This window comes from Rhinoraja longicauda, chromosome 2 (assembly GCF_053455715.1).
Source record: "Rhinoraja longicauda isolate Sanriku21f chromosome 2, sRhiLon1.1, whole genome shotgun sequence".
NCBI lineage: Eukaryota > Metazoa > Chordata > Chondrichthyes > Rajiformes > Arhynchobatidae > Rhinoraja > Rhinoraja longicauda.
The window spans coordinates 19,059,020-19,344,630 of NC_135954.1; the positions used below are offsets into that span (position 1 = coordinate 19,059,020).

Genomic DNA, 285,611 nt, shown 5'->3' on the forward strand with positions numbered 1-285,611 from the left:
ACCCACTAGGGACAATTTTTACATTTACCCAGCCAATTAACCTACATACCTGTACGTCTTTGGAGTGTGGGAGGAAACCGAAGATCTCGGAGAAAACCCACGTAGGTCACGGGGAGAACGTACAAACTCCTTCCAGTGCAGCACCCGTAGTCAGGATCGAACCTGAGTCTCCGGCGCTGCATTCGCTGTAAAGCAGCAACTCTACCGCTGCGCTACCGTGCTCAGATATTTGTATAAAATTGTCTTCCTCCAGACTAGATATTTCCATACTTGTGATATGATAACTATCGTAGCATTTCTGCCCATTCATAGTGTTCAAGAGAAGCTTAACCTTTTCTCCTGTAATGTCCAGCTTTCTCATCAAGCTTTCTGTGCATAAGGTAGCTGAACTTCCACTGTCCAAAAATGCTTATGTTTGCAACACTCTATTCCCCTCGCTACTCCTTACCTGTACTGGTAAGATGGAGAAAACACAGGTTTCTACCCCGGCAGTGGAGGCCAATTCTCTGAATGCATTCAAGAGAGAGCTGGATAGAGCTCTTAAGGATAGAGCTCTTAAGGATAGCGGAGTCAGGGGGTATGGGGAGAAGGCAGGAACGGGGTACTGATTGAGAATGATCAGCCATGATCACATTGAATGGCGGTGCTGGCTCGAAGGGCCGAATGGCTTCCTCCTGCACCTAATGTCTATTGTAGCATCGCACCTTCTACTGCAGAGTGCAATGTTTGAACTATGGGTTCAGACAACCACTTCTCCGTGTCAGCCATGAAACCATCAAAAAATTCCACCCTCTCTTGGAACCACTGAGTGTGCCATTCGAGTTGCTTATTTGGTAGGTGTAAACACAGTATTGAGTGTTGTTTTTCTCCAACCTCATGGCAAAGGTTAAGTAGTTGATCCAGATTAGATTGTACAATGTTCGCATTCTCATCTGATTCCATTAGTTCCTTCAGATATTAAATTAATTTGACGACCTGCTTCCACAACTTGTCTCTCTCCTTCTGGCATCTTTCCAGATAGGCTGCCTGCCCTTTTTCCGAAAGTTTAATGTCTCTTTTCTCATAACTTCTTGATTTTTGCTCCGCATCTCCCTCCTGTGGCGGTTCTTCATACTTACCTGATGGAAGATCCATGATGAATTGGTGCTTATCGCTATGTTCCAGAAACACCAGACGAATTCAAAACAGAATGAGTATTTTTTCAAAACACATCATTAATTCCAAGGCTGAAAGTCTTCGGCCAGTACCTATGGTAAACAATTGCTAGCTGAGCACCTTATCTTATAGAAGTTTACAACATCGTTAATTTTCACGGTCGTGCTCTGCGAGTTTGGTTTTCTTATCTCCTCGTAGCATAAACAAGCTTCTTGTATCAAACAGTACCGCTGCAGAAATTTTCCCATGGGCTTTTAAGTTTTTAAACTTCTTAACTTAAAATTACGACTAAACAGTCGTCTACTCACGGTACCCGGTCAATGAAGTCTTCAATCTTCTAATGATCCAGGTGTAGACCGTGTCAATTTGCCTTCGACCGGCAGATTCTTTGTTCCTGGATTTCAGCTCTAATCTCTGGCAGAAATTCAACTTCTTCTTCAGATCCACTGTTGAATCGGATTTTGCTCGTAGAACAAGCCTTTCTTAGATTCTTCTGTCAGAATAGCTTTTTTTGCTCAAATTCCATTCAGAGAAAAGTTTTTTACTCTATCTCCATTCAGAGAAAAGTTTTTTACTCTAACGTAATGGCAGTTTCTATACCTTCTCAAAGTCCAACTTCAGCTCTGCCTTTAACACGGTCATCCCGAGCAGACTGGTCACCAAACTTTCCGACCTTGGATTTTCCCAAACCATCTGCCAATGGATCAAGGACTTCCTGACCAACCGCCCCCAGACCGTCAAAATAGGCCCTCACCTCTCCTCCACCATTACACTGAGCACCGGCTCACCACAGGGCTGTGTGTTGAGCCCCATCCTTTACTCCCTCTACACTCACGACTGCGCCCCCACCCATCCCACCAACACCATCATCAAGTTCGCGGATGACACGACTGTGGTTGGACTCATCTCAGAAGGAGATGAGACAGCCTATAGGGATGAAATCCAAAGGCTGGCAGCATGGTGTTCAGTGAACAATCTGGTCCTGAACTCCTCCAAAACAAAGGAACTTATAATTGACTTTAGAAAAACCAGTGGAGATTACGACCCACTCTACATCAATGGGGTCTGTGTGGAAAGGGTACCAGCTTTCAGGTTCCTGGGTACGCACATCGCAGAGGATCTTACCTGGTCTACCAACACCATCACCACAGTAAAGAAGGCACAGCAGAGACTCCACTTCCTGAGGATCCTCAGGAAAACCAACCTGCAGGAGAAGCTCATGTTGTCCTTCTATCGCTGCTCCATCGAGAGTGTGCTGGCATACTGTATAACCACATGGTATGCCAGCTGCTCAGAAAAGGACAGGAAGGCCCTTCAGAGGGTCATCACGACGGCCCAGAAGATCATCGGCTGCTCACTGCCCTCCCTGGAGCACCTGTTCAGCCTACGCTGCCTCAGTAGAGCAGGCAAAATAATAAAAGATCCATCCCACCCCGGCCACCGTCTGTTTGTTCACCTGCCCTCTGGTCGACGTTTCAGGTCGATCAAATCCCGAACAAACAGACTTAAGAACAGTTTTTACCCCAGGGCCATACGAGAACTGAACACTACCTTTGCACTAGGCAACACCGTTAAAAAATCTTGTACTTAATATAATTGTATTTAATTGTATTTATGTATTTATTTGTTTTTGCATTTATTGCATATATGTTTGTACGCACCGTCAGGATTGGCTATTTTTTAATTTCGTTGTACTCGTTGCAATGACAATAAATGAATATTATAATAGCCATTACTGCTCGGGGATGGAATGGAGGTATAGTTTACGCACACACCACACTCTGAGATAACAAAAACGAATCTTCCAAACACTGTTTCTTGATTAATTGGTCTTTATTAAAGTAGCACAAATCAAAAGAGTAATTCATAACTTTTCGTTCTTATCAACTGTTTCTTCTTCAAACAATGCAGTAAAAATCGTGTAGTCATTACCGTGTGGTCCTTGTGAGTATGGCTGGCACAAGTGTGACTGGCGTGAGTGTGGCAGACATGCGTGTGACTGGCGCGAGCGTGGTAAAAAACTGTATTCTCTCCATCCTCCGAGACTAAACTGACCCACAATCTCTGTTGCTATGCTAGCCACCTGCCATGTAGACACTCCCCATTACATATCAAATCACACCCACAAGCGTGCAAAAAAGACAGAAACTAGAAATATTAAACATAGCCATAATACAATGACAGTAACTAAATTAAGCATAAATGGCTCCTACACCCCCCTCGACTCCACCCAAGGACCCCAACAGTCTTTTCAGGTGCACTTGCGCCTCCTCCAACCTCATCTACTGTATCCGCTGTTCCAGGTGTCAACTCCTGTATATCGGCGAGACCAAGCGCAGGCTCGGCGATCGTTTCGCTGAACACCTCCACTCAGTCCACCTTAACCTACCTGATCTCCCAGTTGCTCAGCACTTTAACTCCCCCTCCCATTCCCAATCTGACCTTTCTGTCCTGGGCCTCCTCCATTGTCAGAGTGAGGCCCAGCGCAAATTGGAGGAACATCACCTTATATTTTTCGTTTGGGTAGCTTACACCCCAGCGGTATGAACATAGACGTCTCTAACTTCAAACAGCCCTTGCTTTCCCTCTCTATCCATCCCCTCCCCCTTCCCGGTTCTCCCACCAGTCATACTGTCTCCGACTACATTCTATCACTGTACCGCCCACTCCCCTGATATCAGTCTGAAGAAGGGTCTCGACCTGAAACTGCAGATGCTGGTTTACACCGAAGATAGACATACCGTGCTAGAATAACTTAGCAGTCAGGCAGCATCTCTAGAGAGAACGAATGGGTGACATTTTGGGTCTGAAGAAGGGTCTTGACCCCAAATGCCACCCATTCCTTCTCTCCTAAGGTACTGCCTGACCCTTTGAGTTACTCCAGCATTTTGTGTCTATCTTCAATGATAAACAGCACTGTGACTGTTGCTTCTGTTAAGAAATAATTGGCTTCTGTAAGTTTTTTGGAAAGATATCTGGGGATAGTGTCATGAAGTTATGCATTTGGTCCTCGGCATTGTATGTTGGGAAGATAAATATTTTCCTGTGTGGTCTACAGCAAGATTGATCAGAATGATATAGGGGAAATCAAAAACCTTTCAGAACCAAAGAAGCTAATGAACCAAATCTCCAGAATGGCACTTGCAAACGATTTCTTCTAATGCTTAAGACAATGTGATTTCTCCTCGCTATTTCAATCGTAGGTCAGTGGAAGCACACATCCTCATGTTGTCCTCAAAACACGGGAGGCACGGTGGTGCAACAGTAGAGTTGCTGCCTGACAGCACCAGAGACCTGGGATCGATCCTGACCACGGGTGTTGTCTGTACAGAGTTTGTACATTCTCTCCTATAAGGCAGCAACACTACCGCTGCGCCATCCCGTGCTGCCCACAATTGTTGACTGCCTAATGTTGACTAAATTATGATGGTTCAAATGACCTGACAAAGGTACCTGACTAAATCACAATTTCCCAATAAAATATGGGATATGTGACAGTCTACTTCATCCAGTTTTTTAAAAAAAACACAAAATGGAAATACAATAAACAGACAATCAGCTTTGATTTGATTGAGATGCAATTGGGAAGAAACACCCAAAGGATTATCTTAATCCAAATCCACTTCCTCTCTGATGATCGTCTCTGCAATTTTCCCTGTGCTCTGCATGATATGATTATTGGAAAGTGTGCATTGTAAATTGTCAGAGCCAGAGGGAAATGGGCAGAAGAAATTAAATATTTTGTTGGATTTCCTGAAGATCAACTGATACGAGGCGTTCTCAAAACGTCTCCTGTTTAACAATCCGGCTTACCATCGATATCTTGATAACGTTCGTGGACCAAGAAGGAGTCTTTTGTTTGATGTGTTAGTGCCACTTTGTGGATGTCTGCTACATTGCCACAATGCAGGCAAATGAATTAAACGCCATGCTGGAAAAGGGGGCAGGTCCTGTACACAGAGTAAGCTTTTACCAGAGGCATGCTCCACCTCACCCTCAAATGATATACCCCCAGAAGTTTCATGATTTTATTTAAGATCTCTCGTATTTGCATCATTTTATTAAAATATCTTTTCACTGTGGTTGTTGTCAACCCCAGACGGCCCATTAATTTTAATTTCTCCTTTTGCATCCTATGCAAAAGAAAGCTTCAGAAATAGTATCGGATGGAAGACGGACATTGGTCGATGCTGTTGATTAAAACAATGTGGGTTTGAATGCCACCCAAACTGAGACAAAGAGCTTTTTTTATACCGGTGGCGCTGCAGTTCAAGAGGCATAACATCTGAGGGCAAACCACAGAGACAGGCTGTGGTGGGTAGGACTTTAGGAAACTGTTGGATGGCAATTATACAGTCTCAACCTCGCTCGGATTTACTGCAACTGAGCGCATGCACTATATTGGCACCAGACTGGCAGGCTTAAAGAACAGAGAGCTCATTCAATCAAGCAGCAGCAAAGGAACAAAGTTCCGCAGTGAAATTATGAAGGAAATTTGGAAGACAAAGAGAGGACATGGTAAAAAGTTTAAAAACATAGAATCATAGTAAATAGGTGCAGGAGGAGGCCATTTGGCCCCTTCGAGGTAGCACCGCCTTCATTCATGGCTGATTATCTACAATCAGTAACCTGTGCCTGCCTTCTCCCCATATCCCTTGATTCCAGTAGCCCCTAGAGCTCTATCTAACTCTGTAAGTATGGCATGTAAAATAAATTGATTTTTTTGTTATATATATTAAGGAAAGGGGATAATAACTACAACCTATTTTAGGATGAGAAAAAGATGCTGATGAAATATCTCGGTACAGTTCTAAGTGAATATGTCTGTGAGTTCATAAAAATGCGCAGATTATAGTACTGAAAGAAGATTATGAAATGTGGAGTGAATTCTCACTTGGGAATCCAGGAATAACACATCCCAGTTTTGAAAATCACCGAATCTACACCAGCTCTGGGAATCTGCGTCCTACGACCTTGAAGAGTCAGAAAGATGAGACAACTCCGAGAGCCCACTCAAAAGTGTCATCTGCTTTACTGCACCTGATCTCCCCAGGTGAGATCAGGACACAAACCCAATCCCAGGGTAAATGCAGCAATTTCACATGTCACAAGCTGGATGGAACCAGAGGAGGTAATTGAGGCTGATACGATTGCAACGTTTAAGAAGCAATTTGACAGGTATATGGTTAGGACAAGTTTAGAGGGATACGGACCAAACGCAGGCAGGTGGGACTAGTGTAGTTGGGGCATGTTGGCCGGTGTGGGCAAGTTGGGCAGAAGGGCCTGTTTCCACGCAGTAAGACTCATCACTTGTACTCTATCTGAGATGCTGATTGAATATGTATCGAAGTGCTTATGTACAGTGATACTTGTACTGAACTGTATACAAACATGAATTCCACTGGACCTTGGAACATGTGACAAATAAAGTACCATACCATGACTACGACAAAGCAACTATTGTAACTTGAGATTAGACTTTAGTTTGCAATTGACTATATATTGTAGAGTATGTCTCCCAATTGAAAACTTAAAAGATATAGAGTTTACAACAACTCTACAGATATATAATCTGTATCGCGTGGCTTGGGTCGGCCCGCTGCGGACCTTTCACCGACCGGCGCGGCCTGGAACGTGGCAACTTCAACAGCCTGACCGTGGGAGAAGACGGCAGGGGAAGGGAAAATACATTGTGGCCTTCCATCACAGTGAGGAGGGGACTGGAGGAGACTCACTGGGATGGATGTTTCTTTTTTATTTTTTATTTGTGTTGGTTGTGGTTGTGTAATTGCGTATTTTATTGCTCTTATTGTTGGACTGTGGGAAATCTCATCCAAAAGACTTGTTTTTTGGATGACAAATAAAGGTGATTCTGAATTCTGAATAAAAACGGAGAAATACAACTAGGTGAGACCAACTGGGTCAGTTCAATTCAGGATAGCTGCTTTGTTGACCCAAACACACATGGTCAGATCTGCCGATGTTCACATTTGGCTTCCCCTCTGACTACTCCCTCCTGCTGGGTAATGGTCATCTCCAGGAAGAACAGGGGCTAACATGGAGAAACAAGGATGCTGGTTTACAAAGGAAAAGGAACTCGGTGAATCTAGGAGGAATCACTTGAGGACATGGATAAGTGATGTTTCAGGTCAGAACCTTTCTTCAGGCTCAAAACGGTTGGGGGGGGGGGTTGTGGAAACGCAAGCCGAAAATGAAACTGCTGATCACAGAAAAATTCAAGAAACGTAAAAAGAATTATGCAAGTCTGAGAACCGTGACACCGTTCAAGTCAAGTCAAGTCAAATTTATTTGTCACATACACATACACGATGTGCAGTGAAATGAAAGTGGCAATGCCTGCGGGTTGTGCACAAAAAGAATTACAGTTACAGTATATAAATAAAGTTAATAAGTTACTATTAGTTATAGTTACTATTACTAGTTACTATTACTATGAGTTCATTGACTCAGTGCAGTGGTGGGATGCAATCAAGGTAAACACAAGATTTTTCGTCTCAAACTGGATCCAAAATGGGCTTGGGGATAGAAAGCAGAGGGTAGTGGTGGATGGATTTCTTTCCAACTAGAAGTTTGTAACCAGTAGAATGCTTTACAAAGGGTGTCACGGTGGCGCAGCAGTTGAGTTGTTGCCTTACAGCTCTTTCAGCGCCAGAGACCCGGGTTCGATCCTGACTATGGGTGCGTGTGTATGGAGTTAGTGCATTCTCACCGTGACTGCATTGGTTTTCTCCAAGATCTTCGGTTTCCTCCCACACTACAAAGACATACAGGTTTGTAGGTTAATTGGCTTTCTATAAATGTAAATTGTCCCTAGTGTGTGTAGGATAGTGTAAATGTGCAGGGCCCGCAGGTCGGCGTGGTCTTGGTAGACCGAAGGGCCTGTTTCCGTGCTGAATCTCTAAATAGATTAAATTGGTGCTGAGGTCTTTGTTGGTTTTGTAATATATATGAATTACTTCAATTACAATGTAGGCGGTTTGAATAGCAAAGACTGCAGAGGACACAAATATTGGTAGTCATGGATGACGAAGAAGGCTGTCCAAGGATACAATGAGACAACGACATTGATCTGCTGGAAAACTTTGCAGAGCACTGGCAGGTTAGAGTCAAATGTGTGTTTATTGTCATAAGTACCAAAACAGACATTGAAATTGTTACTTGCAGCAGAACAACAGGTTTGTAAATCCAGTACTCAATAGATGATATAATAAACAAACATAAAAAGAAAGTTCAACAAATAAAAATCAATCTCCCTCCTATATTCTTGACTCATCTAATTCGGACAAATATGAGGGAATGCTCACTAGGAAGTCAAATTCTGGTCGGTCATATTGAGTAAATCTCAGGGACTAGGGAGTATTGATGTACAGAGAGACTGTAGCTCCCTGAAAATGATGACAAAGGTGAAGAAGGTACTGACCTCCGGCTAAACCTACCTGATCTCCCGATTACTAAAATTGTTAACTCCCCCTCCCATTCCCACATTGACCTTTCTGTCCTGGGCTTCCTCCACTGTCAGAGTGAGGCCCAGTGCAAATTAGGGGAACAGCACCTCATATTTAGTTTGGGCAGCTTGCACCCCAACGGTATGAATATTGACATCTCTAATTTCAAGTAACCTTTGCTATCCGTCTCTCTCCATCCCTCCCCCTTCCTAGTTCTCCGACCAGGCTGACTGTCCCCCTGATTAAACTTTTATCTCTGTTTGCTTTGTTGTCACCACCTAGATAACAAAGATCTATTCTATATTTTCCTTGAACTACGTACATCTCTTTTGATGTCTCGTTTGCACACCTTACACTGTCTCCCTCTCCCCGACTCTCAGTCTGAAGAAGGGCCTCAACCTAAAACGTCACCCATTCCTTCTATCCAGAGATACTGCCTGTCCCACTGAGTCACTCCAGCATTTTGTTTCTATCTGTAGTGAAGAAGGTGTTTGGTATGTTTGAACATGTCGAAACAAGGAACTGCAGATACTAGCTTACACTCCCGACCCAAAACATCACCTATCTATGTAGTTTAGAGATGCTGCCTGACCCGTTGAGTTACTCCAGCACTTTGTGTCCATTTGATATGGTTGCCTTCTTTGGTTGAAGTAGTAAGCATTAGGGTTGAGACCCATTGGCTAGACTGCACTTGGGAGTATTGTGTACAGTTCTGGCCACCATTGATCAGGAGTTGGTAGCAATAGAGTGCAGAAGCAATTCAACAGGATGGTGGGCTGCGGGTACAAGGAAAGATTGAATAAGCTGGGCTTATTCTCACCAGAAGAGACATCACAGGTTTATAAAATTCTAGTGAGCCGCAGTAGTTAGAATTTTTTTTCACAGCTGGTCGAGGCTAAAACTAGAGGACACAGATTCAAGGTGAGAAGAGAGAAATGTAAAGGAGAGCTGAGGGTAGTGTTTATCCAAGACAAGCTGCTAGACGATGTGGTCAAGGCAGATGGGATTATAACAATTGGGAGTCACGGTTGGCCATGATGAGGTGGGCCTATTTCAGTGCATGAGAAGAGTTAGCAAGTTTCAGAGTCCTCCGACATCATGATGCATTTGTGCATGTCCGCTCCTTGGAGAAGGTTGAGACACACTCGGGCTTCTTCTAAAACTGTCGACATGGGAGGTTTGCAGTGGGCAACCTTTAAAAAAAAAAAATCAGATGGCTCAGCTAATAATGTCACATTCCAGGATCCACCTTGCAGAAACAAAGTACTGCAGATGCTGGTTTACAGAAAAGAACACAAAGGGTGGCACGGTGGCGCAGCGGTAGAGTTGGTGCCTTACAGCGCCAGAGACCCGGGTGGTCCTGACTACCAGTGCTTGTCTGGGGTGTGGCTGTGTTCTGCAGCTGCGGCTCACCGGCAGTCTCTCTGTCTTTTTTTTTGTTTTTTGTCTATTGTCATCATTTAATGTACGTTTTGTTCTGGGACTTTCCATCGCCCGGTGGGGGCTTCAAAAAGTTGGGAGCCTCGATCACCTCGTGGCACCACGGGAGAAGAATGAGGAGGAGATAAGACTTTTCTTTGCCTTCCATCACAGTGAGGGTGTGCCTGGAGCAATCACTGTGATGGCTGTTTGTGTTATAAATTGTATCTGTGTGTCCTGTGCTTTGTGTTGTATACTGCCGGACCCTGACGTGAGAGGACGCTGGCGCTGTTTATTCGCCGCTTCTCCGTTAGGATAGTTTGTCTGTTTGTTTTTATGTTATGATTGTTTTTGTAAAGCGCTTTGAGCTTCTGGTAAGGCGCTATATAAAATAAATGCTTATTATTATTATTATTATTGTCTATATTGCGTTTGAACGTTCTCTCCGTGACCTGCGTGGGTTTTCTCCGAGAACGTTGGTTTCCTACCACACTCCAAAGACGTACAGGTTTGTAGGTTAATTGACTCGGTATAAATATAAACATTCTCCCTAGTGTAGGATAGTGTTAATGTGCGGGGATTGCTGGTCGGCGTGGCCTGTTTCCGCGTTGTATCTCTAATCTAAACTAAACTAAAAAATGAACAAAAAGTCTCTGACGCAGAGGGCAGTGGAGGCCAAATCACTGGATGAATTTAAGATAGAGTTAGATAGAGCTTTCGGGGCTAGTGGAATCAAGGGATATGGGGAGAAGTTGGGCACAGGTTACTGATTGTGGATGATCAGCCATGATCACAATGAATGGCGGCGCTGACTCGAAGGGCTGAATGGCCCCCTCCTGCACCTATTTTCTATGTTTCTATAACTCTGGGTTGGGCAGCGTCTCTGGCGGACATGGGTAGGTGACATTTCGGGTCAGGACCCTTCTTCAAGAGTGTTTTATTGTCAAATGTCCTGAAACCAAACAATGTAATTCATACTTGCAGCAGCACAACAGACATATAAACATAGTAATCTGTAAAACCCTTAACAAACTAAACAAAAAAAAGTTCAGTATGTATTCACAAAATGCTGGAGTAACTCAGCAGGTCAGGCAGCATCTCGGGAGAGAAGGAATGGGTGACGTTTCGGGTCGAGACCCTTCCTTCTCTCCCGAGATGCTGCCTGACCTGCTGAGTTACTCCAGCATTTTGTGAATAAATCGATTTGTACCAGCATCTGCAGTTATTTTCTTATACTAAAGTTCAGTATGTATATATTTTAAAAAACAGAAAATTAAATAGACAATAATAATGCAAAGTCAAAAATAATGCCCCCAAGTCTATATAGTTCAGAGCATATTGAGAATAAGTAGTGTTTAATAACCTGATAGTGTTATAATAGCTGTTTAATAATTGTGTTTAATAGCTGCTCCTGAACCTGGACATTACAGTTTTCAAGTTCCTTTATCTTCTTTCCGATGGCAGGGGTGAAATGAAAGGGTAGGTCTCTGATTCATTGGCCAATTCACTGGATGTATTCGAGACAGAGTTAGATTTTGCTCTTGGGGCTAACAGAATGAAGGGATATGGGGAGAAAGCAGGAACAGGGTACTGATTCTGGATGATCAGCCACCGGGTGGCGCCAGCGATGGCTGCCTTGCCAACAGTCTGTCTGTCCCTTCTTTGTGTTTTAATAGTTGTGTTAAATGTATGTTTTAAGTGTTCTTTAGCTTGTTTTAGGTGGGAGAGGGGGTTGGGGGAAACTTTTTCTAATCTCTTGCCTCGACAGAGATGCGATTTTTCTTTTCCATGTTGTATCTCCGTCCGCACTGCGGCCTAACATCGAGGAGTTGGCGGCCTCTGCTGGAGACCGACTTCGAGAGCTCCACCGCGGGGAGGACTTTAACATTGTGAAGCCCTTTGCCGGGGATCGACTTCGGAGCTCCAACCATGGGTGCTTGCGGACTTAACATCACAGAGCCTGCGGTCTCTCGTCAGAGACCGACTTTGGGACCTCCAAGCTGCAGGAGCTTCGCCCGCCCCAACGCGGGAGCTTCGATCGCCCCGACGGATGGTTCGACTGCCCGACCGAGGGAGAATAAAGAGGAAGAGGATTGGACTTTTCCCCCTTCCATCACAGTGAGGAATGTGGGGAATCCGCTGTGGTGGATGTTTATGTTAACTTTTATGTAGTTGTGTGTCTTGTTGCTTTTTTTTTTCCGTAGGGGCTGTATGGTAATTCGCATATCACAGTACCTTAATTGGTACATGTGACAATAAAAGACCGTTGAAACCTTTGATCACATTGAATGTCAGGGCTGGCTCGAAGGGCCGAATGGCCTACTCCTGCACCTGTTTTCTATGTTTGTTTCTATGGTGAATCGGGATGTTGCCTGCCTTTTTGAGGCAGCGACTCTTGCAGATCACTTCGATGGTGGGCTACCTTATACCCACGTCTATGTCTGAGGGGAGAAGCGGGCATGGATGGATACACGCACCCACAACCAGATAACCTCACGGACAACGATACACCTACCGTACAGGCAACCACATACACAGACAGACAACTACAGAGCGGGCACCACAAGGCGAGGTCACTAGACAATAGACACAGGAGTAGGTCATTCAGCCCTTCAAGCCAGCACCGCCATTCAATGCGATCATGGCTGATCACTCTCAATCAGTACCCCGTTCCTGCCTTCTCCCCATACCCCCTCACTCCGCTATCCTTAAGAGCTCTATCCAGCTCTCTCTTGAAAGCATCCAACGAACTGGCCTCCATTGCCTTCTGAGGCAGAGAATTCCACACCTTCACCACTCTCTGACTGAAAAAGTTCTTCCTCATCTCCGTTCTAAATGGCCTACCCCTTATTCTTAAACTGTGGCCCCTTGTTCTGGACTCCCCCAACATTGGGAACATGTTTCCTGCCTCTAATGTGTCCAATCCCCTAATTATCTTATATGTTTCAATAAGATCCCCCCTCATCCTTCTATATTCCAGTGTATACAAGCCTATACAAGGAACACCCGATTAGACACATCAGTGCATAGCTGACAGATAGACACAAAATGCTGGTGTATCCCACTGGGTCAGGTAACATCTCTGGAGAAAATAGGTGACTTTTCGGGACAAGGACCTTCATCAGTCTGAGCCCGAAACGTCACCTGGTCATGGTTTCAGGCCAAGACTGACAACCTGAGTGTGGTTTTCAGGTTTCGTGTATTTTACGCGTTCCTTCTCTCCAAGAGCTGCCGCCCTGTCCTGCTGAGTTGCTCCAGCATTTCGTGTCCGACATCGGTGTAAATCAGCATCTGCAGTTTCTACCTAAGCATCGATGTACAAGAAGCAGACGAGCAGACGCACTCAACTGAGACAAGCACAAGGATTCAAATACTGCAGCAACTCGTGCCGCTGAAGCGTTGCAGGCGATTGGACTTTGCACCCAGCAAGCAGGCCTGGCTGTGCTGGGAACCCCCCTCTCTCCCTCTCTTCCTCCCTCTCCCTCTCTCTCCCCCCTCCCTCTCTCCTCCCTCCCTCCCTCCCTCTACTCTCCTCCTCCCTCCCTCCCTCTCTTCCCCTCCCTCTCTTCCCCTCCCTATCTTCCCCCTCCCTCTCTCCCCCTCCCTCTCTCCCCCCATCCCTCCCTTCCCCCCCTCTCCCCCTCCTCCTCCCTCCCCTTCTCCACCCCCTCCCTCACTCTCTTCCCCCCCTCTCTCTTCCCCCCCTCCCTCCCTCTTCCCCCTCCCTCCCTCCCTCCCTCTCCCCCTCCCTCTCTTCCCCCTCCCTCTCTCCCCCTCCCTCCATCCCTCCCCCTCCTCCCCCCTCTCTCCCTCCTCCTCCCTCCCCTTCTCCACCCCCCCTCCCTCCCTCTCTTCCCCCCCTCCCTCCCTTCCCCCCTCCCTCCCTCTCTTCCTCCCTCTCTTCCCCCCTCCCTCCCTCTCCCCTCCCTCTCTTCCCCCTCCCTCTCTCCCCCCTCCCTCTCTCTTCCCCCTTCTCTCTCTCCCCCCTCCCCCTCTCCCCCCCTCCCTCTCTTCCCCCCTCCCTCCCTCCCTTCCCCCCTCCCTCCCTCTCTTCCCCCTCCCTCTCTTCCCCCCTCCCTCCCTCTCTTCCCCCCTCCCTTCCCCCTCCCTCTCTTCCCCCCCTCCCCCCTCTCTTCCCCCCTCCCTCCCTCTCTTCCCTCTCTTCCCCCTCCCTCCCTCCCCCCCTCCCTCTCTCTCTTCCCCCTCCCTCTCTCTCTTCCCCCTCCCTCCATCTCTTCCCCCTCCCTCCCTCCCTTCCCCCTCCCTCCCTTCCCCCCCTCCACCTCTTCCCCCTCCCCCCTCCCTCCCTTCCCCTTCCCCTCCCTTCCCCTTCCCCTCCCTTCCCCCCCTCCCTTCCCCCTCCTCTCCTCCCCTCTCCCCCTCCCTCTTCCCCCTCCCCCTCCCTCCCTCCCCTCCCCCCCATGGGTATCTCCCATATAAGGGCAGCGCCAGCGGCTGGGCTCCAGTGAGATGTATCAGTTGCCGGCGCGGATTGACGGGTGCCCCGGCCAATGAGCGCCCGAGTTCCGGGAGCTGCAGCAGAGGCTGCGCCCAATGGGAGGTGAGCAGCGCCCGCCCCCTGGTGCCCGGGACCTGCTGCTGCTGCTGCTGCTGCTGCTGCTGCTACTGCTACTGACTGTCCCGACCCGACTGTCTGTCCCGGCCCGTCTCACGGTCTGCACCGTCTGACTATCTACCTGCCCAATCCGCCAGGCGACGGCCACCGACCAGCTGTGAGTATCCTGCACCCTGTCCTGTACATTTACACCCACCCAACAACCGATGGCAAAACCATTTAAAGAGCAATACGAGGTCTTTACTCTGCAACCTTTACTCGCCTCAGATAGTGTTTCCCCTTTGCTAGTGATGTGGGTTGCTGTGTATTTGTACTGAATGTTGCTGTGCTTTTACTTCTTAACTTTTGCGTTAACATCTCGGGTTATTCAAGTACCATTGCAGCACAAAGCAAAGATCTAATATCAGGAGGCTGATTTTCAGTTTGGTTTAGTTTAGAGTTTGGTTTCGTTTAGTTTTAGTGGTGCTTCTTAACAAGAAGATGTGCAGTTAGCTCCACGTTGGAGACAAGGGGTGTGGGTGGCTCGGATTGATTTCAGAATTGTGTGTTTGGGGGGATTTTTTTGTTTCTGTAGTCTATTGCTCATTTGTGTAAAACATTTCTTGCTGATTTAGATAATAGCAACCTGTAGTTGTACGTGTAATACACATAGTGTGGGAAAATAACTGCAGATGCTGGTACAAATTGAAGGTATTTATTCACAAAATGCTGGAGTAACTCAGTAGGTCAGGCAGCATCTCGGGAGAGAAGGAATGGGTGACGTTTCAGGACGGGACCCTTCAGACTGAAGAAGGGTCCCGACCTGAAACGTCACCCATTCCTTCTCTCCCGAGATGCTGCCTGACCTGCTGAGTTACTCCAGCATTTTGTGTAATACACATATGTGATTGTGGGACCACAGCGATGCAGTGTTGCAGGAATAGTAGGGGAAACGTGAGCAAGTTCAACTGCTGTTGTTTCCTGTACTTAAAGATTGATCTGGGCCATAGACATATGGTATAGACATAACAGGTGATCTGAAATATAATTTAAAAAAAATACTCCTCAGTTCCCAACCAGAGAGCAGTGCTATCTACCTCCACTATCTACCGCTACTATCTACCTCTTTTGAAGTCCCTCGGACTACCCTTAACCGGACTTTGCTGGCTTTACCTTGCACTGAACGTTATTCCCTTATCATGTATGTATATACTGTAAATGGATTGTTGTGATCATGTATTGTCTTTTTGCTGACTGGTTAGCATACAACAAAATACTTTTTACTGTACCTTCGCACATGTAACACTAAACTAAACTGAACTGAATGGAGTTCAGAGAGCATCCTTATAATTTGAGCTGGTGCCCTTTCATATGAAAAGAGCAGCACTCTGGGTGGTGTAAATGGGCACATGAAATAGTCGGGAATGGGAAGAAAATTAATGACTGCAAACACAAACTGCTGGAGGAACTCTGTGGGTCAGGCAGCATCTGTGGAAGATAATGGACAGGCAACATTTCGGGTCAGGACCCTGCAAGACGTTGAAAAGTAACCATTCCATTCCTCACTACAGATGTTGCCTGACCTGCTAAGTTCCTCCAGCAGCTGTTTTTCCCCCCTCAGGATTCCAGCACCTGCAGTCTCTTCGATATTGAAGAGGGTGTTGGCTTTTGATCAGTCACACAATTACAGGTGGATTTTGCATCAGGACAAATTTTTTCCTGTGGGTGGGATATCCAAACATGAATCAGCTTGCCCCAGTTTTTGCACACACTGTGCAAATTGTACAATAAAAGTAATGGGATAGAGAGTGGTTTTATCACCTTTTGTAAGTCAGAGATCATTAAGACTTCACTTTGAAGAGTGACTGCATGAATTGTAAAGCTTTCTCTCTCTCTTTAGTAATATAAAGTAGAAGACATTTCATGGGCACGAGTAGTAAGGTTGCCTCCATGTGGACAGAGTTCAGTACAGTTTAGTTTATTGTCACGTGTACCGAGTTACAGTGAAAGCTTTTGTGCGCTATCCAGTCAGCAGAAAGACAATACATGATTACAATGGAAGCATTTACAGTGTAAGATACATGATAAGGGAATAACGTTTAGTGTAAGGTAATGCCAGCAAAGTTCGATCAAGGATAGCCCAAGGGTGACCAATGAGGTAGAGAGTAGTTCAGCACTGCTCTCTGGTTGTGGTAGGATGATTCAGTTGCCTGATAACAGCTGGGAAGAAACTGTCCCTGAATCTGAAGGTGTACGTTTTCATACTTCTCTACTTTCTGCCTGATGGGAGAGAGGAGCCGATTTTATCAAGAAGGCAGCTCTCAATAAACATGTTTTCAGGCAAAGTGTTGAATATTTTAAATGGTTTCCCTGGAAGCTCTGGCTGTTGTGGGTCAAATGAGATTTTCAGGTTTAATGTTGGTGAAAGATTTTATTGGACAGAGAATATTAAGACACATAGAACTAAGTGGATAAATATAATTGAGTTATGCTTCAACAATGTCCATTGAAATTATGAAATTGGCTTAATAAGCTGAATTTACCACTCCCAATCCCACAATCCTATTAATTGCCTTAAAAATTAGGAAGGGAGTGTCTGATAAATTACTCAAAATAATTCCCAGGTGGAACCAAAACTAAATTGGCAAATCATTTGTTCTGTGCATTGTGTGAGGAAATGTTCTCTGATGTGATTCTGAAAGACCTTATATTAAGTTTGTATAAGAAAATAACTGCAGATGCTGGTACAAATCGATTTATTCACAAAATGCTGGAGTAACTCTGCCCGGGTAAGTGGCGGTCGGCCCGGTCAGTGGATGGCCGGGGAGGGCATGGGCGGCGGTGAAGGGGTCGGGAAGGTCGGCAGCAGCGGTGAAGGGGTCGGGAAGGACGTGGGCGGCAGCGGCGGTGCAGAGGCCTCGCTCGTCGGCAGAAACGGCCCCGGGGAGGCGGTGGAGGTCGGCGGTGGCAGCGTCAGGTGGGCCCCGGCAATCGGATGGCTTGAGACAATCAGATTGGAGCAAATAGCTCTGACATTTGTAAGATAGAGCTGTAGCAACTGCTAACTCCTGCAGCATTGTACTGCTCAGTTCTTTCTTTCGTGTCTTCCATATTTCCAATCATACTTAGTTTAGAGATACTGCGTGGAATTAAACTTGTCCAAGATCATCTTGTCCACAGATAGACACAGTAAGCTGGAGTAACTCAGCGGGACAGGCAGCATCCCTGGAGAGAAGGAATGGGTGACGTTTCGGGTCGAGACCCCTCTTCATCTTGTCTGAGACCCTTCTTCATCTTGTTCATAATGGCCATTTTGAGCTCACTTGACAATACTGCCACTAAACTGCAGATTATCCAGCTTCCACAGATTGCCTCCACATTGGTTCCAGGTTCTCAGCTCCTATCAACTTTACTTCAAATTTGTTTTCTTGATGGAGCACCACTGGTTCTGTTGCCAGCCCTGATTTGTTCTTGCTTTTTCTCACCTGCAGTTTATTTCCCACCACCCCCCCTCCCCCCACCTCTACTTTCAGTATGAAGAAGCATTCCGACCCAAAATGTCACCTATTCTTTTCCTTCAGAGATGCTGCCTTACCCGCTGAGTTACTCCAACATTTTGTGTCTATCTTCGGTATAAACTAGCATCAGCAGTTCGTTCCTACACACTTCATCTATAATATTGTTTTCTTCAAAGTGTAGTTGCCCACCAAATCTATAATCCCAAGTCTGCCTCTGGGGCATTGCCCACCTGGACAGAGCTTTACCTAAATTCAAATGAGAAATTTCTTGCCTCTGCAGATATAGTCAGATAATCACCTCTAGTGGCTTTTTTTCTTGCTCAGTTTCTTCGGTGGCCAATAGTTCCAACTTGTTTTTTTCTTCACATCCTTACCTTGGCTGATATTATTGCAAAATCACAATCCCGGATTCTAGGTGTGAGCAGAGCACACCCATATTAGCTCACCACTCGGCTTTTCAACCATCCTCTGCTCCGAAGTCCCAATTCTTTGTAATCTGGCATTAAACTCTTGACATCATGCTTGACTAATCTACTGGAATATTTTGAGGATGTAACTAGGAAAATTGACAGGGGAGAGCCATTGGATGTGGTGTACCTCGACTTTCAGAAAGCCTTCGACAAGGTCCCACATAGGAGATTGGTGGGCAAAATTAGAGCACATGGTATTGGAGGTAGGTTACTGACATGGATAGAAAGTTGGTTGACAGACAGAAAGCAAAGAGTGGGGATAAATGGGTCCCTTTCAGAATGGCAGGCAGTGACTAGTGGGGTACCGCAAGGCTCGGTGTTGGGACCGCAGCTATTTACAATATACATCAATGACTTGGATGAAGGGATTAAAAGTACCATTAGCAAATTTGCAGATGATACAAAGCTGGGTGGCAGTGTGAACTATGAGGTTGCAGGGTGACTTGGACAGGTTGTGTGAGTGGGCGGATGCTTGGCAGATGCAGTTTAATGTGGATAAGTGTGAGGTTATCCACTTTGGTGGTAAGAATAGGAAGGCAGATTATTATCTGAATGGTGTCAAGTTAGGAAAAGGGGACGTACAACGTGATCTGGGTGTCCTAGTGCATCAGTCACTGAAAGGAAGCATGCAGGTGCAGCAGGCAGTGAAGAAAGCCAATGGAATGTTGGCCTTCATAACAAGAGAAGTTGAGTATAGGAGCAAAGAGGTCCTTCTGCAGTTGTACAGGGCCCTAGTGAGACCGCACCTGGAGTACTGTGTGCAGTTTTGGTCTCCAAATTTGAGGAAGGATATTCTTGCTATTGAGGGTGTGCAGCGTAGGTTTACTCGGTTAATTCCTGGCATTGAGGGACTGTCATATGTTGAAAGACTGGAGCGACTAGGCTTGCATACACTGGAATTTAGAAGGATGAGAGGGGATCTTATCGAAACGTACAAGATTATTAAGGGGTTGGTCACGTTAGAGGCAGGAAATATGTTCCCAATGTTGGGGGAGTCCAGAACCAGGGGCCACAGTTTAAGAATAAGGGGTAGGCCATTTAGAACTGCGATGAGGAAAAACTTTTTCAGTCAGAGAGTTGTGAATCTGTGGAATTCTCTGCCTCAGAAGGCAGTGGAGGCCAATTCTCTGAATGCATTCAAGAGAGAGCTAGATAGAGCTCTTAAGGATAGCGGAGTCAGGGGGTATGGGGAGAAGGCAGGAACGGGGTACTGAATGAGAATGATCAGCCATGATCACATTGAATGGCGGTGCTGGCTCGAAGGGCCGAATGGCCTCCTCCTGCACCTATTGTCTATTGTCTATGACAATCAACCCGACTTGACTTAATGAAAGTATCATGGTGTAATTTAAATTGCTTTCTTATGTCAATGTTTAGTTTCTTGAATGGTGTTCTGTGGAGCATATTAGTGGTGTGTTGGTTTCCATCAAATGGTCCACACCTTTGTCAAAGGGATCAGCTTTACTGGTTCCATAATGATGTGCAATATTGCACTGGTTACATCAAATGACTGTGTTCATACTCTGTCCTCCTATATTTCATTTGAAGGGCCTAGGTTTATCAAATCTGCTTCTGGATTATTTGTGATTTTAAGGAATATGAAGGCTGCCTTCAACAGCGGGTGGAGTTCATTTCATTAAAGAATTGTAATATATTTTGACACACCTATTCGGACGTTATGTAAAACAAGTTATTTTGAATGGCAAAAGCTGAAGTAGAAAGAGTTTTATACAGAAGGAGTCAAAGGCTTTATTCACAAAATGCTGGAGTAACTCAGCAGGTCAGGCAGCATCTCGGGAGAGAAGGAATGGGTGACGTTTCGGGTCGAGACCCTTCTTCAGACTGATGTCAGGGGGGCGGGACAAAGGAAGGATATAGGTGGAGACAGGAAGATAGAGGGAGATCTGGGAAGGAGGAGGGGAAGGGAGGGACAGAGGAGCTATCTGAAGTTGGAGAAGTCGACGTTCATACCACCGGGCTGCAAACTGCCCAGGCGAAATATGAGGTGCTGCTCCTCCAATTTCCGGCGGGCCTCACTATGGCACTGGAGGAGGCCCATGACAGAGAGGTCAGACTGGGAGGGGGAGTTAAAGTGCTGGGGCACCGGGAGATCAGTTTTGTTAATGCGGACCGAGTGCAGGTGTTCAGCGAAGCGATCGCCGAGCCTGCGCTTGGTTTCGCCGATATAAATAAGTTGACATCTAGAGCAGCGGATGCAATAGATGAGGTTGGAGGAGGTGCAGGTGAACCTCTGTCTCACCTGGAAAGACTGTTTGGGTCCTTTGATGGAGTTGAGGGGGGAGGTAAAGGGACAGGTGTTGCATCTCGTGCGGTTGCAGGGAAAGTACCCGGGGTTGGGGTGGTTTGGGTAGGAAGGGACGAGTGGACCAGGGAGTTACGGAGGGAACGGTCTCTGCGGAACGCAGAGAGGGGAGGGGATGGGAAGATATGGCCAGTGGTGGGGTCCCGTTGTAGGTGACGGAAATGTTGGTGGATGATATGTTGGATCCGCTGGCTGGTGGGGTGGAAGGTGAGGACGAGGGGGATCCTGTCCTTGTTGCGAGTGGGGGGAGGGGGAGCAAGAGCGGAGCTGCGGGATGTGGAAGAGACCCTAGTGAGAGCCTCATCTATAATGGAGGAGGGGAAGCCCTGTTTTCTGAAGAACGAGGACATCTCGGAAGCCCTAGTGTGAAACACCTCATCCTGGGCGCAGATGTGGCGTAGACGGAGGAATTGGGAGTAGGGGATAGACTTTTTGCAGGGGACCGGGTGGGAAGAAGTGTAGTCCAGATAGCTGTGCGAGTCGGTGGGTTTGTAGTAAATGTCCGTCACTAGTCTGTCTCCTGTGATGGAGATGGTGAGGTCCAGAAACGGGAGGGAGATGTCAGAGATAGTCCAGGTATATTTAAGGGCAGGATGGAAATTGGAGGTGAAGTGTATGAAGTCGCAGGAGTCAAAGGCTACTAGGTTTGCGTTAAAAAATAAAATAAAAATGGCATTGTCTACTGATGAAGATACAAATTCCCTCTCTGGAGAACACGGATAGGTGTTTTGAAAATTTACCTATCTATGTTTTTGTGTCTATCTTTGGTGTAAACCAGCATCTGCAGTTCCTTCCTAAACACTTTGAGCACCAGGTACAATGTAACTCTGCAGCAATTTCGTGCTTTGAAAATCAAGATTCAAGATTCAAGACATCTTTATTTGTCATCCAAAAAAACAAGTTTTTTGGACGCAATTCAGTCACCCACAGTCCAATAACACAAGCAATAATACAAGCAAATTACACAACCCCAACCAACACACAAAAAAAAGAAACATCCATCACAGTCTCCTCCAGTCCCCTCCTCACTGTGATGGAAGGCCAGAATGTCTTTTCCCTTCCCCTGCCGTCTTCTCCCGCGGTCAGGCTGGTGTCGTTACCATGTTCCAGGCCGCGCCGGACGGTGAAAGGTCCGCAGCGGACTGACCCAAGCCCTGCGATCCGGTGCGGGTGAACACGCTGTCGCTGCCGCTGCTGCTGCACGTCGGGGCGGTCGTGGCTCCCGACATTGAAGCCCCCGCCGAGCAGAAAAAAAATCCCGCGGCCTATTTCAGGCCGCGCCAGACCGTGAAAGGTCCGCGGCGGGCCGACCCAAGCCCCGCGATCCGGGGCGGGCGAACACGCTGCGGCTGCCGGAGCTCCCGATGTCGGCATCCACGCGGCCCGAGCCTAAGGCGAGTCGCAGCCACTCCCGCTAATTATGCATTAGCTCTCCATATTTATACATGACACTGAAGGACATCAGTTGGCTCATCAAGTCTACAACAGCTCTCAGATCAATGTCATCCCCCTCATCCCTAATTTTCCTTGTGACATTTTCTTGTCATGTTCCCTCAGATTCCCTCAATCATCTGCATACTAGAGGCCAATATAAAGACGCCAATTATCCTGCCAACCCACGTTTCTGTGTTTACCATACATCAAACAAATAATGTATCTTTCCAGGTGTCAAAAATATCTAGTCTAACTTCAATAGAAGACAAAGCCATTAGGTCCAAATCAATCAATTCTATTTTCCCAGTTCAAATTTTGAAGCTAAATGTATAATAAACGTAAACGTCTTGTTGGCAGAAAAGGTGTTCCACCTGAACATTATTGGTATGGAATAATGTATGATGGCACAGGCAAGGTGGTTAAGAATTTTGTTGAATACTGTAAATATGAAAATATTCTTCTGCACATCTAATTGCACCTACCCTGAACTGTGTGTATTATTGTCAGTCAGTTATTCACGTTATTCCCCTTATTATGTATCTGTACACTGCGAATGGCTCGATTGAAATCATGTATTGTCTTTCCGCTGACTGGTTAGCACGAAACAAAAGCTTTTCACTGAACACGTGACAATAAATTAAACTCAAACTCAGCCAAAGATAATGCTTGTTCAAGCAAGAGAAACATGATGTTAACAACAGGCGGTTGTGGCATATTCACTGCTGTGACTTACTGCAATACAATGGAAAGAATATTTAATTATACAAAAGTAATTTATTGAAGAAATGCACTGTTTCCACTAAGCATTTAAACATGACTTAATTCAGTGAATAGTTAGTCCTGTTTCTTGGCAGGGCATGATATGAGGTATCATGTATATCTTTAGAACAAAACATATTTGAATCAGAGGCTCTACAGTTCTTTCTTACTGGATTACTTTCCTTACATTGGCATCCAGGCAGCCCATAGTGATAAAGGAGTCGCTGTTGAAACTGAGAGCAGGGCAGTCATTGACGTGTGGATATCAGGGGTACAAAGGTAAGGCCTCTGCTGAGGACTGACTTCTGTGTCAGAATGAGGGAGGCAGCTTATTTCATTGGGAAAATCAGGCTGAGAAATAACTCTTCCGAACAAGTTTTCATTAGGAATCTTGGAATGATAGATTCCAGAAAGATCTGGTCGGCATACAGGTTTGCAACAGGTGGAAGAGTCTAGAAGTACAAGTGTAGAAACAAGGAACTACAGATGCCGTTTTACCACAAAAAAAAGACACAGAGTGCTGGAGTAACTCAGTGGGTTGGGCAGCATCCCTAGACGACATTGAAAGGTGACATTTCGTGATGACACTCTGCTTCAGACTGATTGTAGGGGAGTGGAAAAGACCACTGGAAGTGTGGTGGATTAGTCTGCGCTATTTAGTTTTAGAGGTACAGCATGGAAACAGGTCCTTCGGCCCACCGAGTCAGTGCCGACCATCAATCACCCATACACATAGAAAATAGGTGCAGGAGGAGGCCATTCGGCCCTTCGAGCCAGCACCGCCATTCATTGTGATCATGGCTGATCGTCCACAATCAATGACCCGTGCCTGCCTTCTCCCCATATCCCTTGATTCCACTAGCCCCTAGAGCTCTATCTAACTCTCTCTTAAATCCATCCAGTGATTTGGCTTCCACTGCCCTCTGTGGCAGAGAATTCCACAAATTCACAACTCTCTGGGTGAAAACGTTTTTTCTCACTTCAGTTTTAAATGGCCTCCCCTTTATTCTAAAACTGTGGCCCCTGATTCTGGACTCGCCCAACATTGGGAACATTTTTCCCGCATCTAGCTTGTCCAGTCCTTTTATAATTTTATATGTTTCTATAAGATCCCCTCTCATCCTTCTAAACTCCAGTGAATACAAGCCTAGTCTTTTCAATTTTTCCTCATATGACAGTCCCGCCATCCCAGGGATCAATCTCGTGAACCTACGCTGCACTGCCTCAATTACAAGGATGTCCTTCCTCAAATTAGGAGACCAAAACTGTACACAATACTCCAGATGTGGTCTTACCAGGGCCCTATACAACTGCAGAAGAACCTCTTTACTCCTATACTGAAATCCTCTCGTTATGAATGCCAACATGCCATTAGCTTTCTTCACTGCCTGCTGTACCTGCACGCCAACTTTCAGTGACTGGTGTACAAGGACACCCATGTCTCGCTGCACCTCCCCCTTATCTAAGCTAACATCATTGAGATAATAATCTGCCTCCTTGTTTTTGCCCCCAAAGTGGATAACCTCACATTTATCTATATTATACTGCATCTGTCCTACATGTTCTATCCTATACCATAGAGAAAATTTACAGGCAATTAACCTACAAACCTGCACGGCTTTGGAGTGTGTGAGGAAACCGGAGTACCCAGAGAAAACCCACATGATCACAGAGAGAACATACAAACTCCGTACAGACAGCACCCATGGTCAAGATCGAACCTGGGTCTCAGGCACTGTAAGGCAGTAACTCTACCACTGTGCCACAGTGTCGTCCCGTTCCATTTCCACGATGGGAACATCAGTCGTTGGGTCTGAATAATTATGTTTTAATGACCCAAAACGTGAATAAAAATGATGAGTTTGATAAGCTCGGCTCAGCAACAACCAAAATATTAGCCCCAAAAAAGTCTTAAGAATCAGAGCTTTCTTTAAAAAACAGAAGCAATGATAGAATGAAGTGATTAAAAGCTATTCTGTGATTAACTTGAGTCGAGAACTAGGGGACATAGTTATAAGATCAAATTGAAAGAGTTTAAGATAGGGTGGAGAAACAATATTTACAGAGTGATTGTGGAATGCACCACTGGAGTTAATGATTGAAGTCGAGGAAAAATATTAGGCCTTCCATGGCCTTGGGACATGCCATTACAGTTTACAGCCACTTACAACAGTGACTACACTTTAAAAGTAATTAATATTACTTTTAATAGAAAAATAGCTGCCATCTGCATACAGCGAATGGGAACCGCGTAACCTGGTGCAAAGACATCAACCTTTCTCTCAATGTCAGTAAGACATTGCTGAGACTGCTCAGAGACTGCTGAGAGCCCTCCATGATCTGTCTCTGCCCCCAGGGTCATCTGGAACAACTGACCCCTGCATGAACCTTTTTTTTTGCACTTTACCTTGTTCCCCTTTCCCCACCCACCTTGTTGTTTTCATTTTCGCCGTGATTTATTTATATATTTTATAGCATCGATATTGAAGTGACATTCACAATCTCGTTGTACTTGTACAATGACAATAAGAGATATTGTTTTGTATTGTACAAAGGAGATTGTGATTGAATTCAGGAAACAAAGTGATACATGGTCCACTAACACTGCTGCGCAGGTCAAGAAGGCACAACAATGACAGTTCTACCTAAGAACACTGAAGAAGTCTGGTCTACCCCGACAGCTGCTGACGACATTCTACCGCTGCACCATAGAGAGCATCCTAACACATGGCATCCCTGTGTGGTACCTCAGCTGCACGGAGGCAGAAAGGAAAGCTCTTCAGCGGGTAGTCCATAGAGCTCAGAGGACCATCGGAACACAGCTACCAGCCTTGGAGGGCATCTACAACACACGATGCCTCAGAAAAGCCACCAGCATCCACAAAGACTCTTCACACCTCTGCAACAGTCTGTTCGAACTCCTTCCATCAGGCAGATGATACAAGGCCTTCTACGCCCGCACCTCCAGACTCAGGAACAGCTTCATCCCCAGGGCCATAGCTGCTATGAACCGGTCCTGCTGAGCCGGATGGCCACATCGCACAGTGAACCGGCACAGATCTACTTGCACTTTATTCTGTCTTAAAACTGTTACAATTTGTTTCGTTGGGTTGTTTAAATTAATACTGACTAGCTAATTAAATTATTGCATCGTATGGGAGGCGCATTCCCAATCTGGTTGTACCCCTGTACAATGACAATAAAGATATATTGTATTGTATTGTATACATTGATGGCGTCGATATGGAGATTGTTGAAAGCTTCAAGTTGCTGGGAGTAAATATCACCAGCAACCTGTCCTGGACCAGCCATATTGAACCTATTGGCAAGAAAGCACACCAATGCCTCGACTTCCTTACAAGCCTTAGGAAGTTCGGCATGTCTCCAACAACTCTCACCAATTTCTACAGATGCGCCCAGGAAAGCATTTTATCGGGATGCATCACAACATGGTTTCGGAACGGCTCCATGAAGACAGCAAGAAATTGCAGAGAGTTGTGGATGTGGCCAAAGCCATCGTGAAAACTAACCTCCATTCCATTGACTCCATCTACACTTCACGCTGCCTTGGCAAGGTCCCAGCATAATCAAGGATGAGGCAAGAGATTCAGACGTTTGAAGACATATACCTCCAGATTCCGTTTCTTCCCAGCTGTTATCAAGCAACTGAGCTGTCCTCTCTCCAACTGGAGAGTGGTCCTGACCTACCATCTTCCTTATTGGACACTCTTGGACTATCTTTAATTGGACTTTACTGAACTTTATCTTGCACTAAACATTATTCCCTTCCTCTGACTGGAAAGCTCGTAACAAAAAAACCTTTCACTGTACTTCAGAACAGGTGACAATATAATGTAAACTAAGCAGTAAAATACACCTAAAAGCAAGTTGTGATAACCTCCTAAAATGGCAAATAGCATGTCAGGGTTTAAGGACAAATTTTTTAAATGGTTAAAGGAAAGAAGAATAAAGGCATTGGGGGAGAGAATTGTTTCATGGGATTCGGATTGCTCGTTTAGCCCACAGTTACCAACATGAACTGGTTAGTTCAAAGAGTCTGTTTTAATGTTCGCTTGGAAAGTTTAAACTGGGCCAAGGTGTCACTGTATGCCAATTTGTTATTCTGCATACTTTTGGCCTTCCACTTCATCGCGACTTACTTGAAAGTGAGCCCATTTATACTGTTACAAAGGTCAATCGCCCTTCAATTAATAAGTCTATGTATAAATTTACAACCCTGTTATTCAAAGCTGATTTGATATTGCTAAATTTAACCTTGATCAGTGCAGATATGTGGAGAATAGTCGTGTAGCACCTTGAGAGAGGAATTGACTAATTTGATCGAGTACATAATCTTGCTATGCTTTTCATTATTTTCACTGGGGAACATATTTTATAGCTATTACTGGTAGTAAGGTGTGGCACTGTTTAGGCATTTAATTAATCACAGCTGACGCTGGCTTTGAGTCAAAGAGGTGAGAGAAAAAGAAACAAGAGTTCTGAACCACATTTTGTTTTGACTGAATGTCATTTGTACATGCATGGTAGGGACTAACTAATACAATGTAATAGACAATAGGTGCAGGAGTAGGCCATTCGGCCCTTCGAGTCAGCACCGCCATTCAATGTGATCATGGCTGGTCATTCACAATCAGTACCCCGTTCCTGCCTTCTCCCCATACCCCCTGACTCCGCTATCATTAAGAGCTCTATCTAACTCTCTCTTGAAAGCATCCAGAGAATTGGCCTCCACTGCCTTCTGAGGCATATAATTCCACAGATTTACAACTCTATGAGTAAAAAGGTTTTTCCTCATCTCTGTTCTAAATGGCCTACCCCTTATTCTTAAACTGTGGCCCCTGGTTCTGGACTTCCCCAACATTGGGAACATGTTTCCTGCCTCTAGCGTGTCCAATCTCTTAATATCCTTCCTTTGTCCCGCCCCCCTGACATCAGTCTGAAGAAGGGTCTCGACCCGAAACGTCACCCATTCCTTCTCTCCCGAGATAGAGCTCTTAAGGTTAGCGGAGTCAGAGGGTATGGGGAGAAGGCAGAAACGGGGTACTGATTGAGAATGATCAGCCATGATCACATTGAATGGTGGTGCTGGCTCGAAGGGCCGAATGGCCTGCTCCTGCACCTATTGTCTATTGAAAATGACAGGTCAAAAGAGACGATGAACATGGTCAGAGAGCTGGAGGAATCACAGAGGGGGAGCAGCAAGAGAGGGTGTTGCAGAACTCTCTTCGGAGAGAGGAGGAGAACATCTTCAAAGTAGACACACCTTGAGGAGATTTTTCTGTGCGACAGACAAAATGTGTAGGAAGGAGCTGCTGATGCTGGTAGACATCGAAGATAGACACAAAATGCTGGAGTAACTTGGTGGGACAGGCAGCAGTTCCTCCAGCATTTGGTGTCTATCTTCAGTGTAAACGAGCATCTGCAGTTCCTTCCTACACAGACCACACAAAGAACTGTTGTAATTTAGATCTGAAGGATGATTGTTGACATTAACAATATAATCTTGTTGTTCAAAATTGCAACAGGTGCACCTATCCTTATCTCTTGGCTTTTCATCTCTGTCCTTTGTTCAATCATCTGCCTATCAAAATCCCCCCTCGCCCGTATCCACCGATAACCTGCCAGGCTTTCCCCTTTCCAGCTCTCTCCCTCCCCCTCCCCACAATCAGTCTGAAGAAATGTCCCGACCTTTCCATGTTCTCTAGTGATGCCGCCCAACCTGCTGAGTTACTCCAGCACTTTGTCTTTTTAATGATAATAGGCATTGCAGGCGAGATAGAAGTGATGGAAAAGAGGAGAGAGAGTTGTGTTACTGATTAAGGCCCGGCATCATGGCAGTAGCCCAAGTTAACATTACTGAAGGGTGTTTAGTGAGGCTGTATTGGTGGGGCTAAGATAATTAAAGGGGGATGATCACCCTTGTCAACGAGAATGAATGGAACGAATGTGCCACAAGATTGCAGACTGCTGCAAGACTAATAGGCTTGTCACAGTCGTGGATTAAAAATTTCCCAACACGGGCATTAGTGCTAAAAGCTTAGATGGGGTGGAAGCTGTCAACTGTGTTCAGGAAAGTTTCCTTAGGCAATTTGCATGAGGCCCCACAAGGGAGAGGGCAAAGCTTGGCCAGTGTTTCGGGATTTGAGCAGGGCACTGAAGTGTCTGTAGGTGAGTCTTTTGGGACCAGCGATCCACGGTTCTATTAGCTTTAAAATAGTTATGGATAAGGACAGAGCTTGTCTACAAGTTAAAATTCCAAATTGGGCCAAGGCCAACCTTGATGGCATTAGACAGGAGCTTGCAAAAGTTGATTGGACTTGGTTGTTTGCAGGCAAAGGGACATCCGGAAAGTGGGTTGCTTTTAAAAGTGTGATGGATATGATAGTCCCGGAATGGCGGGACTATCATATGTTGAAAGACTGGAGCGACTAGGCTTGTATACACTGGAATTTAGAAGGATGAGAGGAGATCTTATCGAAACATATAAGATTATTAAGGGGTTGGACACATTAGAGGCAGGAAACATGTTCCCAATGTTGGGGGGAGTCCAGAACAAGGGGCCACAGTTTAAGAATAAGGGGTAGGCCATTTAGAACTGAGATAAGGAAAAACTTTTTCAGTCAGAGTGTTGTGAATCTGTGGAATTCTCTGCCTCAGAAGGCAGTGGAGGCCAATTCTCGGAATGCATTCAAGAGAGAGCTGGATAGAGCTCTTAAGGATAGCGGAGTCAGGGGGTATGGGGAGAAGGCAGGAACGGGGTACTGATTGAGAATGATCAGCCATGATCACATTGAATGGCGGTGCTGGATTGAAGGGCCGAATGGCCTCCTCCTGCACCTATTGTCTATTGATTTCAAGGTATGCATTGTCCTGCTGGAATGAAGGGCAAGGCAGATTATGTCTTACTAACTTGATCTTTTTTTTTTACCTCTCTGCAAGAGATAAGCAAAGTCTTCTCTATTTTTACCATGGAGAAGTACATGACGATTCGGGAAATTGGGATAGTTAATGGAGCTGTCTTAAGGACTGTTTTGTATTACCATCGAGGGGGTACTATAGAATCATAATGTGTATGAAGGTAAATAAATCTCCTGGGTCTGATCAGATATATCCAAGGATGTTGTCAAGTCAATAGACAATAGACAATAGACAATAGGTGCAGGAGTAGGCCATTCAGCCCTTCGAGCCAGCACCGCCATTCAATGCGATCATGGCTGATCACTCAATCAGTACCCCGTTCCTGCCTTCTCCCCATACCCCCTCACTCCGCTATCCTCAAGAGCTCTATCCAGCTCTCTCTTGAAAGCATCCAACGAACTGGCCTCCACTGCCTTCTGAGGCAGAGAATTCCACACCTTCACCACCCTCTGACTGAAAAAGTTCTTCCTCATCTCCGTTCTAAGTCAATTTTATTTGTATAGCACATTTAAAAACAACCCACGTTGACCAAAGTGCTGTACATCTGATTAGGTACTAAGGAAAAAAATGAAACATACAGTGGCACACAAACAGTTCACAGCAGCTCCTCAATGAGCCTAGGAAGCTAAAGAAATTGCAGGAGTCCTGAATGAGATATCTGAATCACCGTTATAGGGGTAAGGTGCTGGAAGTCTGGCGGATGGCTATTGTTATGCCTCTATTTAAAGAACAGCTGCAAAGATAAACTTTTTGAAGTAATAAAGAAGGTTGAAAAGAGGGCAGGGATTTCGTAAGGTCTTTGCTAAGGTTCTCATTGCAGGCTGTTCTTGGAGGTTAGATTGCAAGGGATCCAGGGAGAGCTAGATAACTGGATTCAGAATTGGCTTCATGGAAAGAAGCAGAGGGTGGTGTTGAAAGGTTTTTTGGACTGGATGCCAATGTGTAGTGATGTCCCTTGGAGATTGGTGCTGGGCCCATGCCATTTGCCATCTATATCAACAATTTGGATGAGAATCTACAAGGCATGATTAGTTAGTGCCTAGATCTCACTAAGATAGGAGTATCGTAGACAGTGAAGATTGTTATCAAGAATTATAGCCGGGTCTTGATCAAATGGACTTGTAAGAATGACTAATGAAGTTTAATTCTGATAAACGTGAGATGTTGCATTTTGGGAAGTCGAATCAGGGCAGGACCTGCACAGTAAACAATAGAGCCTTGGTGACTGTAGCAGAGCAGAGGAATCTCAGTGCACAAGTACATGGTTCCCTGAAAGTGGCATTGCAGGTAGATTTTTATTTAGATTTTAGATTTAGAGATACAGCGCGGAAACAGGCCCTTCGGCCCACCGAGTCCGCGCCGCCCAGCGATCCCCGCACATTAACACTATCCTACACACACTAGGGACAATTTTTACATTTGCCCAGTCAATTAACCTACATACCTGTACGTCTTTGGAGTGTGGGAGGAAACCGAAGATCTCGGAGAAAACCCACGCAGGTCACGGGGAGAACGTACAAACTCCATACAGACGGCGCCTGTAGTCAGGATCGAACCTGAGTCTCCGGCGCTGCATTCGCTGTAAGGCAGCAACTCTACCGCTGCGCCACCGTGCTGCCCTACAAGGTAGACAGGGTGTTGAAAAAGGTTTTTGGCATGCTCGCCTTTCGTAGTTGGGACATTATATTAAAGTTGTACAAAATGTTGGTGAGGCTGCACTTGGAGGATTGTGTTTAGTTTTGGTCACCCTGCTGTGGAAAATATGCCATTAAGCTGGAAAAAGTGCAGAGAAGATTGACGAGCAAGTGGCCAGGACTCGTAGACCTGGGCTATGTGGAGTATTTGGACAGGCGAGAACTTTATTCCTTGCAGTGCAGAAGGCTGAGTGTTGATCTTATAGTGGTGTATAAAGCCATGAGGTGAATAGATAGGCTGAATGCATGGAGTCTTTTACCTAGGTTAGAGGTGTCGAAAACTAGAGGCCATAGGTTTAAGATGAGAGGGCAGGATTTAATAAGAACCTGAGGGGCAATGTTTTCACACAGAGTGTGGAAGGCATATGGAACGAGCTGTCAGATGAAGTAGTTAAGGCAGGTACAATAACAACATTTTAAAAGAAATTTGGACTGAGTGTATGTGGAGGTAAAGCTGTAAAGGGATACGGGCCAAATTCAGACAAATGGGGATTCATAGTCGACATGTACAAGTTGGGTTGTAGGACCTGTTTCTGTGTTGTATGACTCTGACTATCTCTAGATGGTCATGGTCTTCCCATGTGCTCTACTTGGTGAACAACTCAATTGCTCAGCAGTTCATCCAGTCAAACGGCCTCTTCTCTGGGATTTGCTATTCAAAGTCAAATATTTACAAATGGCCAAGGAACAGTCTTACAAGATGTTAATTCTTTACAATGATTTGATGTTTAAAAGGAGACCGGATGGCAACATTTCCTCTAAATATTATTCTTTTAAAATAAACCAATTTTGACTTCACTCAGTGGGAGCTCAACTTCTTGAATTACGGCAATTTATACACTTTATGCAGCCGGGAGGCATGTTTGAAGCCCACGGTGGAAAATGTGTTTGGAATCTGCATTCATTAACTTCACTTTGTCATTGAGTTTGTACCATAATGCAGTTAATAATTACTTTTAGAAAGCTGCTGGATATTTCCAGTTCCTTTCTGCGCTATGTCTCTTACTTCAACCTTGTCAAGGATGTGAATCTTTTTTAAATGTATTCCTAGTCCTCTGCCATCTTCTTCGAAGCCACTAACTCCAAATAGTTCCACGGAATCTTTGGAATCCATAACACTGCCCATCTGAATGACCCTTGGCAGTTGGCAAACTTTGTGTCTATATCGACGGGACGATGGAGGAGAGAGTCAAAAGCTTCAAATTCCTGGGCGTGCATATTTCTGAAAATCTTTCTTGGACCCAGCACACTGATGCAATTATAAAAAAAGCGCATCTACGCCTCTACTTCCACAGAAGATTGCGGAGATTCGGTATGTCAGAGAGGATCTCAAGAAATTCTACAGGTGTACGGCAGAGAGCATATTGACTGGTTGCCGCACAGCCTGGTTTGGCAACTTGAATGCCCAGGAGCGAGGAAGACTGCAAAAAGATGTGAACACTGCCCAGTCCATCACGTGTTCTGACCTCCCCACCATTGAAGGGATTTACAGGAGTCGCTGCCTCAAATAAGGCAGCCAGCATCATTAGAGACCCACACCACCCTGACCACACACTCATTTCACCCCTGCCATCAGGAAGAAGGTACAGGAGCCTGATAACTGTAACGTCCAGGTTCAGGAACACCTTCTTCCCGAAAGCCATCAGGCTATTAAACAGGACAGCCTCCATTAAGCTCTGAACTACATAGACTATTATTGTTATAGACAATAGACAATAGGTGCAGGAGTAGGCCATTCGGCCCTTCGAGCCAGCTCCGCCATTCAATGTGATCATGGCTGATCATTCACAATCAGTACCCTGTTCCTGCCTTCTCCCCATACCCATCCTACCCTTCTCCCCATATTATTGCGCTATTTTTGACGTGCAAGTAAGAATTCCATTGTTCTATCTGGGACGTATGATAATAAAACTCTCTTAACTCTTGATGGATCAGAGCTTGGTTTGACAACTGCTCTGCCGAAGGCTGCAAGAATTTGCCAAGAGTTGTGGATGTATCCCAGTCCTTCATGCAAATCAGTCAGTTCTGCACCACTGACTGCCACTCGTTCACGCTGCCTTGGTAGTCAACAAAATCACGGACTGCTCACACCGTGGTCTTTCTCTCCTCTCCCCTCTCCCAACGGGCAAAATGCGATAGAATCATACAGCATTGAAACAGGCCCTTCGCTCAACATGTACACCAAGATGCCCCATTGAAGCTTGTACAATTTGCCTGAATTTGGCACATATCCCTCAACCCTTCCTTGTGTCTATACCGACGGGACGATGGAGGAGAGAGTCAAAAGCTTCAAATTCCTGGGCATGCAATCATAAAGAAGAAGGTCCAGAACAAGGGGTCACTGTTTAAGGATAAGGGGGAAGTCTTTTAGGACCGAGATGAGAATGTTTTTTTTCACACAGAGAGTGGTGAATCTGTGGAATTCTCTGCCACAGAGGGTAGTTGTGGCCAGTTCATTGGCTATATTTAAGAGGGAGTTAGATGTGGCCTTTGTGGCTAAAGGGATCAGGGGGTATGGAGAGAAGGCAGGTACAGCATACTGAGTTGGATGATCAGCCATGATCATATTGAATGGCGGTGCAGGCTCGAAGGGCCGAATGGCCTACTCCTGCACCTATTTTCTATGTTTCTATGTTTCTATGTCCATGTACCTGTCCAAATGTCTTTTAAATGTTATTATACCTGTCTCAACTGCAGTGTGCCCTCTGGCAGCTTGTCCATATACCCAACATTTACTGTGTGGTAAAAGCCTGCAAGCATAGAAACATAGAAACATAGAAAATAGGTGCAGGAGTAGGCCATTCGGCCCTTCGAGCCCGCACCGCCATTCAATATGATCATGGCTGATCATTCAGCTCAGTAGCCTGTACCTGCCTTCTCTCCATCACATTAAGGACCTGGTATCAGACTGTTGAATGGACCTCTCTAAAGCTATTTGAGCATTCAGTCTGCCAATTTGTCTCATTATGGCCCTTGTGCGTTTTTTTAAAATTCTCCCATTTACTAGTTGTAACATTATATTCTGCATTCTTTATTTTGTCTTCAGCACTACCTGATATACTTGTGTATGGTCTGATTTGTCTGGATAGCGCACAAGACAAAGATTTCCTTTGTTATATCCTGGTAGACCAGTCAATAATGTCCTTCTTTGTAACTGAAAGACATTGAAGTCAATTGAAGGGGGTTTTTATCATGTCATAGGATAGATACAAATGTGGAGGACGATCAGATTATTTTAATTCATTCTTCCTACTTTTCTTTGTAAATGGGCTGCAGCACTTTTCATCTGCTTCTCAACACGATCAGGTGAGACGAGATCCATGACGTCCATTAAATCCATCCGTTGTGGAAATCAAACAGCGGTGTCCTATCGTATTTTGCTGTGCTGAACTACGAACAAATAAATGTGGGATGGGGATCAATTAGTGACCAGGTCAAAAGCATGTTAGGAAATTCCAGATTGCTCAGGCAATCAACCAAACACTGAGTGAATGGCATATCCTCCCTCTATAACAAGCCATTTTGTCTCAACCCAGGAACTTGTCAAACTCCATTTACCACCACTGTGGAGAGTTAATTCTCACCACGTGTTTCAATCGTCTTTTCCAGGGAGCGATGACAGTATAAACAGACACACCAGTTAACCCTCTTCCTAAAGCCCTCGATATAAAATTGGTGTCTTTAGACTTTAGAGATACAGCGTGGAAGCAGGCGCTTTGGCCCGGCATGTCCGCGCCGACCAGCGGTCACACATTCACTAGCTCTATCCGACACATGAGGGACAATTTACAATTTTACCAAAGCCAATTAACCTACAAACCTGCAATTCTTTGGAATATGGGAGAAAACCCAAGCAGTCATAGGGAGAAAGTACAAACTCCATATAGACAGCATCCGCAGTCAGGATCAAACCCGGGTCTCTGGCACTGTGAGGCAACAACTCTACCGCTGCCTCCACTGTGCCGATTTGGTCATCTGCCTCAGGAAGCAGGGTGGTGTTCTTGCCCCAATCTGTATCAACGATGCTGAAGTAGAGATAGTCAATTTTTCTAGGGATAAAAATCACCACCAACTTGCCACTATGGCCAAAAAACGCACCAATGCTTCTACTTCCTCAGAAGATGAGGAAAGTTTGGAAAGTCGTAGAGTCCCACAGCGCGGAAATCAGCATTTGTCATTGAGTCATAGAGTTTTGCAGTGTGGAAACAGGCCCTTCGACCCAACATGTCCCAGCAATACTAGTCCCATCTGCCTGCGCTTGGTCCATATCCCTCCAAACCTGTCCTATCCATGTACCTGTCTGACTGTTTCTTAAACCCAGATAACAAGCTGGGTATGGCAGCTTATTCCATACCCCTCAGATTCCTATTAAATCTTTTCCCCTTCACCTTGAACTTATGTCCTCGGTCCTTGATTCCCTTACTCTGGGCAAGAGACTATGCATCTACCCGATCTATTCCTCTCATGATTTTATACACCTCTATTAGATCACCCCTCATCGTCCTGCGCTCCAAGGAATAGAGATGCAGCCTACTCAACCTCTCCCGATAGCTCACACCCTCGGGTCCTGGCAACATCCTCGTAAAATCTATGAATTATTGGGTAGTTGTGAGGACCACTGCAACTAGATCCTTGACTACCTGATCCACAGACCAGAAAAATAAAGATAGGCAACAAAGTATCCTACATCCCCTAAATAAAAGTATCTTCCCCTAAATAAAATGTGAGGCATTGGCAGATCAGAGAGGGGTTAAACAACAGTCAACGTGGTGCCGGACATTTTATTCCAATGCATAACATGAAAGTCCACTAAACAAGCCTTCACAGTATCGTCACGATTGCGGGAGCCCTGGTTGAATTTTACGAGTCGTCCTTAAATACAGGAGAGGTGCCGGAAGAAGAAGGGCTGCAGGGAAAATGTTGGGAACTATAGGCCGGTGAGCTCAACATCTGTAGTTGGGAAGTTACTGGAGAGTATTCTGAGGGATAGGATATACAGGCATTTGGATGGGCAAGGGCTGATTAGGGGCAGTCAGCATGGTTTTGGACGTGGGAGGTCGTGTCTCACAAATCTGATTGATTTTTTAAAAAGATGTGACCGAAAAGGTTGATGAGGGCAGAGCTGTAGATGTTGTGTACATGGACTTCAGTAAAGCGTTCGACAAGGTTCCGCATGGTAGGCTGCTCTGGAAGGTTAGATCGCATGGGATCCAAGGAGAGATAGCTGAATGGATAGCAAATTGGCTCCATGGAAGGAAGCAGAGGGTAATGGTGGAAGGTTGCTTCTCGGACTGGAGGCCTGTGACTAGTGGTGTGTCTCAGGGTTCGGTGCTGGGCCCGTTACTGTTTGTCATCTACATCAATGATTTGGATGAGAACATACAGGGCAAGATTAGCAAGTTTGCTGATGATACAAAAGTGGGTGGTTTTGCAGATAGTGAAGATGGTTGTGAAAGATTGCAGCAGGATCTGGATTGATTGGCCAGGTGGGCTGATGAATGGTTGATGGAATTTAATACAGAGAAGTGTGAGGTGTTGAATTTTGGGACGTTGAACAAGGCCAGGACCTACACACTAAATGGTAGGCCTCTGGGTAGTGTTGTAGAGCAAGGGGATCTAGGAGTACAGGTGCATGGTTCTTTGTAGGTCGAGTTGTAGGTAGATAAGGTGCTCATCAGTCAGAGTATTGAGTACAGAAGTTGTGAGGTTATGTTGCAGTTGTTTCAGACATTGGTGAGACCACATTTAGAATATTGTGTTCAGTTCTGGGCACCATGTTATAGGAAAAATATTGTCAAGCTTGAATGTATATCCCTCCTAACTTCATTCTCCTGTCTTCTCCCCATGACCGCTGACACCCGTACTAATAAAGAATCTATCTATCTCTGCTTTAATAATATCCATTGACTTGGCCACCACAGCCTTCTGTTGCAAAGAATTCCACAGATTTACCACCCTCTGACTAAAGAGATTCTTCCTCATCTTTTCCATAAAGGAACATCCTTTAATTCTGAGGCTATGACTTTGCTCCTAGACTCTCCCGCTAGTGGAAACATCCTCTCCACATCCACTCTGTCCAGGCCTTTCTCTATTCAGTAAGCTTCAATGAGAACCCCCCTCACCTTCTAAACTTCAGTGAGTACGGGCCCAGTGCCATCAAGTGCCCATCATATGTTAACCCACTCATTCCTGGGATCATTCTCGTGAACCTTCTCTGGACCCTCTCCAGAGCCAGCACATCCTTCTGCAGATATGGGACTCAAAATGGCTTACAGTACTCCAACAGCGACTTGACCAGTGCCTTATAGAGCCTCAGCATTACATCCCAGTGACCTTACTGCTCAGCCATCCAAAGCTCTAGACGAGTAATTTATAGAACTGTCCTTTGGAGAATGCAACGTTGCCTCCAGGATTAATTATTTCTCGGGGGGAAAAATGGGAAAAATATTGGAAGCAGGGGATGATGGAGGAAAGCAATCGAATGAAGTTTGAAATTAATTTTGAAAAGGGCTAACTACTGAGTTTGTACGTTCTCCCCGTGACCTGGGTGGGTTTCCTCCGAGATCTTCGGTTTCCTCCCACACTCCAAAGACGTACAGGTTTGTAGGTTAATTGGCTTGGTAAAAAAAAATCGTCGGCGCGGACCCGGTGGGCCGAATGGCCTGTTTCCGTCCGCTCTGTATCTCTAAACAAAACCTGTACATTGAATGATGACTTTAATCCTCTTGTGTAGATCCCATTAATGCATACTACTTTAAGAATATTAAGAGAGCTGTGTATTATCTTAAATAATTGTATACTAAGTAGTGAAGAATAATGGTGAAAAATGAGAACGCTAGTGAGATTTATAAAAACTGATGGCATGATTTTTTATAGATATTTAAAAAGATTAAGATGAAGTGTGCATTGGTACTATAGAGAGCGAGTGAGGAATCAATAATGGAAAATGCTAGAGGATGAATTCGGGTTAGCCGTCACTGCAAGATACAAATAATATTCCAGAAATAGATGAAAATTGGATGAAAGTGGAAAATCCCAGCCAGTAGGGACGTGTTACTGAGCAGTTCTCAGTTTAAAGTGTCAATTGAATGTCAGTTGTAAATTAACTGGTCGTTGCTGCAAGTGGAATTTGTTTTCACCATATTAAAACCATCAACTGTGTTGCAGACCATTGAGTCAAATACTGCATGATTACAATAATTTTGCTTTAACATCACACATTATGTGATGCTCTGCAGTGCATTAAAACTCCAGTGAACAGTATTTTTTGTATTCAAAACTGTTTTAAAACACAACTGGGAAATAATTCCCAGCCATCTTCAATGTTGCCCATTTATCTGCCGGCTAGCTTTCAACATTCTATCCAAACTACAAATCAAAACAGCTAACTTCTTAACTAGTCTGCACAATCAAGGGTTGTGACTTGCTCTGCACCTGTGACACTGGGACTGAGGAATACAGAATTAAAACCAGAAAATACCAGGGATACAAAGCAGACGATGCAGTGTTTCAGGAGAAAGAAGCGTTTAACATTTCAGGTTCAGCTTCATCACAAGGCCTGAATTTATCATCTGATTTGGAAGCCTGTTACTCCAGCATTCCTTTAGGAATTTTTATTTCAGATTATCAACATTTTGACTATTTGTTTTTCAGTTACAGGCTAAAAGATCTCAGATTGCCCCAGCTTGTGTTCAACCAGTTGCCTTGAAGTTGAATGACTTTTAAACTGTTTTTATAGCTGATCTGCTGAGGGGTGGTTATAGGGAATTCTGTAGTCTTCTTGGAAGGCATGGATATGCAGGAAGTTTCAAACTTGTTGTTATGCCCCTTGAGCTCTTCCTGTGGGTGAAGAGACTGACCACTTTCATTAGTCTAATATGATCTTCTTTTGTGATTAATGGATGCAGTTTTAACCCCTTCCTGGGAAAACGTACAACTTGTATTAACCATCAAATCTATGAATTTCTTGGGCAGTAGCTTCCTGGTAAACGGTGGAAGTTCTCTGGTAAACTGCGAACATTTGCACATACGAAGACGAGGAAGTTCAGAGCTGCACACAAAAATACCTAAGTTCCAAATTTGCCGAGGGATTCTGGCCAGTACATCTGTCTGTCCACTCACCGACTGGAGTTGTGAATGTCACCGACATTCAGAGGGATCCAAAAGCTTTGACCAGACAGTAAAAACTAGAGAAGCATAGGTTTGCTGTTTGTGAGAGGTTCCTCAGCAGTTGAGACTTCTTCTGATAAGCCATTATTTCACATGAGTGATACCTGGAGCCCAGAAGGGCCCCACCAGAAGAGTCTTGGACAATGGGCCAACTGGATGGTTTATATGGAATCCAGGCGGACAATGCAGATGGAACAATCCACTCAGTTCAATCTAACTTTTTAATACAGTTCCCTTTTGAGCATCTTCTTATTGCACAAGCTGTTATCAGGCAACTGGACCATCCTTCCACAACTAAAGAACAGTGTGAACTACTATCTACCTCATTGGTGACCCTCGGACTATCTTTGATTGGACATTATTGGCATTACCTTGTACTAAATGTTATTCCCGCTGTAAATGGCTCAATTGTAATCATGTATTGCCTTTCCACTGACTGGTTAACACACATCAAAAGCTTTTCACTGTAGCGCGGTAACAGTGACAATAAACTAAACTGAACTGAAGTCCGTTTATAGATAAGAAAATTACCTTCATTGCGTTTACCCGAAACCTAACCAAAGGTCCTCCAATGTTAATTTCTTTCACATAACTGAGATGCAAGTAGTTGGCTGCAAAGATGAAATTTCGGAATTATTAACGGACCCACATTTTCAAATGTGTTTCACAGCTTCAGGGACTCCCAGGTGTTTTCTGGACAATGAGAATTAAACTTAAAAGGATGTCTTGAGGCAAAGTGAGAAACAATAAGCAACTAGATGTATCAAACTAGTTCCCAAGAACAGCAATGAGATCAATGATCAGATGATCTGAGTTAGTAATGCTGGATGAGGGAGAAGTGCTGGCCAAGCATTCTTAACCAGAACACTAATGCTAATTAATACAATGCAAACTATATTCAAAGATTCTTGCTCTCTCTGTTTCATATAAAATGTATTACCATAAGAAAATGGGAGGAATAATTAGAAATAATTGTAATGCAGAAATGCAAAGTAGAAAAACGTCGGCATTTGTAATAAAGTATTAATGCTATGAATCTGGAAGATGCCTCCTTTATGGTTTTGAAATGCTCTCTGCTGAAGTATCTAAAACATTATCCTTTCTTCCCAGTGGTGGAGCAAAATGGCCGAATGCAAATCCAAATCAGTAAGAGGATCGGCGAAGCGTGACCGGGCAAAGGAGAAAGGAGCCAAATGCCACTTGTCTGATTCAAACGGCACCCCTGATGGGGATGCTGCTGCACCCCAAGAACTCAGTTCCCTGGAAGAGGCCTTCAGGAAATTCGCTATTCATGGAGACACAAGGGCCATGGGTAGAGATATGAATGGCAAAAATTGGTCAAAATTATGTAAAGACTGTAACATCATAGATGGAAGGAATGTGACCATCACGGATGTTGACATTGTGTTTTCCAAAGTCAAGTATGTCCTTCTCCAGCTGTTCAAACTCTAACGTGCAGTAACGTATTTTGTCAAATGAAGCATTTTTAAAGTTATGATTTTTGTTTTTGTGCAACATATTGCTTCCTGGATAGAACTTGGGTTCTGTTCAAGTTACAATCACTGATTCTTTTCAATATCATTTTTGATTTGCATAATGATCAACACGAGCATTTATTGCTGATTCTTTAACAGCCTTGAGGCAGAGGCTGTGCAGTCCACCTGGGAAAGCTTTTTTGCAGGGAGCTGCAAAATGTCGATCTGTTGAAGATGAAGTTGGGTTGGTGTGTGTCCTGGAGGGGAGCTTGCAGGTGCTGGTGATCCCAAACATCTGCTGCCATTACATTTTGAGAGGTGCTTTCAGAGTAGTCCTGATGAATAACCACAATGCATTTTGCAGGCGGCTTTGCAGCCACAGTGTGCCCCTACTGGTGAGAACATGTACATTGAATGTGATGGTTGGACAGTCAGTTGTGTAGGAGCTGCTTGGTCTGGGTGTTGTTGGAGAGGCACTGACTCGGGCAAGAAGAAATTCTTGAGTAAAACACAAAATGTTGGAGTAACTTAGGGCGGTCTAGCGGTAGAGCTACTGCCTTACAGCGCCAGAGACCCGGGTTCGATCCTGACTACGGGTGCTGTCTGTACGGAGTTTGTACATTCCTCCTGTCACCTGCATGGGTTTTCACCGAGATCGTCGGTTTTCACTCCCACGTTCCAAAGACATACACATTTGTAGGTTAATTGGCTTTGTATAAATGTAAAATTGACCCTAGGGTGGTGTTAGTGTGCAGAGATCACTGGTCAGTGCGGACTCGGTGGGCCGAAGGGCCTGTTGCCACACTGTATCTCTAAACTAAACTAAACTCAGGAGGTCAAGCAGCAATTGTGGATGGAGTGTTTGGGTGACGTTTTGGTAGATTGTACTTGGGGGGGGGGGGGCAAAGCTTGGCAGGTGATAGGCTATATGTGATTGAGGTTTGATTGGTAGATGGGTCAATAAAGGCCAGAGATGAAAAAGAGACAAAAGGCGTCCGATAAGTAAAGAGAGGTGAAATGTAAATACAGCGGGAGGGATATGGGGAACTCTGATCAGCTCTTCTTGCCACACAGTATTTATTTAGAAACATAGAAATAGGTGCAGGAGGAGGCCATTCGGCCGTTTGAGCCAGCACCGCCATTCATTGTGATCATGGCTGATCGCCCCAATCAATAACCCTTGCCTACCTCTCCCCATATCCCTTGATTCCACTAGTCCCTAGACCTTTAACTAACTCTCTCTTCAATCCATCCAGTGATTTGGCCTCCACTGCCCTCTGTGGCAGAGAATTCCACAAATTCACAACTCTCAGGGTGAAAAAGTTTCTTCTCACCTCAGTTTTAAATGGCCTCCCCTTTATTCTAAGACTGTGGCCCCTGGTTCTGGACTCGCCCAACATTGGGAACATTTTTCCTGGATCTAGCTTGTCCAGTCCTTTTATAATTTTATATGTTTCTATAAGATCCCCTCTCATCCTTCTAAACTCCAGTGAATACAAGCCTATTTGGGTTATCTAGTTGAATTTCTGCTCAGTGGTGGCAACCAATATGATGATTCTGAGACTTTTGACAATGGTGCTGTCATTAAATGTTAAGAGACATTCATTAGACCTTGCCTTGTGGAGATGGTCATGGCCCTGATATCTGCCCAAATATTGCTTGCAGCTTTTCAGTCTAAGCCTGAAGTCTCTCGGTCTTTATGCACATGTATGTCAGTTGTAAATTAAGCTGACCATTACGCAGTCATTGGCGCATATCTTCAGGGATGACACTATGATGGAGTTAAGGCCATTGATGAAGCAGGTGAAAATGGCAGTGTCCTGATGTCCTCTGGTCCTAGCCTCTCCCACTAGTGGAAACATCCTCTCCACATCCACTCTATCCAAGCCTTTCACTGTTCTGTACGTTTGAATGAGGCCCCCTCATTCTTCTAAACTCCAGCGAGTACAGGCCCAGTGCCGACAAACGCTCGTCATAGGTTAACCTACTCATTCCTGGACAGATGCCCAGTTTTGAGTTGCTTGATGTGTTCTGTGTCTCTCACACTTAGCGTGGTGATGGTGCCACACAACACAATGGGAGGTATCTCTCTGGGTGAGGTGGGACTTTGGCTCCACTAAGAAAGTGCGGAGCATTCCTACACAGCTGTTAGATTGGTGAAGAGGTACACAAGTGAGATTTCTTCTTCTTTCATTTGTTTCTCCCATTGTCATAAGTTCATCAATTCATAAGGCATAGGAACAAAATTAAGCCATTCGGTCTGCCATTCTATCATGGCTGATCTATTTTTTCCCCTTTCAACCCCATTCTTCAGCCTTCCCCCCGTAACGCTTGGCCCTTACTAATCAAGAATCTATCAATCTCTGCTTTAAAAATACCCAATGACTTGGCCTCCATCGTTGCCTGTGGTAATGAATTTCACAGATTCACTGCCTGCTGGCTAAATAAATTACTTTTCAGCTTCATGGCCAGTCTTCCTGCTGTTTCCTTTAGGTATTGTCCAGTAGCAACATTACTGAGCAACATTACTGCTGGTAGCTGGGAATGATCCTCCTTAGTGTCAATTCTGTACCCTTGGTACTTTCGAATACATCAGTTGATGGAGAGCAGTAGGGGTGATCAGGAGGTGGTTTCCTTGCCTGTGCTTGACCAGATGTCTCAACACTTGGTGGGGTAGGGGGGTCGATTTTGAGGACACCCTGAGCTCTTCCCTCCTACCTGTGCGTCACTAATGGTTGCTTCGTCCTCCTGGTGGAATATGATTGTCATGGAAAAGTTTTGGAACACCAGGTCAAAAATAGGATCCTGTGGGAATGACTGTCAGGCTAAGAGTTGTTTAGACTGAGTGATGGCTCTCCCAGTTTACACAAGTTAATAGACAATAGACAATAGGTGCAGGAGTAGGCCATTCGGCCCTTCGAGCCAGCACCGCCATTCAATGTGATCATGGCTGATCATTCTCAATCAGTACCCCGTTCCTGCCTTCTCCCCATACCCCCTGACTCTGCTATCCTTAAGAGCTCTATCTAGCTCTCTCTTGAATGCATTCAGAGAATTGGCCTCCACTGCCTTCTGAGGCAGAGAATTCCACAGATTCACAACTCTCTGACTGAAAAAGTATTTCCTCATCTCAGTTCTAAATGGCCTACCCCTTATTCTTAAACTGTAGCCCCTTGTTCTGGACTCCCCCAACATTGGGAACATGTTTCCTGCCTCTAACGTGTCCAACCCCTTAATAATCTTATACGTTTCGATAAGATCCCCTCTCATCCTTCTAAATTCTTCTAAGTTGCCAGATATTTGAGAAGTGCAGATGCAGGATAATGGCCTGGGTGTACCCGGTTGTACAGGACAGAAACAGCCCTTTAGCCCATCAAGCCTATCAAGAGAAATAAAGGAAAGAAGAAAGGGGAAATGGTTTGCAGTTGTGTGACAATTATCATTGATCAGATGAGGGGCAAAGAGGATTAAATCTTTCCCCTCTCACCATTGATAACAACATTTAAAAGACATTTGGACAGGTACATACACAGACAAGGTTTAACTTTAGAGGGATATGAGCCAAACGAGAGCAGGCAGGATTTGTGTCGATGGGCAGCTTGGTTGGCATGGGTAAGTTGGGCTCAAGGACCTGTTTCCTTGATGTATGACTCTATGACTGAGATGAATACAGGACAAAAATTATAGACACAAAAAATATACCCAGCGAGGTGCAAAAGACATCAGCAAAACGATTGCCATTCGTTGCTGTCTGAGGTAATGGAAACATGAAGGTGATTTAAAATTATTACTATTAAGTCTGGAAGATAAGCTACTATTCCTGGAGTTTCCATTCAGTTTCATTGGGATACCATGGAGGGTCAGAATGGAGCACATGAAATGGAATGGGCTAAATTGTGTCTCGGATAAGAAAGCAAAAACCTCCAGTGTCTCTGGCAAAATTAGAATTGGTAGAAAGAATTTTTGTTTTACTTGGTAAAATAGCCAAAGATGAGAAATATGGAGCTTTATATAGTGAAATGCCATAGAATTCTGGGTGGGAAACATGCAAATGAGACCTCATAAAACATAAGATTGTAAGGAAGTAGTAACGTTGAGAATAGTCTAGGCAATTGTGGACATTCAGCACATCAACGAATAAAACGCTGAGTCTGGTCCTCTCCCAAACCTGTAAAACCTCTCCTGCCAGTAGTGACTTGTCCTGGTTTCGATTCAGTCACTCTGTGCAAATAGAACAGTTCGTAAGGAGTATGTGTTTTGGCAGTACGTTTTTAAAGAGTTATGAATCTAGTTGGGAGCCATGGCCATAGTGTAACTCTGATTTATATGTATCTCTAATTTAAAGTTGTGCGTGAACCACTGAGATTGATCTTGAAAATGTCAACTGGAGTCAATCCAGAAATCATGAGTGCCGAATGATACTGGCACTGATGTGTATTGTCCTGTCAGTTGGCAATAGACAATAGGTGCAGGAGGAGGCCATTCAGCTGATCATTCTCAATCAGTACCCCGTTCCTGCCTTCTCCCCATACCCCCTGACTCCGTTATCCTTAAGAGCTCTATCCAGTTCTCTCTTGAATGCATTCAGAGAATTGGCCTCCACTGCCGTCTGAGGCAGAGAATTCCACAGATTCACAACTCTCTGACTGAAAATGTTTTTCCTCATCTCAGTTCTAAATGGCCTACCCCATATTCTTAAACTGTGGCCCCTTGTTCTGGACTCCCCCAATATTGGGAACATGTTTCCTGCCTCTAACGTGTCCAACCCCTTAATAATCTTATACGTTTCGATAAGATCCTCTCTCATCCTTCTAAATTCCAGTATATACAAGCCTAGTCGCTCCAGTCTTTCAACATATGACAGTCCCGTTCCCATTCTTGGAATTAACCTAGTAAATCTACGCTGCACGCCCTCAATAGCAAGAATATCCTTCCTCAAATTTGGAGACCAAAACTGCACACAGTACTCCAGGTGTGGTCTCACTAGGGCCCTATACAACTGCAGAAAGACCTCTTTGCTGCTACACTCAACTCCTCTTGTTACGAGTTGCTGCGGCAATTGGCTCTCAATTGGAGAGGATTCTTGCCAATACATGCACTATCTTCTTATATGTATTATTTTAAGATGGTAAGCAGTGGGGAAGAGACTGTAGCTATTCACTTTGCCTATAACCCTCATGACTTTACATGCAGCTCTGGAATTTTGCCGCTCTGACTCCATGCTCCTGGGAAATAAGTTCATAAGTGATAGGAGCAGAATTAGGCCATTCGGCCCATCAAGTCTACTCCGCCATTCAATCGTGGCTGATCCATCTTTCCCATTTAACCCCATTCTCCTGCCTTCTCCCCATAACCCCTAACACCTGTACTAACCAAGAATCTATCTATCTCAATCTTAAAAATATCCATTGACAGCCTCCACAGTTTCTGCGGCAATGAATTCCATAGATTCACACCCTCTGACTAAAGAAATTCGTCCTCATCTTCCTAAAGGGACATCCTTTAATTCTGAGCCTCTGACCTCAGGTCTCAGACTCTCCCACTAGTGGAAACATCCTTTCCACATCAATCAACTCTATCCAGGCCAGAACAAGACCCAGTTGGTTCAGCCTCTCTTTACAACTCCAACTCTTCAGACCCATTAATATGCTTGTACATCTTTTTTTCCCCCACCCTTTCCAGTTTAATGACATCCTTCCTATAACAAGGCAACCAGAACTGTACACAGCACTCCAAGTGTGGCCTTGCCAATATCTTGCACAGCTGTAACATGATCTCCCAATCCCTGTACTGAAATACATTGACCGATGAAAGCAAGCATGCCATACACTTTCTTCACCACCCTGTCTACCCGTGTCACCATTTTCATGGTACCTGCACCCTTGGTCTCTCTATTCTACAATGGATTTACTGTTCAAGTCCTTTCCTTGTTTGTTGTAACAAAATGCAACACCACATTTACCTGAATTAACTCCATCTGCCATTCCTCGGGCCATTGGCCGAGATCCCATTGTAATCATGGATAACCTTCTCGACTGTCCACCAGATCACCAATTTTAGCGTCACATGCAAATTTACTAACCATGCCACCTAATTTCACATGCAAATCATTAATATAAATAACGAACAACATTAGACCCAGCACCAATTCCTGTGGTGCTCTGCTTGCTCCAGGTTTCTAGTCTGCAAAACAACTCTCTACCACTACCCTCTGTCACCTACATTCAAACAAATGTTCAGACCCAATTCCTAGCTCACCAAACTATCACCTAGTACCTTGTTAAAGGCCTTGATAAAATCCATGCACATCACTCTGTCCTCGGTCTTAGAGTCATAGCGTGATACAGCGAGGAAACAGGCCCATCGGCCCAACTTGCTCACACCGAAAAAAGTTCCATCTACACAAGTCCCACCTGCCTGCGTTTGGCCCATATCCCTCTAAACCTGTCCTATCCATGTACATGTCTAAATGTTCCTTGAATGTTGCGAAAGTAGACAATAGACAATAGACAATAGGTGTAGGAGGAGGCCATTCGGCCCTTCGAGCCAGCACCGCCATTCAATGTGATCATGGCTGATCATTCTCAATCAGTACCCCGTTCCTGCATTCTCCCCATACCCCCTGACTCCGCTATCCCTAAGAGCTCTATTTAGCTCTCTCTTGAATGCATTCAGAGAATTGGCCTCCACTGCCTTCTGAGGCAGAGAATTCCACAGATTCACAACTCTCTGACTGAAAATGTTTTTCCTCATCTCAGTTCTAAATGGCCTACCCCTTATTCTTAAACTGTGGCCCCTTGTTCTGGACTCCCCCAACATTGGGAACATGTTTCCTGCCTCTAACGTGTCCAACCCCTTAATAATCTTTGACGTTTTGATAAGATCTCCTCTCATCCTTCTAATTTCCAGTCAGTACCTGCCTCAACTACCTCCTCCGGCAGCTCGTTCCATACACCCACCACCCTTTGCGTAAAAAAAAAAAGTGAACCCCTCGGGTTCCTATCTCTTTCTCCCCTCACCTTCCCTGCTGTATCTCTAAACTAAAGAAAGTCATCTCACTGACGCTAAAGAAATGTTACTGAGCTGGGCAGTGCTAACCGACCGAGGGCACTGAAAATGATGAGTAGTCAAAACTAAAAGGTAATGTCAGAGCAGGAACTAGTGTAGGTGTGTTGCAGAGGTGTAGTGAGTCAATGACATTTGACGCTAATCAGGTAGTGGAGTTTAGGATTAGCAAAAAATATAACTCAAAGCTTTGCTCACAGAGCACGGTTTAGCAGCACTCAAACTAATGCACGACCAACGATTGTAGAACTTTTACATTTTTCTAACCATGGAACATATATTTATCCTGACTCTTTATTTAAAGAGGATATTACAGCTTGAGGCTCTGCAGTGCTCCCACCTCAAATATTTATCTGTGAAGCCAGCTTTGTGAATTTATGCTTGGAAGTGATGTATTGCTTGAATCTATCCACTCTCTTCTGAAACTCGGATTTTAAACCATGGGTTTCCAAACCTTCCCCTGAAGTGAAAGTAATCATTGGTCCAAAATTTCTTCTGCCCACCGCCCACCAGCTTCTATTTTCGAGTTTACAGCGAGAAAGCAGGGTCCACGCCGACCATCATTCACCTGTTTGCTAGTTCTATGTTATCCCACTTTCTCATCGAAATGTATAAGATTATTAAGGGGCTGGACACATTAGAGGCAGGAAACATGTTCCCAATGTTGGGGGAGTCCAGAACAAGGGGCCACAGTTTAAGAATAAGGATTAGAACTGAGATGAGGAAAAACTTTTTCAGTCAGAGAGTTGTGAATCTGTGGAATTCTCTGCCTCAGAAGGCAGTGGAGGACAATAGGTGCAGTGGAGGCATTCAAGAGAGAGCTGGATAGAGCTCTTAAGGATAGCGGAGTCAGGGGGTATGGGGAGAAGGCAGGAACGGGGTACTGATTGAGAATGATCAGCCATGATCACATTGAATGGTGGTGCTGGCTCGAAGGGCCGAATGGCCTCCTCCTGCACCTATTGTCTATTGTCTATTGTCATCCACTCCCGACAGACGAGGGGCGATTTGCAGAGGCCAATTAACCTACAAACCCGCAGGTCTTTGGGACATGGGATGAAACCGGAGCAACCCACGTGGTCCGAGGGAGAACTTGCAAACCCCGCACAGACAGCACTCGAAGTTAAGATCGAACCTGGGTCTCTGGTGCTGTGAGCAACAGCTCAACCAGCTGCACCACTGTGTCGCCATCGCTGTCCCAGTCGTTTGGGAAGAGATGAGGGGCAGTTAATGAACAGCTTTTGGCTGAGATACCAGGCCAGAACCCAGTTTACCCTGGCAAGTGTCCATAAAAGATCTCTCAGCAAGACTTTGAAATAGAGTAGGTGAGTTCTGGCTTGTGTCAGGACCAATATTTATCCCTTTCCCATCAACGACTAAAAGCAGATTATTTTATTGCTGTTTGTGAGAGCTTGCACTGTGCAAATTAATAATGATCATATTTCAAAAGTACTTCATTGGCAGTAGAATGATTTAGGATAGTCTGAGATTGTCACAAGTGATATGAGCAGAATTAGGCCATTCGGCCCATCAAGTCTACTCTGCCATTCAATCATGGCTGATCTATCTCTCCCCCATAACCCCATTCTCCTGCCTTCTCCCTATAAGCCCTAACACCTGTACTAATCAAAAATCTATCTAACTCTGCCTTAAAATGTTCCATTGACGGCCTCCACAGCCTTCGTGGCAAAACATTCCACAGATTCACCACCCTCTGACTAAATAAAGTCCTCCTCATCTCCTTCCTAAATGAATGTCCTTTAATTCAGAGGCTATGACCTCTAGTCCTAGACTCTCCCGCCAGTGGAAACGTCCTCTCCACATCCACTCTATCCAACCCTTTCAGTATTCGGTGAGTTTCAATGAGGTCCCCCCTTTAAATAATGTCACGGAAATTGCGCCACAGTAAATTGGACAAGAAAGGAACTTCAAGGTTTAACATGGAACATAGAACAGGTTAGCACAGGAACAGCCCTTTGGGCCACAGTGGCCGTGCTGAACATGATGCCAAGTTCAACAAATCACCTCTGCCTGCATGTGATCTTTATCCCTCCATTTCCTGCATATCCATGTGCCTATCCAAAAGGTTTTTAAACACAACTATCATATCTTCTTCTGCCACTTTCCAGCCACCCAGCTGTGTAAAAGAAACTTGGAGAAGGTGAATAGGTAAGGATTCGGGTCGGAACCTGCCTGAAGAAGGTCTCAACCCAAAACATCACCTATCCATGTTCTCCAGCGATGCTGCCTGACCCTCTGAGTTGCTCCAGCATTTTTGTGTTTTCCTTGGTAAACAAGCATCAGCATTTCCTCGTTTCTAAAAAAAAAACTTGCCCCACGCATCCCCTTTAAACATTCCCCCTCTGACCTTAAAGCTGTGGCCTCTAGTCTGACATTTCCACCTTGGGGAAAAAGGTTTGACTGTCTACCCTATCGATACCTCACATAATTTTATATAGCACTGTCAGGTCTTCCCTCAGCCTCCAACCCTCCAGAGAAAACAATCCAACCCTTTGTTTAGCTGATACCCTCTAATCCCGGCACTATTCTAGTAAACCTCTTCTGCACCCTCTCCAAAGCCTCCACATTCTTTCCTGCTGGAGAATGTAAAAGCTCCAACATGTGTTGTTATGTACCAGGTTTGTTGTGTTATTTTTGAAGGAAAGTCCTGAGCTTACTCCAGGTTCAAACCTTGGGGTCAATATTGGTCAAGTTGAAAGTATTTGATTAGATTGTGGAAGGGAGACGCTCGATGCTTTTCACTCGAGTTTGAAAAGGAAGGGTTTTCCACCTAACATAGAAATAAACTGGCCTAGACACAAGGTGCTGGAGTAACTGTACGGGTCAGACAGCATCTCTGGAGCAAAAGCATGGGTGACCTTTTGGGTCGGGATCCTTCTGACTGAAAGTAGAGGGAGGGCAACTGGAGATAAGAAAAGGTCAGAACAAAACAGAACCGGCATGACTAAGGAAGAATGGAGCCCAATGTTGGCCACCATCAAAGGGCCATTATGGGCTGTACCCTTCCTTGGTGCCAACAATGGGCCATTATGGGCTTCACCCTTCCTTTGTCATCTGCTGCTGGTCCGGCTTTGTTCTGGCTTTTTCTTACCTCTAGTTCCCTCCCTGCTACTTTCAGTCTGAAGAAGGGTTCAGACCCGAAAAGCCACCCTTCATTTTTCCTCCAGAGATGCTGCCTGATCCGCTGAGTTACTCCAGCACTTTGTGTCTAACTTCGGTACACACCAGCATCTGCAGTTCCTTTCTACGCAAATAAACTGGGCGCATTGGCTCTCAGTAAAGATATCACGGGTTCTTGCAGCTTATGTGTGATAAAAACATAGAAACATAGAAAATAGGTGCAGGAGGAGGCCATTCGGCCCTTCGAGCCAGCACTGCCATTCATTGTGATCATGGCTGGTCGTCCACAATCAATACCCCGTGCCTGCCTTCTCCCCATATCCCTTGATTCTACAAGCCCCTAGAGCTATATCTAACTCTCGCTTAAATCCATCCAGTGATTTGGCTTCCACTGCCCTCTGAGGCAGAGAATTCCACAAATTCACAACTCTCTGGGTGAAAAAGTTTTTTCTCACCTCAGTTTTAAATGGCCTCCCCTTTATTTTAAGACTGTGGCCCCTGGTTCTGGACTCGCCCAACATTGGGAACATTTTTCCTGCATCTAGCTTGTCCAGTCCTTTTATAATTTTATATGTTTCTATAAGATTCCCTCTCATCCTTCTAAACTCCAGTGAATACAAGCCTAGTCTTTTCAATCTTTCCTCCTATGTCAGTCCCGCCATCCCAGGGATCAATCTCGTGAACCTCTGCTGCACTGCCTCAATTACAAGATTGCCTGCTGAACTCCCCTGCCACTTGCTGCTTGGAACCTGTTCCACACTGTGAATTCCTCCTCCCAGCTGACATTACTAAAGCATTCATCTGGTCGTTATCTGTTTGCTCTTTATGTGACCTTGCTGTGTGTGGATTGGCTGCTGCCTGTCCCAAAGTAGCAACGGAGGCGAGAATTTACAATTGATAATTAGACATAAAGACCTTTGGGATGTCCCTGCAGTTCAATTCTGTTCTCGGTACGCGGGAATGTTAAAGACCAGGGTATGAAAATCTGTGTAAAGCAAGTGAGGGTTTTACGAAGACAGGAACTGCTTTTTATTTTAATTGCCCAGAATCTCTTTCTTATGTCTGGTGCTCTGTATTTCAGGCCAAAGTCTTTTAGGACGATCAACTTTGATCAATTTAAAGATGCCCTTCAAGAACTCGCACAGAAGAGATTTAAGGGGAAGAACGAGGAAGAAGCAATCCAAGATCTTCACAAGTTGATAGAAGGAAACTGGCCGCTAATAGCAGGGGTTACGGTACGTCAGGATCTTGCTTAATCTTTCTCAACAACTGACATTTAAAAGTGATACTGTAACCCAACTGTTGTATAAAGGATTGGCTGCACTTTTTTTCTGTGATTTCTTTTTGGGGGAAGGACGTCGCTGGCAAGGCTGGTTTTCGTTACTGGATCTGACTTGTCTCGTAAAGGTGCTAGTGGGCTTCTGTGAGTAACTTGGTAGTTCACTTCAAAAGAAAATAAGAGTCAACCACATGGAATCAAATGTAAAGGGCCTGTCCCACTTAGGCGATCTTTTTGGCGACTGCCGGCGACTGTCAAAGTCGTAGCAGATCGCCAAACTTTTCTTTTACCCGACGACAATGACCACGACAATGCCGAGTCATGTCGAGATTACAGCGTCTTCGGGAAACATCGCGAAATTCCCACGTTGTCAATGCTTCTCCTGCGTCCTGGTTTTCGCTGAAATCACTGACAAGTACTTGAGAGTTTTGAACTATAACACCTTGTATGGGTTACTTAAAAACCAAGCTTCACGGTAACAAGGAATAAACTGGATTTACTTCCAGTTTACTAATAGCTGTATTAAAAAAAAAAATTAAAAAGTGGTTCAGTGGAGTTTTGTGAAACGTGTGTGGGCATTCCTTCAAAATGTAAGGGAGATGTATATCTGGTTTCTGGGTTGCATATCTGGGTTTGGAGCTCACTTTAAATGTAATGGCAGAGGCCAAGAAACATCGTGAAAATTCCCACGCTTACCTGACCGTCAAACTGTCGTCTCCAATCTACCTGTCAAATGTCCTGATGGTAAATAAATTGGTTAAACACAAGCATTTTATGGTATTTTGAAATGACTTTGCTTATTTTAATATTATGTGCTTCTAAATGTATCTTAAGAGAACCTATCAAACCTGGGGACAGCATGCGACAGCGCCCGCAATAAGCAACGATGCCTGGCGACAAGCCAGCTGTCGCCGAGAGATTTCAAACCGTTCTTACGCATAGATTCATAGGATAAGGGTTCTTGGACATGTACACCGAGGTGCCTCTGATCCTCAGTATTTCCAAGAGTCCCACCATTCAATGTTTATATCCTGACAATCGATGAGGAGTTTGATGTTGTGTGGATAACAGTTCACACTTACGTAAAGTCAGAATGATATACATGGGAAATCACGGGGGAATTAGCTGTTTTCAAACATCAAGCTAGAAGACAACAGAAGTGCATTTGATAGAACTTTTCATAACCTCAAGCTTTAAAACCGTTGAAATTTAACAGTGCGATCAAGATAAACGGACAGATAATTTGTACTTTTTTTCCAAAAATATGCATTAGTTTCTCCAGGAAGAATGTGACTGTTCTTCAAAATAGTGCCAAAGTTTTTTTCATCCTTCTCAGAAAGAAAGGAACTTCTTTGTTTTAAGGGGGCATAAGAGACTGCAAATGGTGTAATATGGATTTTTGTTTAAACTGTTGGAGGCACTCAGCGGGATGAGTAGCATTTGTGGAGGCTGTTGATGCTTTGGGCCGAGACCCCGCATTTTGTTTTTTGCTTCTTTGTTTTAAGTCTCATCTGAAAGATGTCAACTTGGACAACGCAGCATTTCCTCAGCTCTGCTTGCAGGAGATGGCCTAGATTTTCTGTTCTTTCTGAAATGGGACCTGAGCGCACGATCTTTTGACTCGGCAATGAAAGAATGTTTCTAAATGTCCTCCTACCTCCTGTAATGTTGCTTTTGTTGGTCTTCTTGCAGAAATCTGTACTATCCCCCGCACTGTCTCGACTTACCGACACCTCAAAATTCACCGGTACTCACAAGGAAAGGTTCGATCAGAGCGGGAGAGGCCTAGGAAAAGCGGGCCGAGAATACCTGGTTCATGATACCGGCTACGTGGTCGGATACAAACACGCAGGAACGTACGACCAAAAAGTAAAAGGAGCAAAACCGAATTAATTTCTTTTAAACAGAGGCAACGTTTCCACCGCAAATGTTCCTACTCCCACGATGCCCTTGCCTGAAAGAATCAGAAGTAGGAACCAAATCATTGTTCATTTCAACTGATCTCCTGTTGGCACGGAAAATCGTCTCATTTGTTTTGGGCAGTTCATAAAAATGGAGCAAGTCATCCACACCTGCAGCTGTAAAGGTAGAAAGCACCTCCTCTCACCACCTGCCTTGGATGGTTCTGAGAATCTATAATCCTTTTACAATGACTCGCAGGGAACAAATACATGTACAGCTGTGAAAGGTGTGAATATCCTGATTAAAATGTCCAATCTTCTAATGGACACCTCCAGATAAATGTCACGAGGAATTAAACCATTTCATTTTGATGCAGTTCACCTATAGCAACAGTGGGAATTCAACGCTTTTCCATGTTGACAACTGGAACTGCTGCTGTTGCTTGAAATAGATGTTGGTGGACAGTGCAAAACTGCTTTGTGTTACTAAATGCCCATTGAAAAGTGCTTAAATGAAACAATGGAAGGGAATGAACAAGTGACTGAAAGGGAAAAAAAACTTTTTTTTTCGCAGGTAAATGTGCAAGCTTCAAAGAACATTTCTTAGCCAAGGGGATTAATCTGCCCAATTCATTTCAGTGATGTACGATGCTCTCCAAATATGTCTTCCTTCTGTTCTATTAAGAGTCCTTTCGCTTTGAGATGTTGGATGCATGGTTTTGACCCGAACCATCGACCATTCCTTTCCATCCACAGAAGCTGCTCGACTCGTTGAGTACAAATGGCGATACAAGGAACTGCAGATGCTGGTTTACAAAACAAAAAGGACTCAAAGTGCTGGAGTTACTCCAACATTTTGTCTTTCTTTCCTCCAACAGTTTGTTTGTTGCAATTAAATGGACTAGTCTGTTGTGATCAGAAAAGCAAACTTTGAAAGGATGGAAACATGGAAGAATAATACAAATGTTGGTCTTCATTTTATCTGAGGTTTGGCCTCTTTGGCTTACTGTATAAGATTAATGTCAAAGATGGAGTTTGAGAATGGAAAGGGAGGTGTCCTCACAGTCACTGAATGGCTTTTTCTAAAGGGAAAATACATAAATGTTAAAAAGTCATCTGTAATCATCACAAATCAATACATGGTTCTCCGATAGATAACAATTGTGTCCCTTAATGATGTGTTAGATTGAAAGGAGGTGGAATTCTTTCGTTGAGTTGCCACAAAAGAAACATACCCCTGTAAAATCTTCAGTAAAATTTATTTTGACAAGAATTTCTGCTGTTTGCAGCAAGCAGGATTGGAACCAGTGCAGTGGGAAATGCATGACCCCAGAGGAAAGAAATCAAATGTAGTTGGTAGCAAGATGAGAAATATTGGCAATGTGAAGATAAAATCCTTCCAGAGTTGAGTGAAAATAATGAGGAGGGTACAGATGATTCATTCACACCCTTAATACCAAAGATAATGGAGCAGAGCAAGATAGACCACTCGACCCTAAAAAACGTAGTATGTCCCGCCATTTTAGTAGGCAGAAACATGCAGAAACATTTAAAAAGTAAAATAACAAAAATCTGTGAATTGATAGATGAGATATATTCTGCATTTTTATAGTATCATCACACATACTGTTCCCCCAAAACACTGATTACACTGCGAGAGGCATAGCGAACGGTGGGTTTTGCCTACCAAAATGGCGGACGTTACGCTCCTTTGCGTACTACACTTCAGTATAGGCGATTTCGATGGAGTGGTTCATCTTGCTCCTCTAGTTTCTTTGCTTAATTCAGACACTCTGCATATCATAATACCTTTCTGCTTTTGAATGGGATAAGAGATTTGCAGTAGTTTTAAGAATTCTCGATTGTGCATTGAAATGTTTGAGATGAAAAGTTGGAAACTGATGCTACTGATCTTTGAACATGTGAAAATAGATGATCATGTATCCAAACCAACCACTGCCTTTTTTTTTTGTGCAACAGACTTTGCAAGTTAAATATAAGTATAGTTTGCCTTTGCCCTTGGCTTATTTAGTTCTTTAGATGATATCAATAATCTAAAATAATTCTACTGAAATCCATTGAACAGAGATTCTCTTAGGAGTGGAGTTATTGTGTATATATTGGCAGTGTGGCTCACTGACCTTGAAAAGAGGAATTACAAATGGTCGTCTTATGTTCCTGGCCCCTGCTACTACATTTCATTCCACTGTTTTGCTTAAACGTAAACCTGCATTCAATTCTCAAGCTGAGAACTGCTATATTTAACCTTGGCGTTTCTCAGTGAATTGCAGCCATTGCACGCTACTGAAGATTGATTCTGCACTTTATAGAATAGTCCTGCTGTTGTCGGATAAATGAATGAAACCTTTGGCTGTGCCCCCCCAATGAATACTTTGTTTCTGGTATCTCCCCAGTGCACAGGTTGACGCCAGTTAGTAAACAAGGTGTCAAGAACAGTGTGCATAGATTAATGGGTATTAAGATTTTAAGTAAGGCGATGTGTTGTGGAAACAAAGCAGCAATTAATCAAAGTTGGATTAAAATTGAACTGCAAATCAATGCTGTGCCTTGTGAACTGCTCATGAGACAAAATAAACAAATTGCATTCTTTAGCAGCTGGAAGGAATGTCGTCATCACCCAAAGATCACAGGAGCCAAATGCACATTCCATTACCAGCATTATGGGGACAACTCTTGACGTAACCACCCTTTCATTTTAATATGCTAAAGAATGTGATGCTTCATTTTACAAGAACCAGATGTTTATTTTTTTCTCAAATGAAGAGCAATGTGTTTTTGCTAAAATCTATTAGATGTTTTCTTACAACTCTTCTCACTCATTCTTGTACCACCTATCTGGGTTCTTGTTTCTGGTCCCATTTTCACCACCATCCTATTTGACCTAGAATTGCCTCTTCACGAAAGATCATTTGGCAGATCTCATAAATGCTATTTTAATTCTCTGTCCATTGTCTGATAACAGTCAAATGTCTGATGATGCAAGAGCATGCCAGCACTGACTTGTAGATGCAATAGTCTTAATAACTGGTTGAAATTGTTCCACTGTGACGGGTCCTCAATAGACAATAGGTGCAGGAGTAGGCCATTCAGCCCTTCGAGCCAGCACTGCCATTCAATGCGATCATGGCTGATCACTCTCAATCAGTACCCCGTTCCTGCCTTCTCCCCATACCCCCTCACTCCGCTATCCTTAAGAGCTCTATCCAGCTCTCTCTTGAAAGCATCCAACGAACTGGCCTCCACTGCCTTCTGAGGCAGAGAATTCCACACCTTCACCACTCTCTGACTGAAAAAGTTCTTCCTCATCTCCGTTCTAAATGGCCTACCCCTTATTCTTAAACTGTGGCCCCTTGTTCTGGACTCCCCCAACATTGGGAACATGTTTCCTGCCTCTAATGTGTCCAATCCCCTAATTATCTTATATGTTTCAATAAGATCCCCTCTCATCCTTCTATATTCCAGTGTATACAAGCCTAATTGCTCCAGCCTTTCAACATTATTGGACAATGGGTTAAATATCACTGCAATTATTTAATTGTACTCTGAAAACTCCGCACGCAAAGGGGAAAAGGCAGGAAATGCAGCAGAAATAAATAGTTCCAGATAGATTATGGCAAACTGTAAAAACCTTTAATTGTTCAGCAGTGGTACTTCATGCTTGAAAATAAATACCTCAACTGATAGATAGACAATAGGTGCAGGAGGAGGCCATTTGGCCCTTTGAGCCAGCACCACCATTCAATGTGATCATGGCTGATCATTCTCAATCAGTACCCTGTTCCTGCCTTCCCCCCATACCCCCTGACTCCGCTATCCTTAAGACCTCAAGTCATACATCGCCGATGTACATACTTGCTGTGCATCATAACTGTGTCAAAATATCCAAACTGTGATAAACTACAACTCTTCATTGGTCCGGTGAAATGGACTTATTATCAATTGGTATTGGTTTATTATTGTCTCGTGTATGACATACAGAGAAAAAGCTTTGTTGGCGTGCTGTCCAGACAAGCAAAAATGACACCCTAAAAATATGGTGGCTGGGATCATGCCTCAATCACTGCCTTTACCACATCCTTTTGAACATTCTCCACTGCCACAGTAACTTCTCATGGAACAAGGAAAGTCTCGCTGCAGCAGCTGGACTGCAAATGGCCACAAGGCTTCGGGCAGCTTTTAGACAACTTACGGTTTCAGATGATGTTCATGCGTTTCTAAATATATTTGATAATCAGAAGCACTTAGAAAAGTTTAGAGATTTAAATAATTAAAGAATAAAATTATTTAATTAAATATACTTGCCTGATAAATTAACTCCACGATATTAATTAAAATGAATCGCCTAAAAGAAAAACCCACATCTTTTCCATGCAGGTGCAACTGAGCTGTGCCTCTGGAGACAGTGCAGCATCCAGTAACATAGTGGGATGTCAAATGCACTGGCTGTATTGCTGTTAGGAATGCAATTGCTGCAACGCTGTTTTCTTTGAAACAGCCAGCTGCAGATAAGCGAAATACACGGCAATGATGTTTTACCCCAGTGTCAAATTGTATATAAATACAGTCAAGGGCCGCATTGTGGTGCAGCTGTAGAGTTGCTGCCTTACAGCGTCAGAGACCCGGGTTCCATCCTGAATACGGGTGCCATCTGTGCGGAGTTTGTACGTTCTCACCTTGACCCCCGTGGGTTTTCTCCGGGATCTCCTGTGTCTTCCCACAATCCAAAGGTTTGTTGGCTAATTGGCATGGTACAATTGTAAATTGCCCCTAGTGTGTGTAGGATAGTGCAAGTGTGTGAGGATCGCTGGTCTGTGAGGACTCAGTGAGCCGAAGGGCCTGTTTTCGCACTGTATCTCTAAACTAAACTAAATTCCCACTGTGTGATTTGATAATAGGATACAACTTCTGCTTCCCAGATATCGTTGATTTGCTGCTGTTTCACTACCAACTAAGGTAAATAGGGCATATGCAATGAGCTAGGATTAGCTCTTCTGAATTTGGCACAGATTCTCCACTTGACCTAATTTGCACTGAGATTTTAAATTCCTGCTTTATTACTATTCCTTGATCTGAAATTAAGTTTTGGGGGAAGATATAATATAATTAAAAGCTTTTATTGGATGCAATGGCTGTAATGGATGTAATCCTCCCAAGGCCTACCGTGTTTAACATATCAACATTATATCCTTTCTTCACGTAATTGTAATAGAAAAGAAGCACTGCCTTAAAGCAAAGAGTTTGAAACAAGCTATGCACATTTTAAATAGTTCCCCACATTCGTTTTTTTGTGCTTTGCTAGTTCAATCTGTGTCAACAGAAACTGCCAGATATTGTCACTAAGTGCATTTGAAACTCCGATTCAATTTTGTAAGCATAGCAATGGAATAAATTTTGATTTATAAAACTATTAGGGTGCTGTGTACTTTATTTTCATAAATCCTAATGAAGAATGGCATTTCAAAAGCAGGTAATTTTTATCTCTTTACAGATGAATGTAATCTTTTTTGTGATTCTATAATATGGCTAAAACACACAGATGTTTAATCTGACTTCTTGTGTCAGAGTACATTGTATTATTCTGCAAAATTGGTAACTTAATTTTGCTTTCAATTTGTGTTCTAAAAATAATTTACAATGCCAATTATGTAAAGACCATTTTTTCTGAGCACATTTAATTTCCTGTTCTGTGAAAGTTAGTGGTTGCTCCATGTTTTGAGGCTCCAGTTGTAATTGTTGACATTTGTTTGCATGTAAGGTTTAAAGTTTAAGTGGAGGATACGGATACAGAATCCTTATTCTGTTTGGTGCAAGTTAAACAACATTCTTGTGACTGCATGCTCTTTGTCTGGCAAGACTGCCAGTTGACACTTAGCATGGGGCCATGTTCAAATACATTGGAGAAACTGAGACTACTGGGCGAAAAGTGGAGCATTCTTACTGTTTAAATGTCTTTAACTGCTTTAAGTGTGTGTGTGTGTGTGTTTGTGCCTACTTTTTAAATTTTTGACAGCTCTCCAGAATGATGAGTATTTGTGAAAAAATTCACAAACTCAATACCAAAGAAAGCTTCGACAACTGACACGTGTGAGCCACGGCCTCGCTGGCTGCCGTTCTCTGTGCTGTTCTCAGTCAGCTGCCAGTGTTGAGATGGTACATGTGCTGTTCTTCACCCTGTGTATGTCAGAGTCTTGGCGGATGGTTACAGTTGCTGGAACTAGCAGCATGGCTTGGTGGCAGCAGGCAGCAAGTCCAGGGCAATGGTTCCGCCCCACTGAGCCCACCAATTGATCGCAAGATGGTTCTGATAACCTGCCGTCGTCGCTGAAAGCAAATAGTGCAAAACTCTTTTCACTATTATGAGATCAAGAGGACCCGTTGGGCCCAAACCACTCCTGCCTTGGTGCAGCACCCTCTCCTCCCTCTCCCCATCCGCCATCCCCTCCTCCCTAGGAGATTTAAACTTTAAAATGTGAATAACTTAAAAAATATAACACCGATTTCAATTAAACCTCTTCCAATAGCACCAAAGGGACAACGGTAAGGTTGGCCTAAAAATGTCACGCTATCGTGTACCGTTTTGGCTGCAGTTCAGGAACAAACAAACAAACAAGAGTTTTAGTATATAGAAGATGGGAGGAGGCAATGGAGGAGAAGAATGGTATATGGAGTGAACTGTCAGAGGAAGTAGAAACATAGAAAATAGGTGCAGGAGTAGGTCATTCGAGCCAGCACCGCCATTCGGTATGATCATGGCTGATCATCCAAAATCAGTACCCTGTTCCTGCTTTCTCCCCATATCCCTTGATTCCGTTGAAGATAGACACAAAAAACTGGAGTAACTCAGCGGGACAGTAAGGAAGTAGTTAAGCAGGTACCATAACATTTAAAAGACACTTGGACAGGTACATGGATAGGAAAAGGTTTAGAGGGATATGGACCAAAGATGGGCAAATTGGACTAGCTTAGATGGTCCATCTTGGTCAGCATGGATGAGTTCCTCTTTCCATGCGGTATGACTATGGGCAGAAAAGGAAGGTAGAGAGGGAGAGAAAATAATTGTTAATGGGTGAATTATTACCTTCCATTGTACCTGCAGATTCACAAGTCTCGCATAAGAAACTTCAATGCAACAAAGTCAATTAAACACATGACAGTAAATGCAATTTCAAAATAATATTTATTTTAGATTTGAAAAATCTCAATTAAAATGTCATATCAAACTTACAAAATAAATATTTCTGCAAATATAAATATGTACATCTTCCTGGTATTACAAAATGTAAACAATCTAATGGGCAGTTCAGAGACATGCCCTCTCCACTTGTGTACAATTGATTTTCAAAAATTAAATTTGTTCATATTTTAGAAGCCAGTACAATACAACCCAGTGCAAAAGTCTGAGTTACACTAATAACATAAAAACAACTGCATTGCTACTTAGAGACTTGAAATGGATAAAGGTACAGAATAATACAAGACACAAGTGAAAACACAAAGTGCCGGAGTAACTCAGAGGGTCAGGCAGCATCTGTGGAGAGAATGGATAGATGATGTTTCAGGTCACGACTCTTCTTCAGGCTAATTGGCAACTCGAATGGAATCAGTCTGAAGAAGGGTCATGATCTGAAACACCACCTATCCATTCACTCCACTGATGTTGCCTGACCCACTGAGTTATTATAGCACTTTGTTTTGCTACAGATTGTATGAGACTGTCAAGTGATTTGGTTCCACGCCCTTGGGCAGGAGTGAAGCTGACTTCCCAATACAATTCTGGCTTTCAGCTCTATGGATAGGAAGGGTTGAGAAGGCTATGCGCCAACATACATGCAGTATAGCTCTATGTCTATGTTGTTTCTCTTTGGAGAGTGATGAGTTGGAAGAGTGGGAATTGGAAGCAAGAAGAGACCTCCTACAGTCAACCTTGCTGCATATAAACAGTGAAAGCACAAATAAATATTTAGGAAGGAAGGGAGCTTTTTGAAATTAAAACGGACAAGATTATGGTGTTTGAGAGAGCGAAAATAATCATTGAGGAGAAATATACAACATTGGATTTCAAAAGTAACACTGTGAAGATGTCAGATGGAAGGAAGTACTGTAACAGGATTATATGGATTAATGCAAGAAGATCTACTACACCTGGAGCAAAAAACAAACTGCTGGAGGAACTCAGCATGCCAGGCTGCATCTGTGAAAGCAAAGGGATAGTCGACATTTTGGGTGGAGATCTGCATCAGGATCTATAACTGGACCTGCCTTGAATGCATGTGAGCTATTGCAGTATCAGACTTGCAATGATATTGTACGGCTGCAGAAATTTTAACCTAGGGTTGAAACAATTGTGAACCATATAACCATATGTTCAACATATTAAAATTCCACATTGGTTAAGTTACAGAGGAAGTTAAAAAAAAATTGTATTTGGTCAATTCAATGAAACCGTAATTTACTTCCTTGGTGATTCTTTGTACAAAAATCCATGTTATCTGCATAACATTGAAAAACATATATAGTGCATTCAGAAAGTATTCAGACCCCTTCACTTTTTCCACATTTTGTTATGTTAAAGCCTTATTTTAAAATGGATTAAATTCTTTTTTTTTTTAATCATCAATACACACAATACCCCAGAATGAAGAAGCGAAAACAGGTGTTTAGAAATTTTTGCAAAATAATTAAAAAGAAATAACTGAAATGTCACATTTACATAAGTATTCAGACCCTTTGCTGTAACACTCAAAATTGAGCTTAGGTTCATCCTGTTTCCATTGATTATCCTTGAGATGTTTCTACAACTTGATTGGAATCCACCAGTGGTAAATTAAATTGGACATGATTTGGAAAGGCACACACCTGTCTATATAAGGTCCCACAGTTGACAGTGCATGTCGGAGCAAAAACCAAACCATGAAGATGAAGGAATTGTCCGTAGACTCCGAGACAGGATTGTGTCGAGACACAGATCTGGGGAAGGGTATAAAACAATTTCTGCAGCTTTGCAGGTCCCGAAGAGCACAGTGGCCTCCGTCATTCTTAAATGGAAGAACTTTGGAACCATCAGGACTCTTCATAGAGCTGGCCACCCGGCCAAACTGCGCAATCGGGGGGAGAAGGGCCTTGGTCAGGGAAGCGACCAAGAATCTGATGGCCACTCTGACAGAGCTCCAAAGTTCCTCTGTGAAGATGGGAGAACCATCCAGAAGGACAACTATATCTGCAGCACTCTGCCAGACGGAAGCCACTCCTCAGTAAGTCACTCTGCCAGACGGAAGCCACTCCTCAGTAACCTCCTAATGGAGGTTGTGTAGCAACCCACCTTCCGGCCCGGGCGGCCGCCATTGGTGGAGCAGGAGCACCACAGGGCTCTGTGTGGTCTCGTGGGTCACGGGGTGGTGATGTCACCTTGTCCCATATTTGGGAGTGAGAACGTTGGCAACCCTACGGTAGGACCACGTGACTAGTGTACGGAAAGCATTAAATGCACTGTTGCAGCACTTCTCTCTCTCTCTCTCTCTCTCTCTCTCACACTGCAGGCACAATGCCCATGTAGAGGGCATGCAGGCACCATGGAGCTAGAAATGTCTAGCTCCATGCATGCACTGTACTATATGTCTATGAATACCGGACAATTTCATTTTCTCTAATAGGGAACAAGATACAAGAGGAGAGTGATACATTGCTGGTTATATAGGCATGAAAGTACTCTGCTAAATTTGTTTTCTCTACAAAAATGATGTGGAAATGACATCTTCACTTCCAATAAAATAAGAAAGAAACGACAATAGCAAATCTTATAAAAATCCTCTTGGCACTTGCAATAAATCTACTCATGCACCCCTCTGCTGAATGTATCAGCCTGATCTGCAGCTCTGACTAATACATATTCATAAGCTGCCAGATTGCTTGTGTGTCAAAGTCAAGAAAGTTTTTTTCTGATGCTGGCGCCTAATTACTGATTGGAGAAGATTCAGAGTCAGAGTGGGAAATGATCATGCAACAAAAGTCATGACAGCCATGAAAGTTCTCTCCAGTCACTGCCAGATTTTAGTAAACAGCAAGGCCAGGTAGTTGTGTTTAACACTAGATGGATTGATGATCCAAAGTATCAAGAGTGGATCGCTAAAGCTGACATAAATCATGCCAAATGTCGACTCTGTCATAAGACAATAGACTTGACCAGCATGGGTGAATCAGCGCTCACTAGGCATGGAAAAGGAGCTAAACACCAAAGGTTATTAGCTAACCTAGAAGAAAACCGGAGCAAGATGACCATAACATCATTCTTTACAAAGGAATCAAGTAGTAAGTCTACCTCAGGCTCAGCCGCACCCACAACTGCCCATAAACTACCAGATGCACCGTCGTCATCCTCTTCAGACTCGGGGACTGTGTCGGCGAGTAGCAAGCCCCGTGCACAATCAGCTCCAGCGTCATTTGCGAGCAACACGGATACATTATAAGCCGCATTACGGTGGTAATTGAGACAAGTGAAAGCACACAATAGTTACAAATCATCCGAGGATTCAGGTGAACTGTTCAGGATGATGTTTCCTGATAGCGAGATAGCCTGCAGGTTTCAGTGTGGTGAGAAAAAAAACTATTTATCTGTCTTCGGGTTGGCGCCACACTTTAAAGATTTGTTGACATCGCGTGTGTAAAAGAACAAGATCATTATGTCCTCTTGAACGAGTCGTTTAACTCCAAAACACACCAGCAGATGGACATATATGTCCGACTGTGGCATGGGGACAGAATTGTTTCCCGCGACCTTGGATCCCAGTTTATGGGGCATGGATCATCTGAAATCATGCTGGAAAAATTACTTCTGGGTCTCGGTGATTTGCCATTGAGGAATCTAGTGCAAATCTCTATGGATTGACCAAATGTCAACTGGAAGTTTCACCGCATGTTACAAGCAGAGATAAAGAAGAATGTCGACAACCTACTACTGAACTTGGGCAGTTGTGGACTGCATATTGTACATAGCGCATTCAAACGTGGGATGAATGCCTCTGATTGGCATGTTGGTGAAGTCTTGAGAAGCATGTACTGGTTGTTTAAAGACACTCCAGCTCGCCAAAAGGACCACATGAAAGTCATCGGCAAATCTGATCCTAAATGGCCCCTCAAGTTTTGTCAGACTGGGTGGACTGAGAAAGCCCCAGTTGCCGAGAGAGCCTTGGCAGTTTTGCCAGATATGCAGAAGTATGTAGATGCTGTGCAGAAGAAGAAAGTGGCTCATCCCCAAACCAAGTTCTATGAAACAGTGAAGGAAGGTTGCAATGATCCATTACAACCAGCAAAGCTTGCCTTTGTGATATTGATTGTCAAAGAGATCACACCATTCCTGACTTCCTACCAAATAGACAAGCCTATGTTACCTTTCCTGTCATCAGACTTGTTCAGGATGCTAAAGAGCCTTATGAGTCGCTACATGAAGGCAGAGGAAATGAAGAAAGTCACATCATCACAGAAGCTGGCTAATGTGGATCTTGCAGACAGTACCAAGCTTTCCCACTTGAAGCAGGTGGATTTGGGATTCTGTACTGAGGAGAAACTGAATGGCGCCAAGAACATCAGTGAAAGAAGAGCCTTGGAGTGTCGTATTGCATGTAGAGACTTTCTTCAAACAACAGTTGGAAAGGTGCTTGAGAAATCGCCCATCCAGTACTCCTTAGCGAGGCCAATAGTTTGCCTTGACCCCAAGAAGATGGCAGCAGAAAATACACAACCATGCACCATCGAGATGAAACTCCTCCTGAAGATCCTGCTGGAACCAAAGCTAGTGAATGAGAATGAATGCGAGGATATCATTAGGCAGTATAAGCTATTCCTTGAACATGAGCAAAGACCTCCTCCTTCAAGAACTTTGATTATTCCTCACACAGAGTGGACACATTGCTTCAAGAGACTATGGGTACCAGTCCAGCATACAGAAAGATCTGGAAAACAGTTTGGATGTTACTCCTACTTTCTCATGGCCAGGCCACTGTAGAACATGGCTTTTCAATCAATCGTCGTGGAAACTGACAACCTCAGTGAGGACTCACATGTTGCACAGCGTATTATCTGTGACCATGCGGCTTCGGTCGGAGGTTACAAGAACATAGAACTGACAAAGTCATTGCCTCTTTCAGCTTCCAGTGCACGCCACAGGTATATGGCATACCTTGATGATAAGAAGAAAGCCAAGTAGAATGTGACCATACAGCAAAAAAGAAATGCTTTGATGCCAGAACTAGATCAGATGAAATGCAAGAAGACGACATTAGGGCATTAACAGAGAGTGCTGATACGTATGCTGAGAAGGCAGAAACATCAAGAAGCTTCACCATGATCACCAAGTCCAACAGCATGCGCAGATCTACCAGTGAAAAGAGTGTTGAGCTGAAAAAAGTGCAAAACATAGAAGACAAACTCACTGAAATAAAAACTACTAAATAAGAAGAGCTTGAAAAATGAAATAGCAAAGTTTTCCATTATCATGGTTTCAGATTGAACAACTAAGAGATGAGAAAATCAACCATCAGTGCTCTATTGAAGTACGAATATAGATAAGTTAACCATCTTGTGTGTAATTATTATGTAGTTTAGTGTCGTTCTGTGCAACCTGGACTAATGGATTGACTGATCACCTTCTCAGATTTCCCTGAAAATCAGTGTCTGTACATCAGAGCACACAAGTAACACAACAGAAAACAAGGTCTCAACTCCAAATTCCAATGGGCATTTGACAATAATTCGAGCTATATCAATGGTTCATAACTTCGAAGGAACTTTGAGTTGAAAGTAGATTTTTCTGCTGTGTTCTTTGTACCCAGAAGTGTGCAAAACATAATTTTCAATCAAATCTGAAATGGTGACTAGCCAACCTTCTTACTTTTAATTGGTACAGAATCAAATCATCCAATACCAAGCGATTTATATACAAGTCTCCGATAAACCATCAATGTTTGCTGGATTTTGGACCTTGAAAATTGTATTTTTGGATCTTGAAAGTCCTTCAATTTATAGCTGTTCCAAGTGGACGAACCCTGTACTTATATAAATGTGATATTTCAGTTATTTCTTTTTAATTACTTTGCAAAAATTTCTAAACACCTGTATTCACTTTTTTATTATAGACAATAGACATGAGACAATAGGTGCAGGAGTAGGCCATTCGTCCCTTCGAGCCAGCACCACCATTCAATGTGATCATGGCTGATCACTCTCAATCAGTATAACTGCAGAAGGACCTCTTTGCTCCTATATTCAACTCCTCTTGTTATGAAGGCCGACATTCCATTGGCTTTCTTCTCTTATGGGGTATGTGTGTAGATTGATGATTAAAAACATGAATTTAATCCATTTTAAAATAAGGCTGTAACGTAACAAAATGTGGAAAAAGTGAAGGGGTCTCAATAATTTGAGTGCACTGTATCACAGATCCTTCACCCCAGCACAAATTCACACCAATACATTACTAGACTTGACAAATTAACCAGAGGAGAAAATTATAATGTAACAATACACCTATTTCCAAAATACTTGAGTTAAGTTGCTGGGGGAATGGTTTTAAAAAATATAGGCACTTCATAGTTTACTGCAATTTACATCTAATTAAGGATAAGACAGCTCCACCAAACAAATCAGACTTAGGCAACGATCTTATTTGTAGTCCTGGATCAGGATGACTCTTAATACATTGAAAACAGCTTCTAGACATTGAATTTTTTAAGTCAAATTGCTATCAACTAGTTTACCAGCACTTCGTTCCAACATTTGTAATGGTCCATATAACTAAATGAAATATTCCACTTTGGGAAGCTTTTATTGCTCTTATGAGTCTTGGTTAAAAGAGAATAAGAGGTCATTTGTATTTCCAGATGCTTTGTGCCCATTTAAAATGTCTTTGGATATCTTGGTGCTGGGTTCACAATTAAGACCAACTCATCTATTTCTCATTGTAACAAGCCTTCACTGCCACAATGGAAAAGAGTTACTTATCAAAATCACTTTATATGTTAGAACGTAACTGAAAAACAGGACATCTATAAATAAAGGAATAGGAAAGGCTTGATTTGCCATTCCTGATGAAGATATGGATCTCGAGGATTGATATAAAGGAGGTATAGATGAGCCATAGTTTGAGGGAATGGTATATTTCCGTAACTCCAAGTTGCTACTGAAAAGAAATAGCTATGGAAAGAGAATAAACTAAACTACATATTATAAACCAGACATGTTGTTTGCAGAACAAAGTAAAGTGCTAATAACCTACAAATTCTGCAACCTATTTCCCATAAATGTAATTGGTGATGTCAATGAAACATTGCCATGGTGTTCTTAAATTTTAAAAATACCAAAATTCACATTTTCCAGCTCGAAACCGCAATCGTGTTTCAGATGGATAAATGCAGTGCATTAATTTGAACAACTTTTCATTGGAAAATTGAGTTAACCAGAAACTAGGAATACAATAAGAGGTGCAGGGAGGTTGAGGTAGCAATGAGCTCCTGTGTAAAGTTGCTTGAGACAACACAACGACTAATGTAGAAAGATTATAAGAAGTAGCTAGAGAGGAAGGGGGTTGTGAGATACTTATTTGCTTTTCATTTATAAATCAGATGATGCTGAGTTTCTGGTTAGTCGTGACAAGAGGCGAGGAAACTGATGCTGAGCCAGCAGCTGAAGATGGCACACAGAGCAAGGAAGGCATAAATGGGTTTGCTGTTCATTGTTCATGGCAGTAGTAATAACAAAGGAATTTCAAAAAAGATATTTCACATTACTAACACAATACTTTGGAGTGAAATGCACATGCTGCTCAGAATGTCTGTATCAATGTAGAGTAAACCTAATATAGACAAAGCTGTCTAGTCATTCCAAACTGAGTGCCAGGGAAACATTGGAAGTGAAGGTTTGAGAGTAAATGGAAAGACGCATATTCTCAGCAATCAAATTAAGTTGAACTGTAATGCGTTTCTGGAGGACTGCCATGGAATTACAGAATGATTACATTGCCAAAGGAGGCCTTTTGGCTCATCAGGTGTGAACTGGCCCTGTGTGGGAGAGACGTCTGCAAAAGCTTCATCAAAACATCACATGGGCAAGGATGAAGATCAAACCCAGCGAGTGCAGAAGCATCTCCATTGTCAAAGGTCAAGACACGGATCAAAGATTTCATATTGACGGAACATCGGTCCCAACTGTTTCAGAAATGAAGAGCTTGGGCCGATGGTATGGTGCAAAGCTCAAGGATACCGAGCGAGCAGTTTGAACAACTCAAGAAGGATACCATCACGCACATAGCTCGCATCAACAAGACCTTCCTGCCAGGAAAACTCAAGCTATGATGCTTCCAGTTTGGCATACTACCAAGACTCATGTGGCCTTTAACTGTATGAAATCCCCATCAACAAAGTGGAAAAGCTGGAAAGAATGATCAGCATACATGTGAAACAGTGGCTTGGACTTCCACGATGCTTAAGTCCTGTACGGGAGTGGCAAATTGGAATTACTCATTGCAGGTCTTGTGGAAGAATTCAAAAGCACTAAAGCAAGGTTGGTCATGACCCTCACTGAATCTGAAGATACTGTTATTCAAACAGCGGCCCCACCGTGCGGCAACAGGGAGGAAGTGGACCCCATCTGAAGCCGTTCAGAGTGCTAAGTCTGCTCTTCATTTCAGGGATGTGGTTGGCCAAGTTCAACACACGAGACGATCTCGGGCTCGTCAATGGACTAACTGGGAGAGCCTGGAATAGAGGAAACTCAACTGGCGTGACATCTGGCAGATGGAGGGATCTCGGCTAAGTTTTGTCATCAGAGCCACTTATGACCTCCTACCCTCACCCCAGAACCTGAAGCAGTGGTTCGAAGAAGACCCCGCTTGCTCCCTTTGCCAAGCACCTACATCATTAAGGCACATTTTAACAGGATGCACTACGAGCCTCGCCCAAGAGCGTTACACTTGGCGACATAACCAAGTTCTCAGACAGCTGTCATCAATCGTGGAACAGAGGCGAACCGCCACAAATGCTTCCCCACAAACATCAGCAGGAAATGTCCACTTCATACCATTTGTACCAATTCTGCACATAAATATCTGTGCTTGCTCTGCTTTTAGAATTGTTCACATTTATACTGCCTTTCAATCCTCCAGCCAAAAGTAAAACTTAATCTTTTTCAGCACTAATCTACATCCGTCACATATCTGCCAATTCCACCACATTGTCTTCGTGTTCCTGAAGCCTGCCACAGTCCAAGCAATCTATTCTTCCTTTGCCAATCATTTCAAGAATTCAACACCATAAGGTTCAGCTCAATCCTTTGTAGTTACTGGATTCATTTCTACTACTTTGGTTTGAATACGGATATAACGTTTGCAATTTTGCAGTCTCCAGGCGTTACCCTCTGACTCTTTAGCAGTGTGGGATTATGTACGGTGTCTCTGTAATTTCCTCCCCTCCTCCTGCGACCGAGGGGATGTGCATCCTATCGAGGGACGCAGTGATTTATCAACTCGAAATGCAAACTTTTCTTTTAGTATCATATCATATCATATCATATATATACAGCCGGAAACAGGCCTTTTCGGCCCACCAAGTCCGTGCCGCCCAGCGATCCCCGCACATTAACACTATCCTACACCCACTAGGGACAATTTTTACATTTACCCAGCCAATTAACCTACATACCTGTACGTCTTTGGAGTGTGGGAGGAAACCGAAGATCTCGGAGAAAACCCACGCAGGTCACGGGGAGAACGTACAAACTCCTTACAGTGCAGCACCCGTAGTCAGGATCGAACCTGAGTCTCCGGCGCTGCATTCGCTGTAAAGCAGCAACTCTACCGCTGCGCTACCGTGCTGTAAAGCAGCAACTCTACCGCTGCGCTACCGTGCTTCCTCCATCAATTTTAGGTCATCCAGAATCTCATCTACATATCACTTCTGCAGACTGTTATAGTACTCATTTAGTACTTTGGACATGGGGCACTTGGAGAAAGGCGGAGGGAAAACTACAAAAATGAAACAAAAAGTGATAAATTACAAAGCTCTGAAGCCTTGTTGATAAAGTAAATATTGTTACATTTCCACATTTGTTACCTTAGACGCATATACCACTGTATGATGAAGGTTCCTAGCTCAAACCTTCACGTATCCATATCCTCCAGAGATGCTGCCCGCTGAGTTACTCCAGCACCTTTTTTTAACTTATATGAGTTATTACATTTTGTTGTTCAGTAAACAGTGATGTGACGGAGGCTCCTTGTGTAATTTATTTTCTCTAGACCATTTCACAGAATTATTGTGGGATTCCTTCAACGCCTCCGATTTTCCATCTCTCTGCCCGAGGCCAAGCAGCCAGTCACCGCCACATTGCGGGTCGACTTGTCTATGGACTTTTTGAGCTGAATGTAGCTCCAATGCAACTGGTCGATATCTGCCTTGTGTCGGATTCGCATTTCGTTCAGCTCCCTCAGCAAGTGTTCATTTGTGCAAACCAAAGCCCTGCAAATAAGACAGCAGTTATTTCAGTCTCAGCAACGTTGATAATTAATGGGCAAAAAGCCATAAACGTCGCAGACCTCTTGGTCTGACTTATAATGTTAAATTGGGATCCACATTTTATTTTCTCTGATTTCAAGTAAGGATCAGACACAGGACACCAAAGTGTGTACTTTTAAACGGAATTACATTTAATTCAGGTCTCAGTTATACTGTATCTTGAGCTAAAAAATTAGCTGTTCAAGATTAAAAGAAGAGAAAGTAGAATACTACCTCATCACCTCATTAGATAGCGAGATAGTGTGATAATATTATGCCAGGTTGCTTGGAGACAATCAGATAATAATGACCGTTTATAGTGCTGTCACACCCACATCTATGCAATCCTGATACCAACAGTGCAAAGATATGCAAAATGCTCCCCACCCCCTGATTTGTTCCTTGCAGAGTAAGCAATGGTGCAGTCATTCTTTTTGTGCACAAACCTGCTTATACCTCATTCTGTCCATTCTGATTTATTGATCGAAACAAACCTTTGCTATTTATTCAATATAACCTACACATTTCACGGCATCACAATGATGGAGATACTAAACTGACTTTCGGTGAAAACGAAGCAGTTTCTTCCTGGAACAATTTCTCTCTCTATTGACCCATCCTTTTTTCTACTTCACCTCTTTTAATAGGTCTTTTCACTTAGTTCCTCATAATTTGCAGAGCTCTCATTTCAATCCCTCTGGTTTGCCCATTTACATTTTTTCTTTTGCTGATAACCACTGCTGGGAGGGGGAATCTCTACTTAGGCTTGGCGAAACATCAAGGCTTCTTGAATGGGAAATCCTCTATCCGCCATTATGCAATCCCCAGGATCAACTAAGTTCAAAAATTTACTCTTCCGAACAATGTGTATATCAGATGACCGCCCACCCCCCAAGCTTTTGATAATAATATGATCATGCCATTTGGGGCACTTCCAACCAATAGTTTCACAGTGTTGTGTTTCTTGTAGTCGGACCATGCCAAAGCCTGCAATTATAGATGCCGTGGTCGTGCTATAAATATATCTGTGCAGTCGAGAATGCATCTCATACAAGAGAGAGCTGGATAGAGCTCTTAAGGATAGCGGAGTCAGGGGGTATGGGGAGAAGGCAGGAACGGGGTACTGATTGAGAATGATCAGCCATGATCACATTGAATGGCGGTGCTGGCTCGAAGGGCCGAATAGCCTCCTCCTGCACCTATTGTCTATTCTATCTGCTCAAGTTCAAACAAATGCCTCAAAACTCAATGGCCGGCGGTTCATTCTACAGCAAGACAATGATCCCAAACATACTGCTAAAGCAAAAAATGAGTTTTTCAAAGCTAAAAAACGGTCAATTCTTGAGAGGCCAAGTTAATCACCCGATCTGAATCCAATTGAGCATGCCTTTTCTATGCTGAAGAGAAAATGGAAGGGGCCTAGCCCCCAAAACATGCATAAGCTATAGATGGCTGCAATACAGGCCTGGCAGAGCATCACCAAATTTTCTATTACAAATCTCAAATTGTGGAGTGCAGAGGCAAATAAATAAATGATGGGTCTATGTCCCAAACATTATGGAGGGCACTGTATATATACTTTCCTCCTGTATTTGACCTCCCAAAATGCATCACCTCACACTTGTCTGGATTAAACCTCACCTAACATTTCTCTGCCCAAATGTCCAATTGCTCTACATCCTGGTTCATGTTCACAACCCCACCAATTTTCTGAAGAAGGGTCACCTATTCCTTTTCTCCAGAGATGCTACCTGACCCGCTGAGTTACTCCAACATTTTATGTCTATCTTTGATGTAAATCAGCTTCAGCAGCTCCTTCCTACCCACCAATTTTCATGTTGTCTGCAAACTTAACTTACTAATCTTACCACCTTCATTTTCATCCAAATCATTTATACATGTTACAAATAGTAGAGGCTCCGCACTGATCCTTGTGGAACACCACCGGTCACAGACCTCCAGTCATGAAAAAAAAACACCTTCCATCACAAGCCTCCATCTTCTTCGACTAAGGTAATTTTGTATACAAGATTGCTCTTCTTTCCTTCACAGGTTGCATCCTCTGCAGATGACAGCGAATGAAGGTGTAAAGAGAGAGAGGGAAGGACAATGCTTGCTGAGGGAAAACAAGAGCCTATGTCTGCCTAAAAAATTCAAGTGCGGACATTATAACATGCTGATTTTGCCAAGTACTTTTAAAGTTCAATCAACCCGAAAAGGAATTTCCCCCAGGCTTTGATGGACAACAAGCCTATTCTAGCCTATTCTAGCTGTGTGCAATGTTAATATTACTTTAAGTGATATTGTACAAAGGGATTGTGAGAATCACACTTTAATTTACAGTAATTTTGACATGATACATTAGTACCTGTGGGTTAAGGACTCTTGCAAAATTATATCGTCCCCTCCTCCACCCAACTGCTGTTACCTGTGGCTTTCCTGGAGCTTGTCAGTCAGTTCCTGGATTTTGAGATAACACTGGGTCTGGTGCTTCAGACTGTCAATCTCGTGACACAGCTGCTGGTTGTGGTTATGTAGTTCTAAGTAGACAAATAGATAGAGACCAGTGTAGTTTTCTGCTTGACAAGATCTCAAGTCCTGACAAGAGGTAATCAGTTCTCGTCATGTTGGCTGGATGACAAACTCAAGAGGGGGCACAGAAGGAATGCCTTTCTCTTTATTCACAAAATGCTGGAGTAACTCAGCAGGTCAGGCAGCATCTCGGGAGAGAAGGAATGGGTGACGTTTCGGGTCGAGACCCTTCTTCAGACTGATGTCAGGGGGGCGGGACAATGGAAGGATATAGGTGGAGACAGGAAGATAGAGGGAGATCTGGGAAGGGGTGGGGGGGGTGGGAGGGAGGGACAGAGGAACTATCTAAAGTTGGAGAAGTCGATGTTCATACCACTGGGCTGCAAACTGCCCAGGCGAAATATGAGGTGCTGTTCCTCCAATTTCCGGTGGGCCTCACTATGGCACTGGAGGAGGCCCATGACAGAAAGGTCAGACTGGGAATGGGAGGGGGAGTTGAAGTGCTCGGCCACCGGGAGATCAGTTTTGTTAATGCGGACCGAGCGCAGGTGTTCAGCGAAGCGATCGCCGAGCCTGCGCTTGGTTTCGCCGATGTAAATAAGTTGACATCTAGAGCAGCGGATGCAATAGATGAGGTTGGAGGAGGTGCAGGTGAACCTTTGTCTCACCTGGAAAGACTGTTTGGGTCCTTGGATGGAGTTGAGGGGGGAGGTAAAGGGACAGGTGTTGCATCTCGTGCGGTTGCAGGGGAAAGTGCCCCGGGTTGGGGTGGTTTGGGTAGGAAGGGACGAGTGGACCAGGGAGTTACGGAGGGAACGGTCTCTGCGAAACGCAGAGAGGGGAGGGGATGGGAAGATATGGCCAGTGGTGGGGTCTCTTCTCAATATTCCAGGACATTCAGCTTTTGGGCAAAACGGAAACTTTAACATTGATAATAACATTAATAGTAGCAGAAAATTGAAAGTGTGTGTAGGAATAGGAATACTTTATTGTCACATGTGACTAGGCACAGTGAGATTATTTGCTTGCAAACACAATGTACAAATTATGGGAGACTTTAACATACATATAAACTGGACAAAAATCAATTTGTTGTAATAAGGTCAAAGACAAATTCACAGAATGTATTCAAGATGCTTTTCTAGATCAATATGTTAAAGAACTAGCTAAGGAAAATGTTGTTTTTGATCTTATTTTCAGCAATGAGAAAGGATTGAGAACCTTGTTGTGGTTAGAGGGAGGAATTAACAAAATGGGACTGAATTTTCACAAAGACCTGATAATCTACACACCAGAATATTGAAAGAGGTGATTTTAGAGATAGTGGATGTTCGAGGGTGGTGAATCTATGGAATTCATTGCCACAGAGGGCTGTGGAGGCCAAGACATTGGGTATTTTTAAGGCAGAAACTGATAGGTTCTTGATTAGGGTGTCAATGGTTGCGGGGAGAAAGCAGGAGAATGGGGTTGAGATGGAAAAATAGATCAGTCACGATTGAATGGCCTAATTCTGCTCCCATGTCTTATAATTACCAGCCTGTTGTTTGAACTACAAAAAAATCTTAATGTCATACCCATCGGAAAATGGATCATCCTATAATCTCAAAGTAACTGGGAATTGTAACAATATGGTTCATTGGTTTGACATGAGAGGGCTCTTGATTACATATTAGCAACATTCTTTGGGGAATTTGCTGCACTATTTCTTATGTTCTTACGTTAAATAGTGCTATGGAACTTTTACAATCTCCTAATAGAACAAATAGTTTAATATCTCAGCTCGTCTAATATTCATCTCAAAGCTCTATCTCAACGTCAGGCCAATGAGTTGCCAGTTTAACATCACATGTTGGAGTTGACACTACCAACGTTACTCATGGAGTGGGTCTTTATCCATTACTTTTTGATTGTTTAGTTTAGTTCAGAGATACAGCGCGGAAACAGGCCCTTTCGGCCCACCGGGTCCGCACCGCCCAGTGATTCCTGCATATTAACACTATCCTATACCCACTAGGGACAATTTTTACATTTACCAAGCCAATTAACCTACAAACCTGTACGTCTTTGGAGTGTGGGAGGAAACCGAAGATCTCGGCGAAAACCCACGCAAGGCACGGGGAGAACGTACAAACTCTGTACAGACAGCACCCATAGTCGGGATCGAACCCTGGTCTCCGGCGCTGCATTCGCTGTAAGGCAGCAACTCTACCGCTGCGCCACCGTGCCGCAAGAATCAATGATATAATCAGGACAACAATTTAGCTAACTAAATAGCTAACTAATTCCAACAAACCAACTATATTAGATTAAGATAATATCAAGGAACTGCAGATGCTGGTTTATGCCAAAGACAGACATAAATTGCTGGAGTAACTCAGCAGATCAGGTATGGTGACATTTTGGGCCAGGACCTTTCTTCAGGGGGAAGGAAGGGGGGAGGAGGGGGGGAGGAGGAGGGAAAGGGGGGGGAGGAGGAGGGAAGGGGGGGAGCAGTGAAGCGGGGGGGAGGGGGGGAGGAGGAGGGAAGGGGGGAAAGGAAGGGGAGGGGGAAGTAAGCTTGAAAAGAGAGACCGACTATGGCCAGTAATAGGTGAACACAGATTTTTTGATGGGCAGAGTGTGTTGGACAAAGGCCCAAGGTGAAATGACAGGTTCGAGTCCAAAATGGATAGTGTTGCGAATTGTGAACCTCGTGGGTAGAAAAGTTGTGAATTGTGTAGCCATTGGAAGGGATGCAGGGGGAGGAAAGAGGGGAGGGGAGGGGGTATTCGGGAAGAAAGGCAAGGGGGAAGGGGGCCAGTTGAGCTCACTTTCTCCAGAGATGCTGCCCAACCCGCTGAATTACTCCAGTATTTTGTATGATTCCTTGGGGGAAGGGAGCTGTTTGCGGGTTAGTTACGTAAAAATGGAGAACTCAATGTTCATACCGTTGGGTTGTAAACTACCCAAGCGGAATATGAGGTGCTGTTCCTAATTCAATGTTCATACCGTTGGGTTGAATTCCCTTTCTTATAATATTATTATATTAGATGAATCCCCCTGCTAACCTATTATCACAAGAGATGAAGGATTAGTCACTGCACAGTTTGCAAACTGGTTAGATTTTAATTGTAAAAGAAGCCTTTTTGTTTAAAATAGATATGAATTCATTCATTCTGTACACACAGTGAAACTGAATAAATAATAAAGGTAAGGAGTGGGGGACATCTCACCTTCAACTTGTTGGTTTGTGCAATTGGAAGCATTGTGTGTTTTTTGTTCCACCTTCTTCAGAATATTTTGGAGTTGATTTTTCTCGTCCACAGATTGATTTAAGTGACTTTTCATGACATCCTATTAAAACGGAATCAGAGTTAAGCGGGATCAGTCTCCATCATTGGAGAAATTGCAGCAAATTCTGAAGCTTTATTGCCCGATTCCTATTTCTGCGTATTTTAGGGCTCATAAATGTATGCGATTTGGACTTGAATATCCTGTATCTTGGCTTCTAATTCCCTCTGCAATGGAGCATTTTGAGTCTTTCCTTGGTAAACTAGTATCTACAATTATCTACGGTACAGTATCAACAGTACCTACAAAATAATGATGAGACAGAGGATAGGATAGGGAGGAGATCGATAAGCTCGTGTCCAGGTGTCGAGACAACAATCTTTCTCTCAATGTCAGCAAAACAAAGGACATAGTGAAGTGAAGCGATACACACACCCCAGTTTGAATTGATGGCGCCGAAGTAGAGATGGTTGAAAACTTCAAATTCCTGGGAGTCAATATCACCCACAAGTTCTCCTGGATCACTCTTATTGAAGCAACGACTAAGAGAGTACACCAACGCCTGTACTTCCTTAGAAGGTTTAGGAAGTTTGGCATGTCCCCTACAACTCTCACCAACTTCTACAGGTGCATCATAGAAAACATTTTATCAGGTTGCATCACAGCTTGGTTTGGGAGCAGCTCCATCCAAGACCGCAAGAAATTGCAGTGAATTGTGGACGCAGCCCAGACCATCACACAAACCAACCTCCCTTCTATTGACTCCATTTATACCTCACGCTGCCTCGGCAAGGCTAGCAGCATAACCAAGGCCGAATCGCTCCTAGGCCACTCTCTCTTCTCTCATCTCCCATCAGGTAAAAGGTGTAGAAGTGTGAAAACGCACACCTCCAGATTCAAGGACTGTTTCTTCCCAGCTGTTATCAGGCAACTGAATCATCCCACCACAACCAGAGAGCAGTGCTGAACTGCTATCTACCTCATTGGTGACCCTCAGACTATCCTTGATCAGACTTTGCTGGCTTTACCTTGCACTAAAGGTTATTCCCTTTTCATATATCTATACACTGTAAATGGTTTGATTGTAATCATGTTTTGTCTTTCTGCTGACTGGTCAGCACGCAACAAAAGCTTTTCCCGGTAACTCGGTACATGTCAAAATATAAACTAAACTAAAACTAAGCTTATTTCTACTGAAAGGATTGCACTAGAGGATGCAGAGAAAATTCCAACAAATTCTGATTTTGGTGAAAAGGAGATGTATTGGGTTTATTTTCTGAAGAACAGAGGATGCTGAGGGATAACTGGTCGAGGTATGCAACATTATGAAGGGCACAGATGAGGTAGATATAGAAACATAGAAAATAGGTGCAGAAGGAGGCCATTTGGCCTTTCGAGCCAGCAACGCCATTCATTGTGATCATGGCTGATCATCCACAATCAGAAACCGGTGCCTGCCTTCTCCCTATATCCCATATCTAAGACAAGAGGGCACTGTTTCAGGATGCAGAGGGTGGAGTTCAGAATGTGCTGTCTAAAGAAGTAATGGGGCAGATTCTCACGATAGTTTAGAAGCATCTAGGCGTACAGAATACATCAAAACATAGAACCTGATGCCGATAAATGGAATTACTGCAGATAAATACAACAGGCGGCATGGACATGGGTCTATTTCTGTGCTGTAGGACTCTTACATTGATCCCTCACCAACAATTCAGAGGTGCAGCTGCTGGGCTGAGGGAAGGACAGCGACACGTCATCATGGCTATCCCTCGAGGTCGAGGATGATGGTCTATGTTCCTATGTCAGAACAAAGACGCCTGTGCATGTGTTTGTTTGACGTGTACTTGATGTTGCACTCCAAGAAGCACACGGTCCTTCACAAATCAATCAACTAATTCCAATGACAAGGGAACCAAGACGATTGGTTCCCTTGTCATTGGAGAATCCAGGAGAAATTGGCATGAGGCAGGAGCTGGCCAGAATTGACTGGAAGGAGGCCCTCGCAGGGAAGACGGTGGAACATCAATGGCAGGTATTCCTGGGAATAATGCAGAAGTTGCAGGATCAATTTATTCCAAAGAGGAGGAAAGATTCCAAGGGGAGTAAGAGGCACCCGTGGCTGACAAGGGAAGTCAAGGACAGCATAAAAATAAAAGAGAAGAAGTACAACAAAGCAAAGTAGAGTGGGAAACCAGAGGATTGGGACACTTTTAAAGAGCAACAGAAGATGACTAAGAAGGCAATATGGGGAGAAAAGATGAGGTACGAGGGTAAACTAGCCAATAATATAAAGGGGGATAGTAAAAGCTTTTTTAGGTATGTAAAGAGGAAAAAAATAGTCAAGGCAAATGTGGATCCCTTGAAGACAGAAGCAGGGGAATTTATTATGGGGAACAAGGAAATGGCAGACGAGTTGAACCGGTACTTTGGATCTGTCTTCACTAAGGAAAATACAAGCAATCTCCCAGATGTTCTAGTGGCCAGAGATCCTAGGAACTGAAGGAAATCCACATTAGGCAGGAAATGGTGTTGGGTAGACTGATGGGACTGAAGGCTGATAAATCCCCAGGGCCTGATGGTCTGCATCCCAGAGTACTTAAGGAGGTGGCGCTAGGAATTCTGAACGCATTGGTGATCATTTTCCAATGTTCTATAGATTCAAGATCAGTTCCTGTGGATTGGAGGGTAGCTAATGTTGTTCCACTTTTTAAGAAAGGAGGGAGAGAGAAAACGGGAAATTATAGACCAGTTAGTCTGACATTAGTGGTGGGGAAGATGCTGGAGTCAATTATAAAAGACAAAATTGCGGAGCATTTGGATAGTAGTAACAGGATTGTTCCGAGTCAGCATGGATTTACGAAGGGGAAATCATGCTTGACTAATCTTCTGGAATTATTTGAGGATGTAACTAAGAAAATTGACAGGGGAGAGCCGGTGGATGTGGTGTACCTTGACTTTCAGAAAGCCTTTGACAAGGTTCCACATAGGAGATTTGTAGGCAAAATTAGAGCACATGGTATTGGAGATAGGGTACTGACATGGATAGAAAATTGGTTGACAGACAGAAAGCAAAGAGTGGGGATAAATGGGTCCCTTACAGAATGGCAGGCAGCAACTAGTGGGTACCGCAAGGCTCGGTGCTGGGACCGCAGCTATTTACAATATACATTAATGACTTAGATGAAGGGATTAACAGTACCATTAGCAAATTTGCAAATGATACAAAGCTGGGTGGTAGTGTCAACTGTGAGGAAGATGCTATGAGGTTGCAGGATGACTTGGACAGGTTATGTGAGTGTGCGGATGCATGGCAGATGCTGTTTAATGTGGATAAGTGTGAGGTTATCCACTTTGGTGGTAAGAATAGGAAGGCAGAGTATTATCTGAATGGTGTCAAGTTAGGAAAAGTGGATGTACAACGAGATCTGGGTGTCCTAGTGCAACAGTCACTGAAAGGAAGCATGCAGGTACAGCAGGCAGTGAAGAAAGCCAATGGAATGTTGGCCTTCATAGCAAGAGGAGTTGAGTATAGGAGCAAAGAGGTCCTTCTGCAGTTGTACAGGGGCCTAGTGAGACCTCACCTGGAGTACTGTGTGCAGTTTTGGTCTCCAAATTTGAGGAAGGATATTCTTGCTATTGAGGGCGTGCAGCATAGGTTTACTAGGTTAATCCCCGGAATGGCGGGACTATCATATGTTGAAAGACTGGAGCGACTAGGCTTGTATACACTGGAATTTAGAAGGATGAGAGGAGATCTTATCGAAACGTATAAGATTATTAAGGGGTTGGACACGTTAGAGGCAGGAAACATGTTCCCAATGTTGGGGGAGTCCAGAACAAGGGGCCACAGTTTAAGAATAAGGGGTAGGCCATTTAGAACTGAGATGAGGAAAAACATTTTCAGTCAGAGAGTTGTGAATCTGTGAAATTCTCTGCCTCAGAAGGCAGTGGAGGCCAATTCTCTGAATGCATTCAAGAGAGAGCTAGATAGAGCTCTTAAGTATAGCGGAGTCAGGGGGGTATGGGGAGAAGGGCCGAATGGCCTCCTCCTGCACCTATTGTCTATTGTCTATTGATTGGAGCTGATAGATTTGTTGCAGCCTTCATCCGCCTTCACAGCCGTTGAGTTCAAGATAACTTTGTCCGCCGGGTCCGCCGTTGAGGTCTTGTACGTTGGTCATGTTAGGGGGAATGGGCTTATGATTATTAGTATATGAACTTGGACACTCACTTCAGTGTCCAATGAGATACTGAGGCAGCTAATTGGCTGTGTCTGTGATGAAGCAAGTGATTTGGGTTCTTGAAAGCCGAAAAGATAATGCCTTATTTTCTGATGGTCAAAGCAAGGGGGTATAAGTTAAAAAGTAGTGCCATGCCATTGACAGGTGTCAGGAAGCACTGTAAAAAATGTGGTAATGTTTAATACTCTTCCCCTGTTTAAAAAAAACCTTGAGGCCAAGGCTTCATTAAAAAAATCAAAATTGAGATTAGCAGATCTTAAAGTTAGTACATTAAAGGTTATGAAACTAAAGTCTGTAGCTGGAGCAAAGGTACAGATCAACTACAGAAAGGTTGATGCACCGAATGGCCTGCACGACCACTGAACTAAAATCCAACAAAATTATATGGACTGCCTTTCCTTACCATATCTCTTTGTGCTTGTGTTAGCTGCATTGAGAGTGTTTGAAGTTCATCTGTATAATGCAGTTTTTGCTGGCAAAGGCAGTTTTCCAAAGACTTTATCTCTGCTTTTAAATCGCTTGTATCATCTTGAAGTGTCTTTATTTTTTCAGACGACTGTTTGACCATCATGTCCTCCTGCATGGCTGACATTATTTTCCCTGCCTGATCTATCCACGCAAAAAGAAAAGTGAACGGTAAATCACATATTAGGAACCTTGTTTTCCAGTTAGTGTGGGAGGGGTGGGGTTGTGAATAAGCACATAAGAGTGGGGAGAGCAAGGAGAGTGGGGGGGGGGGGGGGGAGAAGGAGGTGAGAGGAGAGGAAGGAAAGGGGCGATGAGAAAAGAGGGAATAAAAGAGGCAAGAAGAGGGGTGAGAAGAGAGAGAGAAAATTGAGGTGAGGGAAAGGGTTGAGAAGAAAAGGGGGAGAGGAAAGAGGCAAGGAGAGAAATGGGAAGGGCGAGGAGAAGAAAGGGAGATAAAATGGAGGTGGAGAAAAGAGAAAAGTGGCAATGAGTGAAGAGGAAAGGTGAGAAGAAAGGCAGAGAAAATGGAAAAGTGAGGTGAGAAGCAGGAGATGGTGGAAAGTGAATGAACAACGAGGAAGTGCAGAAGTGAAAATCATATGGAAAGGCAGGGAGCATTGGTGGGGGAAAGAAGAGAGGTGATCTACAGAAATTTGAAGAAGGCAATTAAAGTTGCTCCAGAACAGATAAAGAAACATGAACAGAAAAACTGGGTATAACTTCTTTGTCAAGTCTAATTATAAACTGGGGGGAATATTACAGCAATGTTTCCTTATTCTAAGTGACGCATAGTTCTCCCAATTAAATCATATTATTTCTACCATTTGCTACTATCAGATGACATCTCTGCAGTTTCTCTTTCACAATCTGAAACAAATAAAATAAAATCTAATACGGTACTACTATACGATACTGTCACAACATTTAAGAAACAGTTAGACAGGTACATGAAAAGGAAAGGTTAGAGGGATATTGGGCAAACGCCGGCAGGTGAGACAAGTGTAGATGGAGCATGTTGGTCGATGTGGGCAAGTTGCGCCAAAGGGCCATTTTTCATGCTGTATGACTCTATCACTCTACATTGGTCAGCATGGGCAAGTTGGGTCAAACAGGAATTTCCAAATGGGTTTCTGAAGAATCCGATGAACTCACTTGTACTCAGCATAGGAAAGTAACGAAGTGACTATGATGGAAAAAGGGATGCTTTCAATTTGTGCACACTCCCATTAAGGTAAATAATTCATGAATCACTGGCTCTCCACTCTGCACTGGACCACTTGGACAATGAAAACACATACTTCAGGCTGTTTATAGACTACAGCTCGGCGTTCAATATTATCATCCCCTCCAAGCTGGTTATCAAGCTCACAGAACTGGATCTCGACTTCCTCAACAACAGATCAGTCTACAAAATGGCAGCAACACTTCTTACTTGATAACCATCATTACGGGAGCACCTCAAGGCTGTGTGCTCAGCCCCCTGCTCTACTCACTCTATTCTCACGGATGTATAGCCAGACACAGTGCAAATTGCATCTTCAAGTTCGCCGACGACACCACCGTTGTGGGACGAATTACAAAGGATTACAGAGTATAGAAGTGAGAATGATCGACTGATCAAATGGTGCTAGCACAACAACCTGGTTCTCAATGTCAGTAAGACCAAGGAACTGATTGTGGACTTTGGAAGAAGAACGGTGAGGACCCATGAACCTGCCTATATCGATGGGATGATGATGGAGAGAGTCAAGAACTTCAAATTCCTGGGCGTGCATATCTCTGAAGATCTTTCCTGGACCTAGCACACTAATTAATGCAAGCAAAGCAAGCCTATCTTGAAAAGATTGAGGAGATTCGGTATGTCAGAGAGGACACTCTTGAACTTCTACAGATGTACAGTAGAGAGCATATTAACTAGTTGCATCATGGCCTGGTTTAGCAACTTGAACGCCCAGGATCCAAGAAGACTTCAAACACACCCAAGGTCACGTTCAGGGAAGACACGTAGTCATGTTCTCCCTGTGACCGTGTGGGTTTTCTCTGAGATCTTCGGTTTCCTCCCTTTCTCTTAAGACGTACAGATTTGTTGGTTAATTAGCTTGGTACAAATGTAAGTTGTCCACAGTGTGTGTAGGATAGTGTTAATGTGTGGGGATCGCTGGTCGGTGCGGACTCGGTGGGCCAAAGGGTCTGTTTCCGCCCTTTATCTCTAAACTAAACTTTCCCAACTTTGTTCTGTGGTACCCACCAGCTTCAAGATGACCACTATCATCTCGGTGCCCAAGTGTAGCTGGGACATGTTGGCCGGTGTGTGCAAGTTGGGCCGAAGGGCCTGTTTTCACGCTGCATGACTCTAAAAGATGAATATAACATCAGTGTCGTGCTTGAAGAAATTACAAGTTGTTTTCTAACTGCAGCAGGTAAGAATTTCATTGTTCTAGTGTGCAATGAAATTATGAAATGAAATGAAATGATTGTTCTCCTTTGTTCTTCAAAATAGTGGCTTGGGACCTTTTCTACCTGCTTGAAAGAGCAGGCATGGTCTCAGATTGCAGCAAACTTCAAAAGTGAAAACTTCTGACAGAGCAGCATCCCTTTAGCACTGCATTAAGACATCAAGGACGCAGGCTGGAATTGAACCCATGACATTCCAGCTAAGAGGCTCAGGTCTTCTCAGTGATGCATGACTGGCTTCTTTGGAATGGTGAGAGCTGGGCAAAACAGCATCTATCTATTGATACAAACATATATTTATCAAAGCAAGTAACAGCAACAAAGTACTTACTCAGAAAATGTTCATTACAATGAAGAGACTTAAATCCATTCCAATGTCTGTCAACAAGATCTAAGAAATTTTTCATCAAGTTAGGATTAAAGAAGTTTTGATCAATTTCTGGACATTCTGAAGATATAGCTTCACAAGGTATTGATTGAATTCTCTGTAAAACAGAAATCAGTGAAGAAAAGGAATTGAAAATTCAAATTTGAACTGAAAATGCTGGACATATTCAAGGGTCTGTTGCAGCATTTCTAGTAATTTCATCGTTTTTCAGATTTTCAGCCTCTGCAAGTTCTTGACTTTAAAATATGCCGATGTGACTGTTTTAAGTCCAACCAAATTATACTTCAGCAAACTTCAGCATTTGCACCAGCTAATTAATGATGGCTCAAACAATCTGTCCGGTGCTGACAATAATAGTGAGGGTCTAATATTTTTTGTTCAATGTAATTAAGGCGGACATGCTGAAAGAGGAATGTAAAGCAACGGAATCACAGGAGGTTTGACACAAATGTTGCTAAAATCTGGCGACTCTCAGTGGACTATTTCTATGCACTTTGGGTATTGGCTTGGGTATGGCAATACGTTACTGAACTGTATGCAAAAATAATTTAATTGTACGTCTGCACATGTGATAATAAAGAACCATTGAACCATTTGATAACAACCCAACGGATGTCACAACAGACATCCACACTGCCAATTGGACCCTCAGGGTCGTTAGTGAGTTAAGTCAAGTTAGTTTTATTCTGATGAAAGAGCATTTGACCAGAAATTTCTTTCTCCTTAGCTTTTGGCTCTTGCTAAATACTCATATCATTTTACAGTACATTCTTAACTCTTTACCATGACTGCGTGTGGTGCTGGCTCATAATAGATTACTTTGCATGGGAAGAGGTACACACCGTCTAGAATTCTCATTTAACCTTTAGTCACAGATCTGGCCACCCCATTTAAACTGAGAAGTATTGCTGGAGAGAATGTTAATATTACTAACTGAATATTACTAACTGAGTTCTTCACACTACAGCCATTGATCCACTCTGGGATAATTTTCATAAGGTACAAAATGAAAACAGAAGAGCCACCAGGGTTGTCTAAAGGCAGTCCATACTGGACAGTCTTTTAACTGATGCCAGTGTGCAGCAGGTTATGACGTTCAGTCAATAGACAATAGACAATAGGTGCAGGAGGAGGCCATTCGGCCTTTCGAGTCAGCATCGCCATTCAATGTGATCATGGCTGATCATTCTCAATCAGTACCCCGTTCCTGCCTTCTCCCCATACCCGCTGACTCCGCTATCCTTAAGAGCTCTATCTAGCTCTCTCTTAAATGCATTCAGAGAATTGGCCTCCACTGCCTTCCGAGGCAGAGAATTCCACAGATTCACAACTCTCTGACTGAAAAAGTTTTTCCTCATCTCAGTTCTAAATGGCCTACCCCTTATTCTTAAACTGTGGCCCCTTGTTCTGGACTCCCCCAACATTGGGAACATGTTTCCTGCCTCTAACGTGTCCAACCCATTAATAATCTTATACGTTTCGATAAGATCTCCTCTCATCCTTCTAAAGTCAATCCTATCTAAGTACCATTTGGTTCTGACTGTTCACCCCAAAGTCTTCTCTTCAGCAATTCGAATGCTGGAATCAAAAGACAAAAGTGGGAGACAACTCTGAGATAAACACTCTCAAAAACACTCTCGATAAGAGGCTTTAGAAATCCAACACAAACAACAACTACAGGAATTAAATAAGGGAAAACAGTAACACCCAAGCAGTTAGTACAAATGGACTCAGGCAAAGCAAAATCACAGCTGGTATTGCATCAGTAAACCAGGTTGGTCTCAATAAATTGTGTGCCTATGATGAAATTAACATTCTTACCAATCAATGCACATAAAACAAAAATAGAAAATGCTAGAGAATTTGCAACAACTGTGAAGAAAAATATGGATTGAGGGACAAAAGTTTAGGGGTAACATGAGGGGTAACTTCTTTACTCAGAGGGTGGTGGCTGTATGGAATGGGCTTCCGGTGGAAGTGGTGGAGGCTGGCTCGATTTTATTATTTAAGAGTAAATTGGATAGGTATATGGATAAGAGGGGATTAGAGGGTTATGGTCTGAGTGCAGGTAGATGAGACTAGCTAGGTCAGGGAGAGTGGTCGGCGTGGACTGGAAGGGCCGAACGGGCCTGTTTCCGTGCTGTAGTTGTTATATGGTTATATGGATTCATAAAAACCTGCTGGTGTTGGAATGTTGAGCAAAAAAAGAAGGGACTGGAGGAACTCAGTAGGTCAGGTAGCATCTGTGGAGGGAAATGGACAGACAATATTTCAGACACAGGATTTTCTTTCTCCTTCATCGCCTGTTCATTTTCCTGCTCAGATGCTGCCTGACATGCTGAGTTCCTGCAGCAGTTTATTTTTTTTGTCGAGAGAAAATTCCGAGCCAGCATTTCACATCACGGGTGTTGCGTTGAGTACTGTATTTTCCAGCATTTTTACTTTTATTTCAGTTTCCAGCATCCAGACTATTTTGTGTTTTGTTTTAGTAAAATCACGATCTTGGGTGTGGTGAAATTGGGTGCCTTTCCTCTCTGGGCAGTGGTCATGTACAACTCACCTCGAAGCATCTATTGCTTGCATCACTGTACCTCCGGTCAGATCCATAAGCTCTCGGTGAGACAGATAACCTTCTGGCGTGTGGATCTTCCCCTTGGGTGTGGAGAGAAACTGATGAATTTGCGACTGACGTGGGATGTCCACCATGTAGCTTCAGCACCGCTGTGGGGTGACTTTGCACCACTCTGGTAGGTTGGTCCGGTGCCCTCGGCTTCTCTTCATTCATCGCGTTGGACGGCACGGCCCCAGTGGAATTGCAAGAAGCTATTGATCTAGGAAGCTGATGTTGTGCAGCAGAAGGATTGCGTATGGAGCCTGTGGAGAATACCATAATGTGTAAGATCAACTTGCCTTGCTGTAATATCTTAGGATATTCCAAAGCCCTTCAGAATGAATTGCTTTTGAAGTCAATTCGCCATTTTATAATGGATCAATGGTGAAAAGAACTTCCACAGAGCTCGGCCACACAAACTCTAATTAGATAAATAAACAGTTAATCTGTTTCTTGCTGAAGGTTCAGGAGTATGTGCTGGTCAAGACTTTGAAGAGAACTCCTTTCTTCATTGAACCGTAACTTGGAATCTTTGAAATGTGATTTCGGAGGACAAATGGGACATCATTGTTACATTCTTCCTGTCCTGGGGATTGAATCCAAATCATGTTCAAATTGAAATTGGAAAAAAACATTAGTCCTCAAATACGTTAATCATGAAGTCGGGGAACAAAATATGCAGTTATTACAGAACATTAAGATAGTGCTGGAGCCAAACTTGAGCAATCGCAGCTGGTCAGTTTTACACAATTTTCTTTTATTCTGTGCCTACATGCACTATACTCCACAACTGGTTAAGACTTTGAAGAGAACTCCTTTCTTGCCCAGAGTAGGGGACTCGACGACCGGGGGACATAGGTTCAAGGGGTAACTTTTTCACACAAAGGGTGGTGGGTGTATGGAACAAGCTGCCAGAGGGGGTAGTTGAAGCTAGGACTATCCCAACGGTTAAGAAACAGTTACACAGGTACATGGAATGGACAGGTTTGGAGGAATACGGACCAAGCGCAGGCAGGTGGGGCTAGTGTAGCTGGGACATGTTGGCTGGTGTGGACAAGTTGGGCCGAAGGGCCTGTTTCTACACTGTATCTCTCTATGACTCTAACTGGAAGTCCCAATTGAGACTTAGAGTAACTGCATTATTTATAACCATAGTAATAAACAGCTGTAACCAGCTCCCCAAATTTACATCAAATAAACATACAAAAGATGAAGGGGAAAAGATTTAATAGGAATCTGAGGGGTAACATTTTCATACAAAGCGTGGTGGGTAATTGGAATAAGCTGACCGATGAGGTAGTTGAGGCAGACACTATTGCAACTTTTAAGAAACAGTGAGACATGTACATGGATAGGACGGATTTGGAGGGATATGGGCCAAACACAGACAAGTGGGACAAGTGTAGCTGGGACATGTTGGCCCGTGTGTGCAAGTTGGGCCGAAGGGCCTGTTTCCACGCTGCATGACTCTAAAAGATGAATCAGTCTCATGCTTGAAGAAATTACGTTGTTTTTTAACTGCAGCAGGTAAGAATTTCATTGTTCTAGTTGATATCTGCTGCATACAACAAATAAACAGTCCAGCAATGTTTAAAAAAAAGTGTTAGTCTCCTTACTTTGAATTATTAAAACACTCTTCTAGTACTTGGAGAAGGGGAACCAGTGGCAGAAGGCATGGATTTTTGTGTCTGAATTTAGTTTAAAAAAATTGCAGGTCATCCAAGGTACGTGGCCAGATGATAGGGAGTAGAAAGGTGAAGAGAAGGTAATAGAGACGTAAAAGCATCTGATGCCAACTTTATGTAGATGTGACAGAAGAATGCACAATCCTAATGGTAATTAAATCAGAGGTATTATTTCAGGAGTACTTACTCTGTACATTTAACCAGAACTGCAGTTAGTAAATATAGAATAAAATGCAACAGCACATGTTTCTCTGCAAGTGAGTTGAGCATTGCAAAGAAAATAAAATGCAGCAGGTGGCACTCTTGTCAAGATATCCTATTTTCAAATAGTTGTCACAAAATAACTGCAAACAGGAATGAAACATGAGTAATTTGCAATAATTTGCCCAAAAAGTAAATACTGTAAGATGGGAACAAATAACTGGGATGAGATGAGGATTTTTCTGACAAAGAGCTCCGGTAGACTGAATAGTTGTAAATCACCTGAATTGAAAACTAAACCAGTTAATTACCCAACGATGCTGAACTGCCAACTGACATTCTGTGTAAAAATGCAACTAACAGCATTTAAAGCATACTTTAAATTCACTATTTGAACTTTATAAACCAATTAAGTGTCATGGCATCAAACAGCACAAAAACAGGCTCTTCCGCCCAACTCATCCATGCCGACCAAGATGCTCCATTTTAGCTAGTCCCATTTGCCTGCGTTTGGCCCGTATTCCCCTAAATCTCACCTTATCCATGTACCTGTCCAAGTAGATTTTCCATCATCACCAACACTCATGTATCTATTGCTCTTTCGGCTAGGTACTGTCAATGACCAGTCCAATCAACTGAATAATGTGCTTCGGGGCAATATTTGAGGTGGACAAAATTAATGTGAGGCTTTTCCTGCGTTTGTAAGTTGGTACAGAGTTGCTGATATTAAAATAATACGGTACCTGGGTGTGGGGTGAAGTGTGGGCGGGTGGTGACCCTGTGATAGGCCTCAGCCTCATCTTGAAATTTCAAGTTAAGGTCCATAGCAGAAAATTCGCGTGTTTTTTCATCTGCAAATGTTACTCGACTAGGTCGTGCTGTGACGTCTGTACTGCAAGCTATGGTGCAAGACCGTGGACAGGAAACATTGGGTAATGACTGATAGTCTAGGCAAAAAGAAAAAGTACAACCCTCAGTTAAAACACACATAAATTTCATGAACTGCAAAAGGAACAAGAGTGGCTAATCAGCCTGTATATTAGGTTAGATCACAGCTGATCTGTACCCTCAACTTTGCCTGTCTGCACCAAACAAAAAATGTCAGCTAACCACAAAAAGCTGGAGTAACTCAGCGGGACAGGCTGCATCACTGGAGGGAAGGAATGGGTGACGTTTTGGGCCAAGACCCTTCTTCAGTCCTGAATGTCACCCTCTCCAGAGATGTTGCCAGTTCAGCTGAGTTACTCCAGCTTTTTGTGCCTATTTTCGGTTTAAGCCAACATCTGCAGTTCCTTCCTACCCAAAATCCGTCAGCTTCAGCGCTCACAAATTCGAAAGACCTCGCTATTGTGGGAAAAGATTTCTTAGTGCTCACCAATCTTCGTGTCCAATAAAGACTTCCTAATTTCGCTCCTAAAATAACCAGCCCTAATTTTACAAAATTGCTTTGACCAGACATTACCAATAGCAAAATGTGTTCAAAAAGATTTGTAATTAAAATTTCTGTGTATTAAAATGTTATCGACAAGTACAGAAACTAAAGCACCATATGATTTTAAACCACATATCTCCTTGTCGTTTCCTACTAAAGAACCTCAAGAGGAACATTTCAATCATAGCCTTCAGGTGTCAACGTCAGAAGCTGTTAAGAATCAACATCCATTCAATTGTACCTGAGCACCTGACTGATTCTAGTGCAGCAAAAGATATTGCAAACTTTCTGCCAAATTGATACTGATTATGAGGTGATGTGCAGACATAGCTATAATCTTTGCAAGGATTCTTTGCAAGTATCATAACTTATCGTCAGGTATTCCACCAGTTCTGTCACAACATGCAGAAGGGAAAATACCAACACTTTCCAGAATCCAAAATGCAATTTTCTTTCAACTTTAGCGCATTGATATTGATGGAAGTATTACGAAGAAAATATAATATAGGTGGAAGGAAAGAATACCTGGTTGAGTGGTGTCGCAACAACAACCTCTTGCTTGCGTCCACAAAACCAAGAAACTAATCGTTGACTTCAGAAAGGGGAGGGGGACTTCATGCACCAGTTTTAATTGTTTGGGCGGCAGTGGAGAGAGCTTGCAGCTTCAAGTTCTCAGGCGCCAATATCTCGGATGACCCATCCTGTGCCCGAAACACAGATGAGATCATGAAGAAGGCCTGTCAGTACCTCTACTTTCTGAGGAGTTTAAAGAGATTCGGCATGTCACCAAGGACTCAAATAAGCTTTTACAAGTGCACTGTACAAAGTATCCTGACTGGTTGCATCATGACCTAGTACAGCAATTCAAAAGCAAAGGAGAGCAAGAGGCTGCAGAGAGTGGTGAACCCACCCTGGTCCATCACGGGCACAGCCTTCCCCACCATCATAAGCATCTACATGGGCTCTGCCTCAACAAGGCGCATCCCATTATCAAGGATCCTCACCACCCAGGTAAAGCCCTCTTCCAGTTTTTACAATCAGGAGATATAGAAGCCCGATGTTCCTTAACCTGGTGATGTGGGACAAGACAACTTAGAAGTTCTTGAGTTGACCTGAGCAGTCTTAATCCTATTATTGCAGTAAATGAAGGACCTAGTTATCGACTTCAGTAAGCATGGTGGAGGACATCCCCCAATCAGAATCAATGGTGCCAAAGTGGAACTGGTTGAGAGCCTCAAGTTAATATTGCCAATATCTGTGGTGGACCAACCACATTGACACAACAGCCAAGAAGGCACATCAATGCCTATACTTCCTGAGGAAGTGGGAAGAAGACGAGACTTCCCACCATTGACTCCATCTGCACTTCACCTTGCTTTGGAAAAGCACCCAACATAATCAAAGACTTGTGCCACTCCGGTCATTCCTCCTTCTCCCTGCTCCCATCCAGCAGAAGGTGCAGATGCTTGAAAACGCACATCATCAGACTCAGAAACAGCTTCTGAATGGTTCTTCTATAAGATAGGGGACTGCTCGATTCACCTCTACCCCACTGGGGACATTGGACTTTGTCTGCGGAACATTGACAAAGCGTTACAATGGTGATCAGCGCTACAATGCTGAGAACCATATTCTGCACTCTGCATCTTTCCCTTTTCTCTCTTGTACTTGAGTTTGACTTGAGGGTGTATTTATGTATAGTATTATCTGATCTAATTGGATACCATGCACCTCAGAACACATGACAATAATAAACCTAAACCTAAACCTTTATCCCCTCCTCTACTTTTAATCACTTTGGAAGTAAGAATAGAAAGGCAGATTATTATCTGAATGGTGTCAAGTTAGGAGGAGGGGGAGTTCAACGAGATCTGGGTGTCCTAGTGCATCAGTCAATGAAAGGAAGCATGCAGGTACAGCAGGCAGTGAAGAAAGCCAATGGAATGTTGGCCTTCATAACAAGAGGAGTTGAGTATAGGAGCAAAGAGGTCCTTCTACAGTTGTACCGGGCCCTGGTGAGACCGCACCTGGAGTACTGTGTGCAGTTTTGGTCTCCAAATTTGAGGAAGGATATTCTTGCTATTGAGGGCGTGCAGCGTAGGTTCACTAGGTTAATTCCCGGAATGGCGGGACTGTCGTATGTTGAAAGGCTGGAGCGATTGAGCTTGTATACACTGGAATTTAGAAGGATGAGGGGGGATCTTATTGAAACATATAAGATAATTAGGGGATTGGACACATTAGAGGCAGGAAACATGTTCCCAATGTTGGGGGAGTCCAGAACAAGGGGCCACAGTTTAAGAATAAGGGGTAGGCCATTTAGAACGGAGATGAGGAAGAACTTTTTCAGTCAGAGTGGTGAAGGTGTGGAATTCTCTGCCTCAGAAGGCAGTGGAGGCCAGTTCGTTGGATGCTTTCAAGAGAGAGCTGGATAGAGCTCTTAAGGATAGCGGAGTGAGGGGGTATGGGGAGAAGGCAGGAACGGGGTACTGATTGAGAGTGATCAGCCATGATCGCATTGAATGGCGGTGCTGGCTCGAAGGGCTGAATGGCCTACTCCTGCACCTATTGTCTATTGTCTATTGTCTATAATCCACCTGAAACTACTGAAGCGTTGCAGTACTATAAAGCCATTTATGCTGTGGTAAAATCCACGTAGGATCTGGTGAAGGGTGATAAGATTTTCAGCTACAGGGTATGCAGAATATGGCACAGTGGTAGAATTGCTGTCTTACAGCACCAGAGACCGGGTTTGATCCTGACTACGGGTTTGTCTGTACGCAGTTTGTACGTTCTCCCCGTGCCTGAATGGGTTTTCTCCGGGATCTCCCGTTTCCTCCCACACTCCGAAGACGCACAGGTTTGCAGGTTAATTGGCTTGGTATAATTGACAATTGTCCCTAGTGTGTGTAGGATAGTGTTAATGTGCGGGGATCGCAGGTCGGAGCGGACCTGGTGAACCAAAGGGCCAGTTTCCGTGCTGCACCTCTAAACTAAAAAAAAAAGTTTAGGTTTAGTTTGGAGATGCTGAGCTTGCAAAACATTGGTATTCAAATTATGTTTTGTCATGTACACTTGATTTATCTACTTTTTGGAATGCTTTGTCTGCTACTGAGGTCAGCAAGTGTTCTGGCTGTAAGGCTGAACTTGTTCACTTGTGAAAGAATGCCCCATAATTATGATTTAAAAAAAAAAAGTAGAACTAGGGAAGACCGGTTAAGGGAGACAGACATTATAGCAAGTTGTCCATTCAACAAGGCCTGAAGTTGGCCAAGGTCTCAGGAAAACGAGAGAAAAACAAGAATACAATATGCTGGAGTAACTCAGCGGGTCAGGCAGTATCTTTGGAGAACATGGAGAGGTGATGTTTCGGTTTGAGACTCTTCTTCAGGTCTCAACTCGAAACATCATCTATCCATGTTCTCCAGCGATGCTGCCTGACCCGCTGAGTTACTCCAGCCCTTTGTGTCCTTTTGTGTCTCAGGCAAATGAACACTTGATGCTGAATGATACTGCCTGAAACTGCTTAAACAATTTCTCCCCCTGTCCCAGTTGCTAAATTGTCCGAGCGTGATCCAGTAGGGGCCCCGCCAGAGTCAGATATGAAAATTTTGAAACTGCCTTGCCAATATTGCCTGATGTTGGCAGTATGAAGTGTTCCATTGTCTGCAGCCAGATTTGTGGCTCCCAGTGCATTCCTCACAGTTGATGGGAGTGGATTCATTGTCACCTCAGGGCAGCCACTCATTTCTCCACCACGACAGGAGGTTTATCATAGGGCTGTTCCAGCGGATGGAGCAAGCAGCGGGAGGGGAGGGTGGTTGGAGTGGCAAAGGGAAGAATAAAAAAAGAGACGGGAGGAGGAGTTTGAAGAATTAGGCAGCCCCCCTTTTGAATGCAGGACTTCCAAAGCCTCCTAAAGCAAATCTCTGTTTTTGACTCCATTCCAGCGCACTCGACCTGCTCCTGCCTCACTAGCATCTGACCAAGAGTCAGAAAAGATCATATGCCAACTGAGAAACAAGAGCCTCTGGAGAAGGCAATATTCCTGCTGAATTCCTTAATCTTACTGGAGAGGAGCTTTGGATTCAAATTCAGCAATTCATCCTCCAGATCTGGAAAAGGATGATATGCCAGAGGACGTCTGGGAATTATTATCATGGCCACTTACTACTACTACCATGTACAGAAGGGTCTCCCTGCTCTCAACCACAAGTAAAAGTCATTACATAGGTCCACCTAGTGGCCAAAGAAATTCAGACGATCTTCACTGCACAACCTTAAAAACTATACGAACCAGCATCAACCACTGTACGTGGTCTTTTTTCACTTTTACAAAACCAGAAATCAGAAATATGTGCCATTATTTACCAAATGTCATCGTGTTACTCCAAATTCGGTCTTCATATTGCATATGCAGACGATGCTAGCATACGGACACACTGTGGACTGAATTACGTTATCTTTCTCACATTCCGTGTGAGAATGGGCCTGGACATTTGCTAACAGATGTTAGGCTCACTGGTCTATAGTTTCCTGCAGTCCTTCTTACTGGAGAGGATTCAAGGGATAAGATATCTATGGATTTCAAAAGACAGGCTGATTAAGGATAACGTGCATGGATACTATCAAGATAGTATAGGGGTGATCGTGTCTCACGAATTGGATTGAACCTTTTGAAGAAGCAACCAAAGAGTTGATGAGAGCAAAGCCATAGACAGCAAGGCATGTTTGCAGATGACAGTAAAGTGGATAGTATTGTAGATACCGAAGATGGTTAACAAAAATTACTGCAGGATCTTGATCACTTGGGGCAAGTGGGCTGAGGAATGGTTAATGGAGTTTATTGCAGATAAATGTGAGGTGCTGCATTTTGTGGTCAAACCAGGGCAGGACTTTCACAATGAATGGCTGGGCACTGGGGAGTGTTGTCAAGCAGCGGGATTTAGGAGCGCAGGTACATTGCTCCCTGAAAGTGGCATCACAGGTAGATAGGGTGGTCAAGAAGGCTTTTGGTACATTGGCCCCCATCTGTCAGGGTATGGGATAGAGAAGTTAGAGACGTAGATGTTATAGTTGTAAAAAACCGTGAGGCTGCATTTGGAATATTGTGTTCAGTTTTGATCATACTGCTACGGAAGGATGTTGAGAAGCTGGAAAAAGTGCAGAGAAGATTTACAAGGATGTTGTCAGGACTTGAGGGCCTGAGTTATAGGTTGGGAAGGCTAGAACTGTAATCCTTGGAGGGCAGGAAACTGAGGGGTGATCTTACAGGGGTGTATAAGATCATGAGTGGAATAGATAGGCTGAATGCAGTCTTTTATCCAGAGTTGGGGAATCAAGAACCAGAGGACATATGTTTCAGGTAGAGAGGAGAAAGATTTGAAAGAAACCCATCGAGCAACCTTTTGGGTATATGGAACGAGCTGCCAGTGGAGGTACTTTAGTTTTGTTTAGAGGTACAGCAGGGAAACAGGTCCGCCAAGTGCACGCCAACCACCGAATGAACGACCACCGAATGAATAGAACTCATTCACACTAGTTCTATGCGATGCCACTTACTACACAGTGGGGGGTAATTTACAAAGGCCAATTAACCTGCACGTCTTTGGGATGCAGGAGAAACTCACGTGACCATTGGGTGAACGTGCAAACTTCATATGGACAGCACTCGAGGTCAGGATTGAATCTGTGTCTCCGTTGCTGTGAGGCAGCAGCTCTACCAGCTACGTCATTGGGCCGTGCTATAACAGGCAGGTATGAAAACAAGATATCAAAAACATTCGCACAGGTTCACGGATAGGAAAGGTTCAGAAGGATGTGGGCCAAACACAGGCAGGTGGGACCGGTGTAGATGGGGCATGTTGGTCAGCGTGGGCAGGTTGAGCTGAAAGACATGCTTACATGCAATATGACAATGACTAGTTCTGCCGAGTCCAGCATTTTCTGTCTTTATTTCAAATGTTTACTTAAATTCTGGACTTCTACGATAAATGTTCATCTTATATAGACAATAGACAATAGTCAACAGGTGCAGGAGTAGGCCATTCAGCCCTTCGAGCCAGCACCGCCATTCAATGCGATCATGGTTGATCACTCTCAATCAGTACCACTCTTCACCACTCTTTCTGACTGAAAAAGTTCTTCCTCATCTCCGTTCTAAATGGCCTACCCCTTATTCTTAAACTGTGGCCCCTGACCGATACTGTGGCATACTGACCGATGAAATTATATTTTTAATCTAGTGATGGTTTTTGTTACATGTACAATGATCTCTGTTTGTAAATTAAGTAAAATGACTTGCCCTACAAAATAATCAGATACACTATTAAATTGGCATAATAATGCTAAAATGTATTTCTTTTGAAGAGATTATCTAACTCAGTCTTTAACGTAGATTCTTCTTCATGTATTTAACTAATCTCATTCGCAACCAAAAAACAAGCATTCCTATATTATCCCTACTTCTAAATAACTTGTTGATTTTTAAGAAAAATTATCTAGTGATCATGAGGTGCCCTCACTGACGCTGTAACTCCCGAGACCTTGAGCCAAGATCTAGTATTACATGTTCAGCATCTTAGAAATTGAAAAATTTCATGAAAAAGTCCAAAGGCATCAAAGAAAATTGCTCATCTTATAAACATCTCGAATTGAAAGTACAGGGTTTTAGTGCATTAACAAAGGCAACTAAAAATCAAACAGTGCATTTACTTTAGGAAAGTCCTATACAGTAGTTTCGACACTGTAATGGAATCAACAACTCATGTATAAACCCTGTGGTATGTATTCTGTCAAATACTGGGTTGGGTATTGAATCTTAGTTCTTGTTCAAAAGGTGTGGGTTTCCTGTAAATTGTCACGGAACATTTACGCAATTTTGAAGGTTTCAAAGATATGGACAAGGAAAAAGTGTCAAATAATTAACAATAGAGTTATATAGCACGGAAACAGAGCCCCTGGGCCACCATTTCCACACTAAAAATCAAGTACACATCTACTTTCATAAGTTCATAAGTTTAAAGGAACAGAATTAGGCCATTCGGCCCATCAAATCTTTCCTTCTCAACTCAATTCTCCTGCCTTCTCCCCATAACCCCAGACACCTGTACTAATTAAGTATCAACCTCCGCCTTAAAAATATCAATTGACTTGGCCTCCACAGCCTTCTGTGGCAATGAATTCCGCAGATTTACCATCATCTGACTCAATAAATTCCTCTTCATCTCCATTCTAAAGGTCCATCCTTTCATTTGATCCGTGCCTTTGGTCCTAGACTCTTCCACTAGTGGAAGCATCCTCTCCCCATCGACTCTATCCAGGCCTTTCACTATTCAGTAAGTTTCAATGAGTATTCAATATTAATTCTGTTTATAGCACCTACTCTATATCCTTTTATGCATTTGGCATTTTTAGTCCTTCTAGATTCTCAAATATTGTGCGTCTTGCCACCACCATCCTCTTGGGCAATGCATTCAAATTTGAACCACCATCGCAATGAAAGATATGTTTTATATCCCTTCAAAACTTCCTGCACCTTACCTTAAAACCTTTCTCCTCCGCTTACAGACAAGCTCAGCTAGAGAGTAAAGTTTACTCGTGTCTCCTCAGTGTATGTCCCTCATAATTTTGTACACCTCTATAAAGAATACAAAGAATAATGGAGGACCCACCTTTTCCCCTAAATTGTGAAAGCGTTAACTGGATAATCAGGTCAACTTAAAACAGTAAGGATGGGGATGAAAGATTTCTGTAAGATTTTGGTAAGGCCACAGGGAATATTGAGGAAAACAGAGACCTTGGTGTACAAATCCAAAGATCCCTGAAGGTGGCAGCGCAGATAGATTGGACGATCAAGGCGGCACACAGGAAACTAGCCTTTATTTGGCAGGCCATAATAAGAGCAGGGAGGCGAGGCATTAAAAAAATACTGGTGAGGAAATTCGGGAATATTGTATAGAGTTTTGGTTGCTGCGTAAAGGAGTAATTACCCGAAAGTGGAAACGGTGCCCTTCGTTTCTTTGAAGATCTAAAACAGTCTTAAGAAAAAATGAAAGTAAATGAAAGAAGTGAAGACAAAATAAAAATAATTTCCAATTGTATAGGAGTTCTCACAACCTCTATATCTGGCAATTAGGTATGTTTGAAGCACAGCCACAATTATAATGAAAGAAAAAGTACATTTTGGGTATAACTTGAATTCAATTTTCAGGAAAGATGCAGTAACGTAGTGGTTTAATTACTGGTCTGGTATTACTAGAACCTTGGACAATTAATTTGGATCCATGAGTTGATTGTATTATTTAAAGCCTCCCATCAGTAGTGGTAACTAAGATATTGTTGGATTCTTACAAAAGGTTCAATTACTTCCTCTCGGTATATAAATCTGCTATCCTTAGCCAGTCTGGCCTAAACCATTTTTTGAGTGGATAGTAGACAAAACAAAAGCTTTTCACTGTACCTCGGTACCTGTGACGATAACAAACTGAACTAAACGTGGTTAATTCCTGAGCTCCCTGAGATCTGGTGCAAAATGGGTTCAATGATAGTTGCCAGCGATATTGATATGTCATGAATAAAACCTTCTATCTAATCGAGAAAACTGAATGCTCATAGAAGACATAGAAACATAGGTGCAGGAGTAGGCCATTCGGCCCTTCGAGCCATTTAATATGATCATGGCTGACTCATACCAACAGGCTAAAAATAGATATGCTATTGCCAAAAATGACCTGTTCACATAGTCATAGACTCATACAGCATGGAAACGGCCCCCTCGGGCCAACTTGCCCACGCTGACCAACAAGCCCTGTCTACACTAGTCCCACCTGCTCGCGTTTGGCCCATAACCCTCTAAACCTATCCTATACGTGTAACTGCCCAAATATCTCTTAAATGTTAATGATAGTACCCTCCTCAACTACTCATTCCATATACCCATTACCCTTTGTGTAAAAAACGTTATCCCTCAGGTTCCAATAAAAATTGAATCACTCACTCACTTTAAACTTATGGCCTCTGGTTAGTCATAGAGTCATTGAGTGATACAGTGTGGAAACAAGCCCTTCGGCACAACTTGCCCACTCCGGCCAATGTGTCCCAGCTACACTAGTCCCACCTGCCCGTGTTTGGTCCATATCCCTCCAAACCTGTCTTATCCTGTCTAACTGTTTCTTAAATGTTGGGATAGTCCCTGCCTCAACTACCTCCTCTGGCAGCTTGTTCCATACACCCACCACCCTTTGTGTAAAAAGGTTACCCCTCAGATTCCCATGAAATCTTTTCCCCTTCACCTTGAACCTCTGTCCTCTGATCTATTCCTCTCATGATTTTATACACCTCAGTAAGATTATCCCTCATCCTCCTGCGCACCAAGGAATAGAGTCCCAGCCTATTCAACCTCTCCCAATGGCTCAGACACTCTAGTTCTGGAAACATCCTTTAAAATCTTCTTGGAACCCTTTCCAGCTTGATTCCCCTTCTCTGGATAAATGCCTCCAGCATTTACCATACTTACAGTGCATCTCCACGACTGCAGTCAATGCATACAGGTGATCACAAAAATGAAAGCGAACAGTAGGGCAGGGGAGATGGATGCCAGCATTCAAAGATTCTGGACATAGTGTTGTGCTGAAAAATATGTTTGATTCTCTTCTAATTTACCACACCTCAATCATAGCTAGTTCATTACAAGATTCTGAGTTCACAAGTTATAGGAGTAGAATTAGGGCATTCGGCCCATCGAGTCCACTCCGCCATTCAATCATGGCTGATCTCTGCCTCTGAATCCCATTTTCCTGCCTTCTCCCCATAACCCTTGACATCCGTTCTAATCAAGAATGAGTCTATCTCTGCTTAAAAATATCCACTGACTTGGTCTCCACAGCCCTCTATGGCAATGAAATTCCTTCTCACCTCCTTTCTAAAAGAGCACCTTTTAATTCTGAGGCTACGACCTCTGGTCCTAGACTCTCCCACCAGTGGAAACATCCTTTCCACATCAACTCTATGTGGAAGGCCATCAAAATTTCAACAGGGATGTTGAAACCAAGGAAACCTTGACCAACTATTTTTAAATTGTGTGTGTGCAATACAAAACACGAAACTGTATATGACTGGTAATGTAACTCGTAATGTCCTACACCAAAACATATCCAAAGTTTAACAAATCATAAATTTCTACCAATATTTCTTCCTCAGACTTCACAATTTGCACTTACTCTATCCCTGTGTCACATTTTTTGACTTTTCATCTCTGGCTTATGTCCAACCATCTACCTGTCATAACCCGCCCCCACGCCGACTTTACCTGTATCCACCTATCAGTCACCAGGCTTTGTCCTGCCCCTCCTCGCTTCAAGCTTTTCACCCACCCCACCCCAATCAGTCTGAAGAAGGGCCACAATCTTAAACATTACCTATCCGTGTTCTCCAGAGATTCTGCCCGAGCCCGCTGATATACTCCAACACTTTGTGTCTTTTTTTGTAAACGAGCATCTGTAGTTCCTTGTGTCTCCTTTAACAAGTTGATTCCTGCTTTTAAGCTTCTCCATGATACAATGGAAGAATCAATCATATTTCCATTTGACATAAAGGAGGCCATTCAGGCCACAGAGTCATTGCTAGCTCTGAAAGCAGTCCTAGTTATTCCTATTCTCCCTCACATGCTCATCATTTCCACCCTGATTCTCCCAACAGTCAGCTACATGTGGGGTAATTCAGGAAGCTAATTAGCCAAGTTATCGAGTCTGGGTTGAAGGAGCTGTGTGTCGTTATGCCACCTAGTCAGTTTGCCTTCACTTTTGTCTATCAGAACAACTATAATAATTCTGAACTGTTAGAATTAAACAGATTCCCAGAAAGAATTTGAAGAAGGGTCTCGACCCGAAACGTTACTTATCCATGTTCTTCAGAGATTCTGCCTGGCCTGCTGAGATACTCCTGAACTTTGTGTCCTTCTGAATGTTTGATAAGATATTGTTGTCTGAACTTGAAATTCATGGAATTGAAAACAAAGATTATTTGAACCAATTGATCTGTTGAGTAAGAGAACAATTATAGAGTTGATGAACGGGTTCCATATTGATAGGATGTGACAAAAAGTGTCATGTAAGAACCTGTGTTGGATACTGCAATTATTTAGCGTGATAAATGACTTCCTGGACAAACAAAAAGACTATTTTACATTTATCAATGACATAAAGATTTCTTTTTCAGAACATGGGTGTTGTTAACAAGGGCAGGATTTATTGCCTGAGAGAAGGTGATGGTGACCTTCACTTGCTGCTGTCCTTCTGCCAAAGCTACTCCAACCATGCTGGAGCTCAGGGACTTTCAGGAGGAAATGGGAAAACATTTCAGGATGATGTGCAATGTGCAGGTGGTAGTGTTCTCGTGCACCCAGTCCTTGTCCATCCTAGGAGTCGATGACATGAGTAACTGCAGTGCATTTGGTGAATGGTGCCCAGCGCAGAGGGAGGATCTCTTTAAGCCAGGAAGTAAATCATTTTAAGGGAATCTAGAAAGGATGCAAAATGCTGGACGGGAACCCTACCTCTTTTCCCTGTACAAAACCTGTACATGTACATCCCCCTATTTGCAGAAGTATTCGTGTTAGGAAACTCCTCTTGGATTATGATTGACCAACAACAGAAATAACATCATTCTTAAATTACCTCACTGTAATGTAATTTCCAAATCAGCATTGCACTAAAAATGTTGTCATAACATATGAATCCACCTTACAATGAGGCTTAAATTTGCACGCATGATTTGCAATGGCAACTGCACATTTATATTTGAGAGGTTGATGTTGACAGTCAATGCCAAAAACCACTTAAAAAATCACCATGTGCAATAAATACTGATTTTCAAACATGTAAAAAAACTGGTTTTGAGCTGGAATTTCTTGGTAAATGCTTCAAAATCACAGCAATCATTTTTTTAGATGCAAACTGGTTGAAAGCTTGTTGAGGGGCAATATCATGAGAGCAGATCACATGGATGGGAAGAGTTCAGAAATATAGGATTGGAGAGGTGATGGGGCAGAGGAAACAGGGGGGGGGGGGGGGGTCCAGAATAACAATGAATGATTTAAGTTAGAGTACGTGAAGAATGAATAGGATGTGAGGAGCAGGGATGATACGTGGAAATGGAGATCACAGCAAAAAAACAGATGTTGAAGGAATTCAGATGATATTGGAGGTAAGAATGGGGATGACCACATGGAAGACTGAGGATACAATTAACTTCAAAGGATGGCAGAGCATGATGGAAATCAGGAACACAAAACTGAGCCACTAGTTAATAGCAATATGAAGAATCCAATGCATTTTCTTCATCAGTCTTACAGAAATGCTTAACAGTATTTGCAAAATATACACGAGGGAAAATGAATTACCTTCATTAACTACTTGAAATTCCACAGAGCTTTTCTTTTGTGGATTCATGACACCCTGAATGGAATTAAGAAACAAGCCAGGCCATATTAACAAATAACTTCACAAGAACAGGAGCAATAATAACAAAAATGTGAACTCAAAAAATGACCTTTCAATAACCTATGTACATTTGACGTACTACATTCTTCAAAGCAGACCTGTGAGAGAGGAATGATTTAAGAGAAATGACAGGTAGCTCAAGCAGGACAATAAAGCTTACAATAGACTCTCCTAAAAAAAATAGATTGCGTAAACCAGCTTCTCCAGTTCCTTGTTTCTCCAATACACACTCCAACCCAGGTTTAGTCATGTTCATAAGTCAGAGGAGCAGAATTAGGCCATTTTACCCATCAAGCCTACACCGCCATTCAATCATGGCTGATCTATCACTCCCTCGTAACCCCTTTCTCCTGCCTTCTCCCCACAACCGCTGACACCTCTAATCAAGAATCTTTCTATCTTTGCCTTAAAAAATATCAATTGACGGCCTCCACATTCTTCTGTGGCAATGAATTCCAGAGATTCACCACCCTCTAACTAATTAAATTTCTGCTCATCTCCATCCTTAAGGAACGTTCTTTAATTCTGAGGCTATGTTCTTTGGTCCTAGTCTCATAGTATAAGAAAATAACTGCAGATGCTGGTACAAATCGAAGGTATTTATTCACAAAATGTTGGAGTAACTCGGCAGGTCAGGCAGCATCTCGGGAGAGAAGGAATGGGCAACGTTTCGGGTCGAGACCCTTCTTCAGACAGATGTCAGGGGGGCGGGACAAAGGAAGGATATAGGTGGAGTCAGGAAGATAGAGGGGGATCTGGGAAGGGGGAGGGGAAGAGAGGGACAGAGGAACTTTCTAAAGTTGGAGAAGTCGATGTTCATATCACTGGGCTGCAAGCTGCCCAGGCGAAATATGAGGTGCTGTTCCTCCAATTTCCGGTGGGCCTCACTATGGCACTGGAGGAGGCCCATGACAGAAAGGTCAGACTGGGAGTGGGAGGGGGAGTTGAAGTGCTCGGCCACCGAGAGATCAGTTTGTTTGACGCGGACTGAGCGCAGGTGTTGAGCGAAGCGATCGCCGAGCCTGCGTTTGGTTTCGCTGATGTAAATAAGTTGACATCTGGAGCAGCGGATGCAATAGATGAGGTTGGAGGAGGTGCAGGTGAACCTCTGTCTCACCTGGAAAGACTGTTTGGGTCCTTGGATGGAGTTGAGGGGGGAGGTAAAGGGAGAGGTGTTGCATCTCATGCGGTTGCAGGGGAAAGTGCCCGGGGATGGGGTGGTTTGGGTAGGAAGGGACGAGTGGACCAGGGAGTTACGGAGGGAACGATCTCTGCGGAACGCAGAAAGGGGAGGGGATGGGAAGATATGGCCAGTGGTGGGGTCCCGTTGTAGGTGACGGAAATGTTGGCGGATGATTTGTTGGATACGCAGGCTGGTGAGAACGAGGGGGATTCTGTCCTTGTTACGAGTGGGTGAGGGGGAGCAAGAGCGAAGCTGCGGGGTGTAGAAGAGACCCTAGTGAGAGCCTCATCTATAATGGAAGAGGGGAAGCCCCGTTTCCTGAAGAATGAGGACATCTCTGATGCCCTAGTGTGAAACACCTCATCCCGGGCGCAGATGCGGCGTAGACGGAGGAATTGGGAGTAGGGGATAGACTTTTTGCAGGAGACCGGGTGGGAAGAAGTGTAGTCCAGATAGCTGTGCGAGTCAGTGGGTTTATAGTAGATGTCAGTCACTAGTCTGTCTCCTGTGATGGAGATGGTGAGGTCCAGAAACGGGAGGGAGATGGTGAGGTCCAGAAACGGGAGGGAGATGTCAGGTATATTTAAGGGCAGGATGGAAATTGGAAGTAAAGTGTATGAAGTCAGTATTTTAGGAAGTCAGTCCTAGACTCTCTCACTGGTGGAAACATCCTCTCCACATCCACTCTATCCAGGCCTTTCACTATTCGGTAAGTTTCAATGAAGTACCCCATCATCCTTCCAAACTCTAGCAAGTAGAGGCCCAGTGCTGTGAAACAGTCATCATATGTTCTCCCACTCAATCCTGAAATCTTTCACTTAAACCTCCTCAGGACCCTGTCCAGCACCAGTATATCCTTCCTCAGATACGGGGCCCAAAATTGCTCACAATACTCCAATTGTGGTCTGACTCCCTGGTCCAGAACAAGGGGCCACAGTTTAAGAATAAGGGGTAGGCCATTTAGAACTGAGATGAGGAAAAACCTTTTCAGTCAGAGAGTTGTGAATCTGTGGAATTCTCTGCCTCAGAAGGCAGTGGAGGCCAATTCTCTGAATGCATTCAAGAGAGAGCTAGATAGAGCTCTTAAGGATAGCGGAGTCAGGGGGTATGGGGAGAAGGCAGGAACGGGGTACTGATTGAGAATCATCAGCCATGATCACATTGAATGATGGTGCTGGCTCGAAGGGCCGAATGGCCTCCTCCTGCACCTATTGTCTATTGTCTGGCGCCTTATAGAGCCTCAGCATTACATCTCTGTTTTTGTGTTCTAGTCCTCACGAAATAAATGCGCTTGCCTTCCTTATTACTGATTCGACTTGCAAATTCACTTTTGGGAATTCTGTACCAGTACCTTTGCACCTCCAATTTCTGAATTCACTCCCCATTTAGAAAATAGTCTACACCTTTATTACAACTACCAAAATGCATGCCTCCACACTTTGCTACGCTGTATTCATCAGTCTGAAGAAGGGTCTCGACCCGAAACGTCACCCATTCCTTCTCTCCTGAGATGCTGCCTGACCTGCTGAGTTACTCCAGCATTTTGTGAATACCTTCGATTTGTACCAGCATCTGCAGTTATTTTCTTATACTTTGCTACGCTGTATTCCATCTGCCACTTCTCTGCCCACTCTCCCAACCTGTCAACCTCCCAACAATCCTTCTGCAGAGTCCCTACCTTCTCCACACTACCCGCCCCTCCGCCTATCTTCGTATCATCTGCCAACTTAGCCATAAAGCCTGCAATCCCCTCATCCAAATGATTAATATACAAAGTGAAGAGTAGCCGCCCCAGCACCGACCCCTGCGGAACTCTGCTGGTCACTGGCAACCAAGATAAAGCCCCTTTATTGCCACTCTTTGCCTTCTGCCATCTGACCAACCTGCTATCCATGCTAGTATTTTCCCTTTGATACCGTGGCCTCTCATCTTCTTTAGCAGCCGCACCTTATCAAAGAGTTTCTGAAAATCTAGGTAAACAACGTCCACTGACTCTGCTGTGCTATTTACTTCCTCAAAGAATTCCAACAGATTCGTTAAGACAAAATCTCCCCTTCACAAAACCATGCTGACTTCGGCCTAAATTATCATGTACTTCTAAGTACTCCATAGGCTCATCCTTTATAACATGGACTCTAAAATCTTACCAACCATTGAAGTCAGGCTTAGCGGCCTATAGTTTCCACTCTTCTGCTTTGCTCCCTTCTTGTACAGCAGGGTTATATTTGCAATTTTACAAAAGTCTGGAACCACTCCTGACTCTAGTCATTCTCAAAAGATCACTACTAATGGCTCCACAATCTCTAAATCCACCTCTTTCAGAACCCTGGGGTGCAGTCCATCCAGTCCAGGTTACTTATTCACCTTCAGACCTTTCAGTTTTCCAAGCATCTTCTCCTTAGTAATAGCCACTTCACTAACTTCCACCCCCTGACTCTCTTGAAGTTCGGGCACGTTGCTGGTTGCTAGTCCACAGAGGACAATTCATATCAGGTAAATAAAAGGATTTGCATTGACAACACTTTGGCAGAGTATTTCAATTGAATCGACGAAGAGAAAAAAACACTCCATTCTCCGCTATGTAGTCAGCAACAAAATACTAATATCTACTCGGCGGCTAGTGGCGCAGCTGATAGAGCTCACAGAGCCAGAGGATCCAGTTCGTTCCTGAACTTGGGTGTTGCATATGCAGAGTTTGCACGGTCTCCCTCTAACCATGGGGTTTCCTCCGGATGTTCCGGTTTCTTCCCACATCCCAAAGACGTGCAGGTTTGTAGGTTAATTGGCCTCTGTAAATTGTCCCCAGTGTGTAGGGAGTGGATGGGTAAGTGGGATAACAAAGAACTGGTGTGAACAGGTGATCGATGGTCGGCAAGGCCTCAGTGGGCCAAAGGGCCCTGTACAACTGCAAATAGGATCTCCTTGCTCCTATACTCAAATCAATAGACAATAAACAATAAACCAAACTACTCCGAACTTAGAAACATAGAAAATAGGTGCAGGAGTAGGCCATTCGGCCATTTGGCCCTTCGGGTCAGCACCACCATTCAATATGATCATGGCTGACCATCCAAAATCAGTAACCCCGTTCCTTCTTTTTCTCCATATCCCTTGATTCTATTAGCCATAAGAGCTAAATCTAACTCTCTCTTGAAAACATCCAGTGAATTGACCTCCTCTGCCTTCTGTTGCAGAGAATTCCAGAATCATAACTCTCTGGGTGAAAAAGGTTTTCCTCATCTCAGTCCTAAATAGCCTACCTCTTATTCCTAAACTGCGACCCCTGGTTCTGGACTCCCCCAACATCAGGAACATTTTTCCTGCACCTATTGTGTTCAATCCCTTAAGAATTGTATATGTTTCTATAAGATCCCCTCTCATCCGTCTAAATTCCAGTGAATACAAGCCCTGTCGAACCACTCTTTCATCATATGTCAGTCCCGCCATCCCGGGATTAACCTGGTGAACCTACGCTGTACTTTCTCGATAGCAATAATGTCCAACCTCAAATTAGGAGACCAAAATTGCATTCATTACTCCAGGTCGTGTCTCACCAGGGCCCTGTACAACTGCAGTAGGATCTCCTTGCTCCTATACTCAAATCAATAGACAATAGGTGCAGGAGTAGGCCATTCGGCCATTCGAGCCAGCACCGCCAATCAATGTGATCATGGCTGATCATCCACAATCAATACCCCGTTCCTGCCCTCTCTCCATACCCCCTGACTCCGCTATCATTAAGAACTCTATCCAACTCTCTCTTGAAAGCATCAAGAGAATTGGCCTCCACTGCCTTCTGAGGCAGAGAATTCCACAGATTTACAACTCTCTGACTGAAAAAGATTTTCCTCATCTCCGTTCTAAATGGTCTACCCCTTATTCTTAAACTGTGGCCCCTGGTTCTGGACTCCCCCAACATTGGGAATATGTTTCTTGCCTGTAGCGTGTCCAATCCCCTAATAATCTTATATGTTTCAATAAGATCCCCTCTCGTCCTAAATTCCAGTGAATACAAGCCCAGTCACTCCAGTCTTTCAACATATAGCAGTCCTGCCATTCCGGGAATCAACCTAGTGAACCGAAACTGCACTCCCTCAATAACAAGAATGTCCTTCCTCAAATTTGAAGACCAAAACTGCACAAAGTACTCCAGGTGTGGTCTCATTAGGGCCATGTACAACTGCAGAATGACCTCTTTGCTCTTATACTCAAATCCTCTCGCTATGAAGGCCAACATGCCATTAGATTTCTTCACTGTTTGCAGTATCCGCATGCTTACTTTCAGTGACTGATATACAAGTCAAGTCAAATTTATTTGTCACATACACGATGTGCAGTGAAATGAAAGTGGCAATGCCTGCGGGTTGTGCACAAAAAGAATTACAGTTACAGCATATAAATAAAGTTAATAAGTTACTATTAGTGTTGACAAAAATTTAGTCTCTGGGGTTATAAAAGTTGACAGTCCTGATGGCCTGTGGGAAAAAGCTCCGTCTCATCCTCTCCGTTTTCACAGCGTGACAGCGGAGACGTTTGCCTGATCGTAGCATCTGGAACAGTCCGTTGCTGGGGTGGCAGGGGTCCCTCATGATCTTGCTTGCTCTGGATCTGCACCTCCTGATGTATAGGTCCTGCAGGGGGACGAGTGTAGTTCCCATGGTGCGTTCTACCGAACGCACTACTCTCTGCAGGGCCATCCTGTCCTGGGCAGAGCTGTTCCCAAACCAGACTGTAATGTTGCCGGACAGGATGCTCTCTACAGCCCCAGAGTAGAAGCAATGAAGGATCCTCAGAGACACTCTGAATTTCCTCAGTTGTCTAAGGTGGTAAAGGCGCTGCTTAGCCTTACCCACCAGTGCGGCAATGTGCGTTACCCACGTCAGATCCTCTGCGATGCGGACTCCCAAGTATTTAAAACTGCTCACCCTATCCACAATAGACCCATTTATCTCCAGTGGCGTGTACGTCCTTGGATGTTTAGCCCTTCTGAAGTCCACAATCGCCTCCTTTGTTTTAGTGACATTCAAGAGGAGGCTATTGTCCTGGCACCAGAGTGCCAGATCAGCCACCTCCTCCCAGTAGGCCTTCTCATCGTTGGTGGAGATCCGGCCCACCACCACAGTGTCATCAGCAAACTTGATGATGGAGTTTGAGCTGAACCTGGCCCCACAGTCATGTGTGTACAGGGAGTACAGTAGGGGGCTAAGGACGCAGCCCTGGGGGGATCCTATGTTCAGGGTGAGGGAGCTAGATGTGTGTTCCCCCATCCTGACCACTTGGGGCCTGGCAGTGAGAAAGTCCAGGACCCAGGCACACAGAGGGGTGCTAATCCTCAGTTCCAGCAGCTTCTCAACCAGTCTGCTGGGGACTATTGTGTTGAATGCTGAACTAAAGTCAATGAACAGCATCCTCACATAGCCCCCCTGACTGTCCAGATGAGAGAGAGCGGTGTGTAGAACCTGGGAGACCGCATCATCCGTGGACCTGTTCGGACAGTATGCGAACTGTAGTGGGTCCATGTTGCGAGGAAGGAGGGCGCAGATGTGCTTCTTGACTAGCCTCTCAAAGCATTTCATGACAACCGAGGTGAGGGCCACCGGTCGGTAATCATTTAAACACGCTGGAGAGGCATTCTTTGGCACCGGTACAATGATGGATCTTTTGAAGCATGCAGGGACCACGGACTTTGCCAAGGAGAGGTTGAATATTGTGGTGAGCACTGGAGCAAGCTGAGTAGCACAAGACGTTAGTACTCGCCCAGATATACCATCTGGGCCTCCAGCTTTCCTCGTGTTCACACGCGTCAGAGCCCACCTCACCTCATGCTCGGACACCGAGAATGTGTGCACATCCCCGGCGGTGGATCCCCCTCCAGCCTCGCTAGCCAGCGCCCCTTCGGTGCTGTTTTTAGACGGCGAGCTGGTGGTGTTACCCGTCTCAAACCGTGCATAAAAAGAGTTCAGGTCATCAGCTAAGGAGGAGCCAGCACTTCCGGTTGAGGGGGTGCTGGACCTGTAGCTAGTTATTGTCCGTAGCCCCTGCCAAAGGCGCCTGGTGTCCTGCTGCTCCATCTGTGACTCCATCTTGTCCCGGTACCTCCTTTTTGCATCCTTCACTGCCCTTCGCAGTCGGTAGGACTCTCCCTTGTAGTCGTCCATGTTGCCGGATGCCAGGCCGGAGTTGTAAGCAGCGGTGCGAGCATTCAAGGCCACGCGAATAGACCTGTCCACCCAGGGTTTTTGGTTAGGGAAGATACTGACCCTTACCGTGGGGATGATGGTATCGGCTATTGTGGCAATGAAGTCCGTAACCGCTTCCTCAAACTCATTTACGTCTCTGGAACTTGCTTGGAACATGTTCCAGTCGACTTCGCTCAGTGCATCCTGCAGCATGGCCTCTGAATGGTCAGCCCACCGCTTTACGTCCCTCGTCACTGTCGCTTCCCGTACTATCCGTTGTTTATACTCCGGCAGCAGGAAAATGGCAGCGTGGTCAGATTTTCCAAAAGGAGGGAGAGAAACGGCCTTGTAGCCTTTCCTGAACGGCGTGTAGCAGTGGTCCAAAGTTCTTTCCCCTCTGGTTACACACGTGATGTGTTGGTAGAAGTTGGGCATGACCTTTTTGAGATTTCCCCTATTGAAGTCTCCAGCCACCAGCACAGCCGCATCAGGGTTCTTGTTTTGGTGTTGACACAACACATCGTGTAGGGTGGACAGTGCCACGTCGGTGTCCGCATGCGGTGGGATATAGACGGCTGTGATGATCACCGAGCTGAACTCCCGGGGTAGGTAGAATGGTCGGCATGAGATAGTTAGATGTTCCAGGTCCGGCGAGCAGGAACGAGAAAGCGTCTTAATATTCCCAGGATTACACCAGTTATTATTGGTCAAGAAGCAGACTCCTCCGCCCTTGGATTTCCCGGATTCTTCCGTTCTGTCCGCCCGGAAAACAGTGAAGGACTCGGATGGGCAAATCACCTGGTCAGGCACCAGCGGGGTCAGCCATGTTTCGGTCAGACAAAGGATGTTACAGTTCTTTATGTCCCTCTGGAATCTGATCCTTGCCCTCAGGTCATCCAGCTTGTTCTCCAGGGACTGGACGTTGGCCAGAAGTATGCTGGGCAGAGGTGGACGTAAGGCTTGGGTTCTCAGCCTGTTCCGAATCCCCCCTCGCTTCCCTCGGTGTTTTTTCCGACTTTCCCACTGACCTGCGCTCCCACTGCTGCTGCCGCGGTGAGCTCCTTTGATGATCTCTATCGGTATATCGGTGAGTAGTTTTCTGTTTAATAGTGCTCCGGTAGCGCTCGAGTTTAATTTTACGAGCGTTTCCCGGTCGTACATTGGTTAATGCTAAGTGCTAGCACACGCTAGAGCACTTAGGGATAATTTTAAGGACACCCAGGTCTCGTTGCACCTTCCCTTTTCATAATCTGACACCATTCAGATAATAATCTGTCTTCTTGATCTTGCCACCAGTGGATAACCTCACATTTATTCACATTATACTGCATCTGCCATGCATCTGCCCACTCACCCAACCTATTCAAGTAACCCAGCAGCCTCATACCATCCTCCTTGCAGCTCACACTGCCACCCAGCTTTGAGTCATCCACAAACTTGGAGATGTTATATTTAATTCCCTCGTATAAATCGTCAATATATATTGTAAATAACTGGGGTCCCAGCATTGAGCCTTGTGGCACCCCACTAGTCACTGCCTGCCATTCTGGAAAGGAACTGTTAATTCCTACTCTCTGCTTCCTGTCTGCCAACCAGTTCTCTATCCATGCCAGTACCCTACCCCCAATACCATGTTCTCTAATTTTACACACTAATCTCTTGTGTGGGACCTTGTCAAAGGCTTTTTGAAATCCTCCTTCCCAGCGTTGTTACCAATTTGGTAATCCCAATCTATACGTTGATTAAAGTCACCCATGATATCTGCTGTACCTCTGCTACTCGCATCCCTAATTTCCTGCTTGATGCTATCCCCAACCTCCCTTCTTTTTGTTGGTCTGTACACAACTCCAACAAGTGCTTTCTGCCCTTGGCTATTTCGCAGTTCCACCCATACAGATTCCACAGCATCCAAGCTAATGTCTCTCCTTACTATTGCATTAATCTCCTCTTTAACCAGCAATGCCACCCACCTCCTTTTCCTTTCTGTCTTTCATTCATGAATATTGAATATCCCTGCATATTGAGCTCCTTGCCTTGGTTGCCCTGGAGCCATGACTCCATAATCCCAACGATATCATATCCGTTAACAACAATTTATATCTTGGGAGACGAACATAAAATTTGTTCTCACACATTTTATTATCTTATGAAAAACCATGAACCCCAAAGTGGAAGTGCATTTGTAACTATACAAGATGGATAACGGGACCAAAGTGGGAGGAAATAGGCAGATATTATAGTTTTTCTTAATCACTTTAAATTATTATAACATCATAGAGTCGTAGAGTGATGCAGCGTGGAGCAGACCCGACAGCCCAACTTGCCCACGCCGTCCAACATGTCCCAGCTACACTAGTCTCACCCGAGATAGACATAAAAAGCCAGAGTAACTCAGCAGGACCGACAGCATCTCTGGAGAGAAGGAATGGTGACGTTTTGGGACGAGACCCTTCTTGCGTTCGACCCATATCCCTCCAAACCTGTCTATCCATGTACCTGTCTAACTGTTTCTTAAATGTTGGGATAGTCCCTGTTGCAATTACCTCCTCTGACAGCTTGTTCCATACCCCCACCACCCTTTGTGTGAAAAAGGTACCCCTCAGATTCCTATTAAATCTTTCCCTTTCATGTTAAACCAATGTCCTCTGGTTCTCGATTTGCCCATTCTGGGCAAGAGACTCTGTGCATCTACCGATCTCTTCCTCTCATGATTTTATACACCTCTATAAGATCAATCCTTATCCTCCTGCGCTCCAAGGAATAGAGTCCCAGCCTACTCCACCTCACCCTATAGCTCAGACCCTCTAGTCCTGGCAACATCCTCGTAAATCCTCTCTGTACTCTTTCCAGCTTGACAACATCTTTCCAATAATATGGTGCCCAGAACTGCACACAATACTCTAAATGCGGCCTCACCAACGTCTAATACAACTGCAACATGACCTCCTAACTTCCATACTCAATACTCTGATTGATGAAGGCCAATGTGCCAAAAGCCTTTTTGACTACCCTATCTTCTTATGACTCCACCTTCAAGGAACCCTGCACCTGCACTCCTAAATCCCTCTGCTCTACAACACTCCTTAGAGCCCTGCCATTCACTGTGTAGGTTCTGCCCATGTTAGATTTCCCAAAATACACCACCTTACATTTCTTGTATTAAATTCCATCAACCATTACTCAGGCCACCTGGCCAATCGATCAAGATCCTGCTGCAATTTTTCACAACCATCTTCACTATCTGTAAAACCACCCATTTTTGTATCGTCTGCATACGTGTTAATCTTGCCATGTATGTCTTCATCCATATCATCGATATAGATGACAAACAGTAACGGGCTCAGCACCGAACCCTGAGGCATACCACTAGATGCAGGCCTCCAGTCCGAGAAGCAACTTTCCACCATCACCCTCAGCTTCCTTCCATGAAGCCAATTTTCTATCCATTCAGCTATCTCTCCTTGGATCCCATGCGATCTCACCTTCCAGAGCAGTCTACCGTGTGGAACCTTGTTGAATACTTTGCTGGTCTATACATACAACATCTACATCTGACCTCATCAACCTTTTTGGTCACAACTTTCTTAGTCTGTCTTCCAGTCGGAAATCAAAACTCAAAATGTTGGAAATACTCAGCAAGCAGAGTAGCAGAGAGGAACGAGCACGGAAACAGGCCTCTCGGAGTATCGAATGCACACCGACCATCAATCACTCATTCACTAGTTCTATGTCATCCTACTATTTGGGATAACTACACAAAGTAACAGTATAATAATTTTTTTAAAAGACAAAGATTTCTACGATGCATTCCATCAAATCAGAATGACCAAAAGATTATTTGTTCAGTGAATACTTTTGCAGTTATAATGTACCCAGCAAACTCTCACAAACAGTAACAAGGTAAACCAGAAGTTCAGCTGTTTTAGTAGCATTCTTGAAAATATTGTCATTGGATCTTTTCCATCCCCTGAGAGCAAAGATGTACCCAAATTTAAAATTGAATCTGAATAATAGCACTCTAAGTACTTAACGATCGTCAGTGCACCACTTGATTGTTCACCAGGATTATGTGTTTGATTCTTCGGAGCAGGATTTGAAGGTAAAGTGTAACTTCTGTCCAGGAGCTCGAGCAATCGATTATATTCAAAGAAAAAGAATTACCTGTTGCAGTGTGCGCATATGTTGTTTATCATGATTCACTGGATGTTTTCAAGAGAGAGTCAGATATTGCTCTCAGGGCTAACGGAATCAAGGGGTATGGGGAGAAAGCAGGAACGGGGTACTGATTTTGGATGATCAGCCATGATCATATTGAATGGTGGTGCTGGCTCAAAGGGCCGAATGGCCTACTCCTGCACCTATTTATAGTTTCTATAATTTGCTCTAGATTCTGGCCATTTAATTTTAATTAGAGATTTGAATGGTATTGCACATAATTGCAAATTCTGTCAGTTCTTTCCCATGAAAGAACGGATAGGCAATGACAATTTATAGCCTCTGAAGATTCCAAGAAATCTTAAAGGAATGGACAGGCTGGATGCAGGAAAAATGTTCCCGATGTTGGGGGAGTCCAGAACCAGGGGTCATAGTTTCAGAATAAGGGGTAGGCCATTTAGGGCTGAGATGAGGAAAAACCTCTTCACCCAGAGTTGTGAATCTGTGGAATTCCCTGCCACAGAAGGCAGTGGAGACCAATTCACTGGATGTTTTCAAGAGAGAGTTAGATTTAGCTCTTAAGGCTAAAGGAATCAAGGGATATGGAGAAAAAGCAGGAACGGGGGTACTGATTTTAGATGATTAGCCATGATCTTATTGAATGGCGGTGCTGGCTCGAAGGGCCGAATGGCCTACTCCTGCACCTATTTTTCTGTGTTTCTATGTTTCAAACACAATCAAATCAGTTTATGATTCCATAAAGAATAATGATAATTTTAATGACATACAAAATAATAATGATGATGATGTTTGGATGTGTATTGCAGTGGCTTATTTATCAATGATTTTCCTTCTAGGAGGTAAAGAAGTCATCAATACTTATAAAATTCCCACTGCTCATAATTTTGTGAGAGCTAATGATGAACTAAGCTTGATCCAAACTGATCCCAACTCCGTAATAATCTGAACATACATGAAATCACTTTATCTTTTAAAACAAGGTAGATGATTTATTTCTGTTATCCATAAAAACAATGTGAGTTTAAGGAGAAAAGCATATTTTGAGAGGGGGAGATGTAATCATAAATGATTATTTAATATAATAAATAATAACAAGAAAATGTTGTAAATTGAAATATTTTCTTGTTGATTTGAAATATACTTCCTATGAATGAATTTTATAATGGTAAGACTAAGCAGAAATTCATGTTTTTTGACTGCTGCTTCATTATCTTACTGCTAAAGGTAATGCCTGGCCTTTGCTTTGCTCGTTGATTGGTGACTGAAGGGGAAAAAAGCCTGGAGCTGTTTTGTTGCTGTACTTAAGTATGAATTTGAGTTTAAGTTTAGAAGTATGAGGGGGGTCCTAATTGAAACTTACCGAATAGTGAAAGGCCTAGATAGAGTGAATGGCGGAGAGGATGTTTTCACCAGTGGGAGAGTCTAGGACCAGAGGCCACAGCCTCAGAATAAAAGGACGTGACTTTCGAAAGGAGATGAGAAGGAATTTCTTTAGTCAGTGGGTGGTGAATCTGTGGAATTCATTGCCCCAGAAGGCTGTGGAGGCCAAGTCAATGGATATTTTTAAGATGGAGATTGATAGATTCTTGATTAGTCAGGATGTCAGGCGTTATGCGGGTAAAGCAGGAGAATGGGATTGAGAGGGAAAGATAGATCAGCCAGGATTGAATGGCGGAGTAGATGATGGGCAGTATGGCCTTATTCTGCTGCGAGAACTTATGAACTTATGAACTATATTTTGGCAATATCAAGAAGAAACTAACAATTGCAGCTACTCGGTTGGAACAGGTTAAAATACAAGTACATGCAATTAAATGAATAAGGGTCAATTGGAAACAAAGCACAGATGGAAGACAAATAATAAATTTTCTGTTAACTAAAAGTCAGTATCACAAATAGCATCTTTAAAAAAAAATCTGTTTTGTTATGAGTTAATCAGAAAACTATTTCTGCAATGACCTCTTGTGAAATTTTCTTTATACGTCAAGACATACTTTGAATGTTGCATTGCATTGATATAATATCATTATTCACCAAAACAATACTTTTCATTTATTCTCAATAGTACAGACTAGTTTTTAAACCTTAGAAACGCTGACTGGCCAGGACCTGGTTGTATGTGAGGTATTTCTTGCCATGGATTCCTGGCTTCTTGCATCGTCAATCATGTGAATACCTTTGTTGAAAGAATATGGAATTATTATTAAACCAATGATATAGAACAAGATAAATCTTTAATAGTTAGCAACGGTGTAGAAGTGCAGAATCATATCATATCATATCATATCATATATATACAGCGCGGAAACAGGCCTTTTCGGCCCACCAAGTCCGCGCCGCCCAGCGATCCCCGCACATTAACACTATCCTACACACACTAGGGACAATTATTTTTTTTAAACATTTACCCAGTCAAATTAACCTACATACCCGTACGTCTTTGGAGTGTGGGAGGAAACCGAAGATCTCGGAGAAAACCCACGCAGGTCACGGGGAGAACGTACAAACTCCTTACAGTACAGCACCCGTAGTCAGGATCGAACCTGAGTCTCCGGCGCTGCATTCGCTGTAAAGCAGCAACTCTACCGCTGCGCTACCGTGCCGCATATTCGCAATGAAAACCTCAAATTGAGAATAAATCATTGCTGCATGCACAGTGGTTAATTCTGTGATGCAAAACCTGCATGCACAAGATCTGTGTCGCAAGAAACACTATCCATGTACCAATTTCCATTCTTATTGGTTTTCAATAGGAATAAAGTCCCACGAATGTTGCCACTAACTACCCAGTAAAATAAATTTGCCAATAAAATTGTGAATTTACAATTGTTTACGCATACAAGCTTGCATGTGTTAATGTTCTCAGAGACTTGACATGAAAATGACCCAAAATGCTTCACGTAAACCCGGTAGTTGAGAACCATACTCATTTTTCATATCCGCTGTTCCAGGTGTGGCCTCCTGTATATCGACGAGACAAAGCGCAGGCTCGGCAATCGTTTCGCTGAACACCTCCGCACAGTCCGCCTAAACCTACCTGATCTCCCGGTTGCTCAACACTTCAACTCCCCCTCACATTCCCAACCTGACCTTTCTGTCCAGGGCCTCCTCCATTGTCAGAGTGAGGCCCAGCGCAAATTGGAGGAACAGCACCTCATATTTTGCTTGGGTAGCTTGCACTCCAGTGGTATGAACATTGACTTCCCTAACTTTAAGTAGCCCTTGCTTTCCTTCTCTTTCCATCCCCTCCCCCTTCCCAGATCTCCAACCAGTCTTAATGTCTCAGATTACATTTTATCTCTGTACCGTCAACTCTCCTGACATGTCTGAAGAAGGGTCTCGACCCAAAATGTCACCTATTCCTTCTCTCCAGAGATGCTGCCTGTCCCGCTGAGTAACTCCAGCATTTTGTGTCTATCTTCGATTTAAACCAGCATCTGCAGTTCTTTCCTAATCACTTTTGCAAAGCAGGAAACATGGTACCTAACTTCAGTTCTGTGAGGTGCACCCAAACTCTGTTGTCAACTGCAATTTGTATTATCTATGCACCATATCATCTCCTCAAATGACCCGTTTTTTGTTAAATGTAATCCAGAATTACCTCCTTGATTATCAATATCTCTCTCATCCCTAAAAAATCATTTTTCTTAATATCTCCTAATGTGCCCAGAGTTGAGTTTTCTCTGATTAGCTCCAGTGAAGTACTTTGGGTTTGTTTATTATGTAATAATATTTAAATGCTGTTCTGAAATGACTTGTAACCCAATTCCAATCGTACAGCAATTTAAAATACCAAGATTAATCTGATTATTTTACTTATGGCTGAAGCTGACCAAGCAATTTCAGTAGGTATTAGAATAGAATAGAATAGTTCCTTTATTGTCATTGTAACATGAGCCATGTACAACGAAATTGTAAAATGTCAGCCAGTCAGTGCACCATTCAAACATTTCTAAAAGCTAACGATACATACAAGGTAAAATATTTTAAAAAAGATAAACAACTAAAATAAATATCATGAAAATAGCACGCATAAACACCCAACCCTACATCCTTCTGTCGATTTCACAGTCTCTTATTATGTATCGCCCCTGCGTTCCTTGGCGGCTACATTTAGTGCCTTTATAGCAGTGGGGTAAAAACTATTTTTAAGTCTGTTTGTCCTTGTCCTTGTAGATCTGTACCGTCTGCCTGACGGTAACAGTTCAAACAGGGAGTGTCCGGGGTGGGAAATGTCCTTTATAATACTCTGGGATTTTTTGATGCAGCGGGAACTGTGTAAGTCCTCCAAGGTAAGTAGAGGGCAGCCGACAATCCTCTGGGCGTTGTCAATGGCCCTCTGGAGCGCTTTCCTCTGAGCCGCTGTGCAGCTGGTGTACCATACGCATACACAGTATGTTAGGATGCTCTCAATGTAGCACCGATAAAAGGACAACAGCAGTCTCTGAGTGATGTTATTCTTCCTGAGCACCCTCAGGAAGTGCAGTCTCTGCTGGACCTTTTTCAGCAGCGCAGAGGTGTTCACGCTCCACGTCAGGTCCTCCTCAATATGGATTCCCAGGAAGCGGAAATCCGCCACCCTCTCCACACAGTCCCCTCTGATAGTTAATGGTACCATGTCCGTTTTATTCTTTCTGAAGTCTATTATTATTTCCTTTGTCTTTAAGGTGTTGAGGAGCAGGTTATTTTCTCCACACCACACTGTCAGCTGCTCCGCCTCATCCCGGTAGGCGTACTCGTCCCCCCCGGTGATGAGTCCCACCACCGTAGTGTCATCCGCAAATTTGACAATGGTGTTGCTGACATTGTTGTAAAATGTAATCCAGAATTACCTCCTTGATTATCAATATCTCTCTCATCCCTAAAAATTCATTTTTCTTAATATCTCCTAATGTGCCCAGAGTTGAGTTTTCTCTGATTAGCTCCAGTGAAGTACTTTGGGTTTGTTTATTATGTAATAATATTTAAATGCTGTTCTGAAATGACTTGTAACCCAATTCCAATCGTACAGCAATTTAAAATACAAAGATTAATCTGATTATTTTACTTATGGTAAATAATTGCTGACCAAGCAATTTCAGTAGGTATTAATCAGCATTGTTGTAAAGATAATTTCTGTTTTTTGAAGTGATAGGAGAATGAAATAGGTACATGACCTATTAATGAATCAAATGCATTGATTGCACGGATTAATGATCTAATGGCATGTTGGCCTTCATAGCGAGAGGATTTGAGTATAAGAGCAAAGAGGTCCTCCTGCAGTTGTACAGGGCCCTAGTGAGACCGCACCTGGAGTACTGTGTGCAGTTTTGGTCTCCAAATTTGAGGAAGGATATTCTTGCTATTGAGGGTGTGCAGCGTAGGTTTACTAGGTTAATTCCCAGAATGGCGGGACTGTCACATGTTGAAAGACTGGAGCGACTATGCTTGTGTACACTGGAATTTAGAAGGATGAGAGGAGATCTTATCGAAACGTATAAGATTATTAAGGGGTTGGACATGTTCGAGGCAGGAAACATGTTCCCAAACCACCTCAAATTCTCCACTCCCCTAACTCTTCCCTCCTGAACGTGCAGCCCTCCACTCACTCCGCAACAACCCGGACTTAATCATTAAACCCGCTGACAAGGGAGGGGCCGTGGTAGTCTGGCGTGCTGACCTCTACCGGACCGAGGCCAGACGACAACTCTCGGACACCTCTTCCTACCTATCCTTGGACCATGACCCCACCGATAAACACCAGACCTTTATCATCAGCACCATCACGGACCTCACCATCTCCGGCGATCTACTCCCCACTGCCTCCAAACTCATAGTTCCCCAGCCCCGCACGGCCCGATTCTACCTCCTACCCAAAATCCACAAACACAACTGTCCCGTCAGACCCATTGTCTCTGCCTGCTCATGCCCCACCGAACTTATCTCCACCTACCTCGACTCCATCCTATCCCCCCTGGTTAAATCCCTCCCCACCTACGTCCAAGACACCTCACACGCTCTCCATCTCCTCGATAACTTCCGGTTCCCAGGCCCCCACTCCCTCATCTTCACCATGGATGTCCAGTCACTCTACACTTCCATCCCCCACAAGGATGGTCTTGAAGCCCTCCGTTTCTTCCTCGACCGTAGAACCAGCCAATCCCCATCGACCAACACTCTCCTCCGCCTAGCAGAGCTGGTTCTCACCCTCAACAACTTCTCCTTTGACTCCTCCCACTTCCTCCAAACCAGAGGCGTAGCTATGGGCACTCACATGGGCCCTAGCTACGCCTGCCTCTTTGTCAGGTACATCGAACAATCCCTGTTCCAGACGTACACTGGCCCCATCCCCGAACTCTACCTCCGCTACATCGACGACTGCATTGGTGCTACCTCTTGCACCCATGCAGAACTCACTGACTTCATACACTTCACCTCCAATTTCCATCCTGCCCTTAAATATACCTGGACTATCTCCGACATCTCCCTCCCGTTTCTGTACATCTCCATCACAGGAGACAGACTAGTGATGGACATTTACTATAAACCCACTGACTCGCACAGGTATCTGGACTACACTTCTTCCCACCCGGTCCCCTGCAAAACGTCTATCCCCTACTCCCAATTCCTCCGTCTACGCCGCATCTGTGCCCGGGATGAGGTGTTTCACACTAGGGCTTCCGAGATGTCCTCGTTCTTCAGAAAACGGGGCTTCCCCTCCTCCATTATAGATGAGGCTCTCACTAGGGTCTCTTCTACATCCCGCAGCTCCGCTCTTGCTCCCCCTCCCCCCACTCGCAACAAGGGCAGAATCCCCCTCGTTCTCACCTTCCACCCCACCAGCCAGCGGATCCAACATATCATCCACCAACATTTCCGTCACCTACAACGGGACCCCACCACTGGCCATATCTTCCCATCCCCTCCCCTCTCTGTGTTCCGCAGAGACGGTTCCCTCCGTAACTCCCTGGTCCACTCGTCCCTTCCTACCCAAACCACCCCAACCCCGGGTACTTTCCCCTGCAACCGCACGAGATGCAACACCTGTCCCTTTACCTCCCCCCTCAACTCCATCCAAGGACCCAAACAGTCTTTCCAGGTGAGACAAAGGTTCACCTGCACCTCCTCCAACCTCATCTATTGCATCCGCTGCTCTAGTTGTCAACTTATTTACATCGGCGAAACCAAGCGCAGGCTCGGCGATCGCTTCGCTGAACACCTGCGCTCGGTCCGCATTAACAAAACTGATCTCCCAGTGGCCGAGCACTTCAACTCCCCCTCCCATTCCCAGCCTGACCTTTTTGTCATGGGCCTCCTCCAGTGCCATAGTGAGGCCCACCGGAAATTGGAGGAACAGCACCTCATATTTCGCCTGGGCAGTTTGCAGCCCAGCGGTATGAACATCGACTTCTCCAACTTTAGATAGTTCCTCTGTCCCTCCCTTCCCCTCCTCCTTCCCAGACCTCCCTCTATCTTCCTGTCTCCACCTATATCCTTCCTTTGTCCCGCCCCCCGACATCAGTCCGAAGAAGGGTCTCGACCCGAAACGTCACCCATTCCTTCTCTCCCGAGATGCTGCCTGACCTGCTGAGTTACTCCAGCATTTTGTGAATAAATCAACATGTTCCCAATGTTGGGGGAGTCCAGAACCAGGGGCCACAGTTTAAGAATAAGAGGTAGGCCATTTAGAACGGAGATGAGGAAAAACTTTTTCAGTCAGAGAGTTGTAAATCTGTGGAATTCTCTGCCTCAGAAGGCAGTGGAGGCCAATTCTCTGAATGCATTCAAGAGAGAGCTGGATAGAGCTCTTAAGGATAGCGGAGTCAGGGGGTATGGGGAGAAGGCAGGAACGGGGTACTGATTGAGAATGATCAGCCATGATCACATTGAATGGTGGTGCTGGCTCGAAGGGCCGAATGGCCTACTCCTGCACCTATTGTCTATAATGATCAACTTCCACACACTAGGCTCTACATAACTGGAGGGAAGGTTGGGTTCATAGTGGACCTGCTTGACTCATGGAAATGGCTGTTTAACCATAATCAACAAAACAACTGCTTGGAAAGAACCTGAACTTTAAAAGATATTGCAGCTAACACACTATTCAAAATCAAAACTACTCAAACAGCCCAGGTTTGCAGGTCATTCATGATTCACATTTTTAGGCTGACACCGCAACAGAACAGACATGGTTGGAAAATACATCATGTGGTGCGATCAGATGCACAACCGAGCATGCTGGTTCGGTAACAATTTTTCTATTGTGGAAAGAACTCAATAAATCTTCAGGATCTCCTGAGGACCATTACACTGTGATCATTTGTATGTAATGGTACATTTCTCATGCCACTGAGCAATGCAAATGAAAATTTGGCATGTCTAGTTATACCGAGTCAAAGTCATTCAGCAAGGAAAGGCCTGGCTAGAGTGGATGTGGAGAGCCTCAGAATTAAAGGACACTTCTTTAGGAAAGAGATGAGGAGGATTTCTTTAGTCAGAGGGTGGTGAATCTGTGGAATTCATTGCCACAGAAGGCAGTGGAGGCCAAGTCAATAGATATCTTTAACGTAGAGATAAATAGATTATGGATCAGTGCAGGTGTCAGGGGTTATGGGGAGAAGGCAGGGGAGAAACGTACGAACACCAATATTTGAGCCACGCGTTCAAATGTTTAATCTTCTCGACACTATGCCAATTTGCTCATGAAGATTATTCGTTTTTTGGTTCTGCTTTTCAATTTAGACCCTAGCTGCTGAGATTCCCTCAGCAGAACCTCTTTCCTTGTTCTACCTACATCATTGGTACCCACATGGTCCACGACGACTGGATGTTTCCCCTCCCACTCCAAATTCCTCTGCACCGTCAGATGCGATGTCCTGAACCTGAGGCACCAGGCAGGCAACGCAGCCTTGGGACTCTCGATTCTCGTGCCATAGCACCTTGAAAGTGGCATCACAGGTAGATAAGGTGATCAAGAAGGCTTTTGGCACATTGGCCTTCATTAGCCAGTGTATTGAGTATAGAAGCTGGAATAGACACAAAAAGCTGGAGTAACTCAGGATCTCGACCCAAAACGTCATCCATTCCTTCTCTCCAGAGATGCTGCCTGTCCCACTAAGTTACTCCAGGTATTTGTGTCTATCTTCGATTTAAACCAGCATCTGTCGTTCCTTCCCAGGTCACAGTTGGAGTATTGTGTTCAGATTTGGTCACCCTACTATAGTAAAAATGTTGTTCAGCTGGAAAAAGTACAAAGAAGATTTACATCAGAAGTATGAGTGGTGATCTTCCAGACGTACACAAGATCATGAGGGGAATAGATAGGATAGATGCGCAGAGACTTATACCCAGAGGATGCAGGTTTCAGGTGAGAGGGGAAAGATTTAATGGGAATTTGAGGCCAACTTTTTCCACATAGAGGGTGGTAGGTATTTGAAAAGAGCTGCCAAAGGAGGTAATTGATGCAGAAACTCTAACACCATTTAAAAGACATTTGGACAGGTCCATGGATAGGAAAGGTTTGGGGAGAAATGGTCCAAATTTGGGCAGGTAGGCCAAGTGTAGATGGGGCATCTTGGTCAGCATTGGCAAGCTGGGCCAAAGGGCATGTTGCCGTGATGAACGAATCTGTGAGTCTAAGCTCGTTGCATCTGCCTGTGGCTGGTCCTTATCCCTGTAAATCTTTCCTATCCATGTTCCTATCCAAATGTCTTCTCAATATTTAGGGAGGAACTGCTGATGCTGGTTTATACCAAAGATATAGACACAAAGTGCTGGAGTAACTCAGCGGGTCAGGCAGCATCTCTGGAGAAAATCAGCGGGTCAGGCAGCATCTCTGGAGAAAAAGGATGGTGACATTTCGGGTCAGAACCCTTCTTCAGATCCCTATCTTCTGTCTTCTAAATGTTGTTATTGTACCTGCCTCAACTACTTCCTCCAGAAACTCATTCCATATTTACGACTTTAACTTGTCCTTCGGCATAAAAGGGCACAAAGTGCTGGAGTAAGTCAGCGGGTTAGGCAGCATCTCTGGAGTACATGGATAGGTGATGTTTCGAGCTGGGACACATCCTTATCCATAACTATTTTAAAGCTAATAGAACTGTAGTCGCTGGCCCCAAAAGGCTTGGCAAACGACAATTCAGTCACTTGCCCTTCCCAATTTCCAAACAGTAGTTTTACCCGCTCCCTTCAAGTCAAGTCAAGTTTATTTGTCAAATACACATACACGATGTGCAGTGAAATGAAAGTGGCAATGCCTACAGATTGTGCAAAAAAAGAATTACAGTTACAGCATATAAATTAAAGTTAATACAGAAAATAAAAATTTAGTCCCTGGAGTTATAATAGTTAACAGTCCTGATGGCCTGTGGGAAGAAACTCCGTCTCATCCTCTCCGTTTTCACAGCATGACAGCGGAGGCGTTTGCCTGACCGTAGCAGCTGGAACAGTCCGTTGCTTGGGTGGCAGGGGTCCCTCATAATCTTGCTTGCTCTCGATCTACACCTCCTGATGTATAGGTCCTGCAGGGGGTCGAGTGTAGTTCCCATGGTGCGTTCTGCCGAACGCACTACTCTCGGCAGGGCCTTCCTGTCCTGGGCAGAGCTGTTCCCAAACCAGACTGTAATGTTGCCGGACAGGATGCTCTCGACAGCCCCAGAGTAGAAGCATTGAAGGATCCTCAGAGACAGTCTGAAATTCCTCAGCTGTCTAAGGTGGTAAAGGCGCTGCTTTGCCTTACCCACCAGTGCGGCAATGTGTGTTGTCCATGTCAGATCTTCTTTGATGTAGACTCCCAGGTATTTAAAACTGCTCACCCTATCCACAGTAGACCCATTTATTTCCAGTGGGTCTACTGTGGATAGTGTGGATCCTGTGGATACTTGTAGCATCTCGTGCTGCCATCTACATATTGCCTAAGGAAACTTACTTGAATACATTTGACAAATTCCACCCCATGTACGCCCTTGGCACTATGGTCCCAATATAGTTCCAGTCGATATTGGGAAAGTTAAAATCCCCCACCATCACAACCCTATTAGTTTTGCAGTTCTCTGCTATCTTCTAATTCCCATTGACTCTTTCAAGGTTAATGGTACACACCCAACAGGCTCATTATCCCCTTTTAATTTCTCAGCTCCAGCCACATAGTCTCAATGGATGAACCATCAGTAATCTGTACTCGCATAGACTCGTTGTTACCATTACATTTAAAGTTCAAAGCGGAAACAATGGCAAGAACTAACTCAAACTGGTAACAACCAGAAGCACAAAATGTCGAAAAAGAGAAGAGAACTTGCATTTACATAGAAGGATTAAACAATTATGACCTACTTATGCCAGAGCAAGAGCCAAGGTGGTGTTATCAACTTCTTCAACTTTCCATCTGTACTAGAATACAATTAAAAATGTGTTCAAGTATAAAAGCAATGAGCTCCTTTGTTTTCAGAAGTGATTTTCATTTTAGAAAGGCTTCAACTAGCGTCTGAACATGCTGACTACCAGACCAGAATCAGCTGGAACCGGTCCCAACATTTCCTCCAACTTGACCCTTAACACCAGTGCTCCTCAATATCGTACGCTCGCTCCCGTTCTATTCCTTGTACGTCAAAGATATTGCAGCAAAGTACAGCACCAGCTTTATCTTTAAATGCAGCACTGTTGTCGGCCAGATCAGCAACGATGAGACGCAATATGGGAAAGGGATCAAGAACAACAACCTTGTCCTTTGCAAAATGTTGGTTGTTGGCCAAAGGAGTGTGGCGGGTGAACAGAACCCTTTCATCAAGTCATGGAGCACAGAAACAGTTCCTTTGGTCCAACTCATCTGTGCTGACCAAGATGCCCCATTTGTCCATGACTTGCCCATATCAATAGACAATAGGTGCAGGAGGAGGCCATTCGGCCCTTCGAGCCAGCACACCATTCAATGTGATCATGGCTGATCATTCTCAATCAGTACCCCGTTCCTGCCTTCTACCCATACCCCCTGACTCCGCTATCCTTAAGAGCTCTATCTAGCTCTCTCTTGAATGCATTCAGAGAATTGGCTTCCACTGCCTTCTGACGCAGAGAATTCCACAGATTCACAACTCTGACTGAAAAAGTTTTTCCTCATCTCAGTTCTAAATGGCATACCCCTTATTCTTAAACTGTGGCCCCTTGTGCTGGACTCCCCCAACATTGGGAACATGTTTCCTGCCTCTAACGTGTCCAACCCCTTCTAAACCTTTCCTCTCCAAGTACCTGTCCAGATGCTTTTTAAAGTTTATTATTTTACCTGCCTCACCTACTTCCTCTGGCACTTTGTTCCACATACCCACCACCCTCTGTGAAAAGGTTACCACCCTCAGGTTCCTATTAAATCTTTCCCATCTCATTTTAAACCTAAGCCCTCTAGTTCTTGTTTTCACTTCCCTGCGAAAAAGACGTGCATGCATCCTTTCTATTTTCTTCATGATTTTATGCACCTCCATAAGATCACCCCTCAGCATCTTTCGCTGCAGGGAATAAAGTCGTAGTCTGCCCAACCTCTCCCAATAGCTCAGGGCTTCGAGACTGTCAACATCCTCGTAAATCTTCTCTGTACCCTTTCCAGCTTAATGACATCCTTCTTATAGCAGAGTGAACACATTACTCCAAATGCAGCCTCACCAACATAATGTTCCAGCTTCCATACTTAACTCTATGATTCATGGAAAAACCTCCTTCACCACCCCATCTACCTGTGACACCATTTTCAGGGAACTGCGCACTTGTACTCCCAGATTCTACAACACTCCCCAAGGCCATACTGTTCACTGTGAAGATCCTGCCCTGGTTTGACTACCCAAAATAAACTACCCCACACTTGTCTGAATTAAACTCCATTTGCCATTCATCGGCCCACCTGCCCAACTGCTGGAATTCTCCACTGACTACGGTACTGCCTATTTTAGTGTCATCTGCAAACTTACCAATCATGCCTTGCACATTGTCATCTTTGTCAATTATTTGAATGAGAATCAGCAATGGGCCCAGCACCAATCTGGGAGGCACTGGAATTTAGAAGGATGAGGGGGGATCTTATTGAAACATATAAGATAATTAGGGGATTGGACACATTAGAGGCAGGAAACATGTTCCCAATGTTGGGGGAGTCCAGAACAAGGGGCCACAGTTTAAGAATAAGGGGTAGGCCATTTAGAACGGAGATGAGGAAGAACTTTTTCAGTCAGAGAGTGGTGAAGGTGTGGAATTCTCTGCCTCAGAAGGCAGTGGAGGCCAGTTCGTTGGATGCTTTCAAGAGAGAGCTGGATAGAGCTCTTAAGGATAGCGGAGTGAGGGGGTATGGGGAGAAGGCAGGAACGGGGTACTGATTGAGAGTGATCAGCCATGATCGCATTGAATGGCGGTGCTGGCTCGAAGGGCTGAATGGCCTACTCCTGCACCTATTGTCTATTGTCTATTGACCACAAGTCTGGAAAACAACCAGCACACTCTGTTGCCTGCCAATTGTGTCTCCAGTCAGCTGTCTGCAATTTCCCAGCATATTTGTTCCTCGAACCTCCTCATCAACATTCTGATTAACAGAATATGTTAAGAGATGGCTGACAGTTGCAAGTTTCTAAGCATTCATCTCTCCAGTAACCTAGGTCCTGGTCCCTTCACACTGATGCCGTGATCAAGAAAGCTCATCAGCACATTTAATTTCTTCTGTACCTGAGATGATTCAGCATGTCCAGAGGATTTTTTCAAATTTCTACAGATGAGCTAGAGAAAGTATTCTGACGGGATGCATCGCAGCCTGTTAGGGCAACTGCTCTGCTCTTGACTACCTGAACATGTAGACAGTAAAGAATGCAGTCCAGTTTATCACTTCCTTCCATCTTGTTCATCTTCACAATACATTGCATCAGGAAGGCTGGGAGTATTGAAGACTAGTTTATGAGTTTAGTTTATTATGCCCTGTGCATCGAGGTACAGTGAAAAGCTTTTTGTTGCATACTACCCAGTCAGTGAAAAGACTATTAATGAATTCAATCAAGCCATCCACAGTGTACAATACAGGATAAAGAGTATAACATTTAGTGTAAGATGAAGTCCAGTGAAGTCCAATTAAAGATAGTTCGGTCTCCAATGAGGTTTTGATTTAGATTTTTTTAGATTTAGAGATACAGCACGGAAACAGGCCCTTCGGCCCACCGAGTCCGCGCCGCTCAGCGATCCCCGCACATTAACACTATCCTACACACACTAGGGACAATTTTTACATTTACCCAGTCAATTAACCGACATACCTGTACGTCTTTGGAGTGTGGGAGGAAACCGAAGATCTCGGAGAAAACCCACGCAGGTCATGGGGAGAACGTACAAACTCCGTACAGACGGCGCCCGTAGTCAGGATCAAACCTGAGTCTCCGGCGCTGCATTCGCTGTAAGGCAGCAACTCTACCGCTGCGCCACCGTGCCACCCATTGATGGGAGGTCAGGACCACTCTCTAGATGGTAACAGCTGGGAAGAAACTGACCCTGGATCTGGAGATATGCGTTTCAAACTTCTGGATATCTAGCTTGTTGGGAGAGGGGAGCAGGACCGGGGTGAGTCTGGTCCTTGATTATGCTGGTGGCCGAGGCAGAATGAGGTGTAGATGGAGATTGGCTTGCATGATGGTCTGGTCTACGTTCACAACTCCGAAATTTCTTGTGGTCTTGAATGGAGCTATTCCCAACCCATGCTGTGAAGCATCCCGATAAAATGCGCATCTGTAGAAGTTAGCGGGCGTTGTTGGGGACATGCTATACTTCCTAAGCCTTCAAAGTAAATAGATTGCTTCGATGTAGCTGTTCCAGGACAAATTGCTGGTGATATTTATTCCAAAGGATTTGAAGCTACCAACTTTCTCTATTTCAGTGCCATCAATGTATACCAGGGTATACGAGCCTCTTAGCTTCCTGAAGTCAATCCCAATCTTCTTTGTCTTGCTGACATTGAGGGAGAGGTTGTTACCTTGGCTAGACGCAAAATGCTGGAGTAACTCAGCGGGACAGGCAGCATCTCTGGAGAGAAGGAATGGGTGACATTTCGGGTCGAGACCCTTCTTCAGACTGAATGTCTCGCCCATTCCTTCTCTCCAGAGATGCTGCCTATCCCGCTGAGTTACTCCAGTATTTTGTGTCTATCTTCGATTTAAACCAGCATCTGCAGTTCCTTCCTTCACACTTGTTATCTTGGCACCAGGTTACGAGGTTCTCAGTCTCCTTCCGGTACTCCGTCTCATCATTATTTGGTACCCAGCCCACTGCGGTGGTGTTGTCAAGGATGTCTGCCACCCTGACCAGTCCCTTTTCTCTCTTCTACATTCTGGGAGAAGATACAAAATCTTGAAAGCCCAGATGTTCAGACCAAGAACAGCTTCTTCCCCACTGCTATCAGGATCCTGAAAATATGAACCATCTCTATCCCATCCGTTTCCCCAGTGGTGCAACTACCTACACTTAATCTTAAACCTATTTCATTTAGCTATTCAGGAGGATAGGAAAATAACCGCAGATGCTGATATAAATCGAAGGTCTCACAAAATGCTGGAGTAACTCAGCGGGTCAGGCAGCATCTCAGGAGAGAAAGGATGGGTGACGTTTCGGGTCGAGTCTGAAGAAGGGTCTCGACCCGAAACGTCACCCATCCCTTCTCTCCTGAGATGCTGCCTGACCCGCTGAGTTACTCCAGCATTTGATGATACCCTCATTTAGTTATTCAGTTATTGTATTTTATATTTCTTTGTGGTCCCTCCAACTGTGCCTCCGCCGGTCCCTCTGTCGACCGATTACCGTACGCGGTCCGGTCGGGTTGTGCGACCACCAGTGCGTTTCGTGCCTCCGGTTCTGGGGGGGGGGGGTCCTGTGGCGGCTCCCAAGGGTCGGGGCATACCACTACCGACCCCTAGTCACGGAAATGGACCAGTCCAGGAGGGCGGTCCGGACTACATATATAAGGACAAGGTTTTGGGCGCGAAGCCATTCCGGCAGACTCGACCCGTCTGATAACCGTGCATTAAAACCATAACGCCCCCAAAATACCTGGCTCCTTGCCTTTATTTCGGGCCTCTACCGACGCGCCACAGCTTCGGATTTATTTAACATTAATTGTATCATCAGATGTATTTATCATTACCATGTACACTGTTTATTCTGGCAGCTTCATGCAAGCAAGAAATTTCATTATACCCTATTGTATATGGCAATAAAACAATCAGAATCTGAGTACTGACAATTAATTTACATTACAAACATGCAGCACTTTGATATCAGCAGAAGGATGAAAATATTTAATAGAAACTTTAACTGCTTGAATAAGCTTCAATGTACTACTAAAGAATAAAATAATTTTAAGGAAGATAATGATTCCTTTGGGAAACTGAAAAAGTAGTTTTGTACATTCAAGATATCTTTATTTGTCATCCAAAAAACAAGTTTTTTGGACGAAATTCAGTCACCCACAGTCCAACAATAAAAGCATTAAAAATAGGCAAATTACACAATAAAAGCATTAAAATAGGCAAATTACACAACCCCAACCAACACACAAAAAAAGAAACATCCATCACAGTGAGTCTCCTCCAGTCCTCTCCTCACTGTGATGGAAGGCCACAATGTCTTTTCCCTTCCCCTGCCGTCTTCTCCCGCGGTCAGGCTGTTGTAGTTGCAGGCCGCGCCAGACGGTGAAAGGTCCGCAGCGGGCCGACCCAAGCCCCGCGATCCGGGGCGGGCGAACACGCTGTCGCTGCCGCTGTTGCTGCACGTCGGGGCGGTCGTGGCTCCCGATATTGAAGCCCCCGCCCAGCAGAGAAAAATCCCGCGGCCTATTTCAGGTAAGACTGCTGAGTGCAGAGGGCTCAATAAATGACAGAGAATCATTTTTTCCCAGAAGAACAACCATAAATGTTACAGGTGTTTGCACCCAAGCTAGAACCTGGCAAAATTGAGGATCTGTCCTCAAAATATGCATCAGTGAAGTGAAGCATCAGTCAAGCTTCCAATATGCTTTCTTAAATCCATGAAATTGCTGGTGTCTTGGTCTCTTGGTTTTACATATATTGAAATACCACAATGAGTGCCTCCGAGATGGATTGTAAGAGCAGCTTGTACTGGAGCCTACCAGGGAGAAGGCAATTCTGGATTTAGTGTTGTGTAATGAACTGGATTTGATAAGGGAACTCAAGGTAAAAGAGCCATTGGGGGGTAGTGATCATAACATGATCAGTTTTAATCTACAATTTGAGAGGGAGAAAGGAAAATCGGAAGTGTCAGTATTACAATTGAGCAAGGGGGACTATGGAGGTATGAGAGAGGAGCTGGCCAGAGTTGACTGGAAAGAGACCCTAGTCGGGAAGACGGTGGAACAACAATGGCAGGTATTTCAGGGAATAATACAGAAGGTGCAGGTTCAGTTCATTCCAAAGAGGAAGAAAGATTCTAAGGGGAGTAAGAGGCAACCGTGGCTGACAAAGGAAGTCAAGGACAGTATAAAAACAAAGAAGAAGTATAACATAGCAAAGGTGAGCAGGAAGCCAGAGGATTGGGACTCTTTTAAAGAGCAACAGAAGATAACTGAAAAGGCAATACAGGGAGAAAAGAAGAGGTACGAAGGCAAGCTAGCCAAGAATATAAAGGAGGATAGTAAAAGCTTCTTTAGGTACGTGAAGAGGAAGAAAATAGTTAAGACAAACGTGGGTCCCTTGAAGACAGAAACAGGTGAATTTATTATGAGGAACAAGGAAATGGCAGATGAGGTGAACAGGTACTTTGGATCTGTCTTCACTAAGGAAGACACCACTAATCTCCCAGACGTACTATGGACAGAGGTCCTAGGGTGACGGAGGAACTGAAGGAAAATTGCATTAAGCAGGAAATGGTGTTGGGTAGACTGATGGGACTGAAGGCTGATAAATCCCCAGGGCCTGATGGTCTGCATCCCAGGGTACTTAAAGAAAAGGCTCTAGAAATCGTGGACACAATGGTGATCATTTTCCAATGTTCTATAGATTCAGGATCAGTTCCTGTGGATTGGAGGGTAGCTAATGTTATCCCACTTTTTAAGAAAGGAGGAAGAGAAAAAAGGTGAAATTATAGACCAGTCAGCCTGACATCAATGGTGGGGAAGATGCTGGAGTCAATTATAAAAGATGAAATTGTGGAACATTTGGATAGCAGTAACAGGATCGTTCCGAGTCAACATGGATTTACGAAGGGGAAATCATGCTTGACTAATCTTCCAGTTTTTTTTGAGGATGTAACTAGGAAAAAAGTCAAGGGAGAATCAGTGGATGTGGTGTACCTGGACTTTCAGAAAGCCTTTGATAAGGTCTCACATAGGAGATTAGTGGGCAAGATTAGAGCACATGGTATTGGGGGTAGGGTGCTGACATGGATAGAAAATTGGTTGTCAGACAGGAAACAAAGAGTAGGGATTAACAGGTCCCTTTCAGAATGGCAGGCAGTGACTAGTGGGGTACCGCAAGGCTTGGTGCTAGGACCGCAGCTATTCAGTTAAAGTTAGCTTGCAGGCACAACAGGCAGTGAAGAAAGCTAATGGTATGTTGGCCTTTATGACAAGAGGAGTTGAGTATAGGAGCAAAGAGGTCCTCCTGCAGTTGTACAGGGCCCTAGTGAGACAGCACCTGGAGTACTGTGTGCCGTTTTGGTCTCCAAATTTGAGGAAGGACATTCTTGCTATTGAGGGCATGCAGCGTAAATTCACTAGATTAATTCCCGGAATGGCGGGACTGTCGTATGTTGAAAGACAGGAGCGACTAGGCTTGTATACGCTGGAATTTAGAAGGATGAGAGGGGATCTTATTGAAACATATAAGATAATTAGGGGATTGGACACATTAGAGGCAGGAAACATGTTCCCAATGTTGGGGGAGTCCAGAACCAGGGGCCACAGTTTAAGAATAAGAGGTAGGCCATTTAGAACGGAGATGAGGAAAAACTTTTTCAGTCAGAGAGTTGTAAATCTGTGGAATTCTCTGCCTCAGAAGGCAGTGGAGGCCAATTCTCTGGATGCTTTCAAAAGAGAGCTAGATAAAGCTCTTAAAGATAACGAAGTCAAGGGATATGGGGAGAAGGCAGGAAGTGGGTACTGATTGTGAATGATCACATTGAATGGCAGTGCTGGCTCAAAGGGCCAAATGGCCTACTCCTGCACCTAATGTCTATTGTCTATATAAGGATAGCCAGATAACACGCCTATAAACCTTGTCCTTTGCACCATTAATGTAATTGATTTGAGCCATGAGTCAATGTTGTGATCACATCTTTTTGTTATGTCACTTATAATAACCACAAATAAAAATTGCAGGAAGTTATTTCTTCAGTTTTAACAAATGCATGAATTAAATGTGTAATTATTCTCTGAATGTTAAATTTAAGTCAATGGTTTTCGCTCAATGTTTCTAAATAGAGCAGTTGAATAATATTGTCATTGAGTAGTAATATACACAAGATAGCCAAGAGTCAAAAGCATTTAATTGTCATATGCTATTCTTAAACCTGGAAGGAACAGTTTTCAGAGTCCTGCACCTTCTACCTGAAGGTAGCAATGAGATGAGAGTGTGGCCAGGGTAGTGCGGGCTTTTGATCAGGCCGTGATGTAACCAGTCACTTTGCTCTCCACCATACTCTTGAAGAAATTCAAAAGAGTGTTCGGCAACATGACAAATCTCCTCAAGCCTTTATGGAAGCAGAGAGGTTGAAGAGGCTTCTTTTTGATTGCATCAATGTGCTGGGCCCAGGACAGATTATCAGAGATATGCATGCCCAGGACCTGAAAGATGTTGACTCCCACCACCACTCTCCTGTCGACCAGATTCATGGATCTCTAAACTTTGATCCTCTCACTTTTAAGTTATGTCCTTTATACACATCACAAACAACAGAGGTCCTAGCACAGATCCCTGTTGAACCTCACTGGTCACTGACCTCCGGCTAGAATAACACTCTTCCACCACACCCTTCCGTCTTCCATGAATAAGCCTGTTTTGAATCTCCTTCTCAAATAAACTTCATCAGATATTTTCTCAGATACTCATGGCCAAACTTCAGTGATTTTTTAAAGCCTTTTTTATCTTGGAGACTTCTGTAAATTGTGATCTTGCTACCAGGTGGATTAGTGCAAATAAATAATAAAGATATTTCAGGGGAAACTACAACACCAGCTTCTAACCTCATTGCACTTTCAACAAAATATTAGTCCTGAGGATTTCACAGAAATTTGATTCCGCGTCACATAGAAATGTGTTCAAAGAGGGGAACTGACAGGAGGTGCAAAGAGCTTGGTGGACTACACCATGTGAGAGGTCAAAGATTCCCATGAGTAAGCTTCCACTCTGAATGGATTATATTGCAAACACAATGCATTAATTGGTACAATTTAGTCCATTAATTGGCAGAGAATCTCTCGAGTTATACAGTGCCCTCCATAATGTTTGGGAGGAAGACCCATCATTTATTTCTTTGCCTCTGTACTCCACAATTTGAGATTTATAATAGAAAAAAATCACATGTGGTTGAAGCGCACATTGTCAGATTTTATTAAAGGGTATTTTTGTACATTTTGGTTTCATCATGTAGAAATTACTGTACATGTCAGGGCACCATAATGTTTGGGACACATGGCTTCACAGGTGTTTGCAATTGCTCTGGTGTGTTTAATTACCTCCTTAATGCAGGTATAAGAGAGCTCTCAGCACCCAGTCTTTCCTCCTGTCTTTCCATCACCTTTGGAAACTTTTATTGCTGTTTATCAACATGAGGACCAAAGTTGTGCCAATGAAAGTCAAAGAAGCCATTATGAGGTGGAGAAACACGAATAAAACTGTTAGAGACATCAGCCAAACCTTAGGCTTACCAAAATCAACTGTTTGGAACATCATTAAGAAGAAAGAGAGCACTGGTGAGCTTACTAATCGCAAAGGGACTGGCAGGCCAAGGAAGACCTCCACACTGATGACAGAAGAATTCTCTCCATAATAAAGAAAAATTCCCAAACACCTGTTCGACAGATCAGAAACTCTCTTCAGGAGTCAGGTGTGGATTTGTCAATGACCACTGTCCACAGAAGACTTCATGAACAGAAATACAGAGGCTACACTGCAAGATGCAAACCACTGGTTAGCCGCAAAAATAGGACGGCCAGGTTACAGTTTGCCAAGAAGTACTTAAAAGAGCAACCACAGTTCTGGAAAAAAATCTTGTGGACAGATGAGTTGAAGATTAACTAATCTCAGAGTGATGGCAAGACCAAAGTATAGAGGAGAGAAGAAACTGCCCAAGATCCAAAGCATACCACCTCATCTATGAAACACGGTGGTGGGGGTGTTGTGGCCTGGGCATGTATGGCTGCTGAAGGTACTGGCTCACTTATCTTCATTGATGATACAACTGCTGATGGTAGTAACATAATGAATTCTGAAGTGTATGGAGACAACCTATCTGCTCAAGTTCAAACAAATGCCTCAAAACATTGGCCGGCGGTTCATTATCCAGCAAGACAATGATCCCAAACATACTGCTAAAGCAACAAAGGAGTTTTTCAAAGCTAAAAAATAGTCAATTCTTGAGTGGCCAAGTCAATCACCCGATCTGAATCCAATTGAGCATGCCTTTTATATGCTGAAGAGAAAACTGAAAGGGTCTAGCCCCCAAAACAAGCAGAAGCTAAAGATGACTGCAATACAGGCCTGGCAGAGCATCACCAGAGAAGACACCCAGCAACTGGTGATGGCCATGAATCGCAGACTTCAAGCAGTCATTGCATGCAGAGGATGTGCAACAAAGTACTAAATATGACTACTTTCATTTATATGACATTGCTGTGTCCCAAACATTATGATGCCCTGAAATGGGGGGACTATGTATAAACACAGTTGTAATTTCTACATGGTGAAACCAAAGTGGATAAAAATACCCTTTAATAAAGTCTGACAATGCGCACTTTAACCACATGTGATTTTTTTCTGTTACAAATCTCAAATTGTGGATGCAAATAAATAAATGATGGGTCTTTCTCCCAAACATTATGAAGGGCACTGTATTCCAAACCATGAATCCAGCAAGGGTTACATTTCAATATGTTCACAAGTAGCGCATTATTTTTTATGACAGCTTCTCAATAAAACAATAAAGTGTCCGTTGATCAATAATTTGGTGTGTATCATTAATAGTTATAAGTTATCTTTAATTGTAGAGGTTACGATTGATAAAGCCATAAATGTATTGACTGTAACTCAGCATTCAAAGGGATTGTGTACAAACTTTTACTCACAATGCAAAGATAAAACAAATTACACAGTTAACTATTTTTATCCAATGTGAAACAACGCTGAATAGGGTTAAGTTTAATCCATTCAGAGCTTACAAACATCACGATTTTCAGGACACCAAAACGCAAACATTGAAGCTAAAATACCTTTAAGCCATTAAACGTTGCTTTGGAAAGATATATTGCTTCAAGCTTGGTGCCTCAACGCCTATCGGCGTTAATTCAAGAATATTAGTTAAGCATCCAAATCTGTGGATCACTAGCTCAAGGTCCCACTCCAAAGTGTCCGGCAACACTGAGTGCAGGCAACACTGAGTGCAGGCAACACTGTTAAAAATCCAAACCAAGACCTCCAGCAATAGGCCTCCAGCAATAGTACAGAAATCAGATCAACTGCTTGTCTTACACATTTCCAAATATTTAATAAATTCATTACCTTATCTTTGGAGCTTCCCTTGTCGACAGAACAGGTTGGAGGGTTGTACTTTTTGTAACTTTTACCACCTGCACTTGAATTGAATTCACCAGCACAGAGGAACATGGGTTTCTATTATTCCCACTGATCGTAAGAGTCATACAATCATTGAGCCGTACAGCATAGAAACAGGCTCATCGGCTCACCTTGTCCACACCGTCCATATTAGCATAATGGGTAGCCCCTTTGCTTGCATTTGGCCCATAGCCCTCTATAACCTTTCTATCCATGTACATGTCCAAAATGTATTTTTTAAATTGTAATTATATCTGTTACTATCACTTACTCTGGCAGTTCATTCCATAAAAGGACTGCACTTCAAGTTGCCCCTGAGGTCCTTCGCTCTCATCTTAAACCAATGCACTCATGTTTTAGAATCCTCTACCAAGGGAAAAGGGCTATGTCCGTTCACTTTATCATTGTCCCTCATGATCTTGTGCATCTCAATAAAGTCATGCCTCAGCCTCCTACATTCCAAATAATGAAGTCCCAGCTCACCCACCTCTCCCTATAACTCAAGCCCGAAAGACCTAGTAACATCCTAGTGAATCTCTTCTGCACCTTTTCCAACTTAAGGACATTCTTCCTATGGTTGGGCAACTAAAACTGCACACAGTACAACAACATACAGCTGCATCGTGATGTCCCAACTTTCGCACTCAATACCCTTCCCAATGAAGGCAAACGTGCCAAACGGCGTCTTCATCACACTGTCCACTTCACTTGCCACTTTCAGGGAAACATGTACTCCAGATCTCTCGGTTCAGCAGCACTCTCCAAGGCTCTATGTTGTATTGTGCACGTCCTGCCCCAGTTTGACGTAGCAAAGTGCATCCCCTCACACTTGTCAAATTCCATTTGTCATTTTGTTTATGCTCCATCCTAACTGATCTAGATCTTGTTCCAAACTGAGATATCCTTCCTCTGTCTACTATACCATCAGTTTTGGTATCATCATCTAGTTTACCACATTGTCATCCAATGGTTAGTGTATATAACAAGCAGCAGGGGACTCACCACTGACACCAGCCGCACGCCATCTCCAATCAGAAAAGCAACACTCCACAACCACCCTCTGACTCCTTCCCCCAAACCAATTTGAATTTAACTGGCTAGCTCACCTTAAATGTTGTATGATGTAACCTTCCAGGCAAACCTACCATGTGGGACCTTGTCAAAGGCTTTGCTGAAGTCCATATAGACAATGTCCACTGCCCTGCCCTCATCAATCCTCTTGATAATCTCTTCAGAAAAACTGTGCATGAAGGAGCTGCAGGTGCTGGTTAAACCAAAGATAGACACAAAATGCTGGAGTAGCTGAGCTTCTCGGGAGCTTCTCGGGAGAGAAGGAATGGGTGATGTTTCGGGTCGAGACCTTTCTTCAGACTGATGTCATGGGGGAGGGAAATAGATAGATTAGGAAGTGTGAAGGTGTGAAAACAGGCCAAATGGGAGGGGAAGTTAAAGTGACAATGGAGTACTCCAGAGCTCAGTACTCCCCTCAGTCTGCTTGAACCTACCTGAACTCCCGGTTGCGGGACACTTTAGCTCCCCCTCCCATCCCCACACTGACCTTTCTGTCCTGGGCCTCCTCCATTGTCAGAGTGAGGCCCAGCACAAATAAGAGGAACAGCATCTCTTATTTCGCTTGGGCAACTTACACCCCCCAGCAGTATGAACATTGACTTCTTTAACATCAACTAACCCTTGCTTTCCCTCTCTCCATCTCTCCCCCCTTCCTAGTTCTCTGACCAGTCTTTCTGTCTCCGACTACATTTTATATGTTTGTTTTGTTGTTGCCTTCTCCCAGGTAACAATGATCTATTCTATATTTTCCATGATTTCCATTCCCTTTGCCCTGTTTCCACACTTCATACTTCCTAATTTATCTATCAGTTTGAAGAGGAGTCTTGACCCGAATCATCACCCATTCCTTCTCCCCAGAGATGCTGCCTGGCCCGCTGAGTTACTCCAGCGTTTTGTGCCTATCTTCAGAAAAACTGTCAGATTTTGAGAGGCATAATTTCCCATGCACAAAGCCATGCTGACTACTCCTAATCAGTCCATGCCTATCCAAATGCTGATCGATCCTGTCCCTAAAAATCCCCTCCACAACCTACCCACCACTGATGTCAGGCTCACTGGCCTGTCATGTCATTCCTTGGCTTGTCCTTACTGCCCTTCTTAAATAACAGTACAACATTAGCCACCCTCCAGGTTTCCGCAACTACACCTGTGACTAAAGATCATAAGGTCATAAGGTCATAAGTGATAGATGATAAGGTCATAAGGTCATAAGTGATAGAATTAGGCCATTTGGCCCATCAAGTCTACTCCACCATTCAATCAAGGCTGACTTATCTCTCCCTCCTAACCCCATTCTCCTGCCTTCTCCCCATAACCTCTGACACCTGTACTAATCATGAATCTATCTATCTCTGCCTTAAACAATATCCACTGACTTGGCCTCCACAGCTTTCTGTACCAAAGAATTCCACAGATTCACCACCCTCTGACTAAAGAAATGTTTCCTAATCGCCTTCTTAAAAGAATGTCCGTTAATTCTGAGGCTATGACCCCTAATCCTAGACTCTCCCACTAGTGGAAACATCCTATCCACATCCACTCTACCCAAGCCTTTCCTATTCTGTATGTTTCAACAAGGTCCCCCCTCATTCTTCTAAACTCCAGCGAGCACAGGCCCAGTGCCAACAAACACTCATCTAGATTATCCTACTATTGTGGCGGCACGGTGGCGCAGCGGTAGAGTTGCTGCTTTACAGCGAATGCAGCGCCGGAGACTCAGGTTCGATCCTGACTACGGGTGCTGCACTGTAAGGAGTTTGTACGTTCTCCCCGTGACCTGCGTGGGTTTACTCCGAGATCTTCGGTTTCCTCCCACACTCCAAAGACGTACAGGTTTGTAGGTTAATTGGCTGGGTAAATGTAAAAATTGTCCCCAGTGGGTGTAGGATAGTGTTAATGTACGGGGATCGCTGGGCGGCACGGACTTGGAGGGCCGAAAAGGCCTGTTTCCGGCTGTATGTATATGATATGATATGATATGATGATTCCTGGGATCATTGATGATGCAAACAAGTCTGATGCAAACAATTCTGCAAGAACCTCCACAAATTCCTCCCAAGCTTCCCATAAGGTCAAATAACGCACTTGATCAAGGGCCTATGGATTTATTCACCTTAATGAACTTTAAACCACCACCTCTTTGGTAATTCATACATAATCTAATTCATCACAACCCCAATGCCTCCATTTCTTAGCTTCCATGATCTGCACAGTAAAAATTGACGAGAAGTATTAATTTAATATCTCCATTTCTTGTGGTTCTACACACTGTCATGCTGATCGTTAAGGGGACTTATTCTTTGCCTATCCACTCTTTTGCTCTTAATATACCTGTAGAATCTCAGTATTTTTTTACATTGCCTGCTAACTCCATCGCCTGTTGTGCCCTCCTGATTGTTTCCTTAAGTGTATACCTCCACTTCTTATACTAACGGAGGGATTCCGTACACTCGTGGTGGGATTTGTTTGATCCTGACTGCCTAGATCTGACATCTGACTCCTTTTTCCTGACCAGTCTCAACATCCCTCGTCAACCAGGGTTCCCTTAAGTTGCCAGCCTTGCCCTTCACCATAACACGGACCTGCTGCCTCTGCATTCTTGTTATCTCACTTTTGAAAGCTTCTGACTAGCCAGCTGTCCCTTGCCTGCAGACAGACTAATGGTAACATCCAAAGGTGAGAAAATTAGTTTCACGTGGAGGAATGACACATGAAGTGCTATCAGCAATGATTTGCTTGCACAATTCAGTTTTGTGTCAGATATTAATTGCCTGCAAATTACAAAGTGTACATGAAGAGGAATTGATTGTGCTGCCAAGTTAAATAGCGGTTTAACTGTTTGACAAAAATAGGTGCGGCAGAAACCAAGAAAACCAGAATGTTTTTTTCTGACACAATACCTTAGATTAATAAGAAAGAATGCTGATACAATTTTCCTGTAATGAATATATCCTTTGTCAATTATTTTCAAGATTATTTTCAAGATTAAACACGATGGAAGGTTGATTAAGAAGGTTAAATCGTTGGGTATTAATAGTGAGGTTGCAAGATGGATTCAACAATGGCTGAATGGGAGATACCAGAGGGTAATGGTTGACAATTGTATGTCAGGTTGGAGGCCAGTGTCTAGTGGAGTGCCCCAAGGATCTGTGTTGGGTCCACTGTTGTTTGTCATTTACATTAATGATCTGGATGATGGTGTGGCAAATTGGATTAGTAAATATGCAGATGATACTAAGATAGGTGGAGTAGTTGATAGTGAGGTAGATTTTCAAAGTCTACAGAGAGACTTGGGCCTTTTGGAAGGGTGAGCTGAAAGATGGCAGATGGAGTTTAATGCTGATAAGTGTGAGGTGCTGCATTTTGGTAGGACAAATCAAAATAGGACGTACAGGGTAAATGGTAGGGAATTGAGGAATGCAGTGGAACAGAGGGATCTGGGAATAACTGTGCATTGTTCCCTGAAGGTGGAATCTCATGTGGATAGGGTGGTGAAGAAGGCGTTTGGTATGCTTGCCTTTATAAATCAGAGCATCGAGTATAGAAGTTGGGATGTAATGTTGAAATTGTACAGGGCATTGGTGAGGCCGAATCTGGAGTATGGTGTGCAGTTCTGGTCGCCAAATTATAGGAAGGATGTCGACAAAATGGAGAGGGTACAGAGGAGATTTACTAGAATGTTGCCTGGGTTTCAGCACTTAGGCTACAGAGAGAGGTTGAATAGGTTGGGTCTTTATTCTTTGGAGTGTAGAAGGTTGAGGGGGGACTTGATAGAGGTTTTTAAAATTTTGAGAGGGACGGACAGAGTTGACGTGGGTAGGCTTTTCCCTTTGAGAGTGGGGAAGATTCCAACAAGGGGACATAGCTTCAGAATTGAGGGACAAAGGTTTAGGGGTAACATGAGGGGGAACTTCTTTACTCAGAGGGTTGTGGCTGTATGGAATGGGCTTCCGGTGGAAGTGGTGGAGGCTGGCTCGATTTTATTATTTAAGAGTAAATTGGATAGGTATATGGATAGGAGGGGATTGGAGGGTTATGGTCTGAGTGCAGGTAGATGAGACTAGGTCAGGGAGAATGGTCGGCGTGGACTGGTAGGGCCGGACAGGCCTGTTTCCATGCTGTAGTTGTTATATGTTATATGTTATATGATACAACTTCCTATTTTATGATGTCAACTTCCATTGAAGCTGTAATCTCTGTCACCGAGGCCGATGTCAGATACTTAATCAGGATGAATTCTTAGAAACAGTCCATCTTTCAATCACTTAAAATCTGCATCCCCCCCCCCCCCCCGGTTTTTTGACCTGTCTGCCAAGGGAAATAGGCCCCTCCTGTATACTCTGTCTAGGCACCACTTCTGTTTGTACACCTCAATTCAATCTCCCTCTGCCGCCTCTGATCCAAATAAAGTAATGTTAGCTTATCCAATCTCGATAATTTTACAATTCTGGAAACATCATCTTAAATATCCTCTACTGCCTCTCAAGTGAAATCCCATTTTTCTCATTATGTACTAACCAGAACTGTTCACAGTACTCAGGCAGGTTGCATACAGCTTCAGCATAGCTTTCTTTTTCACATATTCCATGCCTCGGTTGCCGGAGGAAAGCATCTCAGATGCCTTTCTCATTATTTCATCAACCTTTAAAGCTCTTCCATAAACAGACACTGAAAGATCCATCAGTTCCTCTTCTGAATTCAGTAACCCCTGGTTATGATGCATACTCTCACTGTGTTGTCTGCCCCCAGTTACTACAACCTCACAATTGTCAGGCTCAATTTAATTTGATATCTGTCAGCCCAACTGACAAGTTTGCAATTTAGAACTGTCCTGAATTGTTTAACAGACTTGGCCCTCTCTTAGCAAATCGATGTTTACTGCCATTAATTAATCCGACTTTCCATTTCCACCAATTATATGTTTTATTGGTCCCTGCAAACCTGCACTGTCCCCGCCTGTTTCAAAGTCTCCACTATTGTTCCTGTACCCAAAAAGCTAAGGACGGCACGGTGGCGCAGCAGTAGAGTTGCTGCCTTACAGCGAATGCAGCGCCGGAGACTCAGGTTCGATCCTGACTACGGGCGCCGTCTGTACGGAGTTTGTACGTTCTCCCCGTGACCTGCGTGGGTTTTCTCCAAGATCTTCGGTTTCCTCCCACACTCCAAAGACGTACAGGTATGTAGGTTAATTGACTGGGTAAATGTAAAAATCGTCCCTAGTGTGTGTAGGATAGTGTTAATGTGCGGGGATTGCTGGGCGGCGCGGACTCGGTGGGCCGAAGGGCCTGTTTCCGCGCTGTATCTCTAAATCTAAAAAAAAAATCTAAATCTGAAAAATATCAAACCCCCTGGACCCCCTGCAGTTTGCATACAGGGCCAATAGATCAGTGGATGACGCAGTCAACCGAGGCCTGCACTTCATCCTCCAGCACTTAGCCGCCAGGGGAACCGATGCAAGGATTTTGTTTGTGGATTTTAGCTCTGCATTCAAAACCATTGTGCCAGACCTACTACACTCCAAACTCTCCCAGTTGACTGTGCCTGAACCCCTCTGTCAATGGATCACCAACTTCCTCAATGTCATATGAGGTAAGACTGGGCTTGTATTCACTGGAATTTAGAAGGATGAGAGGGCATCTTATAGAAATGTATAAAATTATAAAAGGACTGGAAAAGCTAGATGCAGGAAAAATGTTCCCAATGTTGGGAGAGTCCAGAACCAGGGGCCACAGTCGAAGAATAAAGGGGAGGCCATTTAAAACTAAGGTGAGAAAAAACTTTTTCACCCAGAGTTATGAATTTGTGAAATTCTCTGCCACAAAAGGCAGTAGAGGCTAATTCACTGGATGAATTTAAAAGAGAGTTAGATAGAGCTCTAGGGGCTAGTGGAATCAAGGGATATGGGGAGAAGGCAGGCACGGGTTACTGATGGTCAGCCATGATCACAATGAATGGCTATTGGCTCAAAGGGCCAAATGGCCTCCTCCTGCACCGATTTTCTATGTTCTATGTTTTTTCCTGACAGGAAGCAGCATGTGAGGCTGGGAAAGCACATCTCAGACCCGCTGACCCTCAGCATAGGAGCAGCGCAAGGCTGCGTACTCTCCCCTCTCCTTTACTCTCTCTACACCAACGACTGCACCTCCACAGACTCCTCTGTCAAGCTTCTCAAGTTTGCGGACGACACAACCCTGATTGGACTGATCCAGGATGAAGAGGAATCTGCCTTCAGACTGGAAGTGACACAGCTGGCGTCCTGGTGTCATCGCAACAACCTGGAGCTCAATGTTCTTAAGATGGTGGAATTGATTGTAAACTTTAGGAGAGCTCACCCTCCCCTCCCCCACTCGCCAACAACAACACCACAGTCACATCTGTGGAGACATTTAAGTTCCTTGGAACAATCATCTCCAGGAACCTTAAATGGGAGGCCACCATCAACTCCACAGTCAAAACGGCCCAACAGAGGATGTACTTTGTGCGGCAGCTGAGAAAACACAATCTGCCACATGCAATGATGGTCCAGTTTTATACTGCCATCATAGAGTCTGTCCTCACCTTCTCCATCATGGTCTGGTTTGGCTCAGCCAAAAGCACGCCATCCAGAGGCTGCAGCGCATCGTTCGATCAGCCGAGAAGGTTGTTGGCTGCAACCTTCCCCCCATTGACGAACTGTACACTGCAAGGGCTAGGAAGCGAGCAAGATCATCTCTGACCCCTGCCACCCTGGCCACAAACTCTTTGAAGCACTTTCCTCTGGAAGGCGACTCCAGACCATCAAAGCAGCCACAGCCAGAAATAAAAACAGCTTTTTTTCCACGAGCAATAGCACTACTCAATGGCCAAAAGTCTGTAGCCTCCTTTTGCTCTGGTATTTTATTTCATTCTTCACATGTTTAAATTATAATGTTTTGTTTTTAATTGTCTACTGTATATCGTGTTGTTACTTGTGAGCAAAGCACCAAGGCAAATTCCTTGTATGTATACATACTTGGCTAATAAGATTTATTCAATTTAATTCAATATTTAATTATTCAATAATTCTCTTTTTTAAACAAAAAGTATAACCATAGTAGTAATCCTTCAGCACCACCTCTGTGGCCAGGATTGAAAAATAAAGATTAGACCAGAATTGCACACAATACTGCAGATGTGGTCTCACCAGGGCACTATACAACTGCAGAAGGACCTCTTACTCCTATACTCAAATCCACTCGTTATGAAGGCCAACATGCCTTTAGCTTTCTTCACTGACTGCATGCTTACTTTCAGTGACTCTTGTACAAGGACACCCAGGTCTCGTTGTACTTCCCCTTTACCTAATCTGACACCATTGAGATAATAATCTGCTTCCTTGTTTTTGACGCCAAAGTGGATAACCTCACATTTATCTACATTATACTGCATCTGCTCACTCACTCAACCTGTCCAACTCACCCTGCAACCTCCTAACATACACTTCGCAGTTCACACTGCCACCCAACTTTGTGTCATCTGCAAACTTGCTAGTGTTAATTCTAATTCCATCATCCAAATCACTAATATATATTGTAAATAGTTGCGGCCCCAGCACTGAGCCTTGCGGCACTCCACTCGCCATTGTCTGCCATTCTGAAAAGGACCCGTTTATTCCTACTCTTTGCTTCCTGCCTGCCAACCAATTCTCTATCCATGTCAACACCCTACCCCCAATACCATGTGCTCTAATTTTGCCCACCAATCTACTGTGTGGGACCTTATCAAAGGCTTTCTGAAAGTCCAGATACACTACATCCGCTGGCTCTCTCCCTCATCCATTTTACTTGTTATATCCGCAAAAAATCCCAAGTTAGTCAAGCAGGATTTCCCCTTCATAAATCCATGCTGACTTGGACCAATCCTTTTACTGCTATCCAAATGCGCCGTTATTACCTCTTTAATAATTGAATCCAGCATCTTCCCCACCACCGATGTCAGGCTAACTGGTCTATAATTCCCCGTTTTCTCTCTCGCTCCTTTCTTGAAAAGTGGGATAACATTAGCTACCCTCCAATCCTCAGGAACTGATCCTGAATCCATAGAAGAATGGAAAATAATCACCAATGCTTCCACAATTTCTAGAGCCACCTCCTTGTGTACCCTGAGATGCAGACCATCAGGCCCTGGGGATTTATCAGCCTTCAGTCCCGTCAGTCTATCCAAAACTTTCTCACCTAACGCAGATTTCTATCAGATCCTCTGTCTCCCTAGATCCTCCGTCTTCTAGTACATCTGGGAGATTGTTTATGTCTTCCTTAGTGAAGACAGAACCGAAGTACTTGTTCAACTCTTCTGCCATTTCCTTGTTCCCCATAATAATTTCACCCGTTTCTGCATTCAAGAGACCCACATTTGTCTTTACTAATCTTTTTCAATGAACATATCTAAAGAAACTTTTACTATCCTTCTTTATATTCTTGACCAGCTTCGCTTTGTACCTCATCTTTTCACCTCGTATTGTCCTTTGTGTTACCTTCTGTTGCCCTCTGAAAGTTTCCCAATCCTCTGACTTCCTGCTACTCTTTGTTATGTTATACATCTTTTCTTTTAGTTTTATACCATCCCTAACTTCCCTTGTCAGCCACAGTTGCCTCTTGCTCCCCTTAGAATCTTTCTTCCTCTTTGGACTGAAATGATCCTGCATATTCTGGATTATGCCCAGAAATTCCTGCCATTGCTGTTCCACCGTCATTCCTGCTAGGATCCTTTTCCAGTCAACCTTGCCCAGCTCCTCTCTCATGCCTTCATAGTCCCCTTTGTTCAACTACAACACTGACACTTCTGATTTAATCTTCTCCCTCTCAAATTGCAGATTAAAACTAATCATATTATGGTCACTACCTCCTAGCGGTTCTTTTCCCTTGAGTTCCCTTATTAAATCTGGTTCATTGTACAACACTAAATCCAGAATTTCCTTCTCTCTGGTAAGCTCCAGTGCAACCTGCTCCAAGAATCCATCTCGGAGGCACTCTACAAATACCCTTTCTTGGTGTCCAGAACCAAACTGATTTTCCCAGTCTACCTGCATATTGAAATCTCCCATAACCACAGTGGCATTGCCATTGTTACATGACAATTTTAACTCCTGCTGCAACTTACACCCTATATCCAGGCTACTGTTTGGGGGCTTGTAGATAGCCCCCATTAGTGTCTTCTTACCGTTACAATTCCTCAATTCTATCCACATCGACTCTCCATCGTCAGTCCCAATGTCACCCCTCGCAAGGGACTGAATTTCATCCCTCACCAACAGAGCTACCCCACCTCCTCTGCCCACCTGCCTGTCCTTTCTATAGGACATATAACCCTGAAAATTCAGTTCCCAGTCCCGATCCTCCTGCAGCCATGTCTCTGTAATCCCCAAAGTGTCATACCTACCAATCTCTAACTGAGCCTCAAGCTCATCCACTTTACTTCTTATGCTTTGCGCATTCATATATAACACTTTTAATCCATTACTCACCTCACCTTTCACATCGACTCCTATTTCACTTGGCCATATCTCCTATCCCTTCGTGAGTTCTCTGTCCCGTTAATTCTGGGGTCTTTATTAACTTTTCCTATACGCTCTTTCTCTTTAACTCCATTCCTTGTCTATCCCATTTGTCTCCCCCCGCCCCTCCCACCACTATTTTGTTTAAACCCACCTGTGTTTAAATCCGCTTTAGTTTAAACCCACCCAACCTTGCAATTTCATTACACTGTAACCCAGATTTGTACAAAAGACTGGATGAACAGCAGTAATGCACCAAGGTTGCTTCAATAGTATTATCTCCCATAGGACAAGAACAGAAATATTGCAGAAAATCATTGCACAATCTTGCACAGTCATTTATCACTGATATTTGCAGTTGCAGGATTAATATTCTATTATTTCTTCCCATTGTAGAAACACCATCTCCACAAGGAAAACAGCAATTCAAGTTAAATGTGTACCACTATCACAGGAATCAGGCAGCCTTGAAGACAACATCCAAATATCTCAAGAATAAACAAAACATTCTCTGATTTTGAAGATTGCCGTTCCCAGTTTTCACAATAGATTTGTGAAATGTGAATGTGTTTTCACAATAGATTTGTGAAAAAATTTTGAAATGTTAAATCTCCCACAAGGTGTTTCTAACAAGCTCCTTAAAAGTCCTGGCAAATAAGTTACAGAAATGTTTCCAAATACTGGAAAATTGTGCCCCGATTGTCATCGGATTGATTATTGAGCAACAAAAGCTAATAATAGAAAGGTTCATATTTAATCTGAACAATTACAGTACCCAGAACATCGTTACTAACTGAAAGGACAGATCAGTTCTGACCATGTTGTATCTCTACGTCAACTGAACCCTGTTCCTTGTCATCAACATTCTGGGGGTTATCATTGAATAGAATCTCAATATGATCCGCCAAATGAATATTGTGGCTGTGAGAGCAAATTTGAGGAAGGGCCTCAAATTCTTCACTTGCTAAGAACTCAACCCTTGCTAGTAAAAGCCTTTCCACGTCTGGAAAAGTGAATCCCCGCAGCTGAGGTTGGAGCCCGCGGCTGACGGAGCCTGGGTCAGAGGAGCCGTGCGCCACGAGTTGACTGAGCCATGCGGCTGGGGCCTGGGTCGGCGCCACGGAGGCATCCGGAGAGGACACGGCAGCGATAGTGGAGAGGTTGGTGCGCCAACTGACGGTCGAGATGAACCACATGGAGTGAGGACGTCGCTGCCGAGGGAAGGAACAGAGCATGACCCACGGTGGGGGGGCCACCATGAGGGAGGGGGGAAGAACAATGGAAGACCCGGCGTTGGAGGACCGCCGTGAAGAGGGTGGGGAAGAACAAAGGGGGACCTGACACGGACACTGTGTACACATTGTCAGCGCCCTTTTGTGGTGACTATTTGCGTACCATGGAACTCTTTCCCCAACAGCATCATGGAAGTCTCTGCACCAGAGGGACTACAATAATTCACGAACAGACGGGGAAAGGGCAATTAATGTAGCTCTTGCCCTTGACGCCTCGATCATGAAAAATGAATGTAAAAAAAACCAGGAGAATTTTGAGATAGGAGCAAGTCCAAAGATGGTATTAAAATTGTTGAGAATTTAAAATTAAATCATGAGAGATTATTCAGGCAGAGCATTAGAGTGAACCAATAAAAATTTGAGATGTTTTTAGGTTTTTTAAATTGCAATAAAATACCCTCTTTTTGCTTTCACTAATTATATTAGTAGAACAAAAGATAACTTGCAATATATTTATATTCAGCTGCACAACTGTCATACTAAAATTATCTGGTGACAAGAAGTGACCAGAAAATCTTCAATGCTATCTCTGCTGTGGGCAATGACATCTGACTTCTCTTTCCTTACGCGTATGACTTTGCAATCTGTTTAAGGAAGTAATTTCCACACGATGTGTGACATTTACACATTCCATGGCAGGATATCATTACAGGCGGCGCTGCATCTGGCACCAAAATAAAAAAATTTGGTTGAGGGTTGCACATTTTCTTTGAGTCACACTACTTTCTTTGTGTTCACAATTGTCTTATTCTGTTAGCATGTGGTACGAGGAAGCACAGTTTGTGGGAAAATTGGGAGATGGTCAATCAATCAATACACTTAAAAAAAACCCACAATGAGCAAGCATACAAAATAACTGTCAAATCTTTGTGTACGTTATCTTGATACAGAATCGTGATACAGAATCATCCTGATACGTGGGTTAATGGAATGTCTTTCCTGATCCAATTCAAAGTAGTTGCATTTCTCCTTGCACTTGTTGCCTGGCTGCAGTTATCTTACTTAGTAAGATTAATGGTTCACTATTTGGTGCTGATATCTCCAAATCATTCCATGGTCTCTCTGAGATGAGGCCTGATCCTCTGATGAGGAATGCCCTCTATCGTTGTGACAACATTACCTGGGGTGTGATACATGTCACATCACCAGTGCCTTCTGCTAGGAAGGGCATATCCAAACCGAATGGGTAACAATCCTTGGAATCTTATTTTGAACAGTAAGTTATATTTTAGTTTGCAATTCGCTCTTTTTGCACCTCTGATTCTGGAAGCCTTTCGTTGTTAGAACTCGCAAGTGCGCCAATATTGCTTGTCACGCCTTAGGATGGGATTTTGAGGAAGATTAGGTTGTCCAAAGATAGACACAGGTAACTCAGTGGGATAGGCAGCATCTCTGGAGAAATGGAATGGGTGACGTTTCGGGCCGAGACCCTTCTTCAGACTGAATGTCACGGAAAGGGGAATGAGAGATAGAGACGATGTTGCAGACGAAATGTCACCCATTCCTTCTCTCCAGAGATGCTGCCTGTCCTGCTGAGTTACTCCAGCCTTTTGTGTCTATCTTCGGTTTAAACAAGCATCTGCAGTTCCTTCTGACACATTAGGTTGTCCAAATTGGAATTAGTCAATGATGAAGCATTCTTCAGATATTTCTGGCCATTTTCACAGCAGTGAGGTTTGTATACTCTAAAAGATAAAAAGTATTCTGCAATTTCCCTCCTAGATGAAACATACCTGGTCCAAGACCATATAACTCGATGAGAGTGAAGTGTTTGGTCAATTGGTTCTTTTCTAAAGATCTTCTATCGCTGTATATGGTCCCTGATCTTCTCAGTCAACAAATCATTTCCCCCCACTCTGCAAAACATCTATTCTTTAAAATCACATACCTTCCTAGCTTGGGAACAATGACCCCTTTGCCTCTGCAGATCATGTCATCGAGTGTTCGTTCATCTCTCATGTGGAAGTATGGTCTAAAAACATGATCAACCTTGCTCTGTCTCTTTCCATCCTGTCCAATTCACTCAGTTCAGCTTGTCTAGTGGACTCCTCGATTACTGGCAGCAATGACTAAGATTATAATATATGTTGCCATGCTGATTCTCTGAAGATGTCAGGTGTCAGAGGTTATGGGGAGAAGGCAGGAGAATGGGGTTAGGAGGGAGAGATAGATCAGCCATGATTGAAAGGCAGAGTAGACTTGATGGGCTGAATTGCCTAATTCTACTCCTATTCCCTATGACCTTAAGATCAGCATCCAAGACGTCTCTTACATCCTTGAGCAAAACAAGGCTGAGCACATTTTAGTTCTGTACATGTCAATACCCTGAAAGTGCCACAACTTTAAGGTATATGCCGACATGCTTACAAGCATTCTCTGCAACCTCTTTAGTGTTCTATGGAGTGCTTATCCAGTGATGATATGATAAAGGTGATATCCAGTGGCTTATAATCGCTCTGAGCAAATGCAGCTCTGTTGTATGTGTATTGGTAGAAAATCTCCGGACCAAAGGTCACAACAAGGAGCATCTTCCCAATTTGTGCCAAGTGGCACCACGCTCGACGCTCGGAATACATTCACAGGAATAAGCATGCCAGTGGAATCACCACCTAAAGGAGTCTTTAATAGCACCATGTAGTTCTACATACATACGTGCTACGAACAACAATACAATACATGGAACTGGCATCACCTCCTGCCTGCCCTGCTGCTGTGTTGGAAATCCAGTTTAGAGCTCAGCCCTCCCCTGGGGCTCCTGCAGCAATGAAAGCATTAAAGTGATCCCATTGCCACATGGCTCAATATGGCACGAGTCACTGAAGCAATGTGCAGTCTCTGTAATGAGCGCTGATGTTGGAATGGCTGGGGAGAGCAATGCAGCCCAACTCAACGCTAAGATGCACAGCTCAAGACCCTGGCCAGCACAGTGAACATAGGCCATTGCTGGCGAATAGTACTGTCAGCTCAATGAGTTGACAAGACTGTCTGGACTAAATTATCTGCCTCATCGTCCTTTATTGGATGTGATTTTTAAGTTGCTTTCCCACCCCAGAAACTTATGTATGGTTATTGTTCCAAGTTCACTTTCCAGAGGTGTCTGTGGTGTTAAATGAAAATGTTGAATTAGGAGCAGAAACAAGCCACCCAGCCCCCTCAAGCCTGCTCATCATTTAGTAAGATCACATGATCTGATTACAATCTCATTCCTGCCTAACTGCAGTAACCTTCAGCACCTTAATAGAACATATAATAGTACAGATTTGCACAAAAAGCTGGAGTAATTCAGTTGGTCAGGCAGCATCTCTCGAGAAAAAGGATAGGTGACGTTCGGGTTGGGACTGAGCAGTCAGAAGAAGGGTCCCGACCCAAAACGTCACGTGCCCTTTTTCTGAACACATATTGCATGACCCACTGAGTTACTCTAGCATTTTGTGTCTATCTTTTGCATAAACCAGCATTTGCAGTTCGTTTTTATATTATAGAATAGTACAGAATAGGAATGTGCCCTTCCGTCCATAATGTTTGCACCAAACATGATGCCAAGTTAAATTGACCTCATCTGCCTATACATGATCCATATTCCTCTATTCTTTGGATTTCCATGTGGCTGACAGCCTCTTAAAAGCCACTATCGTAACTGCCTCCACCACGACCCCTGGAAATGCATTCTCGGCCCCCACCACTCTCTGTGTAAAAAAAACTTGCTCCGAACATCTCCATTTAAACTTTCTCCCTCTCACCTTATAGCTATGCCCTCCAGTGATGGACATTTACAGCCTGGAAAAAAAGATTCCTACTGTCAAGTAACTATCCACCTCTCCCATAAAGGCCGCACAAGGAGGGTGGGGGTGGGGGCAGTGGTGGAGTTGCTGCCTCACAGCACCAGAGACCAGCGTTCGATCCTGACCACCGGTCCTGGCTATGCCGAGTCTGTACATTCTCCCTCTGACCGCATGGGTTTTCTTCGGATGCTTCGGTTTCCTCCCACATCCCAAAGATGTGCGAGTTAATTGGCTTTGGATTTTATCATCATATCATATCATATCATATATCATATATATACAGCCGGAAACAGGCCTTTTCGGCCCACCAAGTCCGTGCCGCCCAGTGATCCCCGCACATTTACATTATCCTACACCCACTAGGGACAATTTTTACATTTTACCCAGCCAATTAACCTACATAAATGGGTGGCAGCGCGTGCAGACGCAGCGGCCCCACACTCTCCCGATTTTTCGAGTGTTTTTAATGTTTTTTCAAGTTCGTCATGGTTGTCACTTCAACAACTCTGGACAGTCAGCAGTAGACAGTATAGTCGTGAGTTCTTGCTGGACAAGAAAACAACATCATCAACACTGGACGCTACGCTTGCAGAGGAACTTAGCGGCCTCAGAATACTCTGCCTGACCTCGACCTCGGCCTCGAGTGCTGCCCCCCGGCTGGAAAGGAGACGCCGCAGGCGGTGTGAGAGGAAGCAGAAGAGGGGTAAGCGCGGAGGCATCCGGGCTAGGCTAGCGGCTAGCCCACACAGACCGGCTATTCCGAGCATGCTAATGGCTAATGTACGCTCACTGGACAATAAAATGGACACTATAAGACTTCTCCGGTCGACCCAGCGTGAGGTGAGGGAATGCTGTGTTTACGTTTTTACGGAAACATGGCTTAATGACAACATCCCGGACTCCGCTGTTCAGCTCGACCGGCTAACATGCTACCGATCGGACAGAGCTACGGTTAGCGGGGGGAAGACTCGCGGCGGCGGTGTCATTGTTTACATCAGTGATGCTTGGTGTCGGGACGCTGTGTTGGTCTACAAACACTGTTCACCGCTGGCGGAGTTTATGGTTGTGAAGTGCCGACCTTTCTACCTCCCGAGGGAGCTAACAGCTATCCTGTTAGTCGCTGTTTACATCCCTCCCAGTTCCAACAACAAGGACAGAGAGGAGGCACTCTGCGAACTGTACCGGGCCATCTCTGAGCAGCAGACAGCACACCCAGATGGCTTTCTCATCGTAGCTGGGGACTTCAACCATGCTAACCTAAAAACTGTCATGCCCAAAGTATACCAGCATGTTGATTTCCCAACACGAGAAAACAACACCTTGGACCTTGTCTACACGACCATCAAAGGAGCATACAAGGCTTCCCCCCTCCCCCACATCGGCCTCTCTGATCACCTCACCGTTCTGCTGAAACCGGCATACAGACCCCGGGTGAAAGTCACCAAACCGGTTTCAAAAGAGGTACGTGTGTGGTCAGAGGACAGCACAGCTGCACTCCAAAACTGCTTTGAGACTACAGACTGGGACATGTTCAAGCAGGCAGCAACATACAACAACACAACCAACATTCAGGAATACACAGAGACAGTTACAGGCTACATCACCAAATGCATTGACGATGTGACCCACACCAGAGCCATCACCATCCGGGCTAACCAGAAGCCATGGCTGACAGGGGAGGTCCATGGGCTGCTGAGGGTCCGCAACGCTGCCTTCAGAGAGGGCAATCCAGCCGGTCTCAGAGCAGCCAGGGCCAACCTTTCCAGTGGCATCAGGAAAGCCAAACAACACTACACCCGGCGCATCACAGCCCACTTCAGTGACAGCAGAGACACACGGAGCCTGTGGAAGGGTATTAGGACTATCACGGACTACAAACCCCTACCACAGACCTGTGACAGTGACACCTCTCTCTTGAACGACCTCAACGGCTTCTTCGCACGCTTTGAAGCACAGAGCAACACACCTGCGCAGAAAACAACTCCCCCCCCCCAACGACCAGGCTATTTGTCTGTCTCCAGGCAGTGTGAGGAGCACACTGTTAAGGATTAACACCCGGAAAGCTTCTGGACCTGACAACATTCCTGGTCGTGTGCTAAAAGACTGCGCAGCTGAGCTCACAGATGTCCTCACAGACATCTTCAACATCTCCCTGAGCCAGGCTGTTGTTCCCTTGTGCTTCAAAGAAACCACCATCATACCTGTGCCCAAGAAGTCTTCTCCATCCTGCTTCAACGACTACCGCCCTGTAGCGCTGACTTCAACCATCATGAAGTGCTTCGAGAGGCTGGTCATGAAGCAGATCAGATCCAACCTCCCCCCCTCCCTGGACCCGTTTCAGTTTGCATATCGAGCTAAGCGGTCCACTGAGGATGCCATCTCCTCTGCTCTACACCCAGCCCTCACCCACTTGGACACTAAAAACTCATATGTTAGGATGCTGTTCAGAGACTTTAGCTCAGCATTTAACACCATCATCCCCCAGCAGCTGGTTTGTAAACTAACAAATCTGGGCTTCAGCCCCCTTCTCTGCAACTGGCTGCTGGACTTCCTCACTGCCAGACCCCAGTCCGTACGGGTCGGCAGCAACACATCGGACACCATCACGCTGAGTACGGGTGCCCCACAAGGATGTGTGCTAAGCCCCCTGCTCTTCACCTTGCTGACCCACGACTGCACACCCACCTACAGCTCCAACCACTTCGTCAAGTTTGCGGATGACACAACAGTGGTGGGTCTCATCAGCAACAACGACGAGACCCACTACAGGAAGGAGGTGGACCAGCTGGCCGCGTGGTGCACAGACAACAATCTCTTCCTGAATGTGGAGAAAACAAAGGAGATTGTTGTCGACTTCAGGAGAACGCACACCCAACACCCCCACCCACTGACCATCAATGGTGCTGCTGTGGAGCAGGTGAGCAGCACCAAATTCCTGGGGGTGAACATCACCGAGGATCTCTCCTGGAGCAACAACATCACGTCCATCGCCAAGAAAGCCCAGCAGCGCCTCTACTTCCTCCGCAAACTGAAGAGAGCGGGAGCCCCCACACCCATCATGTACACTTTTTACCGAGGCGCCATCGAGAGCATCCTCAGCAGCTGCATCACTGTGTGGTTCGGAAGCTGCACAGCCTCCAGCCGCAAGACCCTGCAGCGCATAGTGAACACTGCTGAGAGGATCACTGGCGCCTCACTCCCAACACTCCTGGTCCTTTACACCACCCGCCTCACCCGCAAAGCATTGAGCATTGTGGGTGACCCCTTCCACCCCTCCAACAGCCTCTTCACCCTCCTGCCTTCAGGGAGAAGGTTTCGCAGCCTGAGGTCAAGCACCACCCGACTAAAGAACAGTTTTTTCCACCAGGCTGTCAGGATGCTGAACTCTCTCCCCTCCCTTCCTCCTCTCTCCCCTGCCCCTATTGGACCTGGACTTTAACACCCCACACACACGCACATCCAGCACCAGACACTTTAAAAAAAATTTTTTTTAACGCATTTGAAGTGACTATATTTTATATTTTATATTTTATATTGATTGTTGTTTGCTGTGCCTTTTTAATTTTAACTTAGTTTTATGCACTTTGTTCCTCGGGATTGTGGGAAACGGTATTTCGATTTTCTGTCTGTGTAAACTGGCTGAGGATTGACAATAAAATTGACTTTGACTTGACTTTGATACCTGTACGTCTTTGGAGTGTGGGAGGAAACCGAAGATCTCGGAGAAAACCCACGCAGGTCACGGGGAGAACGTACAAACTCCTTACAGTACAGCACCCGTAGTCAGGATCGAACCTGAGTCTCCGGTGCTGCATTCGCTGTAAAGCAGCAACTCTACCGCTGCGCTACCGTGCCGCCCTGTGGGGCGAAGGGGCTGTTTCCACACTGTATCTCTAAACTAAACTAAATTAAAGACATAGAAAGATGCCGATTACATGGCTCTTTGAGGAAAGACGAGAGAAAAAAAATCGCCACATTTCTATCTTAAATATGTGACTCCTTATTTCCAAATGGTGATCTCCGGTTCTTGAATGTCCCAAAAGAGGGAATATCCTCCCCAAATCAATCCAGAGAAGACACCTCAGGATCTGTATGTTTCAATTAAGTCGTCTCTCACTCTTCAAAACTCCAATGGATGTAAACCAACTTTTACTGATAAGGTAACCCAACAGGTATTAGTTTAGTACATTTAATTTGAAATGCTAAATAATTGACCTTTTATTTCTGTGTTCTCATCAGTTATTAAGGAAATTACATTTTGAAGATTTTTCCCAAAGCCCATTCTTTGATTTAAAACGTACAAGTTATTACATTGATACTGTCAATATAATCATGGATCTGAATATTTTAAAAATCACACATGTATTTATTTGTTTGAATAAATTGGTTTTCGACAGCAGGAAACTGGTAAACATTTACCATCTAATCATTTGAAAATACAAAAGAAAATACAAAATACAAATATGATCATCAGCTAAATTGGTCTCTGAGCTTGTATTTACTATTACGGAATTAATGATTCAGATGCTTCTTTTATCAACAGCGCTTGAGTGTGTTATTAAAAATGATAAGATTAGGTTGTCCAAATTGGAATCAGTCAATGATGAAGCATTCCTGAAATCTCCAGCCATTTTCACAGCAGTGAGGAGGTTTGTATTCTGCAATTTCCCTCCTAGATGAAACAAACCTGGTCCAAGACTATGTAACTTGATGAGAGTGAAGTGTTTGGTCGATTAGTTCTTTTCTAAAGATCTCCCATTGCTGTTTATGGTCCCTGAGCTTCTCAATCAACAAATAACTTCTTCAACTCTGCAAAACATCTATTCACTCTAAAAGCACATACCTTCCTAGCTTGGGAACAATGACCCCTGTTGCCTCTGCAGATCAGATCGAGTGTTAGTTCATCTCTCACCTGGAAGTATGGTCTAAGAATAATGAAAATACAATTCTCAACATTCTTACCTTGCAAGCTAAGCAACTCGGCCTCAGGAATAGATTTCACTGAACCTGTGATTCGCGCAGGTGCGTTCATATCCAAGTTACACTTTGCAATGAGGTTCAAAACAGCTTCATCGTCTTTATCAAGCTCTGAGTATTTCTTTCCCAATGAGCCAGTAAACTCTGCCCTTGGGTGCCTGGGCCTGCAATAGAAAAGGAATCAGTCATTCAGAGAAGATCTTCAGAGCTCAATACATACTGAGTTCAGCAATTTCAGATAAACAGCTTTCTTGTTTTTGTCATCCTGGTTTGATACGAGATCAATATGTTAATTGATAGCTACCCACAGGTGTTACCTTAACTATTGACTATTTCTCGTATTTTGTTTTGAAGAATGGGTTGACTGGGCTTGTATTCACTAGAATTTGGGAGGATGAGAAAGGATCTTATAGAAACATATAAAATTCTTAAAGGATTGGACAGGCTCGATGCAGGGAAAACGTTCCCGATGTCGGGGGAGTCCAGAACCAGGGGTCACAGTTTAAGAATAAGGGGTAGGCCATTTAGGACTGAGATGAGGAAAAACTTCCCAGAGTTGTGAATCTGTGGAATTCAATGGATGTTTTCAAAAGAGAGTTAGATTTAGCTCTTAGGGCTAAAGGAATCATGGGAAATGGGGTAAAAGCAGGAATGGGGAACTGGTTTTAGATGATCAGCCATGAACATATTGAATGGTTCGAAGGGCTGAATGGCCTACTCCTGCACTTATTTTCTATGTTTTTATATTTCAGATTTCATGCAACTGCTGCATTCTAACTCCCTCAACCTGGCATATTTTTTCTCTTTTTAACCATTCTCATTCATCATCATCTGCTATTTACACTTTCATTCAGACAGCATTGACACCAACTGGCCCACCCAGATAATCTTGGTCTCTCTGCCTCATCACAGACATAGTCTTTTTGTTCTCTTCACACCTTTCTGTTTCTGCAACATAAAACTAGTTCTGATGACGAGTCAATGATTTCAAATATTAACTCTATTTCCGTCTCCACTTATTCTGCCTGACCTGCCAAATAATCCCAGCATTTTTTATTCATATTTTAGAAACATCCCAAGATTACTCCCTCTCCTGCTTTCAGCTGGGACAATAACAGAGCACATGTTTTGGGCAGTTGGAGGCAAATATGAATTGAATTCTCATTCATTATCATGCCCAATTCCAGAGTGTGTGTGCATGAGGGGGAAATTAAGCAAAAAGAAAATTGGCCGAATAACATGCAGATTAAACTTCAGGAGAAATATTACAGGACCATTAGTCCACGGAAATCACAATAATTTGCATCAGGAATGCAAATTAGAATCTGAAATCAAAATGCAGCATAGATGAGAGGATATTAGGGATAAGGAGAGGTTGGACAAACATGGATTGTTGTTGGAGCCCTCAGAGGCTGAGGGGGAGACCTGATAGAAGTATATAAAATTATGAAAGGCATTGAGAGAGTATACAGTCGGAATCTATTTCCCAGGGTGGACATGTCAAAGACGAGAACACATAGCAGCAAGGTGAAAGGGGCATGGTTTAAAGGAGATATTCAGGGCAAGTTGTTTTTCACATAGAGTGAAGGGTGAGTGGAATGCGTCGTCTGGTGTGCTGGTGGAGCCAGATACAATCATGGCATTTTAGAGGCTTATCAGTAGGCGCATGGACATGCAGGGAATGGACGACATGGATCACGTGCAGGTAGAGGAGATTAGTTTAACTTGGCATCATGTTCGGCACAGTCCTGTGCTGCACTGTTCTATGATCAATGAATGGCAAGGTATGGATGTCCACATATGCGGGGAGGATTGTCAAAATGGTAAAATTAAAAATGAAATATACAAAATGGACCATTTAAAAACACAAATGTCACAATTCTCTGTACAAAGAAATACCTTGCACAACAAAGCACTGGGTTCATTCCTTCGATAAGAGATAATTAAGTATCATGACAGGGATATAATACCGTAAAATAGTTAGTGCATCAGTGACGAGACTTAATCAAGGCTATGCTCATCTTTCCAGGAACTTTGAAGTTTGAAGGGTGCTATGATTGAAGCTTCCAAGATAGAAAGGCATCTCAACAGGAATATGATGAAGTACACTGTTTGAAAAAGGCAACCATCCATAATGCAGGGATGTATTGTACTTTATAATATTCCTGTCACAATGCCTTCCATGATCTTCCGTAATACGAATCGTCACAAAAATCGACACCATTTGTTGTTGCTTTTGTATTTTGTGTTTATTTTATTAGTTCCTCACAAAAATTCTGAGTGAATTTTAATTCCTTAATCACAGAATCTTTGGTCGTGATTTATGAATTTCATGAGAGCGAATTTCTGTTACACAAACTGCTGTAACATGGCGATACTCTGCAGTCATATACACAATGTATTTAATGGATCGGTAAAATAATTAAGAACCGGATCGTATTCCAGACATTTAGCTAGAGGGACGGAACAGTGGAGCAGCAGTAGTGTTGCTACCTCACAGAGCCAGAGACCCGTGTTCGATCCTGATTACGGGTGCTCACTATGGAGTTTATACATTCTCTCTGTGACCGTGTGGATTTTCTCCAGGTGAAATTTTCCACAGTTATTTACATTAAAAAATTGAATACAGGACAATTTTAGCTGGCTGTTTTTGAGAGTGTCCTCTGTTGCATTGAGAGTCATAGAGTCATAGAATGATACAGTGTGGAAACAGGCCCTTCGGCCCAACTTGCCCACACCGGCCAACAATGTCCCAGCTACACAAGTCCCACTTGCCTGCGCTTATTAATGGGCATTCTTTTTGGAAGGAGATTAGGAAACATTTCTTTAGTCAGAGGGTGCTAAATCTGTGGAATTATCATCATATATATACAGCCGGAAACAGGCCTTTTCGGCCCTCCAAGTCCGTGCCGCCCAGTGATCCCCGTACATTAACACTATCCTACACCCACTAGGGACAATTTTTACATTTACCCAGCCAATTAACCTACATACCTGTACGTCTTTGGAGTGTGGGAGGAAACCGAAGATCTCGGAGAAAACCCACGCAGGTCACGGGGAGAACGTACAAACTCCTTACAGTGCAGCACCCGTAGTCAGGATCGAACCTGAGTCTCCGGCGCTGCATTCGCTGCAAAGCAGCAACTCTACCACTGCGCTACCGTGCCGCCCATTTCTTTGCCACAGAAAGCTGTGGAGGCCAAGTTAGTGGATATTTTTTTAAGGCAGAGATAGATAGATTCTTGATTAGTACAGGTGTCGGAGGTTATGGGGAGAAGGCAGGAGAATGGGGTTCGGAGGGAGAGATAGATCAGCCATGATTGAATGGCGGAGTAGACTTGACACGCCAAATGACCTAATTCTACTCCTAGCACTTATGACCTTATGATTTATGACCTAAAATCTGAAAGCTTACCAAAGAATTAACACTAATGCGGTTTATGGTTGCAATAAACTTTGAACAACACTTAAAATGAACAAAGTACATCGGTAGCTAAGAATCAAGCACTTTACATTAAAGATAGTGACAAGGTCACTTAATTGCCCCAGAAGGTATAAGAACCAGATAGTTTAGAAAAATCTTGAGGTAGATATTTGGATACCTTTGAGGGAGTTAATGAATTTTGGGACCAGCAGTCTTTACAGATGCTGTACTTTTACATGTGCTGAAATCAAGTCTTCAAAACACAACCTTACAATTAAGTTGGTCATGTAAGGTAATATTCTAGCTGTCAGTGAATCAAACTTAGATGTGCCTGTTCTGCAGGAATGCTCAGGAGTCTATGAAAAAAAATTGGAATACTGAAGTGTTCATTTATTGGATATAATGCTTAACGCATGAAAGATGTGGTGTAATTTTGTTCATTATTGAAAAATGACTTTAGTTCAAACTTGTACGAACATAGCTGCAGCTGCTGGTACAAATCGAAGGTATTTATTCACAAAATACTGGAGTAACTCGGCAGGTCGGGCAGCATCTCAGGAGAGAAGGAATGGGCGACGTTTCGGGTCGAGACCCTTCTTCAGACTGATGTCAGGGGGGCGGGACAAAGGAAGGATATAGGTGGAGACAGGAAGACAGTGGGAGATCTGGGAAGGGGGAGGGGAAGAGAGGGACAGAGGAACTATCTAAAGTTGGAAAAGTCAACGTTCATACCAATGGGCTGCAAGCTGTCCAGGCGAAATATGAGGTGCTGTCCTCCAATTTCCGGTGGGCCTCACTATGGCACTGGAGGAGGCCCATGACAGAAAGGTCAGGCTGGGAATGGGAGGGGGAGTTGAAGTGCTCAGCCACCGGGAGATCAGGTTGGTTAATGTGGATTGAGCGCAGGTGTTGAGCGAAGCGATCGCCGAGCCTGCGTTTGGTTTCGCCGATGTAAATAAGTTGACATCTGGAGCAGCGGATGCAATAGATGAGGTTGGAGGAGGTGCAGGTGAACCTCTGTCTCACCTGGAAAGACTGTTTGGGTCCTTGGGGGGAGGTAAAGGGACAGGTGTTGCATCTCCTGGCTTGCACACCACTGTTTTCTAATTGATTTCTTCAAGTACTAAAGCTAACAAAACCTCTTGAGGTTTTGAATGCTCCTCACATTCAGACTTCTAATTGATCAAAACCAACTAACTACACATTGAATAGATATTTATGAACAATAATATAAATAAATAATTAGATGGAAGCCAAGGGATTAGATCTCTAGGCTGCAGAAGCAGCATCAGGAATCATTGGCATTGTCAATTTTTCGTTTTTTTTTCCCCTCTGTCATTCTTTCTTTCATGTGTTACTTTTCTTTTTCAGGCCACGGAGTCACTTGTTCAGTGCCTTCTTTTGGCACTTGTGTTCCTTCCCAAACACCTCCTATCTATCGCTTCTCCGGTGATCCCTTCTGTCTTTCCAGCTGTCGCAGCATCTCACGTGAACTTTTTGAAAGCACTGCAGCCTTTGACTGATCCTCGAATCAAAAACCAACAATAATTTAAGTGCAGAAACAAGGAAGCTCAGGTGCTGGTTTACAAAGAAAGACAGAAAGTGCTACAATAATTCAGTGGGTCAGGCAGCAGAAGATGAACAGGGGATGTTTCGGGTCAGGACCCTTCTTCAGACAATGAATCCTATCCATGTTCTCCCAAGATGCTGCCTAATCCACTGAGCTCCTTTAGCACTTTTTCTAATTTAGGTATTTATTCACAAAATGCTGGTGTAACTCAGCAGGTCAGGCAGCATTTAGGTTAGACTAATTTAGGTATCGTCTTTTTCTTCTACGACAGTCCCAAAGTCTCCACCGTGGCTTTGTGAGTTCTGACCAAGTCTGCGTAGGAACTGTTGACTTTTCCAAATAAAATTGAGGATACTTTCTTCACTTGCATGAGGTTCTTGTGTGCTCCCAATGACATCTTAAGTTCTCAGCACCACGTCCAGTGGTCATGGGCCACGTATTCAATGGAATTAGCGAAGATGTTGCATTTGTTCAAGGAGACATCCTTAAATCTTATCATCTGTTTGCCTTAAAGTCTCTTGAGTATAACTCGGGCCTCATATCTGGGAATGTTATAGTAGTTTTCCATTATGTTAAAATAATTGCTGGAGGGAGTCCAGGTTCACCACTGTCCAGTAGCCCCTGAGTTTAGTGTCCTTTCGGAGCTCTTGATAGTCAGAGACACTTTTCCTCAATTGATTACATGCTGTGTTAGCGCATTGAGAGCAATGATGAACTTCATGACAAAAGTCTGCCTTTGCCGAGAGGTAGCTCGAGACATGGGAAGTGGCCAACATTTCCCAGGGTCTTGCTGAGAGCCTTAATTGTTGGAGGGCTGAAGGAGGAAGAGGGTTTTTTAACCGGAATGATCCAAAGAAATATATCAACAATTATTATTTGGCCCTGGTCAATCCTTCGGGCATGGGTCGTGCTATGCACAACGGTTGCACAGGACTGGACCCTGGTTTGGACTTCACCATTCTTATGGTAATAAATAAAACCACTACAAATTTGAATAGAATTATAATGCTAACACCATGCACCTTTGACCTTGCAGAGCCTGGGGTGTTGCAAACCTCACAGGCTGGTTCAGCCAATAATGCACAATCCTTGTGGATGGTCAAGTGCGGGCCTGACAGACAATCCTGCAGGTCGCATATGGCCCACCAGCTATCCTGTTGTACACAGCAGCACTGTATTTTTGCTTCCTTTGTTCCATTCTAAGTACAAAGCATATGTTGACAAATCACAACAAACTACTGATGAAGGCCCTCAAATTATCCATTTTCTTCAGGAAAAAAAGTGTTTTTGAATATAAAAACAGGGATGTAATGCTGAGGCTTTGTAAGACACTGGTCAGGCCGCATTTGGAGTATTGTGAGTAGTTTCGTGACCCATATCTGTGGAAGCTTGCACTGGCATTGCAGAGGGTCCAGTGGAGGATTGCGAGAATTATCCCAGGACTGATTGGGTTTACATATGATGAGCGTTTGACAGCATTGAGCCTTTACTCACTGGAGTTTACAAGGATGATGGGGGACCTAATTGAAACTTACCGAATAGTGAAAGGCCTGGATTGAATGAATATGGAGAGGATGTTTCCATTAGTGTGAGACAATTGCCTCAGAATAAAAGAACAAACCTTTTGAAAGATGAGGAGAAATTGTTTTGTCAGAGGGTGGCGAATCTGTGGAATTCATTGCCACAGACAGCTGTGGAGGCCGTCAATGCATATTTTTAAGGTGGAGATTGACAGATTCTTGATTACACGGGTGTCAGGGGTTATGGAGAGAAGGCAGGAGAATGGGGTTGAGAGGGAAAGATAGATCAGCCATGATGGAATGGTGGAGTAGACCTGATGTGCCGAATGGCCTAATTCTGCTCCTTGAACTTATGAACTTATCAGTCACATAATTCCAATTAAGCAGAAATGTGTGTTTAAAGGTAGATGAACAGTGGACTGAGCTTCTGCTATCCTTGACTGTATTCAAGGGAGATGCAGTCAACAAGGTGATAATTTATTCATGAAGGTTTGCTGATTATTTAAAAAACAATTTTATCTTTACAGGTATCGCTGGCAGAACCATAAGCCAGAATATTTACAAAGGCTGAATCTTCTAATTGATCACATCCAAAATTACAGGTGGAGATCCAGAGAAACGTCAGACAACAAATCTGGCATTAGCAACAGAACAGGGGTCGAACTCCAGTGCTCCACTGCCATTTTTTTTCTGCAAACAATTAAGCCAGGAATAGTCGTTTTTCACTCAGTTAGATCATAACATTTGTATCTGTAATACACCCTTCTTTGTTTCATTTCCTGTATTCACTTGACCCAAATAAATCTGACATTAATGAATGCTGAAATATTCAATAAACCTAACCTCAATAACTCAGCGGTGGGGAGAAACATAGAAACATAGAAAATAGGTGCAGGAGTAGGCCATTCGGCCCTTCGAGCCTGCACCGCCATTCAATATGATCATGGCTGATCATCCAGCTCAGTAACCTGTACCTGCCTTCTCTCCATACCCCCTGATCCCTTTAGCCACAAGGGCCACATCTAACTCCCTCTTAAATATAGCCAATGAACTGGCCTCAACTACCTTCTGTGGCAGAAAATTCCACAGACTCACCACTCTCTGTGTGAAGAAATGTTTTCTCATCTCGGTCCTAAAAGACTTCCCCCTTATCCTTATGCTGTGACCCCTGGTTCTGGACTCCCCCAACATCGGGAACAATCTTCCCACATCTAGCCTCTCCAACCCCTTAAGAATTTTATATGTTTCTATAAGATCCCCCCTCAGTCTTCTAAATTCCAGCGAGTATAAGCCTAGTCTATCCAGTCTTTCTTCATATGAAAGTCCTGCCATTCCAGGGATCAATCTGGTGAACTTTCTCTGTACTCCCTCTAAGGCTAGAATGTCTTTCCTCAGATTAGGAGACCAAAACTGTACACAATGCTCCAGGTGCGGTCTCACCAAGGCCCTGTACAACTGCAGCAGAACCTCCCTGCTCCTATACTCAAATCCTCTTGCCATGAATGCTAACATACTTTCTTCACTGCCTGCTGCACCTGCACGCTTGCTTTCAATGATTGGTGCACCATGACACCCAGGTCACGTTGCATCTCCCCTTTTCCTAATTGGCCACCATTCAGGTAATACTCTGCTTTCCTGTTCTTGCCGCCAAAGTGGATAACCTCACATTTATCCACATTATATTGCATCTGCCATGCATTTGCTCACTCGCCTAATCTATCCAAGTCACTCTGCAGCCTCCTAGCATCCTCCTCGCAGCCAACACTGCCACCCAGCTTCGTGTCATCCGCAAACTTAGAGATGTTGCATTCAATTCCCTCGTCCAAATCATTAATATATATTGTAAATAACTGGGGTCCCAGCACTGAGCCTTGCGGTACCCCACTAGTCACTGCCTGCCATTCCGAAAAGGACCCATCTATTCCTACTCTTTGCTTCCTGTCCGCCAACCAATTCTCTATCCACCTCAACACTGAACCCCCAATACCGTGTGCTTTAAGTTTGTACACCAATCTCCTATGTGGGACCTTGTCGAAGGCCTTCTGAAAGTCCAGATATAACACATCGACTGGTTCTCCCTTATCCACTCTACTAGTTACATCCTCGAAAAATTCTATAAGATTCGTCAGACATGATTTGCCTTTCATAAATCCATGCTGACTTTGTCCGATGATTTCACCACTTTCCAAATGTGATGCTATCACATCTTTAATAACTGACCAGCATTTTCCCCACTACCGATGTTAGGCTAACTGGTCTATAATTCCCTGTTTTCTCTCTCCCTCCCTTTTTAAAAAGTGGGGTTACATTAGCTACCCTCTAATCCTCAGGAACTACTCCAGAATCTAAAGAGTTATCACTAATGCATCCACTATTTCTGGCAGATTGTTTATGTCTTCCTTAGTGTCCTTAGTGAAGACAGAACCAAAGTAGTTGTTCAATTGGTCTGCCATCTCCTTGTTCCCTATGATCAATTCACCTGTTTCCGACTGCAAGGGACCTACATTTGTCTTAACTAGTCTTTTTCTCTTCACATATCTATAAAAGCTTTTGCAGTCAGTTTTGATGTTCCTGCCAGTTTTCTCTCATAATCTATTTTCCCTTTCCTAATTAAGCCCTTTGTCCTCCTCTGCTGGACTCTGAATTTCTCCCAGTCCTCTGGTATGCTACTTTTTCTGCTAATTTATATGCTTCATCTTTTGTTTTAATACTATCCTTGGCAGTTTAAGTGAGAAGTCAGGTAAATTGGACAATCGGGCAATTTAAATTGGTGATATAAGCAAGGCTCACAAAAGGGTGCAGCCCTGTTCAGGTGCAGCCCAGTGAGGGAAGTGCCCAGTGAGAAAAGTGCGAGTCTTTGGCTGCGAGTCTTCGGCGAGGAGGCTGAGGTGAGGAGGATACCATTGTTTTAAGCCAGAGCTGGTTATAGGCACAAGGTGATGGCGGAAAAGTTGGTGCGGTGTGTTTCCTGCAGGATGTGGGAAGACAGGGACGTTGCGGGAGCTTCTGGGAGCTACACCTGCAAGAACTGTGTCCAGGTGCAGCTCCTGAAGGGACGTGTGGTGGAGTTGGAGAGGCAGTTGGATGACTTCAGGGCCATCCGGGAATGCGAGAGTTTCCTCGACAGGACCTATTGTGAGGCTGTCACGCCAAAGGTCCAGGTCGAGCGAAGGTGGGAGACTGTTTCCGGGGGGAGTGGACGTGGACTACAGGAGACCCCAGTGGCTGTGCCTATTGCAAATAGGTATACCCTCTTGGGAACTGTCGGGGCAGAAGACGTTTCCAGTCCGAGTGGCAGACCTGTTGGCAAGGATACACGACAGGGGAGACCGAAGTCTGGAAGAGCCGTAGTGGTCGGTGACTCCATAGTCCGAGGGACGGACAGAAGATTCTGTGGCAGCAGGAGGGACTTGAGGATGGTCTGTTGCCTCCCTGGTGCCAGGGTTCAACACATCACAGACCGGCTTCAGAAAATCCTAGCGAGGGAAGGCGATCAACCTGAAGTCGTTGTGCACGTGGGCACGAATGACGTCGGGCGGAAGAGGAAGGAGGTGCTACAGCGGGAGTTTAGAGAGTTGGGAAAAACGCTGAGAAGTAGGACGTCGAAGGTGGTTATCTCTGGACTGCTACCGGTACCTCGTGCTGGTGAGGCCAGGAACAGAGAGATAGAGGGTATGAATTTATGGCTGAGGGACTGGTGCAGAGAGCAGGGATTTAGATTTCTGGACCACTGGGATCTCTTCTGGGCTAGGGGTGACTTGTACAAAAGGGACGGGTTGCATCTTAACAGCAGGGGGACAAACATTCTGGCAGGCAGGTTTGCTAGTGTGACACCTGTGGCTTTAAACTAAGTAGTGGGGGGGAGGGGTTAACAAATTGTGAATATGAAGATGAGGTAAAAGGGAATACAGGAGATATTGCAAAAGACTCTCGGAAGAATGGGAACAGAAGTTCTAGAGCGGAAAAGAAATTAAGGGCAGGGCCAATTGTGAACGATGTGAGAGGGGAGGTAAATACAGAAGTTAAAGTGTTGTACTTAAATGCGCGTAGTATAAAAAATAAAGTGGATGAGCTTGAGGCTCAGTTAGTCATGGGCAAGTATGATGTTGTAGGGATCACTGAGACATGGCTACAAGAGGACCAGGGCTGGGAACTGAATATTCAGGGGTACACAACGTATAGAAAAGACAGACAGGTGGGCAGAGGGGGTGGGGTTGCTCTGATGGTAAGGAATGATATTCATTCCCTTGCAAGGGGTGACATAGAATCAGGAGATGTTGAATCAGTATGGATAGAAATGAGAAATTGTAAGGGTAAAAAGACCCTAATGGGAGTTATCTATAGGCCCCCAAACAGTAGCCTCGACTTAGGGTGCAAGTTAAATCAGGAGATAAAATTGGCATGTCAAAAATGTAATGCTACGGTGGTTATGGGAGATTTCAACATGCAGGTAGACTGGGAAAATCAGGTTGGAAATGGACCCCAGGAAAGAGAGTTTGTAGAGTGCCTTCGAGATGGATTCTTAGAACAGCTTGTACTGGAGCCTACCAGGGAGAAGGCAATTCTGGATTTAGTGTTGTGTAATGATCCTGATCTGATAAGGGGACTAGAGGTAAAAGAGCCATTAGGAGGCAGTGATCACAACATGATAAGTTTTACTCTGCAAATGGAAAGGCAGAAGGGAAAATCGGAAGTGTCGGTATTACAGTATAGCAAAGGGGATTACAGAGGCATGAGGCGGGAGCTGGCCAAAATTGATTGGAAGGAGGCCCTAGCAGGGAAGACGGTAGAACAGCAATGGCAGGTATTCCTGGGAATAATGCAGAGGTTGCAGGATCAATTTATTCCAAAGAGGTGGAAAGACTCTAAGGGGAGTAAGAGACACCTGTGGCTGACAAGGGAAGTCAGGGACAGCATAAAAATTAAGGAGAGGAAGTATAACATAGCAAAGAAGAGTGGGAAGACAGAGGATTGGGACTCTTTTAAAGAGCAACAAAAGTTAACTAAAAAGGCAATACGAGGAGAAAAGATGAGGTACGAGGGTAAACTAGCCAATAATATAAAGGAGGATAGCAAAAGTTTTTTTAGGTACGTGAAGAGGAAAAAAATAGTCAAGGCAAATGTGGGTCCCTTGAAGACAGAAGCAGGGGAATTTATTATGGGGAACAAAGAAATGGCAGACGAGTTAAACCGTTACTTTGGATCTGTCTTCACTGAGGAAGATACACACAATCTCCCAAATGTTCTAGGGGCTGGAGAACCTAGGGTGATGGAGGAACTGAAGGAAATCCACATTAGGCAGGAAATGGTTTTGGGTAGACTGATGGGACTGAAGGCTGATAAATCCCCAGGGCCTGATGGTCTGCATCCCAGAGTACTTAAGGAGGTGGCTCTAGAAATAGTGGAAGCATTGGAGATCATTTTTCAATGTTCTATAGATTCAGGATCAGTTCCTGTGGATTGGAGGATAGCAAATGTTATCCCACTTTTTAAGAAAGGAGGGAGAGAGAAAACGGGTAATTATAGACCAGTTAGTCTGACATCAGTGGTGGGGAAAATGCTGGAGTCAATTATAAAAGACGAAATTGCTGAGCATTTGGATAGCAGTAACGGGATCGTTCCGAGTCAGCATGGATTTACGAAGGGGAAATCATGCTTGACAAATCTACTGGAATTTTTTGAGGATGTAACTAGGAAAATTGACAAGGGAGAGTCAGTGGATGTGGTGTACCTCGACTTTCAGAAAGCCTTCGACAAGGTCCCACATAGGAGATTAGTGGGCAAAATTAGGGCACATGGTATTGGGGGTAGGGTACTGACATGGATAGAAAATTGGTTAACAGACAGAAAGCAAAGAGTGGGGATAAATGGGTCCCTTTCGGAATGGCAGGCAGTGACCAGTGGGGTACCGCAAGGTTCGGTGCTGGGACCCCAGCTATTTACGATATACATTAATGACTTAGACGAAGGGATTAAAAGTACCATTAGCAAATTTGCAGATGATACTAAGTTGGGGGGTAGTGTGAATTGTGAGGAAGATGCAATAAGGCTGCAGGGTGACCTGGACAGGTTGTGTGAGTGGGCGGATACATGGCAGATGCAGTTTAATGTAGATAAGTGTGAGGTTATTCACTTTGGAAGTAAGAATAGAAAGGCAGATTATTATCTGAATGGTGTCAAGTTAGGAGGAGGGGGAGTTCAACGAGATCTGGGTGTCCTAGTGCATCAGTCAATGAAAGGAAGCATGCAGGTTCAGCAGGCAGTGAAGAAAGCCAATGGAATGTTGGCCTTCGTAACAAGAGGAGTTGAGTATAGGAGCAAAGAGGTCCTTCTACAGTTGTACCGGGCCCTGGTGAGACCGCACCTGGAGTACTGTGTGCAGTTTTGGTCTCCAAATTTGAGGAAGGATATTCTTGCTATGGAGGGTGTGCAGCGTAGGTTCACTAGATTAATTCCCGGAATGGCGGGACTGTCGTATGTTGAAAGGCTGGAGCGATTGGGCTTGTATACACTGGAATTTAGAAGGATGAGGGGGGATCTTATTGAAACATATAAGATAATTAGGGGATTGGACACATTAGAGGCAGATAACATGTTCCCAATGTTGGGGGAGTCCAGAACAAGGGGCCACAGTTTGAGAATAAGGGGTAGGCCATTTAGAACGGAGATGAGGAAGAACTTTTTCAGTCAGAGGGTGGTGAAGGTGTGGAATTCTCTGCCTCAGAAGGCAGTGGAGGCCAGTTCGTTGGATGCTTTCAAGAGAGAGCTGGATAGAGCTCTTAAGGATAGCGGAGTGAGGGGGTATGGGGAGAAGGCAGGAACGGGGTACTGATTGATAGTGATCAGCCATGATCGCATTGAATGGCGGTGCTGGCTCGAAGGGCTGAATGGCCTACTCCTGCACCTATTGTCTATTGTCTATTGTCTATTTCCCTTGTTAGCCACGGATGCACTACCTTTCCTGGTTTGTTCTTTTGCCAAACTGGGATGAACAATTGTTGTAGTTCATCCATGCGATCTTTAAATGCCTTCCATTGCATGTCCATCGTCAACCCTTTAAGTATCAATTGCCAGTCTATCTTGGACAATTCACGTCTCATACCCTCAAAGTTACCTTTCTTTAAGTTCAGAACGCTTGTTTCTGAATTGACTTTGTCACTCTCCATCCTAATGAAGAACTCCACCATATTATGGTCACTCTTGCCCAAGGGGCCTCGCACAACAAGACTGCTAACTAACCCTTCCTCATTACTCAATACCCAGTCTAGAATGGCCTGCTCGCTCGTTGGTTCCTCGACATGTTAGTTTAGAAAACCATCTCGCAAACATTCCAAGAAATCCTCTTCCTCAGCACCCCTGCCAATTTGGTTCACCCAATCTATATGGAGAGCTTAGGAAGAGGGATAAAGGGAGTTTTACGTTTTTACATCTTTGTGCAAGTAGTAATTTCAGACGTTGACTGAAAGGCTGACTTACGCTAATATAGACAATAGACAATAGGTGCAGGAGTAGGCCCTTCAGCCCTTTGAGCCAGCACCGCCATTCAATGCGATCATGCCTGATCACTCTCAATCAGTACCCCGTTCCTGCCTTCTCCCCATACCCCCTCACTCCGCTATCCTTAAGAGCTCTATCCAGCTCTCTCTTGAAAGCATCCAACGAACTGGCCTCCACTGCCTTCTGAGGCAGAGAATTCCACACCTTCACCACTCTCTGACTGAAAAAGTTCTTCCTCATCTCCGTTCTAAATGGCCTACCCCTTATTCTTAAACTGTGGCCCCTTGTTCTGGACTCCCCCAACATTGGGAACATGTTTCCTGCCTCTAATGTGTCCAATCCCCTAATTATCTTATATGTTTCAATAAGATCCCCCCTCATCCTTCTAAATTCCAGTGTATACAAGCCTAATTGCTCCAGCCTTTCAACATACGACAGTCCCGCCATTCCGGGAATTAACCTAGTGAACCTACGCTGCACGCCCTCAATAGCAAGAGTATCCTTCCTCAAATTTGGAGACCAAAACTGCACACAGTACTCCAGGTGCGGTCTCACCAGGGCCCGGTACAACTGTAGAAGGACCTCTTTGCTCCTATACTCAACTCCTCTTGTTATGAAGGCCAACATTCCATTGGCTTTCTTCACTGCCTGCTGTACCTGCATGCTTCCTTTCAGTGACTGATGCACTAGGACACCCAGATCTCGTTGAACATCCCCTCTTCCTAACTTGACACCATTCAGATAATAATCTGCCCTTCTATTCTTGCTTCCAAAGTGAATAACCTCACACTTATCTACATTAAACTGCATCTGCCATGTATCCGCCCACTCACACAACCTGTCCAAGTCACCCTGCAGCCTTATTGCATCTTCCTCACAATTCACACTACCCCCCAGCTTAGTATCATCTGCAAATTTGCTAATGGTACTTTTAATCCCTTCATCTAAGTCATTAATGTATATCGTAAATAGCTGGGTCCCCAGCACCGAACCTTGCGGTACCCCACTGGTCACTGCCTGCCATTCCGAAAGGGACCCATTTATCCCCACTCTTTGCTTTCTGTCTGTCAACCAATTTTCTATCCATGTCAGTACCCTACCCCCAATACCATGTGCTCTAATTTTGCCCACTAATCTCCTATGTGGGACCTTGTCGAAGGCTTTCTGAAAGTCGAGGTACACCACATCCACTGACTCTCCCGTCAATTTTCCTAGTTACATCCTCAAAAAATTCCAGTAGATTTGTCAAGCATGATTTCCCCTCCGTAAATCCATGCTGAATCGGAATGATCCTGTTACTGCTATCCAAATGCTCAGCAATTTCGTCTTTTATAATTGACTCCAGCATCTTCCCCACCACTGATGTCAGACTAACTGGTCTATAATTACCCGTTTTCTCTCTCCCTCCTTTCTTAAAAAGTGGGATAACATTTGCTATCCTCCAATCCACAGGAACTGATCCTGAATCTATAGAACATTGAAAAATGATCTCCAATGCTTCCACTATTTCTAGAGCCACCTCCTTAAGTACCACCTCCATCAGGCCCTGGGGATTTATCAGCCTTCAGTCCCATCAGTCTACCCAAAACAATTTCCTGCCTAATGTGGATTTCCTTCAGTTCCTCCATCACCCTAGGTTCTCCGGCCCCTAGAACATTTGGGAGATTGTGTGTATCTTCCTCAGTGAAGGCAGATCCAAGTATGATGCCCTTTGATGTGGATTATTTAGGAGGAAACAATTTATTTCTATCTGATCAAATCGTTTTATGACCTTAAACACCTCAATTAAATCACTCTTAATTTCTGATACATGTGAAAGTACATGTACTCTGTCCTTATAATTCAACCATTTTATCAGTGGTATATTTTAGTGGATTTTCATGGTCCATCGCACCAAATCACACGTTTTTGTCCTGAGTGGTGTATGCAGAACAAAATGACATATAACAAAAGCTTCAGTCCCTTGAGATAAATGATCATCATGCCTATTTCTGTATCTGTCCACTGGCTATTAACGATTTCTAAATTTGCAACTTTAAATATTTCCACTTAGATCTGGGGTGCCATTTAGAAAATACTCTCATCTACCTTAACGAGATCCAAGGTAGGTAACCTCAATCCTCAATGTACGTTCCAACTATTTCTGTTTTGATCAATCATTTGATTAATATGCCTCTGGAAGTTTTTGTCTGTAATATTTACAGTTTGATGATGTCAGCTAACCATATATTCTGCTCTTTATTACAACCACTAGATTGCCCATAGCAAATAAATTAATACATAGTATTTTATGAGGGTTAATGTTTCCTTGGAGCAGCCCAGAGCATCACAATGATTCCCAATTGTGACACACTGCCTTATTCAATACATTAGTATTGCACATTAGTTAATGGAAAAGGGGAGATCATTTGAAGGGGGAACTCTACCTCCACAATGACTAGGTGATGGTTTCTCCCACCAGCAAGTGAAAAGATGCAAATACAATAGGAAGATGAGGACAATGGCAAGTAGGCTTTTGCCTTTCTGCTGATCCTCAATATCCATCATATACCCAGTCAGCAGTCGAGTTAACGATAATGCTATTGAGTTGCTTGAAGTTTCCTGCCTAGAGTGTATTCTGTGCACCTTTGACCTTCAGTCTTCCTTCCAAATAGTTTTCAATAAGGAGAACCACTGTTTAAAGAGCTGAGGCAAGTCACCAGCAGTAATTAAGCAACAAATTCCCCTGCAGCTTTCCAAGTTCTGATGCTGCACCCTGAAGGCAAGATACAAGGATTGAGGATTTTGAATAATCAACTGAGCTAAACAATGTCTCGATCACATCTGCTTTTGGTGCCAAGAATGATGCCAGATTGTCCAAGAGTTTTATGCAATAGACATGATGGAATCAAGAGTGTTGATTGGCAATTAAGAGACACCCATACTGAAGTTGATCTTGAATCACACATAAGCTAAGTTTTTCTTATCCTTTGCCATCAGTCAGAAGTTCTCAGCAACGGTACTTGCTACTTTTAACAACAAACAACTCAATGGTTCAATGGTTCTTTGTCACGTACGCAATGCCCAGTGAAATTCTTGCACCTGTCGTCATATTTTGGCGCCATTTACAAAAGAAAAATAAAGGTCCAAAGTCCAAGTCCAGTTCACATGCTGGATGTACTAGAGCGCCTCCGAGCCCCAGGCTGCTGCACGACCTCCTCATTCGCCCTCGGCCGGTTCGGCCAACCAACCTATGTCCTTTGTGTCCCAGGAGGGTCACCTCCTGCAGCCGACTTTGTAGGTATTGGAAGCAACACCCCAGTCCTTCTCCTGCAGGCCCACTCGTGTCCGTCATCGCCAGTGGCTCCCTCCTCCCTGGCACTTCCTCTCTGATCTTCGAGGGTGAGCTCGACGGCTTACGAGCTTCCTCTGCCAGGTCCGTCCGCGGCACATCCCAGGAGCTTTCTGCCGCCACCCCAAGAGCTTCCTGCCCACCCTCAAAATAACTTAATAGAATCATAGAATAACAGAGCAGACAAGGGCACTGTTCAGCGCATGGTCCATGTACTGGCTCTGATATAACCAAATTGTTATATTTTTATCTTCATGTACTTATCTAATTTCCTTTTGAATGTTACCACTGCACCTGTCTACACTCTCATTTCAATTAGTGCAACCCAGATCACTGCAACTCACCAAATGAAGAAAGCTACGTGTCATCTCTTAAATGCCAATTCCTGTATTAATCATGTCAGGATCCCTTACATACTTTTAAAACAGTTTTCCCTACGTCCTATCACCTTGAAAGATTTGTGTTTGTACATCTTTGGTTGCTGCACCCCTTTCTAGTTGAATGGATCTGGCCATTTATGTATTTTTATAGGGAAAATTGCATAATCACTAAAATGTCCTTGACTTCTTGGTTATGGCAGAATCAATGCATGGGATGCAACTAAATTTACCAATTTGGAACTATGCACAACTTCAGTTATTTTGAAAATGCAATTAATAGTGCTTGTTATTGTAGGTCAGTAGCAAAGTTCAATGAAAATCAAACTGCACAAGTGCCATACATCAATTGGGCAATCTTGTAATATACTTTGTGAACCTGTGCTCGGGATCTTTGTTGAAAAATGCTATAAAAATTCATCAATAATTAATGCAACCCTTGAAGAAATTGCATTTTAAGTATTGTCAGCAATTAGCAATATCTCTTGTTCCTACTGGATTACCCAAATTGTGAAAGCATGCAATTAATTGGCAGAATAACTGAATTATCTCCAGTGTTCTTGAATACATTTTTTTTTCTTTAAAGTGGAATTCAATTCAAATTTACAGCTGGATCCCAAAATATTTGGGAGAAAGTATCATCCATTCATGGGGATGGCCGGGTTACAGTTTGCCAATAAGTACTTAAAAGAGCAACCACAGTTCTGGAAAGAAGTCTTGTGGATAGATGATAGGAAAATTTACTTATATCAGAGTGATGGCAAGAGCAAAGTATGGAGGAGAGAAGGAACTGCCCAAGATCCAAAGCATACCACCTCATCTGTGAAGCACGGTGGTGGGGATGTTGTGGCCTGGGCATGTATGGCTGCTGAAGGTACTGGCTCACTTATCTTAATTGATGATACAACTGCTGATGGTAGTAGCATAATGAATTCTGAAGTGTATAGACACATCCTATCTGCTCAAGTTCAAACAAATGCCTCAAAACTCATTGGCCGGCGGTTCATTCTACAGCAAGACCATGATCCCAAACATACTGCTAAAGCAACAAAAGATTTTCTCAAAGCTAAAAAATGGTAAATTCTTGAGTGGCCAAGTCAATCACCTGATCTGAACCCAATTGAGCATGCCTTTTACACTGATCAGGTAAAACATTATGACCACTGACAGGCAAAGTGAAGAACATTGATTATCTTGTTACAATGGCACCTGTCAAGGGGTGGGATATATTAGGCAGCAAGTGAACAGTCAGTCCTTGATGTTGATGTGTTGGATGCAGGAGAAATGGGCAGGAGGAAAGAACTGAGCGACTTTGACAAGGGCCAAATTGTTATGGCCAGACAACTGGGTCAGAGCATCTCTGAAACGGCAAGGCTTGTGGGGTGCTCCCGGTCAGCAGTGGTTAGTACCTACCGACAGTGGTCCGAGGAGGGACAAACCACAAACCGGCGACAAGGTGTTGGGCACCCAAGGCTCATCAATGCGCGAGGGCAATGAAGGCTATCCCGTCTGGTCCGAACCGATACGTCTACTGTGGCACAAGTCACAGAAAATTTTAATGGTGGTCACGGGAGGAATGTGTCACAATACACAATGCATCGTACCCTGCTGCATATGAGGCTGCCCACGGAGGACCAACAGCATATTAGGCAGGTGGTCGTAATGTTTTGGCTAATCAGTGTATATGCTTAAGAGAAAACTGACGGGGACTAGCCCCCAAAACAAGTATAAGCTAAAGATGACTGCAATACAGGCCTGGCAGAGCATCACCAGAGGAGACACCCAGCAACTGGTGATGTCCATGAATCGCAGACTTCAAACAGTCATTTACATGACTTTGCTGTGTCCCAAACGTTATGGTGCCCTGAAATGGGGGGACTATGTATAAACACTGCTGTAATTTCTACATGGTGAAACCAAAATGTATAAAAATGGCCTTTATTAAAATCTGACAATATGCACTTTAACCACATGTGATTTTTTTCTATTACAAATCTCAAATTGTGGAGTGCAGAGGCAAATAAATAAAGGATGGGTCTTTGTCCCAAACATTATGGAGGGCACTGTAGTTGTACACCAAAGGAAGACACAAAATGCTGGAGTAATTCAGCAGAACAGGCAACATCTCTGGAGAGAAGAAATGGGTGACATTTCGTTTCCAAAACGTCACCCATTCCTTCTCCCCAGAGATGCTGCCTGTCCCGCTGCGTTACTCCAGCATTTTGTGTCTGTCTTTGGTTTAAACCAGCAACTGCAGTTCCTTCCTACACATATTGTGTTCACCCTGCGACAGGAAGGATGCCAATAGCTGATAAGAATGCAGAGAAGGTTTACAGGGATGTCGTCAGGACTCGAGAGCCTGAGCTAGAGTGAATAAGTGTGAGGTTATCCACTTTGGTGGTAAGGATAGGAAGGCAGATTATTATCTGAATGGTGTCAAGTTAGGAAAAGGGGACGTACAACGAGATCTGGGTGTCCAAGTGCATCAGTCACTGAAAGGAAGCATGCAGGTACAGCAGGCAGTGAAGAAAGCCAATGGAATGTTGGCCTTCATAACAAGAGGAGTTGAGTATAGGAGCAAAGAGGTCCTTCTGGAGTTGTACAGGGCCCTAGTGAGAGCACACCTGGAGTACGGTGTGCAGTTTTGGTCTCCAAATTTGAGGAAGGATATTCTTGCTATTGAGGGCGTGCAGCGTAGGTTTACTAGGTTAATTCCCGGAATGGTGGGAATGTCCTATGTTGAAAGACTGGAGAGGCTAGGCTTGTATACACTGGAATTTAGAAGGATGAGAGGGGAACTTATCGAAACATATAAGATTATTAAGTGGTTGGACACGTTAGAGGCAAGAAACATGTTCCCAATGTTGGGGAAGTCCAGAACCAGGGGCCACAGTTTAAGAGTAAGGGGTAGACCATTTAGAACAGAGATGAGAAAATCTCAGTCAGAGAGTTGTAAATCTGTGGAATTCTCTGCCTCAGAAGGCAGTGGAGGCCAATTCTCTGAATGCATTCAAGAGAGAGCTAGATAGAGCTCTTAAGGATAACGGAGTCAGGGGGTATGGGGAGAAGGCAGGAACGGGGTACTGATTGAGAATGATTAGCCATGATCACATTGAATGGTGGTGCTGGCTCGAAGGACCGAATGGCCTACTCCTGCACCTATTATCTATTGTTCGATTGGGCAGGCTTGGACTTTATTCCTTGAAGCACAAGAGGCTGAGAGGTGCGCAAAGTCATGAGGGTAATAAGTCGGACAAATGCATGGATTGGTTTACCCGGAGTAGGGAAGTCACAAACCAGCAGACAGGTTTAAGGTACGAGGGGAAAGATTTAATCGGAACCTGAGGATGGTGGGTAGATGGAACATGCTGCCAGAAGAGCTCGTTGAGGTAGGAACTATAACAACATTTAAAAGATATTTGGACAGGTTCATGGAAAGGAAATGTTTAGAGAAATGCAGGGCGAACACAGGTAGGTGGACTCAGGCAGATGTGGCATCTACATCGGCATGGACAGGTTGGGCCAAAGGGTCTGTTTCCATGCTGTATAACTCAATGACTCGAAACTACGGTCTCTTAGCCAACACCAGACTCTTGATTTTTCAAGTGAGATTCACTATGTCGTGCTCTGAAGTCTGTGAAGTGACATTGTTGGTAACTACAGAAATGACAAAGAAGTACTACTTACAGACTACCTTATTTCTTCATCAAAATATTTATTTCCGTTCCAAGTTATTGGGCACAAGTTCCATTTCTACCAAACTTCCATTTCCTTTTACTCTTCTGGCATCTTTCACCTGTTAGGTGACTGACCAGCTCATCACACAGACAAAAGGGATCAGTCTGTCAACTATTATTGAACTTTGAAAGCCATTCATAAGGTCATGCCATAGGTGCAGAATTAGGCCATTCGGCCCATCAAGTTTACTCCACCATTCAATCATGGCTGATCTATTTCTCCCTCCTAACCCCATCCTCCTGCCATCTCCCCATAACCCCTGACACTGTACTAAACAAGAATCCATCTATCTCTGCCTTAAAAATATCCATTGACTTGGCCTCCACAGCCTTCTGTGGCAAAGAATTCCAAAGATTCACCACGCTCTAATTAAAGATATTCCTCCTCATCTCCTTCCGAAAGGAACATCCTTTAATTCTGAGGCTATGACCTCTGGTCCCAGCCTCTCCCACTAGTGGAAGCATCCTCTCCACATCCACTCTATCCAAGCCTTTCACTATACCGGTAAGTTTCAATGAGGTCCTCCCTCATCCTTCTAAACTCCAGCGAGTACAGGCCCAGTGTCGTCTAACGCTCATCATACGTTAACCAACTCATTACTGGGATCATTCTTGTAAACCTCCCCTGGAGCCTCTCCAGAGCAAGCACATCCTTCCTCAGACATGCTCATGATAATCCAAATGCAGCCTGACCAGCGACTTACAGAGCCTCAGCATTACATCCCTGTGCATTGTGTTTGTCTTTGTTACTACCGATTCACCTTGCAAATTAACTTTTTAGGAATCCTGCACCAGCACTCCCAGGTCCCTTTGCACCTCCAATTTCTGGATTCTCTCCCCATTTAGAAAATAGTCTAGCCTTTATTCTTACTACCAAAATGCATGACGCCACACTTTGCTACACTGTATTCCATCTGCCACTTCTCTGCCCGCTCTCCCAACCTGTCCACGTCCTTCTGCAGAGCCCCTACTTTCCCTATACTACCTGCCCTTACACCTATTTCCGTATCATACAAAACAATTTGAAATAAATTATCACTTCTGGTTCATCATTACAGCCAGTATGGAGGTTTATTGGTGAAAAGAAAAAACAGATTTTTCATGCAAGCCAATAGGTTTTCAATTTTTAACAAGGCACAAAACGAACAAAAATAAGCCCAACTTGTATCAAATTTATTCACAAAATGCTGGAGTAACTCAGCAGGTCAGGCAGCATCTCGGGAGAGAAGGAATGGGTGACGTTTCGGGTCGAGACCCTTCTTCAGACTGATGTCAGGGGGGCGGGACAAAGGAAGGATATAGGTGGAGACAGGAAGATAGAGGGAGATCTGGGAAGGAGCAGGGGAAGGGAGGGACAGAGGAGCTATCTAAAGTTGGAGCTATCACATTTACCCTTTCTCCCTTCAGGTTCTCCCAATGGGTTATCAAGGACAATGGCAAGCCTTATGGTTTGATCTCTAGCGTAAACTCACATTCTTTTAACACCTTGCAATCACTGTAAACAATAAAGTGGATTAACTATGTGCGTAACATACCAACGGCAGAAGTATAGAGGTTGGGAGGGCATATTGCAGTTATAGAAGACGTTGGTGAGGCCATGTGTATAGAATTGTGTTCAGTTTAGGGCACCATGTTAGAGGAAAGATGTTGACAAACTGGAAAGGGTGCAGAGAAGATTTACGAGGATGTTGCCAGGTCTCGAGGACCTGAGCTCTAGGTGGAGGTTGAGCAGGCTAGTACTCGATTCCTTGGAGCGCAGGAGGATGAGGAGTGATCTTATAGAGGTGTACAAAATCATGAGAGGAATAGATCGTCTAGATGCACAGTCTCTTGTCCAGAGTATGGGAATCGAGAACCAGAGGACATAGGTTTAATGTGACGGGAGAGAGATTTAGCAGATACCCGAGGGGTGATTTTTGTTTTACACAAAGCAAAGGGTGGTGGGTATATGGAACGAGCTGCCGGAGGAGGTAGTTGAGGCAGGTACTATCGCAACGTTTAAGAAACAGTTGGATAGGTACATGGATAGAATAGGTTTAGAGGGATATGGGCTAAATGCGGGGAAGTGGGACGAGTGTAAATGGGACATGCGGGTCGGTGTGGACAAGTTGGGCCGAAGGGCCAGTTTCCATGCTGTATGACTCCAAGGCAAGTGGCAGATTCTTCCAATTTTATTTCAACATTAATTTGCTCTCACCTTACATTTTCTGCTTCTTGAGCAGGATATTCATGGAACTCATGTGCCTGATCGGTACTGAAGTGCATCAGTGCTGCTTTGCGCTCACTGTCTCTGACTGGTCGATCGTCTGCAAGACATCACATCATTGTTTAAAATAATAGGCAACCATAAGTGCGCTTCAAAGAAACCAGCTATAATGATCAAAACTTTAATTAGAGTTCATCTTTTAGTTGAGTTTAGTTTATTATCGCGTGTGCTGAGGAACAGTGAAAAGTTTTTTGTTGCGTACTGTCAGTGAAAAGACAATACATGATCACAATCGAACCATCCACAGTGTACAGATACATGATAAAGGGAAAAATGTGAATAATGTTCAGAGCAAGATAAAGTCCAGTAAAGTCTGATCAAAGATAGACCGAGGGTCGCCAATGAGCTACTGTAGATAGTACCTCAGGACTGCTCTCTAGTTGTTGGTAGGGTGGTTCAATTGCCTGATAACAGCTGGCAAGAAATTATTATTAGGACTATTAGAAACTATCAGGACTATTGATTGGTGAGGAAGCAAAAACAAGCCAGCCATTTACTTTTGCTGCTGCTCCATCCAGCTTAAACGAGATTTCATTCTTAATTTGTGCAAATTCTGTTGTAGCTAAGCTTCAAAACTTTAGGGATCTCCAACTGTATAAGTACAAAGAATATCATTAACTAACCAGTGGGAAATTCATTCCTATCCCTAGAATATCTGGGGAAAACATTATTGACAAGACAGATAGTCATGCTGGTCGTCAAGACTGCCCAACAAGGTTCTAATATTACATGGGAACTGAAATTTTGTACGTATGGTAACTGATCATCTCAGAAACAGTTATTTATGTTCAAGGATTGGGATTCTCATATCATATTTTCTAAATTCTATGTTTTCACATCTGCTTTGTCTTCAATTATTTTTGGCATTTACTTGTACTGCATTTTTGTCATAATTTTCATCATTCTTTCTCGAGCTGCGTCAGCAATATAGTTTCCTTGAGTACATTCTTATTTTATTTGATGGCCTTTTGAGATAACATATTTGTCCCAACCTGCACTGAGGGCTATACAACAAAAGTAGAATGTTCTCAGACACAGATAAATTGAGCTGCAGAAACATCAAGTTTAAGCAAATCCTATTGATGCAGATTCTTCTTGCAACTATCGAGGCCAATTTTTGACAAAGTGTAGGAATTTGCCATCTCATGTGAAGAAAAGTGCACAATACAGATAGAAGTCTCAGCTATCAACCAGTTCTTTTTGTCTGATGTCACATTGGTCGCCAATTGTTCTCATAGTCTTGACATGATACCTATCTGATACCAAAGGGCACTTTATCCCTTCAATGCCAGTAAAATTGAAGATTCACAGAGCACTGATGCTCGCTGACAGTTGTATGGCCCTGATGCACTGATAAGCAGATGAGCAGTGCTGGCTGCCATTAAACCTTCCCTTAAGGTGGAGTTATGCAGCTAACACCTCACCGTCATGTTGCAATAAGCACCAAAAACATCGATAAATGAAGCACATGCAAGAATTCTTTCATGCCCAAACTGGCTTATCTTAATAAGGTAGAAGCTAAAATGCACAGCTGGCATAGGGATAAAGTAGGATAAGATGGAGTATCACATGCTTACTATGCCACACATACACATGCCAGCCTTGATCTTAGTAAATGAAGATGCCTTATTAAGTAAGTAATGTTCAAAAGAGAATGAAGATAATAGAGAGCACACGGAGAAGCTGATGAGAATGACAGTGTGTACAATCTGTACCTTTTCTGCATATTACCCTGCAAAACAGAATAAACATATTACTCCATTCGGAATGATACCTCTTATATCAGTTAATGTACAATATTATCTATGGTTACCACTTGCTCGTTTCTACAGAGTTTGATGGATCCTAATTGAATTTTAAAAACTCAAGAGTCCTTCAAGTAACAACTGAATGAATTCATTGAGTGGCGCGCTTGAGCGAGAGTTGACACCTCGAAGCTGTTAAATCCATCGTATTTTACTAGCTCCCACTCAGAAAGAGCACCTTATATAAGACGGGAAAAATAACCAAGATGTTACATTAAAAAGTATCACTAATGATTTAAAAGTGAGAGATAACAAGCAGATGGTTTAAGATGGAATCTGGCAGAGTGACGATGATTACTTGCTTCTGAGGGCAAGAGAGGGCAAGTAGAATGAAAATTGGCCAACAATATACCTTAAGCATTGTCATGCTTTTGAACTTAAAACCTGCCAATCGGATGTAAATGCAATGTTTCACATCTATCATGTTTTCTTACTTGTCGCATATTTAATAGCAAATGTAACAAATAAGATTAGGTGTAAAATCTGCACTGCCTTTGCTATTACACTTAAGTATCTCTCACTCACCTGAAATAAAAACTAGAAAAGCTGTTACTGTGTTATGACCCACAACACATTTTTGTCAAATAAGAGATGAAAGAGACAGAGACATTCTTGTATTCACCTTTGAATCAGTTTAATGCAATTGTGGTAGTTGGTTTATAAACGGATGTTTCAATGTTCACAGTATGTTCATGTCACAGTCACAGCTCTGATGTCATAAAGACATCTTGATATCAAATCACTTCAACTGCTTTCAATGTGTAAAACTATGTGTATCCTAGACTACTAGCTAAATGAATCTTTGCATCTGGCAAGATAAATAAAGTAAGTAATGTGTGAATATTACACATTAGGTTTTCCAATCAAAAACTGCACAAATGATAAGTCATGAGAAGCATGAGATAGCTGATCTCAAGTCAAGTCAAGTCAAATTTATTTGTCACATACACATACACGATGTGCAGTGAAATGAAAGTGGCAATGCCTGCGGATTGTGCACAAAAAAGAATTACAGTTACAGCATATAAATAAAGTTAATAAGTTACTATAGTGTAGACAAAAATTTAGTCTCTGGGGTTATAAAAGTTGACAGTCCTGATGGCCTGTGGGAAGAAACTACGTCTCATCCTCTCCGTTTTCACAGCGTGACAGCGGAGGCGTTTGCCTGATCGTAGCATCTGGAACAGTCCGTTACTGGGGTGGCAGGGGTCCCTCATGATCTTGCTTGCTCTGGATCTGCACCTCCTGATGTATAGGTCCTGCAGGGGGACGAGTGTAGTTCCCATGGTGCGTTCTGCCGAACGCACTACTCTCTGCAGGGCCATCCTGTCCTGGGCAGAGCTGTTCCCAAACCAGACTGTAATGTTGCCGGACAGGATGCTCTCTACAGCCCCAGAGTAGAAGCAATGAAGGATCCTCAGAGACACTCTGAATTTCCTCAGTTGTCTAAGGTGGTAAAGGCGCTGCTTTGCCTTACCCACCAGTGCGGCAATGTGCGTTGCCCACGTCAGATCCTCTGTGATGCGGACTCCCAAGTATTTAAAACTGCTCACCCTATCCACAATAGACCCATTTATCTCCAGTGGCGTGTACGTCCTTGGATGCTTAGCCCTTCTGAAGTCCACAATCAGCTCCTTCGTTTTAGTGACATTCAAGAGGAGGCTATTGTCCTGACACCAGTATATAATCTGCAGTATATAATCATTGTTTAGCACAGTTCTTAAACCCATTACAACATGGATGTAAATATTTGGTTTACAAAAAAAGACAAAAGTATCTCAGTGGGTCAAGCAACATCTCTGGAGAATATGGATCAGTGCCTGTAGATATTTGGTTTGCCATATCCATTATCTACATAGAACACTGGCTTTGTATCCAATAAAGCTCTGCTTTAGCAATGGATTTTAAATCAGTCACAGTCTTCTCTAGAAGGCCATTCAGCTGACGTGCAGTTATCACTAGCACTATCTTACACACTAGGGAAAATGTACCATTTTACAGAAGCCAATTAACCTACAATCCTGCACTTCTTTGGAGTGTTGAAGGAAACCTGAGCACCCGGAGAAAATCCACGTGATCACATGGAGAATGTACAACCTCCATTTGGACAGCACCTGTAGTCAGGATCGAACCAGAGTCTCTGGCACTGTGAGGCAGCACTCTACCATTGCGCCACTGTGCCGCCTCCTTCTCCTATCAGCAATAGATGCAAAAGCTTGAAAGTTCAAAAATTCATAAATCATAGTAGCAGAAGTAGGCTCTTTGGCCCATCGAGTCTACCCCATCATTGAACCATGACTGATCTATCTTTCCCTCGCAACCCCACACATCATCAGGTTCATTAACTGCTTCTTCCCCACTGCTATCAGACATGGACATGTCAAAAGCTAAGGGGGTGGTCCCGATCACCAAACCTCTCTCATTGAAACACTTGCACTATTTTATCTACACTTTCTCAAGAGCTGTGACCCTGTGGCACTATATTCTGCTCTTGGGTTATTTTTTCTCTTTACATTACCCATTGTACTTGTGTATGGCGTGATTGCACTCACATATATGATTTGACGGTATAGTGTACAATGTAACCAAAAAGTTGGATGTTACAAAACATGAAGGGAGATTTATTTCCTTTCAAATAAAAGAAGGGTCTCAACCCAAAACGTCACCCATTCCTTCCCTCCTGAGATGCTGCCTGACCCGCTGAGTTACTCCAGCTTTTTGTGATACCTATGATTCCTTCCAAGCAAATATCAGTATGCAATCTATAATTCCTGGGTAATAAAAAGGAAAGAAGAAGCTGTTTTATATCAAAGATAGACACAAAATAGACACAAAAGGTCGACTGAAAGGTGGACACAAAATGGTGGAGCAACTCAGTGGGTAGATGGGTGAGCCTACCACCGGCCATGCACCTGGAGCTGGCGGGCTCCGGCTGGGACCACCTGGGCTCTGGTTCGCAGATCCCGCAGCCCGGACTCACCACCTGCGGCGCTGGCTGCCTTCGGATGCTGCGGGAGCGGCTGCGACTCGTCTCCGGAGGCTCCGGCGCGGGCCGCGTGGACGTCGGAAGCCTGCAGGCCCCTGGGTGGGGGCCGACATCGGAAGCTCCGGCAGCGGCGGCGTCTTCAACCGCCCCGAATCGCGGGGTTTGGGTCGGCCCACCGCGGACATTTCACCGTCCGGCACTGTTTTCTTTGATACTTCAGAAGACTGCGTTAATTCTGTTAAATCTTGGTGCTGGTGTTAACATTAAAAATGCAGGAGGTAATGTAAACCATTAATTTATAAAAAGGGATATGCTTTTCATTGAAATGTTACATCAATATATTTTTCTTTTAATTATCTATTTTTTTTATTCCTTTTGGTTCTTGGATGATTATTTGCAAATATTCAACAATTTTTCTATGATGAATGCATACAACCAAAACGCTCTTGAATGTCAAAATGATTGCTCCAATCACTATGTTAACTCTGAAGTATAGATCCTTCAAGTAATTTTCAGTTTTTCTCCTGAACATCTACTGCCAACTTCCTTCCACAGATCAAGTGCACTCCAAGTTTCTCAGAGATAACAAAAAAAAAAGCTTGTTTTAGTATTCAACTTTCAATGCAGACACGCATATTTCTGTGAAGGTTAGAGAATACCAGACCGTTTTTAAGATCCTCTTTCTGCATTGCTACTCTGTTCCAGGTTCCACAAAGCAAGAGGATGAGAACATATCCTCAAAAACAAAAGCAGAAAAATGTGCAGATCCATTACTGTATTTATAAAAAGGACAACTTTTCCTTTTGGGAAATCTTATTGGGCAATACTGTTTAAAATTCATGTATTAAAAATAACTAATCTCAGATGTTGATATCACTGGTAAGTTGTTATTTATTCCAAATTCCCAATTGCCATGACAAAATGGCTCACCATGCTGGTTTGAGAATGGAGTTTCATGTGGGCTATAAGTAACAAGGACAGATTTCTCTCTCCTACGCCGACCTTTCCAATTGCTTTCTGAAAACTTGTTATTAATCCAAATCTGAAACTTGTAAGCAATTGCACTTGCCAACAGCAACTACTTGCTTACAAAACATTCTCTTATTCTGCATTTGGCCTCTGTAACATTTCACAGCAGCAGATGCTGGTTCATTTTAATTGCCTCATACTGCATGGGAATGATAGCAGTATAACTCAGGTTTCACTGATACGAAGAAGCTAATGCTCTCTATTTCTCACATTATAGCACAACTATAATTTAACTCATATTGATAATGTGGTGTTAAGAAGATGTTAACCAATTCTTCTAGCACTTATGTATGATAAAAGGATTTAAATAAATCAATGATAAATTCATTCATGTATTTCCTGTGAATATGAATATTATATATTACTTTATCTTGTTTCGTAACTACCAAGTCAATTATATGGCTGCATAAACATTATCTAGACAGCCAATTTTAAAAAAAGTGATAAATAGCCTATTAGAGGAATATAATAAACTGCGTTATATTGTGTATTTAACATAAAGAAGTGGCAAGGGAATTTATGGATGTCATAAGTGCAATTTAGCTGGAAAAAAATACGATTAGTATTCATTAACATTACCGAAGCAGTGGATTTAATGATTCTGTAGGCCGAAAGGGAATAGGAGAAATGTAGGCCAACGGAAAGAGCGCGCAAACATATGAAGGAACAGCCAAGCACATGAAGGTAGAAAGATCTACAAGAGGAGAAGCAACACAGAGGAGGTTACAAAGATAGTGAAGGGAGAAGCAATAGAGGAATTTAGTAAGAAGGAAATTTTAAATTATAGATCGTGAGGAAATGCAAACCAATCATGGAAATGGCGAGTTCGACTTGATGTGGGATTGGCAGCAACATTTGGATCTGTTGATGTTTATTGACAATGAAGGTTGGGAGGTCAGCCAGCAGAAATTGGAATAATCATGACGGAAGCTAACAAAGGCATTGATGTGGGTTTAAAGAAAAGATCAATAGAGGTGGGGGAGTGGAGAAGTGACACTGCAAAAGTCAAAGTATGCAATGGAAAGGATCTGAATTTGATTCAAATTAAGACTCAAGCCAATAAATGTAAGATCACCAATAATTCCAATGAGAATTTCAGAAGAAACTTCTTTGCCCACAATGTGGTAATTCTATCACACAAAAAACAGTTATGGTGATTTATTGACGCATTGAAAATGAGGGCAGAGGTTTGGAAAGATATACTGGTGGGGAGAAGTAAGAAAGTATGAGAAAGATGAGAAAACATTTCTTCACACAGAGTGGTGAGTCTGTGGAATTGTCTGCCACAGAAGGTAGTTGAGGCCAGTTCATTGGCTATATTTAAGAGGGAGTTAGATGTGGCCCTTTTTGCTAAAGGGATCAGGGGGTATGGAGAGAAGGCAGGTACAGGCTACTGAGCTGAATGATCAGCCATGATCATATTGAATGGCGGTGCAGGCTCGAAGGACCGAATGGCCTACTCCTGCACCTATTTTCTATGTTTCTATGTTTCTATGTAAGGAGTACAATCTCCACCGTGGACTTGTTATGATAAATATCCTGTTTCATTGCTCGAAAGGTTATGTAATTAATCCCAGAGATGAATAAAGCTCCTTGTGCTTTAAAGATGCCTAAAGCCTAAAGTTCTGATTCAAGACCACTGCAAATTTGAGATCTACTATTAAAACTATACGTGGCACTCCAAAATCAATACATTTACTTACCCGATGAGAACTTATGTTTGTGACAAAACAATTGAAAATTTATTACCGAGACTCCGCATTCCCATAAATCAAACAATTACAAAATATATCATATCCTAATATTATGGACATTTCTCAGACTACAATGTATTAATAACATGGAATAATTACTCAAATCTTTTTGAAATATTAGTTGGAACAGTGCTCAGAACTGCAGGCATTCGGTATTTCAACCTCACGGTGGCCCCAGACTTGCACACTGAATCCAGGACTTACTGAAAAACTACATGGCACAGAGTTTGAAACAACACTCTGCAGTTGGTCCGGCTTGTACAGTCGCAGCGGAAAAAAATCTTAATATTACAATGCTGGGGAAATGTCACTTGAATCCTTTGCCTGGTATAGGGTCTAACACTTCACCAATTTCACTTGGGAGTCCACAACAGCAAATTAGATGCTCAAGGGGATGGCACCTCATTTCTTTCTTTTTAGATTTAGAGATACAGTGCAGAAACAGGCCCTTCAGCCCACCGAGTCCGCGCCGCCCAGCGATGCCCGCACATTAACACTATCCTACACACACTAGGGACAATTTTTACATTTATCCAGTTAATTAACCTACATACCTGTACATCTTTCGAGTGTGGGAGGAAACCGAAGATCTCGGAGAAAACCCACGCAAGTCACGGGGAAAATGTACAAACTCCGTACAGACGGCGCCCGTATTCAGGATCGAACCCGAGTCTCCGGCGCTGCAATCGCTGTGGGGCAGCAACTCTACCGCTGCGCCACTGTGCCGCCACGGTGTTGTGTGTTTAGTTCAATTATATTAATTATCTTTTCATTGTTCTTAGTTTTATGGAAATAATTTGGATAATTGTTAATAATTTATTTCTAGTTTAGTTTTCTCTGAATATCAGAAATCTTTTTTTTTAAACTGAATTTGTTATACAAGAATGAGTAGGTTAACCTATGATGAGCAGTTGATGGCACTGGGCCGGATGTGGAGAGGTTGTTTCCTCTCGTGGGAGAGTCTCGGACTAGAGGTCAAAGCCTCAGAATTAAAAGACGTTCTTTTAGGAAGGAGATGAGGAGAATTCTTTCGTCAGAGGGTAGTGAATCTGCGGAATTCTTTGCCACAGAAGGCTGTGGAGGCAAAGTCAGTGGATATATTTAAGGCGGAGATGGGTAGATTCTTGATTAGTACAGGTGTCAGAGGTTATGGGGAGAAGGCTGGAGAATAGGGTTAGGAGGGAGAGATAGATCAGCCACGATTGAATGGCGGAGTAGACTTGAAGGGCCGATTGGCCTAATTCTACTCCTGTCATATGATCTTCTGATCTTATGAAATCGGTGGCAGCTTTAACAGGAGACAAATCTCAGCTCCCAATTTGGCCCAATTCCCAACACCTGACCTGGGTTACGACAGGCCCATTTAAAACAAAAGGCTCCCTGCTGACCTGGAGGCCGATAGCTCAAGTGGGACGCAAATTCACAACCATCTGACATGGGCAAGACTGCCACCACAAAGTTACAGTTGGCAAAGAAATGAATGCTGTTATTATGGCAGATCAACAGGGTTCATACCTAAAGTTCGAAGATTGGTGAGCATGTGCACAATAAATAGTCGATAGTCCACTTCATTTTTGGACACAGGATTCAGTCTCAAGTCAAGTTCTTTCAAGGCACCCAGGTTACGAAGAAGAAAAATATCTTTCAAAACTGCAATGTTGTTATAATATAGGTTGAGCTTTTCCAGATGAACCAAGTGTTGAATCCCCTGTGTGCACAAAATAGACAAGGTGAAAATATATTAAAATTTGGAAAAATTGTTTCAAGTATGCATTGATCATAGCATTATTGTGTCAAGAGTTCATTTAAAAATAGTAGAGGAAACAAAGTTGGGGCCATTTATATTCCCAAGTGGTTTCAAACAGGTTGAAATTCTGAGTCAGAACCAAGTACTTGCATTTTGTTCCACCAGACATTAACACCAGCATCTGTGTCTGCAGAAGAGCATTTAAACGTGGGAATTGAGACACTTCTACCAGAAATAACAGATTCCTCCACTGGGGGTGCTGCAACATTTCTCACCAATAAAAAGGACCAATAGTATTGCAATGGTATGGCGTTAGAAAATTGCCCACTAAATAGCTCTCTATAAATCTTCATCTTTTGCATTCATCGGTAAGTGAAATTTAAAAACTATTATGAGTCATAATCACTGCAGGGTACTCTTTTCTGACCCACATATTGTGTTTTACAAATGTATAATTTCTTCAGGAATTACTTAATGTTGGAGAATTAAAAATAACAATGTTTGCAATTCTATCTTCCTCTTAATTTTAACTATTTTTCCCAGTGTTTCCACAGATTTAAGTATATTATCCAACTGTTATTTCTACTTTCTGATCTCCCCCCTTGTTGTCTCTGTACAGATTCTTCAGTCTGATTAATGGAAGCAGCCAAATACCATCTCCTTCCTTGTTCAGCAGTCCCTTGGGATCAAAGATAATTCGTTTTTATTCTGCTTGTGTGAAATCAGATAAGGCAGACTCTTCCAAAGATAGGACACTTGCTCAGACTTTGGATTGAAGAAGCACAGTGGTAGAGCTCCTGCCTGACAGCGCCAGAGACCCAGGTTCAATCCGGGTGCCTCCTCCTGCACCTATTTTCTATGTTTCTATGTTTCTATGTACGTTCTCCCCGGGACCAGCATAGGTTTTCTCTGACATCTTCGGTTTCCTCCCACACTCCAAACACGTAAAGGTTTGTAGGTTAATTGGCTTGGTATAAATATAAATTGCCCCCCCAGTGTGAAGAGGATAGTGTTGGTGTGCGGGAATCGCTGGTTGTTTGGACTCGGTGGGCCGAAGGGCCTGTTTCCGCCCTATATCTCTAAACAAAACCAAACTAAAGATGTATGCTGCAAAGCCTAAAGATTTTGTGGTCCGTTGTTCAGGACTTCGACAATTAGCAAAAATAACTGTCATTGGTCACAAACACCTGCATGCTTCCTTTCACAAACAGATCTCTTTCCACATCAACATTTTCCGACCCGAAAGCCACATTTAGAGAATTGTGTTCAGTTCTCGACACCATGTTATAGGAAAGATGCTGTCAAGCTGGAAAGGGTGCAGAGAAGATTTACGAGGGCCTGACTATAAGGAGAGGTTGAGCAGGCTAGGACTCTTGGAGCACAGGAGAATGAGGGGTGATCTTATAGTAGTGTACAAAATCATGAGAGGAATAAATCAGAGAAATTCCAAAGTCTCCTGCCCAGAGCAGGGGAATTGAGAACCAGCGGACATAGGTTTAAGGTGAGGGGGGGGGGGGGAAGATTTAATAGGAACTTGAGGGGTAATTTTTGTTTTTTACACAAAGGATGGTGGGTATATGGAACAAACTGCCAGAGGAGGCAGGTACTATCGCAACATTTAAGAAACATTTAGACAGGTACATGGATAGGACAGGTTTACAGGGATATGGGCAAATCACAGGGTAGGTGGGACTAGTGTAGATGAGACAGGTTGGTCAGGGTGGGCAAGTGGGACCGAAGTGCCTGTTTCCACGCTGTATGACTCTATGAATGCTATACTGCCTTTTTGTTTTCTGCTTCACATGGATAACTTCACATTTGTTCATACTGCCTTTGGCAGAAACTCAAATTGTTATCTTGCATCCTCCTCACAATTCGCACTCCCACCCAGATTTGTCATCAGCCAGCTGACAAATATTACAATAGACAATAGGTGCAGGAGTAGGCCATTTGGCCCTTCGAGCCAGCACCGCCATTCAATGTGATCATGGCTGATCATTCTCAATCAGTACCTCATTCCTGCCTTCTCCCCATACCCCCTGACTCCGCTATCCTTAAGAGTCTATCTAGCTCTCTCTTGAATGCATTAGAGAATTGGCCTCCACTGTCTTCTGAGGCAGAGAATTCCACAGATTCACAACTCTCTGACTGAAAAAGTTTTTCCTCATCTCCGTTCTAAATGGCCTACCCCATATTCTTAAACTGTGGCCCCTTGTTCTGGACTCCCCCAACATTGGGAACATGTTTCCTGCCTCTAACGTGTCCAACCCCTTAATAATCTTATACGTTTCGTAATCGTATTACATTCTAAAGCTTTATCCAAATCATTGACACAAACACATATTTTGGGAATGGCTGGGGCCCCAAGCACTAATACTGTAATCTCTGCCTCCAGCCCCAAAGAACACCTTACTCCTTTCTTAGTTTCCTGATTATCAGCTAATTTTCAATCCAGGTCAGCATATTACTCCAATACCAAAGAGGCCCAATTTTTCGCACCAACTTCTCACGTGGAAGGATTCTTATCAAAAGCCTTCAGAAAATTCAAATCAGCCACATCTACTGGTTCTTCCCATCAATTCCACTAGCAATCTCCTCAAAATACTCCTGCAGGATTGTCAAACATTTTTCCTTTTCATATAACCGTCTAATCCCTGTTAATATTTCCCAAGTGCTCTATATTTCCTCAGTGCCATATCCCATCTGACTATACTGTTGATATTAAGCTAACCAGATTGTAGTTAATGGTTCCCTCTCTCCCTTCATTTTACATTTTAGGCAGGGCCGTCTTAACGCATGGGCCTGATGGGCACTTGCCCGGGGGCCCACGAGCATAGGGGCCCCAAGCTGATCTGTGTATGTTAAGTGACTTGCAATAAATAAATACTACTTTAAAAATGTAGGTTCAATAAGTGCTTTTTTCGCAACATTTTCAGTCACTAAGTGCTTCTCACAGCGATCTGTAAGTGCTTTTCGCAACAATGTAGCACCCTAAGTCCATCGCTAAGTGCTTTTCGGTAAGTGCTTTTCGCCGGCACGACAGGGGGGGGCTGGTAGGGAAAGGAGGGTGGGGGAGAGTAAGGGGGGATGGCCCCAGTACACTGCTTTGCCCGGGGGCCCATAATGCTGTAAAAACGGCCCTGATTTTAGGCAGGTTACATTTGCCACCCCACGGTTTCTGGAAAGTTGGAGTATGACAACCAATTCATCCACTATTTCTACTGCCATCTCTTTTAGCACACTCGAAGGCAGCCTATCTGCTTTCAATCCTATTAATTACTTCAGTCGTATTTTGCTTTACTAATACTAATTCAACTCCTTTTAATTAGCCTCTTGACTCTGTCGTTTCTGGGAAGTAAGTTGTTCCTTTCTATGAACAATAAAGTACTAAAAAGTAATTATTTAACTGTTCTGCCATGTGTTCCCCATTAGAATTTGTTCCATTTCTCTTTCCCAGAACCGATGCCAGTGCACCATAAATAGAAATCTAAATTCTCCCTCAACAATCTTTGACTCGTGCATTCATCACTTTGATCCTGTTAAACCTGCACCAATTTGCTCGTGGTACAGGTCATAATGCAGAGATTATCACTTTTGTGGTGTTACATATAAATTTCGTCCCCCCAATTGCACAGAACAGTTTTTTTAGTCCTAATTATATATTAAACGACAGATGGTTTAATAAATCTAGTAAAAAATGTGCATATCTAAATGATTGCATCCACACGTCTTAAATAAATCTAAATTGACTATTTTTTGTTGTTTGCAAGAAAAAGTTATAATGTCAGAGAAATGGCATAAATCTATTTCCAAGAAAGGAGGTGGAACATATCCCGGGAATTATAAGCCCGTCAGAGATGTCAGACAATTAACAGAAGTCCTACTAAAAGAGATAAAGCAAAAATGTCTAGAAACAGAAAAAGTATAAGAGGTCAACATGGATTTCAAAAGAATTTTTTTTGCTCAAACTACCTTGTTGAATGTTTTGATGCGGTCATGGAGAAAATAGAAACGGTATATGCAGGTCATCATTTATTTCCATTTTCCATACTTTAATGATGTATGCAAAACGAATATAGTCAGATAGGTTTACAAGCTCTCTTTCAGAGAAAGCATAGAATGGGAGTAAAGAATCGCTATTTACAGGGAAGGTGAGTAGAGATGCTCCACAAGAAATAGTGCCGAGGTTACTGCTGTTCACTATTTAATTGACAATTTTTTAAACTTTGAATTTAAGAACACAATTTTTTAATTTGCAGGTGAAAATCAAATGACACAGGAAAAGCTTCAGGATAAAGCAAGATCTCAAGATTTTCCAATGCATGACTATAATAAGGAATCATCCTATTATAAGGGAAATCATCCAAGTGCATCCTGCTCACACAAAGCAGGATAAATCCTATCTTCTTAATTACTCGGTAGCCTCTCATTAATCTTTAAAGTGACGAAGAAATGATCACACCTTGCAATCAAGCGGTACTTAAACACAAATAGACATTTTACTATTGTCCATTTTGGCCCTTGAAAGAACTACTAGGATCAATTAGGCTTGTATACACTGGAATTTAGAAGGATGAGCGGGGATCTTATTGAAACATATAAGATAATTAGGGGATTGGACACATTAGAGGCAGGAAACATGTTCCCAATGTTGGGGGAGTCCAGAACAAGGGGCCACAGTATAAGAATAAGGGGTAGGCCATTTAGAACGGAGATGAGGAAGAACTTTTTCAGTCAGAGAGTGGTGAAGGTGTGGAATTCTCTGCCTCAGAAGGCAGTGGAGGCCAGTTCGTTGGATGCTTTCAAGAGAGAGCTGGATAGAGCTCTTAAGGATAGCGGAGTGAGGGGGTATGGGGAGAAGGCAGGAACGGGGTACTGATTGAGAGTGATCAGCCATGATCGCATTGAATGGCGGTGCTGGCTCAAAGGGCTGAATGGCCTACTCCTGCACCTATTGTCTATTGTCTATTGTCTATTGTCTAAGACTTCAGGAAGAGCAGGAAGCTATGGTACATAGCTCAGTCTGAAGAAGGGTCTCGACCCGAAACGTCACCCATTCCTTCTCTCCCGAGATGCTGCCTGACCTGCTGAGTTACTCCAGCATTTTGTGAATAAATACCTTCGATTTGTACCAGCATTGCAGTTATTTTCTTAAGCTATGGTACATAAGACATGGGAGCAGAATTAGGCCATTTGGCCCATTGCTTTGGCATTGGATCATGGCTGATGTATTTTCCCCTCTGAATCTCATTCTCCTACCTTCTCCCTGAAACCTTTGATGTCCTTAATAATCAAGACATTATGAAATCACGGCTTTATAAAACCACAGATGAAGTACTGAGTGGAGGTTTGGTCATATCACGCTGACCTCCCAACATTTGATTTTACAAATTCAGAATTTTGATGTCCAAAATTCAGAATTTTACATCAAAATTCATAATATGGCGCGTAATGCAACTTTTCAGCAAAAAAAGTATGCATGCGAAATGCGTGTACGCGTTGCGCTACATTCATGTGTAGTTCTTGGACTACGTACAATGTACATGAGTATATTCTGCTATTTATAGAAAGGTTATTGAACAGAAATACTTTTTACAACACAAAGAAAAAATTGTTTTGTTTTGTTTTCTCTATTTTGCTTTTTCCTTACACAAAATGTATGACTAAGTTATGAAGAGTTTCATTTAAAAATGCACATACCTAATTTCATTTCATTCATTGCTCCAGTGCTCTTCAACAGCAAATCACAACAGTCCATGTCCCCCCCACTCCTCTACACTAGCCACTATCTTCCCCCCACCCCCATCCCCCCCACTCCCATTCTACCCCCACTACCGACACCCCCTACTCCCCTCCATCCTTTCCCCCCGACTCCTGCCCTCCCCCACTCCCGCCCACCCCCACTCCCACCTACCCCCTCTCCCCTTTCCCCTCCACTCCCCTCCCCCCACGCCCCTTTCCCCCCCACTCTCCCCACCTTTCCCCTCACCTCCACTCCCCCTCCCCCCTCTCCTCATCCCCCATCCCCCCCCATCCCACTTCTCCCCTCCCTTCCTCCACCCCCCCGACCCCCATTCCTCCCTCCCCTGCCCCTCACCCCATCCCCTCACAACATCAACGGGCCTTGCGCTACGCAGCAAGGCGAGCCCAGCGACGAGGCGAGTCGGGGCCAGCGGCGAGGCGAGTGGGGGCCAGCGGCGAGGAGGGACCGGGCCAGAGGCGAGGCGAGTCGGGGCCAGCGGCGAAGCAGTACCGGGCCAGCGGCGAGGCGAGTCGGGGCCAGCGGCGAGGAGGGACCGGGCCAGCGGCGAGGCGAGTCGGGGCCAGCGGCGAGGCAGTACCGGGCCAGCGGCGAGGCGAGACGGGGCCAGCGGCGAGGCGAGTCGGGGCCAGCGGCCTGGCAGGACCGGGCCAGCGGCGAGGCAGGACCGGGCCAGCGGCGAGGGGAGGCCGGCGGTGAGGGGCGGCCGACTGTGAGGGGAGGCCGGCGGCGGGGGGAGGCCGGCGGCGAGGGGAGGCCGGCTGCGAGGGGAGGCCGGCTGCGAGGGGAGGCTGGCTGCGAGGGGAGGCCGGCGGCGAGGGGAGGCCGGCCGCGAGGGGAGGCCGGCCGCGAGGGGAGGCCGGCCGCGAGGGTAGGCCGGCGGCGAGGGGAGGCCGGCCGCAAGGGGAGGCCGGCTGCGAGGCGAGGTCGGGGCCAGCGGCGAGGCGACACCGGGCCAGCGGCGAGGCGAGTCCGGGGCCAGCGGCGAGGCGAGTCGGGGCCAGCGGCGAGGCGAGGCCAGTGGCGGGGCGGGACGAGAAGCAGGGCGAGTGGCGATGTATGTGTTTTGCGGACAAATGTGAGGTGAAATCGGAATCGCGGAAATGAAATAAGAAAGCGGAAACTTTCCGCCAAATTCGGAAGAGTTGGTATCTTCCGATAGGTCTGTATCACGATAGAACGAGTGATTGCTCCAGAGAATACTCTTGAGTATACAAGTTGGGAGGTCATGTTGCAGTTGTACAAGACATTGGTGAGACTGCATTTAGAATATTGTGATCAGTTCTGGGCACCATGTTATTGTCAAGCTTGAAAGGGTTCAGAAAAGATTTACGAGGATGATGCGAGGGAGCTGTAGGGAGAGGTTGAGTAGGCTAGGTCTCTATTCCTTGGAGCGCAGGAGGTTGAGGGGTGATCTTATAGAGGTGTGCAAAATCATGAGAGGAATAGATCGGGTAGATGTACAGTCTCTTGCCCAGAGTAGGGGAATCGGGGACCAGAGGACATAGGTTCAAGTTGAAGAGGAAAAGATTTAATAGAAATCCGAGGGGTAACTTGTTCACACAAAGGGTGTTGGGCACATGGAACAAGCTGCCAGAGGAGGTCGTTGAGGCTGGGACTATCCCATCGTTTAAGATACAGTTGGGGTACATGGATAGGACAGGTTTGGAGGGATATGGACCAAGCGCAGGCAGGTGGGACTAGTGTAGCTGGGACATTGTTGGCTGGTGTGGGCAAGTCAGGCCGAGGGGCCTGTTTCCACACTGTATCACTCTATGAGAACGTGCAAAGAAAATTCATCAGGGTGCTGCCTGAGGGAGTATTTCAGTTATAAGATGAGACTGGATCGGTTGGGCAATTGAATGGAGAAGGCTAGGGGAGGACTTGATTGAGATGAAAAAAATTATGAAAACTGAGATGGGGTAGAGAATAGCAATGTTTCCACACAGTACAGGTATATAGAGGCGAAACGTTTAAGAAATAGATTACGAGATTTACAGGGCATACAAGGAAGATCTTTTTTTCACCCAGAGAATAGTTAGAATTTGGAATACATTTCTTGAGAGGGCAATTAAGGCAGAGACACAAAACACTGAACATTGAATTTTCAGGTGACTGTAAATTCCTGTGCCCCCTCCCCTCCCCCCGGCCCTCCACTCTCATTCCATCCACCCCTAGTCCTCTCATTTATGTCCCCTTTCTATCTCCCTCTCCTTCCTGGTTCCATGCATCTACTACTCACACATTTCAACCAGTGGCTCACCACAAACCCTGTTCCCCACTGCCGGCACTGACTACCTCTTTCACACTCCCTTCAGAGGTACTGCTTTGTACTCTCACTCGTCGGTCTACCTCATTCCATTTTTCCATTATTGCACTTTAATATTTTTGCACTACAATCTTTGCACCATTCTGCTGCTTTGCATTAGTTATACTTATTGTTCTACTTATCATTACTGCATGGAAACTGTTTATTCTATGAGCTTTATGCGAACAAGGAATTCCATTGCGACTTGGTAAACATGACAATAAACTGATTTGAAGTCCTGACATTCAGGCTTTCTAGCTTCGATATTTTCTCCCAGAGGGCAGATGAGAGAGAAGGGGAAGGCCAGATTGGCAGGCAGCCTTGATGATAATTCCAGATTTAGTAATTCAATGCACGGTGCAGATTGGCTGCATGAGAGAAAGTAACGGCACGATGATGAACGAGGCTGTGTTCACCACTCTCTGCAGTTTCAAGTGGTCGAGAGGAGAGCAGTTGCTATGCCAAGCTCAGATACCTCCCATCAGAAGGTTTTCAGTCACGAAAAAAAGTAAACACGCTGATGTACTTTCTTCACTGTAACATTGTGACGGTGATATGGATATCTCGTTTCAGATGGAGGCCGCAAGGTCAAGGTACAGAAGTTTATCGTTGAATGGGCAAACAATTGGCAAAAGAGATCCAATGTAGATAAATGTAAGGTAGTACATTTTTATTGGAAGATTAGGGAGATTATGTATTACTTAAATGTGCAAGCCTGGGTGGGGCAGAGGAACAAAGGATCTTGGAATACAAATACACTATTCACTAAAGGTTGCTCCACAGGTCAGTAATGCCATTAAAAGAAACAACCAAGCATTGGGGGGGGGGGGGGGGGGGTTCATAGAGGGGTGGAAATAAAAAACTTGATTCAACTTTATCCCACTTTTCAAGAAAGGAGCGAGAGAAAAAGCGGGGAATTATAGACCAGTTAACCTGACATCTGTGGTGGGGAAGCTGCTGGAGTCAATTATTAAAGAGGTAATAACGGCGCATTTGGATAGCAGCAAAAGGATTGGTCCAAGTCAGCATGGATTTATGAAGGGGAAATCCTGCTTGACTAATCTTCTGGAATTTTTTGAGGATGTGACAAGTAAAATGGATGAAGGAACCAGTGGATGTAGTGTATCTCAGAAAGCCTTTGATAAGGTCCCACACGGGAGGTTGGTGAGCAAAATGGTATTGGGGGTAGGGTATTGACATGGATAGAGAATAGGTTGGCAGACGGGAAGCAAAGAGCAGGAATAAACGGGTCCTTTTCAGAATGGCAGGCAGTGGAGAGTGGAGTGCCGCAAGGCTCGGTGCTGGGACCGCAACTATTTCTAATATATATTAATGATTTGGATGATGGAATTAGAAGTAACACCAGCAAGTTTGCAGATGACACAAAGCTGGGTGGCAGTGTGAACTGCGAAGAGGATGTTAGGAGGTTGCAGGGTGACTTGGACAGGTTGAATGAGTGGGCAGATGCAGTATAACGTAGATAAATGTGAGGTTATCCACTTTGGCAGCAAAAATAAGGAGGCAGATTATTATCTCAATGGTGTCAGACTAGGTAAAGGAGAAGCGCAACGAGACCTTGGTGTCCTTGTACACCAGTCACTGAAAGTAAGCGTGCAGGTACAGCAGGCAGTGACGAAAGCTAATGGCATGTTGGCCATAACGAGAGGATTTGAGTGCAGGAGCAAATAAGTCCTTCTGCAGTTGTATAGGGCCCTAGTGAGACCACATCTGGACCCCAGCTATTTACGATATACATTAATGACTTAGACGAAGGGATTAAAAGTACCATTGTAGTGAGTCCAAACGAGCGGTATTATCCAAATACTTTATTGGTATAAAACCCGTGACAAACGCAACGCACTTCTTCTTGGACTACACTAACTTCGCTCACTAATCTAATCTCTATCTACAGTTTGGCGCCAGGCATTTAAATACCCCGCGCTCCCTCACCCCGTGACCGTAAACCAATCCGAGGGTTCTACTACCTGGCCAATCCCTATGTCCCTACATGACCCCCCCCAGAACCCTTGACACCATACCTCACGGGCGCCCGAACCTCTCGCCCAGAACGTGTACGGAGGGGGGACACCGATACCCCCAGCGTGACAGGAGGCGGGGTGGACGCTGCCGCTGGAGGCGATGGGGGGTCCACTGGAGCGGAGGGTGTAGGTGACGGGGGGCACTTGATCAACAACGGCAGCCCGGGCCCAACCATAGGCGGCGGAGGCCCAAGAGGTGGTAAACTGGGCGCCGCTGGCGGGACCAGTCGAGCAGCCACAGGCCGGCCCCGGCGCGGCGGCTGAGCCACCGACACGGGGAGGTCCTGGTCCAAATGGGCCGGCTTGAGACGGGACACTGAAACAAGCTCCTGACGATTTCCTACCTGCAAGGTGAAGGTTACAGTCCCTCTTTTGAGCACCTGGAACGGGCCCTGGTAAACCGGCTGGAGAGGGGGGCGGTGGCAATCTTTCCGAAGAAACATGAAATCACAGCTCCGCAATTCCGACGGAACGTGAACTGCTGTGCTTCCGTGACTGGAGGTCGGGACTGGAGCCAGAGAACCCACCCGTTCCCGGAGGGAGCCCAAGACTGACGTGACGGATGGCGGCAAGGCGGGAGTGGAAGGGAGAATGTCGCCCAGCACCCGCAGAGGCGAACCGTAGACGAGCTCAGCCGAAGATGTGCCCAGCTCAGCCCGCGGGGCCGTACGAATGCCGAGGAGGACCCAAGGCAGCTGGTCAGCCCAATCGTAGCCAGTCAGGCGAGCACAGAGGGACGCCTTCAGCTGCCGATGGAAACGCTCAACCATCCCGTTGGCTTGGGGATGATAGGCGGTGGTCTGCTGTAAGCGCGAGCCATACAGCTGTGCCAGCGCGGCCCAGAGGGACGAGGTGAACTGGGCCCCCCGATCCGTAGTGATAATAGCCGGGACCCCGAAACGAGCCACCCAATGCAACGCCAGGGCCCGTGCACAGGAGGCCGCCGAGGTGTCCGACAACGGGAGCGCCTCCGGCCAACGAGTGAACTGATCAATCACCGTCAGTAGGTGAGTGTAACCCCTAGAATAGGGCAATGGACCCACCAAATCCACATGGATGTGGAAAAAACGGACGGGGGGAACCTCAAATCTCTGGTATGGTGGCTGGACATGACGATGGACTTTGGAGGTCTGGCACGGAATGCAGGCGCGTGCCCAGGCTGCCACCTGCTTTCGCAGGCCATGCCAGATAAACCGGTCAGCCACCATGGCTGAAGTCGCCCTGATGGACGGATGTGCCAGGCCATGAATGGCCTCAAAAACCTTACGCCGCAGAGCGGCAGGCACCACCGGGCGAGGGCGTGGGAGGGAAACGTCACACCACAACTTGGTACCTGTGGGGCCACACGCCACCTGCTCCAAACGCAGTCCCGAGGTTGTGGAGGCGTACACCGCGGCAGTCCCTTCCAGGCGCTGAGCCTCCGCTAGCTCCTGGAAATCCACCTGTTTACCAACCACGGCTACGGAGGGAATGGCCGGCCGGGACAGGGCATCAGCAACGGCATTCAGCCTACCCGCAATATGACGGACATCGGTCGTAAACTCCGAAATCAGGGTTAGGTGCCGCTGCTGGCGAGCCGACCACGGATCAGAAACCTTAGCAAAAGCGAATGTCAGAGGTTTGTGATCCGTGTAGGCCACGAAAGAACGGCCTTCTAAAAAATAACGGAAGTGGCGGACTGCTAAATAAAGGGCCAGGAGCTCCCTATCGAACGCACTGTACTTGAGCTCCGCTCGAGAGAGCTGCCTGCTGAAAAACGCCAGAGGCTGCCAATTACCGTCGACCTGCTGCTCCAAAACCCCACCCACCGCCACGTCTGAGGCATCCACCGTCAGAGCTGTGGGGGCGGAGGAGCGCGGGTGCACCAGCATGGTGGCGTTGGCGAGGGCCTGTTTGACCGCAACAAAAGCCGTCTCCGCAGCTACGGACCATACCAACTCAGCGGGTTTACCCGCGAGACATTGAAAAAGGGGGCGCATAACCCGAGCTGCTGCAGGCACGAACCGATGATAGAAATTGACCATGCCCACGAATTCCTGCAAGCCCTTGATGGTAGTCGGGCGGGGGAAAGAGCGGACCGCGTCCACCTTAGCTGGTAAAGGAGTGGCACCGGCCGGAGTAACCCGGTGACCCAAAAAATCCACCGCGGACAGGCCGAATTGGCATTTGTCCGGATGGAGAATCAGGCCATGGTCTTGCAGCCTCTGGAACACCGTGCGGAGGTGGACCAAGTGCTCCTGGACCGAACGGCTGGCAATCAAAATATCGTCAAGATAAATAAAGACAAACGGCAACCCTCAACCCACCCGGTCCATCAGACGCTGGAATGCCTGAGCTGCATTTTTAAGGCCGAAAGGCATACGCAACCACTCAAACAGTCCGAACGGAGTAATGGTCGCTGTTTTCGGAATGTCCGGCGGGTGGACCGGGATCTGATGGTATCCCCGCACCAAATCAATTTTTGAAAATATTGTCGCCCCCTCCAGGCTAGCTGAAAAGTCCTGAATGTGTGGAATCGGATAGCGGTCCGGCCGTGTTGCGGCGTTGAGTCGACGGAAGTCACCACATGGTCTCCACCCCCCAGACGCTTTGGAAACCATGTGCAAGGGGGAGGCCCACGGACTACTCGAAGGCCGAATAATTCCCAACCTCTCCAAGTTTAGGAACTCCTCTCGCGCCCTGGCCAGCTTGTCGGGTGGGAGGCGCCGTGCCCGGGCAAAAACCGGCGGCCCCTCGGTTGGGATGAAATGGACGACCCCGTGCTTCTCCGAAGGTGAATCAAAACGCTGGACGAGGAGCTGCGGGAAGTCGGCTAGGACCGCATCGAACTGACCGGGAGCAGTGGTAATGGATTGGATAACTAGGCTGGGTGGGGCGGCGCTTGTAGAAGCCTCTGGTCCAGTACCCCGAGGCCGTACATCAGCCGAGGGCTGCAGGCCCCTCCCTCGGACGTCTGCGACCAAAGAAAACGCCCATAGAAAATCTGCACCCAATATGGCCTGGCCCACATCCGCAACGATGAATTCCCAACGGTAAGTCCTGGACTCGAAGGACAGGGACATAGTCCTTTTACCGTGTGTACGGATGGTGCTACCATTCACTGCAATTAGGGGCGGGCCCTTTTCCCCCACTCGAACTTCACAGTCATAGGGGGGCACAATACTTACGACCGCTCCCGTATCCACTAGGAAAACGATCCCGGTACTCTGGTCCGTAGCGTAGAGGCGGTGGTTACGGCCAATCGAGACTGCCTCTACAGTCGATCGGCCCAGGCGTTTCCCGGAAACGAACACGGGGATCTACAGCTTCGTGCCTCGCTGCCCCACCGCCGATGGAAAGAGCACCAGCCACGCCTATCCGGCTCTGTTGGTCGAGCCCGCTGCCAATGAACCGGCGCCGCCGCCCTCTCTTGGCGGGCCGACTGCGAAATAGCGGCCGATGCTTCGCTCTCCCAGCCGCACCCCCGACTGCCGCTGGGCCTCGAGACCCGGTTAACGGAGCCGTCTCGGGTGTTGCGCTCCCTAACGAGCGTGTCGGCCTTCTCGGCGAACGCTACCGGATCTTCAAAAGAGACGTCCGCCAACACCAACCTGACGTCCCCAGGTAGCTTCTCCCGAAAGGCCGCTTCAAATATCATGCATGGCTGATGGTCGCCCGCCAAAGTCAGCATCTCGGACATCAACTCCGACGGCAGCCGCTGCCCCAGGTCCGGCAAATGGAGGAGCTTCAGAGCCCGCTGGTTCTGGGCCCAGCCGAAGGTCCGCAGCAGGAGCTTCTTGAGCCCCACGTACTGGTTCGTTTGGGGTGGACTGGTCAGGTATCGGCTGACCCGCGCAGCCACCTCCGCCTGCAGACAGCTCACCAGGTGGTGGTACTTCTCCTGGTCTTCCTCCACCTTTTTAAGATGGAACTGTGATTCTGCCTGCACAAACCACAGGTGCGGCTGATGGGCCCAGAACGGCGGTAGATGAATCTCGCCCGCGCTCGCTCCCGCCTGCGACATGCTGCTGCTTGCTTCTTACGTTCGAGGTCACCAATGTAGTGAGTCCAAACGAGCGGTATTATCCAAATACTTTATTGGTATAAAACCCGTGACAAACGCAACGCACTTCTTCTTGGACTACACTAACTTCGCTCACTAATCTAATCTCTATCTACAGTTTGGCGCCAGGCATTTAAATACCCCGCGCTCCCTCACCCCATGACCGTAAACCAATCCGAGGGTTCTACTACCTGGCCAATCCCTATGTCCCTACACCATTAGCAAATTTGTAGATGATACTAAGCTGGGGGGTAGTGTGAATTGTGAGGAAGATGCAATAAGGCTGCAGGGTGACTTGGACAGGTTGTGTGAGTGAGCGGATACATGGCAGATGCAGTTTAATGTAGATAAGTGTGAGGTTATTCACTTTGGAAGTAAGAATAGAAAGGCTGATTATTATCTGAATGGTGTCAAGTTAGGAGGAGGGGGAGTTCAACGAGATCTGGGTGTCCTAGTGCATCAGTCAATGAAAGGAAGCATGCAGGTGCAGCAGGCAGTGAAGAAAGCCAATGGAATGTTGGCCTTCATAACAAGAGGAGTTGAGTATAGGAGCAAAGAGGTCCTTCTACAGTTGTACCGGGCCCTGGTGAGACCGCACCTGGAGTACTGTGTGCAGTTTTGGTCTCCAAATTTGAGGAAGGATATTCTTGCTATGGAGGGCGTGCAGCGTAGGTTCACTAGGTTCATTCCCGGAATGGCGGGACAGTCGTATGTTGAAAGGCTGGAGCGATTGGGCTTGTATACACTGGAATTTAGAAGGATGAGGGGGGATCTTATTGAAACATATAGGATAATTAGGTGATTGGACACATTAGAGGCAGGAAACATGTTCCCAATGTTGGGGGAGTCCAGAACAAGGGGCCACAGTTTAAGAATAAGGGGTAGGCCATTTAGAACGGAGATGAGGAAGAACTTTTTCAGTCAGAGAGTGGTGAAGGTGTGGAATTCTCTGCCTCAGAAGGCAGTGGAGGCCAGTTCGTTGGATGCTTTCCAGAGAGAGCTGGATAGAGCTCTTAAGGATAGCGGAGTGAGGGGGTATGGGGAGAAGGCAGGAACGGGGTACTGATTGAGAGTGATCAGCCATGATCGCATTGAATGGCAGTGCTGGCTCGAAGGGCTGAATGGCCTACTCCTGCACCTATTGTCTATTGTCTATTGTGTGCAGTTTTGGTCTCCTAATTTGAGGAAGGACGTCCTTGCTATTGAAGCAGTGCAGCGTAGGTTCACGAGGTTAATCCCTGGGATGGAGGGACTGTGATATGGAATTCTCTGCATCAGAAGGCAGTGGAGGCCAATTCTCCGAATGCATTCAAGAGAGAGCTGGATAGAGCTCTTAAGGGTAGCGGAGTCAGGGGGTATGGAGAAAAGGCAGGAACGGGGTACTGATTGAGAATGATCAGCCATGATCACATTGAATGGCTCGAAGGGCCGAATGGCCTCCTCCTGCACCTATTGTCTATTGTCTATTGAAAGATTGGAAAGACTGGGCTTGTATTCACTGGAGTTTAGAAGGATGAGAGGGGATCTTATAGAGACGTATAAAATCATAAAAGGACTAGACAAGCTAGATGCAGGAAAAATGTTCCCAATGTTGGGGGAGTCCAGAACCAGTGGACACAGTCTCAGAATAAATGGGAGGCCATTTTAAACTGAGGTGAGAAGAAACTTCTTCACCCAGAGAGTTGTGAATTTGTGGAATTCTCTGCCACAGAGGGCAGTGGAGGCTAATTCACTGGATGGATTTAAAAGAGAGTTAGATAGTGCTCCAGGGGCTAGTGGAATCAATGGATATGGGGAGAAGGCAGGCACAGGTTACTGATTGTAGATGATCAGCCATGATCACAATGAATGGCGGTGCTGGCTCGAAGGGCCAAATGGCCTCCACCTGCACCTTTTTTCTATGTTTCTATGTTTCTAACCATACCAGCAAATCTCCATCGGCAGATAATGAAGAGGTAATAGAACAATTGTACCTCTGTGCATGTGACTATAAACTAAACTGTACCGAAGAATGCAGGGAAGATTGACAAGGATGATAACAGAAATGTAAGGTATCTGAATATTCAGTAATGGATGAAAAACCTGGGTTCCTTTTTCCTTGAAAAAAGGCTGAGAAAGTAATTGATAGAGGATATTAAAAAAATGAAAAAAAAGTTTTGCTAAATTGGATACAGCAATGTTTATTTTCATCCATACATTTTTATCTAAGGAGTGGTGAGAAAATGCAACTCAATACAACTGGGAGTGGTTGAGGTGAATACACTAATCGATTTGACAGGACTCTTCTGACAAAGCGACTGACCTAAAACGATGACTATTACCTCTCCCACTGATGTGACCTCACCTGCTGTTTATTTCCGTCAATTTCTGCTTTTGTTTTGTCTTTAACAAGGGAGTGAGCAAGCATGCGGAAGAAAGAAATAAAGAGTTCCATTGATAGATTTAAATAAGGAAACACAGCGAGGAGACAGAAGGAATTCATCATGGGCTTGTAATTTCCTTCCATCCAGTCCATTTTCATAGTACATTGCATCAGCAAAGCTCAAAGTATCCTGAGAGACGTCCTTCGCTGTGGCCACTCCCTTCTCGGTGAAGATGCAAGAGCTTCAAAGCTCAGATGCCCAGATGCCCATACTGAAGAACAACTTCTTCCCCACTGCCATCTGACTCAACTAATCACCCCTTTCACACCCCTTGACCGAATGTGCTGTCACATACTCTCAACTATATCTCATTTGGCTCATCTGCTCTTATATTTGTGCATTTATTTTCCAGTACTCAGATTTTCAGTACAATCTTGGACCATTCTGCTGTTTTCTACTCGTCATGTATTGCTGTATTTATCAATACGAGTTTCGTGTGAATGAGGAATTTCATTGCACCCTGCTGTATATGACAATAAACAAATCTGAACCTGAATCCAATTTATGTTTAATTTGGGTTTTTGAGGGGGTGAATGGCAGGGCTCTGGAGAATGTTGTAGAACAGAGCACAGGGATCGAGAAATGCAGATACAAAGTTCTTTAACAGCGGCATCACGGGTAGATAGGATGGTCAAGCAGCTTTTGGTACATTGGCCTTCGTTTGTCAGGGCATTGTGTTCAGTTCTGGTCACTGTTATACGAAGGATGTTGTTAAGATTGAAAGAATGTAGAGATTTATGAGGATGTTGCCAGGACTTGAGGCCCTGAGCTCTAAGAAGAGGATGGGCAGGCAAGGACTTTATTCCCTGGGGCGCAGAGCTCCAGGAAGGCGATGGGCAGGCTAGGACTTTATTCCTTGGAGCACGGGAGGATGAGGGATGTTCAGTTTAGTTAAGAGATGCATCTTGGAATAAAGTCCTAGCCTGGCATAATTAACCTACATACCTGCATGTCTTCCGAATGTGGGTGGAAACCGGAGCACCCTTAGAAAACCCACACAGTCACACTGAGAATGTACTTACTCTGTCCAGACAGCGCCCGTAGTCAAGATTGAACCTGGGTCTCTGGCGCTCTAAGGCAGCTACTCTATCGTGATTGTGATCTTAGAGAGATAATAATATCATTCAGGGAATGTATAGAGTAAATGCAGAAAGGAAGAGAATCGACAATTAAGTTGAGAGGGGAAAGATTTAATAGGCCACGTTTTCACACAGAAAGGAGTGGGTATATGGAAGGAGATGCCAGAGGTAGTTGAGAGGGTACTAAAATAACATTTAAGAGACATTTGGACATGTAGGTAGCTAGGAATGATTTAGAGGGATAAGGACCAAATGCAGGCAGGTGGGACTTGTGAAGATGGTGTAGCTTGGTTGGCATGAGCAAGTTGGGCCTGGTTCCGTGCTCTGCAACTATGACTCTATGAGGTTACCAAAAGAGTTGATGAGGATAATCAACTTAGTCAGCAGTGTACATGGATTTACAGATTGCCTTTGATAAGGTGTCAATAAAATGTTTCTCAGCAAAGTTGAAACATATAGCGTAAAAGGGCCATTGATAGTAATGTTGACTCAACAAAGGGTCAAAACAACTAGCTGTGTTTCGGAATGGAGAAAGGCGAGTAGGAACATTCCTCAGGAATGAATGTTACTGATTTTCTTGATCTACATTAATAACACACCAGAACTGCAAGCCTCAATTTCTAAATATGCAGTTGATACAAAACCTGGGAGTATTGTGCACCACGAAGAGGGTAGTGTAAGAAAATAACTGCAGATGCTGGTACAAATCGAAGGTATTTATTAGCACACCTTCGCTCAGTCCGCCTTAACAAACCTGATCTTCCAGTGGCTGAGCACTTCAACTCCCCCTCCCACTCCCAGTCTGACCTTTCTGTCATGGGCCTCCTCCAGTGCCATAGTGAGGCCCACCGGAAATTGGAGGAAGAGCACCTCATATTTCGCTTGGGCAGCTTGCAGCCCAGCGGTATGAACATTGACTTCTCCAACTTTAGATAGTTCGTCTGTCCCTCTCTTCCCCTCCCCCTTCCCAGTTCTCCCTCTAACTTCCTGTCTCCACCTATATCCTTCCTTTGTCCCGCCCCCCTGACATCAGTCTGAAGAAGGGTCTCGACCCGAAACGTCACCCATTCCTTCTCTCCTGAGATGCTGCCTGGTCTGCTGAGTTACTCCAGCATTTTGTGAACGAAGAGGGTAGTGATCGACTACAGCTAGATTCGAAAATATGGAATGGGAAGATGCACAGCACAACAAAGTGATGCAGAAAGAGGAAATGTAAAATTAAGAGCATTGTTGTAGAAGGGGTGCAGAAGCAGAGGAACCTAAAGGGCATGGGTGCTTACACAACTGAAGGATAATCGGATGCAACAGGACCATTTGCATTGGCGAAGAGGAAACTGAAGGGAGATCTGATAAAAGTGAACAAAATTTCACAGAGGAAATAAAGAGATGGTGTTCTCGCTGATATAGGAGCTGAAGAATGGAATTCAGTTCCCTCGAAGTGGCAACACAAGTAGATCGAGTGGTAAAGGCAGCGTATGCTATGATTGCCTTCAACGGTTGGGGCATTGAGTACAAGAGTCAGAAGGTCATGTCACAACTTTACATAACTTCAATTAGGCTGCATTTGGAATATTTTATGTAGTTCTGGTCGCCCCATTACATGAAGGGTAAGGAGGCTTCGGAAAGGGTGCAGAAGAGTTTTACCAGAATGCTGCACAGATAAAGAGGGATCAACTACAAGAAGAGGTTGGACAAATGTGGATTATTTTCTCTGCAGTGTTGGAGGCTTAGGTGAGACCTAATAGAAATATATAAAACTAGCCCAAGTGGACCCGTTGGGCCCATTCCTCGTAGAGGGGGAACAGGGAAGGGGAGAGGGTGTCGTCACTGAGTGAGCCCTGGACTCAAAGCCTCTCCTGTATTGGTGTAGCACCCTCAACCCCCCCCCCCCCTCAATCCCCCTTATCCCCCCCTCCTCCCCCCACTGACCCACTCCATCCCCTCTACCCCACCCCCACTTGTCCCTCCCCTGCCCCCACCCCCTCCCAGCCCTGCCTCCACCCCCATTCCACACCCCTATTCCCCCTCCCCCACTCCTGACCCCCACCTCCCTCCCCCCACCCCCACTCTCCCCTCCTCCCCACCCCCACTCTCTCCTGCCCCCCACTGTCCCCTTTCCCCCCACCCCCACTGTTCCCCAGTGAAACCACACCTGGACTATTGTGTGCTATTTTGGTTTCCTAATTTGAGGAAGGACATTATTGCTATTGAGGGAGTGCAGCATAGGTTCACCAAGTTAATTCCCGGGATGGCGGGGCTGACATATGATGAAAGAATGGAACGACTGGGCTTATATTCACTGGAATTTAGAAGGATGAGAGGGGATCTTATAGAAACATATACAATTCTTAAAGGATTGGACAGGCTAGATGCAGGAAAAATGTTCCCGATGTTGGGGGAGTCCAGAACCAGGGGTCACAGTTTAAGAATAAGGGGTAGGTCATTTAGGACCGAGGTGAGGAAAATCTTTTTCACCCAGAGAGTTGTGAATCTGTGGAAGGCAGTGGAGGCCAATTCAATGGATGTTTTCAAGAGGGAGTTAGATTTAGCTCTTGGGGCAAAAGGAATCAAGGGATATGGGAAAAAAGCAGGAACGTGATACTGAGTTTAGATGATCAGCAATGATCATATTGAATGGCAGTGCTGGCTCAAAGGGCAGAATGGCCTACACCAGCACCTATTTTTCTGTTTCTATCTTTTTAGACGTTTTTAGATAAGTGCAGAGATATGTAAGGAATGGAGGGATCTGGGGCATGCAGCGGAGATTAGTCTTACTTGGCATCATCTTTGGCATGGACATTGTGGACATGCTTTCATGTTTTATTGCTCCTGTTCTCAGTATAAAACAAAAAAGGTATGAGAAATAGTAGACCTTTTTTTAAAGATATTGTGTGATTGGAATCTGAAGAGCATTGCCTGCAGATGTTTTGGAGCACGTTCAATTGCGGCATACGAGAGAAAATTCGACAAATGTGTGATGATGAAAAAAATTGTGAGATGGCAGATAAAGGTGTGGGACAGGGAGCGGGTATGAGGGGTGAAACTAATTTGTTGCTCCAGCAGATTGAAAAGCCTCACGTGGAAGAACCATTCTGTGATTTTATAATTCACTTGTTCTGACCCAGCCAAAAGCAACCAATTCTGTTATTGAAGAGTTACCAAACCTGAATCAATTTTATAAGCCAGCAATACGTCTGACAGATCTACTTTACCCAGCAAAAGGAACCACTTAGATTTGCTCTTGCAACTTTTGCAAGTGTGAATTTGGATCACCTTCATCAATTTATATTATCAACAAATTGCATTTTTATAAACATATCTATTATTTTATAACACCCATAAAGCAGCAAAACTTCCAAGATATTTCAACCAAAATCTGATACTGAGTCATGAAGAGATATTAGGACAGGAAGAGGTATATTTTAAAGGGGGGAAGCAGAGAGGCTGAGATTTGGGGAACAAAGTCCAGAGATTAGAGCTAAACGAACTGAAGGCATGACCACTAGTAGTGGAGGATGGAAAATCAGGGACGGACAAGTGATCGAATTGAAGACTAAATATTTGGCTTCCATCAACATGATGGTTTATCTCATCCTTTCATTAATATGCGTCATTATTGAATTTGTTTCAAAACTTTTTCCTAGTAAGCGATTGTTAGAATTTCTCAAAAACCCGACACCATTTCCTTGCTCATCGACAATCAAGCAATAAATAGAAACATAGAAAATAGGTGCAGGAGTAGGCCATTCGGCCCTTCGAGCCTGCACCACCATTCAATATGATCATAGCTGATCATCCAACTCAGTATCCCGTACCTGCCTTCTCTCCATACCCCCTGATCCCTTTAGCCACAAGGGCCACATCTAACTCCCTCTTAAATATAGCCAATGAACTGGCCTCAACTACCTTCTGTGGCAGAGAATTCCACAGATTCACCACTCTCTGTGTGAAAAAAAACGTTCTCATCTCGGTCCGAAAAGACTTCCCCCTTATCCTTAAACTGTGACGCCTTGTTCTGGACTTCGCCAACATCCGGAACAATCTTCCTGCATCTAGCCTGTCCAACCCCTTAAGAATTTTGTAAGTTTCTATAAGATCCCCCCTCAATCTTCTAAATTCCAGCGAGTACAAGCCGAGTCTATCCAGTCTTTCTTCATATGAAAGTCCTGCCATCCCAGGAATCAATCTGGTGAACCTTCTTTGTACTCCCTCTATGACAAGAATGTCTTTCCTCAGATTAGGAGACCAAAACTGTACGCAATACTCCAGGTGTGGTCTCACCAATGCCCTGTACAACTGCAGCAGAACCTCCCTGCTCCTATACTCAAATCCCCTCGCTATGAATGCCAACATACCATTCGCTTTCTTCACTGCCTGCTGCACCTGCATGCCTACTTTCAATGACTGGTGTACCACGACACCCAGGACTCGTTGCATCTCCCCTTCTCCTAATCGGCCACCATTCAGATAATAGTCTGCTTTCCTGTTCTTGCCACCAAAGTGGATAACCTCACATTTATCCACATCATACTGCATCTGCCATGCATTTGCCCACTGACCTAACCTATCCAAGTCACGTTGCAGCCTCCTAGCATCCTCCTCACAGCTAACACTGCTCCCCAGCTTCGTGTCATTCGCAAACTTGGAGATGTTGCATTCAATTCCCTCGTCCAAATCATTAATATATATTGTAAATAGCTGGGATCCCAGCACTGAGCCTTGCGGTACCCCACTAGTCACTGCCTAGTCATTCTGAAAAGGACCCGTTTATTCCTACTCTTTGCTTCCTGTCTGCCAGCCAGTTCTCTATCCACATCAATACTGAACCCACAATACCGTGTGCTTTAAGTTTGCATACTAATCTCTTATGTGGGACCTTGTCGAAAGCCTTCTGGAAGTCCAGATATAACACATCCACTGGTTCTCCCTTATCCATCCTCGAAAAACTCTATAAGATTCGTCAGACATGATTTACCTTTCATAAATCCATGCTGACTTTGTCCAATGATTTCACCACTTTCCAAATGTGCTGCTATCCCATCTTTAATAACTGACTCTAGCATTGGAATCAATTTTTAAATTTCCGAAATATGGTGGGGTGTCAAGTAAACTGTAATCCTGATTTTATGGTATGTAATTTTAGGAATTATGTACGAGGTTTCAGCAGAGTAATCAAATTACCATAATTAGCTCACTGTACCTATCTTACCCTGAATGAATCACATTTAAGAATAATAGAGAACAAATTATTTTTTCTTGCACATTAATATAACATTCCATCTTTAATTAACCTTGAACTGCAGATTTTACTCAAATAGGGAGGCCAATAATATTCTTAACATTCCTGCGATCCAAACAAAACTATACAATAGCAATCAGGCATTGAAAGTTCAATAAGGGCTACCCTTGGTGAATAAATGTCCTTTACGGATCAGAAAGATTTTAGATTTTAATCACTGGTTTATGCTGAGGTTGCTGATTACAGTCAGCATGGCAGTGTGAAAGGAAGAGGCAACATAGAGTCATACAGCATGGAAACAGGCCCATCGGCCCAACTTTCCCATACCGACCACCATGTCCCATCTACACTAGTCCCATCTGCCTGTGTTTGACTCATATCCCTCTAAACCTATCCTATCCATGTACCGGATATGTAAGAAGGAACTGCAGATGCTGGTTTAAACCAAAGATAGACACAAAATGTTGGAGTAACTCAGCGAGACAGGCAGCATCTCTGGAGAGAAGGATTGGGTGACATTTCGGGTCGAGACCCTTCTTCAGACTAAGTCACGGGAAAGGGGAACGAAAGATATAGACGATGTAGAGAGATATAGATTAAAAATGAATGAAAGATATGCGGACAAGTAACAATGATAAAGGAAACAGGTCATTGTTAGCTTTAGATAGGTGAGAACGAAAGACTTGGATGGGGGAGGGATGGAGAGAGAAGAAATGCAGTGGTAACTTGAAGTTAGAGAAATCATTATTCGTACCCCTGGATTGTAAGTTGCCCAAGCGAAATATGAGATGCTGTTCCTCTAATTTGCTTTTTGCCTCACTCTGACACTAGGACAGAAAGGTCAGTGTGGGAATGTGAAAGGGAATTAAAGTGTCCAGCAACCAGGAGACCAGGTAGGTCCAGGCGTATTGAGCAAAGGTGTTCAGCGAAACGATCGCCCAGTCTACGTTTGGTCTCGCCGATGTATAAGAGTCCATATATTGAACAACGGATACAGTAGATGAGGTTGGAGGAGGTGCTCTGCCTAATCTAAAAGGACTGTCTGGATTCCTGGACAGAGTTAATAAACTCACTGACTCCGACAACTATCTCGACTACACCTTCCCACCCTGCTTCCTGCAGACTCTATCCACTACTCCCAATTCCTCTGTGTACACCGCATCTGTGATCAAGATGAGGTGTTTCATATCAGGAGATTTTAGGGAACGGGGGTTCCCCTCTTCCATAATAGATGAGGGCCTCACATGTGTCTCCTCGGTCCTGCTGAGTTACTCCAGCATTTTGTGTCTATCCATGTATCTGTATAAATGTTTCTTAAAAGTTGCAACAGTACCTGCCTCAACTATCTCCTCCGCCAGCTCGTTTCATATACCCACCACCTTTGCGTAAAAAAAGTTACCCCTCAGGTTCCTATTAAATCGTTCCCCCTTCACCTTAAACCCATGTCCTCTGGTTCTTGATTCCCCTATTCTGGCCAAGAGATCTTGTGCGTTTACCCGATCTATTCCTCTCACGATTTTGCCTCAGACAATATGCCTTATTATTTAATGGCCTCAGAAACGGTGACAAAAGACAGCAGCCCTTGTTGATTAATGTGTGTCATGTGATATATGGGAGAAAGTAAACTTTATTCTGATGCCTTCCACAATCAAACTACCTGGTAGAATTCGCCGCAGACGCTCTGACAAGAATCATGTCATTTGCAAAGGAAGCCTGAAAGCCACTGTTGCCTGCAGAAACACACCTTACCTCAAATCCATTCTCTGATAATCAAAATGTTCCTTGCTCAAGGTCATTTTTACTAATAGGGTAGGCAGTGGGCTACTCATTTGTAAAAAAATAACAAATGATAACACATTTGCACAATGAAGAGTAATGTTAGTTGCTCAAGTGGATAAGAATATTTTTAAATTTCGATGACAAAAGGCAGAAAGTAGATTAATTGATAATTTGCGTGCAATTAGTCTATGCAACTGCTTTTAACATGTGCACCATTGAAAATAAATATCTGCATGTATGCATAAATTGGCTTAAACCATCTTAGGGTCTACTTTTCAAATGTTACAGCACAAGAAATGTGGTGGACAATTTACAGATAGCATTGTGCCAATAATATTTGTTTTAAAAAGAGCAATTTGGGCTAAATATTAGCCAGAATACCAGTGAAAATGTCCCCATTTATCTTTGAAAAATGTAATGGGATATTTTACATTCACGGGCTTTGAATTAATCTGAACAACGGGTTCACTGATTGTGCATTGTTTATTATAATTATATTTTGATAGACAGTATTGTAAATGTTATGTTAACATATTTGAAGTACCAATCAAATTGAAAACTTTCTGACCCGTCGGCAAGAAGATTGCACTGTCCAATACAGCTAAGGCCGTTTGTGGTCAATCCAACTTATCTCAGTTAGGCTGGAGATAAACTGCCAATAAGTCTTAAGAGGAGACTAATCAACTGAGCCTGGGATCACTTGTCTGAGCGTGTCTTATTTTTATTTTTGCAGTTTTTATTTTTAACCGCACATTACAATTGCTTCCTCCATCCATCATCAATTTAATAATAATAATAATAATGCATTTTATTTATATAGCGCTTTTCATATACTCAAAGACGCTTTACAGAGATTTAGAGAACATAGGGAAATGAATAAATAGATAAATAAGTAAATAAGTAAACGAACAGAGAAAGGAGACAGAAGGTGAGGTGACCTTCAGTGGTTGAAGGCAGTACTGAACAGGTGGGACTTCAGCGATGTTTTGAATGTGGTGAGTGTGGAGGAGTCTCTAACGGTTTGGGGTAGTGAGTTCCATAGGGTGGGAGCAGCGATGGAGAAAGCCCTGTCCCCCCAGGATCTGAGTTTGGTCCGGATGTGGGGGGATAGGAGATTGGCAGCAGCAGAGCGGAGGGTGCAGGTGGGAGTGTGCCTGTGGAGGAGGTCGGTCAGGTAGGATGGGGCCAGGTTATGGAGGGCTTTGTAGGTTATGAGGAGGATTTTGTACTGGATTCTCTGGGGGATGGGGAGTTTGTAAAGGACGGGGGTGATATGGTCACGGATCGGGGTGTGGGTGAGTAGACAGGCAGCGGAGTTTTGAATGTATTGAAGTTTACTGATGATTTTTGAGGGTGCGCCATAGAGGAGGCTGTTGCAGTAGTCCAGACGGTTTTAGTGCTTAGTGCTTAGGATTACATTTGCATTGACACGCAGCTTCCAAAATTCCATAGATTGCAGAATAGATCCAACAGATTGAACGCTATACAATGTAACCCCTCTATTTAAGAAAGGAGGGAGACAGAAACGAAGCAGCCACATACCAGTTAACAACATCAGTTGCAGGAAATATGCTAGATTCTATCATTGAGAAAATTGTTACAGGAGACTAGACAACAATAATAGGATAAGGCAATGTTAATAGGGATTTACGAGAGAAAATTTACAATTGAGAAATCCATTCATTTTTTGAAGATGTAGTGGGGAGCATTAATAAAGGGGTGTGCAATGCACACGGTGTACATGAACTTTTAGAAGCCCTTTGGTCAGATACCATAAAAGTAGTAATAAACTAACCTTGCATTTGATGTTCCCAAAGTGGCCTCCTTTACATCAGCGAGACGAAGCATAGACGAGGTGACCATTTCGTAGAACACTTGCGTTCTGTTTGACAAGGCCTGCTGGATTGCCCAATTGCTAACCATTTTAATTCCCTTTACCTTTCTCATTCCACATTCAAACTGAAGGAACAGTATGGGTAGCTTACAATCCAACAATATGAATGCTGAATTCTCCAGTTTCCAGTAATAGGGCCCTCCCTTTCCCTCCCCACCCTGGTGCGCACATACATTTCCCTCAGCATCACCCTGCTTTTCCTTCCTCCAGACTCTCAACTCCCATCCCAGATTCCCACACTTTTTTTTTAATCTGCCCTCTTACGCCTCCTCTGTCTATATCCACCCATATTCCTCCCTCCAGCTTTACTTCACTTCTCCACTTCTTTCTTATCCAATACCCTTTTATTTCATTTTCGAGCCTTTGTCACTTACTCCAGCTATCTGCCAGTTACCATCCCCTCGCTTGCATCCACCTACAACATGCGAGGCTTTGTGCCACATCCCCTCTTTTCCAGCTTTCTCCCTCCCAATCAGTCTGAAGAAGGGTCCCAACCTGTATTGTAGTTCATCCATTCCCTCCTCAGACGCTGCCTGATCCACTGAGTTCCTCCAGCATTTTGGTTTTTGCTCGTGGTAATTAAAGTTAACAAGGAGAATTAGAACAAATGGGAGGAAATGGAAAGGCATGGACTGGGTATTGATCAACTGGACAAGAGTTCAGCTGAACGAGCTGCCAGAGGCATATTGATTTATTCACAAAATGCTGGAGTAACTCAGCAGGTCAGGCAGCATCTCGGGAGAGAAGGAATGGTTGACGTTTCGGGTCGAGACCCTTCTTCAGACTGATGTTGGGGGTGGGACAAAGGAAGGATATAGGTGGAGACAGGAAGATAGAGGGAGATCTGGGAAGGAGGAGGGGAAGGGAGGGACAGAGGAGCTATCTGAAGTTGGAGAAGTCGACGTTCATACCACCGGGCCGCAAACTGCCCAGGCGAAATATGAGGTGCTGCTCCTCCAATTTCCGGCGGGCCTCACTATGGCACTGGAGGAGGCCCATGACAGAGAGGTCAGACTGGGAATGGGAGGGGGAGTTGAAGTGCTGGGCCACCGGGAGATCAGTGGCGTTAATGCGGACCGAGCGCAGGTGTTCAGCGAAGCGATCGCCGAGCCTGCGCTTGGTTTCGCCGATATAGATGAGTTGACATCTAGAGCAGCGGATGCAATAGATGAGGTTGTAGGAGGTGCAGGTGAACCTCTGTCTCACCTGGAAAGAATGTTTGGGTCCTTTGATGGAGTTGAGGGGGGAGGTAAAGGGACAGGTGTTGCATCTCGTGCGGTTGCAAGGGAAAGTGCCCGGGGTTAGGGTGGTTTGGGTAGGAAGGGACGAGTGGACCAGGGAGTTGCGGAGGGAACGGTCTCTGCGGAATGCAGAGAGGGGAGGGGATGGGAAGATATGGCCAGTGGTGGGGTCCTGTTGTAGGTGACGGAAATGTTGGTGGATGATATGTTGGATCCGCTGGCTGGTGGGGTGGAAGGTGAGAACGAGGGGGATCCTGTCCTTGTTGCGAGTGGGGGGATGGGGAGCAAGAGCGGAGCTGCGGGATGTAGAAGAGACCCTAGTGAGAGCCTCATCTATAATGGAGGAGGGGAAGCCCCGTTTTCTGAAAAACGAGGACATCTCGGAAGCCCTAGTCTGAAACACCTCATCCCGGGCACAGATGCGGCGTAGACGGAGGAATTGGGAGTAGGGGATAGACTTTTTGCAGGGGACCGGGTGGGAAGAAGTGTAGTCCAGATAGCTGTGCGAGTCGGTGGGCTTGTAATAAATGTCCGTCACTAATTTTTCTCCTGTGATGGAGATGGTGAGGTCCAGAAACGGGAGGGAGATGTCAGAGATAGTCCAGAGGCAGTAGTTGAGGCAGGTACAATAACTGCATTTAAAAAACATCTGGGCAGATACATGGATAGGAAAGGTTTAGAGGGATATCGGCCAAATGCAGGCAAATGGGACTAGCTTAGATGGGGCATCTCAGTTGAAATGGGCAAATTGGAAAGAAGAGCCTGTTTCTGTAGTGTTTGGCTCTATGACGAAGCCCTGGAAATACTTTCAGATCAAGCAGCATCTGAAAGAATGCTACAGAGTTGACAAAAATATGTTTCATTCATTAGAACTGAGAAAAAATTGAAATAAACAGGCTTTAAAATGCAAAACAAACTGGCAAGCGGAGGAGAAAACAAAAAGTAAAGTTTATGATAGCCTAGAAGGTAAGAGAAATTCAAAGAAAAGGGATAATTGGGCAAGGCAAAATGAAGAAAATAGAGAGAGGAGGTAGAATCAGAAATAGAAATTACGAAAGAAAATCTGTGAATGCTGGAAATTGGATCTAAAAGTTCCAAATGCTGGAATTGCTAATTATCTGAAATTATTGAACTTAAGGTTGAGCCCCAGAGACTGTCGTGCAAAATGTTTAGTTTGAAGATGTGCTGCTCTTCAGGCCTGTGCTGGGCTGCATTGGAGCAACATAGGAGATGGAAGGCAGACAGTCATAACTAAAGCAGCAGAGAGAGAAATAAAGTGACATGCATCCTGAAACGGGATCACACTTGCAGACTGAATGGAAGTGTTCTGCAAAACAGTTGCACAATCTTGTTGCCACCATTCTCTCCTCACCTCCACATCTTAAAGCCTGTATTATACAGACTAATGGTGTTTTCTTCATCAATACTATGTAATTTGCTTAATATTTTGCAGCATGTGCTATTTTCTTAATTTTTCTAGCATCTGCTTATTTTCTTTAATGTCAGAGACCTGACATTAAATCATTTTACTGGTTGCAAAATTTAGTGTGCAAAATTCGAGCACATGGTATTGCGGGTAGGGTGTTGACATGGATAGAGAACTGGTTGGCCAGACAGGAGGCAAAGAGCAGGAATTAACGGGTCCTTTTCAGAATTCACAGGCAGTGACTAGTGGGGTGCCGCAAGGCTCGGTGCTGGGACCCCAGTTACTTAAAATATATATTATCGATTTAGATGAGGGAATAAAATGTAACATCTCCAAGTTTGCAGATGACACAAAGCTGGGTGGCAGTGTGAGCTGCGATGAGGATGCTATGAGGCTGCAGGGTGACTTGGATAGGTTGTGTAAGTGGGCAGATGCTTAGCAGATGCAGTATAATGTGGATAAATGTAAGCATGCAGGTACAGCAGACAGTGAAGAGAGCTAATGGCATGTTGCCCTTCATTGCGAGAAGATTTGAGTTTAGGAGCAAGGTGGACCTACTGCAGTTGTTCAGGGCCCGGGTGAGACCGCACCTGGCGTATTGTGTGTGCAATTTTGGTCTCCTAATTTGAGGAAGGACATTATTGCTATGGAGGAAGTACAAGGTAGGTTCACCAGGTTAATTCCCGGGATGGCGGGACTGACATATGATGAAAGAATGGGTCGACTGGGCTTGTATTCACTGAAATTTAGAAGGATGAGAGGGGATCTGGTAGAAACATATAAACATATAAAATTCTTAAAGGATTGGACGGGCTGGATGGTGGGGGAGTCCAGATCCAGGGGTCACAGTTTAAGAATAAGGACAGATTTAGGACTGAGATGAGGAAAAACCTTTTCACCCAGAGAGTTGTGAATCTGTGGAATTCTCTGCCACAGAAGGCAGTGGAGGCCAATTCACTGGATGTTTTCAAGAAAGAGATAGATTTAGCTCCTGGGGCTAAAGGAATCAATGGATATGGAAAAAAAGCAGGAACATGGTACTGATTTTAGATGATCAGCAATGATGATATTGAATGGTGGTGCTGGCTCAAAGGGCAGAATGGCCTACTCCAGTACCTATTTTTCTATATTTCTATAATTGCCATACCGTTTTCACTAAGTTTTAGTTTTTAAAGAGAATATACAATTTAATTCTCCTTCAGGTTTTACATTTACATTGACTGAAACTAGGTTGAATAGTTTTCAATTTTGACCTCAGATTCCAGATCCACACTTTATAGAAACAATGTGGTTAAGTTTACATATCTGTTGTGCTGCTGCAAGTAAGAATTTCTTTGTTCTATTTTGGGCCATATGTCAATAAAACACTCCTGAGTTGACTCTAGACTCTCTTGAAGTTATTTAATTTGAGACAGTTGTCTGCATTGAATTCAAGAAAATAGCTTTTGTAATAGAAATATTAGACCAAAGATAAATTGTGATAGAAATGATAGTAAGATTTAGTGTCCCCTATTATTAAATCTAAAGTCGACAATGGTTTGAAGCATTGACGCAAGCATAATTAAATAAGGAAATCAGGAAGTTGCCAAAGCTCTTCTCCCCAGAACTTGTACATCAGTATTGCACTGAGGAACAACTTTGAAGTAAATGAAAGATGCAAAGCTGCAGTTTATTCTGAGACAAAGCTTCTCAAACTTGAGGAAGGATATTCTTGCTATTGAGGGCATGCAGCATAGGTTCACTAGGTTAATTCCCAGAATGGCAGGACTGTCGTATGTTGAAAGACTGGAGTGACTGGGCTTGGAAACGCTGGAATTTAGAAGGATGAGAGGGGATCTTATTGAAACAGAAAAGATTATTAAGGGATTGGACACATTAGAGGCAGGAAATATGTTCCCAATGTTGGGGGAGTCCAGAACCAGGGGCCACAGTTTAAGAATAAGGGGTAGGCCATTTAGAATGGAGATGAGGAAAAGTTTTTTCAGTCAGGGAGTTGTAAATCTGTGGAATTCTCTGCCTCAGAAGGCAGTGGAGGCCAATTCTCTGGATGCTTTCAAGAGAGCTAGATAGACCTCTTAAAGATAGCAGAGTCAGGGGGTATGGGGAGAAGGCAAGAATGGGGTACTGATTGTGAATGATCAGCCATGATCATATTGAATGGCGGTGCTGGCTCGAAGGGCCGAATGGCCTACTCCTGCACCTATTGTCTAAACCATTTGTTAGCACCCCAATGAACCGCATAAATAATACTCAAGAATCAAACTGTAGATCATATCAAATAATTATCCCAGAATACCTTTTCATTGAACCAATTATGAATATTATGGAAGGCGACTAATGCAAGATCCAAGATCAGAAATGTTGCAGGTTGCCCAAAATGAACTGAATATTATGCATTATTAGATGTTAAATACTGACAAATAAAGACTCACCTCCAATGAAATCAAAGAATTACGCGATAGATCAAGTATTTTGAGACGTGTAAAGTTCTTGAGAGACTTGCCAAGGTGTGTGATCTTTTCTTCGCAACTTCCGGGCAGGAACAAAGATCGTACATCCTCTGAAGCAGAAAAAAAAGAAACAGCTTTTATTACATTTCCCAACTGCAATCATTATACACAAAGGAGAGTTCATCAATTTGCTATAGAAATTGTTACGGTTTTTGCTGTTCTTATTAAATGCAGAGGCAGGAACCACACCTCGTGTTGTCAAACTGTACGCATATTGTAGTCATGCTCTTTTGAAATAGTTTGCTCTCCCACTTCCCCCCTCATGCAGCATGTCACAGCTCAGGAGATGTCCCATAGTCTGGAGGCCCCGTCCGCACTCGCAGTCTGCCGCATCTTCAGCATATCCCCACTTCAGCGTGTTCACTTTGCTCCTCCCCATGCCTGTCCGCAGTCTGTTGAGACTGCGCCAGGTTATCCACGGTTGGTTGGAAGCTGGTGGGAGTTTCTCAGAGGGATCAGTTGCCCTGTGAATGTCTTCCGGAGATTTCTCTAGTTTATTTTCCTAGAGTTTGAGCCTTCTGGACGATGCACTGCAGTCCAGGGGATGGACAGAAGAGAGGAAACGTCTGCGTGATTTCAAACGCTGAGGTAGCAAATGGTGGTTTAGGGGGTGTCTTTCGTCCTCTGATTGTCTGAGACGTTCTTTTTGACTGGCTACAGCTCTTCTGGTTCCAGGAGGAGCAATGCCAGAGAGTAGGTAGATGTTGTCAGTCTGGTGGGATCTCCTTACATCCCTACCTGCTCTCTTTTGTGGATCTAGCTGTCACCTAGTCTCTCCCTAACCACACCTCCTTTGAGCTGGAGGTGACTACTTCCTGAAACCCACAATCCAAAAACAGTCTTGCAGTTGGATTGTGGTGGCTGTTGTTCAATTACAAAATCTGGAGGTGAAAGACCTCCACCCAACAGGACTTACAGTTGGAACTCTCAAAGATACAGGAAATTCCTGGAGTTCGCACAATGCACAGGATGTGCCATCCATGGGTCTGAGTTGCCCTTCCATTTCTCTTTCTGCTTCGATTGGCTCTCTGAACAGAAACCAATGTAATTTATTGATTTCTAAAATATAAAGCCGTACTGTTATTCTTGCTTCACCAAAGTCTCTTGCTCACCAAAGTTCATTCCACTCTGAAACTTTGCAGAGAATCGACCAGAAAAGTCGACTATCCTTGGTATGTCTCCAAGTCTGCTGTTTGACCGGCCCAAGTTCTTCTGGCAATTTTGTTGTTGTTGCTACATTCCATAGACACTGCACTATATGGTCACTGCACAGTGTAGCTTAACACAAACTGCAACTATTTTTTTTAAATGTTTTTTTCCAAGATCATCTTAAATTACCCAACTGCTAGCTGAAGTCTCACAGCCATCATCTTCCATAGAAAATCTTGGATCCATCATTCGATTGTTCAGTAAATTTTAAAAACACCTCTTGGGTATTTCACGAGGGTTTGCTCTCCCTTGCTAATTCCTCTTCTTTACTGAACTTCATGAGATCGAGTCTGTCACTCATCTCCAGTTGAACAACAGCAATGTTATCATTTCCATCTTCAATGCTTCCCCTTCCCTTTCTGGAACTCATTCTCCATTTCAGGAGGCAGACAAGCCGCTAATATGTTTTACAAGTCCACAGACTCCAACAGCTGGCTTGACCAGACACCATCTCTCCCTGCCTCTTGTAAAGACACCATTCTTTTACCCCAGGTTTTTCACCATCATATTTATTCCATTGATAGGACCACATGCCTTTTAATACTGTCCTTCTTCCTGAAATGTAGCATTTCGTCTGCTACGGATTCCAGTGGAACCCTCTACTGCATTTTCTCATTTTCCCGCACATCAGCCCTCGCCCGTTCCGTCCCAGGACAGAAGATAAATACAATTTTCATGGCACTCATTCCACCTTACCAACCTTCGTATTAAATGTGTTATCCTGCAGATTATCTTCTCGCTCCAATCGGATCCACCCTTCCCCCAGTAACAACTGGGGAAGATACAGATATTAGTTCTCAGCACTGTAGTACATCAAAGTCCATGTTGTGTCTATCAGCAGCACCACATCAACCATAATCTAAAGAAGGATCTCAAGCTAAAAATTCATTATCCATGTTCTCCAGAGATGCTCGCTGACCCGTGGAGTTACGCCAGCACTTTGTGTCTTTTTGTGTCAACCATAGAGGCCCCTCTAATGAAACTAGTGCAGTCACGTTGATGATCTAGTTTAAGCTCCCCTTGTTTTCCATGTTGCCCTCCATCTCGCACCTCCCCCCATAGGCTTTGCTTTGTTCAAAATTATGACCTCAGCATGGCTTACAATATTTAAATCCACTAACCCATACATCTCAGTGGCATAAGTCAGATCTGCTTTCACGAGGGTAAACTTTCAGAAAGCCTGATTCAAATCCTTGGACAGATTCCAATATCATGTACCAATCAACTGCCCACAGTATTCGCTAACATCTTCAACCTCTCACTTTAACACTGCACTGTCCCCATCTGCTTCAAGGAACCTCCATCATTCCAGTCACCAACAATAGCAAGGTGACAGGTCCCACTGACTTCTGCCCAGTTGTTCTAATATCAACCGTAATAAGTTGCTTTGAAAGACGGATAATGCTCCACATCTGCACCAGTCTTATGAACAGTCTCGACCCCTTACAATTTGTGTACAGGAAAGATATGTCTACTGTTGATGCCATCTCCCTTGCACAACATACAAGTCTGGATCACCACGACAAGAGGAACACATGTGTCGGGATGTTATACATCTACTGCAGTTCAGCCCAAAGCGCTATGATATCAAATAAGCTTATCTCTAAACGCCTGGACCCTGGTCTTGGGGCCCCTACCTGCAACTGGCTTCTGGCTTCCTAATCAGCAGACCTCAGTCAGTTAGAATTGACGATAACATTTCCTCCATCTTGATCCTCAACAGCGATGCTCCTCAGAGTTGCGTGCTCAGTCCCTTGCTCTTCTCCCTGTACACCCATGACGGTATTGCCAAGTACAATGCCAAGTTATTTAAGTTTGCTAACAATAACACTGTTATCAGCTGCATCAACAACAACAATGGATAGAGAACGTTGGGTCCGGGCATCAGGACAACAATCTAGCCATTAACGTCAGCAAGATAAAAGATTTGGTTGTTGGCCCAAGGAAGCAAGGGGAAACTTCTTCTGGTCCTGACCTCCTGTACTTGCAGCAAGTGGCAAGTGCTGCCTGGTCCATCACAGGCATTTTACTTCCTACTGTGTATTGCATCAGGAATTGATGGAAGTATAGGCAAGAATGCCCACCAGCTGGCCATTCTCTTTTCTCTCTTCGACCTTCTGGGAAAAGATACAGGAGCTTGAAAGCCCGGATGTCCAGACTTAACAACTGCTCCTGCCCCACAGCTATCAGACGGACAAACCACCCCAATAGTCAATATCAATAGTCAATTTATTTGTCACATACACATACACATAATTTGTCACATGCACATAAATGTGCAGTGAAATGAAAGACCCACAGTCCAACAATAAGACCAATAAAAATAGCAATAAAAATAAGCAATAACAAACACAATCATAAACCAACACCAAACAAAAAGAAACATCCATCACAGTGAGTCTCCTCCAGTCACCTCCTCAATGTGATGGAAGGCCAGAATGTCTTTTCTCTTCCCCTGCCCCATTCCCAATGGTGTTGCCACATATTCTAACTCTTGAATCTACCTCATTTGGATTATTGCATTATATTCCATTATGGCACTTTAGTATGTTGTAATCACCCCCAGGATGAGCTCACTGAGTTATACACTCAATTCAAAATAGAGAACGCTGATGAGCCCCCATAGCTCTTGATGGCATTGTAATCTCAGTCACTGAGAACATCATCAACAGATCCTTCAGGTGGGTGAATCCTCGGAAAGCATCTGGTCCTGATGGTGTACCTGGCTGTGTTCTTAAAAGGTTTGTGGATCAATTTTTAGTTTAGTTTAGTTTAGAGATACAGCTCAGAAACAGGCCCTTCGGCCCACCGAGTCTGCATTGACAGCGATCCCCGTACACTTATACTATCCTACACACTGTGGACAATTTTTTTACAAGCTACCGAAGCCAATTAACCTACAAACCTGCACGTCTTTGAAGTGTGGGAGCAAACCGGAGCACCCGTGGTCACAGGGAGAACATACGAACTCCATACAGACAGCAGCCATAGTCAGGATCAAAACCGGATCTCTGACACCGTCAGGCAGCAGCTCAACAGCAACTGGGATGCAGTTTTTGTGGACATCTTCAATCTCTCCTTACTTAGGTCTGAAGTTCCCACCCCCTTTAAAAGGTCATCAATAATAATCAGTAGCCAAGAAGAAGCAGATAACATGCCTCAATGAATAGCGAATGGTGGCATCAACATCCATGATAATGAAATGCTTTGACAGGTTGGTTATGGCGCATATCAACTCCTACCTCAACAAGAATCTGGACCCGCTACAATTTGCCTGTCACCACAACAGGTCAACAGTGCCTGCGATCTCATTCTGCACTGGACAACATGGACAATAACGACCCATACGCAAGGCTGTTTTTCATAGACGTTTATATTCTCTGCTCATCCCTCTGCAATTGGATCCTCAACTTCCTCATTAGCAAGCCATGATCAGCACGAATGCGCTGCCCTAGCAGCTGCGGCGTACCTGCAGTCCGTCTGTCTTTGTATTTTTATGTTGTTTTTTTGTCTTGATTGTAGTGTGAATGTGATGTAGTTTTTTGGGGTTGTGTACTGTAGGGGGGGGGGGGGGGGGAACGGGAACTGTAAATGTAAAATTGTCTCTTCTGAGCGGAGAGGCGACCTTTTGTTCTGGGTCGTGTCTCCGTTCCCGCTGCGGCCTACCATCCGCCATGCACCTGGAGCTGGTGGCCTCCACCTGGGACTCGCCTGTGGAGGCTCCGACCGCGTGGATATCGGAAGCTCACAGCCCCTGCCTTGGGCGTGGGCTGACATCAGGAGCTCCGGCAGCAGCAGCGTCTTCTCCCGCCCCGAGTTGCGGGGCTTGGGGCGGCCCGCCGCGGACCTTTCACCGTCCAGCGCGGCCTGGAATAGGCCGCGGGATTTTCTCCGCCCGGCGGGCGCTTCAATGTCGGGAGCCACCACCGCCCCGACGTGCAGCGGCAGGGGCAGCGTCTTCGCCCGCCCCGGATCGCGGGCTTGGGTCGGCCCACTGCAGACCTTTCACCGTCCGGCGCGGCCTGGAACGTGGCAAATTCAACAGCCTGACCGCAGGGAGAAGACGGCAGGAGAAGAAAAAAGACATTCTGGCCTTCCATCACAGTGAGGAGGGAACTGGAGGAGACTCACTGTGATGGATGTTTCTTTTTGTTTGATTTTGTGTGTTATTGCTTATTTTTATTGCTCTTATTGTTGGATTGTGGGTAATCTTTCATTTCACTGCATTTATGTGTATGTGACAAATAAACTTGACTTCACTTGAATTAGCAACAACACTTTCTCCTCGATAACCATCAGCACAGGAGCACCTCAGGGCTTTGCGCTCAGTCCCCTGCTCTGCTCACTCTATAATTTGTGTAGCCAGACACAGTTCCAACACTATCGTTAAATTCATCAACAATACTATCACTGTTGGATAGATAACAGGTAATGATGAGTCAGTGTTTCGGGAGAATGAAAGTCCGAGTGAATGGTGCCACAGCAATCTCACTCTGTGGGCAACACCAAGGACTCAATTGTTGACTATTGAAGAGGAAAACCAAGGACTCTTAAATTGGGTGCATCAGCAGGTTTGCAGTGGAGAGAGTCAACAGCTTCAAGTTATCTCTGAGTCATCCATAGCTCTAAAGGTTTGTTCTGGGCTCAGCACACGGATACAATCACAAAGAAAGCTCATCAATGCTTCCACTTCCTCAGAAATCTGAGGAGATGTGGCATGTTAGTGAATCCTCTATTGAACTTCTTCTGGTATATGGTGTCCGGAATGGCAGGACTGTCGTATGTTGAAAGACTGGAGCGACTAGGCTTGTATATACTGGAATTTAGAAGGATGAGAGGAGATCTTATCGAAACGTATAAGATTATTAAGGGGTTGGACACGTTAGAGGCAGGAAACATGTTCCCAATGTTGGGGGAGTCCAGAACAAGGGGCCACAGTTTAAGAATAAGGGGTAGGCCATTTAGAACTGAGATGAGGAAAAACTTTGTCAGTCAGAGTTGTAAATCTGTGGAATTCTCTGCCTCAGAAGGCAGTGGAGGCCAATTCTCTGAATGCATTCAAGAGAGAGCTAGATAGAGCTCTTAAGGATAGCGGAGTCAGGGGGTATGGGGAGAAGGCAGGAACGGGGTACTGATTGAGAATGATCAGCCATGATCACATTGAATGGCGGTGCTGGCTCGAAGGTCCGAATGGCCTACTCCTGCACCTATTGTCTATTATCTATTGGTGGAGAGCATACTGGCCAGTTGCATCACTGGTTCAAGAACACAAATACCCAGAAATGAAAGAGATGACAAAAAGTGGTGGGCACTGCCTCGTACTAACCTCCCCACCAACTAAGGTATCTATGGGAGGCGCTACCTCAACAAGGCAGCCAGCAAAGACCCACACCACCCTGGCCAAGCTCTCATTTCATTCCTACCATCAGGAAAAAGGTGTAGGAGTTTGAAAACTGTGACTAACGTCTTCAAGAATAGCTTCCTCCCAACAACCATTGGGACCGCACACAATACCATCCTCAGCTGTGACCTGTGTTTGGTTGCATTAAGGATTTGGGGGTTTTGTTTTGCCACAGTATTGGGGTTATTAATTTATTGAATTTATATTCATTATTATATATTATTATCTCTTCTCCGTGGATTGTTAACTTGTTGTGGTGGAGAGGCTTGCGTGGTCCTGAGATCCTGAGACCTATGCCGTCTGGAGCTACGCTCCTGGTAGGGTCACCCATGGCGGTACGGTCGAGGGGGAGGTCCCTGACAAAGAGTAATCCAACCTAGACCTCCACGGTGGAACAGGCAGAGGCTGATGGCTGACTTTACTGGAGCGTCACAACGGCTGGGAAGGCGGATGAAGGCTGCAGCAGAAAAGGGTCCCCAGACATCGTGGATTCCATGCCACTGGATCTGACCCAGATTTGTCATGAGCCTTGTGGTGGCTACTCTGTGCACCAGTCTCCCCACATTAAATAAAGTTATGCGCAGGCGTCCTCCTTGGTGAGGACAGTCATACTCGCTTCGAGTGACAGCCGATGATAATGATATATTATCTATGTTTATTGTGCTTAGAAGCCTGCTAAGCTACTGCACGAAAGAATTTCATTGTTCTGTTTTTGGTATATATGACAGGTAAACACTGTTGATTCTTTATACGACTTCAGATTGCACTACAATCTTTGCATCATTCTACCGTTCTTGCAATTGTTGCATTTATCGAATCTTATCGAAACGTATAAGATTATTAAGGGGTTGGACAAGTTAGAGGCAGGAAACATGTTCCCAATGTTGGGGGAGTCCAGAACAAGGGGCCACAGTTTAAGAATAAGGGGTAGGCCATTTAGAACTGAGATGAGGAAAAACTTTTTCAGTCAGAGAGTTGTGAATCTGTGAAATTCTCTGCCTCAGAAGGCAGTGGAGGCCAATTCTCTGAATGCATTCAAGAGAGAGCTAGACGGAGCGCTTAAGGATAGCGGAGTCAGGGGGTATGGGGAGAAGGCAGGAACGGGGTACTGATTGAGAATGATCAGCCATGATCACATTGAATGGCGGTGCTGGCTCGAAGGGCCGAATGGCCTCCTCCTGCACCTATTGTCTATTTATTGTGCTCTTACTGTATTTATTGTCTATTCATGGGAACTAGGAATGTCATTGCACCCTGGGATGTATGATAGTAAACTAATCTGACTCTGTCTGTATGGTTTCACCCCATCTCTACCTCCACTGGCCCAATTTACACTGTCAAATCGTATCCCAATGGCTTTTACTGTCCTGCTTTTGACATACTCTCAGAAATTGCAGCTGCAAGGTTAAAGTAGAAAACTTGGGTTTATTCTGGTTAGAGCAAAGAGAAAAGAGGAGTTCCGATAAAGATGCTTAAAATTTCACGTGATAAAATAAATCGAAGAAAAATATTACCAACAGCAAATAAATAAATGGAACAAAAGTTTAACGTTTGGAACAAAAGATACAAGGTTTATTAAATAGCTTTCAGCACCAGAAATTAAATGCTTGTGAAGTTGGTGGAAAGAGTCTGGAAAGGTTTTTAAATTCCAACACTGTCTTTAAGAATGGTCTCCAGATTCAGATGGGTGGCATACTGTCGAACAATTAGTTGTTCCAGTGACTCGGGATCAAACCAGACTTCTGGTACTTCACAAAATGCTGGAGTAACTCAGCAGGTCAGGCAGCATCTCAGGAGAGAAGGAATGGGTGATGTTTCGGGTCGAGACCCTTCTTCAGACTGATGTCAGGGGGGCGGGACAAAGGAAGGATATAGGTGGAGACAGGAAGATAGAGGGAGAACTGGGAAGGGGGAGGGGAAGAGAGGGGCAGAGGAACTATCTAAAGTTGGAGAAGTCAATGTTCATACCGCTGGGCTGCAAGCTGCCCAAGCGAAATATGAGGTGCTGTTCCTCCAATTTCCAGTGGGCCTCACTATAGCCCTGGAGGAGGCCCATGACAGAAAGGTCAGACTGGGAGGGGGAGTTGAAGTGCTCAGCCACCGGGAGATCAGGTTGGTTAAAGCAGACTGTGCGAAGGTGTTGAGCGAAACGATCGCCGAGCCTGCGTTTGGTTTCGCCGATGTAAATAAGTTGACATCTAGAGCAGCGGATACAATAGATGAGGTTGGAGGAGGTGCAGGTGAACCTCTGTTTCACCTGGAAAGACTGTTTGGGTCCTTGGATTGAGTTGAGGGGGCAGGTAAAGGGACAGGTGTTGCATCTCCTGCGGTTGCAGGGGAAAGTGCCCGGGGATGGGGTGGTTTGGGTAGGAAGGGACGAGTGGACCAGGGAGTTACGGAGGGAACGGTCTCTGCGGAACGCAGAAAGGGGAGGAGATGGGAAGATGTGGCCAGTAGTGGGGTCCCGTTGTAGGTGACGGAAATGTTGGAGGATGATTTGTTGGATACGCTGGCTGATGGGGTGGAAGGTGAGAACGAGAGGGATTCTGTCCTTGTTACGAATGGGGGGAGGGGGAGCAAGAGCGGAGCTGCGGGATGTAGAAGAGGCCCGAGTGAGAGCCTCATCCCTAGTGTGAAACACCTCATCCCGGGCGCAGATGCGGTGTAGACGGAGGAATTGGGAGTAAGGGATAGACTTTTTGCAGGAGACAGGGTAGGAAGAAGTGTAGTCCAGATAGCTGTGCGAGTCAGTGGGTTTATAGTAGATGTCAGTCACTATTGTATCTTTTCTTTGGAGTCCTGGGTTTTCCCTAGGCGCTCCATTTACCATCCTGACAGCTCCCTTGTATCTTTTCTACAAAACCTGAAATAATGTCCCATTGACCTACTTCTAATGGTAACAGCTTCTCTTTGTTTACTTATCCGTTCTGATTTTTGTGCATCTTCATTAAATCACCTCTTTCAGGTCTTTGCTCCAAGAGAATAAGCCCAACTTCACTATTCAAACCTCGTAGTTGGAATCTGAGAGGGGAAACCCAGAGTTGGAGGGCCAAAGTCAGCACCAAAGATGTACTGGAGAAACAAGAGGCTGAGATGGCAAAACACAAAGTGTTGGAGGAACTCGGTGAGTCAGGCAGCATCTGGGGAAGAAATGGACAAGCGACATTTCAGGTTGGGACCCTTCTCCGATTGATTAGAATAGCTGGAGAAAATTGGTAAAGAGGTGGTGGGAACAACGTAATAGGTGGATATGCGTCAAGAGGATTTGTTTAGCAGATGGATGGAGTAAGTGTCAAAGGCTAAAGTTGAAGGGGGGACAACAGGGTGTCAGATTACAAGGGACAATTTACAATATTTTTTAACCAAAGCCAATTAACTTACAAACCAGTATGAAGGAACTGCAGAGGAGAGGTGGAGTGAAATTTGAACCTGGATGGAGGAGTTTGCTGGTTGTTAGATTAAATGGCCATTGTAAATTGCTGCCATTGTTCAAGTCAATGGTAGATTCTGAGGGGGCTTGATGGGATTGGGGGGAGAATAGGTTACAAGGAAATTTAACAGAAGTATGGGATGGCTCTGAAAGCCACTGTAGACGCAAAGGGATTTAAATTTCCTCCTTCAATGTCACAAGGAAATAAGTTTAAAAATGCAGAAACCTTAAGGTGCAAGATTTTGAAAGAGGGTTGGTCTAAAAATAAATCACTCCGAATGAAGAAAGCATTTCAGAATTTGATCACGCTGAGTAACCTGAATGGAGCAAGATAACATACCTGAAAGACCATAACTATTTCCAACATTTTCTACTTTTATTTCTGACTTCCAACATCTACAGCTCTTCCTTCAATTTTTGTTATGCTGCAAAGGTCATCAACTGAAACGTTAACTCTTCACACTGTGTTGCTTGACTTACTGAGTATTTCCCATGTGTTCTACTTTCAATTTCAGATTTCAAAGATCTACACATTCTTATTTTTTTCAATATCTCTCCAAAATTTGACACTGAATAATTGTCACGGTATAAATATAGTAGCATGCATTAATATGGTGCTTTTAATGGAATGAAATATCTCAAATGTTTTCAAAAATATCAAACACTATACCACATCAATGAGATAGTGAAATTGATGACAAAAACATTGGTTAGACAGCACGAAAACAAGATCTTTGGCCCACAATGTTCTCTGCTGAACATGATACAAAGTTAACCTACTTTCCTCTACCTGCACTTGAAACACATCCCTCCATTCTCTGCATACCTATATGCCTCCCCAAAAGCATCTTAAATGTCACTCCCTCCACCGTCACCCCAGGCAGCACATTCCAGGCACCCATCACTTTCTGTGCAAAAAAAAATCCTACATAGACAATAGGTGCAGGAGTAGGCCATTCGGCCCTTCGAGCCAGCACCACCATTCAATGTGATCATGGCTGATCATTCTCAATCAGTACCCTGTTCCTGCCTTCTCCCCATACCCCCTGACTCCGCTATCCATAAGAGCTCTATCTAGCTCTCTCTTGAATGCATCTCCTTTCAATTTTGCTCCTTTCACCTTAAAGCTTGACTTTAACATTTCCACCATGGGAAAAAGATTCTGACTACCTACCCTATCTATGCCTCTCATAATATAACATACTTCCATCAAGTCTCCCCTGACTGTTATTGTTACACCATTCACTATCTCAGTCCACACTTAACAGCAGTTAAGTCAAGTCAAGTCAAGTCAAGTCAAATTTATTTGTCACATACACATACTCGATGTGCAGTGAAATGAAAGTGGCAATGCCTGCGGGTTGTGCACAAAAAGAATTACAGTTACAGCATATAAATAAAGTTAATAAGTTACTAAACATAGCACAAAAAGTGTCGACAAAAATTTAGTCTCTGGGGTTATCAAAGTTGACAGTCCTGATGGCCTGTGGGAAGAAGCTCCGTCTCATCCTCTCCGTTTTCACAGCGTGACAGCGGAGGCGTTTGCCTGACCGTAGCATCTGGAACAGTCCGTTACTGGGGTGGCAGGGGTCCCTCATGATCTTGCTTGCTCTGGATCTGCACCTCCTGATGTATAGGTCCTGCAGGGGGACGAGTGTAGTTCCCATGGTGCGTTCTGCCGAACGCACTACTCTCTGCAGGGCCATCCTGTCCTGGGCAGAGCTGTTCCCAAACCAGACTGTAATGTTGCCGGACAGGATGCTCTCTACAGCCCCAGAGTAGAAGCAATGAAGGATCTTCAGCGACACTCTGAATTTCCTCAGTTGTCTAAGGTGGTAAAGGCGCTGCTTAGCCTTACCCACCAGTGCGGCAATGTGCGTTGCCCACGTCAGATCCTCTGCGATGCGGACTCCCAAGTATTTGAAACTGCTCACCCTATCCACAATAGACCCATTTATCTCCAGTGGCGTGTACGTCCTTGGATGTTTAGCCCTTCTGAAGTCCACAATCAGCTCCTTTGTTTTAGTGACATTCAAGAGGAGGCTATTGTCCTGACACCAGAGTGCCAGATCAGCCACCTCCTCCCGGTAGGCCTTTTCATCGTTGTTGGAGATCTGGCCCACCACCACAGTGTCATCAGCAAACTTGATGATGGAGTTTGAGCTGAACCTGGCCCTACAGTCATGTGTGTACAGGGAGTACAGTAGGGGGCTAAGGACGCAGCCCTGGGGGGATCCTATGTTCAGGGTGAGGGAGCTAGATGTGTGTTCCCCCATCCTGACCACTTGGGGCCTGGCAGTGAGAAAGTCCAGGACCCAGGCACACAGAGGGGTGCTAAGCCCCAGTTCCAGCAGCTTTTCAACCAGTCTGCTGGTACACTTGCAGCAGCACAAAATCGCAGCTCCAGAGTACGCAAGTTGCAATTGAGAAGGTGTGTGCATTCAGTATAACGTGTCTAACTAAAAGCATGGGCCAACTATAAGCAATATATAGACAATAGACAATAGGTGCAGGAGGAGGCCATTCGGCTCTTCGAGCCAGCACCGCCATTCAATGTGATCATGGCTGATGATTCTCAATCAGTACCCCGTTCCTGCCTTCTCCCCACACCCCCTGACTCCACTATCCTTAAGAGCCCTATCCAGCTCTCTCTTGATTGCATTCAGAGAATTGGCCTCCACTGCCTTCTGAGGCAGAGAACAATATAGTTAAAACAGAACAACTGAGAAGGGTTTCGACCCGAAACGTCACCCATTCATTCTCTCCCGAGATGCTGCCTGACCTGCTGAGTTACTCCAGCATTTTGTGAATAATTCAACTACCCGCAATTCTTTGCAAGATACAATGATAATGTCGTTGCAGGAGAAAGTATTATCCACACTGTGATTCATGTCAGTGATTTGTACCAGCATCTGCAGTTATTGTCTTATACTGCACGTCAGTGATTTGTACCAGCATCTGCAGTTATTGTCTTATACTACATGTCAGTGATTTGTACCAGCATCTGCAGTTATTGTCTTATACTACATGTCAGTGATTTGTACCAGCATCTGCAGTTATTGTCTTATACTACATGTCAGTGATTTGTACCAGCATCTGCAGTTATTGTCTTATACTACATGTCAGTGATTTGTACCAGCATCTGCAGTTATTGTCTTATACTACATGTCAGTGATTTGTACCAGCATCTGCAGTTATTGTCTTATACTACATGTCAGTGATTTGTACCAGCATCTGCAGTTATTGTCTTATACTACATGCCAGTGATTTGTACCAGCATCTGCAGTTATTGTCTTATACTACATGTCAGTGATTTGTACCAGCATCTGCAGTTATTGTCTTATACTACATGCCAGTGATTTGTACCAGTATCTGCAGTTATTGTCTTATACTACATGTCAGTGCAATGTGCTCTGTCTGAAGAAGGGTCTCGATCCGAAACATCACCGATGCTGTTCTCTCGGGAGATGCTGCCTGACTGACTGGTTGAGCCTGAGTTGCTGCAGCATTTACTATAAGAAGATAACTGCAGATGCTGGTACAAATCGAAGGTATTTATTCACAAAATGCTGGAGTAACTCAGCAGGTCAGGCAGCATCTCGGGGAGAGAAGGAATGGGTGACGTTTCGGGTCGAGACCCTCTGCAGCATTTGTTGTGTGTCTATCTTCGCTGTGGGAACTAGTAGTGCGTTTCATTCACGCTACAAGGCAAGGAGACAGGACGTGTGTTGTGCTGTGCTGTGCTGAGCTGAGGGACAGAAAGCAAGGCCCCTCGAACTGCAAACGGCCGTTACCCGGCCAGGCGCGAGCGTGAGCGCGAGCGCGAGCGCGCCCGCACACACACAGGGCCCGCTTTGGCGCGGTCCTCGGCCTCCGCCTCCGCCTCCGCCTCCGCCTCCGCCACCGCCTTACCCAGTCGCTCCTCCTCCATCGACACCCGGCGCCTCACCCATTCCTCCGTCGCTCTCAACGCCATGCCTTCAAACCGTGCCCCACTGCGCAGGCGCGCCTGCCGGACTGTCGATCACGGCGCTGGGGGGGCGGGGCCGGAAGGATGGCTCCTCCCACTGGTCCTCCTCTGGGGAGAGAGGAGACAACATAGACAATAGGTGCAGGAGGAGGCCATTCGGCCCTTCGAGCCAGCACCGCCATTCAATGTAGTGGAAGAAAATAACTGCAGATGCTGGTACAATTCGAAGGTATTTATTCACAAAATGCTGGAGTAACTCAGCGGGTCAGGCAGCATCTCGGGAGAGAAGGAATGGGTGACGTTTCGGGTCGAGACCCTTCTTCAGACTGATGTCAGGGGGGCGGGACAAAGGAAGGATATAGGTGGAGACAGGAAGACAGTGGGAGATCTGGGAAGGGGGAGGGGAAGAGAGGGACAGGGGAACTATCTAAAGTTGGAGAAGTCGATGCCATTCAATGTGATCATGGCTGATCCTTCTCAATCAGTACACCGTTCCTGCCTTCCCCCCATACCCCCTGACTCCGCTATCCTTAAGAGCTCTATCTAGAGCTCTCTTGAATGCATTCAGAGAATTGGCCTCCACTGCCTTCTGAGGCAGAGAATTCCATAGATTCACAACTCTCTGACTGAAAAAGTTTTTCCTCAACTCCGTTCTAAATGGCCTACCCCTTATTCTTAAACTGTGGCCCCTTGTTCTGAACTCCCCCAACATTGGGAACATATTTCCTGCCTCTAACGTGTCCAACCCCTTAATAATCTTAAGTTTCGATAACATCCTGTTCGATAACATGGACAAGAGTCAAGAGTGTTTAGGAAAAAAAGTGCAGATGCTGGTTTAAATCGGAGGTAGACACAAAATGCTGGTGTAACTCAGCGGGTCAGGCAGCATCTTGGAAGAGAAGGAATGGGTGACGTTTCGGGTCGAGACCCTTCTTCAGACTGATGTCAGGGGGGCAGGACAAAGGAAGGATATAGGTGGAGACAGGAAGACAGTGGGAGATCTGGGAAGGGGGGAGGGGAAGAGAGGGACAGAGGAACTATCTGAAGTTGGAGAAGTCGATGCCATTCAATGTGATCATGGCTGATCCTTCTCAATCAGTACACCGTTCCTGCCTTCCCCCCATACCCCCTGACTCCGCTATCCTTAAGAGCTCTATCTAGAGCTCTCTTGAATGCATTCAGAGAATTGGCCTCCACTGCCTTCTGAGGCAGAGAATTCCACAGATTCACAACTCTCTGACTGAAAAAGTTTTTCCTCAACTCCGTTCTAAATGGCCTACCCCTTATTCTTAAACTGTGGCCCCTTGTTCTGAACTCCCCCAACATTGGGAACATGTTTCCTGCCTCTAACGTGTCCAACCCCTTAATAATCTTATGTTTCGATAAGATCCTGTTCGATAACATGGACAAGAGTCAAGAGTGTTTAGGAAAAAAAGTGCAGATGCTGGTTTAAATCGGAGGTAGACACAAAATGCTGGTGTAACTCAGCAGGTCAGGCAGCATCTCAGGCGAGAAGGAATTGGTGACGTTTCGGGTCGAGACCCTTCTTCAGACTGATGTCAGGGGAGGGGGCGGAACAGAGATAGGATGTAGTCGAATACAGGAAGACTGGTGGGAGAACTGGGAAGAGGGAGGGGATAGAGAGGGGAGGCAGGGACTGCCTGAAGTGGGAGATGTCGATGTTCATACCGCTGGAGTGTAAGAAAATAACTGCAGATGTTGGTACAAATAAAAGGTATTTATTCACAAAATGCTGGAGTAACTCAGCAGGTCAGGCAGCATCTCAGGCGAGAAGGAATTGGTGATGTTTCGGGTCGAGACCCTTCTTCAGACTACACAAGCGAAATATGAGGTGCAGTTCCTCCAATTTGCACTGGGCCTCACTCTGACAATGGAGGCGGCCCAGGACAGAAAGGTCAGATTGGGAATGGGATGGGGAGTTGAAGTGCTGAGCCACCGGGAGATCAGGTTGGTTGAGTCGTACTGAGCGGAGGTGATCAGCGAAACAATCACTGAGCCTGCGCTTGGTCTCGCCGATGTAGAGAAGTTGATATCTGGAACAGCGGATACAATAGATGAGGTTTAAGGAGGTGCAGGTGAACCTCTGCCTCACCTGGAAAGACTGTTTGTCAAGAGTGTTTTATTGTCATATGTCCCAGGTAGAACAATGAAATTCTTACATGCTGCAGCATAACAGAAAATGTAAACATAGTACACTGTGAACAACATAATAAACGATTATAGTCTAGTGTGAGCTATAGGGAGAGGTTGAGTAAGCTGGGTCTCTATTCCATGGAACGCAGGAGGATGAGGGAAGATCTTATAGAGGTATACAAAATCATGGGAGGAATAGATCGGGTAGATGCACAGTAGGGGAATCGAGGACCAGAAGACATAGGTTCAAGGTGATGGGGAAAAGATTTAATAGGAATCTGAAGGGTAACTTTTTCACACAAAGGGTGGGTGTATGGAACAAGCTGGCAGAGGAGGTAGTTAAGGCTGGGACTATCCCATTATTTAAGAAACAGTTAGACAGGTACATGGATAGGACAAGTTTGGAGGGATATGGACCAAGCGCAGGCAAGTGGGACTAGGGTAGCTGGGACATTGTTGGCCCATGTGGGCAAGTTGGGCCGAAGGGCCTGTTTCCACACTGCATTACTCTATAACTCTATGAGAGAGAGAAAAAGTTCAGTGTGTATATATACACACACACACATGCACACATACACCCAAAAAACAGACATTCAGAGCTTATTTGAGGTTGTAGTGTTTAATAGCCTGATGGCTGTAGGGAAGAAGCTGTTCCTGAACTTGGACATTAGAGTTTTCAGACATAGACATCGACAGAGAAAATAGGTGCAGGAGTAGGCCATTCGGCCCTTCGAGCCAGCACTGCCATTCAATATGATCATGGCTGATCATCCAGAATCAGTACCCTGTCCCTGCTTTCTCCCCATATCCCTTGATTCCGTTAGCCAAAAGAGCAATATCTAAACGTTGGGATAGTCCCAGCCTCAACTACCTCCTCTGGCAGCTTGTTCCACACACCCACCACCCTTTGTGTGAAAAAGTTACCCCTTGGATTCCTATTAAATCTTTTCCCCTTCACCTTGAACCTATGTCCTCTGGTCTTCGGTTCCCCAACTCAGGGCAAGGGAAGTTGCAGAGAGAATGATGAAAGAGAAGGGACAGATGGGCGTGTGATGGCATTTTCGTTGAATGTGAAGTCTGACGAAGGCAAGGACCAGGGAAAACCCCTGGGTGGAAGGAAAGACAAGAGCAGTAAGCGATACAGATGCGATTGAGAACCTAATCCCCACTTTGATTTCGGGGAAGCCAGAGTTAGGATTTTTTTTTTAAACTTCCTTGTTGCACCCAAGGTGACATCTGTTATCCCGTAACAAGATCTTGAACATGACACGACATCTCCGACAAATTATTGCCAATCTTCACAAAGTCGAGTAATCCACAGCTAATTGATGTAAGCCGTACAGCTTTCAGGTTACATTTAATTTCCCAGGAAAGCTGAAAATTAAAACGCACTGGGACGTGTCCAACCCTGTCGGACGGTATTGGTCGCTCATGTATTGCGATACCCCAGTCTCAATTTAACTCTCCAAAATCATAACATTGTGAGGACAGAAACAATGGAGTAAAGTGTAGGAAGGAACTGCAGATGCTTGTTTACATCGAAGGTAGACACAAAATGTTGGAGTAACTCAGCGGGCCAGGACAGATTGAAGAAGGGTCTCGACCAGAAAGGTCGCCCATTCCTTCTACCCAGAGATGCTGCCTGAGTTACTCCAGCATTTCGTGTGTAACAATGGAGTAAACCCGATTTCAAAGGCACACACGACCCGTCACAGTCGGCTTTCATTAATTAATCAATGCCTGCACTGATTGGCACCTTCTGCATTTGATGCATGGATAATAATCCGCACCTTTCTATTTTCAGAACACACTTGGTATAAACCAGGAGAATCCATGAAAGTTACCAAAAGTGTTCTCAAAATGCAAGCTTGTGGGTTTATTGTCTTTGCATCAAAATGTCAAACCTGACAGTGCTGGCAATCATCACGTTAATTTGCGTTGCCTTTCTTGAGAGGAGGCGATGCAATGTAAAATACAGTACCGACTGTTGACTTTATGTACAAGATTAGCCCAAATGAGGGGCACAGTGAAACGTTTCTTCTCTCCAGAGATGCTGCCTGTCCCGCTGAGTTACTCCAGCACTTTGTGTCTATCTTCGGTGGTAAACCAGCATCTGCAGTTCCTCCCTACAGACTTTTATATATAACTGCGTGTCGCCCTCTCACTTCCGAAATTACTTACCGCTCTCGCCGTCCGACACTCAGCCAAGTGAGCTTCACGCCGATCGGCGACTGTGTTTGTTCCGTGATACCAGTCCCCGATCTCAGATCAGGTTGCACTTGCTGGCGGTTGAATTAAGGCGCTGAAAACGCCAGCGAGAAGCGGGAAAGAAAGAGAGTGCCGCAGGTTGAAAGGAACTGATGCCGATGAATTGCTCAGATCGCAAAAGTACCAAACTTCCACGTAGAACGTGTTGCATTGAAATCCGCAGCAGCTCACAAACTTTCTCAGGGACTCTTCTGGTGTATGGGTATATATTTCAAACACACACTTATTCATTAAGTCTGCAACTGTCACAAAGTCTTAATTTGGAAGGTGTAGGGTGGGGGGCTGGTAGCGTTTGTTAAGACCATAGAAACATAGAAAATAGGTGCAGGAGCAGGCCATTCGGCCCTTCGAGCCTGCACCGCCATTCAATAAGATCATGGCTGATCATCCAACTCAGTAGCCTGTACCTGCCTTCTCTCCATACCCCCTGATCCCTTTAGCCACAAGGGCCACATCTAACTCCCTCTTAAATATAGCCAATGAACTGGCCTCAACTACCTTCTGTGGCAGAGAATTCCACAGATTCCCCACTCTCTGTGTGAAAAAAAAGTTCTCATCTCGGTCCTAAAAGACTTCCCCCTTATCCTTAAACTGTGACCCCTTGTTCTGGACTTCCCCAACATCGGGAACAATCTTCCTGCATCTAGCCTCTCCAACCCCTTAAGAATTTTGTAAGTTTCTATAAGATCCCCCCTCAATCTTGTAAATTCCAGTGTTAACGTCCTATGCAACGACAGAAATGTTATAATATTGGAAACAAATTGTGCAGATCCCCGTGCCCTGTCGTTGTGAATGGCGTTATTTAAAATGTCGTTTCATTTTTCTCTTCCAATATTAGCCAAACTATTAAAAAAATAATGAAAACGATATGTTGTCTGATATTTATCGACGTATTGTGCTTTTTAAATTCAGCTCTTCGCAGAACTTTAAAGAGCTTTAAATTTAAAGAGCTTTAAATTTTAGCTCTTCGGGCTAATGGAATCAAGGGATATGGGTAAAAAGCAGAAACGGGGTACAGATTTTGGATGATCAGCCATGATCATATTGAACGGTGGTGCTGGCTCGAAGGGCCGAATGGCCTACTCCTGCACCTATTTTCTATGTTTCTAAATGGCCGGGCCCCAAATCTTATAAATTATTTGTGCTTAATCAATTGATTCATCACTAAATATTGTTTAAACCTGTCACAAAATGTTTTGGAAACATTGGATACTTGACCTGGTTGGACCTGTGTTGGGAATTGAATAAAGAAATTAAAACTCTCATTTAAGTTTTTATCAGATTACTTACGTTTTTTCATGAATGCGTTTTTCCACAGTGGCCCTCTGACCAGCTGAGTGTTTCCAATAATTCCTGCCGTATTTCCAAAAGTATAGATTTGTGAAATTAGTATAGCGAAAAGGGTCAATTCAGTTCACTGGCAGAAGACTGGCTTGTCTGCACACTATAACGTATGAGGTTCCCAAACTGGGATGAGGGATCCCCATGCCTGATTATAGAAGCAGGAGTTTTGGGGGCACCAGAGATGACAGAAGATCTTTGAGGCTTGAATAACAGTGAAGACATTTAGTCCAAAGATGTATATGAGGATGCTGCCAGGACTTGAGGGCCTGAGCGATAGTGAGAAGTTGGACAGGCTAGGATTTTCTTCCTTGAACGTGGGAGGATGAGGGTTGTTTCCTACCGAGGTGTAAAAGATCATAGACAATAGACAATAGACAATAGGTGCAGGAGGAGGCCATTCGGCCCTTCGAGCCAGCACCGCCATTCAATGTGATCACGGCTGATCATTCTCAATCAGTACCCCATTCCTGCTTTCTCCCCATACCCCCTGACTCCGCTATCCTTAAGAGCTCTATCCAGCTCTCTCTTGAATGCATGCAGAGAATTGGCCTCCACTGCCTTTTGAGGCAGAGAATTCCACAGATTCACAACTCTCTGACTGAAAAAGTTTTTCCCCATCTCAGTTCTAAATGGCCTACCCCTTATTCTTAAACTGTGGCCCTTTTTTCTGGACTCCCCCAACATTGGGAACATGTTTCCTGCCTCTAACGTGTCCAACCCCTTAATAATCTTATATGTTTCGATAAGGATCGGAACAGATAGGGTAAATGCATAGACTCTTTAATCCAGAATAGTGGAATCAAGAAACAGGAAATATAGGTATAAGATAGGGGAAAAAAGATTTAATAGGAACATGAGAGGCAACATTTTCACACAGAGGGTGGTGGGTATGTGAAATAGCTACCAGAGGAGGTAGTTGAGGCAGGTACTAGAACAATACTTAGAAAGACATTTGGCGGGCGCATGGACAGGAAATGTTTAGAGGGATATAGGCCAAATGTGAGCAGATGGGACTACTGCAGATGAGGCATCTTGTCGGCATTGGTAAGTTTGGCCGAAGTCCCCGTTTCTGTGCTGTATGTCTTTGACTCTACACAAAAAGCAAGATTAATAATAGTCATGAAGTTAACAACAGTTTCCAAGAATCACCAGGCCAGCCAAAATTTATTATATAGATCAACAAGATTATAAATATTTTGAACCCAAGTGTAAAAGGTAAGTTGATAGGAAAGATTAAAAGGATATGTGTCAAATGCAGGAGCAGAATTAGGCCATTTGGCCCTTCAAGTCTACTCTGCCATTCAATCATGGCTGATCTATCTCTCCCTCCTAACCCCATTCTCTTGCCGTCTCCCCATAACTTCTAACACCCTTACTAATCAAGAATCTATCTATCGCTGCCCTAGAAATATCTATTGACTTGGCCTCCACAGCCTTCTGTGGCAAAGAATTCCACAGATTCACTGACTAAAGAAATTCATTCTGTTCTCCCTCCAAATGGAACATCCTTTAATTCTGAAGCTACAAACTCTAATCCTAGACTCTCCCTCTAGTGGAAACATCCTCTCCGCATCTACTCTATCCAATCCTTTCACTGTTTGGTATGTTTCAATGAGGTTCCCTCATTCTTCTAAACTCCAACGAGTACAGGCCCAGTGCCATCAAAAGTTCATAAATTAACCCACTCATTCCTGGGATCATTTTTGTAATCATTCTCTGGACCCTCTCCAGGGCCAGCACATCCTCAGATATGGTGCCCACAATTGCTCATAATACCCCTAAAGTGGCCTGACCAATACCCCAATTTGCCTCAGCATTACATCCCTATTTTGGTATTCTAGCCCTCTCGAAATAAATGCTAGCATTGCGTTTGCCTTCTTTACTACCGATTCGACTGCCAGATTAACTTTATGGGAATTCTGCATCAGCACTCCCAAGTCCCTTTGCATCTCCAATTTCTGGATTCTCTCCCCATTTAGAAAATAGTCTACGCCTTTATTCCTACTACCAAAATGCATGACTCCACACTTTGCTACACTATATTCTATCTGCCACTTCTCTGCCCACTCTTCCAACCTGGCCAAGTCCTTCTGCAGAGTCCCTGCTTTCTCTACACTACCTGCCCCTCCACCTATTTTCGTATCATACAAAACAATCTGAAATAAATCTGCAAACCTGGCCACACAGCCTTCAATCCCCTCATCCAAATCATTAATATACAACGTGATTAATAGCAGCCCCAGCAACAACCCCTGCGGAACTCCGCCAGTCACTGGCAGCTAACCAGAAAAAGCCCCATTTATTGCCACTCTGCCATCTGCCATCCAGCCAACCCGCTATCCATGCTAGTATCTGCCCTTTAATACCATGGGCTCTCATCTTCCTTAGCAGCCTCATGTGTGGCACCTTATCAAAGGCATTCTGAAAATCTAGGTGAACAACATCTACTGACTCTCCTTTGTCTGTCCTAGTATTCAAAGAATTCCAGCAGATTCATCAGGCAAGATCTTCTCTTTACAAAGCCATGCTGACTTCAGCCTATTTTGTCATGAACTTCTAAGTACTCCATAACCTCATCCTTTATAATGGACTCTGAATCTTACCAACCACTGAAGTCAGACTAACCGACCTATAGATCCCACTATTTTGCTTTGCTCCCTTCTTGTGCAGCGGGGTAATATTGGCAGTTTTCCAATCGTCTGGAACCATTCCTGACTCTCGTGATTCTTGAAATATCACTATCAATGCCTCCACAATCTCTAAAGCCACCTCCTTCAGAACCCTAGGGTGCAGTCCATCTGGTTCAGGTGATTTATGCACCTTCACTCTTTCAGCTTCCCAAGCACATTTTCCTTAGTAATAGCCACTCCACGAACTTCCTCTCCCTGACTCTCTTGAATTTCAGGCACATTGCTGGTGTCTTCCACTGTGAAGACTGATGCAAAAATGTTATTCAACTCCTCTGTCATTTCTTTATTCCCCATTATCACTACTCCTGCATCATTTTCCAGTGGTCCAACGTCCACTCTACTCCCTGGCAAATGGGACTAGCTCGGATGATAGATGACACAAAAAGCTGGAGTAACTCAGCAGGTCAAACAGCATCTCTGGAGAAAAGGAATAGGTGACATTTCAGGTGGAGACCCTTCTAGCTCAGATGCGCAAGTTGGTCGGCATAAGCGAGTTTGGTCGAAGTGCCTGTTTCTATGACTTTATGACTCTATCAATGACAAAGGGCAAGAAGATATTATGGGGGCAGTGAAAGGGTGGGGTTTTCAATCAAAACATTTGGGAACCATTTTTCGCGAAATGATCAAGAAAAATGAGACAGTACAAATTTGAGCACATAATCTTCTGGTAATCCATTTCCTAAAAAATGGATGTACAGTCCTCATATCAAATGGGAATCATTGATTGATATGAGGCCATACAGTGAAAAACTACACTTTGCAGCTCATTTGCTTTGAAACACCACATGATGTGTTAGACGGTTTGAGAACTCATACAAGAATGTATGGTTCCAGATACAACGCACTGCAGACAATCCACTGCAATTCTGTCTGAATGAATGGAAGGAAACCATTTGCAAAGAAGTTTAAAATACGATTGGTTTTGTGATGTGCCTTCATGTTCATATCTTGTTACTTTTGGATCATGATCGAATAAAATCTCTAAACACCTCAAAAGTAAACGGAACTGTTTAGAACTGTTGTTAGAATATATAAATTACATTGAATGTAAAAAGTTAAAGGAGTAATTTGATCGAAATATTTGTGATACAGAGTCATACAGCAGGAAAACAGGCCCTTCAGCCCAACTCATCCGTGCCAATAAAAAATCAGCAAATGCAGGAAGTCTAAAACACAAACAGAAAAATAATGGAAAAACTTAACAGATCAGGTTACATCATTGGGAAGAGAAAATGCGACAGTGTTTCAAGTGGGAAACTCCTCATTAGATTGTGTAGGAAGGAATTGCAGATGCTAGTTTACAACGAAGGAAGACACAAAATGCAGGAGTGACTCAGCGGGACAGGCAGCATCACTGAAGAGAAGGAATGGGTGATGTTTCAAGTTGAACTTCAGACTGAGAGTCATGGGGGAGGAAGTCTAGAGATATGGAAGGGTGAGGTGTGAAAACAATAGATCAAAGCAGATGACGATAAGAAAATGTAGAATAAGAAAATAACTGCAGATGCTGGTACAAAGCGAAGGTATTTATTCAAAAAATGCTGGAGTAACTCAGCAGGTCAGGCAGCATCTCAGGAGAGAAGGAATGGCTGAAGAAGGGTCTCGACCCGAAACATCACCCATTCCTTCTCTCCTGAGATGCTGCCTGACCTGCTGACTTACTCCAGCATTTTGTGAAGAAAATGTAGAATGGTTCATTTTTAGCTGAGAGGAAGATGACAAGGAGGCATACAATAAGTAAAATTAATCAGAAGGACTGAAACTAGTCAGAGAACTAGAGTGGCGGAGGGACAGAGAGAGAGAGGGAAAGCATGGGTTACTTGAAGTTAGAGAAATCACGATTCATACCGCTGGGGGGTTGTAAGCTGCCCAAGCGAAATATGAGGTGCTGTTCCTCCAATTTGCGTTGGGCCCTCACTCTGACAGTGGAGGAGGCCCAGGACAGAAAGGTCAGTGTGGGAATGGAAGGGGGAGTTAAAGTGTTTAGCAACTGGGATAGGCTTAAACCGCATTGGCTTAGTCGGACTGAACGGAGGTGTTCAGAGAAACGATCACCGAGCCTGCGCTTGGTCTCGGCAATATATAAATGCCCACACCTGGAACAGCGAATACAGTAGATGAGGTTGGAGGAGGTGCCAGTGAACCTCTGTCTCACCTTGAAGGACTGTCGGGGTCCTTGGACGGAGTCGAAGAAGCATTCAAGAGAGAGCTGGATAGAGCTCTTAAGGATAGCGGAGTCAGGGGGTATGGGGAGAAGGCAGGAACGGGGTACTGATAGAGAATGATCAGCCATGATCACATTGAATGGCGGTGCTGGCTCGAAGGGCCGAATGGCCTCCTCCTGCACCTATTGTCTATTGTTGTTGGGGAAAGTACCTGGGGAAAGTGGCTTGCTTGGGAAGTGATGAGTTAAGCAGGGAGTTGCGGAAGGAACAGCCTCTGTGGAAAGTGGAAAGGGGTGGAGATGGGAAGATGTGGCTCGTGGTGGGATTCCGATGGAGGTGGCGAAAATGTCAGAAGAATACGTGCTGCATGTGACTCCTTCCCATAGAAAAAGACATGGAGGCAGAGGCGATGGAAGAAAAGCTCAACATCGGGGCGGACCCGGAACTCGTTGAGGTTGGGGCAGAGGTGAAAAAAAGGCGATGCCTTATTAGATTGTTGCTTTAACTGACGACCTTTTGTATTTAGTCAACTTTTTGTTAAAGTTGTCATCCAATTATAGAATTGAATCATGAATAAACCACTATTCACGTTGTAGGAAATATAGGTGATGGTGTGAGTACCTCAGTCTACCAATAAGATCATCTCAACAAATGTGATTCACTATTGCAATGCACCTTTATAATATTTCAACGAAAGATGAACAATCTTCAGACCAACAGCTTCTTCAGTCTGAAGAAGGGTCTCGACCCGAAACGTCACCCATTCCTTCTCTCCTGAGATGCTGACTGACCTGCTGAGTTACTCCAGCATTTTGTGAATAAATACCTTCGATTTCATCTGCAGTTATCTTCTTATATTATATAGCCATGTTCATGTCTGGAGCCATCTCACATCTGCCTTAGCTCAGTGTACTGTTTCACCAAGGTACTGAGTTCAGTTCCCACTCCAGGTTATAATAATAATAATAATAATAATAATGCATTTTATTTATATAGCGCTTTTCATATACTCAAAGACGCTCTACAGAGATTTTGAGAACATAGGGAAATGAATAAATAGATAAATAAGTAAATAAATAAATAAATAAATGAACAGAGAAAGGAGACAGAAGGTGAGGTGACCTTCAGTGGTTGAAGGCAGTACTGAACAGGTGAGACTTCAGCGATGTTTTGAATGTGGTGAGTGTGGAGGAGTCTCTAACGGTTTGGGGTAGTGAGTTCCATAGGGTGGGAGCAGCGATGGAGAAAGCCCTGTCCCCCCAGGATCTGAGTTTGGTCCGGATGTGGGGGGATAGGAGATTGGCAGCGGCAGAGCGGAGGGTGCAGGTGGGAGTGTGCCTGTGGAGGAGGTCGGTCAGGTAGGATGGGGCCAGGTTATGGAGGGTTTTGTAGGTTATGAGGAGGATTTTGTACTGGATTCTCTGGGGGATGGGGAGCCAGTGGAGTTTATAAAGGACGGGGGTGATATGGTCACGGATCGAGGTGTGTGTGAGTAGACGGGCAGCGGAGTTTTGAATGTATTGAAGTTTATTGATGATTTTATGCAACATAATCTGACATTACGTTGCATTGGCAGAGATGTGTTGCAGTATTTCCGTGTCATTTGCAGAGAGTTATTAAACTGAGACATGGATGTTCCCCTCAGGGAGAAGATACCACTACAGTGGGCAGTTTTACAGTAAAACGACTAATCTACATTCCTCTACTAAGATTACAAAACAGAAGAAAAAAAATCTAATGTTATTTTTAACTCATGGGTCATTGTTTTGAACCTTGCTGTGGGGAAATGTGCTGCCAGATTTCCTAATTACAACAACATTACTATGTGTTCAACAGAAAATGTATATCTTTTAATGTCTGGGTGTTTGGAAAGGCCCCACAAAGTGAAATCCTTTCCTTTACATATTCCTTTTAAAACGTATTTATTCCAAGGTTCCGCTCAAATATCCTCAGCATGATTCTCACAAAATGATCCTCAGCAAATAGAAATCTGAATTGGTTAATTAGAATGTTATTCGTCTAAAGAAGTGTCCCAACTTAAAATGTCATCTATCCACACTCTCCAGAGATGTTGCCTGACCCGCTGAGTTCCTCACTTTGATTATTATTTTAAATCTTAAATTTAAATTGATTCATGTTGATTACATTGATGTTCCCACAAAGACAAAAATTGTGAACATTACTCTGCAAATGTTACTGGCAGCCAACTCATGCTCCCAATTAAGACTTCTTGCCATGTCCTATCATGCCTCTTGATTGTTTAGATTGCAAAATGACAAAGTATTTGTCAATGTGACCAGTATACATGGTCAACTTTTAATACAACCACCAATCTCTGTTGCAATATTTAATTAGACCATTATACCATGAACGTCTTATGTTCCTGCCAGTTGAGTCATACTGCCTCATTTGATTTTCTCATCACTGTTTCCAGGAACGACACGGAAAGCCGACGGAAACAATCAGTTTGATTTGTGTCCACGATGGTTCATTGAGTCGTGGAGTGATTTCGCACAGAAACAGGCAGGTAATTCTGTCATCCACATCAAGCCCCCATTTTCACTCATCCTACCCAATCCATTTTACTCTCTTCAAATCCCGTCAGCTCTTCCTCCAAATTCTACCACTTACCGACCCATTACCGACCCTCCACCGAGAAGGTAGCTCTTCTCCAAGAAGCCCTTCTTGCTTAAGTCCATACTCCGCCACCTCCAGTTTAAATTCCATTTGGAATATTTTGGAGGACCAAGAACCAAGGACCAAGAACCATTAAAGGCAAATTACAGTGGCCAATTAACCGAGCGATCCTTACAATTTGTGGGATGAAGGAGAAGTCAGACTACCTGAAAGGAATCCTACACACTGATAGCGAAAGCCTGCATACTCCACACAGACAGTTTTGGAGATTAGCATTGAAGAAGGGTTACGAGCTATGGGATTGCAACTCTACCAACAGCATCATTGTGCAGATTGCTGTTGCAGTCAGTCTAAAATAGAAAAATACTTAAAAGCTGAAAATATTGTTGAACCACTACTGCAAAATCCCTATTATTATTTTAAACTCACGAGGGCCCTCTTTCACATTCACACTTTCCCTTTAAAATTCACGAGGACCCTGTGCCACACACTCCTTTGAAACTTATCAAGACTCAGTTTCCCACACTACCTTTGAACCAACATGGCCCATTCCCACACTCCCTTTAAACTCATCGGGTTTTCTTTCTCATAGTTCCTTTTAAACTCAACAGGTTCCCTGGAAATTTTAAGGGCTTGTCCCACTTAGGCGATTTTAAGGCGACTGCCGGCGACTAGGCTGTCGCCGACAGTTCGCCGTGGTGTCGCGGGGCATGATCGTGAGGAGTCTTCAATGAATCGTAGCGGATCACAGCGCGTCGCCGAAACATGTTCCAGATAAAAAATTCTTGGCGACAGCTGGCTTGTCGCCAGGTATCGTAGCTTATTGCGGGCGCTGTCGCATGCTGTCCCCAGGTTTGCTAGGTTGTCGTAGATGCATTTAGAAGCACGTAATATTAAATTAAGAAAAGGCATTTGAAGATACCAGAAGATAGTTTTGTTTAACCAATTTATTTACCGTCAGGACATTTGACAGGTGGATTGGAGGCGACAATTTGACGGTCAGGTAAGCGTGGGAATTTTGCGATGTTTCCGAAGACGGTGTAATCTCTTAGCCAGGTGCCGTAAGATTATTCATCATTATTCATCATTCATTCATTAATGTTAGTTTGGATCTGGAAACCAAATGTTAACATTGAAATCAGCAGGAAAACCTGACCCTCACCCAGTGTTAGATATCTCCTTTGTCCTATCCACTCTCCCCAATTCTCTCAGCAACTCAAAGCTACTTATTTTCTCACTTTCCCCATTCTAAATAAGGAGTTTTGACTTGTAACATTAACTCTGTTCTTCTTGTCTCAGATGCTGCCTGACCTTCTGAGTGTTTCCTGGATTTTTTGTTTTTGTTTTCACCAGACTAGTACCTGTTTTGGGTACGTTGACTCCTGAGGAAAGTTGGAAAAAACCTGTGTTGTATCCGCTGGATTTGGGATGCATGAGAGGTGACTTGATGGAAATATATAAGATCCTGAGGGGGGCTGACAGGCTGGGTGCGGAAAGGATGTTTCCCCTTGAAGGAGCACATTGAATTAGGAGGTCTTGGTGAGAAATTTCGAATTGCTCATGTAAGACGGTGATGGGACAACACTATTTTTTCCTCAGTGGATAATGGGTCTTCAGAACACTTTTCTGCAAATAATTTTTGAATACTTTTAAGGAGCAGATAGATTTAAAAAAATTGTCTTGTTGAATGGCAGGCTGGTCTTGAGCGGCTGAGTGGCCTACTGCTGCTCCTAATTTGTAGGTTTGTATGAAGTAATTATTTTAGGCTTATACACATACGTCCACAAGCATCCACAAGCATCCAAATCCATGGTGGTGCAGCGGTAGAGTTGCTGCCTTACAGCGAATGCAGCACCGGAGATTCTGACTACGGGCGCCATCTGTACGGAGTTTGTACGTTCTCCCCGTGACCTGCGTGGATTTTCTCCGAGATCTTCGGTTTCCTCCCACACTCCAAAGACGTACAAGTATGTAGGTTAATTGGCTGGGCAAATGTAAAAATTGTCCCTAGTGTGTGTAGGATAGTGTTAGTGTGCGGGGATCGCTGGGCGGCGCGGACCCGGTGGGCCGAAGGGCCGAAGGGCGCTGTATCTCTAAATCTAAATCTAAATCTTAAAAAAATCTAAATTTCATAATTTCATTCAATTGTTTTAAAAAAGGTAAAGGTTTAGCAACATTTTGTAAAACATGAGTCACCTGTAATTTTGTATGTTCATCCTGTTCATCTGTTTTATTTTGGCACCGTACAGGATGGATGACATTGTCAAAGAAAGGCACATTTCCTGGAAAATCGAGAATTGCCACAGAACTGATCTAGACTGGGCTTCTAATTGAAATGTCGTCGTCATGATTGTGAGCTTATGATCCATCAAATATGTTGCAACCTTAAAATCCACCTCACTATTGAATCAAGCATTATCAACTTCTTAGGTAATCCTGTGGTTGCAGATGATCCACTTAGAGCTGGCACAGTAGCGTAGCGGATGAGCTACTGTCTTACAGCACCAGAGGTCCGGTTTCGATTCTGAATACGGGTGCTGTCTGTACAGAGTTGGTATGTTCTCCCTGTGACCACATGAGTTTTCTCTGGGAACTGCTGTTTCCTTCCGCATCCCAAAGACGTGCAGGTTTGGAGATAAATTGACTTCTGTAAATCATCCCTAGTGTAAAGGTGATCATTGGTCGCGCAGACTTGGTGGGCCAAAGGGCCTGTATCCATGCAATATCTCTAAACAAAAGTAAACTAAGCTAAAACTAAACTAAACTAAGCTTCCACTACAATTCTGTGAGTTCTGAGGAATTAAACTCAGGGTCTGCAGATTCTGCTACAGGTAATAATAATAATAATAATAATAATAATGCATTACATTTATATAGCGCTTTTCAAACAGGGATTTCTAGAACATAGAGAAGTGAATAAATAGATAAATAAGTAAACGAACAGAGAAAGGAGACAGAAGGTGAGGTGACCTTCAGTGGTTGAAGGCAGTGACTGGTGGCATTTGATAGAGAGGATATGGAGCTTGGGCCATTGCATATCATTCCTGTTCTTTGTATCTGACCACCACATTTTCCTTCTGAGAGACCCAAAACACGAATCTCCACGAGTACCTCTCTGCCTGTGAGAGCTGCTTTTGGTCCAGGATTCCAATGATAACATTTACCCACAAGCCTTTTTCTCATTCCTCCTCGATATTTCTTAGCATAGCGGAGCGGAGATTGGTGTCTTTGATTTGGGAATCTAGGATCAGGTATTGATGATGTTGCCCACCTGCTGAGGTCGGTTAAGCATGAGCAAAGACTTGATGATGGGGCTATTTTTCTCGGATAGCTGGTTTTCCTGACAAGCCAATCGATTTGGAAGATGCACAGAGGTAGTGTTGGTGTTACTTCTCCAGTAGTCCAAGCACCAATTATAAATTGTCTGTGTAGGAAGGAACTACAGATGCTGGTTTAAACCGAAGATAGACACAAAATACTGGAGTAACTCAGCGGGGGCAGGCAGCATCTCTGGAGAGAAGGAATGGGTGACATTTTGCATCGAGACCCTTCTTCAGACTAGTGTGTGACTTGTCTGTGTTTCCCATAGGAGGACCGGGACCACTGCTGCTTGATAGACCATGCCTTGGTGCCTATTTGGAGGTCTTAATCTTTGGATGCTCTTTTTCACGGGTAGCTAAAAGCATCGAAGACAGCAGTGAATTTAATCCCCAGCTGAGAGGTGGATTTACAGATATGGAAAATGATCCTGATAGACCAGAGTCTGGTCATTGCTCCTGATTACCAGCAGTGGTGTCATGCAGTATGTTGGGCTCAGAATGGTGAAGGATTTTTGCCTTCTGAATGTTCATCCTTTCTCACACATTAGTGAAGGAATCAATAAGTCAGAGGCTCTTTCAGAAGGAATCTTTAGTCAGAGGGTGGTGAATATGGGGAATTCATTGCCTCAGAAGGCTGTGGGGGCCAGGTCAATGGATATTTTTAAGGTGGAGATTGACAGACTCTTGATTAGTACTCTTTAATTAGTTGGGAGGGAGAGGCAGGAGAATGGGGGTTGAGAGGGAAAGATAGATCAGCCATGATAGAATGGTAGGGTAGACTTGATTGGGCGAATGACCTAATTCTGCTCCTACAACTTGTGAACTTCTACACGTCTCAACTATGATTTTGCCGAGCAGGAGCAGCTTGTCTCCTTAAACAATATGGCACAGTCCACATCTGCATTCTTCCAAGCATACCCCAATTTGATCCGGTGACTATGAAAGGACCCAAGGATGAAACCCTGTATGCACATCTGTATGCACATCTGCATTATGCTCATCACACGGTCGAAAGAGCCAACACTGGCTAACAATAAATGAGCTTATATTAAGATGAGTCAATGACGAGTTTCCTTGCTTTTCTACGTTTTCTGCATTTCTGCGTTTGTCTGTACTCAATAGACAATAGACAATAGGTGCAGGAGTAGGCCATTCGGCCCTTTGAGCCAGCACCACCATTCAATGTGATCATGGCTGATCATTCTCAATCAGTACCCCGTTCCTGCCTTCTCCCCATACCCCACTGACTCCACTATCCTTAAGAGCTCTATCTGGCTCTCTCTTGAATGCATTCAGAAAATTGGCCTCCACTGCCTTCTGAGGAAGAGAATTCCACAGATTCACAACTCTCTGACTGAAAATGTTTTTCCTCATCTCGGTTCTAAATGGCCTACCCCTTATTCTTAAACTGTGGCCCCTTGTTCTGGACTCCCCCAACATTGGGAACATGTTTCCTGCCTCTAAAGTGTCCAACCCCTTAATAATCTTATATGTTTCGATAAGATCCCCTCTCATCCTTCTAAATTCCAGAGTATACAATCCTAATCGCTCCAGTCTTTCAACATATGACAGTCCCGCCATTCCAGGAATTAACCTAGTAAACCTATGCTGCACGCCCTCAATAGCAAGAATATCCTTCCTCAAATTTGGAGACCAAAACTGCACGCAGTACTCCAGGTGCGGTCTCACTAGGGCCCTGTACAACTGCAAAAGGACCTCTTTGCTCCTATACTCAACTCCTCTTGTTATGAAGGCCAACATTCCATTGGCTTTCCTCACTGCCTGCTGTACCTGCATGCTTCTTTTCAGTGACTCGGCCTGCACTCGCTGCAGTTTAGAAGAATAAGGGGGTACCTAATTGAAACATACATAATAGTGAAAGGCTTGGATAGAGTGGAAGTGGAGAGGATGTTTCCACTAGTGGGAGAGTCTTGGACTAAAGGCCATCGCCTCAGAATTAAAGTTCAACAACAACAGTTCAACAGAGCTTTATTTGTCATTCGGTACCAAGGTACCGAACGAAACTACATAGCAGTCACACACAAAAAAGAACACAAGACACATGACCCCAACACAAACGTCCATCACAGTGACTCCAAACACCCCCTCACTGTGATGGAGGCAGCAAAACTTCCACTCTCTTCCCCACGCCCACTGACAGACAGCTCGTCCCCGACCGACCCGCACAGTCCCCGCAAGGGGATGGAAGTCCCCGCGGCCGAGTCGCACCGGGCGCTGAGACGTCTCGCGGCTGAGCCGGGCGATGGAAGGCCCCGCGACCGAGCCGTGCGCAGCTAAGTCCCGCGGCCGAGCTGCACCGGGCGATGGAAGGCCCCGCGGCCAAGCCGCACCGGGCGATGTTAAGTCCAGCGGCCGAGCCGCACCAGCGATGAAAAGTCCCGCGGCCGAGCCGCGCCGGGCGATGTTAGGCCCCGCGGCCCGGGTACTGTTAAGCCCAGCGGCCGAGCCGCACCAGCGATGTTATGCCCCGCGGCCGAGCCGCACCGGGCGATGGAAGGCCCCGCGGCCGAGCCGCACCGGGCGATGTTATGCCCCGTGGCCGAGCCACACCGGGCGATGGAAGGCCCCGCGGCCGAGCCGCGCCGGGCGATGTTAAGTCCAGCGGCCGAGCCGCGCCGGGCGATGTTAGGCCCCGCGGCCGAGCCGCACCCCGCGCCGTGAGGAAGAGACCTAAAAGAGAAAGGTTTCCACCACCCCCCCACTCACACCACCACTCCCACCACCCCCCACACATACTCAACCAAAAAAAAAAAAAAACCAGGAAAAAAAGACGAACAGACTGCTAGCGAGCCGCAGCCGTTAGGCGCCACCACTTCCGCTGGACATTCTTTTAGGAAGGAGATGAGAAGAAATTTCTTTAGCCAGAGGGTGGTGAATCTGTGGAATTCTTTGCCACAGAAGGCTGTGGAGACCAAGCCAGTGGGTATTTTTAAGGCAGAGATAGATAGATTCTTGATTAGTACGGGTGTCAGAGGTTATGGGGAGAAGGCTGGAGAATGGGGTTTCAGAGGGAGAGATAGATCAGCCGTGATTGAATGGCGGAGTAGACTTGATGGGCCAAATGACCTAATTCTACTCCTATTCCTTATGACCTTATGACCTTAAACTGCTGTTCAAGTTTACATCGCGTTCTCTTGTATTTCCCAAGCCATGGGAGAGACGTTAATCCTTCACAATTCCTAGTGGTTTAGTAATTTAGAGAGATCAAAGGCAGTGTTTGCGAATACTGCCTGTACTTCTTGTGTGCCTTGATATGTGTAGATATACACTTGTGATACGTATAGATATACACTTGTGATACGTGTAAATATACACTTGTGATACCTGTAGATATACACTTGTGATACGTGTAGATATACACTTGTGATACGTGGAGATATACACTTCTGATTCGTGTAGATATACACTTGTGATACATGTAGATATACACTTGTGAGGATGCTCTTCCTCGACTTCAGCTCTGCCTTTAACACGGTCATCCCGAGCAGACTGGTCACCAAACTTTCCGACCTTGGATTTTCCCAAACCATCTGCAAATGGATCAAGGACTTTCTGACCAACCGCCCCCAGACAGTCAAAATAGGCCCTCACCTCTCCTCCACCATTACACTGAGCACCGGCTCACCACAGGGCTGTGTGTTGAGCCCCATCCTTTACTCCCTCTACACTCACGACTGCGCCCCCACCCATCCCACCAACACCATCATCAAGTTCGCGGATGACACGACTGTGGTTGGACTCATCTCAGAAGGAGATGAGACAGCCTATAGGGATGAAATCCAAAGGCTGGCAGCATGGTGTTCAGTGAACAATCTGGTCCTGAACTCCTCCAAAACAAAGGAACTTATAATTGACTTTAGGAAAACCAGTGGAGATTACGACCCACTCTACATCAATGGGGTCTGTGTGGAAAGGGTACCAGCTTTCAGGTTCCTGGGTACGCACATCGCAGAGGATCTCACCTGGTCTACCAACACCATCACCACAGTAAAGAAGGCACAGCAGAGACTCCACTTCCTGAGGATCCTCAGGAAAACCAACCTGCAGGAGAAGCTCATGTTGTCCTTCTATCGCTGCTCCATCGAGAGTGTGCTGGCATACTGTATAACCACATGGTATGCCAGCTGCTCAGAAAAGGACAGGAAGGCCCTTCAGAGGGTCATCACGACGGCCCAGAAAATCATCGGCTGCTCACTGCCCTCCCTGGAGCACCTGTTCAGCCTACGCTGCCTCAGTAGAGCAGGCAAAATAATAAAAGATCCATCCCACCCCGGCCACCGTCTGTTTGTTCATCTGCCCTCTGGTCGACGTTTCAGGTCGATAAAATCCCGAACAAACAGACTTAAGAACAGTTTTTACCCCAGGGCCATACGAGAACTGAACACTACCTTTGCACTAGGCAACACTAAAAAATCTTTGTACTTAACATAATTGTATTTAATTGTATTTATGTATTTATTTGTTTTTGCATTTATTGCATATATGTTTGTACGCACCGTCAGGATTGGCTATTTTTTAATTTCGTTGTACTCGTTGCAATGACAATAAATGAATATTATTATTATTATTATGATATGTGTAGATAACATCCCTTGTGAGTCATAATGAGCAGAATCCTCATCGTGACGAGGAGAATCTTTCAGTCAATGGGTGGAGGTGGTTGAGGAGAATGGTGTCAGGGAGCAGGAGGATGCTCTGTAATTGTTTGCATTGGGACATGTCTCTCATCTTAAATATGCTGTGACACCCAATGTCTTTCCTTTCCCTAGATGAGGGATATGAGGCCAAGAATCCACGCTGCAAATATTTCTCTGCCTCACCCAGTGATCACTTTGTTTGCTCCAAATGCCTTGTTATTTACGAACCTACTGATGGTCGTTTTGGCCTCTTGCTGGGACAGGATAGCAGTGAGTTGCAACGGAAAGTGTTCTTGAAAGTGTTCTTCTGGTGGCTGCTAACTGACCCCTGATCCCTGATAAGCTTTCCTGTTCTTGGCTTTCAGCAGAATATTGTAGATGCCTGGGTGTTTGATGATTTTCAGTTTAGGTTATTGTCACGTGTACTGAGGTACAGTGAAAAGCTTTTGTTGCGTGCTAACCAGTCAACGGAAAGACAATACATGATTACCATCGAGCCATTTGTTAACACACGTCTTGATTGTCAGCTAGTTACTGGATTTTAATTTAGTTTAGTTTAGGGATACAGCGTGGAAATAGGCCCTTCGGCCCATCGACCAGTGATCACCCGTACACTATTTCTATCCCTCACACGAGGGACAATTTACAGAAGCCCGTTAACCTATGAACCTGCACATCTTTGGAATGTGGGAGGAAACCGGAACACCGGGAGAAACCCCAGGTGGTCATATTGACAAACTCCACACAGACAGCACTCGCGGTCAGGAATGAGCCCAGGTCTCTGGCGCTGTAAGGCAGCTACTCTACCGCTGCGTCACTGTGCTGCCCTTCGTGCACTTTTTCTACCCATCATCCGTTCTTTAGATTATAGACTTTCCATTGTGCTACAGGTCTCAGATGCCCGTATATTAGCGGCCCCATGTACAACGGGCGGCACGGTGGCGCAGCGGTAGAGTTGCTGCCTTACAGCGAATGCAGCGCCGGAGACTCAGGTTCGATCCTGACTACGGGCGCCGTCTGTACGGAGTTTGTACGTTCTCCCCGTGACCTGCGTGGGTTTTCTCCGAGATCTTCGGTTTCCTCCCACACTCCAAAGACGTGCAGGTTTGTAGGTTAATTGACTGGGTAAATGTAAAAATTGTCCCTGGTGTGTGTAGGATAGTGTTAATGTGCGGGGATCACTAGGCGGCGCGGACTTGGTGGGCCGAAAGGGCCTGTTTCCGCGCTGTAGAATCTAAATCTAAATCTAAAACAAAGGAACAAATCTCTTCGAAGGATAACTAACTCCACACATTCAAGTGATGTCAGACTTTTCTGCTCATGTATTGAGATCTCCAGCTTTGCTCTTTGTTCAAATTCAGCACCATCACTGTCAGAACTGTGATCTATAAATTGCCTGCCAAATTAACTCTTAACACCCGATCCAACATGCAAGGTAATTTCTGCACTTAATGTGACATGTTAAAATTGACTGAGACATTGTTCAATCGTTTCAGCTTCCTTCTGCAATTTACTTTAAGTCATTGCATCAGTGCAGAAATGATAGGCGTTGAAACCTTAGTCGTGCAAATGTGGTGAAAAATCTAATCTTTTGTCACAGTGCTTAAAGGACAGCAGTGGTAAGAAGATATTTTAGGAACGCAGGAATAGAGCAAGCCATTCAGTTCCATGAGAACTGTGGTCATTTGATGAAATGGAATAAGCTGTAGTTTGGGCAAACATGACCTCACTTTGTTAGAGATTATCCTATTCAGCCCATCCCTCCCCTTTAACTTAAAAAAAAAGTTTTATTTTTCCCGGTTCCGGGTAGGGTCACCATTCTGTCGTAATCGTTTTGGTTTCTCATTTCGTAAATGCTCCCAACTTGTTTGGAGTGTTTTAACTGTGTTCTGTTTTTAATTAGGATTTTCAGTCTATTGTTTCTGAAGTATTCTACCATTAGGCTGGGTCCCTGAGAGATTGGTCGAAGGTCAGGATTTGAGGAGCACTTTAAGTGAAGAAGGGGAGTCTATTCCGGAAGGTTAAGGCAAAGCCACCAATATAACCGCTGCTGTGAGCAGGTGGTGGAATGGTAGCTGCAGCTACACTGTTTCCACAGTAATCATTAAACATTCACACAGAGGGTGGTGGGTGCGTGGAACGAGCTGCTGGAGGAGGTAATTGAGGCGTGGACTATCGCATCATTTAAGAAGCAATTAGACAGGTACAAGTACAATTTTTTGAAGAGGTTACCAGGGAAATTGATAAGGGCAAGGCTGTGGATGTTGTCTATATGGACTTCAGTAAGGCATTTGACAAGGTTCCACATGGAAGGTTGATTAAGAAGGTTAAATCGTTGGGTATTAATAGTGAGGTTGCAAGATGGATTCAACAATGGCTGAATGGGAGATACCAGAGGGTAACGGTTGACAATTGTATGTCAGGTTGGAGGCCAGTGTCTAGTGGAGTGCCCCAAGGATCTGTGTTGGGTCCACTGTTGTTTGTCATTTACATTAATGATCTGGATGATGGTGTGGCAAATTGGATTAGTAAATATGCAGATGATACTAAGATAGGTGGAGTAGTTGATAGTGAGGTAGATTTTCAAAGTCTACAGAGAGACTTGGGCCTTTTGGAAGGGTGGGCTGAAAGATGGCAGATGGAGTTTAATGCTGATAAGTGTGAGGTGCTGCATTTTGGTAGGACAAATCAAAATAGGACGTACAGGGTAAATGGTAGGGAATTGAGGAATGCAGTGGAACAGAGGGATCTGGGAATAACTGTGCATTGTTCCCTGAAGGTGGAATCTCATGTGGATAGGGTGGTGAAGAAGGCGTTTGGTATGCTTGCCTTTATAAATCAGAGCATCGAGTATAGAAGTTGGGATGTAATGTTGAAATTGTACAGGGCATTGGTGAGGCCGAATCTGGAGTATGGTGTGCAGTTCTGGTCGCCAAATTATAGGAAGGATGTCGACAAAATGGAGAGGGTACAGAGGAGATTTACTAGAATGTTGCCTGGGTTTCAGCACTTAGGCTACAGAGAGAGGTTGAATAGGTTGGGTCTTTATTCTTTGGAGCGTAGAAGGTTGAGGGGGGACTTGATAGAGGTTTTTAAAATTTTGAGAGGGACGGACAGAGTTGACGTGGGTAGGCTTTTCCCTTTGAGAGTGGGGAAGATTCCAACAAGGGGACATAGCTTCAGAATTGAGGGACAAAGGTTTAGGGGTAACATGAGGGGGAACTTCTTTACTCAGAGGGTTGTGGCTGTATGGAATGGGCTTCCGGTGGAAGTGGTGGAGGCTGGCTCGATTTTATTATTTAAGAGTAAATTGGATAGGTATATGGATAGGAGGGGATTGGAGGGTTATGGTCTGAGTGCAGGTAGATGAGACTAGGTCAGGGAGAATGGTTGGCGTGGACTGGTAGGGCCGGACGGGCCTGTTTCCATGCTGTAGTTGTTATATTTGTTATATGTTAAGGATAGGACTGGTATATGGGCCAAACGCAGGCACGTAAGACTAGTGTAGATGGGACATGTTTGTCGGTGTAGGCAAGTTGGGCCGAAGGGCCTGTTTCCACACTGTATAACCCTGTGACTCTATGTTGAGGACAGATGCATGGTGCATTTCCATAGTATAAGAAAATAACTGCAGATGCTGGTACAAATCGATTTATTCACAAAATGCTGGAGTAACTCAGTAGGTCAGGCAGCATCTCGGGAGAGAAGGAATGCATTTCCATGTTCCTCTTATCATCTTCCAGCCTCTGTCATTACCATCCCCCTCCCCGCCCCCCCTCCCTCCCCCACCTCCTCACCCCAAATGGTCCATCTGCTCATCATTGTTTACCTCACGGTTCTACCTGTCATCGAAAGCCTCTGTCTCATTTCTCCCATTCACTTCTGTATAATGGCTACCTTCCCTCTAGGCTCTCAGCCCTGATGCAGAATCTTGACCAGAAACATCGACCATTACCTTTACCTCCAGGATAGAGGATATTACAGGGACTGCGTTGTTAATATCATTTCAGTCTGGGTCTCAGAAACATACAGGGGAGCAGGTTCCCCGTTGGACTAAAGGCCGTGATTCTCGTAAACTAAAGGATCATTCTCATAAATCTCCTCTGGTCCCACTCCCATGCCACCACATCCTCATGTCATTCAACCCGTTCTTCTCCCGGTAGTCCTGGTTTCATCCCACATTCCATGGGCAAGCTGGTAGGTGTATTGCAGGTGTATTCATCACTGCAACTCACCCCGATTTGGAGTTGGTGCCAGCAAAAGAACCACAGCAGAGTGGTGAACATGTGAAAGAGAATAATATTCAAGTTCACAGCAAAATAAGAGGTTGATCAAGACTGAAAGGATTATTCAGCTGGGAGCTAACTGTAACGTGCGTTTACAGAACCAAGATTTTTACTCCAATTTGTCACATTTCAGCTTTTAGATTGATTTCAGGAGTTGAAGGATCTAACTAATATTCAATGATATTTTATTGCCACAAGTACCTAAGCTCACGGAGGGATAGGAGAGTATGGGCAAGTGTAATAGGAATCAATGTGAAGACACAGGAGGTTGGTGAGCAAAATTAGAGCACATGGTATTGGGGGTGGGGTATTGACATGGATAACGAGTTGGTTGGCTGACAGGAAGCAAAGAGTAAGAATAAACGTGTCCTTTTCAGAAAGGCAGGTAGTGGCGAGTGGAGTGCTGCAAGGCTCGGTGCTGGGGCCGCAACTATTTCCCATATATATTAATGATTTGGATGATGGAATTAGAAGTAACACTAGCAAGTTTGCAGATGACACAAAGCTGGGTGGAAGTGTGAACTGCGAAGAGGATGTAAGAAGTGGCAGGGTGACTTGGACAGGTTGAGTGAGTGGGCAGATGCATGGCAGATGCAGTATAATGTAGATAAATGTGAGGTTATCCACTTTGGCGGCAAAAACAAGGAGGCAGATTATTATCTCAATGGTGTCAGATTAGGTAAAGGGGAAGTGTAATGAGACCTGGGTGTCCTTGTACACCAGTCACTGAGAGTAAGCATGCAGGTACAGCAGGCAGTGAAGAAAGCTAATGGCATGTTGGCATTCATAACGAGAGGATTTGAGTATAGGAGCAAGGAGGTCCTTTTGCAGTTGTATAGGGCCCTAGTGAGACCACATCTGGAGTATTGTGTGCAGTTTTGGTCTCCTAATTTGAGGAAGGACGTCCTTGCTATTTAGGCAGTGCAGCGTAGGTTCACGAGGTTAATCCCTGGGATGGAGGGACTGTCATATGAGGAAAGATTGGAAAGACTGGGCTTGTATTCACTGGAGTTTAATAATAATAATAATAATAATAATAATAATAATAATAATAATAATAATAATAAAAATAATAATAATAATAATAATAATAATAATAATAATAATAATAATAATAATAATAATAATAATAATAATAATAATAATAATAATAATAATAATAATAATAATAATAATAATCCTTTATTTGTCTCACAATGGGGAAATTTGCAGGGTTACAGCAGCAAAATGGATAGCAAAAATAAATAAGCATTTATTCAAAAATAAAATAATGGTAATTATCTTTATTTACTGGTCTGCTGGGAGCAGTGCTGATTGTGCAGTCTGACGGCAGCAGGAAGGAAGGACCTTCGATATCTCTCCTTCACACACTTGGGGTGAAGAAGTCTGTCACTGAAGGAGCTGCTCAGTGCAGTGACAATGTCCTGTGTGGGGTGGGAGTCGTTGTCCAGCAGTGATGATAGCTTTGTCATCATCCCCCTCTCTCCCACCGCCTGCACTGAGTCGAGGGGGCAACCCAGGACAGAGCTGCCCTTCTTGATCAGTTTATCAAGTCTCTTCCTGTCAGCAGTTGAGATGCTGCTGCTCCTTTAGAAGAATGAGAGGGGATCTTATAGAAACATATAAAATTATAAAAGGACTGGACAAGCTAGATGCAGGAAAAATGTTCCCAATGTTGGGGGAGTCCAGAACCAGGGGCCACGGTCTAATAATAAAGGGAGGCCATTTAAAACTGAGGTGAGAAGAAACTTTTTCACCCAAATTGTGAATTTGTGGAATTCTCTGCCACATAGGGCAGTGGAGGCCAATTCACTGGATGAGTTTAAAAGAAAGTTAGATAGAGCTCCAAGGGCCAGTGGAATCAAGGGATTTGGGGAGAAGGCGGGCACAGGTTACTGATTGCGGTCGATCAGCCATGATCACAATGAATGGCGGTGCAGGCTTGAAGGGCCAAATGGCCTCCTCCTGCACATATTTTCTGTATCTATGCAGTAAAATTATTTGTTTTTGCATACAATCCTGGTAAAATCATACAGCAGAATTATTATATGCTACAAGACCAAGTGGACCCGTTGGGCCCAAACCTCTTCTGCATTGGTGCAACACTCTCTCTCCCCCCCTCCCCTCCCCCGCTCCCTATCCCCCCCTCCCCCTCCCACCCCTTCCCCCTCCACCCTCTCCCCTCCCCCCTTCCCCTCCACCCCCTACTCCATCCCCCTCAACCACCCTTATCCTCCCTCCTCCTCCCTCCCTCCCTCCCTCCCCACCCCTCCCTCCACCCCCCGCCCTCCCTCCCTCCCTCCCTAGGAGATAGATTTAATCTTTAAAATGCGAATAACTAAAAATATAACACCGATTTCAATGAAACTTCTTCCATTAGGACCAGGGGACGACGGCGAGTAAGGTGGGCCTAAAATTGTCGCACTATCGTGTACCGCTTTGGCTGTAGTTCAGGAACAAACAAACAAACAAACAAAAGTTTTAGTGTATAGATAATAGATTAGCTTGAGTTTATTCGTCCAAAACTGGATACAAAGATTTTCCTTCCCAGTGACGCAGGATTTCTCCGTTACCGTTTGAGTCAAGATACGAAGTGTCAGAAGTCAATTCAAGCATAAAGATTTCATAAGTCAGCCAGATCCTGTCCTCGCCTGTTCAATGTCACAAGACACCTGTTGCACAGTGGACCTCAATGGGTTTTACAGAATAATAATCAACAAAAGGAATGTGGGTGTTTTGTATTATCTTCGCACTTGCACATTTCAACATCGCCGAGACAGCTCAAGGTGAAGTATGTCTCGGGTATTTATAACACCTTAAACCCGGGTCTATGTCGGGGGCTTGAGACAAAACATTCAGACAACAGAAATCAAATGTAAAAGCTGGGAATAGATATCACTGTCATTGTATTTTAAATTACAGATAAAAGTTTAATCAATCATGTTTTTTAAGATTAATTAACGATGTGCAAAGGAATTTAAATTTGAAGCACTTTGGAGGCTCCTGCACATGCAGTGTTAACCTTTTGGGCAAATGTGTGTGTTCGTTCTCATAACTTGATGTAAAACGTATTTTGGATTGGTAGATTGGTGGTGAAATCCTACGTCCTTGGAAAAGAACATTTTTGGATTTTGTTTTAAATCAATAAACTCAACCTAACTTATTGTACAATATTAGGATATTACGATATTTGGGGATAGGAGGGAGAGATCGATCAGCCTTGATTGAATGGCGGAGTAGACTTAATGGGCCGAATGGCCTAATTCAACTCCTGTCACATATGATCTTATGATCTTATAATTAGTTAAGGCCTTCAACTCCTGAAATGAATATTAAAATGAAAGGAATAGAACTCTTGGAACTGTAAATGCACTTTAAAGTTAATAAGCTTAACAGAGGGGAGAGATTGACCCCATGAATATATAACATGGTGCTGGAGTAGGCCATTTGGCCGATCTGCCCCATGCTAGCTCCCTGCAGAGTAATCTGTTCAGTCCCAATCACAATCTTATTTATGCTGTAATCATGTGGATTATTCACTTTCATATGCTCAGCATCATACCATGGTTCGTTTGCTGGTAATACCGCCACTGGAGTTGATTTGCAGTCGTTATTAAACCTTCCAACATGTCTGTGCAATGTGGGAGGAAACCAGGGCTTCCGTGTGAAGTAACGGGTAAAATGTGCAAGCTCCATACAAACAGCACCAGAGGTCAGCATTGAATCCAGGTCTCGGGAACTCAGCCTCACTAACTGCTGCACTGTCATGCATACAACCCTCCCCACCAGACAGCTTTGCCTCCGCCTCAACACCGTTTGCTTGCACTATCCCCATCCTTTTACATTTCCTTAATACCTAGAAGTCTATTCATTTCTGTTTTGAATGAACTCAATGACTGTCTCCACTGTCCTGCAGACAGAGAATCGCAAGGGATCAATTGGCTTGCCATGAAAAAAAATGATTCTCCTTTCAGTTCCAAATAATCATCCCCTTATCCTGAGAGTCAGATCGGCAGCCAAGGGAAACCTACTTCTTGCATCCAGTCTGTTCAGGCCTCTAAAAATGTCAGTGTTATCTCATCTCATTCTTCAGAAGAAAGTAGCCTCATATGCCAAGCTTACAATCCCAGTCACCAATCTGGCGAATCTTTGCTACAAATTTTCTCCATGGCAAATGTATCAGTTTTTTAGGCAAAGAGCCCAAAACTGCATACGTTATTTATAGACAATAGACAATAGGTGCAGGAGGAGGCCATTTAGCCCTTCGAGCCAGCACCGCCATTCAATGTGATCATGGCTGATCATTCTCAATCAGTACCCCGTTCCTGCCTTCTCCCCATACCCCCTGACTCCGCTATCCTTAAGAGCTCTATCTAGCTGTCTCTTGAATGCATTCAGAGAATTGGCCTCCACTGCCTTCTGAGGCAGAGAATTTCACAGATTCACAACTCTCTGACTGAAAACGTTTTTCCTCATCTCAGTTGTAAATGGCTTACCAACGCTCTTTTTCATTGCAGTGAGACATTGTATTCCTGCACTAAACACACTCAATGGATAAACTTACTTAACCATGGTTAAATCAGAGAAAACCTGACTAAAATGTCGAAGATAGACACAAGATGCTGGAGTAACTCAATGGGGCAGGCAGCATCTCTGGAGCGGCACGGTGGCGCAACGGTAGAGTTGCTGCCTTACAGCGAATGCAGCGCCGGAGACTCAGGTTCTGTCAGGTTATGGCGGGACTGTCATATGTTGAAAGACTGGAGCGACTAGGCTTGTATACTGGAATTTAGAAGAATGAGAGATGATCTTCTTACGAAACGTATAAGATTATTAAGGGGTTGGACATGTTAGAGGCAGGAAACATGTTCCCAATGTTGGGGGAGTCCAGAACAAGGGGCCACAGTTTAAGAATAAGGGGTAGGCCATTTAGAACTGAGATGAGGAAAAACTTTTTCAGTCAGAGAGTTGTGAATCTGTGGAATTCTCTGCCTCAGAAGGCAGTGGAGGCCAATCCTCTGAATGCATTCAAGAGAGAGCTGGATAGAGCTCTTAAGGATAGCGGAGTCAGGGGGTATGGGGAGAAGGCAGGAACAGGGTGCTGATTGAGAATTATCAGCCATGATCGCATTGATTGGCGGTGCTGGCTCGAAGGGCCGAATGGCCTCCTCCTGCACCTATTATCTATTGTCTATTGTCTATTGTGACACCCCCAACTTCAATCCCCCCAACTTGAAATGTCGGCTCTGCTTTTCTCACCACAAATGCTGATTGACCTTTGTTGTATTTTCAGCATTCTATGTCTTCTGTCAAAGAAAAAAACGAGTTCTCTTGCCAGTGCTAGTTCAAGGACCCACATAGGACATTATATAAAATCAGAGAAGGGTCAGCACAGTGCCACAGTGGTAGAGTTCCTGCCTTACAGCGTCAGAGACTCGGGTTCGATCCTAACTGTCTGTACGGAGTTTGTACCTTCTTCCTGTGATGTGGGGGGTTTTCTCCGGGTGCACCGGTCTCCTCCCACACTCCAATGACGTACAGGTTTGTAGGTTAATGGACTTCTATAAATTGTAAATAATACCTAGTGTGTAGGATAGCGCTAGTGTACGGGCTGATCACTGATCAGCGAGGACACGGTGTCAAGTCAAGCCAATTTTATTTGTATAGCACATTTAAAAACAACCCACGTTGACCAAAGTGCTGTACATCAGTTCAGGCACTAAGAAAAAACGAACATACAATGGCACACAAACATAACAGCACATACATAAACAGTTCAGAGCGCCCCCTCAGAGGGCCTCAAACGCTAGGGAGTTGAAATAGGTTTTGAACCTGGACTTAAAGGAGTCGATGGAGGGGGCAGTTCTGATGGGGAGAGGGATGCTGTTCCACAGTCTAGGAGTTGCAACCGCACAAGCGCGGTCACCCCTGAGCTTAAGCCCAGACCGCGGGATAGTGAGTAGCCCCAAATCGGCCGACCTCAGGGAGCTAGAGATAGAGTGGTGGGTTAGGAAATTTTTGATATAGTGGGGGCAAGCCCGTTTAGGGCTTTGTATGTGAATAGAAGGAGCTTGAAGTTGATTCTGTACCGTACTGGGAGCCAGTGGAGAGAGGCCAGAATCGGGGTGATGTGGTCCCTTTTACGGGCACCCGACAGGCCAAAGGGCCTGTATCTCTGAAGTGAAAGTAAAGTAAAGTATCTAAAAATCTCTTTTTAGTTATGTTTCTTAAGAGATAAATATTAGCCAGGACTCTTGGAAGAACATCCCATTGAAGTAGAGCACCAGGGCCTCTGTTTACAGGGAAAAAGTCCAATGTATCATCTGTAACTCAACACCTTCTGAGTACTGTACTAAAATGCCAGCCTGGATTACATATTCAAGACGCTGGAGAGGGAATTTAACTAACAATTGACAGGATTAAAGAAGATCACCTGGATGGATATCTGTGATAAGTAAAAGCACTAACACTCTGGCCTGGCCTACAACGTTCAGGTATTAATAAAAATCTGCCCAGATTAATTAAATGGGGCATAAAGAAAATTAAAATAAATATTTCACCTTTTGATTTCCAGAAATATCTAAGGTGGGATGACAGGTTGTGAAACTATTTGACTGAAGCATGTAGAATCATCTCAAAGGGCAAATAGGTGGGACCATAGGAATGTGATCGATGGGGGGTTTGCAATGAATCTCCTCAGGGACATGAATATCCATGAGTAACCATCTCAACTGGAGATCAGTAAGCTGCTACTCATCAGAATCTACACCTCTAGGAAAGGGGGGGTTGGAAACAGAAACAAAATTAGTGAAAAATGCTCGATCAGAGCAAGCAATGGCTAACCCTGAACAGGATCCGCACCCTCCATGCAAGAACAGCCCATCACCTGCACAAGTGAGGGATGACAGACAGCCCTGCATATCACTGCGAATAACCAGACCAGACCATCCCAAACATCGTGAATGACTGACTGCTCACTGAGGGTTTTCCCTAGTGGCATCAAGGCCATCCACCCAGCAACTGATGCTGCCCTGGCCTGGACGTCTACCCTTGACCTACAACGTTAGGCTGTGCACGACGTACGCAAGTAGAAGAAGATGCCCTGAACTCCTCCTGTCATCACATTTTAAAAGTATCCCACATTCTGGACGTTCCTTTGCCCGCAAACGACTCACTCCAATCAGTTTGAGCTGGTTCCTGTCCAATACCATCATAATTGGCCTTATCCCAATTCTGCATTTTAATTTGTGGACCAGTCATTATCGAAAACTATTTAAAATTTGATGGTCACCAATCCCAAAGGGCTCACTCACAGATACTTCAGTCACTTGCCCTTCCTAATTTCCCAAGAGTAGATCAAGCTTTGCCCTCTCATGTATACTCTGTCTGAGGAAACCTTCCTGAACACATTTGACAATGTCCCCTCCGTCTAATCCCTTGGCAGGAGTGCAGGTAAATAGTTCCTTGAAGGTGGCGTCATAGGTAGATAGGGTGGTGAAAAAGGCATTTGGCATTAGTCTTCATCAGTCAGAGTATTGAGTAAAGAGGTTGGGAGTTCATGTTACAATTATATAAGACATTAGTGAGGCCACATTTGGAGTATTGTGTTCAGTTCTTGGCACCATGTTATAGAAAAGCCCTTGTCAAGATGTTGTCAAGTTGGAAAGGGTACAGAGAAATGTGTAGGGAAAAATGCAGATGCTAGTTTAAACCAAAGATGGACACAAAATGCTGGAGTAACTCTGCGGGACAGGCAACATCTCTGGAGAGAAGGAATGGGTGACGTTTCAGATCGAGGGTCAGAAGAAGCGTCTCACCTGAAACGTCTCCAGAGATGCCGCCCGTCCCCCTGAGTTACTCCAGCATTTTGTGTCGATTTAAGGGTACATAGAAGATTTACGAGGATGTTGCCAGGAGTCTGCACTGACCAACAATCACTCATGCACTAGTTCTATCCTGCACACTAGGGACAATTTGCAGAAGCCAATTAACCTACAAACCTGCATGTTTTTGGAATGTGGCAGGAATCTGGAGTGGCTGGAGAAAACCCACGTGGTCACAGGAGAGAACGCACAAACTCCATACAGACAGCACCTGTAGTCAGGACTGAACCCGGGTCTCTGGCGTTGTAAAGGAGCAACTCTACCGCTGCACTAGTATTCATCTACATGCTGTTTTTTGGGAAAATCAGCTGAAAACGGGTATTGAAGACATCCAGATCCACCCTCACGCCTCCCGTTCATTTTGGGTAGAAGGAGAGACGTGGTAGGCTGACTTTGTTTTGCTTGCAGTGGAGAGGATAACTAACGGAAGATAGACACAAAGTGCTGGAGTAACTCAGCGGGTCAGGCAGCATCTCTGGAGAGAAGGAATGGGTGACGTTTCGGGTCGAGACTTCTTCTTCGACACCAGCAAATCAACCACCTGGGATGCACAAAATTATCAGAAGCATGGACAGGTTAGACTTCAGGATATTTTTTTCCCCACAGCAGAACTATCTTAACCTAGAGGGCAGAGTTGTAGGAAAGGATTTAGAGGAGACTTGAAGAAGTTTTTTTTTTCACGCAAGGGCAGCCCATCACCTGCACAAGTGAGCGATGTCAGACAGCCCTGCATGTGACTGTGGATATCCAGACCAGACCATCCCAAACATCGTGAATGACTGCTCACTGAGGCTTTTCCCTGGTGGCATCAAGGCCATCCACCCAGCAACTGATGCTGCCCTGGCCTGGATGTCTACCCTTGACCTACAACATTAGGCTGCGCACGCCGTACGCAAGAAGAAGAAGATGCCCTGAACTCCTCCTGTCATCACATTTTAAAAGTATCCCACTTTCTGGACGTTCTTTTGCCCGCAAACGACTCACTCTAATCAGTTTGAGCTGGTTCCTGTCCAATACCATCAAAATTGGCCTTATCCCAATTCAGTATTTTAATTTGTGGACCTGCCCAGTCATTATCAAAAACTATTTAAAATTTGATGGTCACCAATCCCAAAGGGCTCACTCACAGACACTTCAGTCATTTGCCCTTCCTAATTTCCCAAGAGTAGATCAAGCTTTGCCCTCTCATGTATACTCTGTCTGAGGAAACCTTCCTGAACACATTTGACAATGTCCCCTCCGTCTAATCCCTTGGCAGGAGTGCAGGTAAATAGTTCCATGAAGGTGGCGTCATAGGTAGGTAGATAGGGTGGTGAAAAAGGCTTTTGGCATTAGTCTTCATCAGTCAGAGTATTGAGTAAAGAAGTTGGGAGTTCATGTTACAATTATATAAGACATTAGTGAGGCCACATTTGGAGTATTGTGTTCAGTTCTTGGCACCATGTTACAGGAAAGCTAGAAGCACAGAGTCCCTTGCCCAGAGTATGGGAATCGGGAACCAGAGGACATAAGTTTATGGTGAAGGGAGAAAGATTTAATAGGAATCTGAGGGGTAGCTTTTTCACTCAAAGTTTGGTGGGTGTATGGGACGAGCTGCCAAAGGAGGGTTTTGAGGCAGGGACTATTGCAACATTTAAGAAACAATTGGACAGGTACATGGATAGGACCAGTTTGGAGGGATATGGGCCAAATGCAGGCAGGTGGGACTAGAGTAGATAGGACATGGTGATTGGTGTGGGCAAGTTGGCCCAAGGGCCTGTTTCCACACTGTATCACTCAATGACTCTACATAGGGATTCCTAAAGGACTGAGAATGCAGCCGTGCAGGGCACCTGTAGTCAGGACCGAACCCGGGTCTCTGGCGTTGTAAGGGAGCAACTCTACTGCTGCACTATTACTCATCTGTATGCTGTTTTTTGGGAAAATCAGCTGAAAACAGGTATTGAAGACATCCAGATCCACCCTCACGCCTCCCGTTCATTTTGGGTAGAAGGAGATGAGTCAGGTTGGAGATGAGTCAGATTGTTTGGGATGTTTTCCTGTGAAAAGTGGCAGGATAAATGCAAGATGAAATCCCGATTTCAGGACTGAAACCTGTTACTCAAGTCTTAGACCGTTCGATACGTTTAGCTACCCTATCTTGACAAAGATATGCAGTGGCTTTCAGTTAAGACCTGCATCTCCCCCTCAAGAAGACTATTAATATAATTTTTAATTTAGAGGTAGAGTGTGGAAAAATCCACTTCGGCCCACCGAGTCTGCACTGACCAACAATCACTCATGCACTAGTTCTATCCTGCACACTAGGGACAATTTGCAGAAGCCAATTAACCTACAAACCTGCATGTTTTTGGAATGTGGCAGGAATCTGGAGTGGCTGGAGAAAACCCACGTGGTCACAGGAGAGAACGCACAAACTCCATACAGACAGCACCTGTAGTCAGGACCGAACCCGGGTCTCTGGCGTTGTAAAGGAGCAACTCTACCGCTGCACTAGTATTCATCTACATGCTGTTTTTTGGGGAAATCAGCTGAAAACGTGTATTGAAGACATCCAGATCCACCCTCACGCCTCCCGTTCATTTTGGGTAGAAGGAGAGACGTGGTAGGCTGACTTTGTTTTGCTTGCAGTGGAGAGGATAACTAACGGAAGATAGACACAAAGTGCTGGAGTAACTCAGCGGGTCAGGCAGCATCTCTGGAGAGAAGGAATGGGTGACGTTTCTGGTCGAGACTTCTTCTTCGACACCAGCAAATCAACCACCTGGGATGCACAAAATTATCAGAAGCATGGACAGGTTAGACTTCAGGATATTTTTTTCCCCACAGCAGAACTATCTTAACCTAGAGGGCAGAGTTGTAGGAAAGGATTTAGAGGAGACTTGAAGAAGTTTTTTTTTTCACGCAAGGGCAGCCCATCACCTGCACAAGTGAGCGATGTCAGGCAGCCCTGCATGTGACTGTGGATATCCAGACCAGACCATCCCAAACATCGTGAATGACTGCTCACTGAGGCTTTTCCCTGGTGGCATCAAGGCCATCCACCCAGCAACTGATGCTGCCCTGGCCTGGATGTCTACCCTTGACCTACAACGTTAGGCTGCGCACGCCGTACGCAAGAAGAAGAAGATGCCCTGAACTCCTCCTGTCATCACATTTTAAAAGTATCTCACTTTCTGGACGTTCCTTTGCCCGCAAACGACTCACTCCAATCAGTTTGAGCTGGTTCCTGTCCAATACCATCAAAATTGGCCTTATCCCAATTCAGAATTTTAATTTGTGGACCTGCCCAGTCATTATCAAAAACTATTTAAAATTTGATGGTCACCAATCCCAAAGGGCTCACTTACAGACACTTCAGTCACTTGCCCTTCCTAATTTCCCAATAGTAGATCAAGCTTTGCCCTCTCCTGTATATTCTGTCTGAGGAAACCTTCCTGAACACATTTGACAATGTCCCCTCCGTCTAATCCCTTGGCAGGAGTGCAGGTAAATAGTTCCATGAAGGTGGCGTCATAGGTAGATAGATAGGGTGGTGAAAAAGGTTTTTGGCATTAGTCTTCATCAGTCAGAGTATTGAGTAAAGAGGTTGGGAGTTCATGTTACAATTATATAAGACATTAGTGAGGCCACATTTGGAGTATTGTGTTCAGTTCTTGGCACCATGTTACAGGAAAGCTAGAAGCGCAGAGTCCCTTGCCCAGAGTATGGGAATCGGGAACCAGAGGACATAAGTTTAAGGTGAAGGGAAAAAGATTTAATAGGAATCTGAGGGGTAGCTTTTTAACACAAAGTTTGGTGGGTGTATGGAACGAGCTGCCAAAGGAGGGTTTTGAGGCAGGGACTATTGCGACATTTAAGAAACAATTGGACAGGTACATGGATAGGGCCGGTTTGGAGGGATATGGGCCAAATGCAGGCAGGTGGGACTAGAGTAGATAGGACATGGTGATTGATGTGGGCAAGTTGGCCCAAGGGCCTGTTTCCACACTGTATCACTCAATGACTCTACATAGGGATTCCTAAAGGACTGAGAATGCAGCCGTGCAGGGCACCTGTAGTCAGGGCCGAACCCGGGTCTCTGGCGTTGTAAGGGAGCAACTCTACTGCTGCACTATTACTCATCTGTATGCTGTTTTTTTTGGAAAATCAGCTGAAAACAGGTATTGAAGACATCCAGATCCACCCTCACGCCTCCCGTTCATTTTGGGTAGAAGGAGATGAGTCAGGTTGGAGATGAGTCAGATTGTTTGGGATGTTTTCCTGTGAAAAGTGGCAGGATAAATGCAAGATGAAATCCCGATTTTAGGACTGAAACCTGTTACTCAAGTCTTAGACCGTTCGATACGTTTAGCTACCCTATCTTGACAAAGATATGCAGTGGCTTTCAGTTAAGACCTGCATCTCCCCCTCAAGAAGACTATTAATATAATTTTTAATTTAGAGGTAGAGTGTGGAAAAATCCACTTCGGCCCACCGAGTCTGCACTGACCAACAATCACTCATGCACTAGTTCTATCCTGCACACTAGGGACAATTTGCAGAAGCCAATTAACCTACAAACCTGCATGTTTTTGGAATGTGGCAGGAATCTGGAGTGGCTGGAGAAAACCCACGTGGTCACAGGAGAGAACGCACAAACTCCATACAGACAGCACCTGTAGTCAGGACCGAACCCGGGTCTCTGGCGTTGTAAAGGAGCAACTCTACCGCTGCACTAGTATTCATCTACATGCTGTTTTTTGGGGAAATCAGCTGAAAACGTGTATTGAAGACATCCAGATCCACCCTCACGCCTCCCGTTCATTTTGGGTAGAAGGAGAGACGTGGTAGGCTGACTTTGTTTTGCTTGCAGTGGAGAGGATAACTAATGGAAGATAGACACAAAGAGCTAGAGTAACTCAGCGGGCCAGGCAGCATCTCTGAAGAGAAGGAATGGGTGACGTTTCTGGTCGAGACTTCTTCTTCGACACCAGCAAATCAACCACCTGGGATGCACAAAATTATCAGAAGCATGGATAGGTTAGACTTCAGGATATTTTTTTCCCCACAGCAGAACTATCTTAAACTAGAGGGCAGAGTTGTAGGAAAGGATTTAGAGGAGATTTGAAGAAGTTTTTTTTTCACTCAGAAGGTGGTTAAATCTGGAATGCATTGCTTGTTTGTGGTGGTGGCATTTACTCTCAGAAGCGTTTAAGGAACATTGAGATTTAAACATTGACATTTGTATCATCAAGACATGGATGTTCATTCAGTGTTGAGGTGGATAGAAAATTGGTTTGCGGACAGGAAGCAAAGAGTAGGAATAAACGGGTCCTTTTCAGAATGGCAGGCAGTGACTAGTGGGGTACCGGAAGGCTCAGTGCTGGGACCCCAGTTATTTACAGTGTTTATTAATGATTTGGATGAGGGAATTGAATGCAACATCTCTAAGTTTGCGGATGACACGAAGCTGGGTGGCAGTGTTAACTGCGAGGAGGATGCTAGGAGGCTGCAGAGTGACTTGGATAGATTAGGCGAGTGGGCAAATGCATGGCAGATGCAATATAATGTGGATAAATGTGAGGTTATCCACTTTGGCGGCAAGAACAGGAAAGCAGATTATTACCCGAATGGTGACCGATTGGGAGAAGGGGAGATGCAACGTGACCTGGGTGTCATGGTGCACCAGTCATTGAAAGCAAGCATGCAGGTGCATCAGGCAATGAAGAAAGCGAATGGTATGTTGGCATTCATAGCAAGAGGATTTGAGTTTAGGAGCAGGGAGGTTCTGCTTCAGTTGTACAGGGTCTTGGTGAGACCACACCTGGAGTATTGTGTGCAATTTTGATCTCCTAGCCTGAGGAAAGACATTCTTGCCTTAGAGGGAGTACAGAGAAGGTTCACCAGATTGATCCCTGGGATGGCGGGACTTTCATATGAGGAAAGACTGGATAGACTGGGCTTGTACTCGCTGGAATTTAGAAGACTGAGGGGGGATCTTATAGAAACATTTAAAATTCTTAAGGGGTTGGAGAGGCTAGATGCGGGAAGATTGTTCCCGATGTTAGGGGAGTCCAGAACCAGGGATCACTGCTTAAGGATAAGGGGGAAGTCTTTTAGGACCGAGATGAGAAAACATTTCTTCACACAGAGAGTGGTGTGTGGAATTCTGTGGAATTTTCTGCCACAGAAGGTAGTTGAGGCCAGTTCATTGGCTATATTTAAGAGGGAGTTAGATGTGGCCCTTTTTGCTAAAGGGATCAGATGGTATGGAGAGAAGGCAGGTACAGGCTACTGAGCTGGATGATCAGCCATGATCATATTGAATGGCGGTGCAGGCTCGAAGGGCCGAATGGCCTACTCCTGCACCTATTTTCTGTTTCTATGTTTCTATGGAATGCTGTGACCCATTTTGGTCAGTATAGATAAAGAGAGAGCTAGATAGAGCTCTTAAGGATAGCGGAGTCAGTGGGTATGGGGAGAAGGCAGGAACGGGGTACTGATTGAGAATGATCAGCCATGATCACATTGAATGGCGGTGCTGGCTCGAAGGGCCGAATGGCCTCCTCCTGCACCTATTGTCTATTGTCTATTGTCTATTGTCTATTGATAGGGACTTACAGACAATATGGGTCAAAGGGCCTGTTTCAGTGACTAATTTGGGGTTTTTCGGTATCCAAATTATGATAATAAAGTAAGTTTATTGAAGGAACACCAAACAGTCATAATAATTGCTTTATTAAGCAACATTGCTCAATATGATTCTTGTCTTCTCGCTACTTGTCATTTTAATTTGTCTTCTAGCTACTTGCCACTCCCTGTCTGACACATACCTTCTAAACTATTCCAAAGAAGCTCATGGGAAGCTTGAGGGACAATATCTCACCTTCTGATTAGGCACTTCATAGACTTCAAAACACAAAATTCAACAACAAAAGCAGCCTGTGGTAATGATTCTACAATACTGTAGTGGCCTGGCGGAGGCCAGAGAAAAGGCCGGACGCCAGGCAGGTTTAGCAAAAGGTCTTTATTTGGCTGTGAGCTCCTACTCACAGTGAAGTCCACCTAGGGATAAACCACACCTCCCAACGGGCTGACCTTTAACCCCTTAAGCCTGTCCGTCAAGTGACGTGGGGGCTGACCCAAGGAGTGGCTTGATCCCCAGGGACCGCCACAGGATCCCCCCCCCAAGAACCGGAGGTACAAAGCGGACAGGAGGGCGCACGAGGCGACCAGCCCGGGTGCGCACCGCGCCCGGCGCAGGGACCGGAGACCGACCGACAGGTGGAGGGGACATAGCAGACACTGGTGGAGGTAACGTGGACGGGGGGCGACCGCGCGGGCGGGGCTGCGCAACCAGCACCGGCCGATCAATGTCCACGTGTGCCGGCTTCAACCGTGCAATCGAAACAGTCTCGCTGCGACCCCCCATGTCCAGAACAAATGTGGCCGAGCCGTGTTGCAGGACCCGGAAGGGGCCCTCGTACGGCCGCTGGAGAGGTGACCGATCAGTGTCCCTGCGCAGGAAAACAAACTGGCAGTCCTCCAGAGCAGCAGGGACGTGCGGATGGAAGGTCCCATGACGCGACGTGGACACAGGTGCCAGCGTGCCCACCGTCTGCCGAAGACGTTGCAGGGCGTCCGAAGGTTACTCCACTCGACCCTGCGCCGGTGGGCCCTGTACATCAACTCGGCGGAGGAGGAGGCCAAGTCCTCTTTGGGTGCGGTGTGGATGCCAAGCAAAACCCACGGCAGGGCGTCCACCCAGTCTGGGTCCGTGAGCCGAGCCTTCAAGGCAGCCTTCAGCTGGTGGTGAAAACGTTCCACCAAACCGTTCGCCTGTGGATGGTACGCCGTAGTATGGTGTAGGCGGACTCCCAAGAGGCGTGCCATAGCCAACCACAGTTCCAAAGTAAACTGCGGGCCCTGGTCCGATGTAATGTCCAGTGGCACCCCGAACCGGGCGATCCAGTGCGCCGCCAAGGCCCGAGCGCAGGTGGCCGTCGAGGTGTCCGCCAGCGGAATGGCCTCCGGCCACCTCGTGAAGCGATCGACCACGGTGAAGAGGTGGGTCATGCCCCGGGATGACGGCAGCGGCCCCACGATGTCTTACCTTTAGGGCTGACCTTTAACCCCTTAAGCCTGTCCGTCAAGTGACGAGGGGGTTGACCCAAGGAGTGGCCTGATCCCCAGGGACCGCCACAATACCATTTATTCTTTTTACCTCTTGTCCCACCAACGTCTCCTTGTATGTTGCATGGTCAACCTACCATCATTCACTCTTCACTTGGTGTCTGAAGAAGTGACCCAACCCGAAACATTGCCCGTCTTTTTCTCCAGAGTTGCAACCTAACCTACTGAGTTACTCCAGCACTTTGTGTCTATCTTCGGTATAGACCAGCGTCTGCAGTTCCTTTCTACACATCATTTACTCTTTCCTGGTTTTATTCTTTCAAAGTCCTTCCCATTTGTCCTTTCTTGCCTTCCTCCTTTCCTTGAACTTGCATTTGCTCAGCACCAGATCCGTCCCTAACACTTCCCAGCACTGATAAGAGACCATTGTCCTTCAATGCTGGTCATCTGCCTCGATACAAATGACAGCTCATCTGTTGGATACTTCCAGTATTTTCAGTCACATATTTAAGAAAATTTATGATTTACATTAATGATCACTGTATCTCTTTAATAATCAAAACTGATGTTCTGATATTCTCAGATTAATCCTCGCCTTTTTTGGCATTCCTGTGGGATTGAGGCTGACATGTTTTTGTTGCAGTGCGCTTGGTTCTGAGGTGGTTGATGTGCTGGTTTAGAAGAAGAAGGGTCTCGACCCGAAACGTCACCCATTCCTTCCCTCCAGCGATGCTGCCTGTCCCGCTGAGTTACTTCAGCTTTTTGTGTCTATCTTCTGGTGCAGACTCGGCCACAGACAGGAACAGGAAGTTTAAGGGGAGAGTTTGTGAGATGGTGCACTCCTCCACCATCTGTGCTGAACTCCTGATGATGCTATCACACTTCTCCATTTTGTGCAAACATCAGCCAGAAATCCCTTTAGATTGGAAATGTTTCACAATAACTATAATTACCGCCATGTAATTTAATTTAACAAGTCACTTTGGCTGCTGCCTGAAGGGCAGTGACTGTCATTAGTTAAGGCAGTATTAGAGAGTCTACGTTCAATGTCTTGGCTGCCTCTCCAGTCCGGCGCAGGACTGACAGAGTGCTGCACTTTCAGAAATAAACCTGATAATTTTAACTTGCAAGAATAGGCGACTTGTAAGTTGGCGGTGAATTAAAAAAGTCTGGCTTTCATGGTGGAGATGTAGCTTGGCTCCAGCACCTCCACTTCTAGTCGAAGTGAATCTATATTTGGATGCCAAAGAGGAAACTTCACACCAAAATCAAAGTGTTAATTAAAGCAGGATGTGGGTACCCAGGAAAAGCTAGTGTGGCCTTTGAAAAAAATTTTTTTTCACTTGTCTCCCATGGCTTGGGGAACACAAAAGAAGCGGATGTAAACTTGAACAGCAGGAAATTAAACTTGTCATTGTCTCATCTAAATATTAGCTTGTGGCGTTACCCGGGGATTAGGCCACTCCCTGGATCACCCCCCTCGGCACGGGTTGAACAGGGCTGGGGAAGGGACTAGTGCTACGGGGTTTGCCTGAAGGGGCTACAGAGATAACTCGTGCTTGAGACTGAAGAGAGTGTGGATGTTCTGTTGCCGAGCTTTGTTGACCTCCCAGCGGAGCGAGCTGTCCGTCGGGGAATGTTGCCGACTGGCCCGCTGCAGACTGCAGGAGTACGTGCTGAGGGACGCACTGAAGCTCGGTGCAGCCAACGCCAAGGCCCTGTGGGGTAGGACCACAGTCTAGGGTCCTTCCGCTGCTGGACATGGGGGGCAGGGTGTGGTGGAGAGAGACGTCCCTCCAAATAAGGGATTCTGTGTAAATTTCGGTGTAAATTTGGAAATGAATACCTGTATTGAACGTGTAACCTCCGGAAATGTTGGATGGAGTTGTTGAAAAGAAGATGTTTTGTAAATATTTATTACTTGAATAAAGTATTTTTTGATATTAAAAAAAAAAGTGGATGTTCTGTTGCTGGATTAAGTTACTGTTAATACTAACCTGGCGTCTTGCCTGTTTCCTACCGCCTCCAGACCCACTACAAGCTCATTTATTGTAGCCAGACTCTTGGCTCTTTCTACCATGTGATTAGCATTATGCAGAGGTGCGGACGTTTTTCGTCCTCGGACACTTTCACAGTCGCTGCATCAGATTGGGATCTGCTTGGAAGAATGCAGATGTGGAATCTGCCATCTTGGCATCTCCTGAATCATAGTTCACAGGTTCTAGGAGCAGAATGAAGCCATTCGGCCCATCAAGTCTACTCCGCCATTCAATCATGGCTGATCTAACTTTCATGCTCAACCCTATTCTCCTGCCTTCTCCCCATAACTCCTCATAACCCCATAATCGCGAACCTATCAATCTCTGCCTTAAAAATATCCATTGACTTGGCCTCCACGACCTTCTACGGCAATGAATTCCAGATTCACCACCCTCTGACTCAAGAAATTCCTCCTCATCTCCTTTCCAAAGGCACATCCTTTTATTCTGAGACTGTGCCCACTGATCCTGGACTCTCCCACAAATGGAAACATCCTCTCCACATCCACTCTATCCAGGCCTTTCACTGTTTGATAAGTTTCAATAGGTCCTTCCTCATCCTTCTAAACAACAATGAGCACAGGGCCAGTTTCGTCAAATGCTCATCATATGTTAACCCAATCAGTCCTGGGATCATTCTCGTAAACCTCCTCCTGACCCTCTCCAACACCAGCACGTAGTGGACGTGGACTCATTAGAGAACGATGCTTTAATGTTCATGGTGGATAAATAGTCTTGCCATCGAATGTGAAATCTGCCCGACAACTTTAAAACCCTGATCTCATTTGGTATCGCAACACTATGAAGTTCTCCATGTGCATGCAAGGTTTGAGTTATCAGGTGAGAAGGGAGTTAAGAATTTGGACCCCAAATTCTCTCTGCACATCAATGCTGTTAAGATTGAGAGAGTCATATAGCACAGAAACAGGACATTCGGCCCAACATGCTGACCAAGATGCCCATCTACACTAGTCCCACCTGTCCACATACCTGTCTAAATGTTGTTATGCGATCAGCCTCAACTACCTCCACTGGCAGCTCATTCCAGATACCCACCATCCTCTGTGTGAAAAAAGTTGCCCCTCAATGTCTTATTAAATCTTTACCCTCTCACCTTAAACCTATGGTTCTTAATTCCCCTACTCTTGCAATAAATGGGTCTTGCCATCATTTGTATATTTTTACCTCGCATTCAATCTACCACAGTGTAACACCTCACAGTTGCTCAGAATAAACTCCATCTACCATTTCTCTGCCCATTTCTACATCTAAAAATATCTCATTCTATACTGTGGCAGCATTCCGCACAGTCTACAACCCCAGCAATCTTGCTATCATCTGAAAAATGACTGACTGATCAATCTACATTTACATGTAAACATTTCACATTTCAGTCTGAAGAAGGGTCTCTACCCGAAACGTCACCCATTCCTTCTCTCCTGAGATGCTGCCTGGCCTGCTGAGTTACTCCAGCATTTTGTGAATAAATACCTTCGATTTGTACCAGCACCTGCAGTTATTTTCTTATACATTTACATCCAAGTCATTTTATCAGTAGCTTTGAATTTTGTACATATTGCGGTCATGGTGGTTGACAGACTGGACTATTGAACTGATCGAAGGGAAGCTGAAAAGCTGGTCACTCAACTCTGGTTATTCAGTTCATTGTGAAAATTTGCTAAACATAAATTTCCTGTGGCACTTGTTCTAATATCAGCAATGCACACATTTTAAAGTATTTCATTAACTAAGAAGTGTTTTAGGTAGACACAAAATGCTGGAGTAACTCAGCGGGTCAGGCAGCATCTCGAGAGAAGGAATGGGTGACATTTCGGGTCTGGAAGTTCTTCAGACTTCCTGAAGAAGGGTTTTAGAGTCACTGAGGGTGTGAAAAGTGTGAGTCAGATGTGTTTTAGAGTCACTGAGTGTGTGAAAAGTGCTGTAAAAAGTAAACACTTTCCATTTACCCAATCTTTGATGATTTAAAGGATTGTTGCTCAATTTGTGTTTTGCTTTGAAGAGGCAATCTAAGATTCTCTTTCGTATACAATGATGGTAATTTTTGTTCCAATCTGTACTTTGCAATAAAATTAGAATTTCATTAACCTGTACTTTGCGAATAAAATTAAAATTTGAATAAGCAAGGTTTAACTGTGATGGTCAATTGTCTTGACATGAAAGTGTTTGAATTTCTCTGGATCTGATGTCACCTCTGCTCAGATTTTTATTTCTTGTCGTCATTAACTACAAACCTCTCTCTCTCTGTCTCTCTATCCCTTCCACGATCCCTCCCTCCCTCTTCCTCGCAGTGATGCACAATTTTGAAATCAATGGAGAGGAAAACAAATCAATTATGTTCCCGGATTTCTGTAAACAAGCTGAGGAATGGCTAACGGAGTTTAGTGCAGATATGTGTGAGGTGTCAGATCTTGGGAAGTCAAACCAGAGTAGGACCTTCACAGTGAATGGCAGGGCCCTGGGAAGTGTTGTAGAGCATAGAGGTCTAGGAGTTCCCTGAAAATGGCAACAGATAGATAAGGTGGTGAAAAAGGCTTTTGGTACATTGCCGTTAATAAGTCAGGATATTGAGTGTTGAAGTCGGGACATTATGTTACAGTTGTACAAGATGTTCAGTTTTCGTCATCCCGCTACAGAAAGGATGTCATTAAGTTGGACAGAGTGCAAAGATGACTTATGAGGATGCTGCCAGGACTTTAGAGCCTGAGCTGTGGTGAAAGGTTGGACGGGCTGGGACTTTATTCCTTGGTGCACAAGAGGCTGAGGGGTGATCTTGCAGAGGTGCATAAAATCATGTAGGGAATAGATAAAGTGAATGCGTGCCTTTTACGCAAGGTGGGGCAATCAAGGACATCGGACATAGGTTTAAGGTGAGAGGGGCAAGATTTAATAGAAACTCGAGGGGCAACATTTTCACTCAGAGGGTGGTTTCACTCAGATGCACTGCCAGAGAAGACTTCATCAATTCATGAGTCATAGGAGCAGAATTAGGCCATTCAGCCCGACGAGTCTACTCCGCCATTCAATCACAGCTTATCTATCATTCCCTCTCAACTCCATTCATAAGCTCAGAAGCTCAAAAGTAATAGGAGCACAATTAGGCCATTCTGTCCATCATGTCTACTCTGCCATTCAATCATTACTGATCTATCTTTCTCTCTCAACCCCATTCTCCTGCTTTCTCACTGTAACCTTTGACACCCTTACTGATCAAGAAACTGCTAATCTCCATGTTAAAAAATCCCAATGATTTGGCCTCCACAGTCGTCCGTGGCAATGAATTCCCCAGATTCACTGCTCTCTGATGAAAGAAATTCCTCCTCATCTCCTTTCTAAAGGTATGTCCTTTTATTCTGAGGCTGTGTCCTCCGGTCCTAGATTCTCCCACTAATGGAAACATCCTTCCCACATCCACTCTCTCCAGGCCTTTCAGCATTTGGTAAGTTTCAATGAAGTCCCCCCTCATCCATCTCAACTCTGAGTACAGGCCCAGTGCTGACTTATAACACAGTGGGAGGAAGCACTTGGAGAGAGGGATCTGGGTTAAATTGGGCCAAATATGATTAGCTTAGATAGGACATCTTGGTCGGCATGGATGAGTTGGGCCGAAGGGCCTGTTTCCATGACTCTTTGCTACCTTTTCACTCATGTCATTCAGGAAAGGAAATCTACCATTCTTACTTTGTCTGTCTGTATGTGACTCATGACAGCCCTATGAAGTAGTCAAGCAAGTTACCATGTTAATGGCAATTAGGCATGATACTTTTGCAGAACGTTTTACAGAAAAGCAGGAACAGGCTACTGATTTAAGATGATCAGCCATGGTCATATTGAATGGTGGTGCTGGCTCAAAGGGCAGAATGGCCTACTCCTGCACCTATTTTTCTATGTTTTGTGTATGTTTGATAGGGAATTGAGGAATGCAGTGGAACAGAGGGGTCTGGGAATAACTGTGCATTGTTCCCTGAAGGTGGAATCTCATGTGGATAGGGTGGTGAAGAAGGCGTTTGGTATGCTTGCCTTTATAAATCAGAGCATCGAGTATAGAAGTTGGGATGTAATGTTAAAATTGTATAGGGCATTGGTGAGGCCGAATCTGGAGTATGGTGTGCAGTTCTGGTCGCCAAATTATAGGAAGGATGTCGACAAAATGGAGAGGGTACAGAGGAGATTTACTAGAATGTTGCCTGGG

At 44.5% G+C, this 285,611-nt stretch overlaps 2 protein-coding genes across 2 annotated transcripts; one reads left to right on the forward strand and one right to left on the reverse strand.

Annotated features, from left to right (window-relative positions):
- Positions 1-14,678: 14,678 nt before the first annotated feature.
- Positions 14,679-57,929, forward strand: tppp (tubulin polymerization promoting protein). Its single transcript, XM_078427317.1, has 4 exons — positions 14,679-14,773; positions 41,012-41,322; positions 52,664-52,817; positions 54,554-57,929. Exons 2-4 carry the CDS (start codon positions 41,024-41,026, stop codon positions 54,752-54,754), a joined length of 654 nt encoding a protein of 217 aa, XP_078283443.1. The 5' UTR covers positions 14,679-14,773; positions 41,012-41,023; the 3' UTR covers positions 54,755-57,929.
- A 13,753-nt stretch (positions 57,930-71,682) lies between these two features.
- Positions 71,683-237,890, reverse strand: cep72 (centrosomal protein 72). The gene is made up of 14 exons (XM_078427331.1): positions 237,785-237,890; positions 223,755-223,882; positions 191,860-192,052; positions 182,702-182,810; positions 159,034-159,212; positions 117,728-117,819; positions 104,006-104,060; positions 90,917-91,120; positions 88,237-88,550; positions 85,620-85,773; positions 82,770-82,975; positions 78,065-78,185; positions 74,749-74,860; positions 71,683-72,284 (listed from the first exon to the last, which is right to left on the reverse strand). Exons 1-14 carry the CDS (start codon positions 237,846-237,848, stop codon positions 72,095-72,097), a joined length of 2,121 nt encoding a protein of 706 aa, XP_078283457.1. The 5' UTR covers positions 237,849-237,890; the 3' UTR covers positions 71,683-72,094.
- Between the last annotated feature and the right edge of the window lie 47,721 nt (positions 237,891-285,611).

Bases quoted from the DNA above. Each gene is read 5' to 3' on its own strand.
- tppp (XM_078427317.1), top strand. From the start codon at position 41,024: ATGGCCGAATGCAAATCCAAATCAGTAAGAGGATCGGCGAAGCGTGAC. The intron at 41,323-52,663 runs GTATGTCCTTCT...TCTGTATTTCAG, and splicing joins ATTGTGTTTTCCAAAGTCAA to GCCAAAGTCTTTTAGGACGA. The intron at 52,818-54,553 runs GTACGTCAGGAT...GTCTTCTTGCAG, and splicing joins CGCTAATAGCAGGGGTTACG to AAATCTGTACTATCCCCCGC.
- cep72 (XM_078427331.1), bottom strand. From the start codon at position 237,848: ATGGCGTTGAGAGCGACGGAGGAATGGGTGAGGCGCCGGGTGTCGATG. The intron at 223,883-237,784 runs GTAAGGCGGTGG...TTTCTGCTTCAG, and splicing joins GATGGAGGAGGAGCGACTGG to AGGATGTACGATCTTTGTTC. The intron at 159,213-182,701 runs GTGAGAGCAAAT...TTTCTATTGCAG, and splicing joins CAAGAAGCAGAAAATGTAAG to GCCCAGGCACCCAAGGGCAG.